Source organism: Emydura macquarii, unplaced genomic scaffold (assembly GCF_026122565.2).
Source record: "Emydura macquarii macquarii isolate MOO-44397 ecotype Brisbane River unplaced genomic scaffold, CSIRO-AGI_Emac_v2 contig_1451, whole genome shotgun sequence".
Classification (NCBI taxonomy): Eukaryota; Metazoa; Chordata; order Testudines; family Chelidae; genus Emydura; species Emydura macquarii.
Window position 1 is genome coordinate 10,930,904 of NW_027131588.1, and position 288,358 is coordinate 11,219,261.

General features: G+C 40.6%; 4 protein-coding genes and 1 long non-coding RNA gene across 8 annotated transcripts in view; 1 reads left to right on the forward strand and 4 right to left on the reverse strand.

Moving 5' to 3' along the window:
- Positions 1 to 23,595: 23,595 nt before the first annotated feature.
- Positions 23,596 to 155,920, reverse strand: LOC137156545 (uncharacterized). Its single transcript, XR_010920792.1, has 5 exons — positions 155,453 to 155,920; positions 94,580 to 94,977; positions 80,097 to 80,153; positions 25,010 to 25,076; positions 23,596 to 23,712 (listed from the first exon to the last, which is right to left on the reverse strand). It is a non-coding gene; the product is annotated as an uncharacterized lncRNA (long non-coding RNA).
- Positions 155,921 to 172,686: 16,766 nt separating this feature from the next.
- Positions 172,687 to 200,950, reverse strand: CAAP1 (caspase activity and apoptosis inhibitor 1). 2 transcript variants are annotated; one of them, XM_067553163.1, is made up of 6 exons: positions 200,390 to 200,950; positions 198,481 to 198,681; positions 195,224 to 195,308; positions 193,288 to 193,366; positions 180,556 to 180,629; positions 172,687 to 174,283 (listed from the first exon to the last, which is right to left on the reverse strand). In XM_067553163.1, the coding sequence occupies exons 1-6, from the start codon at positions 200,519 to 200,521 to the stop codon at positions 173,946 to 173,948; spliced, it is 909 nt and encodes a 302-aa protein (XP_067409264.1). In that variant the 5' UTR covers positions 200,522 to 200,950; the 3' UTR covers positions 172,687 to 173,945. The 2 variants fall into 2 exon arrangements, with proteins under 2 accessions (XP_067409264.1, XP_067409266.1); XM_067553165.1 differs by having other exon boundaries at positions 198,481 to 198,560; positions 200,390 to 200,527.
- Positions 200,951 to 205,860: 4,910 nt separating this feature from the next.
- Positions 205,861 to 227,973, reverse strand: PLAA (phospholipase A2 activating protein). 2 transcript variants are annotated; one of them, XM_067553166.1, is made up of 14 exons: positions 227,503 to 227,973; positions 225,345 to 225,538; positions 220,638 to 220,738; positions 220,418 to 220,538; positions 219,899 to 220,066; positions 218,458 to 218,593; positions 217,796 to 217,965; positions 216,904 to 217,061; positions 215,356 to 215,575; positions 213,703 to 213,771; positions 212,822 to 212,893; positions 211,649 to 211,750; positions 208,498 to 208,662; positions 205,861 to 206,589 (listed from the first exon to the last, which is right to left on the reverse strand). In XM_067553166.1, exons 1-14 carry the CDS (start codon positions 227,835 to 227,837, stop codon positions 206,024 to 206,026), a joined length of 2,577 nt encoding a protein of 858 aa, XP_067409267.1. In that variant the 5' UTR covers positions 227,838 to 227,973; the 3' UTR covers positions 205,861 to 206,023. The 2 variants fall into 2 exon arrangements, with proteins under 2 accessions (XP_067409267.1, XP_067409268.1); XM_067553167.1 differs by lacking the exon at positions 212,822 to 212,893.
- A 1,677-nt stretch (positions 227,974 to 229,650) lies between these two features.
- Positions 229,651 to 288,358, forward strand: part of IFT74 (intraflagellar transport 74) — a 74,668-nt gene continuing 15,960 nt past the window's right edge. The window contains exons 1-17 of one of the 2 annotated variants that reach the window (XM_067553169.1): positions 229,651 to 229,771; positions 232,207 to 232,350; positions 233,648 to 233,783; positions 237,370 to 237,418; positions 238,111 to 238,209; positions 238,400 to 238,460; positions 240,959 to 241,018; positions 242,446 to 242,507; positions 249,819 to 249,957; positions 251,266 to 251,328; positions 254,847 to 254,990; positions 255,794 to 255,834; positions 265,341 to 265,420; positions 270,553 to 270,606; positions 275,446 to 275,543; positions 278,331 to 278,457; positions 279,956 to 280,084. In XM_067553169.1, the coding sequence (XP_067409270.1) occupies positions 232,231 to 232,350; positions 233,648 to 233,783; positions 237,370 to 237,418; positions 238,111 to 238,209; positions 238,400 to 238,460; positions 240,959 to 241,018; positions 242,446 to 242,507; positions 249,819 to 249,957; positions 251,266 to 251,328; positions 254,847 to 254,990; positions 255,794 to 255,834; positions 265,341 to 265,420; positions 270,553 to 270,606; positions 275,446 to 275,543; positions 278,331 to 278,457; positions 279,956 to 280,017 (1,395 nt within the window). In that variant the 5' untranslated portion in view covers positions 229,651 to 229,771; positions 232,207 to 232,230 and the 3' untranslated portion in view covers positions 280,018 to 280,084. Of the gene's footprint in view, positions 229,772 to 232,206; positions 232,351 to 233,647; positions 233,784 to 237,369; positions 237,419 to 238,110; positions 238,210 to 238,399; positions 238,461 to 240,958; positions 241,019 to 242,445; positions 242,508 to 249,818; positions 249,958 to 251,265; positions 251,329 to 254,846; positions 254,991 to 255,793; positions 255,835 to 265,340; positions 265,421 to 270,552; positions 270,607 to 275,445; positions 275,544 to 278,330; positions 278,458 to 279,955; positions 280,085 to 288,358 lie in introns of those variants that run through there. The other variant, XM_067553168.1, reaches the window with a different exon arrangement.
- On the reverse strand, positions 242,723 to 248,115 carry LRRC19 (leucine rich repeat containing 19). Its single transcript, XM_067553170.1, has 4 exons — positions 248,027 to 248,115; positions 246,302 to 246,812; positions 245,820 to 246,035; positions 242,723 to 244,417 (listed from the first exon to the last, which is right to left on the reverse strand). Exons 1-4 carry the CDS (start codon positions 248,108 to 248,110, stop codon positions 244,089 to 244,091), a joined length of 1,140 nt encoding a protein of 379 aa, XP_067409271.1. The 5' UTR covers positions 248,111 to 248,115; the 3' UTR covers positions 242,723 to 244,088.

The window sequence follows — 288,358 nt, forward strand, 5'->3', positions numbered from 1 at the left end:
TCCCTACACATCCATACTGCTCCATATTTCTTAAAGCAAATATTTCAGCAAGTAAGGTAAGTCTTTCTTTCTGTGGGTTGTTTGAAAACTCTTTCCAGTTTCTACATATTGATCTCTCATGAGAACCAGATCCATCAAGTTTTGATCACCTTTTCTCAAACTCTTTCTTTGGTTCTTATTTTCCCCCTCCCCCTTTATAATTCCCAGTTCTGGGGGTGGGACAACTCCTTCTGAGATTACCTGATAAACATTAATCCAGAAAGACTGTACTTCAGCACTATGCAAAAGGCACAGGCATCCAAGAGTTGCTGGTAAAACAACTCTTTGAACAGCCTAGTTAACAACCATAGTAGTTGCTTGATTGACAGCACTGAAGACTGATATCTTCCCACACACACAATCCAGCAGCAATTGGACCTAAGGGAGGAGAAGGGAAGGTCACCTTCCTTCCGACAGCAGTAGCTGCTGGCAGGAAGACTCTTCCCTCCCTGAACTGGTAGGGGAATGGGACCAGGAACAGGAGCTCAAGAGGTGTGGGCGGGTGGGGATGGAAATGTATAAATTGAGAGGTCACAGCAGGAGTGAGTGTGTCTATGTACAGGTGTTTGTCGCACATTCCGCAAGAATCTGTGGCACTGTCTCTGGTTTTAAGACCCATGCACTAAACAATCCCCTGGGTTTCTTCCATTCCCATTCCCTCATCACCCCCGAATATCTTAAATTTTTCCTGCCGTCTGTATTCCATATTAACTAACTTACCCTCGTCCGCACTCCCATTGTACGAGTCATACATACACTGTTGTATCATAGTCCCTAACCTTAGTTTGCGTCAGCAACATGATTTACTCTAGCCACCAGGGATCTCACAGCCTCAGACTCTGATTTTATTGTGGAAACCGTCTCCTGCCAGGCATGCAGCCTCCAATTAATTGCCTGCATTCCTATGAGTGATTAGATCCATTTTTCCCTTTTATCTTCTGTAGCTGTTTTTAAGGTTCATCTATATGGATAAGCAAATGGAAGTGACATGAATCCATGGTGAGCAGTTTGGCAGGGAGAGGTGGAAAGACAGCCCGTTCAGAGCTTTGAATTGATTATACTTGCACAACAACACTCAACAGATGTGACTGAAAACTAGAAGCCTGATCCTAAAAAGATGCTGAGCATCTTTAACTCCCATTGACTTGGAAGGCAATTAAAAGTGCTCAGCATTATCAAGAATCAAACCATAGAATTATACATGAACAGAATACACCATGCAAAGCATGGGACCATTTTATCTTTATGAGTTTAGTGAGGAAATAAAAAAAACTGAATCATTGTCCCTCCTCTTTTTTGCCGTTATCACTGTCAGGGACAATAAAAGGTTATGATCTCGTGCAAAAATTACTGTTAAACTTGAAGAAAAAAAACAAAAATTAAAACTGACTGACATTCTCATCTGGGTTAGCCTCAAGTCCTCAAGGTTGTCCAGCTTTTCCATATAAAAAACTGAGCACTGAGTAACTACTCAGCAGTATTAATATAAATATTATTATTTATATTGCAGTAATGCCTAAAGTCCGCAACCACTTTGGGCCCCATTGGGGTAGGCATTGTATAAATACATAATAAATGACAGTTCCTTTTTCTACGTACTCAGAGTTACACAGATCCAACCCACAGATAAGGCACTATTTTTTCTTTTCTTTATTTTATCCCTTGTTTTGTTTTTGATATTTTTCCCTACTTGGCATTTTTTATTATTCTTTGTGTACTTGTTTAATAGGACCACGTATGTAATTTCTTGTTATTTCTATTGAAGTAGCACCCATGGTTAACCAGGTGCTTTGCAGATATATTGATAGAGACATCCCCTCCTCTAAAGAGATTACAATTTTAAAAGATTTAAAAAAACCAAAAAAACAAAGAGAGAGGAAAAGGGATAACTGCCCAGGATCTCCCGCTTTCCTGCTCCCCTTTTGTTGCCTAGTGATAAGTTGTAATTATGCCATCCTTCCATACTGGCCACCAACACCATAGGTTTCCAGTGCACTGTGAGAGCCAAAACTTCCACAGTCTCATAGACTTTAAGGTCAGAAGGGACCGTGATGATCATCTAGTCTGACCTCCTGCACAAGGCAGGCCATAGAACTTCACCCACCCACTCCTGTAATAGACCCTAACCTATGACTGAGTTATTAAAGTCCTCAAATCATGGAAGAAGCGCACAATTACTACTAATCACCAGGCTGCAGTAGGGGAGCAGGGAAGCTCAATGACTGTTCCACTGTGGAAAAATATGGAAATTGCTAATGGGCCACAGAGATAGAGAGGGAATATGACTTTACAGTCCAGTCATTAGGGCACCCACCTGAGAGTTGGGCAAGCCCAGGTCCAGTCCACTTGCTCCATTCTTTCACTATTTATCTATAGTGGAACAGTTTCAACAGGAGAGACAAGGAAACCCCTATGTCAGGATATCCCATATCCCAGTGGTTAGAGCACCCTCCTGAGAGGCAGAAGACCCCTGTTCAAATCCTCTCTCCCTTCCAGGCAGAGAAAAGGGGAATTGAACCTGGGTTTCCCACATTGCAGGCAAGTGCCCGGCTACTGGGCTAAAAATTATAAGGTAGGCACCACCATTTCCTCCAACCATTTTGTGCAGCATGAGGCAGGCATCTAACTCATTCCCACAAGCAGCAGCTTGGGTGCCTAAGCAGCACAACTCCAGGTAGTGAGTTCCTGTTTGTGGATCACTAGCAGAGATAGGTGCCTGCCTGAGACCTGACTTAGGTGTCTGTCTCCATGAGAGGGGCAGGGCTTAAAATGTCTGTCTCATCAACATCACCCTTTGGCTATCTTAGGAGATTCCATGCCTAGTGTGCTGGCTTTTGTGGATCACATTCCAAGACGCCTCTCTCTCCTCATTCATTGTACAGGGAGCCTAGGCACCTAACTCAGCTTTGTAGATAACAGTGTTGTTCTTCTGATTTTCCAGGCACCTAGAACTTAGATGCTATGATGCTCAGGAGTGCACAATGTCTAAGTCCCTTCACGAATCCCACTCTTAGTCTCCATGTGCTTCAGTCTCCCATTTGGGAAATGGAGCTGCTACTTCCATTGTCCATCTTGCTATTTAGACCATGAGCTCTTCAAGGAAAGGACTGTCTCTTACAATATGTATATACAGTGTGTAGAACAAAGGAGACATGAGCTCAGTTGGGGCCTCAAGGCACTCTGTGATAAAATACACAAACAATAACATTTTAGTTTTATCACAAATTTTTCTCCTGGCCTGAGAACCTGAGAACTATAAAAAATAAATAGTGTTTAGTACACAGGGTGCTCCCTTCAAAGCTCTGACCTGTCATCACACATCATTTCTGCTCCTCTGCCATCTCATTCTCTCCACCACACACACATAGATAGACATCTATACAAGTTAATTTCTGACATAGAGTCAAGAGCATAGCTGAAATTCTGGGACAGCTCCAAGAGGTTCTGTATTGTTCATGTTCCTATCCCAGAGGAATATGAGGGATTGTGAGAAAGATGGAAATCATCTGGAATTTTTATAGAAGCAGAGTTTTTTTCTTGACAGAAAAGGTAGTATATGTACTTTCAATATTTGAGAAGTATTTGATTTTGACAGCTGTCAGGGAGATAGCATTGTTTTGTTGAGGAGGTGCTTGTTTTTGCATTTGAGTTTGGAATGAGATTTTATTTGACTGGACCTTGCGCATCTGTATATATATATAAAGATTTCAGTATATTTACAGAAAGATATTCAGAACTGTATATGTGAAAGTGTGTTAAAAAAAAAGAGCCAGGTGCTACGTGGCTAGCTTTATGAATGCAATTACCAGTGCTGTGTTCACAACTTAGATACCTGCACACACAAATGGTTAGTGAGTTGCATAACCAGCCGCTTATGTAAACAATAATACATGTTCCCAATCACAAAAATGACATCAGCAAGTTATGTGTACATTTCTGGCAGTCTATTCATTTCACTTCATCTGTTGATTCATCTTATTCTTCATTTAACTGTCTGTTGAAATGCTTATGTGAATTTAAAACAGATTATTTACAAAAATGAAATATTGCAGAACAGGGTCTTCATCTGGATTTTTTTTTTGTCCTGTACAGCAGATAAGAAATTTAGCCAGCAATCAGAATGTTCTATATTCCCCAAATTCCCAGGAAAGCAATTCTCTCTCTCTCTACCTTCTCTCCCTCCAGGGCTATGCTACCTAGCATTAAAATCATTTCACTGCCTTTTCCTATTATAGCCTATCAAATTTTGAAACCTTGCCCTCCTAATCAGCAAGGCTCATCACAGCTCTGCACCTGCCAACATCTCCTATGCCCAAAGATTCCTTCCTCACTGCCCATTTTACCACCACCCCCTTTGCTTCTTTCCTCCACTCCCATTTCTGCACCGTCTCATGCCATCCCTAACCCCATTTTTCTTCCAAAGCTGCACCCCCTTATCCTCATCCAGATCCCTTTTCAAAACATACTACTCCACAAAGCCTGCTAATGCTGGTGTGCCAGCCTCAAATGTACATTGCATTACCTAGTGGAGTGGAAGGGAAAGAGAGCAGAGAGAGAATAGGGAGAATTTATGTTCCTCAAAAATTTCAGCATCTCGCATATTTCTCTTTGCTGTACTGTGTCTGTCCAAAGTAAATAAACTTCTTAGGGCAGGGATTGTATCATCCTCTGCATTTCATACAATGCCATGCCCAATGATAGCACTTAATGAGCAACACATGTATTAATAAAATATGATTATTAATAAAATACCTGCAGCCTCTTTATTGGTTACAAAACTATGTTGCATGAATCCCTCAAGTAGGACATCAGAAAAGCATCCAGGGCTGGCACAGTAAGATCTCTACACTTGTTCCAGTTTCACTAACATGATGCTGTGTGAGCTCCAATTAAAATAGCTTTTCTCATGCTGTCCTTTGGCATCTGAACTCTAGTATGATGCAGAAGGGAAGTGATAACGTTACAGGGCAAACAAAAATTCTTTATTGGTTAGATGCTCATCTAGTGCAAGTCAGTGCAGTTCCATTGACTTCAGTGAGGCAGTGCAGACTCAGTGCACCTGAGGTCAGGCTCTACGTATTTTTCTTTCATAATATGGCTTTCACCACTTTAATAAAATATCAGAGAGTAACAGATGTCCCGGAAATAGAAATAGAATTAGTTCTGTGTAATGAGGGTCATTCCAAAGATACAAATTGAGGTCAGTAAGTAGCATGGTGATGAGCATGGACAAGAATCTGAATAGAATAGGATAGTTCTGCATTATCTGTGTATTTATTTCTAAAATGAAAGAGATGGTGTCCTAAAATTTTGCAAGATTTGGGGCAAAGCTGTCCAAAAGCAACCTCTCTGAAGACTCTGGGTATGGCCAATCTCTTTTATATCAGATATTTTATCTGCCCTTTTCTAAAAGGGAGTAAAGAAGGGGGCCGATTGTCTTTTACACTGCATCAGATTATTTTGGGAGAGTTATGGCAGCTCTGTATGCTGTAAGCTTCATGCCAAACTGATCTCAGGTGTAATGACTTTTAACTTGGTCTCTAGAGTTTGCTACTTGAGCCTTCTCAATTAGTGGCTGCTACATGATAGGAAACAGCTCAGGAAAGTTAATGCGATCAATTCTAAAAAGGGTTTGTTCACACAGTGTTAAAAAATGGGGAAAATTTAATGGGAATGAAAGAGAGATTGAGTGGATGGACCTCTGAAAATAATCAGCAAGGAAGGGGTTAAGTCCTGTCCAAAGCAGCTATAGCCTGGCAACAGCTGTCTTTGTCATCCACTGTGTGGGCCGACTCAACCAGCAGAAGCCATATTCATCTCTGGTGTTAATCCATTGACTTCAGTAGGGTCACCTGACGGATGGATTTGGCCCAGGAATTCCTCAGCTGAACACTAAGAAGCCTATTTGGTAGTAGGTTCCTAATTCCTTAGACGGGGGGAAGGTAACGCAGCAGTGTGGAGTGAATGGTGGAGAGAGCCTGGGAGGCTGAACGGTGAAGATGGCACCTGCTGCCCAGTCCTTGACAGAGCTTCTGGAAGCTCAGGGATTTATAGTAAAGACTTTGAGCTGCTGGGTGATCCTTTGTCTTCTGTTTAGCTTTGGCTGAGGGCTACTGCACCAGGATGACTGAGTAAAAACCCTGGGCTTCACTTTCCTTTCCTTTCCTAGTGTGAAAGGAACTACATAGCTCCAAAAAGAATGAGGGTGAGACTTTGAGGGGAGTGAGGATCAAACAAACCACAACTCCATCTTCTCTAAGCTCAAAGACATTGCAAAGCATGGATCTTTCTTCCGGATCATGAATGGTGTGAAAGCTTAGAGACTTCCGTTTAGGCTAAAAAAAAATACCACAGGGGGTGTTTCGGTGCATGCCTGTGCTAAATTGGACCAATCTGCTCCAAATGCAAATGGATGGAAATGCATGTGGTACCATGCTTACGCCCTGTGGCAACCTGAGCATTTCACGGAGGATGAGAGGTAGTAGCTATGTGTCTGAGCACACACTGATCTTCTCATTCTTTCACTTGGACAGCACAGTGTAGCTTGTAGTTCCTTCATTTCCTCTCCCCCTTCTTTTATGCTGCTTCACCAGTTAAGGATCCAGCAACTACAAAACACAAATACATACTAGTGTCCTCCTGAAAAATAACACTTGTGTCTCTGGAATGTCTCAGTACAGTCTTTACCTGGGGTTTTCTTCCTTGAAAAGAAAGCTTGTCATTGCCTTCAAGGCAATAGCACGGACTTGCTTCAGTTGAAAGTCATGAAATTAGATCACCTTTATGCAGTCTTTTACATTATTTTAGGCAGTGCACAAAAATTGCCCATTTAAAACTTTTTAAATTTTTAAAAAACCACAGGGGGGCTTCCTTGGGAACACTATCTGCCTCTTGGTTTTTTTCTGTTAATTACTTTTGAAGCAAGATCTTAAGATCCCATTTTTTTTCCCTCAGCATTTCATTTTATGCCATTAGAGTCTCATTAAACAAATCTAGGCAATTGCAGATGTTCAGCCTGCTGCTAATATAGATGGAATTAAAAGAAAACCCAGAGAGCTGCAGAAGTCTTTATGGTTGCGAGTTACAAAAGGTCCAGGTTATCAGATATGGCAATTAGCTTGGGTTTGTGTGGGGGAGGTGGGAGGAGGCAATTAAAACTTTGGCTTTCCATAAGCAACAACAGCAAAAAATGGGATCTCACCTACCTCCTTCTCTCCTCCCCCATCCCCTCCGGAAAACCCCAAGACATTTAATCACCAGTAAGATTGAAAGTTGGCTCACTGCCTTAATGGCAATGTAACCCACTCAGTGTGATGACCTGTCCCCCTCTAGTGGTTTCCAAAAATCTATTAGCCAAGGCCGAAGCAGGCTCACCAACCTCTATCTGAAGCCAAACCACTACTATAGGGGAAGAGAGAGCTTGGACTTTTAGTTCAGGAAGTAGATGCTCAGGCTTCTAGATCCACTTCCAATCCTCACTCTCTAATGACATCCACCCCCCACATCCCTCCCAGGGGCATAGAATTACAGTAAGACTGTAAAAAGATGGATATCAGCCCACAAAGGGTCAGATCCTCGGCTGGTGCAAAGCAGTGTAGTTCTGGTGAAGTCAATGGAGCTATGCCTGTTTACACCAGGTGTGGATCTGGTCCAATATATTTAATAATCACTTATTATGTGCAATTGCTGTCTTATATCTAAATTAACTGTGTATTTAGGAGCCTGAATTTAGAGCATTGGTACATCTCCTCTCTCATATATAGTGGGGCAGCAGTTCTCAAGCTGTGCTATACTGCCATGGCACATGCATGGACTGTTCTAGCAAGCTGAGACAGATTATAAAAGGGAGAGCATGACATCATCACTTGGCTCCACTCCCATTCAACTGAACACCTTAAGGATTGTCTGGAAGACAAAAGGACTTTGAAAGGAGGGAGGGGAGTCCCAGGCAGGGAACGCTGCCCAGCTTACATTTAAGAAACTGCTTGTACCAGCTAACAAGAACGAGACATTGCTAAATTCAAAATCTTGTTAGTGTGTAGAATTTAGACAGAAATCTTATGTTTATTTCATTGGGTAACTTTTAACCTCTTTACACTTGCCACTTATAATCACTTAAAATCTATTTTTCTGCAGTTAATAAACTTCTTTAATATTTTATATTATCCTATGTGTTTTTGAGTGAAATGTTTAGCCACTTCTCACTTGCTCAGTAAGAAAAGCTGGTGCACGTTCCTTCCGCTTTGAGGGAAGGGCGGACTGAATAGTAATCTTCACTGGTCTGGCTTTTTGACCAGGGTTAGATGGTATGGTTTTGGGGAGCCAACTGGGACTTCACTATTGTTGGTTCCTGAAGGGCTGGGGAAAGCGTACATTGAATTAAGTTGGGTGTCTGGCGTCACTTGCTGTTGGGTTGGGTAATAACAGGGTCTGGAGAGGCTGCCTATGTGTCACCAGCCAGAGTCTGGTGGAGGTCATCAAGCTAAAATACTTGATAATGATTCCACAGCTCCCAGGTGGTACCCAAGGGGTTCTGCACAGCATCACAGCTACCCACACACAATTAATATTATGGAGTAGCATCTAGGGGCCTCAACAGAGATCAGAGTTATATTAACTGTACAAACTGTGCAAACACATAGTAAGAGACAGCCCCTGTCCTGCACAGCTTACTGTATAAATAAACAAGACATACCAAGCGTGAGAGAATGGAATTTTTTCTTATTGCCATTTTATGTATGGAGAAACTAACTGACTTGCCTATGGTCACACAGGAAGCCTTTGACAGAACAGGGAAATGAGCCCAGATCTCCTGGGTCCCAATCCATAAAATCATAGTTTCTCTCACACACAAGCAACTATACCCTCATTAGAAGCTTCTATTTTCTCACAATCAGACTGTTCCCACCAACATTTTATTTCCTGAATATTCCTGATTTAAGACAGTTTTAGATTTTCTACCCTTCCTTGAGGTGGAGGTCCTAGACAGCTCAGCTTTTCTTTCATACTGTCTCTATGCGTTTGTACAGTTAATAAAAATTATCCTAACTGAAGGGCGCACATAATTCAGTTAATTGCTTCCCATTACAATACATTGTCATTTAGAACTGGTCTGCTTCTTTTCATTGTAACCGCATGGAAATAAATAAGCAATTTTCATACATATTACAAACCATAAACATGCCAGAGCTTAATTCCTATTCTTATGATTAATAAGCTGGAGCATCAGGTTGAAAGACACCCTGCCATATAAACATCATTTCATTAGTCCGTTCCCTTAGATGTGAAATATGATTGGAATATGGTGCAGTTAAACACCTGGGGGGAAATGGCACCAGACATTGAAGTGTGGGGAAAAGGGGCTTGAGTCATCTCCTTAGATCAAACATAAAACACCAGGCAAGGGGAATCAAGACGATGCTTAGGTCCACGCATTTCAGGTGATATTGGATGAACTACAAGCACACCACATTATTTTCCAAGCAAATTAGTTTCTGTGCCTTGTTTATTAATGGACAGAAAAGCCAGCCCGAAAAATGAAATTGATTTTATTCACTTGGATTTTATACTCCATTGAACAACCACCACCCAGCAAATTCTTCATTAAGAGAGATAATTACTTTAATGAAGATTAAATATAATTTAAAATTCACATTCATCTTTATCTACCTAATGCAGGTCTGAATTAAACCTGAAATGAGGGCCCTTCAGAAAGATCTCACCTATCCAATCAGAGCCCAGTTCTGGAGGTTTTCAGTTTCCCACCTTCTTCCTCCTCTTAAATCTCATCCATCAGTGTCTCTCATATCAGCCTCAAACTAAGAACTTCTGCCGTTCTGTTAATACAGCTTTTATGATGCCCATCGAAGCATTCAGGACAGTCAGTAATTAAAATGAGAGAAGTAGTAATGTTGCACTGTTTGTTTATGTAGCTGTGCTCATAAGAGAATATTTTAGATTAGAGGTAAGGCAGATCTGGTGGTGGGAAATACACTCCCTTTCCCAGGTTTTCCACCTAGCAGTTTAATTGTGGCAAGTGCTGGATGAATTCCCAGACAAAAATAGGTTAAAAGGGAATTAAGTCAGAGTACATATCAGTAATAAAAGATAAAAACATCACAGGGATGTTTTAAACATCTACAGATAAGCATTATAAACGCAGGAGTTAAGATTTAACTTAAAAAATCCAAACTTTTCAAGGTATGAAAATGCATAGTTCAGGCACACAACCTATAGTGCAATAATCATATAATTAGAATGGATATATATTAGTGTTTGTGGTCCCATATTAGATTAAATGGATATTTAAAGACTTTTTCACATTTTTCCTCATGGTGACACTACAGTAGAGAGTTAAGGTTGTTCGACAAAATTGTTAAATTTTTTCTTCATAATTGAAAGTTTCTTATTCGGCAGAAGCTGGCACATAACATTCTTCTTTAGAGAATTCCACAAAGAATTGCCCTCTTTCAAAATGGCCACGATTCCCCATTAATTGCCAAGGACTGAGGCTACAGACTTCCATTAACAAAGATGGTCACTGCCTTCAGCTGTGCCCAAAGGGAGTGAAGCCAAGCTGTGCATAGGGAAGATAATGGCCTTTCACACTGTCGAGAACCAGAAAGGACCACTGAGAGTAGCAGGTGAATGAAAGTGGCCATCATTGCAAAAGGCAACCTGTGGCCTCAGTCCCACTGAGAATAATAGGAGATAGCAGTCATTGTGAAAGAAGGCAATTCTTTGTGAGTTTCTATAAAGGGGTATATTATTCTTCAATCTCCTCTTAAGTAGAAATATTAATTTATGAAGTATAATGGAAAAGACCATTAATCCTCAAAAATCAATTTTTAAAACTACCATTTGCATCAGGTCTGTTTATGAATCACCTGTCTGCCAATTTTTATCTTGGTAAAAAATGCTTGAGCTGAGATCATTCAGGACGAAAAGGTCTGACACAAGGTGCTATGTTTCTTTAAGGACTTGTTCTAAAATTAAATAATAAATTAGATAATATATTTGCTTGTAAATTTTTAGGAAATTAATTCAACACTCAATAAGTATGGTAATTTTGGGGGAAATACGCTATATTCTTTATACATGACATAGTCGAATCCCTGCTTTGAGTGCAAAAATCAATTCAAACTTAACCAGGGAGCTAGGACTGGCAGCTCGATAATTCTGTACATAGTAGCACCTAGAATCCGAAGCCAAAATCAGGGCCCTATTCTGCTAGATTCTGTACAACACAAAGACAGAGATAGTCTCTGCCTCAAAAAGGTTAAAATCTGAACTGAAAGGATGGAGAAAAAAAGTTTAATTAGCCCCATTTAGTGGATGTCAGAAAGGAAGCACAGAGAGTAAATGATTTGCTCAAAGTAACACAAGATCTGTGGCAGAGCTAGGAACTGAACCCAGATTTTTTTAGTCACGGTCCAGTGCTACAGCCATACTACTGCTCAGTCACCACTATTTGTACTTGTACAAATACCTCCTCAGAATGTGAATTTTAAATTAGACCAGTTCTAATTTACCTAGGCACTTAGACCATTCACACCACTGTGATATCTGAGCACCTAATTTCAATGCTTAAGTTAAGCACTATATTTTACATGGGATTGGGACACTGCTTGGCACACTATGAGGACAAGTTTCTCAAAGGCCTTCGCCTGAGTCCCAGTACACAGCCAATTAAACAAGCCAGAAAGGATCTGAATGCATGGTTCACAACTAGGACTTTGCAACCATACACATTTTGGGCCAGACTCTAGTACCCTTCTTAAGCTGATTTGTACCAGAGTTTGCTCCATTGAAATCAATGAGACTTACTCAGATGGAGTAGTACCTTGCTCCTTGAGCAGAGTGGCAGGATCTGGACTCCAATATGAATGTGATGAGAAAAAAAAAAAGTTGAATTCAAACTCTGCCCCCCCAGCAAATAAATGTATAAGTAGCCCAACTTTTCTAGGAGTGTTGCCTCATTGCAGGCACTGTGCGACACACAAAACAAAACTCCATAATTCCCTAACCCTGCTGATCTGCTACCTCTCCCGGAGGCTGCAAAACATCAGTGGTTACTTCCAGTCCTCCTCCTGATTTGAAGAGTTATGTGTATCCAATCAGGAAACACAATCAATACCTTGTGACTGATATAGCTAATCACAATGAAGTAACAGAGCTTGAATTTCCAGTGATGGATATTAAATAGTCACAGAACTGTGCAGTCAATGTAAAGAGCAACAATAACTGCAAAAAACTGCTAAATACATTCAAATAAGATGAAATTTGCTCCTAAGTGGACAGTCTATGCACCACATTAGTCACGTGTATGCCTTATGCTGCCTCTCTGCACAGGAGTGAATTTAGCTCACAATGAATTAAAGATTCAAAGAAAATCGCAGGCTCCTTGCGGACATTCTGCAAACAGAAACAGAGGTTAAATTTGTGGAGCAATATGATTGCTGCAAATTATATTCCTTCAGTTCCACCTGTGACCAATCGAGGTCCAAAGACCTTATACCAAGTTGAGCTGGTCAGGAAAATTCCAACAAAACCGTTTTACGCTGGAATTTACCAGTGTGTCAAAATCTAAATGTTTCATGGAGACAGTTTGATTTTGACAAAGATCTTCCCAAAACCAGTCTGGGTTATGTTGGAGACCTGCCAGGTTTCCTGCCAGTTTGCCCTTCTGGTGGGCTGCTGGGGTGTCCAAGCTTCCAGGATTTGCAGGTCCAGCACAGCCAGCCTGGCCAACTGTCCCTGAGTGAGGGATTCCAGGGCTTCCAGTGTCTGCAGCTACAGGGCAGCCATCCAGGCTTTTCCCTTTCCATCGAGAATTTTGAAACTCAGGGATTTTGTTCCTAATCAGAAAACCAAATATCAAAATATTAAAATCTTACTATTCACTACACAACTCCAGTTACAAGTAGCAGTTGTCTGTTTTTTTGTTATTATGCCCAAGGATGGCAGTGCACATTGTCCTCTCAGTGTTGCTCCACCCTGTTGTAAGTGGAATTCCTATTGGAAGGAGAAGATAGTTTAGCCTCCACACCTATTCAGTCTTTAGTGCCACTACCACTGCTTACAAGGACCCCAGTTTGGGCAATTTTGGGAGTGACTTTTCTGTGGTAGATACTTGTCCAATAGGAACTGGACTGAAACCACTACATCATTTCATATAGACCACCATTCAGTCATCTCATGGGAATGGCTTTCAAACAGGCCAACTTTGGTGAGATTGAATGAACAACAAGAAAAAGACCCTATATGTCCCTTACCAGTTTCCTAGAACAGAATTGTTATTTACCCAAGGTTTCTTCACAATTTAATAAATCCTCTGTACCCTTTCTCTTTACATACTTCACAAGAGACACAAACCTCATTTAAGACCCTAATTTACTTTCTTCTCACTCAAATATGGTGCCATCTCAACTTTATTATCAGAAATTACTTACTTCACAAAGGCTATTTCATAAAGATGACATTACAGGAAAATTGTTCTATAGAAATCAATACCACTTTTAAAAGCTATTTGCACTATCATTCTATGGATGACCTTCATTTTGGGCCATTGGTAGGGTGGCAGGTTTAGAAGAGGTTTTTGGGACTCAGGAAACCTGGCTTGTATTCCTGACTATGTCACTGATGGGCTGCATGACCTTAGGCAAGTCCCATAATGTTTCCCATCTGTAAAATGGAGATAATACTTACACACCCTGGTAAAGTGCCTGGAAATACTGAGATTAGAGATGCTATAGAACTACAACAGGATCATCACTATAACTATTTAGGCTGCAGTAGACTGAGAATCAACAGACCTTTTTCTCTGAGCCTTTACCTTCTTTTATTCATTTGCTGCCATTGGGGGTCAGACTTTACATCTAACATTAACAGCCATAATCTGGTTTTAAAGTTCTGAGGACAGAATAACTTATTTCCCTCTTACAAAATTCTGAAAATGTATCTTCCTGCACTTCCTGGAAGATATACAGGCACCATGAATAACCTATTTCCACACTCTTTGCGCTGTAAGAATGTTAATGCTTTTCACTGCAGAACAGATCCTTTTAATAGGCGGAACAAGTTGGATATAAACCCTCTAATTGCCTTCAATATACCGATTATCTTCCTGTGGCACCTATTGTAGAATACAAGGATGGTAACAGAAGCATTAACAGAAGACATTATTGGATATTTAAAAACAAAGAACCATAAGTTGTCACTGAATTTATTTTCATGTTCCTGTATGAAACTAATTTGCATATTCCAGAACTAGTAACAGAAATGTGCATGGGCCCATCATCCTATGCAAACATCTTCATTAGATTTTTTGATGCAGCTGCTCCAAAATGTATAAAACAGCTATCAAAGAAAGTGACTCATTATTTGTTATTTCAGAAAAACTTCAAAAAGCATCCCTAAACCTACACTGATCTCTTCTGACAACTTCCTAGTCTCTGCAAGTTGTTAATAAAAAGTGCATTAAAACACTTTGTCAATCCTGCCTCTCACAGCTGCTTCTTAAAGGGATGCACTATTCATGATCACTAACAAGAAACTACAACTTTCAGAAGAAAATCTATTGACAGATATTCGATTTGTAAATCTCAGTCTGTTATCTGCAGGGTCTACTGTCTGTGGACTATCTGTAGTAAAGGAAGGAAAAAGTATGTAAACAAACCTAGCCAATATCACGTCTCTTTATGGTACAAACTAGAAAGATGAACACGTAGAATGTCATGTCATAAATCCTCATGTGTGTGTTGGTGACTAGCATGTTTCTTTCACGTTCACTTTCTGCAGACATGTCTTATGTTTTCAAAGGGAGGGGGGAGAACGGGAGGAAATGGAAAACAGTGTACTAGACTACCTAGGAACCAAACTATGATGGGGTGAATTACAATGCAAACATCTCATTGTATTTTGAGGGGCCAGAAGGGGTCAGTGTATAGGCATTCATAAATTGTAGTTTTCTAGGGGTGGGAAAGGCACATTTTTTAATGGTGACAAATTTTTTAATTTCTCTTTATCGCGCCTTATTAACATGCAGCTAGTAGAACTGGTCAGATTTTTTTAAAATTTTCATGAAAATGTTGAGGCAACATTTCCAGGTAAATTACATACCACTTTGACCATCTCCAAGGAATCTCTACATGCACCTTCAGTGTTAATGAGTCTAATCCTCTTGATCATAGCATGCAAAATGATATAGCAGCCTTGAACCTTTATATGGGTATATTGTAAAATGTATTGGCTGGTGTGAATATATATTTCAAATTATTCCACATAAAAATCATAGATACATTCATGAAGGCTATCAGACAGTCAGCTACAAAGCAAGTGCAACTATTATATATTTTCATCTCCAGATCTGCTGTCTGGGATATCTTGGTCTCCTTGTGACCAAACACACTAGTCATACATGCAGCAAAAAACTTTACACACTGGACCAAAAAAACAGCAACCTTTTCTTTGGAATCTAGTTATGCTGTTCCCTGTCTCACGACTAAAAATTAGCTACCTTCCTTCTTGACTGTGTGATGACCTTTTTAAATATCAGAAACAGCCTTTAACTGGGATAAATTCATAACATAGTTATGCACCTAAGAAAAAGCTAGCTGTGGGTCAGAAACCAAGAAAGTCAATCAGTACAAAAAAAGGGCAAGTATAGCGTGTGAGATCACAGGATATCCGGAAAGAATAATACAGAATCCTAACAGAAACAGAGTGGGTTTCTTACCCTCTTAAGAATATGCGTTTTATCTGCATCTATAACATTTGACCATTGGTTATGGAGCTTATACAGGTAGGGAAGACTGAAGCACAGAGAAATACATTGTAGCTATAGAACATTCGCAATGTTTGTCCCTGTTGCTCTCATAAGGATGTAAATGTGCATGCACATGCACACACAGCTGTTCACCAACCACCAATTTACCACCTTGTCAAGCTGCACACCTGCAATGACTATCCTCAGACTACTGTATGGATGCATTTAACCCTCTACAACACCTACAGCTCTGCGATAATATATTGTGCCACTTTGTTCTCATATTCGTAAACCAACTATTCTGATAATAAATCAGTGAGACTGACATTTGCTGTTGCTAAAGATCTGTAACAAGCTCTCTGAACCACTTTTGGGCCAAAGCCATGAAAATAAAAAATGTGTGTAACAAGCATCAAAGTGCTGTTACTGACTATATAACAAAACAATATTTCAAGAGCCATCCTTTGAGTAGGAAATAATGAAAACTGGGACCTGACCAGTCTTTTTAATAAATAGACATTCATCGAGATTTCTTGTAAACTGTTACTCTTCAGCAAGTTTCATAAGCCTTGCTTACTATCTGATTAAAACAACAGACTTCACTGCCTTTCATGCAAAAAAGGAACCCGCTGACAACAGAAAAGTTGCTCTCTAAGGATCATCTTCTGCAGACATTTAGTGTATGTGAAATCCTTTCCTACTATGTCTGAAGCAAAAATATGACCCCCTCTACCTAATGCCTGAAGGGGACGGAAGAAACAGAATGCTCCGTCTAATAGCCAAAAATGTGTTAGCAGGAAGGAAAAAGAGTATAATCCTGCTTTCCTTCCAAAGCCATGGGAAACACTCATGCAAATTCTGCAGCTCCAAGGTTTGGAGGAGGTGTAACAGAGTGGAAATCTACTCTCTATGGTATTATTCTTCTGCAAATCCTTGGGGAAATTCCCTGCTCCACACCTGCAAAGTAGCAGGTCAGGTGTGAACGGGGTGGCATTGGCTCCAAGGGGAACTATGCTGCCCAAGGGGTTGGAGATTCCAGGGAGCAGGCAGAGGAACTACCCTCCATCTGAATATCTCAGCATTCTACAAATGCCCTTTTGGTCTATAAAATTTGCCTGTAAATCTCAAGGCACCTGTGGGTTTAGTAGGCTATGAGGGGCATTCTACACAGGTAGAAACTTAGACTCTGATTCTCAGTTCCTCTGTTCCTGCGCATTAAACCACTTTAGCATTCCCTATATTCTGAGACAATCAGCAACCTGTTAGGCCCTGGTGCAGCTGTTCTAATTTATGATCTGTCTCTGTATCCCCCTATGGCCCTTGTGAAGAAAAGAAATAGCCAAAGTGCTCTGAGCTTTGGCCATGATTCCTCCACACTCCCATAGCCCAGCCCACCTGACATACCCCCAACTCTGGTGGGAGGTGGCCCAGCTCTCATGGAGAAGAGCTGGTGTGCAGCTCTTATGCCAGCTCCATGACATCTAGGCAAAGAGCCCTGCAAAAGGGTATTCTCATGGAAGCATTTCAATTCTCTTTACGGCCCTTTCACATTGCCAGACCACTATAAAGAGATATTAATGTAACATACAATGGGACCCTCAAAGTTTTCCACATACATCTAGCTCTCCTATGGGCTTTCTGTAAGAAGGCATGATGTGGCTGTACAATTTGTTATATGAATAGTAGTGATTCCATTATAAAGTTACCAAGCCTTTTATTTATCTATCTCTTCAAGTTTCTCAAATGCTATTGTGGGTGCCCATCCTGTGCTCAGGGCACCTGTCCCAATCACAAAATGAGCAAAGGATTGCCCATAAACATAAACAATTCAGCCTACACCCTACTCAACAGTCCTGGAGAAAGTTTTCACACACACACACACACACACACACACACACACACACACACTATATATATATATAGGTTTTTGGTGACAAATCAAAAGCCAAAAACTGTGATTCAGAAAGGGCACTGTGCTGGCCTCATGCCTCAATTACCTTTTCTCGGTTGGGTTCCCTGGCTGGGATACATCTCCCATAATGCACTCTATTTAGATGTCTCAGTATAAGATGAGCTGTAGCTGAAAGTGTAGCTGCATGCTGGGATTTTCAAAGAAGCCTAAAGAGTTTGGTGCCCAGTGGAATTTAGACATCGAACACTTGCACATCTTTTTGAAAATTCCAACTCTAAAGTTTACCCAAACTTATCAGGAAATTATTCCTCTCATTCTGGTTGGATAGAAGGGGAAAGGAAAGAGACATTGAACCAGTATAAATATACTCACTATTCATCAGATATTAACAGACAAAGAATTGATAACAGGAACACATGCTGATTATGTCTCCGTAACTATATATACTTTCCATTGTTATAGTCTGTGGTAAACTCTCTTTCCTTACTTTGACATATCGGGACACAATCCAGACTAATGGATAGCTGTCTCACCTCTGCCCTGTTACCTGGCCTTGCTGCTGTGGCCTCCAACCTGGACTGCTCACAGACTCCAGCATGGAAGTCACTGCCAGCTGTGTCTCTTGAGTGTGACTCTTACCAGCCTTAAAAATTACCACAGGGTGACCCCAACACACTCCCAGTCCCAGATTTCCCCCCAGAAACATGTGTCCTGTACACTGCCCAGTGTTCTCCTAGACAGCACGACTATACTGTGTCCGTTATTCCTTTAAGGGAATTATATGCACACAACTTGTTACCCCAAATGGAGTTACCCAAACACTTCAACTTGAACACACTGGATAGAGAAAACAACAAAACAAGTTAATTAACTACCAAGACAGACTGTAAGTGAATAGAAGTAATGAGGCATAAAAGTCAGAAATGTTTATAAGAAAAACACTTACTGGTGCCTAATTTAACAAACTATATTATATTGAAGCCAGGTTTTCTCACCACATGCTTTTAGCAATCTTACTGACCAAACTCTTTAGGTCAGGACCCCTCCCGCAGAGTCCAACAGCTGCTTCCTTTGTCTTGTCAGGTGCAGTGAATGCTATGGACAGGGAGAGAGAGAGGGGTGCTTTGGGGCATTTGACCCACCTTTTTATAGTTTTAGTCCCCCTCTTGCAAAACATTCATATCAGCACTGAGTCCGGCCTTTATAGCTCAATAATACAAACTCAACAATACAGGGAATATTCTCTTCAAGGCTCAAAGGACAATTTCATAAGGGTGTGAAGGCACCCCGTATAAATCTCTTAAGATAATGAATGTCCTTTAACTGGACACAAGATAAAGGAGGCCCTGCAGAATTCTTTCTGCTAGGATGTGCCAGTATAGAAGTTCCCTGTGTAGGATGAGATGTAGAAATGGCCACAACATAACTTTCAAAGGCTTTGCAAGGAAAAACATTAAAGTACCATACAAAAAAGGACTAAAATATGAAACTAAAATGTCTGCAAACCAGACTGCAAGTCTAAATCTAGATTCAGTCCTGAGCATGCCTGACAACCTTTGGGTCAGATTGGCTCTGCCAGAAGAGCTGACGGAGTTAGCGCTGAGATAGGAAATCTCCACCAGGGTTCCCATTATGTAGTTCCCCCACTTTTCTTTTATCTGGGGCAGGGTTTGATCCCTATGCAGAAAGGCCACAGAACCTATCCCCAAAATCTGGTGGATCACCAGGGATCTGAAGGAGGCCAAGGCTATCTATCCCTCTGCACTGCCTTTGGCCAATAGTGGGACATCCATCAAGTCCACAGCAACACAGCTGCATTGAAACCATGCTTTCAGGCTGTCCCCCAGATCATAGTGGCCTTGAGGACCCCAATTGTGCAAGGTTAGTTAATCCCCCATTATGCCTCTGACGTTTAAGGCAGCGATGAAGCTCCTCCACTCTTGTTTATTTCTGGCAAGTCTTTCAATGGTTCCCCAGCTGTGACCCAGGTTTTTCGGCTCAGCTTCCACAGCTTTTTGCCATATTGTTTTCAGACAGCCTCTTTTTTGCTTGCCTTCGGGAGTTCATCTTTTTGCTACTCTGGTGATGGAATCAATTTTCATCCGAAACACATGGCCAATCCATTTTCAATGGTGCTCATATCTTCTTGGCTACACTGTATGAATAGATATTGATTTGAGATTGTTCTAGGCCAAAAGATATGGAGTATTTTTCTGAGGCAGGTTGTATGAAATAAAGACTGTGTGGACGTGTCATACTTTGCCATTCCCCAGAATTCTGCACTATAAAGTAGTGTTGAAAGTACAGAATTCTGATAAATCTTGAGTTTAGTTTTGATGTTATATTTTGAAGATTTCCAGACTGTATTTAGCTCCTACTGGTGTTCCTGGCTTTACTGATTCTGTTCCAAAATATTCTGACTTGTTCCACAACACTGGTTGATGGTACTGCCCAGGCATGAGAATATAATCCTCCATCTGTACTGGTGATGGTGAAGCAATATTAAAAGTCATGATATTATTGTGATTAATTTTCAGTCTAATTTGCTGGCTGAATATGTTGAGTTGGGTTGTTTTCTCTTGAATATGATGACAGGTATGTGATAAGAGAGCAAGATCATCTACAAAGTCCAGGTCTTTGAGGAATGAGAAAGGTGTCCATCTAATACTTTTTGGCATGTCTTCCATTGTGCGCCGCATTACCCAATCAATGGCAATGTTAAAGAGGATTGCAGACATAACACACCTGCCCTACTCAAAACTGAGCTCACTGTGATCAACACTACCCATGAAGTTGGAATAGAAGCTTTTAATGATGTTAACTATATGAAGAGGGATTCCATGAGCCCGCAGAATATGTCATAGGCTGATCCTGTGAATACTGTAAAAAGCCTTCTCAAAGTCTATGAAATTTAATTTGTTAATTTTTACAAAAAGCATAAACTTTAAAATAAACTAAATACACTTACAGTGGTTGTTTATGTGTAACAACAGTTCTGTCATACAAAGAACTTTAGAGAATCAAAGGGTGAAGTAACATCTGTTATTGGACCAACTTATGTTGGTGAGAGAGATGAGCTTTTGAGCTACACAGAGCTCCAGAGACCTGAAGAAGAGTTCTGTGTAGCTCAGTAGCTTGTCTCGTTCACCAACAGAAGTTGATCCAATAACAGATATTACCTCACCCACCTTCTCTCTAATATCCTGAGACCAACATGGCTACAACAATACTGCATACATAAAAAGAACTTTGTAAGTTATTTGTAAGTTAACATATACACTGTTGCACACATAACATATTTATAAATATATTAATAAATCTTTAAAACCAGGGGTTAGGAAGTGGTTTGGTGAGCTTCTCATTAAAATCAGGCTGGCAATACTTTTTAAGTGGCAAGCATAGGAAACATGGGGTAAAATTATAGCCCTGTAGAAGTCAATGGGAATTTTGACATGGACTTCAATGGAGTCAGGATTTCATCCATAGCTTTGATTCCTGACTGCCACTTATTTTCTATGCAAAAAATCATACAGATCAATTGACCTCAGTTTCTGCATTTGTAAAATTGGGTTAATAGCTTCATTCATTTTGGGGCCACATTCTGATACCCTTATTTACAGTGAGTAGAATGTTTCTCCACAAATAGTCCTATGGAAGTAAATGCTATTCATTATAAAGGTATCAGAATCTGGCCCTTTAAGTACTATGAGATCCTTGAAATTCTGTACTAAAATTCAAGTTGTATTTCATTCTCCAGGACTGTCAATTTGGCATCCTCTGCAAGCATTAAAACAAAATTTCACATCCTTCTGCAAACTCAATGCAGGATCTGAAAATCAACCTCGCTGTTTTCCTACTCACATATCATTGCCTCTGTTAAAGTTTCTACGGACTCACAGCTGATCGACACCAGCAAATTATGTCAGAATAACTACTTCACTCAGAAGTGTGAAAATCCAAACCTTTGAGTAGCATAGTTAAACTGACCGAAGCCCCATGTAGACAGAGCTAGGTCAATGGAAGAATTCTTCTGTCGATGTAGGTACCGCCTCTTGGGGAGATGGATTACCTATACCAACAGAAGAATCTCTCTCATTGGCATATGTAGTGTCTACATTGAAGTGCTGCAGCAGCACTGCTGCATCATTTTAAGTGTAATCAAGCACTCAGTTATGCCCTCATTGACACTTGTGAAACTCCATTGTTTCTAGATTAAGCCTTCAGTAGCAGTTGTGAAACCACTTTGCCTTCAATGAAGTTGCAAAGCTGTGACTGACTGGAATTTAGTAAACAATTCTGTTGGTGAAACACAATGCGGATCGCCCAGATCACCCTCTCTTATCTGCATTGGCTGTACAGCACTAATAAGAGTAAAAATTATTTAAGCCACTGAAGTAAATTGCTACAACTGAATACAAGCAAATCTGTGGAGTAAAAGGATGCCGTTTTTACAGTCTCTTTTCAGGGTGCAACCACACTTTGATGTACTTCACAAAACAAAAATGTATTTGTGCAATAACGTTCCAAACAGACATACTTCTGACTCTGACAGATATGTGCATTCCTCATAAGCATGTATTTCATTGTGACTGAATGCCTTGTATTACTCTACCCCACTGGAGCTTTGCCTTTATTAGGGATGGGTCATTGATTGGAGCAGAGGTGCTGGTTAGTTGGTCAAAGCAATAACTGGAGAAAGAATAAAGAAGCCTAGAAGAATTCATTTCAAATAAATAAAAAGAGGGCTGAGAATATCTGATTTTCAAAATATGCAGTGCTTTGTACAATTTAGGTTATATTCCCAACTCAGTGCAAATGGCAAGATCCATTCACTAAGACAGGAAATTCCTACTAGGAATTGGTCAGAATCTGTCATAGAAAATGCATAAGGTCAAAATCTCTGTGATTCTAGTTGTACTAAACAACTCACTTTTGCCTTCAGTTTCAAAATATCTGGTTTTCTTACTAAACTTATCCAAAATATTAAAATGACTTCAGGGCAACCCCCTTCAACTGGGGAGTGGAGGGGAGAAAATTACAAGAAGTTGACCATTACAGAAATTACTTGCAAGGCATTTTTGTTTGATAGCTGCAGTTTCACTCATATTATCATCATTTTTGGTTGACAAGTTTCCCAGATTTTAATCTTGGATTGCAAATGTTACCTTATCAGAAAAGCCTTATATTGTTACTGCATGTACAGTGGTGGAATGCAAAATCATATACGAGTGCACTTGTATTGAAAAATGAACCTTTGCTAGAAAAGGCATTTAAATTTTCAGTCTGCTTGGCCATAAATCATCTTCAGTGTGTTCAGGGCTCTTATACAACATATCAAAACCTCCCTTGCTTCTTTTATTATAGTGGCACCATTTGCATTGCTGTGGGTAAGGTTGTGTTAGCACTTCCAGGATAAACCCCTATTTTAGGAGGTTCATATCTAGCTATTAAAATCAAATCTGGGCTGTTTACTGTTTTAGAACATTGTTTTCAGTACTTTCTTTTTGTAGGGAGTGCATCCAGGTGTTCAAAAGAGGCATTACGTCTAGTCTGGCTGCCCAGTAGTATTCAGTTTATTCACAGATCAGATATATTAAAGCAGAAGTGGGACTGGCTTCTCCAGCAGTGTGACTCACACCAGTTTTGGATGGAGAACCTCTGAGACTGAGGGGGTATGTGTTCACTCTCCTGCCACAAGGGTCCAAACTGGTGCAAACTGTGGTGTTGGATGGCTGATGTTGTTTTAAATATGGACCACACAAATGACCAACTGAGAGTAAGGAGCCTGGCTGAGGACACCAAAAAACCAAATGCCAGTCCCGGAAATACTGATAAAATTTTAATCTACCAGTGCTAATTTTCTGCTGTTAAAGCTAGTATTGTACTGATTATACAGTACTGATCAACTCATTGGGCTGCATAGGTGAGAAGCAAGTAAGCAGAGGTTTGTCATCAAGAAAAACAGCAGCAAACAAGATTGCAAGTCCTTGAAAACCTAGGAAATAAAATACCCAAATTTAATTTTCTATCAATCTACGTCATTAATCTTTTAAATGGATTTTATGTATTAATTTGCTAACTAGGTATGAAGAGGGAACTTTATTACACATAACTCTGTTCTTGACATCCAAAGCAGATTTACAGGAGCTAAAATTTCAATATAAAATAAAATGTAAATAATTCATCATACATTTCACCGCACAAGAAATATATATTATAGTAGGCTGTGAAGATATACAGTACTTTTTATTGTGATAGCTCCTGCAACATCTTTTCTTAACAAAAAGTTTTCATGCTATAGTCATTTCAGGATACTACTTCTGAGTTTGCTATGAAGTCTGATCCTGCACCATTGGAATCAGTGGGAGGTTTGGAATTGTCTCTATTGAGCACAGAAATAACTCTTTACAGATGATAAGAAAGGATATTCCAGTGGTTAGAGCACTAACACAGCACTTAGGAGATATGAATTCAAGTTCCTACTCTACTACAGACTTCCTGTATCACCTTGGGCAAGTGACTTTCTCTTTTTGTGCCTCAGTTCCCCTTCTGTAAAATGGGGATAACATTACTCTACTTCACAGTGGGATTGTGAGGCACTCAGAAGCTACAAAAAGGAGTCAGAGTGAATAGTGTTTTACCAAAAATTTCTCTACAATTTAAGGTGCTGATTCAGCAAGATATTTAAGCATGCGCAATAAAAACATTACAACAATAACTTTAAGCATGTCCGTATTCTCACTGAAGTCAATGGAATTAAAATGCATGCTTAAATCAAGTCCCATGTTTAAATACCTTGCTGATTCCAGGCCTAAAAAGATGGCCCTTGAGCTTGATACTATTAAAAACTATTCAACTGAAAGTTGAAAGAGTAACAGAAGTTATTGCAGATTTTGGAAATTCTATTCTACTGAGATAACTTTGGAGGAACGCGTAAATAACTCTGAATTAGGGCTTTTCTCCATCATCATCATCATGATGGTGAAGAGTGAGCCAGTAAGTAACATATTTGGGCTGGCAAATTTTCACAACAGTTTTGCAAGCTGAGTTGTTCATATCTTAACAAACATTGACAGAAAAAGAGGAGGGGCACTACAAGGTTGTGACTAGCATGGGATCAAACGTTTCACCTATAAACAAAACAGAACACCATTGATTAATAACTTTGACTGAAGCCAATGGAAAGATACAACCGTGTGGTTTGAAGTACTCGGCGTTTCAGAGGAGTATGTAATCAATATCCACAAGTACATCAGTTTGATATTCATCCATTTAGGGTCCCAGAGTCCTACCTGGGCTAATGGCTCTTTGATTGTTGAGGGCTGCTCTCCCCCACTGCATTTAAGGTGAAGGACATTTCTGAAATGCATGCAAACAAAAACAAACTTTAGGAAGTGGCATTCTGGTTTTCCAAAGCATGACATCTCAGATAGATACAGAGCAGGTATAGCAGCAATATAGCCACTATTCCTTAGGCACAACCACTGCAGTAAATGAAGTGGGACATGTCCCACCAACTTTTTACTATAATGGTGATGTCCCCCTCAGTGCAGTTCCAAGACTTGCATTCTAACTACTCCTTCTCTGACCCCAATTTTTTCCTCACCAACTCTGTGATTAATCAGAGATCTTCTCCTCTTGGATGTACTTAAACCTTCATGGTAACTCATGACTTCTTAATTATCATTGATTCGGTCTTGAAGCCATACTTTTCAATAAGCATGCAATATATTTCACAAAAGGATGGAGTTATCCAGCAATTATTTGCATATGTTTTTCCTAATAGGTTCCACCTGAGTTAGACGAGATTCATTCCTGTATGGTATACTTGCATATGCAGTATCTCATCTCCCAAGATAAAGAACAGTGCACTATGTTATGATCACCCAACCAGGTACCAGAAGACCTGATCAACACCCCCCGCCCCCCCCCCCCACACACACACCTATATAAATAAAAATAAGGGATTAATAGAGGATCCTTGGATCCTAGTTGCACCAAATAATGAAAAGCATGAAATAAAAAGGAGCCTATCGTTGTATTTATGGTGAATGCCCACTTGTCCATGTTATCGTTTTACTTTGTTTTGTGTAACACTTGTCTAACCTATCTTTCATGATGCAGCTCATTGCATTTTTAAAACATGCTTTCTCTAGGAGCTAATTGAGCTTTATCTATGTAAGCGAGCTGGTATCTGTCACTGACAGCCTGCAGAAGGCCATTTCTTCAATTGCTTGAAAGGACTAAAGAGTCAGACATGACAAACTACAGTCTAAAATACCTGGCAGCAAGCCTATTAGTGCTGCAATGCCAAGATGCACAAATAAATTACTTACGTAACACACACACACTTTATTTCTGTCATGAAACTCGCAGTCCTAAAATAAAAGTAAAAGCTCTATTTTCCTCCCTATCAGAGCTTGTCAGAGATTTTCAAAGTTAAATGAATTATTTATTTTATCTGAAACATAATTGCTAGCTTTCTTATTCAGTTTTGTAAAGCTACCTTCCTTTTTCTTCCTTATGTAATTTCCTCAGGACAAGACCTTAAAAACCCAGACTCTTATGAGCCGCACTTCACTCAGCAATTGTTACGCTCTGTACGTGGAGATTGCAAAGGGGAAAAATATCAACTTCGGTTTGTTCCATTTCCTTCTACAAAACATATCTGTTTGCTTTTATTTCTCCCCCTGGACGCATCAGTCCTAAGTGGCATGGATAAGAGTGGATTATTGTATAAAAATCCTGCAAAATGGCTCAGGAATTGATAGATATAAAGCCTTTCACTTCTAGGGTGCAAACTTAAATCCAGCCCAGATTAAGAGTGACCAAAATTGCTACTACTGGAAGGCCTCCATCAAATCAGTTGGTATTTTTTCTTCAGTTCCTATTAGACAAGTGATCGTATGACAAAAGCTACATCCAGGAGGATGAGGTAGATGAGGCTTTCTTCAGACAATTAATGAAAGTTTCCAGATAACAGGACCTGGTTCTCATGGGGGAAAAACAAGGTTCCTTACCAGTAACTGATATTCTTCAAGATGTGTTGCTCATGTCCATTCCACTATAGGTGAGTGCACACCTCCGTACACGGTTCCTGGAACTTTTTTCCCTTAGCAGATCCTGTAGGGCCGGCTCTGGTGCCCCCTGGAGTCCTGCGCACATGCCGCGGTATATGAGGCGCTACCGGCCCTAAGCCCCCTCAGTCCCTTCTTTCTGCCAACTCTGGCAACGGGGACGGGAGGTGGGTTGTGGAATAGACTGGCACTTTATCCTTATAGAATATTGTTGTGCCTTAACCTGTTCAGGAAGGGGCCTTAGAATAAGGTTGTGGAACAGGATAAACTGCACTTCATCCTGTTAATGTAAAACATGGCTGCGGTGTTGTCCGTCAGCACCTGCACTGCTTTGCCTGTCAGAAATCGGAGGAACACCTTGAATGCTAAGCAAATGGCCCTCAGCTCCTTCACGTTGATATACAGGCGCCTCTCCTCCCCTGACCAGAGCCCCTGAGTGCCTAGGTTGGCACTGATGTGGGCTCCCCATCCTACATTCGAAGCATCGGAAATTAGGGTGACCAACGGGACCAGTTCCCTGAACGGAACACTCTTCAACACTGCCCTAGGAGTCTGCCACCAGTTTAGGGAGGCTAAGACGGGCGATGGAACAGTGACCACCTGGTTCAATGGGTGTCTGCTTGGCACATACACCGAGGACAACCATGCCTGAAGTGGTCTGAGCCTCAGGCAAGCTAGTCTCACTATGTACATGCAGGCCGCCATGTGGCCTAACAGCTGAAGGCAGTGTCTGGCTGCTGTCGTGGGGCATCGGTACAGCTGGGAGATGATAGAGACCATCGCCTCGAAACATGGCTGAGGCAGAAAGGTTCTGGCCTGGGAATTCTATGCATTGCACTGGAGTTAGTGTGGACTTCTGTTCATTTATGAGTAGTCCCAGCCAGCTACACGTGGAGCAAGTGAGGGTCATGCTTTCCTGCACTTGGGACCTGGACCTGACCCTGATCAGCCTATCATCCAGGTAAGGGAAAAATTTGCACACCCTTTTGTCTCAGGTGGGCAGCCACTACCGCCATGCACTTGGTGAACACCCTTGGAGCTGAAGATAGGCCAAAGGGTAAGGCTGTAAACTGGTAGTGGGAGCCAGCCACCATGAAGTGGAGAAAACGCCTGTGGCTGGGGAGGATGGACACATGAAAGTATGCGTCCTTGAGATCGAGGGTGGCAGTCTTCTGGATCCAGGGAAGGGATTATAGAAGCTAGGGAAACCATGCGAAACCTGAGTCGTTTGACATATTTGTTTAGTCGACGCAGGTCTAATATGGCTCTCAGACCCCCCCTTCACCTTGGGGACGAGGTAGTACCTCGAGTAGAGTCCCTTTCCCCTTCTGCTTGGGGGGACCATTTCCACTGCTTCTATGTTGAGTAGGGTGTCCACCTCCTGCAAGAGGAGTTGCTCGTGAGAGGGGCCTTAACCTGCCCCTTCCTGGACAGGTTCTCGGCCACCCTTGACATAGAGATGACCAAGGAAGGGGTTTGCCACAGGGCCTTTACAATCTTAAGGACCCTTTTGTGGACTGGGAGGGCCACTCTCGTTGGGGCAGACACCGCCAGCACATTAAAGAGGCTATCTTCAGCCTCTTCTAACTCCTTCACCTCCAGCCACAGGTTGGAGGCCACCCTCTTGAGCAGCTCCTGGTGCACCCTGAAATCCTCCAGTGGCGCCGAGTGGTCTGCCTCATCCGGTGAAGAGGAAGAGGACTGCCAAGGCACATCCTGCGGGTACGCCCCCTCATGGCAAAGGGTCGCACTCATTGAGGGTCCCTCCATAGGGTCGGACTCCTCGTCCAAGGAGTGGTGTCTACGGGCCTTCTCCTGTGCCGGTGGCACAGACTGCACCCCCAATGAAATAAGGGATTGGGGCCCCAACCCCATCCGGATAACCCATGGGCCCCAATAAGGCCATTGTTGCAGCCATTGACCTTGGGGCCAAACCGGGGCTGACTGCACCACAGGCTGTGACACTTTGTGGGGGCATCAGTTCTTCCAACGACTGTCCCCCCTGGGAGACTCCGAGTCACTGGACCGGTGGTGCCGTGTCCGTCTTCAGTCCCGGGCGCCCTTCCATTCCAGGGACCGCCTTCTTGATGCCTCCGACCTGGAGGACAATGAGGACTGCCTCCGTCGCCACGAGCAGTGCCGACAAACGGAGGTGCGCTCCGAAGAGCTAGAGGTACTGGGGCATCATCTTGGTACCGATGATTTCCGGTGCCACTTGCCTTGGGGCTCTGCAGACATCTTCGGTGACCAGGGTCTGCACCACTCTGAACTCCTCGGTGCCGAGCCAGACTCCGGTGACCGGGTTCCACATCATGGATTGCACGGTGCCAGGTCCTCCGACGGCGACCGGGTTCTGCGCCGCCTCAGTGCGGGCGAACTCTTCAGTGCCAGCGATCTGAAACAGGTGCTGTCTGAGCACCGCCTGTCAGACCTTGCGCTGCCTCCAGTGCGAGGGATCAATGTCAGCGCTCGGAGGAAGACTCCACGTCCCGTGCCAGTGCAGGATGACTTGACGACGCCGACCTGGAGTGACTGCTGGGGGAGCGGCTCTGCTCTACCCCAGGAGGCCGTCCGGTGGGAGATCTTCCTCCCTGTACTGGGGATCTCCACTGCCCTTCAAGGGGACCCAAAGCAGGTTTCCCCGTGACACCAGCCCCTTCTCCCTTGGCAGTGGGGGGGCGGAGGTAGCAGAGGTGGCGGAGGCAAGGCCAACAAGACTCTTGCTCCCGGAAAATCCTCCAGTGTTGACAGCGTCGGCAGGGACACTCTCCCACTTCCAGGAGTCGGGGGAGGCTCCTTGACTGGAGATGCAGGCACCAGAGAAGACTCAACAGGCCGGGACCAGTGCATCTCCGTACTTGACCCTGCCCGTACCAACAATGCAAGGGAGTGTCCACGGTCCGCACGCTGCTTCTTCCTCTTCGGTGCCGGCGAAGTTGCATGGTGCTGAGTTGAGGCCGGTGCCGGCGGTGCGCTCTGCACTGAGGTCACGCTCGGTGCCGAGGTGGAGCAGGCCGACTCAAACTCCGGGCAGAGCGCTGCCTCCATCATGAGGGCTTTGAACCGAATTTCTCGGTCCTTTTGAGTCCTCAGTTTAAAAGCCCTGCAGATCTTACACTTTTCTTTTCTGTGTGCTTCCCCCAAGCACTCAAGACAGCAGTCGTGGGAGGCACATGGCTTAAATCCCAGCAACTGGGGAATAGCCCAGCCGCTCGAAGTCCCCATAGGGACTTGCCTTAACTACTCTTAACAACTACTTAACTAACTAAAACTAACTTAGAATAACAAACAAGTTGAATCAAGGGGAATAGTACTTGCTGAGAGCAAGGTTAGTTCTAGCAACCGTCAGGGCGGAAAGAAAGAACTGAGGAGGCATAGGGCCAGGAGCGCCTCATATACCGTGGCATGTGCGCAGGGCTCCAGGGGGCACTGGAGCTGGCCCTACGGGATATGCTAAGGGGAAAAAAGTTCCGGGAACTGTGAATGGAGGCGTGCACTAACCTACAGTGGAATGGACATGAGCAAGCACTCGAAGAAGAACTGGGGGACTTCAATCACCCTGATATCTGCTGGGAGAGCAATACAGCAGTACACAGACAATCCAGGAAGCTTTTGTAAGAGTGGGCAAGCAGTGAGCATGAGATGGTAGAGTTCAGGATCTGGACAAAAGGAAGAAAGGATAACAGCAGAATACAGATCTTGGACTTCAAAAAAGCAACCTGGGAGGCTAATGGAAGAAGGAAAAGAGTCCAAGAGAGCTGGCTGTATTTTAAAGAAACCTTATTGAGGACGCAGGAACAAACCATTCCGATATGCAGAAAGAATAGCAAATATGGCAGACGACCAGTTTGGCTTAACAAAGAAATCTTTGGTGAGCTTAAACACAAAAAGGAAGCTTACAAGAAGTGGAAGCTTGGACAGTTGACTAGGGAGGAGTATAAAAATACTGCTTGAGCATGCAGGAGTGAAATCAGGAAGACCAAAGCACAATTGAAGTTGCAGCTAGCAAGTGACGTGAAGGGTAATAAGAAGGGTTTCTACAGGTATATTAACAACAAGAAGGTGGTCAGAGATAGTGTGGGCCCCTTAATGAATGGGGGAGGCAACCTAGTGACAGATGATGTGGGAAAAACTGAAGTACTCAATGCTTTTTTTCCCTTTGTCTTCACAGACAAGGTCAGCTCACAGACTACTGCATTAGGCAGCACAGAATGGGGAGGAGGTGAGCAGCCCTCAGTGGTGAAAGAACAGGTTCAGGACTACTTAGAAAAGCTGAACATGCACAAGTCCATGGAGCCGGATGCAATGCATCCAAGAGTGCTGAGGGTCAGGGAGTTGGCTAATGTGATTGCAGAGCCATTGGCCATTGTCTTTGAAAACTTGTAGTGATTGGGGAGGTCCTGGATGATTGGAAAAAGGTAAATAGAGTACCCATCTTGAAAAAGGGGAAGGAGGAGGATTCAGGGAATTACAGACCAGTCAGTCTCACCTCAGTCCCCAGAAAAATCATGGAGCAGGTCCTCAAGGAATCCATTTTGAGGCACTTGGAAGAGAGGAAGGTGAATTCCCCAAGGAATTCCCCTGACCAACCTGATCGCCCTTTATGATGAAATGACTGGCTCTGTAGATGCAGGGAAAGCAGTGAATATGATATACCTTGACTTCAGCAAAGCTTTCAATATCGTTTTCCACAGTATTCTTGCCAGCAAGTTAAGGAAGTATGGCTTGGATGAATGGACTATAAATGTGGAAAGAAAGCTGGCTAGATCATCAGACTCAATGGGTAGTGATCAACGGCTCGATATCTAGTTGGCAGCTGGTAATAAGCAGAGTGCCCCAGGGGTCGGTCCTGAGGCCAGTTTTGTTCAACATCTTCATTTAATGATCTGGAGGATGGAGTGGATAGCACTCTTAACAAGTCTGCAGATGACATTAAGCTGGCGGGGGAGTGGTAGATACACTGGAGGGTAGGGATAGAATATAGAATGACCTAGACAAATTGGAGGATTGGGCCAAAAAAAATCTGATAAGGTTCAACAAGGACAAGTGCAGAGTGCACTTAGGACAAAAAAATTCCATGCACTGCTACAGACTGAGGACCGACTGGCTAGGCAGCAATTCTGCAGAAAACACGTAAGCACATTCTTAAGTTCCATTGGGACTTTAAGCATGTGTTTAAGATCTTTGCTGAATTGGGGTCATAGAGTTCTCTACATCTTCAAAGCATTATACAAATGCTAACTAGTCCCACAGCACATTTGGGAGGTTAGAGACATTACGATTTCTTTAAGGCTTAAAGACTTTCATCTTCAGAGCTGTCAATCCATCAACTTTCATGAGTAGATGAGCATTCCAAGCAGGGTGGATAAAAATCAATGATTTTTTTTTTTTAATAAATCGGATTTTTTTTTATTTAAATCAGATTTTTGAGATTTTTTTAAAAAATCATCAATAAAATTCTAAATTTCTCTCATTTAAAAAATAACAGTTACAATTAAATCTCATCACAACATGCTAAACCTACACTTACAGTCTCATAAAAATGAACTAATGGCTCTAATCTGTCCAACCTAACTACCATCTCTTGCTTCTTGAAAGTTCTGGGCTTTCAGTTTCTATTTCTCAGCAGATTAAAGTCACATGTGCAAAGAAAGACACAGGCTGGATAAGATTATTGTTGTTCTTTGTGCTCATGTGGTTGGTGGTGGAGCTGGGCCAAACAAGGCAGAGGAGTTAGTTAAGACACTGTCTTAAAGACAGACAGATAAAGGATGGAGGCAGAGTAGAAAGGAACAGTGGAGTGGACTGGAAAGAAAAAAGGAAGTCATTATTCAGCACACACACAGCTTCCTATATTCCCCCACACTATTGCCACAGAAAAACTGCCAAGAATTCTGGGCATAAGAGAGACCCTATCTTGGAATATTTTGAAGAAATTCCTTCCCTGGGTTAAAAACAAAAACGTGTCAAGTGTAAGCAGTGCAAGGAAATGCAGGGCCTAGTTGCAAGAATGAAACATCATAACGAAAACTGCTTATTGGGAGAAAATGATGTGGATGAAGATGGGGATATGTCTGAAGAACAATGTGGATCAACTGGTTAGTAACTTAAATAATTCACTTTGCAATGCATCTTTCTTCAAGACTCTCTCTATGCCTTTTAGTATAAGTGTGATTTAACAAGTAAATTCCCAAGCTGTTTGCTATGTTGGATGTTGCTAGAAAAAAAGTTTAGTTTAGCTAATCCTTATACCTTGTTTAATTAGTTAACTAGATTTAGAATCTATCATCCACGTATACGGTACAGAAAACCGCAGTAAGAGAAATCTACAGTTGCCAGTTGCCACTGGGTGTCATTTTCTTATTTTATATTACATAATACATCCCCTTATTTTGGAACATCATGGCCACAGACCATATGGTGATGCCACAAGTCCACTCCCTATTTTACTTCAGCATAACTCAGCTTTCCCAAGGGAACCCCATCCTATACCAGTTCTCAAAAAACAGAAGTGCCAGTGAGTTCTATGGGGCTTACTCCAAAATTAAGTGTACTCTAGATGCAGTCAGTCTTAGTTTTTTTGGTAATTTGGAATCAGATCGGCATCCTTGCTGAACAAAATGTAAATGATTAACTGAATAATAGAGTGAGAAGAACTGAGAAGAATGACTATTCAAAATCATTTTTGAATTTTGTTTCAGGATCCCATTTAAGCATAAGAGACTTTGACTGTGACTGTCTATCTGCAACAACTTCTGAGTCATCCGTTGGTATTTTTAGCAGTAGTGCTGCAACTAAACGATTTCAGACAACAAAGTATTAGTAGCAAGCAAAAAATTTCAATCATCCAGTAAAAGGACCACCATGGATGGGTTTGTAGTAAGGACCAGCAAATACCAACAAGACACCATAGATGAAAAGATTGCTCAGTTCATTTATGCCACAAATTCTCCTTTTCACATTGCTAACAATAAACACTTCATTGACATGGTTGAGTCCTTATGACCAGGCTCCACTCCACCTGGTAGAGCAGACATTGGTGGAAGGTTGCTAGATACAGTGTATGAGAAGGAACTTGAACAGTGTGCAAGAAATACTGAGGGGAAAACTGCCAGTTTAAGCCTTGGTGGATGGAGCAATGTACACAATGATCCAGTAATATGTGCCTGTGAGACAACAGAAGATGGGGTTGCATATCTTTCAGAAATAATAGATACATCGGGAAATGCCCACACAACAGAATATTTAAAAGAAGTGACAGTGAAAGCTGTAATGAACTGTGAACAAAATTTCAACTGTCACATGTGCAGTTTTGTCACAGACAATGCTGCAAAAACTTGGCAAAGATGAGAAGATACTTAGAAGAAGAAACGGAAGGATGCTGCTTAAGAACATATGGCTGCAATGCCCATTTAATGCATCTTTTAGCCAAAGACTTAAGTACGTCTTCTCCAGGAATAAAAACATTGTTGAAGTCACAAAATACTTCAGTAACAACTATTTTGCTTCAGATTCATTGAAGAGAGCAGGAGGACCCAAACTAATTCTCCCTCAAGATGTTCAATGGAATTCTGTGGTTGATAGTTTTGAACCATTTATTAAGAACTGGTCTATTCTCATAAACCTTTGTGAAGAAAAGCGTGATAAAATAGATGGAAGCATCTCATCCAAAGCATGTAACATTGGATTAAAGAGGAAGGTAGAGGATATGCTCAGTATACTAAAGCCTGTATCCATAGCCTTAAACAAACTTCAGAGAAATTGTTGCTGCATTGCTGATGCTGTCGAAATTTGGAAGGCACTTCAAGAGACATTGAAGAAATACCTCACCAGAAAGTTAAACTGCAGGCAATAAAGAAGCAAATGGATCAAGCACTAGCTCCACCTCATTTTCTTGCAAACATTCTCGACCCCAGATATAAAGGTAGATGCCTAACTTCTGAAGAAGATGCTGCTGCCATGGCATGGGCATCTCAAAATCACTCCTCAGTTATGTCAGTCATCATAAATTTTAGGGCTGGAGCAGAACCATTTAAACAGTATATGTTTACTGATGATGTTTTGAACAAAGTCACTCCCCTGAATTGGTGGAAATCATTAGCCAGGCACCTTGAAACAGAGCTCCTTCAGTTGCTAAGCCAACTTCTCGCAGCAGTAGCTTCCTCTACAGGCACAAAGAGAATATTTTCATTGCTTGGTATTATTCACTAAGAAATCAACTGGGAGTTGAAAAAGCAGGAAAACGCGTATTTCTGTTTGTCTATGAATAAAAACAACAGTGGGAGTGGGGAAGATGAGAGCTAGTTGTAGAAGTTTTAAGGACAGCGTACATTTAGTGTTGTGATGACTTGTCTGTTAGAGTTAATAAAATTTGAAAATTAAAAAAAAGAGTTTAAGGACAGCCGTCAGCCAGCAACTCAGGAGACTGCTGCAACTGCAAATGTGGAACATTTATGTAACATTTCAGATTTAGTTTAATAAAATAGAAGTGCTATTGTGTTTGTCTGTGTGATTTAGTTTTTACCATTCCTAATGTACCACTGCTGCATCTGCATTTATTATGTACAATATTATTTACTATTTCCTAAATTAATAAAAATCAAGTTATCTAAAAAATTACACAAAGTATACCCTCCTATATGCTGTAAAATGCTGTATTGAGTTGTAAATTAACGTGTTTTAGTGATCAGATTTGCACCATTGTTTAAGAAATATGTGAAGAAGTATCAGTAGGAAACTTGATTTAAATCATTATTTAAATCAATGATTTAAATTGCCTTGATTTAAATCAATCCACTCTGATTCCAAGACAATTAAAGTAAGAAAAAAACCAAACAGCTACACAGTCCTTCTACATACTCCTGGAAAGTGAGTCGATGGGAGGATTTTAGTCTGATGCAGAAATGTATTTATCTCATTTCTTGTGACAGTCACAGAAATGGGATTGTTAAAATGACAAAAAAATAATGTTGTGTTTTGCCTCTTTATAAACATGCCCCTGTACTGAAAGAAAAAGAAAGAGAGAAAGAGTGAAAAACTTAAATAATAAGTCTGTTGATGGAGCTTCAGACAATAGAATTGTAGCTTACACTCAGCTGTGCTGCTTTCAACGGGCTAACAGAACTCAAAAGGCAGTCAAATAATGTTATCACTGAAGTCAAAAGAGATGCTTCTAAAGATAAGGAACAGATCAATTGTTTAAATAGGAAGTACCACTTTTAAGTGATCACTTTTCAGAGCGGAAGTACAGTTTCAGACCCTGCTCCTGCAACATCCATGTACTGGGTGATATACCGTTACACTACTGATTATCCCGGCAAAACTGTCATTGATTTCAATGAGGCAGGGTCACGTAAAATCTCAACAGGATAACTGCACAGCCTGACTTTAAATAGCAAATAGGGTAACAACAAGCTTAGTTTATAATAGATGCAAAACCTGTATTAATGAAATGATAAGGTTGTTCAGGTAAAGAGTAAGAGTAAGGAAATAACAGAGCATATTAAACCCCATTCTTCAAGATCTTAGGCATGAAAGTACTTTACTTTTACATTGAATTCCAGATTTCACCAATGGTAGATATCAGTGTTCTCTCCCACATGCCCCTTAAAGATGGCAAAACAAAAGCTCAAAATGGCTGAATATTTTGCCAGAGGGGAAGGAGAGTTATAACTTGATAAAAGTTAAAAAATATCTGAGCTACTACTATTCAAAATATAGTGATTTCATTTCACAGGTGGTTAAGGACTGAGGGGTCAGAACAATTTAGAGGATAAGATACCAGACAAGGAGACGAGGGTTCTGTTCCCCACCATGTTAAGTGATCTTGGGCAAGTCACTTCATCTTTCTGTGCCTCCATTTTCCCTCTCACCATTCTATACCCAGAATAGTCTACTCTGAATTTTCCAGGCTTCTCAATGTCAAGATGCTTAACTAATAATGTTATTTTAATATTGTGGGTTGGATGAGGTCAGAGTGAAGTGGGAAATTTGCTCTAAATATTGATGTAAAATTGATGCTCTAAATATTGACTGGAGCAGCTGGTACGTATAAACTATAAAACACAATGGGTCAAATTTACTCCTAGAATAAATCCATTGAAGTCAATTACGACTGATGTAAACCAGAGAGAGGAGAATCCAGGCCTATGTGTGTGTGTGTTTTTTTTTTCAGCTTTCTTAACAAACAGAAGCAAACTGAAACAGGTCAAAAGTGACAGCAAATGGTTTTGGCCATATAGGTCCAGTTTAAGCAAGTTGTCAAACTCACCCTTCACTAATGAAAATATGAGAGCATGTAAGGCATTATTACCTCACAAGTAATTAATTCACTGTAGCACCTGCAGGGAAATCAGTGTGAATAAAGAAAGAGCAGCTGCTTCACTGACAGCTCAAATCACACAGCAGAGAGAGGTGAAGCTATTCTCCAGCAGTTCCATCACACTCACAGGGAGAATAGGAAGCCTTGAATTTGTGTTCATAAAACAGGAACCTCGTCTGTCTCTGTGATTAGCAAGTTCAACTATCATACCGTCATTTGCTACATGAACCTTCCAGGATCAGAGGAGAGGAAGCAGGGAAATAAGAATTTGATCCTCCAATGTTATTGACCATCTAAAAGATCAGAGTACATGCCCTTTATTATGTGTGCTATATCCTGAGCGAAGCTTTGCAGATTACTTTGTAGCACCTTTATAAGGAAACAGGTCAGCCCCCTCACCAAGTGTGCAGACTCACACAGAATTGAGATTCTACAAGTGCAAACAATTCTCCTGCCTGCCTCCCCCCCCCACACACACACAGTAAAATTTCCTCTTATATAAATGCAAATCAATACCTATTACCCAGTTCTGAGAAAAATCACAGCCCAATATCTGATGCTCTCCAGAAGTTCTTCTCTGATGACTGCTGCAGTGTTACTGCATCTCCTGTTACTGCACCATAATAGATCATCAAATAATAGTTTTTATGGGTCTTGCTCCGTGGTCATCTACATCTCTCACTCCTGTTATGTAAATCTCTCTCCTTTCCAGGATTCTGGCTGAGTTCTCAGTGGCATTCTAAAGATCTACTTTAAATTACAAAGTAGTCTCAGCCCTGAAGCTCAGATCCAGATCCAAAATTTCCCAAAGTTTGAGGGGGATTCAGAGCTGGGGTTCTGGTTTGGGCCCATTCCTCCTTCAATAGAAACAATGGTGGGACATGATGTTTTTCAGTATGGGTAAGCTCTTCTCTTACACGTAGAACCCTTGCCCATTTTCAGAATCCAGCCCACCCAAATCTTTAATGAGGTTTTGAAATGTTTGGGTAGCTGAGCTTAAAAGAATTCCAGCTCAGGTTTGCAAATGCAAGAAATGTAGGTAGTATGAATATACAGCCATGTAGTTATATTGAATTCATCAGGGTGGTATCTCAGTACATTGCAAAGCACCCAGATGTCATCTAATGGTAACACCGGGGGGACTGGAAATCAGAAGATTTGGGTTATATTCCAAGACCTCCTACTGACTCATTCTGTGACCTCTGGCAAGGAAATTAACTTTTCAGTGCCTTGGCTTCCCCATATGTAAAGGGGGATAATAGTTCCCTGACTTTATGGGGATGGAAGGCTTACTTTCTTAATACTGATTAAGTTAATTGTGATCTGTAAATGCTAAGTGTTAACTTTATATTTCACAATAAAAGTAATTATTTAGTTCTCTAATAGGCGTCATCTCAGAATATTTTGTTTTAGCTCTGAGCAAGTCAGCAGAAGATAGTTTAAGCCACCTCTTGAGGTCAGATGAACTCTATAGGGGAGTCTACCAAACACATCTAGATTTCATTGTGCAGCAGAATGCACACTACTCAGTTTTTGCTAATCCTGCACCATGGGGTAAATTCATCCATGCTACATATTCTTGCTGTCCTCAGGCATGTAAGCAGATAAAGCAGAGTGGCAGCAGAGAAAAAGAAAGGATCTGCTTCATTAAGTTTATGCAGGCCGTTATAGCTCAAGGAGGACAATAAACAATGAACTCTGCAGCATTAAGGACAGAGGAGGGGCTATACCATTAGTTTAGCTGCTCTCATATGCTGCCTTTCACAATGGCTGCTACAAAATGCATCAGAGAAAGGGCAAGAAACCCCACTGAGGAGAATTCTGGACTAACCTGTCCCTAAGGGAAGTTGCATCCCAAGTCCTGTCAGCAAATGGTTGAGTTGTATCCAGAATCATGAGAGTGTATTATTTTTTATCCTACCTAATGTAAATGGAGGTGTTCTTATTATCCCTATAAATGTCTAATCGTCACGCAAATCCTACAAGTCTCTCAGACCTAGTAACATCTGGTAGCAGTGGATTCCGCAGGTTAATGATGTGTAAAAAAAAAAAGTATTTTCTCAGTTTTTAAATTGTTGTCTTCAGTTTTAATGACTGTCCCTTTTTTCTGGTATTATGGGCTTGGATAAATCAGATAAAATAATTAATGTTATAGAGGTGGTAAACTGGGTTCTATACCTGTTTCTTAGGTACTTATATGGCCTCCATTACTATAGTGTCTCCACAATCTTTAATGTATTTAATGTGAGATAGATCAGTGTTGTTATCCCAATTTTAAAGATGGAGAAACTGAGGCACAGAGCAGCTAAGCAACCCAAATTTGCAGATAGTTTCAGGATGGCTGAAACTGCATTTTTCAGGGAATTTACTATTTAACCAAAAAAAATTCACTCAGCTTCAGCCAATAAAACATTACACAGAGACAGAAAATTAAAACAAAGAGTACAATGTGCATTGCTCTGCGACGATGCTAATGTTTTAGCTAATGACTTCCCAAAATGTCTACTCCTATGGAAGTAGTCTCAGAATCCTCCCCAACCAATCAAAATGCCTCTTTAATGCAAGCCATGCTATATACTATATGGACTGGTATGTTGAGAATGACTGACTAAAGAAAATGTCAGTAAAGATGGCTCCGAGGAGCATTAAAAAGGGTTGGATACAACCCAACAGAGCACCTGAGGAGATTTTTGCTTCTAAAGCAAGCAAGACAAGACTGGTATAAATTCATCAACCCCACAGACAGGCATTCACAAAGACTGCACCTACTTAGAAGAACTACTATGTGTCATGAAATGACTCTGCCAGGGCACTACACATGTGAACAGTGGGCGTGACTACCAGCTCGTAGAGACATACCCATGCTAGCACCCAACAAACAGTAGTGTAGCTGGTGTGGCACAGGCAGTGGCAGCCTGGGCGAGTTGCCCTGAGTACCTTCGGGTGAGTTTGTACTCAGCACACCTAGCCCATGCTGCTGCTCCAGCTACATTACTATTTTTAGTGTACAGCTCGAAGAAAGCTAGCACAAGTACCTCTATGCAAGCTGGGAATCACACACCCAGCTCCAAGTGTGGACATACCTGGTAACCCACAAGACAGAGTTATTGTGAGAGACAGACACACCAAGAATCTATAAACTCTGCTTGGAAATATTTTTTTCGCACAAGGTGGTAGCATTCTTTGGCCTTTCTTAGTAATGCACATATGCTTGAATCCCTATTTTTTTTTCATATTTAGTGCAAACATACACTGACATGTAAGATCCATAGGATGACTTCAATATACACAGTTCTCTTGGTGCAGAACACAATTCATTTCAAAATTAAAAGAAAATCATGTGACAGAGAGAGAGCGAGAGAAAATATACCAGTGGGAGCAAACAGGGAAATTGTTGAACATTTATAATGTCCATAAATGTAAATTGGTATTCTAGCTATGTACTTTATAGTTTTCCAATTTACTTTTTAATTGAATTTTTAACATACGTTTAGAAGATATAACTCTATGCCTTATTCCACACCCAAACCACTTCAGTTCCATTCAATTGATCTGTACGTGTATTTATTATTCTTGTACCAAATGTGTATCACTGGCCATTTGGTCCACATTAAATTTAATTTAATATACATCAAGCCATTTATACAACAAAGCTGCATTAGTCTATATTTAAGCAGATGCAATCAACAATGTTAATTGGTAAAGGGCCAACAATTGCAGACTTGACACATTGCAACATCTGAAATACTGCACTTATCTCCTATTCTCATCATGGGAGAACAGTGATATAGGAGACACCACTGCGAGGTAACTCCTGGCGAATGCTGCTTTGTAATGGCAACCACAATATTCATTTGTGTGATATTTCCCCAGGTTTTTGCCATCAGCCATTCATCTGATGTTTGTAGTGGGGAAAGTACCATCTAAGTCATTTACCAAACCGAATACAGAGAAGAGAAAAGATCCAAGTGTTGGTCCATGTTAGTTTTTCAACATTGTACATGTGCTTTATTCTTCTTCCAATTTTGCTTTAAAAATTGTAGTTATTGGGACAGATCCACAGTCCTGCAACTGACCCAATATCACAAAGGAACTGCATAGCCTCTTTAAAGGGATACCTGGGGATTCCCCTTACATAAGGGAAATTCGTAGGTGGCACACACACAGCCAGTGAAATGGCTGTCCATCAGCCTCCTCTCTTACCACACAGGGAAGGCATGGTCAGAAAGCCCCTGCAATTTGGTGATCATCCTCTGACAAGACAGACCCTTGGGGTTATAAGCAGCTAGGTGACACTTAAAGCAAGCCTGAGGCTGCTCCAAGTTATGCCGAGAGGACCAATCAAACTTCAGTTGGCCCAGAATTGGTCAACAGCAAAGCACCAAAAAAATCCAAAACACTTTTGTGTCCCCACATCTATCTTGCACCAAATACATTTGGCCAGACCAGACAATCTGACCACTTACACTTCTTTCTTAGTTGTAGAAGTGTATGGAATATTCACAGACTTTGTTTTCTGGAGCCTTGTTTAAACTTTTTTTAAAAAGCCATATAATGCGTGTCATTCAAATAGAAACATTATGGTCTCCTTTAAAACTGTAGGATAAACTTCCATCTGGTTCTAAAACTTATTGGTTTTGACTTGCTTTAAATTTCTAAATACATCTGTTTCTCTAATGCTGAAGTCATTCATGATGACAGATAAACCTCAGTCAAGTGCATATTATTTTGTGTTCTCTCTAGAAAATGTATAATATTGATAAGCTTCCATGATAGAGAAGATTTCAAAGTGGGATGCAAGCCTGGAATGAACAAACACCATGAACCATCAGAAAGGCTGACAGTGGGATTTTCAAAACCACGTTAGGGATTTGGATGCTCAACTCTCATTAGGCATTACAGTGACAGATTTTTAAAACCATGTAGTGGTTAAAGAAAATCAAATAGGAGTTAGGTACCTAGGCACTTTTTAATACCTCACTATGCACCTATCTGCATCTTTTAATTGGCTTTGAAAAACCCATTCTAAATACTTTTGAAAGCAAGACTTTGGTCAGAGACGTGACTATATGAAAACATTACCTTCTGATTTGAAATTCACTGGGATTGTAGGATCACTGATCAATAAGATCTCTGTAGGTAAAGATGGATAAAAACTACCCAATCACCAAGCCCATCAGGATACTATCTCCTGATAAGGAATAAACTGATTCTATGGTGAACTTACTATTAGCTAAAAGGCTACAACATCCACCATTGCATAAAATAAAATCACCTTTGGACTTGTAAACTTAGCCAATGTAAAATGAGAGAGAATAAATATGAAAATTACAACTGGGGAGTCATTTTGGCTTTTTACTATAATCACACTACTCTCACTCACAGTCAATGCCATAATAAGAACATAAGAATTGCAATACCAGATCAGACCAGTGGACCATCTAGTCTAGTATCTTGTCTCTGTCAGTGGTATTTGTTACTAAAATCTCCTGGTAGGTACGAGAGCATCTCTAAAATTGAAATACAGTTTCCATAAGGATTCTAATAATTTGATACTTCTAGGCCATTCTTTTAAATAGTTCAAAACTTCCATTTGTCGGCTTTAAACTTATTTCCCCTTCCCCACTCCTTCACTTTCATAACCTGATGCAAAAAGCATCAAACTTTTAATCAATTAGATGATATCACATTGTCCCAGCATGTAATACATTTAACAGATTTCTCAATATCTTGTTATGATGAAACATGTGTCAGCAAAACTCTACCAAATGTAGGAATATTATCAAAACTGCGTTTCCACATATCAAGATATTTAATCTATGTGCCAATAACAGGAATTTATTGTTTTCTGAAATGTTGTCATTTGTCATTATCCGTTGTCATTACCTCTTTACAGTCGTTTCTGAAGTAAGCAAGCTTTTTAGGTCAACAAACCATTTTCTTTCTGTAGCAAAACCCAACTCCTATTTTAGGCTGGCATTAAATGTAAAGGAATTTATTTTTGCAGCAATGCGTGTGTTGTAAAAAGGGATCTGTTTTTAATATAGATCTTAAACTTACATGACCGCTGAAGGGTCTTTCAAAATGAAAACATGAAACTCACAAGCAAGGCCAACCAACTGAATCCAAAGAGAGAAGCAGAAGAAGAATGTCCACCCAAAATCTTTGGGGTCTGAAAATCACGGTTTGCAGAAAAGTGAAACAAAAACGGATATAACTGAAATATTCAGAAGTATTATTTTTAGCATACCAATTACCAAAGAAATTTCTCCATTCTTAATATCTGGGGGACAGATTTTTAGACGTATTTAGGTATTTTTAAGATGCAGGTAGATGCCTAGAGAGATTTTCAAAAGTACCTCGGTGTCTAATCCCAAATCATGTTGATGGTCCTGTTAGTCTTGCTTCTTTCCAGTTAGGTGCCAAACGGTTTTGAAAAATCCTACTAGGCCCCTAACTGCATCTTTAAGGCACCTAAATACCTTTAACAATCAGGATCTTGGTGCTTCCATACTATGATGGTGGGAGCAACATACAAACCGATACAGACCAGTCTAAACTTTCATTGGAGTCAGTAAAAAGTTTTCCTGAGTAAGATCCTAGTAAGGACTTAAGGGTTTGGATCATAATTATTTTCTTTCTAAGCATGCTGCATAAAAAAGAAGAGTGGTTTGGTCTAATTGATATCCTCAGTTAGGCTCTGCTTTTCAGTAATTGCTAAGTCTGTCAAAGATTGAGGCTGTTAGGTGCTCAGGGTTCCCAGCTTCCATTGGCACTAATGCAGGTGCCATGAAGAAGAGCTGGAGACCACAGAGTGTAGAATGAGTGGGCAGGAGAGCAGAGACCTACGATGTCAGAGGAGCAGAGTGGAGCAAGTCTATGAGAGATTCTGACAGCTAAAAAAGCAATTTTGAATTGGGCTTTTCCAGTGACTAGAAAGCCAGTGAAGGTGACTGAAGACGAGGATTTCAGCAGATGTAGGGTCAAGGTTTGGATTAATTCGTGCATTGCCCTGGAGCTGGTGAATAGGCAGACATGTGAGATAGGAAGTGGAAAAGAAATTTGAAGTTCCTGTGGGGTTGAAAACAGTAAATGTAAAAGAGAGAGTCAGAAACCTGGAACAAAGAAGAAAAGCAGGAGCTCGTCTATTGCAGAAGAGTTTAGTAGTAGTAGGAAATAGGAGGACAGATCCTATATAAATCAGGTACTGCATAAAGGAACCATTACTTCAGTTCAGTATATAGTTCCTAGCAGCAGACAGAGTCAAGATACAAGAAGACACAACACAAGGCAAATAGCAGGGTCAGAGGATGAACCAAGGGAGATTTAGAGATGCCTCATCCACTAAGACTGCAGCCCACAATGAGGCATACAAGATGTAAAGGATAGATGGAGAAGGGGAGTCAGGCCAGAGTTTTGTGGCACTCCATAGGATATGAGGTGAGGGAGAAAATGGAATTAATTTTATTAGTGATGAAAAAGGGGTTAGAGAGGTAGGATGTAAAATGTTTCCAGCTAGGAGAGGAGAATGCTAGAGATGCTGGCTTCTTGCTCTAGGCTTTCAAACAGCAGAGAGTGATTGATCACATCAAAACTAGCTCTGAGATCAAGTAAGATGGATTTAAAGTTTCAACCAGGCAAGAAGAGTGCTGGAGATACTGGCTTCTTGCTGGAGGCCCATCAGAAGAATAGAGTGACTGATAAGGTCAAAAGCAGTACTGAGTTCATGTAAGAACAGCAAGGGGGTCTATGACCACTAGTGCCTCTCAATCTTCTTTATATTATTTATCTTGGTATTTGCAATAAGGTGGAACAAATGCCAAATAACAGTCTGAAGCAACTCTATTTCCCTGAACTGAGCTTCCTGTAGCTGTAAGGGCTGCTTCCAGACAGGACATTCCTGGGGTTTGCTGCAACACACTTACTACTGAAATTTACTTTCTGTGGTCAGTCACATAGGTGCTGTTGTAGGGCACAGCTGGTTATTTTCTATCCTGCTTTTTTTTTCAGAGCTAGTGAGAAGACAGTAGCTGTAAGCTTAAAACAGACTGTGCCTCATTTTTCCTGATACACACTACACGAGGCCCTTCAATCTCATCTTAATGCATTTTCATTTTTAATGCATTAATTACATTCTCCTCACAAAGAGCAGGTCAAATCTAAATAAACAGAGGAATAATGCTCCCATGTTATATCATGATGGTCCCCTTATTCACCACCTGGTTTAATTTTCACTTCCACATAATACCTCTTCCCCACACTTTAATTTCTCCTTCAGCTGGACATGAGGAACATTTGAAACACAGAACTTACCATTCTGAGAACAGCTCTTCATTTACCAAAGGACTATGGGCCAGATCTCCAGCTGGTGTAAACTGGCATAGCTTTGTTGACACCAATTTAAGACAGCTAAGGATCTGGCCTGCTTGAACACTGGCTTTTAAATGTATGATAAAAACCACAAAACGAGGGATTGTGGTTAATAAAATGAGAGCAACATGGGTGAAATTATGTGGGAGGCATTTCATTAAAGGTGCGCAAAGTTTCGTCTCTCCATTTTTACAATACGTCATTTCTCACAAACTTACAGTAATAAGTGGTAAGATAGCAGAAAGATTATGTGAAACAGAGGTAAATTTGGATCTTTAATGACTAAGTGATCCATCTTATAACTAGGTACAATTTAGAATTAAGATCATAACCTGTCCCAGTTGGACAAAGAAAGACTCAAACAACGATGAATAACAATGAGTCAAACAATGATCTAATTCTTATAAAAGTAACACAAGGTATTATTACTATTGCTTATTATGGGAGTAATTTGTTCTACAGCACCCAGGTTGTCTTGCTCTGTTATCAGAGCTGTAATCCATGCAGGGTTTTTCCAGCCCTGAGATAGATAGAGGTTTTTTCCAGCAAGAGTTAGATGGAGGCCAAAGAGAGAGAAAAATACAGTGGAAATAAGGGTTAGTTTCTTTGTCATATTACACCATCAATTTTAAGCAGATTTAATCATTGATTGCAATGGAAAGTTTGGCTTAAATGGATAACACATTGTGACCCTTTTTATATATATTTATTGCTCATGATCTATAACAGAGCATGAGAATGCAACAAATTCAGAAATAATTAAGCACTGGACCATAATATTGTGGGGCTATGGTACCACTGGAATAGTGGTGACTCATGACAACAGCGAAGTTCAGTAATACACACGAGCTCTTGTGTCCAACATGAAACTAAGCCATATCCCCGAAGGGATGGATTTTCATTTTTTTTAAATCCCCTGCTTACTCCTCAAATTTTCCAACTTTGTTTAAACCAAGTGCATGTTACTGACAGGGATTAATTGTCAGAGACTAACAGGAAAGTGTCAATGTCATCATTAATGGGCTACTTCAACTTACCAGATGTTTTCTTTAGAGTTGTTCTGCACTAAAACAAAAAACAAATGAATCTGACCCTTGCATATAGGCCACAACCATCTGGATCAAGCTGAGGCACTGCAAAGTCATCTTCATGAAAGTAACTGGATGATTTTCAGAGCTTTTTGAGACTTGGGAGACATAATATAGGCAAGATTAAGCATGGTTATTAGAGCGGTGTAGAGAAAGATAATTCCATTTCACAGAGAATTTCAATATTTCCAGTTTAGAACAAAACCCCAAAATTTCAAAATCTTCAGTGAAATGAAAGAAGCCCCAGTATCAGGGCACTCTGCCTGGTGGGCTGACCCTGGGAGCCCAAGTTTCAACTTGTCCTGTTATTAATCATTCTGAACTGTTGAACAAGTGCCATGTTCTGCCTCAGTGCTGGGCAACCTGATTCTCCCTTGTCTTTCTTACACAGTTGTTGTGAGGGTCAGTTCATGTTTATAAATTGCTCTGAGATCCTACAAACATGCTATGACAGTGCAATGTATAAATATTACTAAGGGGGAATCCTGTTCTCATAACCACAGGCTCAGACGGTCAAGAGCACATGGGAAGCCCTGTAATGCAGGGCCCCTGTTCAGGAACATGTGTCAGAAGTGAGCTCTGTGAGGCTCCTTGCTCTCCAATGCACAGCATGTGTTTTGAGCCTGTGCAGGAGAAGGGATGACTGCACATGAAGGGCCAAATCCTCAGCTAGGGTAAATCAGTAAAGCATGGAAAGCGATGGAGCTATATTGATTTACACCAGCTGAGGATCTGAACTTGAGTTTATAGTAGCAGCCATGACTATCACTCTACAGCTATGGAAAAGGAGAATTCCTCCCTCCTCTGGAAATTCTCAGTACACTGCATGGACCTTGCACCAGAATTTGGGACTAAAACTAACACAATATGGTCAAAAGCACTTCGCATCAGATTCTGATATCCCTGTGTTGGGCAACACTTTGCTACATAAATGACCCCGTTGACTTCTGTGGGACTCTAGAACCATCTTACATATGCCTAACTTTTCTTTAAATAAATACAGTAAATGCGTACCTTTATGCATGCACACACATGCAAAATTCTACAATAGCTAGTGCTAAAGGTGCTGCTAAGAGTGATCAACAGGCCATTAAAGCGTCTAAGGTTCAGCTTGGACATGTACCAAAAAAGTTAGACACTCTTCTGAATCTTGGCTTAATGATCTAGATCAACAGTTCCCAACCTGTGGTCCAAGGCCCCTAGTCACTGACCTCCACGAGGCTACTACAGGGGGTCCGCGGAAAAGAAAAAAAACAACATCCTCACCAAGGAAATGTACAATTTCAAATAAAAATAATTTCATATAAGGTGTGTACATTACAAATTATTACTGAGTGCATATTATTTCTTTGTTATTACGTTAGATTTCCATAAAAATGGAGTGTAAAAAACTAGTAGCATGTGGTGGTACGTGAAATGTTTGGAGGTTGAAAAGGCGTCCACATTCTTGAAAAGGTTGGGAACCACTGATCTAGATCTCTTGGTTTTGTAAAGCTGTACCTGAAATTTCATGTGAAAAGCCCTTTTCCAGCAGCATTGATGCTTCTGCTCCTAGGAATGACCAAGATTTAGAGAATCAAAAAATGTCACCCACTCCCCATTGTGAATCAAGTGTTTTGGAACCCTAAAACGTTTCAGTTCAGGGTTTAAGGTAGGTTGAGTTGGGTGTTTAATCCCTGCTGTTTCCTCCTCCTTTATTTCTGGCAATGTACATCATACATCCAGGTGTTTTCCCTTTTAACATATTTATACCAGAATAGTTAGATAACTGGAAAATGTCACCATATAGCCAGTCTCACCACTGTGACTTTGATAATCTCTGCATTAGATACTTGAATGTTGCAAAGATTAAAATGTTCTGCCACCACTCAATTTTACCCACATCCATAGTCAAACAGTCAAAAGGGAGATGACTCACTTAACCTTTACAAAATCTGTTCTAACAGTGAAGAAAAAGACAAGGGAAATCTTATTCCGTTTGGTTAACAACTACACTGCCTACTGTGTTCTCAGGAGCCAGCAAACACAAGCTGCACTCAACTGGGTTTTTTAAAAAGAATCCCCTATAATGAATTTCAAAATGATTGGGATCTCTGGTAGCTGCCATTCAACAGAGGAGAGAAGGGGAGCTTTAACACTCATAAATATTTTTATCTAACTTACATAGACTTCTGTAAACTTCATCATGTTCATAAACTGCTGCTATTGATGAAGCTACAGTGATTTACACCAGCTAAGCATTTGATCCACGGGAAAAGATCCCCCACTGGGTTCCTCCAGTTTTATACCACTGAGACTCCATTGAAGTCAATGTGTCAACTTGGAGTAACTGTGGATGTTCAGGTCCATGGGGCCAAATTTAGCGCAAACATTGATGTAAATAGTGTTTCACCTGTTTACACCAGGGCTGAATTTAACCCACGTAGTTTTGTATGGACCAACCCTAAGCCGCTTACACAAACCAATCTCCAAGTGACTCAGCCCCTAGATGTTCAGTGCTGAGCATTGCTTTCCTCGCTGAGTCAAAGACTCTGAAATATATGCAGGCAATTTAAAGCTTGTACAACATGCATATTGAAAACACAGGAAAACAAAAGACCTCTGTCTTCAGAACCTAAAGCAAGTCAGGCAGAAGCTTTGCAAGGTTTCCTGCACCACTGCCCCACACATGCCTTAGCCCTACCTGTGAGACGGTCTCTAGCAGAGAGAAGATAGTTTTAACTTTGGTCTCTTTGCTGAGACTACTACAAAGGGTGCTAGTCAGTGTCAATTGTGATGGCCACTTTAGAAGTCAACTGAGAGCATCAATTCACATCTCACAAGTAGCCATCAGAATGAAACGGCTTTCAGTCACTAGTGCCCAGAAATATGCATGGTTGATATATTTGCAGAAAATTATACACTTAGAAATGTTCATAAATGAACTACTGAAATTTATGCATAGCATCAGTGCAATTATTAATATAATTTTAATGCATCCTAAAATGTGGACAGATATGTGCTCTCTTGCTTCTCTCAAACACTCACAAAAAATTGTCTTACTTCAGCTTCAGCTCCTGTTCTCCTTCCCTTCCTCTTTAGGATTTGTTTCAAGCATATGGCACTAAAATAAACCTGTCTACAGATGTCTGCTTCGAGAGGAATAATTGTCCCATAGAGCAAAGTCTGACATAGTCCCACTATGCAGAAAATCATAATGTACTCATCACCAGGCCCCCAGTTCTCCTCCCTGGGGTCTATTCTATGAGGAAAGTAAGTTTCTTGTTATTCTTTGTAGAATGCTAGCAGGATGTTGGCTGCATCTTTTCATGTGATAACTAAGGAAGATAAGGATTTGGAAGGGTCCTTCCACCATAATCCTCTGCGTTGTCATTCCTGTGGTACAGAGGGGAAGTGAGAGAGCAATTAAGTGACATGCCCACGGGCACACAGGAAGTTTGTGGTACAGCCAAGAATTGAACACAGTTCTTCTGAGTCCCAGCCCAATGCCTCAACAAGAAAATCATCCTTCCCCTCGTCTTCAACCAAAAATAGTTGAAAATTCAGGCCTTGAATAGTAATAAAGAGGAAATGATTTTAGGGTTCCATTGGAAGGAGTCTTCTAAATCCTTAATTTCGTTAGTTACTTGCACCAAAATATTACCTTGATATTATTTTAAAAAAAGGCATTTAATCCACCACTCTGTCAATCTCATCTATTTTGACTGTAAGCTCTTTGGAGCGTGGACAGTTTCTCACTATAAATTTGTACAGAACCCAGCGCAATAAGGAGCCAGTCTCAACTCTCTAGTGACTTTCACAATACAAAAAATAATAATTGATTTCAAATGTACATTTTGGCAATTTATACCTACATATACATACATTCTCTTAAGACCAAATGCTGGTCCCAAAGTCAATGGCAAAACTCCCGTCAACATCAATGGCCTGATTGTTCTGGAATCCTAATCTATCTTTCGTATTCATGTATTTCCAAAGAGCATTTCAGTTCACCTTCAAGATCACTTTCTGGTGTTTCCTTATGACTCTGACAAATGTCTCCTTCATTGTTGAAAATAATTCAAGTTAAAGGAGCCGACGGACAGAGCCTTTGCAAATGCATGTATCTATGTAAAGTTGGGTTTAATCACTTATCAATTCATACAGGGTACTCTGCACACTGCTTTTCAAAGCAGTTTCAGTACTGAAAAGGAAAGAAAAATACCAAAGTTATTGTCCTAATGGCAAAGTCATTTGTAGTGATCAGCTAGCATTCATATGGTTTTGATGAAAAATGGCTTATAAACTATGATTTCTACAAGAAGATGGAGTACCAGTAGTTACATTTTGACATACAGAAAAAAATTGGAATGTTATTGTGGTTTCATCTTCCACACTGTTTTCTCAACACACCATGCTATTCTGTGAGAGTCTAGAAATGCAACTTCTATATCCGCTTTGATAGCAAAGTGTTTCTGTCAAACCACCTGTTTGCATTACTTTATAAAGACTCTGGTTGTTGTTATTAGTTGACAAGCTCTCTCTCAAATGTCATGAATGAACAATAAGGATTTAGAAATGGGGAAGGAGTGAAAGGTAAACGAGGCTGTTTTGTACATTGGAGCAGATTGGCACAGCTCTGTTGGCTTTGATGGAATAATGCTGATTTACCTCAGCTGTGGATCTGCTCTGTGGAGCTGAAGCACTTTTGAGGCCCTCAGGAATTTGGGGGTTAATCCTGTGGGATGTTCACTATCCTGAAATCAGCTGGAGATGAGGGCACTCAGCACCTCACAGTATCAAGCGCAAAATACCTTTGTCATGAGCCTTTAAAAGGAGAAATGCTATGAAGGATGGGGGTGCATTAGGAAAAAAGAGAGCAATTCACTTTGAACCGAATGTACTTGGGGGAACCAAATAATCTTCAGTTCCTGTAGGATATTTTAAGATTTTTTTTCATTTAAAAAAAAAATCACATATTATTTCAATGTACCTCTTAAAAAGATCTGGTTGCTTGCTACGCTCCATTTGTTATCATAGGGTATTGCAAAATAGGGAAGTGTGATCACATTAAGCTCTGAGCAACGAGACAGGTGAGGTGAGACCATAAGCAGTGGGGGAAGGGGAGAGGGATGCCATGGCTATGAGTTGTGACAGCATTCAGCATGAACACTGGCGCACCGTGTGGTTTTTGCTCGCAGTGACAGCGGTTTTCAAAGTCAGCTCAAACAGATGGAATGTTTTGTGTGAAAGGAAAGGTCAATCTGCATCCAAAAGGGCAAATTGTGATGAAACTACTTTCACTAAGCAAAGACTACAAGAAAGCACTCCCGGCCAAGAAAAACTGGAAACCTTGCTATGCCATTTAATAATATTTTTAAGAACCTGTTCAGAAAGGGCCAGATCTGCTACCCTCACTCAGGCAGACCAGTGATATCCACTCCTAAAAGGTGTGTTGTTTGCAGAGGGGAAGAATAAGCATGCTAATTGATGCGCTGTCTGCTTCTTTCAAATTGGTCTTTCCTTCAAGGCTACTTTCAGATGATTCTGTTCAAAGCCTATAAGAAGCTTGCTTTAGCCATAATGATAACTGATATTATTAATGTATCCAGGTTTCACCCCCTTTGGGCTTTGAACAGGTGTGTGTTTCTGTGCTATCACCATGATGTCACCTGTGACTTGACTTCAAACTTCCATAAGAAAGGGTTTCCAATTGCATTATTAAAATGAAGTGTCAGGTTGCAAGCCTTCTTTCACTGACAAAAAATAAAATAAATCAAACTGATCTTGCCAGCATAGTGGCTTTGCCTCAGAACATACCAAAGCTTCTGCTGTCTGCCTCCAGAAGAAACAGATAATTCATAAATATGCCGGTGTTGACAGCAATTTAGCTGAAACCATCTGGCGTGGGTGTCACAGCCCAGCCTTGGAGAGACTGCAGCGTAAATCTTAAAGCAGCGATGTACCTTCGGGAGCCATTACTGTTCTGTCATGAAAGAAATAAAAGAAAACAATGGTTGGATGAAACCATCTCAAATGTTGTTTTCTGCTATCCCCAATCTGGGGTGTGGATTTGTTTGTTTATTTATTGGCTTCTTTTAATGTCTTTGGCTTGATGGTCATTTTTAACAGCATTGGAATGCAAAGATGGAAGTTGCAACCCTATTTCATAATCAGTGATATGCAGAGAGAACTGCGAGTTCTCTTAACCTGGAACAGGAAGTGTGCATGTGTGTGTATTGAGTGTATTGTCATCTGTGAACTGCCTCATGGATCAAACCCACTCTGGTCAGCTGAAAGGCAGGGAGCACAAGGCAGTAGAATTTTTATTTAAGCCATTGCAAACCACATGAATAGTGATTTATAATAAAGTTTACTGATATGTCATGTAGCTTTTATATAGTGACAATACTCAGAAAGATTGTTATGCCAAAAGAACCTGACCCATAGCCTCACCCTACTACAAGAATTCCAGGGCTGATCCTTGGTCTAACAACATCATTTATATAGAAATAGCTACAAATTCACTTTTAGTACCTTGAAGGTTTTTTCCTTCCCCACCCTGCAGGATGTCATTCTCTATCAGAGGGATTTGTCTGGAAATCTGTTGCTTTCTAAGTCTGTAAGCTGGGCCCCAATGAGTATGTTTACACTGCAATTAAAGACCCGTGGCTAGCCCATGCCATCTGACTTGGGCTAAAGGGCTATTTAACTGCAATGTAGATGTTTGGGCTTGGGCTGGAACCCGAGTTCTGGGACCGTCCCATCTTGCAGGGTCCTAGAACCTGGGGCTCCAGCCCAAAATCAAACATCTACACTGCAATTAAACAGCCTCTTAGCCCGAGTCAGTTGGCACAGGCCAGCCAAGGCTGTGTGAAGAAATTGCGAAAAGGTCTTTGTTTTTTTACAACGATCAGATTTTCACTATGGCAAAGACCTGATGTTAGAGATGCCAAGCTTCCATGGGTGTCAGCTGGAGTTGTGGGTGCTCAGCAGCTCTGAAAAATTAGACATACCTTGTAGTATGATTACTTGAAAAAACTGACAGACAATGGACCTCAATGTATTAGTTGGGACTTTCATCATTTTGCTGCAAAACGTAAATTCAAACATATGACTGGAAGCCCTCGTTATCTGTATGGCCATAGCCACGTGGAAAAAATAATTTCACTTGCAAAGACACTAATAGCTCTCATGGACTACAGCAGCCACTGGTGAGGGAAAGGTGAATGAACAACCCAAAAGAGAATACTTAAAACGTAGATTTCCGTTATTCCTCTGCTAGTTGCTATTCTGCCAAATATGCAGAGTACATAAAAAGATCAACTCCTACAGCACAACAGTGCTAGCTGGCAATCTGAAAAAACAAAAAACCAAAAAGCGGACAAATACTGCAAAAAACTTCTCACAGATCTACAGATGAATTTTTAAATTTGCTTTGTTTTCCATAACTTTCCTAGCAAATGAGTTTACAGACAGCCATGTTCACTGAACTAATGAACTGCATGCATTGAAGAAAGAAAGTAAGTTTTCCATTCCATATGACAAGCAGTTGCATCAGAAACTACATTCTAAAACACTTAGCTCTCATATAGCGCTCTTTATCAATAGAGTGCTTTACAATAGGAGATCAGTATCATTATCTCCATTTTACAGATAGGGAAATGATACTAATCTAGGTCAGGAAATGAAACCATACCATGAGATCTGTACATGGTGGGAACAAGCAAAATAATCCCAATTTCAAATACTGAATACACAAAGAATTGTTTGCAAACAAGCCACACAGCAACATGTATTCATAGAAAGTTTATAGTGAATAATTTTGAATATGAAAAATTCAACAACAAAAAAACCCACACTTACCAAAAAAGGCAAATGTGCACATAACCGTGCTTCAGTTTGTGCGTGCAACACCTCTGAAAATCACGTCACTTATTCACGTGCCTATATGCAAACACAGGTGCTTAATTTTAGGCATCCAATTTTGAAATTTTTGATCCAAAATTCTGCCATCCTCCCTTTTTCCTACATGAACTAGGTTATGTGTGAGGCATACTATTAAAGAAAGGAGGACAAAGGTTGTGTGGGGGATCCAGTGAACAATTTTTTTAAAAGCGCTTGTTTAAACAACATTTATTGAGGCTGCAGGCAACATCAATGGCTATAAGGAGCTGTAGTGCAATGGACCAACTCTGCCCCAGGCAGACCACCTGCTTCAAGAAAACAAAAGGAATACCTCATTAGTTCACCAGGTAATCCTGGATGGACCAAACAAGTAAAGGAAGAGCCAGAAGCATGCAGCATATATTCATGTACCAACTATACAGATAAGCTACGACCCAGTATAATATACTGGCCCAAGGGTACACGCCCTCTGGTAGCCTGCCCACAGAACATAAAATTAATTGGCATCGCACTCACCTCACTACAACCCTCCTCAATGGGGTTTCTACTGCCATTGTTGCAGGGACAGAGTACCCCAGTCTCTGTGTGCTGAAAGTACTAGGCCAGACGTTGTTTTTGGCCTCTGCTCAAGGGAGCAAGTTGTGTGGAGGTTTGGTGGGGGAAGGATCCTTGACCCCTCACCTTTCTCTGATGCAGCCTCACAGGATTAGGCCCAGTCTAGCCCAATGCATGCAAGCTTGACATACCACACACACTCCCAGTCACTGACAATGGAAAACACTAGGAGCAGCAAACTCAGGCTTCAAGGAGCTAAAGAGGCCATTTCGCAAGGAGCTGTGTTGAGTCCAAAAAGTGGCCATGTGATTTGAAAGCCATTAAAGTTCAAAGATAACAGGTCATAGATTTTAAAGGCCAAAAGGGACCATTAAAATCATCTAGCATGAAGAATTGATCAGTTGCTGACAAATCTCCAGAAAGAAATAATGGAAACATCACGGCAGGCCTTCAGTGGGGAGAGTAGGCAACCAGCTGGGCCTCCCAAGGTTAACAGATTCCAACAAGCAACTACAAGCATTCCAGCTAACTAATCTGGAGTCAGCTACATTCTACCAATCAGAACAAAAACTAAAATCTCACTGGATGGAGCCCATGCTGACAAAGAAGTGAGGCAGACGACGATTTTGAAGTCAAACACAGGGATGCGCATGGTATCAATATCTGGTCATCTACAAGCAATTCACAGTAAAATGAATCTTAAAGTACAGCTTGAAATTGTTCTAATATTAGTAGCATTTACAGTCTTATCTCTGTATAACTTTCACTGTTTTAAAGTTGAAAGAAATCAATCTGCATGAAAGATGAGAGTGCTCTGATAATTGTGTTATCATGATATTGCACCCAATAAAGATAAATACACCAGTAGAAACTCGTCAGTTTTATAAATAAAATTAGATTTCTCAGAATGCTCTGAAATTTTCTTGAATTTTGTTTTTATTTTAAAAAGTGTCTGAGGATGAATTGCTCCCATATCGAATAATACATTTTCAAGTGTCTGAAAAGAACAATTCACTTTATCAAAAATATTAGTATAACATTAAAGAAATCTGGCTTTATACCAAGATCAGAACACCTGCATAAATACTGCAGAAGCAACTGTGCTTCTTAAGTAATGTGTTCTCAGGGCAGCTTTAGGTAAAAATGGAGCAACTAATGGGAAGAAAGATGGTCTTGTGGTTATGGACTGGGACTCAGGAGATCTGGGATAATTTTCCAGCTATGCCACAGACTTCCCAAGAAACCTTGGGCAAATAAATTATTTCGTTTCTCTGTGCATCAGTTCTGTATCTGTGAAATAGAGATAATAAGACTTCTGTTCTCACTCTCACTCCATTTGGCTGTTTTGTCTCTCTCGACTGCAAGCTCTTCAGGGTTGAGAATGTTTCTTACTGTGTGTGTGAACAGTGCTTAGCATCCTGGGACCGCAGTTCTGGATGAGTCCCTCTAGATTCTACAGGAACATTAGTGTTACTATCTTAGCAAATACAATTTAGTGGCAGGTTCTTGTGCAGATGCAGAGGAGAGTGGGGAAGCACTGCATGGAGTGGTAACAATGCAATCTCTGCGCTCATTGAGTTCATAATGCCCCAAAATGGGTGAGGGGGAGGAGCCAACACCATGACACTAAAGAAATCTAGAGGGCAGCACAGCTGATGCAGATTTGCAAACTGGGGGACATTTGGAGAAGGACTGAGACTCCCTCATCTCTCACTGGTTTGGTGTGACACCATCCTATCCCCTTTCTTAACATGCCTTGCAGGGAGTCCCCCCCACCTCACTTCAGCCAGGTGTCTTCTTTCTATAGTAAGAAGAATGTCATTGCCAGTACTCCCAGCCCTAGCAACTGAATGATTGGGTCACCAGCACCAGAGCACCATGTGTGACTGCCCAGTTTCCATCTCTGTAGCACCCAACATGATTTAGGCTGCAAAATGCAAGTGGGCTTGAGTTGTGCGAGCAAAGTACGTCTTTGCATGCAAAGTGGGCATTAGGGCACAAGAAGGGCATGCCTGTCGGTTCATCTACCTGTTTCTCTGTCTCTGACAGGTTTTATGTGGCTGGATCTAGCCCTACATAGGTTGGTAGTTTTGAAAATGTGACCCATGGAGCTATTTCTTAGAAGTGTGTATGGGAGCAAGTGAGCCAAATGAAAATGGGGAGATTTGTAAAACCCCCAACAATGCACTCTTTAGGTTAAAGCCTAGTATGAACTAAAATCCAGATTTAGCCAAACCAAAAGCAGGGTTTGAATGAAAACAATTATTCTACTTCATTGTTATAGTCACCATTTGAGGACACAACAAGGAAGTTCTGGGAGAGCACAGGATTCCCATGTTTTACCTTGATCTCTGCTTATTAGGCTACCTATTTAACCATGGCTTGTTACCTAAATACTGTAGGTAAATGAACATTTCATAATCAGAGGGTGAGCTCTCAGAGTGACTAAAGTACACCATATAAATAAATAAAGTGACAATCTGTTGTCTTCTTATGGATAAATAAGATTTGTTTGTAACCCACCCTGACTTTAATTCAGGTAGACATACAAACAGCATCTTTGGGCAGTTTACATTAGTTTTCCTCTCCCTCTCCCTCCCACTCACTCTCTCCCACCACATCACAGAATTTACCCAGTTTCTGGGAAAGATAATAACCCTCAGATGTTATCATTTACATTCCAAAAGTCACAGCAAGGGGCAGGGGGAAAAACAGTGTCTTATTAGCAGAAATATAAAAATGAAAAGAGAAGTTCAAGAAGGAGAAGGTCACTCCCAATGAGTTTAATGCTGAATATAATCCACAAGAAAAGTTACTAACCAAGTTTAAACAGTCTGGTCAAATGAAACTGCATGGGGCAATATGCTACAATAGTTTTATGCTACCTTAAATACCCTGGATCATTTCCCCCTTTTATGATATTCTGGTTTTGTGCCAGCGGTCCAGCTCTGGTAATCTGTTTTTTTATGGCCTCACTGACATAGAAAGTTCTGATTCCCTCTTAGAATTGTCATTTCAAGCTAATGAATTCCCCAGAGCTGCAGGGAAACATTCTTCTCTCCATGGCAACTCAAGCTTATCCACTCCAAATGCAGGTGGTGTCACTGCTGGTACCAAGTTTGGACTCATGTAATGCATCCGACCCAGAAGAAGGTATTATGATTTGTGTAAGATAGTAAGCTCTTCTGTGTAGGGACAGTCTACCATGCTTTGTTTGTCCAGAGCTTAACACAATGGGGCCACATTCCTGTTTGGTCCCTAGCTACTGCATGATTAATAATTATTAATAATTGTCAACACAACGAGAGTCTGCAGCTGGCGTAATAAGACATCCCATTTCAAAATTATAAGAGGGGCATTGGGAAACTCAATGGTATGAAGGTTCTCACCCCGAAACCCTGCAAGCTGCAAAGAGACTTGTGTATCTGGATTACCTGAATTGTACATAGTAATTGTTCGAGGCTTCCTAACCCATTTCTGGGTGTGTAATTTTAGCTGTATGCTGATGTAGAACGGAGCTACAGTTTGGCATGTTAAACAATAAAGTTTGCTGGGTGTGAAGCTATTGTGTGCGTGGTTAACAATTCAGGTAGCACTGACCTGCTTGCCTGTCTTACTGATACACTGGGACGTGTCTACTGGACTCAGCTCCCCCTATCTATCAGGAGGAGGAAGTCCCTGTATGGAGTCTATTTACAACGATTCCTCCGCCAGTGCAGAAGTCACTGTGCGCAGCCAAACCACGTCAGCACAATGCATCAACACAAAGGCCGAGAAAGGCCACAAAGACCATGGCAGGGAAAGCAAGTGAAGGGCTCACAGGGAAAGAGACAAAAGAAAGAAGCTGGAAATGACATAGGCCTTGTGGACACTTGAAAGTCCTGTCGACAAAAGTTTTGCCGACATACAGCCACCGCTATAATTAAATCGCTCTTGCGTGTCTTCACTGTCCTGTTCTGTCAGTGGAGGGCATTCACACCATCAGCTCTTTTGTCCACAAAGTGAGCAGTGCACTGTGGGGAGCTATCCCAATGTGCTACTGCACACTGGGTGCTTGGGGAAAGGTTTGCAACGCCTCACGGGACAGGCACAGCGTCACATCATGAAGGTTCCTGAATCCCATCGTTCCTTGGGCATCCGACTAGTTTGACAGCTGCTTTTAAACTGCCCTGTCAGCCAAGCTGACGCTGCTGAGCACAGACACAAGAAGCCCACAGAAGCGGGGAGAGGAGAGAGAGGGAGTGTGTGTGAGCGAGAGAGACGGACACAGATGGAGAGAGACAGACAGACAGACAGTGCGTGTTGGGGGACAGTCAGTGTGTCTGCACTCATCCTGCCTCTTGAAGTTTAGACAGCAGCAGCTGGAAGCAACCAATCCCAAGGCAGAAGCTGCTACACAGACAGCTCATAGCTGGCGTCCCTCGTTGCCCCACCCCGCTCAGCAGAGACGGGTGCAGTACACCCGCGGGGGTGGGGGTGGGGACATGGACTCTGGATGGCACATCAGGAGTTACACCCCTCCCCTGTAGTTTAGAGCAGGCAGGCAGGACCTGGTGAGTTAACTTGGAAACTTCCTGGGGCTTTGAAAGGGGAGCAGTGGAAACAGACGGCTGCAGGGCAGCAGAGCTCAAACCGCTTACCAGAGCAGCACTCACAATGGCATGCTGGGATAATCGGAGGCTATTTTCAGCGATATAACCTAAGGGCAGTGTCTACACACATGCTTTTTCACAAAAACTCTGCCAAAAAGGCTCTACACTTCTCGTCTAGGTGGTTTTATTTTGTCGACAAATCAGGGCAGTTTTGTTGACAAAAGGGTCATTGCAGCGTGTACACCAGGATTGTTTTGTTGACAAAAGGTGGCTTTTGTTGACAAAACTCTCTAGTGTAGTCCGGGCCATGGTGTTGAGAAGGGGTACAGTCAATAGGGGAGGGAGATGAAAACAGGGAGCAGAGACAGAGAGGACAAGTGAAAAAAAATATCAGGAAGAGAAAAAAAGGTGCAATAATGAAAGAGCAAGGACATACATTCATCTACCCACAGCACCCTTTGTCATACAAAGAGGAAACACTAGGTCCAGAAAAGCCACTGCAGATATTGGAAAGTTTGCGTCCCCTTAGAATGAACTCGCCATGCTAACGTCCATCTTGTGCTCTGTTCCTAGGGAAGGAAACGTGGCACACAGTCCCACTTTGGGTTATGCTTCTAAGGGGAAGATTTTCATTGCATAGCTCTCCCTTTGTTCTCCACTGCCAGGATAGGAGAGTGCTACCTATGGAGGCCTCTCCTGCTTTGCTTTTAAATGGCACGGAAAGTCAAAACTGAAAGCAAAAGTACCCTTCATAGCGTCCAGACAAGTAACGACAAAGCCATGGGAAAACAACAGAGCCTAGTGGCATAAGCTACAAGTAACTTGTTTACCAAAGCTCTTAACTGGTGAGGAATGTAAAAAGGGGCTCAGTACATTAGCCATGTTAACACTAAGAAGTTAACATCTGCTAACACAATGGCCCCACCAGTAGTCAGATTTTACTCCAGACCCCAAAATCTATATTTAACACTGCAGCAGAAGCAGAGTTACATTAGTTGGAGGAAGAGACCAATAAGAAATAAAGCAGCACTAAAACAGGCACAGGACCAGTAGTGTTATCAATGATAGTATCGAAGACTTTCCTGATTTATTCATTGGTCAGTGTTTCAAATGGAAACAGACTGATGGAGGAGGTGATGGCAGCAGATGAATCAGCCAGCTACATGTGGTCTCACAAGGAAGCCAACATCGGCATTGAAGAAAGAGGACCCTTTCCTGTACAGATGTTCTGAGAAATTCACTTGGTCAGTATTCTTGGTGCCATTATATTTAGGAGGATTATTTGGATCCAAATACAAACGGACTGTGCTGAACCACGTATTTGTCTTCACATTTATGGAAACTTAGTGTTGATGCATGTAGCACCACTGCCAACTACAGCTGTTATCCACAGACATGCACCGTCTTCCTGAAAGCCTGGTTTCCTATTCTTCCCACCATCACATCCTCTTAGGTAGGAGGCTGAAACTTGAAGACTGGGAATCAGGAATTCCAGTCGCAGCTCAGACTTCAAGCAAATCACTTACAACTCATTTCCAGAATAAAGACATATTGGACTATTATGATAATAAAAATAGCATAAATATGCAAGATTGAAAACTATTGCTAGAGGTAAGGAGGTGAGACATCATGAAAAAATGGTAAATGCCTAGGTGGATTTAATGGCTCATATATATATTTGTTAGTAAGTGCATAATCAATATAAATGTAGGCCTAGTTTAGTTTGGTTCATAAAATCTTTGAACACCACTTTTTTGGGAAGCAGTAAAAAACTGTTATTTCACTTTTTGGAATAATCTTGATCTGAGTATGAAATACTGAGGATGAAGTAACAATGACAGGTTATGATGACCCAGCCAAATACAAATCAGGATAAACAATGATAGCCCCTGAAGTCCCTGTCAGATATTAAGATTGATAGTTTTCATATTGCTAATAAGTATATAAGCAAGTACTATAATTTAGGGTGTAATGCAGAATCTCACAGAATAATAATAATAATATTTGATGACCAAATGTAACAAATCAGAGGAGAGGGATGTTGATAGAAGTTAGGTGTCATCTTGGGTATAAAAGGGTCTAAGGAGAGAAGTCTTTGCCTGTGTTTGTGTACAGCCTTACCTGTATATACTCAGCCAGATCATTGGTCAGTCACCCTCTGCTGATCACTAGGGTGTGACACTTTCTTCCATCAATCTTACTGTGTCTACACCAGGCATAGCGTTCACACCCCTAAGCGACATAGCTATGTCCATCTACATTTTTTGTATAAACTAGGCCATACCACAGGGCAAGCTGAAGTGTGAACTTTCAGTGCTCTAGCCTCCTAAGCACTAGCTGGTCATGTGCACCGTGCTTCTGCACACAAAAGTTTGACCTACTGCTGTCTGAAACTGTTCACACCTTCAATTTGAGTTGATTTGACCCAAAAACTAGAGATTTGGTTTTGATTTTCCCAAAAGAAAATTGAAAAAATATTGGCAAAAATCATAATTTCCTGTGGAAAATTTTGACTTTGACAAAACTGCATTTTCCATCAAAAAGGTTATTTGGATGGAAAATTGCTTACCAGGCCTAGCAGTAAGCTTATGTTGGGGCAAGAGGGGAGAGGGAATTTTTGACTCTTTATGAGTGGCTAGTTGGTTTGGAGCTGGCTGGAGGGATTTCTCCAATTTACACTTCCTAATTGCAGCCAGCTACAATGTTTCTAACAATATCCACAAATAGAGGAAGAGCTTTGTTTCCATTTAATCAGTGGATACAAAAATATCAACTTACAGATATAAAAGCGACCCAGGACCATTTCAATTCAACTGTGTTTTACAAGGAACACCTTTGCAAGAATGGCAAAAGAATCTAAGGCAAAGCCTCTTCACCGCATATAGTGCTGCACCTCACTTCTCTATATCCCCTGAAACCACAGACCAATCTCAGCAACAGAACTCTATTATCAGCAGTGTTAAAAGTCTATTATAATTTTATAGGGACACCATCCTTATTTCTGTGCATATCTGAGAGAAAGATGGATCATTAAACAGTAGCAAATGTCCTCTCTGTGCACCACAGATAGTTACATGGGTGCTATTGCAAATGTATCTCTATAAATTATTTGGGAGAGAAAGGAAGGGAAAAGTATCAGAAAAAGCTGAAGTGCCATTGGGCTTTGTTACTGATTCAGGAACAATGGTGCCAGGACACAAATCTATGATGAATTTAAGTCTTTTATCTGAGAGTTTGAGGGTCTGATTTTGAGACGCGGGACCTGTGCGCATTTTTGCACGTAATATGCACATGGAAGTATAGAAAATGAATGCACAAACCTGGCTTTTGGCATAAAAATAAGCATGTGTCCATTTGGGCATGCAAATGCCCACTGTGTATGTACAATTGCCATTCATTGCATATGCAAAGTAGGCACAAAACTGTATGTGCAAAATAGTGCATAAACCTCAGGCCTCAACTTCCTGAATATTGTGCCTCGGACGGCGTGCTGAGAGAGACAAAGAGTCGTCTTCTGGTTAAAGTGCAGGACTGGGACTCAGGAGATCTGGAGTGAGAGCCTGGCCCTGTTGAAGTCAGTGGCAAGAATGGATTCTAATTCCTGACTCCCCGAAAAGAAAGGCAGAGATGCTTGGGAGGAGAGGGAAGAAGGAGATAAACAGGGAGTTGGTGTTGTGGTTTCTTGGGGGTTAAGGGGGAAGGGAGGAGATGCCTCCTTTTCTGTGACCCAATGGCTCAAGGATGTAGCCATCATTGGGTTCCCATGCAGGCCTACTATTGTGCCACCGTGAAGGAGGCATGGCCTCTTACTAGCCTCAGTCATAGACCAGATGCTATAGAAACATGTTGGGCCTGGTGCTGTACAAACACAGAACAAAAAAAGATGGTTTCCACCCAAAGGAGTTTACATATAATTGAGAGCTGGGTGAAATTTTTTGAATGAAACTTTATTTTATTGTTTTGGTGAAACACACAGATTTGGTGACATCAAAACATTTTGCGAATTCATGTGGTTTTTGCTCAAGTGTTCTGTTTTGTTTTGTTTTTTTAAATCAATTTTTTTTAAAAAAATCAACATTTTGGATCAACATTTGTAAATGTTTCGATTTTTTTGGTCCCAAACTAAATTGGTTCAATATTTTCTCAGTTTGGGGGGAGGGAGAGGAGGGTAAATCAAATACATTTTTAAATGATCGAAATCCAAACAGAACATTTTGCTCGACCCAAAACAAAATGTATTGATGCACCAAGAATCTCAAATTCTGTTTTCAGTTCAACACTGACCTATTTTTCCCCCCTGACATTTTGGAATTGTCAGCAAACCGAAACAATTTATTCACCTTATTCACACAGGTCTACTCACAGTCTACAATCCTCACACCATGCTAAGGACCAGGACAATCTGACCCCAAATTTGTAGTTTCTCACTCTTATGGAAGGGAAAAGGCAGCTTTAAAGAACACACCGATGAAATAAGAGGATCGGGCAGGAATCCCCACCCGTGTACAGTATTGTACAATGGGTTAGATACTTCATGGGAGACGATGGCTATCCCTCTTTAAGTTTCAAATATTGTCCATTGTTGGAAGCAGAGCAAGAGACCGGGGGACAAATGATGAGATCCAGTATATCAAATGATTTGTTCTCTATCAGTTCCACCTCAGGGTTCTGGTGACATTATCAAACTACCTGGGCTGTGCGCGTGTATTTTATGACACTAAAGCTTCTCAATTGAATTATAGTTTTACATGGTACAGTTGGATGAACATCATTCTAGATGTAATAGATACATACTTATTACATAATTGTTAAGCCTCGAAGCAACTGAGGTTTAAATAACATTCAAATAACTGTCTAACTTAATTGAAATTCAATTTTTATTTGAAGAGTTTAAACTAGCTCCTCTCTCCCCTCCCCCATTTTTTTCTCTTCAGTGTTTATGATTCAACTTATTTCAGCTTTGAATACAGAATTGATCTGACTTCTCATGGTGTCTGTACTCTCCACCCTTTTGTGGAAGATGACAGTCCGTCCACCCTATCTGTTACCTTATTTCCGGTTTTTAAAACAAAAGCTGCACTGCTGTGACTTTGTCACAAGCCCCATGTAATCACATGCTGCCCCTGGTGCAGACCAGGGAACATACGGCGATTCACAGTCACAATCTGCCCATGGGTTCCCCTCTTACTCCAGGGGGAAAGCAATGAGGGAGATCTAGGTTGGATATTAGGAAACACTTTTTCAGTAGGAGGGTGGTGAATCATTAGAATGGGTTACCTAGGGAGGTGGTGGAATCTCCATCCTTAGAGGTTTTTAAGGTGCAGCTTGACAAAGCCCTGGCTGGGATGATTTATTTGCGGTTGCTTTGAGCAGGGGGTTGGACTAGATAACCTCCTGAAGTCCCTTCCAGACCTAATCTTCTATGATTCTATGACTGTCCCTATCAAATCGAGACTTCTGGTCAGCCTACCGTATACACCTTACTCCCGTGCACGGGTACATAATAGAGCTCACGATTGAGCCCTAAAAAATAAAACAGATTTAAGTTTTGGCTGCTTCCTTAGTCCAGATTATAAAGATGTCCTAAACAAGGAGACGTTAAGCTGCAGGCAGGAAGTGCTTCTTGAGTTCAGACCTATAGAACAAAATGATGTACTTAATAATGTAGAACCTCTTTCAGCACCAAATGTTTGGCCCAAACACACAACCAAGCATCTGTATTTGTATCCAGAATTGCAATGACTGCATGCCCAAATGACTGTTTAGACAATCTGACTAGCTGTTTGAGCATTTGCTCACTCAACTCACACATATAATCACAGACACTATATAACATTCCTGCTCTTGGAAGGAGTAGCAGACTCGCAAGCTACCTTTTGTTGTAGAGGGGGACAAATAGCCACACCATATCAGCATGTGTTACACAAGCACAGAGGTTATATGGTGAGGGGAGGGGAGCATGCAGAGGGACCAATTTCACAACAATATACACAAGAGTCTCTTCAAAGGACCTTATGGGAATATAAATGGACACATTTTTTGCCAGTAGCCCCTGAATCCCTTTTAAAAATTCTTTCTATTAGTGTCTCACAGAAATTCTTTACATTTTACTAGAAATGCATTCAGCTTTAATCACAGAACCCTAACCTGCATAAAAGCCACTGGTTTCGTGTGATCGTTAAAACACAAAGCACAGCCCAAATTTGTTGGAAGGTTGAACTAAGGTTTATAAACAGAGCAGGTCAGGAATTTTCTAACAACTCTTTTGTTGTTTTAGTTGTTATTATTGTTGGGAAATATCAATTTGTCAAAACCAAAAATTTTGGCATAAACCTACTAGCGTTGAGGAAACTTTCATTAAGAACGTTTCTTAGGTCCCAAATGGAATTTTGGGTCAAAACCAGATAGAGACTAAACCTCAGAATAGTCAATAGTCCAGCGGTTAGGGGACTTACATGAAACGTGACATGTCTCTGTTCTGATGAATATTATTTATACAAAGTAAAACAGCTTCAACAGCGTGATTCAGAGCAGGGACTTGAACCTGACACTCAACACCCCAACTAAGTGCCCAAGACATTGAGCTAGTGGTTATTCTGAGGTCATGCTTGCTCTCCAAATAGATAAAATAGATAGATTTTTAAAAATTCTCAGGTGCAAACCAAAAAATTTGAAACCTCAAAACTTCACATGAAACTAAATTCTTGTTTTGTAGTCAACCTTCTTCATGAATCCTTTGGGCAAGCATTGATCAAGTTTCAGTTCAATCTTGGCACATATATGGATTGATTTAAAGACTATATGAAATTCACAGTCTCACATGGCTTCAGTGAAAAGGCAAGTGATATTTAGGGATTAAGTTTGGCTTTGAATTTGGGGGTTTGATCAAAGCACAACATGGCGGGGGGGGTAAAAAATCCACATGGATCAACACCTGCCCCACAAATGTTTGCATGAATCCCAGTGAGCTGAAGCATCTCTTTATAGTTCATAGTCATCGTTAAAAAAAATATTTGCTTCATTTGCGAGAGAGAGAGATAGAGGATTAAAAGGGAAAGAAGTTTACGTAATATATGGGCCAAAGCCTGAAGTCCTTATTCAGGAAAAACTGTAATTGAAGTCAATGAGCTCTTCTTGAGTAAACAAGGAGAAACTGAATTTTTTTTGTAACCAGTTTCAAAGCAGCCTCAAGCTTTCATGTTGAATTACCTGGCATTTGTCAGTTTCTGCCCTGGCCTCACTGCTATTAAATTATATTTTCTGTTGCCATGAATGGAAATCTGTCTTGCTCTATTATCCAGCTCTCCCTGTGTCTTTGGGCTTGAAGTTAGTTTGTTTTTTGTTTTCATCCCTAGTAATTTAACAGAAGAGATGTTGGGCCTGATCCTGAAGTCCCTATTCTGGGAAAACTCCTGTTGATGCTACTGAGATTTTTCCATGCATAGTTGCAGAATAGGAGTCCTTTGGACTCCTTTCATTGTCCTTATAGATAATCTCTTCCACTGCTGGTCCTCCACTTCAGCTCCATTTATGCTTCTGCTGCTGTGTTCCACTAAAATTAAAGTGAACATCAGTATGGTCCAGATATCTGGACAACAGCGACTCAATTAGCCCCCTTTCCCAAGAAAAGAGCACTAAAAGCCAAAGATGTTTGGGCCTGATCCCACTGGAGTCAATAGGAGTTTTCCGATTGACTTGAGTGGACTTTGGATCAGGCCTTCAATGCCCAACACAAGGCTTGACGTGGCTAAAAATCAATATAACACAACTATTTAGTTGCTTAAGACAATTATATAGTCCAGGGAGAAGTGGGTGGGAGACAGACAGACAGACAGACAGCTTCACATTTTCAGATAGCACTGACAAAGATTCAAGAAGCTAAAATCCAACAGAGAGAAGGCTGAGGAGGAGGTGTTATTTAAAAGAAATTTTCTTGGCTTTTTCAAATGTTATTCTCAGCCCTTTGTAACTTTTTGTCCTCCTTACATTGCATCCATTACATGATCCTGTTTAATGTCATGGCACTGATTTATAGTTGATAATTATTTTGGTTTAATAGTTTTAAAGGTGTCTCTTGTTTTACTGTTTGCCATCAACAGAGTCTCTCTCTCTACAACATGCCTTTGGCTAAAAAGGAGTTTATTACTCCATAAAAATGTCCTCAGCTAAATAATAAATAAATTCAACCCCCCGTCCTTTTTATGATTCTGTTTTTTTATAAATTTGGGGTGAATATTTATGTTTCTGAAGGTTAAAGGACTGCTGTCATAAAAACTGAAGGCCTCTGTGTAGATACAACACAGGCAGTTGTAATACACATTTGACCACAATGACCCACCAGTGACCCAGCTCTACTAATAAGGAAAACAAAGTGCTTAGTGAGTCCCCTTTGTGCAGTCTTGTGGGGCCAGACGTGTGAAGCTTAACCAAAGTTAACAAACAACAAAAGCATTAATGGAGGAACAAAATTGCTCTTTGGTGGATCACGAGAGGCTCAGTCCTGTCGATTTCTATTTTTTTTAAAAAGGCAAAACCTCAGTAAAGTCAAGCCAAAGTCTGTGCTTGAGTAAGGACTGCAGGGTCTGGCCCAAAATAAACATAAATCAAACGAAGAAATATTCTGAAGCAGATCCACAGCTGGTGCTACGGGTGTTGTTTTGGCACAGAGTTGCTTTGCAAATACCTTGGTTCTGCTGCCACACACAGGACTTGGTACTGCCTTGGATTAGCTGCAGAGCTGATAACATGATGTTTTAAGCTATTGCAGGACTGAGCAAATATATAAGCAGTTACCACGAAGGTGCTATGAAGCATAGAATCATGTCAATTTTGTCACTGACTGTTGTTTTTTTTTTTTTTAATAGCTAAAGGGTACCATGTCCATGTCACACAGGCCAGGTGCCTTTTGCTCCTTCTGCACCCTTTTCTCCAGTCATCTCGGCCCCAACCCAGCAGAGCAGTTGGGCATATGTAACTTAAAACAACTGACACTCATTGAAGTTAGTGGGACTGCTCAGGTGCTTTGATTAATGCAGGAGTTGAAGTAATTTACTGGATTGGGGCTTTAGCACACAACATTTGAAGGGAATGAACTGGATCCTTTTTAAAGAACAATTTTCCATTCTTATTCCAATCATTTAGACAGACTATGAATACCTGAAGAGTTTTTAAAGTAGCAAGGGCGAGGCAGGCACCCAGTTCCCAGTGAATTTAGTTGGGCACTTACCTTTTCTTGTGCCTTGGAAAATCTCCCCATTTTTCCCCACTATCTATAATAATGAGGCTCCCGCATTTCCAAGCCCTATGGTGCCACGATTCTGTAGCCTCTTTACCCTAGGTTTAGGATTTTCTGGTAGCACACAAGAGCCATTTGTTAACAAAAGCAAATGCCATGAAGGAATGTTGCACCTTAAACTTGAACTTTATTAAAGGGAAAAGAATTGAATTAAACAAAAAGTTGAAATGACAGGACCAAATTGAACCCTGAGGTAACTAGTAATACACTCTACAAATGTCACTGAAAACCTGTACTCATTTAGAACAAGGCTGAATTTGGCTCTGAATTTGTCCAGACAGAGACAGACAATTATTGCAGAAAAAATTACTATTGGTATTCTTACGCTTTTTTTTTTTTTTAAATGCACTTTGTGTTCACTCCTCCCCCTTTTATGTTGTATCTCCATAAATAGTCTAACAACTGATTCTATTAAGTTACTGGCAAGAATATTTGCTGAGATGGTGAATTTTAAGTGAACATTGCAGAAGCAAAAATGCACTGGAAACCTGATTCTAATGGTGATATTAGGGTGTGTTTACATAGCAAATTAAAACCTGGGGCTGGCCCATGCCAGTGGGATTCTCCCACCCCACAGGGTCCCAGAGCTCAGGCTCCAGCCAGAGCCCAGAAGTCTACACAGCAACGAAACAATCCCACAGCCTGTGCCCCGCACGCCCGAGTCGGCTGTCATTGGCCACAGGTGTCTAGTTGAGGTGTAGACGTACCCTCAGAGAAACAATGTGGGTGAGATAATACCTCTGTGATGTCTCTCTAATATCCTGGGACAAACACAGCTACAACTACACTGCATCCAACAGTGATGCACACTCATAAGGAAACAAACATATCATGTGATCTAGTCCTATAGCAGCTTAATTGAATTTATCATCAACAGGGTACCTGTAGTAAACCCAAGTCATTGCACTGGAGAGTTGAGTTCCCTTTGCTGCAGAAATAATAACATGCACAATAACTCTTAAGCAGCCGGTATGGTATGTGTCCAATCAAAGCAGCTTAAAGTTTGGCTATCTGATACTTGCAATGGACTGATCACAAAAAAAAGCTACAGCTGAAGCATTATTTACAGAAATTATTTGGGAATTAATAAATATATGGGATAAAATCCTGACCTACTTGCAGATAATTCCAAAACAGAAAAAGGAGGTGGAATTCATAAATAAATGATTATTTATTAATTATTTGCCTAGCACTAGTTATCAATTAAGATATTTTTCCTGGGAAAACACCAGGTCTTGTGCAGATTTCATAAACTCCTCTGTGTGATACTTACAGTCTAAACAATTCCAACTCTGAGTCTCAATAAAGGACTCAGTTCCCTAAAGACAAATCAAGACACAACCCACCATTATTGTTCAGTTCCCAGCTTCTTATGACTTTCCTGAATTCTCTGTGTGGACTGTACGCCTGGTACCACACAAATCTCCCAACTTAGACAGAGAGTTAGTCCGAGAGTCCATTTTCATTTAACATTACTGTATGCATGTAATGATTAAAGAAGAAAAATACCTCCTGGATGGTTAAATGTATATCTTTCATAGGGCAAAATATAGTAAAGTCCCCCGAACGAAGAACTGGAAATATCTGAATAACCCTGTTAAATGCACGCTCTCTTCCCTGCCCTCACCCGCCATCCCTGCCACTCTTTTCCAGCCTCTTCTTTTTCCCTCTCCTCTGAAGTTTGCATCTTTTCTTTATCTTATTCTATTTTTTTTTTCAAATTTCTCTTTCCATAAAATAAGCATAAGGCAAAACAAGATTTAAGACTGACTAGATTTTTATAAATAAATTGTGTTTGTTTGTAAACTGTGCAAAACAAATTGATTTATATTTTAACCATTCATATTATATATAATTAAACGTGTGAAGTAGGTTAAGGTTAGGTAGTAAATGGCTAACACGTTAAGAGAAGTTTATGTATAGTTTTTTATATTTGGTTTTTTCTGTGTGTGAGAAAGCGTGCATGCATGTGCATATAAATACATAAAAATTTAATAGAAAAACAATTCCTTAAATTCCATGGCTATATCCTTATTGAAGAATATGACTGGATGCTTCAGTCATGGTCCAAAATGCTACCTCTTACAGTACTGATTAGAGCTGGGCAAAGGCTGCAAAAAAAATCAATAATTATGCACTCAAAAATTAATTCCATTTGGACCCTGTTTGTGACCCTTTTGTATTCATTTTCCACCAACATTAAAGTGAGTTTCACTTACATAAATGTTCCCAGAGAGTGGATTTCAAGATCTCAGGCTCTTATCAGAAGACATGGGATGAGGCACTGTGTCACTCCTTGACACAGCAAGGAGGCATGTTTCCCATAACCTTCTATCAGAGCCCTGGCACAAAGACAATTAAAGAGGTCAGACAAGACACTGACTGCACCCAGCACAATTAAGAATCTGCATGTGAACACAACTACTTTATGTGAATGGGATGAGAGAGAATTACTTTTAAACTCTGTATACAGCCTATTAACAGTAGTCAAATCATTCTAGAAAAGGTACTTTGGCTACTCCTGGGAGATCCAGAAAATATTCAAACTCTAAATTCCCTCATCATGCTTACCTGTTACCTCCCCATGAGAGGTTCAAAGCCCCAGTGGCTTCTTAAACCCCTCCTCGTTAAGGGAGGGGGAGGGAGGGAAGAGATGGGAGAAGGGGAAATAAGACCTGCATGCATTCAGCAAACACAAACAATACCATGTGATTTATGCAACCAGTCATAACTAGCCAATACAGCTCAAATTTGAATACTGAGCATCATATGGTGAACCATTTACTGGGAGTAAAAACAAGACAATAAAACAGTTAGCAATGCGTTGATTGATTTCAAACAGCAAGTAAATTCGAGGAAAGCAGGATTCAGAAAAGCATCTGAATATTTTGCTGATATTAGTTGCTCACCTATATTAATGCCACAGCTATGTTTTTGACTTCTATTGTAACAGGTTATTTCTAAGGTGTATCATAAATTACTTTAAAGCCTGAAACTATGAATCCACTTTAAATGAGGCAGGGTTTCAGGTTCTCTGGAATTTACAATCCTGGGCAGTAGGTAGGTTAAATGGGGAAATCCACAAATTTGTTCCTCACAACCATTCTCTCTTCCTCCCCAACACCTGCCCAGAACTTCCCTACATGCCATTGGTATCTTCAGAATGGCCTGGGGCCCCCCTCCCATCTCCTGCTTTCTCTCCCAAGGTTGTCAGGAGAGAATTGGTCTGCCGTTCCTCCCCCACCTCTCCTGGCATTACCCTGACGATACAAAGTGAGGGAAAACAAGCTCAAGTGGTTTCCCCTCTAAATGGAGGGACATCTTAGTCAATGGAACATTTACACTAGGATACTCTTATACTTCAGTTGTCATGTTTGATGTATTTGTGTTTGTACATCCTCCTATACAGAGGTCTGGATAGTCTAACAATGGGATTCTTTAGCTCTGTATGTCAGTCGCTCACATAGTCACCAATACTGGATTTTAATGAGATTATTAACGTGTCTGAAGTTATCCATGTGCTTCAGTGATTGCAGGTTTGGGCCATATGCATAAAAGTGTGCCAAATTTAGTGACACAAGACGATACATCAAGCACTTGCTGGAAGAGAAAAAACACACAAAGATTCCTTAGATGCGTAGTCAATAGGAAGCTCTTTGCCTACTTGTGACTTTAGACACATTTCTTCTAACTCCAGAGATCTTACTCAGGGATGTCATGTGATTCTCTGATACTCTTTGGAGGATGGTGGATCTATAAAATAGTGAATGGATTGTAGTCATCCATATATGTAAGGTTTTCATCTGTGACAGATGTAATATTGATAAGCCAACAAGCGAAATTAAATGCAAGCTTCTAATATAATGTAGAAATATTCTATGATTGAGTTAACTGTTTCAAAACACCATGTCTAGAAGAATATAACTGAATCAAAATTGGCTATAGAAAAAGGGGGGGAGCGCTGCAGCATTTTGCAACATACAGCATGCCACAAGTACAATAAAAGGCAAATCCTATCGCATTCAGCTTTGTCTAGTGAGGCATGTGTAGCACAGGTAGCATCTTGTGATGCACTTTTCACTTCACATGCAGCCCTTGATCAGGCAGGTCTTTCCTCTGTCTAGAAGCAGCAAACTCCCTAGCCAAGCCTCCTGAGCTGAATAAAAAAAGCAGTCAGATTTCAGGACACTGGTGGTATAGAATAGTTGGCCTATAGGCAAAACAGTCAACTTTATATTGAAACCTGAGCTGATATTTTTGTTAAAAACACTCTGTTTAAATAACAGTTCAGTTATGTTTGAGTCATTAACAGTTTTAAGGAGGGAACAAAATCCTCTAAATAAAAAGAAACATCCATCAGCATCTCACAAAAATTCTTCCCTGTACATCTGGGGACTAATATGAAGCCCACAGAAGTCAATGGGAGTCTTCCACCCAACTTGAGTTCCAGCTTTGTCTCCCTTGTTTACCAGGGATCACACACCCATCTGCAACTCTATCCAGAACATAGAAGCATCTAGTGGCTGAACAATATATTGCAAGTAGAGAGCAAGGTGGGCGAGGTAATATATTTTATTGGACCAACTTCTCTTGGTGAGAAAGACAAGCTTTCAAGCTTACACAAGCTCTTCTTCATCTGTCTATCTAAGAAGTTGGTCCAATAAAAGATATTACTTCAATCACCTTGTCTCACTACTATCCTGGGACCAACACAGCTACAACACTGCATATTGCAAGTCAACATACTATAGCTCTACAGTACAAGTTAAACTGAAGCACATAACTTTACACTTGATCCAGGGCCCACTTAAGTCAATGGAAACACTTCCATTGACTTCAGTGCCCATCAGATCAGACCCTAAATGACTAAATTTAGAATTTCAAATGCATTTAGAGAAGTTTTGATGGGACATGGTTACTACATTCAATTGATATTGCTAGTCCCCAGTTACTCCTGTACATTCTCCCTCTTCCTTTGGAAATTTCCAAGGATACTTTTTCCCATTTGGGACAGAGCAGTAATCACCCTGCTGGTCACCTGCTTGGACTTCAATATCCTTTCTCCCCATACTTAATTACAAAATACACTTAAATTGAATGACACCCACATTTTAATATATTGAATTTAGACTTTTTATTAGTACAGATGTAAAATCTTCAACATCATGAACCTCCTCTAACAGTCTTGAAGATTTTCTTTTTAATAACCCAACATATAATAATTGTATTAGCAGAACACACTGGGTGAGATTATTTTTCTAGTACTTGCAAAATGAATATCCTGGTTAAGCCTTCCTGGGAGGATGTACTGACATTTCAGATTATATTACAGGACAAGAGAGACAATCTCCTTGTTAAAAAGCTTTGCAATAGCTGCAAGATTTAGAGTTATGCTGTTTTATCTATTGTGTGGCCTATATTAATACCCTACACAGCTAAGTACATTCTGTGTGGGGGAAAAAATTGATAAACTGCAGTGTTTTCCTTTTTTAAATCCATGGACATAGACACCTAATGCAAAGTTTCTAACCCACCACTTTCCATCACCTGATGTCTTTCACTGTATGTGTTTTATCTTACAGGAAGGATGGTATCATGGTAAAAGCAGACTGGGACTCAAAATTTGGATCCAGTGTCTGGCAGTTTCATAGATTCCTGTGCAACGTCGGACAAATTACAATCCCTTTGTGCCTCTGCCCCCCCATGTATAACATGGGCATAACTGTACTTAATTTCTTTCCCTTTCTGTCCATTTAGATTCTATTATTATTATTATTATTAGTCTTGTTTATTACAGTAGTGCTTCAGGCCAACCAAGAATGGGGCCCCATTGTGCGAGACATTGTAAAAACAGAATAGTAGATGGTCCTTTCCTTCAAGTGCTTACAATCTAAATAGAAAGGACAGTTACAGGACAGAGAAAGGAGTAAAACACACAAGCAGAGTGAACGAAGCAATGACACCAAACGTCATGTTTATTTATAAGCTAATGGGAAGGAAAGGGGGTAAGAGGTGGACAGAGCTAGGCAGAAGAGGGTAAAAGGGTTTTCCTCAGGTCACAGATTGTTTCTTATTATGATAACAGGCAACACCTAGCATGATAGAATTACAGCCTCTAGGAGCCACAATAAATAAATAAACAAACAAACAAATAAATAAATAATCTTCTACAATAATAAATCCGGGGATTTAAAAGACATTTTACTGCTCTATTACAAACCAACTGTCTTGTGAATATTAATAGCCAAATTTTCAACAAGGCCTCAAATCCAGCATCCTCCACATTTTCATTCTCAAATTTGCTCTCACACTGTTGAGCAACCAACCTTTCTTGGATCCCCAGTCTGCAATCAGCACATGCAGACTGAATTTGCATATCCTGAGCGGTGGGGACTGACCTGAGTGGTGCGGGTAGGAATTTTTACTTGCTCAGAAGTGGCAGCCCAAATTTTAGGCGTACAAATAAAGTCCCTGCTCTTGCAACACATGCACAGGCCAGGGGGGCAACCGTATGCAACTTGTTGCAGGATCCGGGCCTCAAACGCCACTTCTATAATTCAGCCCTAAGTGTTCTAAGTCCGACTTTTTCTGTAATATGTGCATCACTGATTGTAAAACGGCAAACTTTAATGAATCTTGAGTCTTCCATGACTAATTATTGCTCATATAAAAGGGTGTTAAAACCCATATTCTCTCCCTCCCTCCCCCATTAAAATATGGCTCGAACCTTGTTTCTCCAAGGGGCCCTGTATGTTGTAGGCACCACTGAGGCAATCCTGCAAGGCCTTAAAGACAATGAGACTCCTGTGAATAAGAGTTTGCAGGATCATGCCCAATAATAAACAAATAATAATTTGAGTAGTGTACAACTACAAGAAATGAGTAATATGAGTATTTCACAAATGTTAATGAATTTATCTTCACAACACACTTGTGAGATAGGAGAATATTACTAGCTCCACTTTGCAGAGGGAGAAACTGAGGGTCACAGATGAAGTGACTTGTCCAGCTTTACACAAGTGAGACTGGCAGAGTCAGGAATTCAACCCAAGTTTCCTGAGTCCCAGTCCCTGCTTTAACAAGTCCATCTTATCTCCCTATATGCAGGGAAAGCTCTCATTGTGAAAACACTTATAGTACATTCACTCCAGTTCTTTCTTTCTCCATCAGCATTTCTAAAATACTTATTTCCTTAGGATCAAGGTGCTGATTGACAAGTCAGATGCATCCCATCATGAACCAGAGACTTCAGCAGTATTGTTTTCTACAATACTAATGTTGACTGATTCAGGAAAGCAGTAAACCGTGCTTAAAGGTAAGCAAGTGTTTGAGTACCCTTCTTGAGTAGGGATGTTTTCCTGAATCAGGTCCTTTAAAGAGTTTGCTGAGTCAGGCCCCTAATCTCCCTCGTTTTTCCCTGGCATTAGAAAAATATATTGCAATATTCTACAGTAATTGTGCACAATGTTAGAATTTACAATAGCGTTGTTGCACTGCTTTCGACATTGCTTTCAAGTACCATATTGGAGGTTATTTTAAAAGTAAGAGACCTTCTTGCAGGTCCCCCCCAAGATAGTCTTCTCAAAAAGTTTGATAGTGTTTAGACTTTCAAACCTGATTTCAGCTTTTTCCCTGAGCTGTGCAGTATACAAAACCATTTGACAGTACTGCCTGGTTTTGCTGGATATGTAGTAAAGATTCAGAAATAGTGTTAAAGCAGAGGCAGAAAAATACTAATAGAGTTCAGGGCCAAAGCGGAGCTGTCCAAAGCTGTTGTTTATACGTGGGTTTAATTTTGCCTGAACTGCTTGGTCAGCTTAACATAAATCTGAAAAAAGGCCACCGTCACACAAAAGAAATATGAACTGGAATTCACAGGCACAGAAAAAAAATCTGATCTCATCCATCTATGCGAACAAAATTACTTTGTTAATGTTCTTTTTGATTCACTGTCTCTAGTTCAAGATGATGGCAAACCGTCTAGGGAAGTTGCCTTCTTGAAAAGGCCCTGAATTGCTGGATCTGAACCTATTGTTCAAAACCAACACCTTTTGAGGAAGTACATTGCTAAGCTTGCATTTTTAACCCTCCAAAGAGGCACTTGGTTACTGTTAGAAGGAACGATTTCCCCCAAGATTAACCATTACATGAAGGGTAGGAAACTGTGTAGAAATATTGTACATTGCTTTTCAGTATTTTCTGCTCAACACTATTTTGCACGGTACTTTGACTTATGCTGTTTATTGTCTAAATTGTTCTTCAACACTATTTGTCACTGAGGCTGGAATTTGTGGTCTAGTAGCAGTTTTCTACAGCACAGTATAATAAGTGGATCATCACAGCATACAAGGTACAGTATTTTGGTATGACCTGATGTATGCAGTATTTGGGGTGTGGTTCAAAGAAGCAGCATTTCTCTTACTAATGTATCAATGTTTAAAACTAAAACAATCAAATGCAAACACAATTATTCCAAGGCAAAGTTCAGAGAATTTAAACAAAGGCAAGATTGTAAATTAACTAAGCTATGGTGAAGTCAAAGGAGTTATGCCAATTTATGCAAGCTGAGGATCCTGACTCTTCACTCGCTTACACCTGTGTAAAGCAAGAGTAGCTCCATTATAATCAACAAAGTGACACTTACATAAAGCCAGAGTGAGAAAAGAATCAGGCTCAAGGTTTTCATAGTAAAGTTAACTCCACTCCCTAATACCATATGTATATTGGAGGTTGTGTGGCTAGAGTACTGGACTGGGACTCAAGAGGCCTGGGTTCTATTTCTAGCCCTGCCACTGCCCTATTGGATGAACTTGTGCCTCAGTTTCCCCAGCTGTAATATGGGGATAATACTACTTATGATCAATTACACTTGCTTTGAGATCTATGGATGAAAGGGATGTAAGAACCAGATAATATTGCTATTATATGTACTATTTTGTAAAATTGAAAATCCTCAACATGACCTAGAATTCAGTACTTACACTTTACTCAGGCAAAATTCCTGTTTAAATCATCAGGCCAAATTTATCCCTAGAGTAGTTTTTTTGGGCTATATTTTGATCCCTTTTACACCAATTGCAACTTTATTGAAATGCATTGTTTTGGGTTTAACCTTTGATTTACTTGACACTTGTGCGTTTATAGTCTCAGGGGTTTTTTACACTAATATCCTTGTATTATTTAAAAGGGAGTTAGGCAAAAATAAAGTTAGAAATCATACCTTTAAATTAAGAGAGCAGACTAACCCTAGTGTAAGTGGAAATTACTCCATCTGAGTCCATGGAATTGCACCTGTTTACACCAGGCCTAAATTTAGCCCAATCAGTGAATATGGTCATTATATAGTCAAAATGCGTGATCCCACAACACACCTTCACACAAACTCAGCAAGACAAATTCTGCCAGTGTAACTGGCATAGCTTACATTGGTGTTGCAAGAGAGCAGTTTGTCTCGCTTTCTTTGGATATGCAATGTAATCATTGTGTATTCTAAGAAGGCACCAGTGCCCTGAGGAAACGTGCTTTTCTTTGAGACATCAGGGAGTCAGTGAATACACCAAGGAAAGCCTGCGGGAACACTGACAGACCCTCAAATATAGCAGATGTCATTTTCGTGCAATTTCATTCATTACGTTGTCTATCTTATACTGCATTCATCATCATGGTATCTGAGCACCTAATGTGATCAATGTACTACAACAAACAAATTTGAAACATTTTCCTAAAGGAACTGAAAATACATTTTATAGAACATGGCCAGTTTCTGAAAGAGCAAGAGGAAAATCTCTAATAAAGTAAACTTTTTGTCCTTGCTTGACATCCACACCTTCTGTATAAAAAGCTATTCCTTAGATTAGAGGAAACGATGTTTCAAATAATGAGCTGCATTTTTAAAAGAGGGTAAATCTATAATGGGATTTCATGCAGAAAAGGAAGCCTAGATATATCAAAGGTAAGTTTATATGGCAGAGCCATACATTGAGTGTAACCGTTATAAATTAATGGTTTCCTATCAAAAATGATAAATTTTATTGAGTGGCATCCTAGATTCTGAAGGCAGATTTGTTGAGTATTCATGTGATAACAGAAGATTAATGTTTTCTGCATAGATCTTCCCAAATTTAGTTCTTTGTGAGATATTGAACAATTTATCCCTTTTTCTTTTGAGTTTATCAAAGCCACAAGACATAATCCATTCTTTATTTGAAGAAACAGGATTTGAGTCATCATTCACAGAATATGCTTCTTTTACAAATGTCCAGATTTTTTTTTAATACGCTATATTTGCTAAACCAAGGTACATGGAATAGCCAAGTAAACAGATGAGCCAAGATAAAGTTTGTAGATAGCAAACTTGAAATAGCAGAAAAAATATTTGTTCCTTTAGGGCAATGTGATTTTTAAAAAGCGATCCAGCACAGTTTAAAATTGTCAAAAATTCAACAATCCTTTCCCAAATTAAACTGTTGAAAACAATTAGCTATAGTTACTCATTTTCTCTTCCCACTTTTTTTCATTGGGTAATGGTAAGTAATGTAGGACTGGGTCATAGAAATTAATGAATAATTTCTAATAAATCATTTGTTCAATGGATTTGGCCTCTTCTTGTATTTGTGAATGGACTATAAATGGCTTGAGTTTTTTTCACATGGATTTGTTACCTGAAATTACTTCAAGAATTATTCATAGGAATAATTCTTGGTCTGCAGATATGAACAATTTGTTGTGAGTATTCGTTATATGATCAGATAAGCGAAACTCGCAAGATCAAGATAACCACAAAGTTCAAACTTCACTTTCCATAACTAATCTCCAATATTCATCTATTAACAAAAATAATGTGGGGGTATTCATTATTTGAATAACTGTTGAATAACTGTTGAACTGTTGAATAACTGTTGAATAACTGTACCATTTCTCGGAGGATAATCTAGCCAATATAACTCTACTTAATCTGATATCCATGGAGTTCTCCCTTCTACTCACCTCAGTCAAACCTCAAAACAAAGATACTAAACAAATTCTGGCTCTCACATAGCCTCAAGTTCTTTTGTTCCTCAGCCACAAAGATCTTTTAACACAGGTAGCAAGATCACACTAACTTCCCTGTCCAATACCTGATCCTATTCAAGGTTATCTCGATCTTCAAAGGCCCTTAATGCACTCATCTTGAAATATCTCAAAACCCACCTACCTTTCTGTGACCATGACCTGCCTGGTAACTGCAGTCATCAAAGGGCAGTGGAGTTGCCTGTGCATAGAGAGAAAGAAAAACTCATCTGTGTAGGGAATGAGGTTCTAGAGGCTTGTTTCATACGGAATTCAAATGACCATGGATGCTTTCATCAGAATGAAAGCTGAGATGCATCCCCTTACATCATTTAGCCCACAAACAAATCCAAGAACACAGACTCACACTCCATGAGGCAAGGGAAAGAATATAGTCTTTTAGACTGGATAATTGTATTCAGATGCCATAGTGATGGAAGTATTAATATAAGGTGGGCCTGATTTTGTCCCTGAAAACTTTTGCTCCAATTGTCTGCTACTCTCCTATTTCTCAGAAAGACAAAATACTGTATTCCTTGGCACCAAAGATTTGGACCTGGTTACATTCTCTTCAAACGGAGATGTACTTGTGAACAATTATTATAAATTTTGAAATGAAACATTTTGCTTAACAAGGGCATCTCGAGTAAAAATGTTTTGCAAAACATGACAATTTTTTGTAGGATTGGTTCATTTTTGAGTTTGTAATGAAATACACAATAGTCATAAATTCCAGTCAGCTTTTTTGCACGCTGCCCTTCATTGCACTCCTTCCTTCTTCCCTGTCTGCTTCCCTCTGTAGCGCAGATGATTCCTTTGAAGAAAGATGTGTAAAACAGCTAGCAGACATCCATATTTCACTCCCTCGGTCTACACATTGCTCCTTTCCCAGAATAGAGTTTTGTCATATTTCAAGGACTTACAAAATGGTGTCTTAAGAGAACCCTCTGCACATTCTGTTATTCGTAGCTGGGTTTCCTAGTCAGTCCATCCATGGGGACAACCCGCTGATGTACAGTAGCTAATAGCAAAGCTACAGCGATGAAGATTTAAATGTTTTGTAAACTCAGCAAGAATGTAATTTAATAAGAAACCTCTGTGACTTTGGATAGCGGAGAAGCAATGATGGGCAACAATGACGTTTGTAGTAATGCATAAATAGATACAGTGCTTAGGGGTGTAAACTGATTACTTGATGCAAACACTTCTATCTCTGTGCAAAGTTAATTAGGTGCATCCTGTGTGGGCAGAGGAAGATTTGACTTCTTCTGAATCAGCAAGGGGCTAATAACAGAGTCATGGACCACTGGTCTGACTCTAAATGGCAAAATCCTAGGTATATATAGTTCTACCACCACACTATCTGAGCACCTCAATCATTAATGGATTTTATCCTCATAACACCTTGTCAGAGGAGGCGCTGCTATCCCTGTTTTACAGCTGGGTATTGAGGCACAGGGTAGATGAAGTGACTTGTCCAAAGTCCCACACAAAGTCTGTGACTGAACTGGGAGCAGAACCGAGATCGTCTGATTCCTAGTCCAGTCCCTTACCCATTAGACAATTCATTCTAATAGAACCTTCTATTTGGTCCAGATGATGCTGCACATGGGCATTCACTTGTCCTATGAAATATTAACCGTATCCTATCTTTGCAAATGAAAAGAAAATCATACGTTCTATTTTGCACATCACACTATTCAAATTATGAAGCTGGGGAATATTTATTGTTCCCTCTGTGACCCAACCTACACCTTCGACCCCACCCCTACCCCTTCTTTTTCTTTAAAAAAAAAAAAAAAAAAAAGCCCCACAAATGAAAGTGAAACCTCAGTGTACCAGATACCAGAACTCCAGTCATGACAAGAGTTGCTGCAGCCAAAGTTGAAACCAGGATGCTGCCAGTGTATGAAGCATTTGTAATGTGAAGATGTATCTTAAATTATAGCCCCAGAAGATGTTCCAGCAGCGATGGGGCTGTTTACGAGCACAGAGGAAGTGTAAGGAAGGATAAGGAGTTAAGTGATCGATGCATTTGTTTTTTTCCCTATTACAGGAACCTAACACGTTTTTAGAAACAAATAAACAAAACACAGAGTAATTAGTTGTTCAGTGTACAATTAGACTGTTGTGATTGTCCATGAGCCCTGTGGTTGTGCAGAACAGTAACACAAAGCACAGAGACACTTGGCTCTGAATTTCTCCACCCAGGAGCTCAACAGCGCATTTCTCACCAAGCGGGCAAACCAGCTGAGATAAAACAAGATGCTTTTTCTCAGTGTGGTATCATAAAGTGAAGTAAATACAGATACAGGACTGCTGCCTGATTATTTTTCCCCCACCGGTGAACTCCTGGCAGAGCCAAAAAATATACAAACATTGGGGTAGGTGAGAAAGGGTGAGTGTATTTTTTATTAATGTAATCTAAGTAAACTTTGAAGTGTGCCCAGATTTCATGAGGTAGCAATCACTAAATCTAAGTGAAAGTCTTGCATCACACCAAAACATCCTCATGCAAGCTCCTAACCGGGAAATGAGGTAGACAAAAATAACCTGCAGAACCCTATCTCAAACTCACCACTCTGCCCCTACAATGCACTTGAGGTTGACGACACTAGTTCTGATCCATACACCCATTAAACCAATATAAAGATTCCCATAGACTTCAATGGGCTTTTCAAGAAGGTTGTTGTTCTTTGTCTCTATTCCTTTCCCATCTAAACTAGATGAGGGAAGAGACTCCTTGTTTCATAGAACTCCCCTACTGAGGATGTCCCAGAACAATTCCTCTGTGGCTACTGTTAAGCTTTTAGTTCAAGTTCCCCTTCATCACATTCGTCTTTTATCACATCTCTTCTTTTTGTCCCCCCGACAGTAGTTCTACTTCTTTTCTAATGCCTCTAGGCACTAAGCTCATTTTTTAAAAACAGTTTTATCACAGTCTGTATAGCAGCCCACATACTGTTGAGAGGAGGAATTTACAAATGCATAAATAAAAATAAATCTATTACATTTAAATGAAAGGAAAAATAAATCTACAGACAGATGCTCAGAACTTTCTGAAAGCCAGCTCTCTTCAAGGTGTCCCAGCTTGGCAACCAAAACTTTATGAGCCACTTTTGAAAATTTCGGTCAACTATTTCTCCACTATATGTACTTATCTAGTCTAAAGACTTATAAAGGCAATTACTGTTCTAAAATTTTACTTGCTTCATGCAATAAGGATCAAGACAGGAACACTCCTCATATGCTTAAAATATACTCATTGGCAATAAAGGATTTACTCTGGATTTCCCCTGGGTAACAGAGCTGAATCTGGCCCATACGCCTTGAATTTCTCTCCTATTTATTCCTCTTGTCTTTGTTTAGCATTCCTCACCTTTTTGTGCACCAGTATAATTACATCCCCTCTAAGTCCTTCCACAGTATAATTTGTCTTATTACAGTCAATCAGCCAGCACTAAATCAGAATCAGGACAGCTCCCTGATTTGCAAATAACATGGGAACCTTTTCCCTTTCAACTATTGCTATTTGGGGTCAAAGATGAAGTTTAGTTGTCTTGTTTATTTGTTCAGAATAAACCATTAAAGCCAACCTCAACCATCATCTGAAGTCTGAGGCAGATTGGAAAAAGAGTAATAATGGGTAGGTATGTACTTTACTCTGCCTTTTGGACTTAAACCATTCAATGTCAATCCTATTAGCAATGGGTGAAAAGCAAAATGATCTGGGGTTCAGTCTGGCAAAGCTCCTCTTGAGATAGCACTTTTAGAGCTGTTAAAAAAATATTGTATTTTCCCTAGGAAAAAAAGTTAGTGAAAACTAAAATTATATGTGGAATTTTTCAGGTTTTCATTTCTTGGTTCTTGGTTGTTTGAAAAACCAAAATCTGTCAGTTTTCCAATGAGTATGTGAAAAATTTCAATTAAAACAGACACTTTTGGAGAGAAATTTTTGAGGAGACAAGTTCTCATCTATGGTTGTCAAGAGGCATTGTTCTGGTCCGATAGATTGTTTTAATCTCTTTCTTTACTTCTTGTTTCCCTCTTTTGCTTTTTCCCGCACCTGTTCTTTGTTTGAAAGTTCTTTCACTTTTTCTTCTCTCCCCATTGTTTCTCTGTCTGCTCATTCTCCCCTTTTGTCTGAACCCTCTCTCCACTTGTCCTTTTCTGTTGATGCACATATTTGGTTTGCTAAAGCAATTTGGCTAGGGTAATGCATCTTTCATTAGAGGCGTAAGTACTGCATCTGAACTTAACAATGCACTTCCTCTCCCCAGCTAGCAGAAGGTGCTGGATCCAGCACAGCCACTTCAGAAAGGCACCTCAGTGGAACATTTGATAACTGAAAAGTGTTTTCAGGTAGCATTAACTGCCTGAATGTTTGCATGTTCTAGTGTCTGTTTCTAGTCTCTAATGTTCTCTGAATCTAAATCTCTCCATTTCAGCTACACCATTTACCCCAACCCTAGCAACCCCTTCTGATTTTCCCCCCATCTTCTTTCCTTTCCTTTCCTACAATATGATTTCCATAAAGCTCAGCAGCTAACTTTCTCCCATCTTAGTCCTTGTTCTTCATCCGAGTGAGCTCTGCATTTCACCAGGTTGTTCCCATGCACCCTGATTTTTCCAAAATGCCATTTATGGCCCAAAATGTGTCAACTTCTGAACAATGCCAGGGTGCCCAGTAAAAGGGCAAGATAGTGTCTCTGGGAGATGGAGATATCTATCTGCAGGAATCAAGTAAGGTAGGAGGCCAAAGTATTGCTCTCTACATTAAGTAGAACAGTAATCCACTTTAGCTTTGGCACATTCATATCTTTGCAATGCACCCAGATTCAGCTGCAACACCCCTCTCTATTCCCCATAGCCCTATACCTTTTTCACCCACCCACCTTTCCTTCAGTTCTATTCCTTCCCTACCTCTGATCTCCCCCTGGAGTCAATACTTCTGTCATCCAGATTAACACACCCTTCAAACTGGCATTGCACAGAATGCTTTGCATATATGAAATGCTGCTATTGGGCATAGTTCTCTTTCAAGCTCTCCAACAGCATTCCAAATGTACAAGCTATACTCTGGGCTTCTTTGTCCAAGTGAGTTTGTAGTGTGAAAATTTTAATCATCTGATCACAAATTTTAATGTACCACATTTGTTAGCATGCACGCAAAACTTTACACACACTTCTAGTGGACAGGGTCCGACTATCACTTCCTTGGATTCTAAATTTATTCTCCATAAAGATATCTGATATTTCAGCCACACAAGCATGATGATCAGAAAAACAAGGATGCAACACCAAGACATTCACACACCCATACGAGACTGTCATCAGGTACATTGGTGATGGATGCCAGTATAGAGAACTGAATAATTAGATAGCTTTAACTGCTGCAAGCATTTGCTTATGATCAATGAGCAAGCACAAAAAAGGCCCTATTGTGTAACTCTTACTTTCACTGGTGAGCAGTTACTTATGCATATAGTACCCATGGCCTCCACAGGATTACTCCCATGAGTAAGTACTTTACAATGTGATTACAGAGTGCCTAATCAGGTTTAATACATATTGTGGGGACTATCCCCAGAAGCACCTTAGACTCTCAGAATAACTATTACAGCATTAAAAAAGAACAAAACAACAACTTTGGCATGCCTTAGCACCTTGCAAATAGAAAACTAATTTGTCTTATGAATTTTTCCCCACTATACTTGATCCTCAGGATAATTTGTGAGTCACTATATCAGCTTCATTTATATTATCCTTTATCATATAGATGTGAGATATATTTCTTGCTGTCAAATTTAATCAAAGCAACTAAAAGAAAGTAAAGCAACCTTATTTACTTCCAGAAAGATCACAGAAAGACTTTTTTTTAAGTTGGATATTTTTATGCTGTACATCAAGACACTTAATTTAAGTACAATACATCTTCATTTCAAATATCTAACTGATCTTGCCGGGATGTTTGTTTAAAATTTAATTCAAATCAAAAGCAGACTATAAATGGGTGCTATATTATTAACAATTTAAATAAAAATGTAATGCTTTCTGCTTTGGAACAACAATGGAAAAACCCAACATCATAGCCATGCTTGGCAAATGGACCATACATACATTATAAACTTCATGACTCCTAATCAAAAAAGGAGAAGGGAGTAATGCTAGTGGGTCTGTTAAATACAATGATTATCGATACAAGTTCTCATTGACTCTTCAGAGGGAAGGGGGAAAAAGAATGTTTAATTTTAATGTCCCCAACAGGTGACTTTGCCTGTAACATTTATAAAATATTGAAAGAAAAGGAAGAAAGTGGTATGGATGTGAATTCTGCAGCTGGTTCTGGTTGTCCTTGAAAGCAGATGCCATAAATCTTGGATGAAGCCAAATAAGGCTGATGATTTTGATCTTCAATTCATTCTTTTCTATCCTTCAAAAGGTAAATGATCCTGATGGAATTAGAACTAAGCAGAATGGCTTTCTTCTGTGATCTGCATATCCAATGATCCACACATCTATCATCAGCAAAGTTAAGCCACTTTTTTCTTCTATGTTGGTATGTGTGCGCATTCATGCTTGAACAAAGATTTTGCGTTAGAAAGACAGTTGAAAATCAAGCTCAAATAAAAAAATATATATTAATAAGAGTTCCTCTTTAGATTTAACCCTCCTTTCTGTATCAGCTGTGCTGGAAACTGACTCAGTGAGGGGACATAAAAGGGCATTAACAGCTATTCCTACATGGATACTTAGCCATAATCGTCTTCATAAAAATGACACAAAGATTTCAAGTTCCAGCTTAAACATGTACCTGAGATGGGAGCAGGAGGGGAAATGATAGCCTCCTAGCACTGTGAAATTTCCCATACAAAAGAGTCTATGGTTTAGCCTGTCCTGTAGAGAAATGCACCATGTACCGTTTCTCAATCCCAGTGTAATCAGCCCTAAGTTATACATAAGATATCATATCCTGTCATTGGGGAATGGCAGTAAGTATAGTCTTGTGAATGTGCAACTTTGCTCAGATACACAAGTCAAACCCAGTTAAAACCACCACAAAGAGAATAATCTATCTTCATAAAGGCAGTTGCAAAGAAGAATTCATCATGTTTACTGCCTTAAAAAAAAATAGGAGTCAGCCTTATAATAAAATGATCTTGGTCTGATTCTTTTGTGTTTTGAGGCTGTTGTTTGCCTTGTGCACAGCATTATACATTTCCAGCCATGGTCTACTCATTAACATAGCACAGTAAATAAAGTCAGTGGTTGCGGGACATGTTATCAGATAAGTGACCTCCCAAGAGCTTCTCAGATGTGAGAAGTGCAAAGCTGAATGATTCTGGCACCTAAAATGTGAACACCACAGTAGTCTTATCTGACAAGATGTCCTCCAAAGCATACATAAATTAATGTATTATAAACAGCGGCGGAGGCCTGCCAGGAGAGGGAATGGGAGTGGGGGGGGCAAGGGCAAGAAGAGAGATACAGGAATGGATGGCACACTCGTTTGTTTTATTTTAAAGGAATTATCGCACTTATTCCATGATAAAACTTTCAAATGAATTGTCTCAAAGGGCTTTGGGGGCTTTTTCCCTGGGCTAGAAAAAAAAAATAGCAAAAGTTACAAGCCAAGAAGATGAGCAGAGAATTTTAAAGTCTGAACCAGCCCTGCCTTGCACTGCAGCAGTCTTGCAGTGTTTTTATATAGTCCAATTATTAGATTCTTTGTGGGTGGTTCCCGCCCCCCCATTAGCTCTTTGTCCTTTACTATGTCCAATGTCATCATCAGCTGTTGATACTGGAGAATCTGGTATTTATACGGCTTTAGTTTTGTTGGGTGTCTGTTTTCTGGGGCAAGGCATCCTCTGGGTCCCTTTTTGAGTCCCAAGGCTTTCCCTGCTGTGTCCCCATTTCAGTAAGTTCTTCCTCCAGCTACAGAACACTTGCTGCAGATCTCTCATCAGAATTTTCCCTTGCATCCCCCCAGCATCTAGATAACTCAGCAATAGGCATTTTATGTGGAGACCTAGAGAGAGTCACTGAATGCGTGAGGTTCAGAGGTTCAGTTTTGTCAGAGATGCCAGATGGCCAACTGAGGCAGAAGCAGATGCAGGCTGGAGCAGGGACTGGCTACAGTGGAAACAGGCATGGTCTAGAGCACAAGCAGCCTTTTGAAACTACTGGCAAAGGGAATGCTCCCAGCCCGAATGTGATGTTGAGCAGACTGGAGAGACTGCTTCCCTTAGGAGCTTATAAATACCTCCCTCTGGATCTCTGGGTGGGTCCTTGCCTGCAGATTAGCTGAACCCTGGTTGAACAGTGTCGGGCCTGTCACAAGACCTACAGGGAATTGTCTCTGATGTCTCATCTGGCTTAGGCAGGCTCAGAGGTTTTACAGGTCGAGTGTGAACAAGCCCACAAAAGCTCAGTCACGTATAGCGAAGCGTCTCCAAGCTAAACAGAACCTTCTCTGGGGAGCTTCCTTCCTCACGGGCCTCTCTGCAGATGCCTGGCTGTGTTGTGGAAAGGCTTCTCCATCCTCTGGGATGTCAGAATTCTGCACCTTCTCCTCACCGTCACTCTACCCCTTCCCACACAGCAGTGACTAAGGGGATCGGGCCCTGTGGCACCACTTTTATTCATGTGCCACCTTTCAGATCGGTGTGCCAGAATGCACAGTGCGCCCAGAGAATCTCAGTCTACACAAGATTTAGGGATTTCCAGGAGAACTATGCTCTGGGAACGTCAACAACAGGGAAGTTCCAGAGTACAACAGTGGGGCAAATACCACCATCACTAGGAGATAGGTAGAGACAAAGCCTAAGAAGCAGTTTTGGTTCAGTTGTAAGGTCTGCGGGTTAGATGGAGATCTAGGTCTGTCCCTATTTTCACCAAAACAGTTTGCCTGGCTCTCCTCACTGTAGAACAAAGGAAGGTGTCCTTCCCCCACCCTGGGACTACTACTTCTGGAGCACTCCTGACAGTGCTGTAGTGAGACAAAGAGGTTTGCCATCTGTATTTCAGGAAGAGAGAATCATGAACATAACTGGGCAAAAAGGAGTAATGTATTTAGGAATAAAAGTTCTGAAATGCTTTTCCTTTTTGACCATGCTTGGGCCACTTTTTCACTGGGTTCTTATTTGCACAGATGTTGGAGAATTGCTGTTCCTCTCGCAAATACCCATTTGCAGACATGAACAAGGATAATCACCATCCATGCCAGAAGTGCTGGTTCCTTGACTGTAAAGTTTGAGTCATCCAATCATGAAGCAGAACACCATATGACATAGGTGACTAATCACATACAAGCAACAAACACTGTGTCTTGGAAGTGACTAATACATGAATAATGTGTGTGTTGCAGTATATTCACATGAACCACTGAACAATTACAAACAAGTAGGTAAAACACAAAAACTTTAGGTAAGTAATTCACCAACAGAAAAAGGAGCTAAATTGACTGAAAAAATGGTTTGCTGCAAATGGTTCACCCAGCTTTGGTCCTGAGTTCTAACTTTGCCTAGATTCATGTGCAACCAGAGTATATAAAAGAGATGAACACAGAAGTCCTGTGATGAAGTAGGGTCATTACACTACCAACAAGAAGATTTTGCTTCTATTGACATTTTTCTATTTAAGGGATGCAAAATTCTAAGTTTTTTCATTTTGAAAAACTAAATCCCCTGCCAAAATCGCTCCCATCTCTCAACACTGATAGGGGCACTATAATCTAGTGCAAGATGAATCTTGCCTTGGACACATTACATTTTAAAGTTGTTCTTTAGGAGTTTAGGATAAGGGCTAACTTAACCCATGTCTGACACGGGTAATGATATCAAATGGCATGGTTTCATTTGGAAAGCAAAATGTATAGCGTTAAAATGAGACCTGAGTGTTTATGAGCACACAATTTATATTGACCCATTTATTTGAGGAACACAACATGTTGGTTTTTTTTATTTCAGTATATTTGTGAACACTAGGGCTGATCAAAAAGATTGAGGGAAACTGTTTTCCATTGGAAAATACTGGCTTTTTTATATCTAAATATTTAATGGGAATGAGACAATTTTGACAACTTTCAATAGAAATATTTAACATGATTTAAAATGGAATATTTCATTTCTACATACTCATTTCATTTAAATCCAACTTTCTCATTTTGACTAATATATGTATGCATGCATATTATTTTTAATATTTTATATTACATTGTAATATTTCAACATTAAAATTAAGCATTTTAATATTTCTGAATATTTTGGGGGAATTTCTGTTCCATGAAAAATTTTGAAATTTGGATTTTCCATCCCAGATTTCAAAATGTTAAAATTTCCCTCAGAATGGACGTTTCATTTTTTGACCACCTCCAGTGAAAAGTTTGAGCTTTGTAAACATGTTCATTATTTAGATATATTCACTAAATACATCTAGAAATCATTCTTGACCTATAGATTGCTCATCAGATATACTCAAACGTATCATATCTGAAATTCAAAATACGAGCTCTTAGTGGTAGTTGGATACTGTGGTTATGTAGTATTTTTCTGCTTCCTGACTGGATGAATCTAACTTTTAAATCGGGTTTCCAGTGCAAATTCTCTTTTTTTAGATGTTCAAAATTCATTTTCCATAAGCATTCCCGAATGTTTTCTTCACTGTTTGTTACCATTCCTGCCATTACATTCTTAACTTAATATTCATAGAAATTGAATATAATATGGCTGCAAACATAGATCATGGTTTTAAAAAAAATTCAAGAAAATATTCATGAACTTTAAAAAAAAGTCTTCCCCACATTATCGTTCATAATTCTAGTATTTTTAAATGTCAAACGTCTTTTATTCAACTCTGAGAAACATGCATCAGAATAGACTGTTAGGAAATGGGGAAAAAGGTATTTTATTGTTGGGAGAGGGGTGGGTTTTTTAAAATTTCAACTTTCCCCACAGTAACTGCTGGTCAGATATTGCCTCCAATGTTCTTTATAAATGACCACTTCGGCAGAGAGAAAATTTAGGAAATAATTTCTTCCAAATCACCTGACACCTTCTCCTGTCCTCAGTTATAGGCCTGAACATCTTCAGGTAGATCTCAACCTGTATATATTGTCCTAGCCAAGTTGAAGTCAATCGAGTGATGACAATTTAAAACTAACTGAAGCTCTGGCCCTATGATTTTAATAAATTAATCAATAATGAGCCAATGCACTCTTGAATTTGAACCTCAAAGAACACCAGCCCTCAGTTACCACAGTGAGTTAGTTTATATAGCTGTAAAAATAAAATCTTCCGGGACATACCGTAATGCTGATGTAGTGTCCAATTCTCCAAGCACAGAGTATAAATACTTGCAGCAAAATATCTACCAAACTAAAGTCAGAATTCACAAGACCATCCTCCCTCTTCACAGATTCTTGTAACACAGCTAGTGTTAATGCTCTAAATTACAAAGTTCAACCTTTCCATCTTGCACGCACTCCCAGAAAAACAGTAGCCTAAGAACATGCCACATCTCTGCATGTTCATATGACTGACAACACAAGAATTCCAGTTTCAAAGCCAAAGTATACTATACCTCCTGAGACCTTAAAACTCCATCTGTCCTACCAGCGATATCCTGCCCTGCAGGATGCATTCCACTGAATAACAATGAGTTCCTGTAAAAAATAGATTCCTTTCCTGCAAGACAGGTGGAATTTTAAGGCTCCAATACTGCAAGTTGTCCTTAAATTCTTCTCTATTAGTCTCACAATTCTAAAAGCTAATACAATGGCATTTTAAAAGCAGTTTAATTGCAGACCTCTTTTGTTCTTTTTCTTGGGTTCCTACGTACCTCTACAGAAAGAGATAATGTGCTTAACTCCCACACTACCAAATTTAGCAATTTATAGATCTCTCTATATTTTGGCTGCAAGATCTATCTATTTTATATCTATTCCTTGGGTTTGTTTACCATTAAACATGTGTTAAAGTTTTCATAAGCTTCAGTGACAAGTGATGGATTTGATTCTAAGTGCTTAATTTCAGCCCAGCATAAGTCGTCTTTCTCCTCCAACCTCCTTCTTTCAAGTCTTGCTGAGAAGAAAAGGGAAGTGCTTTAATCCCTCACTGATCTTTAAATAAAATGTTCAGATATCTGGGGGAAACAATAAGTCATAAAGCAGGCACAGTAATTCAAACAGTAATCTACAGGCATATATATCATCTTGCAATGGTACATTAATCATTACACTTAAAGACAGCACAAGAGTGATGAAGTTTTTTCAATTGTGTCTATTGCAACTCAGCTACATTCAAGGGTTTTTAATCTGTGCCTTTACATCAAAAGGTAATAACCGTATTTTAATCTAGAAATCTCTTTTAAACCCACCTCCATCAGAACTTGAGAAGAGCCACAAGTACAGAAAAGATGACTTTAGAAATAAGCACACTCACATGCAAATTTAGACACAGAATGTGAAAGAAACATCACTTCTAGAAGAGGAATTCATTCAATCCAAAAGAAGATAAAACCTTCTTTTAAAAAAAGGAAAGAATCTATGTTTTCGAGTTAGTTGCAGCCCTGAAATTTATTACACATAGCTGGTGTCACTAGACTTCAAGTGGTTCGATACACTTCAGTCAGAAAAGGTCAGAGGAAGAGGGAAATAGCAGAGAGGAGAAAGCTCTAGTATTAGTTAGGAGGAGAGATGTTGGAACAGAACAGAACAGGACAGGAGCTGGCTTGATAAAACATCTTTCATATTCAAAGTATGCCAAAATGATTTCAAAAGCAACTAGATACTATTACCACAAACAAATGTAAAAACAAACACAACAACACTTGCGCATCTCACACGCAGCTTTGGGCGGCAGAATCAGTATTAATGAGAAAGGGAAAGCTATCACTTTAAGAGTAAGGGGTTTTCTGCTTTAGCCAGAATGGATTATCCCCACAATCTTTTCAAAAAGTCAAAACAGCAGTTACCGTACCAGAGACAGGAAGAGGGGGGAGCTTGATTTAACATTTCATCTGATGGACATCGGACATCTTTCCCCACTACTGCAGTGCAGTGTTGGGCTCATACCCAGAACTAGGTGTGGGTGTGGAGCATGAGTCATGACTTTCTGCTTAGAAGGAGACAATAAAGACACTGCATTTGAAACACTGGAATCGAGGGGGTGGTTTTTAAAATGCATTTTGCAATGCCTCTCAGCCACATGGCACAGTGAGCAGAGCAATGATGTCTCTGAACAAATATCAGGTCCATCTTAAATGCCCTGACTTGTGAAGTTTAAATTTGGGTGCTCTGGACAGGACAGAAAGGAACTTGGCTTTTAACATTGTCCAAGATCTGTACAGCCATTGACTGATCAATCCTCAGAACATCCGAAGGAGATAATACTTTACCTATCTCCCACTTTACAGATGGGGAATGAGACATAGAAGAAACTTCTACACAAAGCACAGAAGTGGGCCGGAGTGACAAATTATTTTTGTCCAGCGAGGCCTGAGAAAGTCAGTGTCCCATTGTGAAGATTCCCTTAAAGGTAGATAATGTTTTTGTTTTTAAATCACAAACTACTTTAAAGTATTTGATGTGGCCATTAGTAATAAAGAGACAGACACATTTCAGAGTAGTGGTGAAAGGAAGGGGGGGTGTCACTCAAAGAAAATCTCAAGCATTTGACGTCACACTCTAGACAAGTATCCCATCCACTAGCAAATCACCCATTATGACCACAGGTGTCAACAGATGATGCCTCTCCTCAGTTTTTTCTCCCCATGGGTTGTTAGTATTGGACCAGATTGTTTTTAAAAATAGAATTCTAAAATTATTTTAAATCCCTATTTGGGCACCTAAATAAATGGGCCTGAGTTTCAAAGTGAGATTGAATAGGGAAGTTTAGCACACAACCAGTAGCTTCCATTATTTTGTACTATATATAATGACAAATATTAACCTTTTGTAGATGGCAGGCACATCTGCATTCTTCTACACATTCTTTTCAGTGGCAGGCCAAAAAATGCCCGCATCCTAAAGACTAACATGATCCAATGTGACTAACGTTTTCTGTACCGATGCAAACCCAGCAGTCCCAGACTAAACCGTGGTACTTTAAAATCCACAGTACTAATTGCCAATGATAAAAGGGCTGACCTGTTTGAATTAGATATGTGCCACTGACACAAACTTACATCAGTTGGGTTTCTGGCCCACTGTTGATAAAACATGATGGAATTTAGCTAGCATCTTTCCCTCTCCAAATCAGTGGTTAGAAGTAGGTACTATTCTTTCCACTTTACCACAACTCTGACTAGAAACTGCATCTTGCACCCTCACGAGCTGGGTTATTTCCCCCAATCAGAAGAGCTGGAATGCAAAGTTGCATATAATATACTGCTGTGGGGATGGCTTTTAATCAATGGCATTTATAGTACATAGTAGATGTTCATAGAGGGCAATAACAACAATCTACTTTAGGACCCACTCTTTTTGCAGGAAGGATTAAGCTATTTTGACTGGTCAAGACAATGAATCTGCAGTAAAATGCAGATAGGTAATTATCCACATCAATGTTCCACTTTAGACAGTTTTTTTCCATACATATATTATATTCCATGCACCTATCTTGCCAATACCTTGCAATTTTCAATTTGGATTACTGGAGTATCCTCACCAAAGCAGGGGAAGGAATCTCTTCAGGACAGAGTTGCCTCCATGTAATCCATTTGTCCTTTTGTTGTTCAGTCAGCCTCATGCTCCTGCAAACTAGTATTCTTTGCTTTCCGTATTAAAGATGCATCTCCCATCAGAAAAGATTTTTCTCTGAAAGAAAGTGGTCTGTTTGCTTCAATCATTGAGTCAGCCATTTCTTCTTCAGAACAGCATAGGGCATATTTTCAGCTGGTATAAAAGTCATCACAGCTCCACTGACTTTTACTGAGCTATGCTGATTTACACCATCTGAGGATGTATCCCAAATTCAGTCTGATGCAAGTTGGTACAGCTCCAATGGAAGTCTCAGGACCACATTCACCTGTGACAAAAGACAGTGTAAGTTCCATGTCAGGTGTAAATTGGTCAGAAAATGAGAGTGTAATTTGCAATATAGTGTAATTTGTGATGATTTGGCATTCCATGGGTGTGCACATTGAGTATAGCAATTTACACAACATGGGCAGATTGCAGGGCTGTTGTTGGAAAAGCAACTAACAAGAGAGTATAAGTTAAAGTGACACATGCTACTTCGACACATAAACCATCATCAACACTCTGGGATCAAAATCAGCTATAGCATGAGCCAGTGCCAAGGAAAGTTGCATCCATTTTACACCAGACTGAATTCCGTCCCCACAGAACAAGTAATTTTATGGAAGTTACTTTTGTTTTGCTCACTCTTTGAATGTCAAGTCAGTGCTAGTTACAGTAGTACATCCAGTTCACTGATCTTCTTACACCGAATCTGTAACTCATGCCAGCATTACTTCATAACTGAATGTGGCCCTCTGTGAGCATTTATTCTTGGAAATATTGAAAAGATAAAGTGACCTGAGCTGTCCAATCTCACACCAAGCCTCAGGTCCTCACCTATTTCTTCTATAAAAGCTTTTAAAATGTCACAGCTGAAATATACAATGTTTGATCTCGTTTTCCCTTTTCATTTTTTTTTTTTCGGTTGCTCAACAGAATGATCAACACTTTTACTAAAAATAAAAATCTATGACTGTAGTTTAAACGATGTTCTAGGGAGGATCAGACACATACTGTAATTCTAATTTTACAGTTTACCAGGGTACACTAGGCAATTATATGCAGTGTCCATTATATAGGCAAGAGCCATTGATCTTTAAACATATACTTTCTAGCATACAATAAACCATGGGGATGGAGTGGATTTTGCTTGCCCAAACTGAGCAGAACTAATTAGTTGCAATTGCAGATTAACAAGTTAAAACCAGCACAGTTGACTGGAGCATAAGTTCTGACCACTCTCACTGAATATAAATAATGGTACTTATGGGGGAGGGAACTCCTCTCTGAAATAAAGAGATTTCAGTTCATTTTCATTTCAATACCCCTGACACTATGACATATTGTAACAAGAGAGGCCATTCTGCAAGACAAGCAATATTATATGGAACTGAAATTTTGATAAATTCCCTATGTATCTATAAAGAGGGAGAAAGATTAAAAAAGCAAGAGAAGCTAGGCATAATAGAGAAGGAGAAAGAAGGAGAAAAGAATAGACAGGGAAAGCAAGTGGGCCCCTCAAACCTGTCTCCTTAAATTTAACCTAAATCCATCCCCTTTGTCATAGCATCCTTCAGTTCCCATATATGTCTCAAACTCACATAAGATGTTTATTTATTATGTGTGCAACCATTACCAAGAGCGTTCATCTGGATGCCCTTGATGAACTTCTTTTAAAAATACACTACATGAATAAACAAACCCATCAATTTCCCACAGAGTGAATTAAACATAACAACATAGACACAATACAAATTAATCTGTTCTCCTGCACACAATCCAGAGTCTGACACCCTCACCAGCCCTACCCACCACCCATCTCCTCAGAGACTTGCAGTGTACCCTGAAGCCTGACATAGGCCTGGTCTACACTTGCTGCAAAATTTGACAGCAGTCAACAGAAGATACACAAACTACATAGACTTCCTAAATTCTAATTAGCACGGCGTCCCCCCTATGCTGCACAGACGGGAAATGCCCTCCTATCGACGCAGCATTAATCTTTTTGCGAGGGTGGATTAACGCGGTTGACTACCAGATCCATTGAGCAGGTCTCCACTTCTGTTCAGTCGATCCCGAAGAGTCAATCCGGCTATGAGTGAAGACATACCCATAGTCAATAAATGGCCTAGGAAGGAAGCAAGTTCCAAAAGTCTATGACCCTGACAGAGGACATTCTATACCAATTGCCCCCTCTTTCTTATACCAATGGGACTTCAGCTCAGGTGATTCCTCTATGAATGCGGTAGTGCGTCACAGGAAGAGAGGCAGTCTCTTAGATAGGTAGGTCCCAGGTGTATTATGTTCATGAAAGAGACTCCAATTAATCCAGCCACCAAATTCCGCACCAGCTGTGATTTCTGAAGAGATTTAAGACGCAACTCCATGTAGAGCCTATTGCTATAGTCTAATCTCTATATGGCAACAGAATGGATGGCAATTGTAAGGTCTGCATCTGTTTGGGTGCTTTCATTTGCCAGCTGATGCCTCCAGTGAGGGGAACAATTACATTTGAATTTTGTGCTTACTATAACTTCCTTCATTCTTTATTACATCCCCTGGTGTACTGAACCTCCTCTTGCCCAAGAGGGATTAGTTTAATTTTGTTCCAACCTTTTCCAGTTCCTCAATTTCCAGGCACTTTTGAGACTACCTCAAAGTCTTCTCTTTTTCAGTAGGAATAAAATCATCCTTTTTAACCTCTCCTCTGAGCAAAGAATCTTAAAAATCTGGAATCATCCTCATGGGATTACTTCACATTCTCTTCAAGCTAAAATTATCTGTTCTAGGAAAAAATAACCAGAATTCTATATGGTTCTATTTTCTTAAATTAGGTCTAGCTGCTCAGGAGATATACAAATGGAAGACTAAAAACCTGAAATATCTTGTTATCTGGAGTCATTTGCAAACATTCACAGCAAAACTCACCAGGTTCAGGATTTTGTTACACACACTAAATTCAGCCCTGATTCCTCAAAAGACTCACTAAGGTTCAAAAACTTTCTGGGCAAACCTAGGCTTAATTTTGATTCAATAGAAAGCTGTAAATTGTTCAAACTGTGTGAAGTTCATGGTATAACTTATTTACAACAAAATGAGGTGAAATACAGTGGGTTTGACTGAATATTACTTTGAGTTCTAGAATTCCATGTATCACTCAGGCGGCGTGAGTCAAAGAGAAAATTCACAGAAACCCCTGTGAAGCAAAATGCTGTGTCTGGCATGGTTCCAGTGGAATTCTCCAAGAGACACACAGCCATTTTTCACTAAACAGAAGTTTTCCCTGGAAGATTTTCCATTTTTTGTTGAAGCTTTTCACCAAAACAAAACAAAAACACCCATGAAAACCAAAAATGTTTTGGTTTCAGAGATAATTCTCCCCCATGGCTGAAAACACTTTCTGGTTTTGTACTTTTGTTTCTTCAATGAAAACCCCACAAATCCTGCAAAAAAGAAATGATGGAAACAAAAAGTTCTCATTTTCTTTAACATTTTTCCCACACAAAAGAAAAGTTTTTTTCACCAGCTCTAGTCAGCATAAATATCTCCCTCTCTCTCTCTTTCTACATTTGAGATATGCAAGGCTTTAGTCTCCCCACTCTGTCTCTTGTGTATACATTTACACCTCTACAAAGTAAGGGGGAAATACCACCAGATCAAGATGGTAATGTTTCATAGCCACTGTGCATAGATGTGAGTTACTACACAATGTGCAAGGCAGTGGAGAATCAATCTCTATGTCTAGTACACCACTCCATGCCTTGTGAAAGCATCCCCAATATTTCCAAGTGTCCTCCAGCTGGTGATCAACCATTTATTAAATCTGCCTCTGACAACTGATTCCAGTTGGATTTCTGGGGTGGTTGCTGTATTTCTACTTCTGAAATATCTCCTGCACAAAATAAACGTTGCTTTCTCTGCCCTTCTTTACTTTTTCCCCTGCTGCTAATGAATACATTACACGGGGATTTCAGCACTTCCTCCTTAACTCTCTCTCTCTGCCTTTGTAACTAATCTAACATACAGGCAATTACCACTTCTCTGTCCTGTTATGTTATCCCACTTAACCAGACAGCAAATTTAAAAAAAAGACAGGTGCAAATAAAGGCATAATAATTTTCATGTACACCTTTTATATTGAGGTGCAGGACCCAAAATCATTCTAAATTAGAACAATAGGACAGATCCTTATCAGTTGTCATAGTTCCATTTACTTTAAGGGAGGAAGGACAACTGTCACCAGTTGAGGACCTGCCTCACAAACGTATAAACCATGAAGAGTTCCACAAAAAAATAATAATTCAGTACAAGAGCCACAGATCTTCAACTGATAGAAATAAGAGTGGCTTCCCTTAAGTCACTGGAACTACCCTAAATTTTTCCAACACACAGTACACCCTCACCCACAAAACTCCCTTCTGTTATTACTTACACAATAAGTGTACACATTCTCCCCGAAAGGGGAATATGCATAACTGCTTGACAGGGCCATGCAGATTAAGGTGGAGCCATTCAATCTGCTGTTTGATTTCTGCCAATGAAATATAAACAGAATATGCTTCAGAAAGTTTCATCCTTTCTATGTTTTCACATGAGGAAAATCAAGTCAGATCAAAAATAATTCTGATTTCCTGGCATAGCAGTTCCATTTACTGAGCCAATGTTTTTTTTTTTATTTCACAAATTACACTTGTGGAAAAACTCATGTTACAAGAAAGCTGTAGTGATCAATCAACCCCAGCAATAACACCCTTAATCCTGCTCTTATACTTTTATAATTTTCTACCTTCTGTGAATTATTAGCTGACAAGTCTTTAAGTATTATACATTGTGAGGTTTAAATAAAGAAATTATTTACACAGGAATATAAAAAGTATATTGCCAATTACATAGTCCCCTGAACACTTAATCATGCAGCCAAGTGGAAACTCTTCACAAAAATCTGTCCTCTACCATTTTACCATAATGAAGGGTTCCACGGGAAATAAGCATTTAATCTCTACAACCTCATTTCAAGTACCTAATCTCACTTTGCAGTGCTCTCTGCTACTTCCTGTCATCCAAACAAAATACAGGTAAATGATAGTGAAGCTTTGCCTATATCCTTTAAATATTTACTCACTGGTCTGCTCTCAGCAGTACATACTGTAGTGCTAAACTCAATTTCATCCTCCAGTGGCTAGCAGACAGTTTGGACAGGTTTACTGAGGACTGCAGGATCTTTCCACACATTCCCTTTGAACAGAAGCCATTCTCTTATCTTAAGTGCATTAAGCCAGAGAACTTTTCCACCTAGTCCGACATATCAGCAAATCACACCAGGCTGATATACTGACATAGTACAATTTGCTAACAGAGGGAGACGGCAACTGGGAGGAGGAAGAAGGATGTTGTGATAGTCCAGTAAAATTTGCTCCTGCATTGGACTTTTCTAAAATACAGATTGAACAGCTGGTGGGAAAGTGGGGTGGGGGGAAAGGAGGAAATTGCAAAATTTTCCCCATTTTTTTAAACCAAAATTTCATTTTGACAGAAAATGTTCCAACTAGTCATGTTGCAATCAATCATTCTAATCCCTGTAATACATCTCCACTTTTCCCTGTGGGAATGACTGAGATTTGCTGCAAGATAGTCACTCCAAACTCAAATAATGGACCAAATTAATCTCCAACGTAAGTGAGCACACCTAAGGGTGAACTTAGTGACTTGCACCAAAAGAATGGAGCCTGTATATACCAGCAATGAATCTGGCACAGTATCTTACATTTATAGTCTTTCATACAAAGAAAACCAAAGCACTTCACAATCTGTAGCCTCGAGTTCTGTTAGGAGCTCCATATAGGCACAGGAGACCACCTGCATGGAGCAACTTGTGGGATCGGGGCCTCTTTATAACACATTACAGGAATCACTAGCAGATCTCCCCCCCACCACCACCAAGTTCAGAACCAGCAGAATATGGATGACTTTTCAGGCATTATCTTGGCCAGCACTCACACCCTTTATAAACTGGTGATTCCCTCTATTTAATTTATTAAAGAATTTTAAAATGTGTTTTTAAACTACCAACAGGAAAAGTGAACAATAGAGAAAGAAACTAGGGAAATTCCAAAAACAAATAACTTCATTTCCAAACATAGTTAAGGTTGCTAAATGGCAACAGTGTCTTCACTTATTGCACCATTTATAAAATCCACACACTTAAAAGACAGGAAGTAACATCATAACGATTCTAACTTTGATCCAAAACAGTTTTCCATCAGCAAGTTCAAAATATAAACACAAAACCCTTCTGAAAAAGTGATTTGTGCAAATGATATATGTGCACATTAGTTATATGGTTCAGTCTCAAATACAAGTCCACACACATGCATAATTTAACCATAAAATCAACAGTTATAGAGAGAAATCCTAGCCCTACAGAAGTCAAAGGCAAACCTGTCAGACTTTAATAGGGCCAAGAAGTCACCCATACTCTTTTCCTATAAAACTACATATACACTATTATTCTCAATAATCAGAAACTTAGTTAATTAATTAATATTTCTCAATTAATTGTATCCCTGAAAAATAGATGCCAACAATCAAGATAAAAAATAATATATTACCCAAAACAATCCATGGGTCACAATTAAGACTGTTGTGATTAAATATTCATTTATTTGTACTGTGTTCTTATGTTTATTATATGAGCACTGGATGATTTTGGAGGTTCTTAGTTAGCCATTTTCTTGCTTTTAAGTCCTTAGGTTAGTACACTTGGATGATGTGCATATATAAGTACATGTTTATCACTTAACAACTTTTACTGGTTTTTTTAAACCAAGTTTTTTGGTTCTGGAATATTTTAGTGGAAAGCTGCCTAGCTACAGATAGTCACCTGGTTTATATCTGTATATAAATTACTCACCACTGGAGCCTGATTGAAAAGTTTCTGCAGGAAAATGCCATCTCATCCAAAAAAACAAAAAACAAAAAAAACAACACTTTTCCTGGGATTCTGTCAATTGAGAAAATTTTGTTACAAAAATCAAATCGAAGTGTTCTGATGTCAAAAGGGAACATTTTTGTTTCTAAAGATATTATATGTTATACATTTGAAATGTTTTGCTATTAATGAGACAGAACATTTTTATTGACCTGAAATGAATTTTGTTTTCCACAAATTTCATTTTGCAGGAAATTTCTAAGTGTTTTGGTTTTGTTCTGATTTAGAATGAAAACAAGTTATCACAGGATTTCCCATGTAAGAAATTTCTGTTCCCACACAGTGTTCCCACACTCACCGCTTAACATTAGGCAGACTGGCAAGAAACAAAAATAATCACGCAAAGCAGGATTTTCTAAACAAATTCATTCCCAAGCAATTTTATGAGGGAAAAGAAATCCTGAGTTGACAATGGCTGTTCATAGGACCCCAAGCACCCATCACAGTCAGCTCCAAACCACAACGCTTGTGATAATCATTACTTTAGTGATACTTGAGTAATAAGGTACTATTTGGGATGAATAAGGATGCCAGAGTCCAACACCAAGGATATTAGAATCTGGGTAGGGGGTCTGCTTTTGCTTTATGTGTACCATAAACCTGATCAACCATATATAGTTATTGCATGCAAAAAATCCTTCCTTTAAAAGAACATTAATGTCGCAGAGTCAAACAGCCAAAAGTTAGCAAGTGCCAGAATTAAGGCTGCCTGTGCAACCTTAATTCAGCCCCCATAAGCGTATGCATTCTGATAGTCTTTAAGTATAGGGTCACATACTTTTCATCCCCACAGGACTCCCCGCCTCAGTGTACAGGATGGACATATTCAATAGTTGGTTTCTAACTTCATTGTGCAAGGTATACTCCCATGCCTCATTTGCTGCACGTTATTATTCATTGTTAATTATTTATTACTTTACCACGATAAAGGTAATAAATAAAATAGTGCCTGGGAGCCTCATTCATGGACCTGGATCCCATTGTGCTAGGTGCTGTACAAACACAGAGCTAGAAGCTGGTCCCTGTCCCAGACAGTTTACATTTTAAGTATATGACCAGATATAAGAGGTGGTTACATATCAAGAGACAGAAAGCACAAGGAAACTCTCTTCAAGCTCTGCTCTGAATATATAACTATTAATTGCCTCATGGGCTTTTCATGGTACTCATCAATATAGTTTCCAAGTGTTTCACAAACAGTAACTGATCTATTTTCACATCTCCCTTGTGAAGTGAGGGGCTATTATTATTCCCATTTTACAGATAGGGAACTGATCCACAAAGATTAAAATCAAGCATCCACTAATTTTGACTTCCCTATTGGAGATGCTTAGGGCCTGATTTTTCACAATTCTTTGCATTATATAGCACTTTGTTCAAAGCCTTGCTCTCATTGAATTCAGTTGTGAGTGCTCAGCGCTTCTGCAAATCAGATCACATGTGTTTCAAGTTGAATACTCAGAAAACAAAGAACACACAATTAGTGACCACCTGTGAAATGTTTAGTTAAGTGGCTTGCCCAGTATCACGTAGGAACTCAGTGGCAAAGGCAAAGATAGAATCCGATTCTCCTTCAGCTATCATATCCATCAGACCATCTTCTCTAGTTCTGCAATTCCTTGACTCATTCACTATGCACCTTCAACTTTTGAGTGCTTGACTTTTTACAATTTTAACATTAACATTCTTTCAACATATACACCAAAAACTAATTGCCTATGTTTTTAAAAAAGCAAACTAAAAATACAAAAATCTCTTTGATTCTTTGTCCCACACTCCTTATCCAAACAGTCCCAGTTCCTTTTCCCCCACTCATCCAATCTGTCTTCTCTTCCCTCATTGCCTACTGCCTTCCAGTCCCATCATCCTACTTGTTTTTCTCCTCAGACCTAATCCTCCAACCCAGTTTCCTTGCCCCAATTTACTCCTTTTGGTACTACTCACCCACTCCTTTCTCTTCTGCATTCAAATCCAAATGCTTGCTCCTTGACACTGTCTGGGAGCCAGCAGGGAGGGCCACTTAAAGCACAGGAAAAAGACTGTCCCTGATCTCAGTTCTATGCCTGGCACCACAGAGGCCCAGAGCAATAATTTCAGGGAGAGTTCTTGCTCAATAGCATGCTCGGTGCAGATAAAACTCTTGTTAGTGTTTGGCAGCTAAATTCTCCAAAGTCTCCGCTGAGCAAGTGCAAACTGAGACTTTTCAATGGTTATGCATTGGTCAAATTTGCACTTTTTTCCACTGAAACAACAAATGCACATCTTTGACTCCAGGGTGACCTACTGCCACAATTTTCAAGTTCCTATTCCCAACCATGGAGGTGCTAGAGCTACTCAAAAGGTTGAAAGAATATTTTTAATTTTGCAAAACAACGCATTTTTCCCCTCACCTCGTTCTCAGATGAGGCAGATCCCATTTTTGCTGAACCTTTTAAAAAAAAACAAAAAAAAACCCCAAAACACACAGGTGAGGCACACATTAAGCATGGAAAATTTCAGAGCAAACAGTTGAAATTTGGCAAAGTTATCAGCAACTAAAAACAGGGTCTTATAATGGGAAGTGCCAGGCGACCTTAACTTTAGGTATCACTACCTACATCACCTATAAGCTTTAGAACACTTTTTTTCCCTAAAGCTAACAGAGGCAGACTAGTTACCCCTCTCCTGGTTATCAACAGCCTAAAGCCACTTTTAAAATGGATTGGCATAAATGTAAAAATATTGTAACAGGTTTAGCGGTATTGTTAATGTTAAATTATTTCAGTGAGTGCTCTCAAGAATCCTGTCTTCCACTTCAGCACTGAGATATACACACAAAAGAAAATAAAAAAAGCAAACCACAAGATAAATTTCCAATTACATTTGCCAATCTTAATCCAAACAAAGTTCTGTCTTTAATTTCCTTTTTTTTTGTAAATGAGTTGTTTTCATAACTCTCCGATTGGGACTTCTTTCTGCTCTAGAATATGCGGCATTTCCTCAAGCATAATCTGAAGTTCTATATGACAGGAAGTGGGAAATATCTTAGCATAAAAATTAAGACCTGATGCCTGCAACTGATAGTGTGCAAGTTGAGAGCTGCCTTTGAGGTACAGCAGTCTGCCAACACGCTGTCAGCTGCAGAATCGGGATCTTAGCCAATATAAAAACAGTTGAATAAAAGTATAGACTATTATGGTTGTTCTCTCATAAGCCTTTTTTTTTTTTTTAAGACACACTGGAAAACTTTAAAAACAATCATTTAGTTTAGAAATAATTCAATTCATTTAAACCAAAACTTACTGCATTTCTCTTCCTTAGCTTTTTAATTGTGAGGGATATTTGCACAAAACCAAAATTATTTTAAGATGTGGGTGTGGGGTGAGATGCTTATCTTCCGTTTGAAATCATACCTTTCTGTTTCTGACACTACAATTAATTTCCATGGAAACAATTGTGATATCATACAGGTTAATGATTTCAGGTAGGAAATCTACAGCAGAGGCAGAAGAACTGTTAAGGAACAAAGATTCTGTTTCATGCAAGTTACCCTCCTGTTTCATGTACTGTGTGCTGGGCTCCATAATTCTATAAGTAAATTAACTCATTAATAAGAGAACTATTTACAGAGATGTTGCAAGTGAAGCAAACGTTCAATCCAAGCACACATACATTGAATTCAGTGTCATGCATAGTAAGAATAAATAGTCATTGGGCCAACAGGACCAGCACAAGAATGACTCTGTAGCTCATAATCAGGGAATTCGTCTAGGATGTGAGACACAGGTTCAAATCCGTCCCCTGATGACTACTTAAATTAGTTATACAAAGTAGATCAGCTTCATTTTGAGAGTTTAAAACCTGGCTCAAAACAGCCTATAATCCAGTGGGTAGGGCACTTTCCTAGTATGTCAGAAATTCAAATCTTCTCACAGGTCTTTGACATCCCAGGTGAGCATCCTAACCGCTGGCCTAAACATTATAAAAGAGGGCAGCAGCAGTGGTTCCCATTTTGTGACTCCAGCCAGAAAAAAAAATCAAAATGATTCTGTAATGTCAAAATGAGACCGTTTGTTTCAACATTTCCAAACCATTTTGATTTTTTAGCTCGGTTAAAACTATTCAGTGAACTTGATATCAATTCATGAATAGTTTGGGGTCAGCCAAACCTGCATTTTTTGTGACTATGGTATTCAGTGAAAATATTTCACCTTAATGACAAGCCATGGAAGTTGTATATTCTTTAATCTTAGTCTTTGTACAGTAACACCAGTTGAACTTTTTTCAATAAAAAAATATGTAGTTCAGTTGAAATCATTTTTCCCAGGAAAATTATTTACAACACTTTCCAGTTTTTCAGCTGGAAAATTCTAAACAAAACCATTCAATTTTGAATCATTATTTTGAAATACTGAAAGTTTCATAGTTTCTAAACTAAATTTTCATTTGGGCATTTCCAAAGAGAAATTTTCTGGAACATTTTGTTCAGCAAAAGTTTTTGATATTCTGACTTTTCATCCTGTTTCAGGATGAAAACAACTGTTGAAATATCAGAATTTCCTGTGGGATGGAAATTCCATTTCCCAAACAGCAATAATGCACAGAGTATAATTTGCATGCCCTAGAAAACAGAGCCATTACTTAGTTTGGCACTTAGCTGGGATGTGATGGTGGGAGCCTATCAATGTGAGTTTGGAACGGTAAGCTTTTCTTATTTCTCATACTAGCCAAAATCCTTCTGCCAACATTCAACCAAAGGATTTTTTCTTGGCTATCAGAAAAAAAAAAAAAAAAAAGGAAAAAAAAAAACATTTTCGCTATTACAGATTTGTAATCTGTAGTGGCCTAATTCAGTCCTGATATTGCTCTTATGGAAATGAATGCTTCATAATTGCTTAGCCTAGAATAGAGATGGAGTTGGAAAAGGACAGCAGGCTCCAGTGACACATGAATGAGTGAATATATTAAGAACTCCCTAAGTGTTGCCAACTCTCAATTTTGTCACGACTATTAACTCCCCTCCCAAATGTGCAAAAGCCAGCCAGCCCCCGGGGTCCAGTGAAACTCTCAAGCTGACATGAGCAGCATTTGCAGCAGGGACTGTTGGACACTAATGACATCATGACAAGACTATGCCAATGGGAGGATAGGAGGGAGTTGGAGCTAGCAGACACCTCACCTCAGCCTTGCTCCACCTATCCTCCATGCTGTCCTTCCTCTTTCCCTTCCCATTCTCTTATCCCCATTACCTACATCCCCTTTTCCCTTCCTTTGTCTTCCCACTTAGCTAGTCACTTCCTAACAGAACCCCACTCAAAGCATGAAAGAGTCATGGAACTAACATGACATTTACAAACTATCAACCTGCTCACTCTGACTGAATTTTAGACCCCATTTCTCCACCCTTTGTCTGCCTTAGATTGCAAGCTCTGTGGGGCAGAGACTGTCTATGACTCTAGATACAGTGCCTAGCACAATTGGGCCCCATTCTCAGTTGGCCCTTGGGCACTACCACAATACAAATAAATACAACTACTAATACTAAAACTTATTTACATGCATGAACACAAACAAAGTGGTGTTCTGTATTGAGTGGGGATAATGGTTGAGTATGGTGCCTGACTTGTCCTGGGGAATGAGTTCTCTGTATATTCAGAGCATGAATATCAGACAGACAATGGCACCATAAGGTTCCCTACATTGCTCCATCAATGAGCGGGAGAGGCCACTGCTTGGAGTAAGAAGGTAGCTCTGTTTCTATGAGCACTCAAGTCTGTTTTTTTCTGCTAAAGTTGATATCAAAAAGGTGCCCCTTATGGTGGTTGCTCTTCTGAGGTGGGAACTTGTCCACTAGGATGTGGAGTGAAACCACCAAATTATTTCAAGTAAGATACCAAAACAGCCAGCAGAGAATCACCTTTGGTAACTGCTACCAACCTCTGACAGATTCAAATTAGCATCTTAAGGAGAGAAATATTGGCCCCATTGAAGTCAAATGGGTCCAGGATTGCTCCCAAGAAGTGCAAGGCTGGATATCGGAATACCTATCCACTAAGCTCTTCAGCCTCCTACTTTTCGATACTTCTGCAATATAAACTTTATTATTTGTTTGTTTCTGTTATTGCTTAGGTATAAAATTGCCATTCTTAGAGTGTAACCAAAGGGAGAGCGGGGGGACCTGCTGTTTCAATGCCCATGCCAAGCAGAAGTACATGTTCCATTTAGTGGAGAACGACATTATACCATGTTGCAATTTTAAGCAAGCATCAAGTCTAGTCAATGCAATAATGGCAAGACGCAGAGCACAGAGAAGGGGAAAATAAGGAAGAAGAGACAAATAGAATGAAGATGGGAATAACTTCACAGTTAAACAGTTTACTTTTCAAAGGCAATGCAAGGGCAAAATGCTTTGTGCAAAGAGAAAATTAGTTTCCAAAGTGTATGCTTTCTACAAAGAGCCAAGTTAATTATTCAAAGCAGAGGCCCATGAATTCCCACAATTTAGTCATTCTATGCTGACACATTCGGGCCCAGTGAGCTGCTTCTTATCACTAAGACTTTGATAATTGGCTTAGACATATCAAATAAACTTTCTGGAGAATTCACTAGTAAGCAGGTATGACATCCTAATAGGGGTTTTATTAGGCATTTCTCTGCGCAGTAATGTATTAGCAATCACTGTGACATTTTCTGCTCTGAGGGGTTTTGGCCTTGCTCATTTTTTACACTTGCTGGGAAATAAATTTATTCACGGCAGAGATCTAATCCAATACACTACTCTGTTTACCCTAGTTTCTAAAGTAGCAGGCCTCTCAGAATTAATGAAAAGTGACATATACATCATAGAAGAAAATGCAGTGTCTTCAACCAGGCATAACTGAATAGCAACGATACCTTCTGATTCTACAAACAGTGAGAATTCAGTCCTAACCACCCTGCTCCCACATCAAGAGTGACAGCAGTACAATAGAATGAAAGTGATTCTACCTCTTTCCCAAGCTTTAAAAAAAAAAAGTGCTACTGAAATACCAGCCAATAGCATTCTTACATTACGCTCCCCAACCTCAGAAGCAGTGTACAGTTAGTTCAATACACCCAAGAAAATGTTCAACACCATCTAACATGATGTTCCATCTTGGCTACAATCTCCCACAGCATAAGCTTCCTCTTCATTAGAAATGGGCTCAGACTGCAAGAACTGAATCTAGTTTTAAACTCCCGACAGTTTAGAGTTATTCCAGCCCAGGAAGAAATATTAACATAGATAGATATAGGTCTAACAGGAACTGTCACCTGCTCTGCATGGAGAGTGGACTCAATTACAGAATCTCTCTTTTCCATCTTTAGCTGTTATGATCCTGTTATTTTTATAGGTAAATTTCTAATTTGGATAGGGTTCTCATGCATCAGACAGAAGAAAAATACATCTTTTCATTTATTATGCAATAGATCTGCATCAGAAAGTAAACCTGTGGCTGACTAAGCCGAATAATAATGGGCTATGGAGTCTTTGGCTGGTTGGTCACTGGTTGGAATCCAGTCCCAGTATTTTTGCCATCTGATGGTTGTTCATTGTGGTCTGTGTGAAATGACTTCAGTTCTGTTCCTAGGCCCACATCCAGCTACGCTGATGCTTACCATGTGCTTATGGGATGTAAATGAGCATGTGCGTATGGGATGTAAATGTTCCTCGGTGTGGGCAGGGGAGGGATGGCCCACCCTCACCATCAATCTCTGAGGGAGGCCACACCTCCCGGCCGCTATGTCCTGTGGGAAGGCTCAAGCTAGAGGGGGGAAATCAGCAGTTCACAGCCTCTTCGGTCTAGCAGGGCAATCCCACAATCCTGGGCTCCAACCCTCAGGCGAGGCGATCATGTAGTCTGTGGCCCAGACCCTCAGTCAGGGCCAGGCTAGCAAGGCAGATAGTTTCCAGCCCTGAATAGGGCAAGCAAACAGTTCAAAGCCCGGGCCCTCAGGCTGGGCAGGCAGCCAAATGGGAGCAGTCTCTAGCCCTATGTGGGGCAAGCAAACTGTTCAAAGCCCAGGCCCTCTGGCAGAGTGGGGCAGGCGGGGTAAATGGGCTGTAGCCCTAGGTAGGGCAAGCAAATAGTCTAAAGCCCAGGCCCTTAGATCAGGAGGGGCCGCTAAGGCAAATAGTCTCTGGCACTATGTGGGGCGATCAACCCAAGGTTGGGGTAGGAAGTGGGGAGGTGGACACAGTTCCACCCAACTCCACTGCATCCCAGCCCAGGGCCCTGGCAGTGATGGGGTGTCGAGTCAGTGGGGCTCCAGCCAAAACACCCTGAGTCAGCTATAGGCCATAACACAGCCAGACTGGTGTCTGGCTTCCATGGGCTCCTTCCTCCCACCCTTTCCCTGGAGTATACTGTCCTCCAAATCACCCTCCGTCCCCTCGGGATACTCTGCCAGTGTGTATTGGACCGACTTCTGTTGGTAAAAAGAGACAAGCTTCCAAGCTCCACAGAGCTATTCTTCAGCATTGACTAGTAAGGATCATTTGCGGAATATACTGTATGTGAAACTCTCGCCAGGGAAGACTATTCACATTAGGTCTCCATTTCTGCATTGGCTTGTGAAGGGGAAGAAAGAAAATACACCTTTCCCTCAGATAGGCTTTGCATCACATAGACCCAGCTGAAAACATTTTTTGCAACCACTTCAGTTCTGTGGCAGGCATGTAACAAAGATCACACACTCATTACCTTTATTAACAAAGTCCAAGTAAAACACCACATATCTGTGTGAAAGAACCATTAATCTCAGAGTGCACTGAAATTTCCTTAGATTTATCAAAACAGGTGCCTTGCTCTTCCAAAGTTTTACCTATCACAAATCATTTCACACATTTATTGGTCAAGCCTAGCCGATATGCTGAGAAATCACTGTGTCTTGCTCTGAGCCTACCTACGAAATCCATTTTGCAAGCTAGCGTGGAACATTTAAATGTTTACATTTTACTTGAAAATGGGCCTGAACCAAAATGCTAGTTTCAAATACACCTGAATGATGAAGAAGTTAGAATCTCCATGTGAATCTAGAGCCAAGGTTTGTAGATCAGAACCATCTGTAAATGTAATGCAATAAACATAGAAGCCTGAGAGAGAGAGTGTATATTTACCCAGTACCTTGGAATACAGTTAAGGTAAGTGCAACCATACCTGTCAAAAAGCTGGTTGTTACCATATTGGGATATCTAAGATAGGACATGATCCAAAACCCATTAAAGTCAATTAAATGACTCCCACTGATTTCAATAGGCTATGGATCAGACCCATACTGCAATATTTCCCTACATGCAGGGTAGGAAGCAATTAGTGTCTCATAGGCTGTAGCATGGGAACTGCTGGCATAAGCTAATTTTAAATGGTGACCATTACAGCAGCAGCTGAACTGTATGCATTTGTTGATAACAGGGGTCATTCTACTTTTTGGATTCAAACACACATAACTCAGTTAGGGCCAGATTGTGCCTTACTTGTTCACGCTGAATAACACTTTATTCCAAAAGTATTTACATAGGGCTACGCAAATACAAATGGCTCCATCTGAACCTTTAAGTGTCAGAGTCATCTCACTGCTTGGAGCAAACAAGTTGAACATTATGGGAAGCAGAAGACTCCCAGTGAAAATAAACAGTCCTATATTGTGTGTGTGCAGGAGGTGAGAGCAGAAGCTACAATCTTGAACCCACACTTGGAAAGTAACTAATAGTCTGTGTTGCACATTAATTTGTTTTAACGTCCATGCTACTGATTACAAGACGTGCGAGTTTTTTTTAGCTTCAGCACAAAACAACGACAATTATCAAACTTCAGTGGCTACACTTCCAACTGTTTGGCACACAGAGGTAAAAGATAATCTCTGTCTAAATAATGCTGCTGAAGATAGAAATCAACCTTCAAATGTGGGCGCTGAATGAAAGCATCCAGGTTTGTTCAAAAAGTTTAATTTCCAGTGATTAGGATTGAGTAATATTTATTGGATGAACTTGTGCCCTGTTTTGAAATTGGCAGGAGTGGTGCTTTTTGGCACAGTGTGATGCTAATATCCCGTAATTAAGAAGATCTTAAGGAGCATCTATTCGAAGCGAGTACTTAGTTTGACAAATCTCACAACTAAATGCACTGGGCTTGATTATTTGTTTCCATTCAAAGACTTGTTAGAGGTAAAAAGTTGGAGTGTTTTCCCCTCTAATGCATGGCAGCTCCTCAAATTCTAATGTCTCTATCACCCATGCAGCACCAAAAAAGCCCTCCAACCTTTCCCCCATATCAGGCATTTAGGAAGGTAGGGAGGTGATGGCTTGAGGCTACTGTGATCAGTTGTGTTCCCACTGAAGCAAATGGAACTTTCAGCTCAATGGCAGCTGGTTCAGGCCCATAAAAAGCGGGGGTCCAAAATTGTTACGATATTGGTTGCTTGCTTATTGTGCAGGCAGCTTGGTAAATATGTTTGCAATCTTCAGTGTTGTATAAATAGGATTGATGGTAGAAGCACCTGTGATTCCAGGCAGATGCTCTAAAAACAAATATCCCAAACCTTGTCAAATGCACCGGAACAAACTTTTTCAGCTAGCCTGATCTGAAGCAAATCTGCACCTCTTCTCATCTCCTCCCAAAATTGGTGTTTTGCTAGCAAGATACAGATGGAACAAGAAAAATGTAAATGACATTAAAAGGTAAACCTCACAGTTATACTAAGGCCCGTTATCTGTTGTTTGTCCAAAGAGCAATCTACAGTGTTCCTGGACTCTAGAGATGGAAAACACTATTTATTCCCATACGTTACCTAGCCCATCTCCCTGCCGATCATGGATGTTCCCTAGTGTACATTAGTACTAGTGTGTTGTTCAGTCTAATTTTTAAAATGTGCCAAGTGACCAGGCTCTCATTGTTGAAGTTAACAGATCTTAATGTAAGCAATTTTTTTCCTGATACTCAATCTACGTCAAGAGTTGAGGGAGAAGTTGACAATGTTTAGTAGGTTTTTTTGGGGAGGGAGGAGAGGTTACCTTTTTATGTACATTTTTGGCACCTGTTGTGTTGCATTGGCAGCCCTACAGACCAAAGTGCTCTGTTTATTCACAGAACAGCTGTGGCATGGGCAGCGGCTGTGTCAGCATCCCCACACTTCCTCTCCAACAGGCCTCAGGTCACTCCCGGAAGAACCATTCAGCTCTTGGCCTCTTTGCTGATACTTCTGACAACAAAGACTGTTTTATAAATGTGGTGTTCAAAGATACTTGACTATCTCCATTTTTAAATAGTATGGTGTCAACTGAGAGCATGATTTTTGGGATGTGGACATGGGTCCACTAGGGATAGGACTGAAACTACCAAACTCATTTCATAGAAACTAGGTGGATGAGGTAATATCTTTTATTGGACCAACTTCATTGGTAAGAGACACAAGCTTTCAAGCTACACAAACTCTCCCTAAGATCTGGGAAAGGTACGTAGCTGTGACACTCTAAGTACCTTTCCCAGACCTGAGGAAGAGTTCAGTGTAGCTCGAAAGCTTGCCTCTCTCACCAACAGGCATTGGTCCAGTAAAAGATATTACCTCACCCACCTTGTGTCTCCAATATCCCAGGACCAATACGGCTATATACAACACAATATAAACTCATTTTATGTAAGTCACTATACAGCCGTCATTTAGGGTACTTATGTGGCCGCCATTAAAAAAAGTATCTGAGCACTTCATAATCTTCAATGTCTTTTGAAGATCACTCCCCTCTGAGGTAGAGAAGTATTATTCTCATTTTACAGATGGGGGAATTGAGGCACAGAGACAACAAGTGACTTGTCCCAGGTCACACCAGAAGTCTGTAGCAGAGCAGGAACTGAAACTACTTCTCCCAAGTTCCTGACAAGCACCACAAGCACTGGACCATCCTTCATCCACCATCAGAGGTAAGGACTTTTAGACACTACTGACATGGACTAGATTCAAATCAAGAAGTGAAAGGTTATTCATCCCATTACCAGTCTCCTGAGCCATGCAAAGTCTTTAAGAAGTATCTGTGGATATTACCATACAACAAAAGCCTTCTCATCTGTACCTACAGAATTACATATATTTTACTATGTACTGTAATATGGTAACAAGATGTTTATTTGAACCAATATATTTTCTGTTAGAGGTTACACAAGAACACTCTGTAGTCATAGTATTTCCTTCTGTCACTATAGCTTTTGGCTCTGTCTGTGGAAAACAGAGGATCTCTAAAAACACCTAAATATTTGGGAGATCCTAAACAGGAAGCATAAGTCTCAAATTCTAAGAGTTAAAAAAAAAAATACAGAAAAGCAGAAAAATTCCTGTTTGAGCATTTACTATTCAGAGTAAATTACCCTGATTTATTCATAGCACAGCCAGATTGTAATATCACAGAAACACTTGACTCTAATCAAAGGCCAACAGGATTAGCAGTTGTTCCTGATAATTTTGTTTTACACTATAATAGTCATGACAAGCCTGGGATGTTTTTATTCTAAGCATAATATGTGATGTTATTACATTCTGCTTCATACTGCAAATAGAAGAAAAATGTATTATGGATCCTGAAAATTATAGATCAAAAAAAGTTCTTTACATGACAGTCCAATGAAAAATATGGGGCCCAATCCTGGATAACTCAATCATGTAAAAGTCTGATTAAATAATTTGCTCTTAGCTAGCACTTTTTCAGCAGTATTTCTCAAAGCACTTTATGAAGGAGCACAAAGTCAATATCATTAACCCCATTTTACAGATGGGAAAACTGAGGCAGGGAGCGGAAGTACTTGCCCAAGGTCACCCAGCAGGCCACTGGCAGAGCCAAGAACAAAACCTAGGTCTCCTGAGACCCACTCCAGTGCACCATCCACTAGACCATGCGAAAGCTGATTGGGGGTTTTGCCTGAGTAAGGACTGCAGGACTGAACCCTAAGATTTTGCTTTTTAAATAGCTGAGACCATCTCTTGACTGAGTAGGTATGTACTGTGATAGACCAGACAGCAATCTTTTTCAGAGATGCATTAACTCTCTCTGTTGTGCAACTTCCCTCAGTCTGTTTGCCAACAGAAATAAAGGTCAGAGAAAGAGTTTGATAATTCCAGCCTAAAGCTACTTATGTGAATGATTATTTCTTATAATTATTACTGGGATCCATTTGTGCTTATTCACTCACTCTGATCTGGTACAGCTATGAAAGCTCTGACCAGCCCCAATCGTGGAATCCTGACTCAAGCCCAGGTGTCTTGCCACCATGCCTAAAAATTCCATTTCACCCATTGTATGCAGAAAGGCTTTCCCGAAAGCTGTACTGCCCCAGCTTGGCAGCCTGAAGGGGAGATGGGTGCCAGGCCCAGAACAGAGGGGAAATGACATACAACCCCCTCAGTTTCTCAGCTAGGCCAGCCTGCCCCTTGGGAAATTCATGGAGCCCCGCCTTGTGGATTAGGGTTTGCAGGGAGCCTCCACAGCTAGTGAGGCCACTAACTGGCCTGTACCCATTGTCTGTCTAATGATGCTCTGAAAGAAGCAAGTTGCCCTCATGCCTCTGGCCTGCGACTAAACACAAGGAGGACATGGTTGCTCTGAGCACGTCACAGAGGTTCTGGATGACATCCTGGCTGAGTCTGCGCCAATCGATGGCCCCTACTCATTGAGCTCCAGAAAGCTAATGAAAATCTGCTGGACCCTATCAGGAAATATTGGCCAAGCCAATATTGGAATGACTGATCCCTGGCCTTTGCCATCCTACTCCTAAGCCCTCCCTCCTCCTCCATAAGCAGCATCACCATTTGACTCTCACCAAAGCAACCCACCCACCTAACCTGCCAAACTTCATCTAGCTTGCTGCAATAAACTCCTGTATAATCTCCTTCTCCCTAACCTCAACCCTTTCATGTCCAGGTTGCTCTCACTTGCCCTTCTGTTCCTGTCTCAGTTGATGCCTCTTTTGTTGCTGATCATCATGCTTGAGTTAGGTCACTTAAATCCTTTTCAATGGCCTTCTCATACTACCTAAATTTTAGGTCTGACCAGTCCTAGGCACCAATAGGCCCTTGACCCTTCTACCATGGCCTTTGAAAATTGCTTTAAGCATCTAGACAAAGGCAAAGTGCTAAAATAGCACATTAGGCAACTGAATTTCTGGTCTTAGTCAGTAGAGTCAGACAGGTGCTGCTACGTGCTCAACACTTGAAAGTCAGGACACTTATTTAGATGCCTGATCTCGATTCAGGAACTCATCTTTTAGTACCCTTTTATTTTTTCAAATCTTGGACCTCTAAACTGGAGCTAAGACTTCCCAAACTCACAGGATGTTGTGAGGATTAATGAGTGCTTGTACGAGGCTCTGAAAAGATAAAGCACTAAACTGTTGCTCTTCTGAGCTGTGGTTTAGCTGTGTGGCTGACTGGGTTCAGCACAGCCCAAAAGGTTCGCAGTTAGGCTAAAGTGGTCAGTCCCTCTGCAGGTTTAACAGGCAGCAGATTATTAAAATCCCCAAAATCCTTACTCCCTGGCTTGAGGACACCATTCAGGCAGTAGGGGTCCCCCAAACAATTTCCCTGACTGACTGACTAAAAGACAGTGCACTCACACGCTCCAGGATTGATCCTCAGGTTCAGAGATGACTCTGGACTCCTCCTTCACTGTAGAGGGGCTGGTCTCTGCTGGCAGGGATCCTCTTCAGGTAGGTGTCAGCTGCTTCTGGTCCCAGGATTTCCCCTCAACACCAAGGGGTGCAGTGCTCAAGGTGCAGATTACAGAACTACACCACAAATCCAAACTTCAGTCTCCCATCCCAGCACCCTGGTACACTCACTGCAGGCCACAACCCTAGCCTAGCAGCCAGAGCAGAGCTCGCCATGTGGTGATTCTCCCTCCTAGGGAGTTGGGCGCTAACTCGGCCTGCTGGGGGAAGTTTTTCCAACAATGCTCTACAAACGGGGAGACACCTTGGAGTGGGAAGGGCTCAAGCTAAGGGATCTTGCTTTCTGGTCCCCAGAGGCCAGTTCTCAGGGGGAACCCTCCATGCAGGCCTGGACTCACCAGCTCCCCACACAGCCAATCCTGCCCCTTTCTCCCCTGGCTCCAGACTGCTCCTAAAATGGCCTCTCCCATCTCCTGAGCTCCCTGGGAGGGGCATCTCCATCCCTATTGATTGCCAGGCAGACTCTGAGTCTGCCTTGACTCCCCTTTCCTGAGCTACCAGCACACAGAGCCCCAGGAATCTAGGTAACCTCCTTGGGGGTTACATATGAAACCTACACAGGATCAGATTTCATTCCCCAAGGGACTTCCAAGTGCTAACCCCCAGCAGTTCATGTAATCGTCTAAGAGGGTCAGATCCTCTTACCTCTATAGTCTTCTAAAGGGGCAGCCAGCTGGCCTGCTCACCCATCAGCCACCTTTAGGAAGGGCAGCAAGAAAAAAAAATATTGTCCACTAATTCAAAAATGCATCTACTCCTTATCCTGTATCAGGAGAACAAGAAACGGCTCCCGCTGTGGTCAGCTGCTGAACTCTGCCTGCGGCTTGAGACACCCTGGACTGCCCCCATAGGAGTAGCTCAGGTTTTCCCTGACTTCGGTCAGAGGGGAGTCTGGCCAATATTTCAAAGCTTTCTTCCTCTCAGAGAGGAGGCAGTCAAGTTCTCTCCATGTGGAGGTAATTCCTCTCCTCAACTTAGTTGCCAAAACAATGAGTTCACCGTTAAGAATAAGCTGTTAGCTTTGAACCTCTAGTTTTTCTTTGAAGTCAGAGAAGAAACAAAAGAAATAGTAATGTTTCCCTGACAATCAGGGTTCATACTTAAAAGGATTTCTGTGAGGAATTAAAACAGATTTATATGCCTGTGTCTGTGTTAGAAGAAAATGAAGGCAAGATATAAAAGACTATAATTCACCCTGCTTCAGACAACTGCAAATCTCCGGAATAGGACCCCCCCTTCCCAAAAAAACCCCACAACAACAAAGCTTGTTAGATAACAAAGAGAAGCTTCCACAAAGGTAACTGATGGTGATGGATAGTTAGGGGGCAAAACACCACCCCATTGCATTGCTTCTAAGGAAGACTGAAAAGGGTTATGATGAAGCCACCTTTGGTACCAACTGACGTCCCAGTCATCTTTGACCCCTTTCAGTCTGATTTTAGACCTGGATATGGAGACTGCATGAATCTCATGGATTGATTATATTCTTTTGGTGATGGACCATATAGCCAGGTGCCCAGTCTTATTTATTTTCAGTGTCATTTACTATGTGCTAGATTATTTCTTTTGGATCTGTCAGCAGACTGTGAAACCACTTTCCATGAAGTTTTGTTGACTTGGCTGAAGATTGTAGATGGAGTAGGTAGCATGACTCTTGAATGTTTTTATTAGTTCCTTGAAGATGGAGTTAGATCTTGGGGAAATAAATCTCGTTAAATGTGGTGCAGTACTTTTTAGATGCTGTGCATATTGGTAAAGTGTGCTCTGCCTATATCTTTCAAGAATCATTCCTGTATGTAGCTGCTGCCTATAAAAAGTTACATTTTACTAGTTTGGATGAGTGTATATGGAACCAAAAAACATTCCAACAGCTACATGAAGGTTTTCTTGCAGGAATCTCTGCGTGGAGATATATCTGCAATAGAGTTTGAGAAACTTTTACTTCCCATTAACATTCTTTCGAATAAAAATTACTAGTTCAAATGTTCACTGAAGATTAATAATAATGGTCATGAATATCCAATGAATTTGTGGTTTTTATTTGAACTAAAGTCCATGAAGCACTTTTTGCAGCATTTGTAGTTTGGATTAAGGACAGAAAATTATCTTTATGGTTCAACTTTTCCAACATTATTTAAGAAACTAAACTGGAGATTTGAAAGAAACCGATGTGTGTATAGAGAGATGGATGTTTGATACAGAAAACACTCCAACAATGCACCAACAGCATTTTCAAAATCTTTCCATTGCTGATGCAGTGAAAGCCATGATGGCAAATACATGGTTACAAGTTAGGGGGCAGAATCTTGAACACTTTATCGATCAAAAGGTTTGTAATACTGTACCAAGCTCTGAGGAAAATAGACCAGTGTGATGGATGAAAGATTTGAAGACGTTGCAGGGAGGAGGGTGGAATCTCTTAGAAAACCTGAACTTCCTTCCAAAAAAATGGCTCTGTTTAGTTAATGACAACCAAAATTACAATGTGAAGCAAATACCTTGTAGCTCACTGTGTTACAGACATTTGTCAGCATTAAGGTCAGGGATAGAGGTTAAAGCTTCCCTATATTTTGTGTTGCATTTTTGCTGCCAAATGCAAATATTTAACTGTAAGTAAATCATTACTCTCCTGCTGTTCTGGTCGGATTAATTCTTACAATATTAGCCAGCAATCCATTTTATCCCTCCACATCACAAGTCCAGCTGAAGGAGATAAGTGGATGATAAAATATCTTTGAGAACAGTTATAAATGATTCACTTTAAAAGAATAATAAAGCAGCTATGCAGAGCCGAGTAAACCTTCCATACATTGCACATAACTAATCTAGTTAAAAAACTTCGGCAAATTACAGTCAATAATCTTCACTGTCACCCTGCTGTTCCCCAAACTTTTGAGCAGAAATTTAATGCTGAAATGCAAATATTTAATTAGTTTTTAATGGTGAGGTTTATTTTTACTAAATCTGGTCATCTGTCTCAATTATTTTCTCCATTTTTTACAGTTAACCAGTAATTGTCATTCTCAGGAGCTTTCCTTCCCTCCTCCCTCCCCTTCCTCTTTTGCATTTCACTTTTATAGGATGTAGCGTTGGTGGAAATGCAAAGGGCTTAAGTTAGGAAAGGATAACTATTCAACTCCCCAGTGAACAGTGAGTGAAATTCAAGGTTTTGGTCTTCATCTTGGGTCACCCAAGACACCATCTCACCCTGTGCAATTGTGACTTCATACAATGGCTATGCTGCACAGAAACAGTCAATCTCAAGCATCCGATGAAACGACTGATCATGGGGTTTTGTGGTTTTGTCTTCAGAGCATAGCATGACTCAAATGGCTACATTCTCTCCTTTCTCAGGAAGAGGAGATGTCTCAGCAATTGGTCCACAAGTCTTGATCTTGCCCTCAGAATGACCAAGAACATCCGCGCCTTCAGGGCAAAATGCAAAACCACCTTCTTCAAACTAGCCTCATTTAATATAACCAAACAATAAAATATAGAAGTCCAATCCCTGCTGGTTGGACGAGAGAGAGAAAAAATACAGCTTTACATGTACATGTTATAATTTTGGGTTGCACTGACAGCACAGTAATGGGCTCTGTATAATTAGATCCTATTTTCATAGATCAGAGGCTGCTATCATTAGGCCAGTGTTATCACTTCAGACCCCACTGCTGCCATTGGTTGTGCATGGGTGCAGCAGCCCATTTACACACCATGAATTGCTGAATCAGTGCCTATGATGGTCAGTTATTTGAGCATAGGCTGTTTTTTATTTGTGTGTTGTACAGTGCTGAACATAGAATCAAAATGTAATCATCATAATGTATGTTGTATGAAAAATAGTAACATTTGCCTTCATTGGACTTTTAAAGGACTGTGATAGATGTGAAAAGTTCACAAAATATTATTGAATGAGATGTTTTTTCCCCTGCCCAATTACTAGCTGAAAACATGAGGTAAAATAGTTTCTCTTTCCCATTAAATTCTGTCTAATCTCTAAAAATATTACACCATTACCAGGAATTGTTTTCTAACATACAGTAGTTCATCATCAGGCAGATACTGTCATGGCTTGATGGCTGAATCATTATACTTCTGAGATTTAATTTTTAATGATGCAAAAATTAGTCATGGTACATGGTACTTTTTCTCCTAAACCCAGAGATCTGATAGCTCTGAAGTTTTTTGTAAGCTTTATCACCACCTTTCCTTATGCATTTATAAGGTGATGTCACAGCTAGCCTGATGAGTTTCTGCTAGTGCTCTGCACTGCTAGGACGACTGAACTATCGCTCCTCAGGCCAGCTGGAGCGTGGGCTCTGAATCACCCATGGGCCTCTGGGCCGTCAGTAACTTCCCCACGGAGCCCCTTTTATCCTTTGTTGTGACATCGTCCTTCCAGTTGCCAACAAAGGACTTCAAGGCCTTTATACCACACTCACAATCTTCCAACTAATCAGGTAGTCAGATGCTATCATAATGAGCACAGATAAATACATTCAAAACAGGCATTACAGGTGTGTTGGGAGGGGAAATTTGGGAGATCCGTAGGTCTTCATAAAAGAGGCAGAGGACCCTCCTGGAGGTTTGGGTCTGCTACAATGCTCCTATATTTTGTCCAGATAGTACATTCATATGTACTCTCTTCCCTAGAAAACATAAAAGGGTCTGATCTTTCAGCCATTTCTCACTCTTACTCATGTAAGCAGTACTAGTGAAGTCAAGAAAACAAAAAGTTCCAGGATCATGTCCCAACACAGGATTTTTATTATTATTAATGAAGTTAAAAATATCAAAAGCATGCCCAGCACAGCAGGTCAATACATAAGGGATCCAAGTCTCCAGTCAGTTACATCAATTTTATGCCACTGACTTCTGCTGAGTCACCCCACCATAAAATGGGTATAAGAGACTGGAGATGACTGCTCCAGTCTACATATTAACAAGCACAGCAAGTCTTCTAGCCTCAAGGCAGCGAGTGAGAAGCATGTTTGTGTACAAAGTAGGTAGCAGTCTCCTCTTTTGACTGGCTACTCCCAAGGGGAACGATCCTCAGTGGGGCTGGTTCTGTTAGAAGAACTGTTGAACACCTGAAAACAGTCACAAGCGCTAATGACAGCAGACGACATCTTGTCCTGTCACGAGCAGCGACTGTTGCTATGGATGCAAGAACTGGACTCACACAGGAGAGCAAAAAGGAGTTTAGAGGGGAAAAAAAGTGTTAGGTTTATTACTACAATTTATCTTCCATTTTTGGGGAGGGTTAATAAAGTGCCAGGGTCTGATCTCTCTGTACAGAACTAAAATGGATTTTAAAAGATAAACAAAGGAAACTCTTAATAGGGTGACACTTCTTAATTAGTAACGGTGCAGATTAGAACTGAGACACTCACTGCTGCTGCCCAGGTTGTACTTGTGCTGCGGATACATAAGGGACGTCATTCCCATGGCTGCCGCTCCAGCAATGTTAATGAGCCCTCAATTTGCTTTGTACAGTGTTTTTTTTTTTAAAAAAAGGAAAGGCTCCAGCTCAGCACTAGAAAGGCATTTAAGGCCAAATGGGGAGTGGGGGAGGAAGGGATGGTGCACTACCATATTTCCATTTTTTTAGTTTGCCTCTTATAGCTATATGGAAGGCAAGGTGGTCTAGTGGCCTGGTTTCTGAGCTGGGAGGTAGGAGACCAGAGTTCTGCTCCTGACTTTGTTGCTGATATACTATGGTCAAATCACTTCCTTTCTCTGTGCCTTAGTTTCCCAGCTACATAATGGAAGTAATGATACTTACCTTCCTCTGTAAAAAATTTTAAAGTCTATTGAGGAACAGTGCCACATTAGATTTTCATACACGCCGGGGAGTCTTGCTTACTTCCTTAGCTGAATGATGGAGTCCAATGCAGTAAAGTCCAGTGGTTATTAACTAGGAAGGCCATTCACTAAGGCAAAGTGAGCTGGTGCTGAAGTTGGACTTTGTATTTTAAATTAAAAAAAAAGTGTTGGGCCCTCAAGGGCAGGTGCAGGAGCTCAGTGCCTCTCAGGAATTAGTTCATCTATGGCCAAATTTTTCCAAAAGTAACTAGTGATTCTGGGCGTCCAACCTGAGACACGCAGTTCAGTTTAATTTTTTTCTCTCCTTTACAGATCAATTGTATCATGGAAGAAACTTTCCAAATCTTGGACAACAAAGAAGTCTGAAAGAAATGCATTGTCTTTGTGTTCTTTATAGCACTACTTGGATTGCAGAATAGAAATTAGTTCCTCTTCCCTTTCCATCACTTTTCTTTTAAAGCAACAATAATAATAAACAAAGAATATTTTGTGAGGGATGCTGATATATAACATTTAATATCCCACAGACACATTATCTCAAAGCAGTTTATGGAGCAATACATTATGTTCTTGAAGTGCACTGACATGCAAGGAATCACAGTGGCCCCATTGTGAAAACAGACAGGCTACCATGAATTTCTGTACCGCTAGAATTTAAACTGCAGTGATTAACTGAGTGAAGGAATATTAGTCAGGGCACTGAGCCCACACTCTTTCCTTTGTTGAGCTGTCTCATGGGGCCTTTCAAATCTTTTACACATGAACATATCAATAGGAAAGGAGCAGAGAGATTTAATATCCTTCTCTTCCCTTCCTTCTCTCAGGTATTGTATGGTTTTTATAGAAGCGAATATCCCTGTAAAGCAATGGAGAAAATAAGGGCTTGAACTTAAGTGGTGCTGAGGAGCCCCAGCTCCGATTGACTTCAATGGAGAAGGATACTCAGTGTAGAATTGGGTTCTTAGTTTGGTTCTGCAATTAGAAGATGCAATGTAACAGCAAGACACAAGCTTGTTTTAAAGCTGCTAATAGGGGTCATGGATCATATAGAGTGTGACCTATTATAAAGAACTGACCCTGAATGCAAACCCACACTGTGGTGCTCTTCATCATTCAAATCTAGAACTGGATTTGAATTTTGCATCTGCCCCTTTTTGTTAATATACAAAATATTTTATTGTGAAGTTAGGGCTCTCTCTCTCTCTCTCTCTCACACACACCCATGGCAAGGAAAAAAGTTAAGCCACTTAATACATTCCTTCTGCTCCTCCTGCCATACACTTTACCATTACTACAGCTATTGTACTCTACAGAGCACCTATTGGAACTTTAACTCTACCCTGCTTTCACCCTTCAGACTATTTTCCCCCTCTCAAAACTAGAAGTTGTTGAAATTAGTTGTAATGGTTGATTTTGCAACAAGTGAGTAATTTGGTAAGAGACTGAATGTAGAAGAGTGGTTAAAGAAGTGCGGGGATGGAAGTCTGGTACCCCTTGGGGAAGGTGGGGCAGATTTAAGGAATTAAGTTATTAACTAACTCTGTGAAATTTCACGCTTCAGCCAACTGTTTTTACAGAGAAACAGAAAATCATGCCACATTTTAAGCCCATGTTAGGACAGAACTAAGGTGTTACTAGTAGACAGCACCATAATAATGAACCAGTTCCAAATTTCAGATCCAGACAACCCTAAAACTGTATAGTGTTCAGAACTTCTGTTCCAGGCCCACTTTTTGGGCCCTGGGCCCATCTCTATTGATGAATAGTCATCGTGGGAAGTGGAGGAAGGGTGAATTTGGTTTTTTATGCTAATGGTTTTTGGTGATAAGCAGCCTGCTTCTCTGATTATTTCCAAAGGCAATGAACAGGTTCAAAGTCTTACATTACTGAACTTTAATTAAGAGTCTAGTTTGCATACATTTTAAATGTTAATCACTGTTCAGCGAGCTGGTGAACTTTGATGGGTCACAACCTACCCACTACAGGAATAGTTTGTGGCTGTCACTATACGTTGGCATTGCTGCTGAGAGGCAAATAGAATGGAACCTATGCGGATGGCATACATCCTCTTCAAGCAAAATTACTACAGAGGTAAAGCTAGCAAAACAGCAGATTAAAAATTAAAAACACCTTTCTGAACGACGCCTGAATTTCTGTGCAAACTATTTGGGTTGGCAGATATGCAGCTGATGGTTATGATTTTGGACATTGCTTTCAAAATATAGGTTAATATAGAGGAGAGACACCTTGTATAGATAACGTATCTACTAGAATAGGACTACATTATATCATCCTTACTCACGCTGAGTAGTCCCTTATTTCACTGGTAGTCCCACTGAAGTTAAAGGATGAAAGGGTAAAATACACTCAACAGAAGGCTATCAGAATCTGGCCCATAGTCCATTTGTTAGCGATTCCTGTAGGCCAACTTTCTCATTTTGAAAATCTAAGACAATGCTTCAAAGCAAGTGTTTCCGTTTTACCGCAGCCAGTTTGATGAGGAAGGACAAACATTTGAAAAGTGCAGTTCCACAAGGTGCTTGAAGACTGAAATTATTTCTTTAAAGTGTTTAATCATGCTTCTGAAAGCCACTTCCTCTGGTGACCTAATCACCTAAATCATAGTAAAAGGTTAAAGACAAAGTTCAATTGTGCCAAATTATGTGTGATGATTTCTCTGAAATAGATTACTTTCTATTAAAGAGTGAACTCATTCAACTAAATAACCATGTTCTTCATATGGCCTCTGGACTGCAGCTTTTGATACTCTGAGACACACTTCATCTATTGATGGGGTTTTTTACTCCTTAAACCCCAATTTCCTAGCAATGGGCTGCTTGCATGGCTGTCGCATCTGTTCCTCCCACTCCATACAATCATCACCAACAATCGTTCCTGCAAAAATTCCTCCTGCTCTGTAGCTGTCAACCACATGATAGGCAATATACTATATCCTATCACCTTAATAAAATAAAATAATAATAATAACAACAACGCCTAGCATTAGAGCCTTCCAACTGAGAACCTCCCCCAGTGCCTCCCAAAAGACATCTCTCATAGTGCCCATGTAATAAGGAACAATTATTTCTGCTATTTTATAGAAAAGGAAACAGACAGAGGGAGGAGACATGATTGCTCAAGATCAGAGAACAGATCTGGGATTTGGACCCATGTCTCCTTGCAGTGCTGTGTTACTCCTGTGCACCATCCTCTAGGCCACACAGTGTCTCTCAAAACGGAAGTAGATGCTGTAAACCATTCCCCCTCTTGACCAATTTGTTTGGGTTGGATAAAATGCCAAGGCGCTAATCATCCCAATGAAGGTATAGAAGATAAACACAAAGCTACATTGGCAAGAGTGGCACACAATTGGTCCCAAACCAACTAATCTTCCTGAATGATCATGAATTATGTTGCCTGCAGCCTCATCACAGAGGAGATTGGTGCTGTTTATTTAAGCAACAGGAAGTAAAGCCCAGTGGACGCAAGGAGCCACAGTGAGCGAAGGAGTCAATGATTAATTGTTCATTTAGCTTTGCCTTTACATTTCTATAAGCCACAGATTATTGTATCAACAGCACGTCACAGCAGTCGTGAAAGGTGGAAGCTGAAGATTTGGCAGTCACACAGCATCAGACTGGCACTTAAGAAGATGTGGAAGGTGGCTTGGAATGATTGGAGAAACGTTAGCTCAATGTTTCCTCTATAAAATGATTTGCAATGGATTATTTCACATTGTTGACATTTAAATTGTAATCATTAAGCTATCGGGTTGATATTCAATTGAGAAAACTTGACACAGTTCACCTCTCTCCTAGAAGGTATCATATTTCAGGCTCTCTTCAGATTCAGGTGGACAAACACTGAAAAAAAAAATCAATCCATTTAGGCCAATAGTGATACGCCTCAGAGATTAATGTAGCTGAACAAACAAAGCAGTCATTGCTCACCGCTGCTTGAACGTTTTTCTGTTGGTGACAATCAATGGGTTCAATTCTTTTATTGCTGCAGGTAACTCAGCTCAAATCAATTTATTCAACATAGGAAAATCAATACAGAAAAAGGCAAGGGTTAATATCTCACTGTTGCAGAGAACAGTTTACAGCATCTTCAAATTTGCTCCAAAGTATGAACCAAGCATAACTTGTATTTATATCTCAGCTATTTACATGCATTATCCAAGGATTACATACCAGTTGTTACCAGTTTCTTATCTTTGTTTTGAGCGTATCTTTCAGATCACAAAGATATAGCACCAACCATCCTTATCACTCTGTACTGCCACGTGCTGCAACTGGACAGGCCTTAACAAGACATGCATCTCATCCCTGACAGTTCCTATATGTACCCAAGAACAGAGTCCACACACAGTTTACCTACTAATACAATATCATTTAGCATAAATACAAAGGATACTGGGAATGTGGTCCATGGTTCTACAACTTTTTAGCTTAAGTATAAAGCCTTTTAGAAATACACTATTGGCTATAACAATCATCGTTCGTTCCATAATTTCCACATCACGCATTGCTACATAGACTGTCGGCCAAGCGTTCTGAAAAAGTAGATACTGTACAAGCTGCAATAGATGGAAAGTTCACCCCCCAACAAAACCTACAAGACCTCATTTAACTTAAGGACTCAGTAGTCCTTCCTGATGAGGTGGAGACAGCACCTCTTGGGGTAAACTAATATTTTACACTTGGTAATGCTTCTCCCCTGACTGTGGGGAATTTACAGTCAAACATTTTTAGTTACAGAGCAAACATTTCAACATTACCTTATAACATGGGATGCAGATATTGTAAGTAGGATTAAGACATGCAGCATCCTACAAGTGTTCCAGGAACACTAAAATACAGAGTTGTAACTTTAATATCTATTTGATAATGATACAAATACACAGGCGAGCCAGACTGGTTTCCAGCTATGCATCTGTAAGTGTTCAGTGAGGCCTAGGGACCTTGGCATAAGCTGGCACCTGGTTTGCCAGCATCACAGCACCATTTGGGGCACAGCTTCCACTTTGGCTCCGTTTCACCTTTTTGCCATTTTCAAAGAGCTGCATGGGACAGCCACATTTCCCTCACATGAAGTCAACAACAGTAAAGATGCTTAACCCTGTGCAAGTCTTTGACGATGTAGGCGCACACCTGTTAGGGCGCGCAAGACTTTGTGACGCGAAATCAGTATAGTTTGACAAGAGCAAGGCCCTAAAAGCATTGCTAAGCTTTTGCAGCAAGTAAAGCAAGAGTTAGGCCTCTCAGGAGCAGAACCCAGATGCTGCCCTCTGCACGTCCTCGGGCCGAAGGAGGACGTGCCTTGAGCTCTGGAACGTCCTGAGACGACCACATACACCTGTTGATGCTTGATAAGTTAAATGGTTCCTATTTTGGTATTAATAAAGTAAAAGTAAGGCTATGGTTAAGTTCTTTTTGAAGTAAACAACTAACGTCACTTTATTCCAGAAAGCCCCTAACTAACTACCAATAGACTAATAGCAACTAAGTGTTAAGGCCCAATCCCTACTGGGATTGAGATATACGTCATGTATTACTGGGTAAGGCTTACTGCAAGGTGAGGAGGGAAAAAGGGTATATCAGACCCCCGGAAGCCTCCCCAAGCTGAGACTCTCCGTGGATCCGTGGAAGCGCTAGCGGATGCCTCGGCCAGGACGGTTCCCCGGTCGCCACTCGCTTATCAGAATGAAGTATGGGTCTCCTTGTTCTTGCACTGGTAAGCGTCCCTTACACGTTTAGATAAGCCCAGCTCTCCTAGATCCAGGGGCCCCCAGGAGTATATTGCTGTAGGTATCCTCTTGGCAGGTCTCTTCCTTGCTTTATGGTTCACCTCTTTGTTCACTAATTGTTGCTGCTGTTGCTCAGCTCATGATAACAATAACAATGCATAAGCATGGGCACTCCCCTCTAGTGTAATATGTCCATGCATACCTGTAAGTTGCTACTGTACATCCTTGTGGTTGATTGTATTTTCATGATACTTTTTGCCTGAGACTTGTGCTGGAGCTTCTGTTTCTGTATGGTGAAGGACTCCCGCTCCTGTCTTTCTTACGCTATCTCATGTAATAAATAAGCACTTTCTGAAGTCATTTTGTCAGTGTACTCCATCCCGCCACCGAGATAAAAATACCAAGCATTACAACACCACATTGGATTTAGTTTTGTTAACACACACACACACACGGATTGGTCCACACTGGCCAGATAAACCACATTAGCCTGAACCATTTGAAAGCAGTGTTTAGCACGGCAGCTGACACTGCCAAAGCCTTACTGTGCCTGGAGCCTTCGAGGGTATGCTTTTGCAGATGGTCAATTACCTGCTGACAGGACCTTCCTGTTGCATATATTTTTAAACACCTCAGGTGGTCTGTGTGGCTTTCCAAAATGGTTTTTTACATAACATGTATTCTGGCAGCCTGCAATTTCTAGGTGGCCCTATCTTTGCTTCACAAGATATTATTGTAAGTGTCAACAGATGTTCTCGAGTGTAAGGAAGCATGTAGCACCAATATGTCAGTTCTGTCAGAGGAAGGGCTTCCTGAAGATACGGCCCCTGTAGTATTATAAAGCCCATCAATCTAAACCATGTTGCTTTGGCACATATGCCTTATGGCATGGACTTGACCTCCTTGTGTGTGGGCAACTTGCCATTCAAACAAATTGCCGTAAGTGTAGAGACCATGAGGCCAAGAGCCAAGAGACCATGTACCGTATGTGCATCAAATGTGGTGGTTAAGAGCAGAATTCTGTCTATGAATGTCCAAGCAGTTTGTCCTGGTCTTCAGTGCCTTTTAATAATTAATGCATAATGAATGCATTGACAGCCCACAAATCCAGTCCTAGGAGGGATAAATTTTAGAAACAAGAAATGGTTTCCATGTCAGGAATGGTTTTGTCCAATTTCAATCCTGGAGAGTGAGTGGTACAGGTGCACATGGTATGGAGACGGAATTTCCCTGTTGCTTTCAGTAGCACTGCACAAACCAGTCAAAGCAAACCATCACAGCAGCTGGAGTGTAGCTAACTGGGTTATCAGAATGCGGACTCATGCTCTGTGGCTTTCCATGCGCACAAAGGGTGAGCAACAATGGTCAGAAGCTCTCACTCGTTGCTTGCTATGAAAGTTAAATGTAGTTACATCATCAAGTGAGGTGTAGGAGATGACACTGGGAGAATTTCAAACCCACACAACACTCAGTGCTTGGCGGCATATTCCTGACAGAATTAGAGATGAACTCCAACCAAAACCCAAGATGCAAAATCTGAATTGAACTTCCTCTCTCTACCAGGACCAGCTAAAACATTAGAGCCAAACAAGCCTGAGGTGAAATTCTGAACCTATCAAAGTCAATGGCAGTTTTGTAATTTACTTCAACAGGGCTAGGATTTCACTTTGGGATTTGAAATCAGAATCTGAACTTTCCAAAATTTGTGGGTATTCAGAACAAGTTATTGGGCCTATTTATATTGTAAGTTCTTCAGGGCAGGGACTGCCTCTCACTATGCATTTGTACCATGGCTAGCACAATGGGGTGCTGGTCTCAGTTGGGGCTGGTAGGAATAGATCTACACTGGAGCTGCGAGTGACTCTTCCACCCTACATAGATGGATTTACACGAAGAAGGCTTAAGCTCGTGCACTAAAAATAGTAGTGTGGATGTTATGGCCAAACCACAAATGTCCACACTGCTACTTTTAGCCCACTAAGCCAAACGGCACTGATGAGAACCTATCTTTCTGGACTAGGAGGCTCACTCCCAGATGCAGTGTAGACATACCCTAGGTGATATAATGATCTCGAAGGCTGTAAGTGGGGGAGGTTGTTTGTTTTAGGGTTTGTTTGTTTTTTACAATGGCAGAAAGCATAGAATGAGGCATTTAGCAAGAAATAGATTGCATTTTATTCTGATGGATCTTCTTGGAATTAAAATGTTTTAAGTTTCAAATGCCAGAAACATCCTCCAAATTTGTCTAAAGCATCTGTTTCACAAAACTGTGAATGTCTCTGAGTTCTTCCATTTCTAATTCAAGATGTGATTAGCTGATATTTACAATACACACTTATTGTGCACTTGCTTTCAAGCAATTATGACTTTAAGAAAAGAGCACAAATGAATGAAACTTGAGAAAGAGGCTCCAAAGTGGAAATTAATGGTAGGTTAGCAGACAGCAATAGCCTGCGCTGTATTATACTACTCTGTCTTTTTGCATAGTTATAGCATAGATTTGGAGGGGTGGGGGAAGCGGGGGATAGATGCTGCCCAAGCAGGAGCTGAATGAAGAAGAAAGTTAGTCTTTTAGGTCCTGATCCTGCAACCACTACTCGTGATGTGACTACTTGTGTGAATGATAATTGCTCACCTCTGGATATCTGATATCAGACTGCCAAGGTCCAAACGTAAGTTGTAATGTGTGATAAAAATTCCAAACAAAAATAATCACTCACGTAGGATGAACATACGCAGCAGTGGGATGGAGTCCTGTGTGTAAATAACTCTTTCTATAACATCAGATCCAGGAGTTCTTGCTTATGACAAATGTTTTCAGCTATACTTTCATCGAGGAGACACCAAATTCACCTAGAACATAGATAACCTTGTCACTAAAATGAAGGCTATCCTCTCAAGAAGAGGGACATTGAGATGGAGGTCCTGAGCTCAATTCTGTGAGATATTTTAGTTCCCTGGTTGGGAGGGACCCCGCATCACAAAAAACATGACACGTTCCTGAGCAAACGCTGGAACAGTATATCCCAGAACAGGAATAAGATTTGGCAGATAAACAAAGACAAGAGCTTTACAGAAGTAGCTTACACAACTCCTACCTGTACTCACTTTCATGAACATGTCTGCTGGCAATCCAAAATCATTCCAAGCCTCGACAGAAAACATGCTGGGCTCTTTGAAAACCTGGACATAAGTGTCCCGATGGGAGCAGCTGCAAGCTGAACTCTTTTAAACATAGACTTTAAAGCCAGAAGGGACCATATCGATCATTTAGTCTGACCTCCTGCATATTGCAGGCCATGGAATCTCACCCTCCCACTCATGTAAAAGACCCCTAAACTCTGGCTGTGTTACTGAAGTCCTCAAATCATGATTTAAAGACTTCAGGTTACAGAGAGTCCACTATTTACACTAGTTTGAACCTGCCAATGACCTGTAACATTTGTCCCTCAGTCTACAGTACTAGTGTGTCTGAGCACCACCCAGATATTAATGAATTTATCCTCATAACATTCTTGTGAGGGAGGAAAGCAATGGACCCTCCCCTATTTCTTTTTTTAAGTCAAACTGACCCATAGATTAAATCATGATCCTGCAAGGTGCTGAGCACCCTCAACTCTAATTGGTTTTAATGGGGTTGAGAGTGCTCAGCACATTGCAAGACTGGGCCCTAAATCCTGCTATGCAGAAGTCAATGGGAGTTCACGTCATTGACTTCAGTGGGATCTGAATCAGGCCTTAAGAGATTTGCTGAAGGGTGGAAAGACAGATACACATGCGCGCGCGCGCACACACAAAATCCGTGGTAGAGTCAGGAACTGAACCCAGTTCTCCTGAGTCCCAGTCTGCAGTGTTAACCAATATGAAAAAAAAAAATCAAGTCAAAATCTTCATTGTCTTACAGCCCAGTGAAAAGAATCCAAAATAACTGAATTTAAGTCAATGACTGAAGCCATTTTAATTGCAAGGAGATAAATCAGATCAGAATTTAACCCAGAGAGCTTAGCTCAGTAAGAATCCAAGCTAGGTGTTTGCACTCTGGAAATAAAGGTTTGCTAATATGCAAGTGTGTGTGACATTAAGTAACAATCATTTTAAAAATCAAATTTATTCTGTTTCCGCAGACAAATACCCGCTATTCAATACCAGTTTTATTACAAAAGGAAAGCTGTGCTTGTTTCATTCTAAAATGCTACATTCTATTGTGTTTTATTATATAAATATATATGGATAGTAAGACATAACCCTATAGATATGCCCCAGACACAAAAGAAAAGTGCCATGCCAATTATTATTCCCAGTGTTATTAGGTTAGAAGATAGCTTCTAGATGCACGACTTAATGATCACATTAAGGCAGAGCTCATTAATTATATGAGAGATCTGATTATATTCGTTTCTGGTGTTAGTTTAATAACTTGTGGCATTTCTGTAGCAAAAAAAATAAATTCCAGCCTTTTTCAGTGAAGAAAAATATATTATGGGTCAGATCCTTAACAGGTGAAAATCAGTGTGTTTCCAGTGACGTCCAATAATGCTGGGGATCTGGCCCAACATGACAAGGAGGCTAGTTATATCACTATTACACAAAGGAAGATTGTTAGTTAAATTTAAAGAATAGAACTGACATTGCTAAAGAAAAATAAATTCTCAACTTGTAAATATTGGAATCCCCCCCCCCTTTAAAAAAAAAAAAACAAAAAAAAACACCAAGGAATTTAGCTCCTCTGAACTTCACTGCCAAAATAAGCACCATTTCCAGACACCTTTTAAATTATATATCAGTGGGCATTTTGTTCTGCATAGCTTCCAACTTCAAGTATTTCCAACAGCTTTTATGATACAGTTTTATTCTTAGGTAGTGATCCTGAACCAAATTCAAACCCCCGCCTGAATTTTAGAGACTGTTGAATTCAAATTTAGATCTTCTCTGCAGCTCAACTTCCTCTCTAGTTTTTAAGGCAGACTTTCTGACAGTCTCCAGTTCTAGGAGATGGCAGATTCAGAATTAAATCTGCATCGCCCAGAGCTCATCACCTGCTTACTCTACATTACCACAGCAGGCTGCTCCCTAGCTGCTTCCCCCACTAATAGGCAAGCTAGGTCGGGCAGATATTAGGCAGATATAATTGATATTGCAATGAGATTCATAAATTAAAAAGAATATTACCTTTCACTGACTTTGCTGGGAGATGAAAAAGAAGGGGCTGCTTTTTCCTCTTTCAGTCCCATGATAAGCCTACCCAGATGTAGGTTTTCATTTCTAGTATTTCACTCATGGTGTCATGATCATATCACCCTATTAAGTCCTGTTTAAATGTATTTGTTTTGCCATTCCAAGAGGACCCTATAACATTTTCAGTGCCCTACAAAATCCAGTGGCGTGGCTATTTTGCATACCAATATTATCCATGTCAGTGGAGTTTTTAATATATATATTCATTAAACATTTCTATTTTTGCATCTAGCAAGCGGGAATTGTCAGTATTTAACAGTTTAATGCATCTTGTAGTCACTCATGTAAAGAAATTAACGTAAATGAAAATAAATTGGGTATTATACCCAGTAGGAAATGCACCCCAGATTATCTCTCATCTAATTCACTACTCCAGTTAAAGCACAGCATTCTAATGCAATGCAATTTGCTCTATGGTGCAAAATACATTTTCCATTAATGGTCAATTTGAGAGATGTTTTGTAGAGGGAATATCAGCATTTCCCACCGCTCACTGGTGACCTCTGCATGGATTTCAGCTAGGACATTCAGAGCAAAGATGGTTTCAAAAGAAAGTGTTTTAGCAAACTTAATACAACTTCAGGACAGTCAATTGCCCCCCCCCACTCCGTAACACATCTTACAATTATCACTGACCCTCCCCACAGTGATATGCAGCTTTGCTCTTTCCTTATCATTGATATTTGTATTACAGGAACACCAACAGCCTCAAACCGAGCAGTGCTCCACTGTGCCAAGCACCATGTGGACATAAAATACAAAGGCAGTTCCTGCCCCCAAAAGCATACAACCTTATGCATTCTGATTGCCTTCTATGATGAGATGACTGGCTCGGTGGAGGTGGGGAAAGTGACATGATATACCTTGATTTTAGCAAAGTTTTTGATATGGTCTCCTACAGTATTCTTGCCAGCAAGTTACAGAAGTATGGACTGGATGAATGGACCATAAGGTGGACAGAAAACTGGCTAGATCATCAGACTCAATGGGTGGTGATCAATGGCTTGATGTCTAGTTGGCAGTCAGTATCAAGCGAAGTTCCCCAAGGGTCTGTCATGGGGCCGGTTTTGTTCAACATCTTCTTTAATGATCTGGATGATGGGTGGATTGCACCCTCAGCAAGTTCACAGATGATACTAAGCTGGGGGGAGTGGTAGCTATGCTGGAGGCTAGCAATAGGATACAGTGTAACCTAGAGAAATTGGAGGATTGGGTCAAAAGAAATCTGATGAGGTTCAACAAGGACAAATGCAGAGTCCTGCTCTTAGGAAGGAAGAATTCCATACACCGCTGCCAACTGGACCAATTAGCTAAGCAGCAGTTCTAAAGAAAAGGACCTGGAGGTTCCCGTGGACAAGAAGCTGGATATGAGTCAACAGTGTGCTCTTATTGCCAAGAAGGCTGACGGCATATTGGGCTGCATAACTAGGAGCATTGCCAGCAGATTGAGGGAAGTGATTATTCCCCTCTATTTGGCACTGGTGAGGCCACAACTGGAGTATTGTGTCCAGTTTTGGGCCCCTCACTATATAAAGGATGTGGAGAAATTGGAAAGAGTCCAGCCAAGGGCAACAAAAATTATTACATGGAGTACATGACTTATGAGGAGAGGCTGAGGGAACTAGGCTTGTTTAGTCTTCAGAAGAAAAGAGTGAGGGGGGATTTGATAGCAGCCTTCAACTACCTGAAAGGGGATTCCAAAAAGAGGAAGGAGCAAGGCTGTTTTCAATGGTGGCAGATGACAGAACAAGGAGCAATGGTCTCAAGCTGCAGTGGGGGAGGTCTAGGTTGGATATTAGGAAACACTTTTTCACTAGGAGGATGGTGAAGCTCTGGAATGGGTTACCTAGGGAGGTGGTGGAATTTCCATTACTAGAGGTTTTTAAGGCCCAGCTTAAAACCCTGGCTGGGATGATTTATTTTGGGTTTGGTCCTGCTTTGAGCAGGTGGTTGGACAAGATGACTGCCTGAGATCCTTTCCAACCCTAGTCATCTATGATTCTAGGGTTCCTTTCACTGTCCTCCTTTAGGACTTGGGAATTAGAACCCACCACCCTTTGACCTCCTGCATCTCACCAGGCAGCAGACCTAGGACACGTCAACGTCTTCCTAAGGTCAGACAGACAGACGATTTCTTTAAATGCCAGCAGTTCACACTGAAGCCAGGATATCAGGTTATTTTGATAGCAGGGAAAGGACTAAGAGTCCTTACTGATGGAAGCTTTTAGCCCTGTGGTGCTTCTATTCACTCACTTGAGTTACTCATAGACTAGCACACACCCTTCAATGTCAGCAACTGAGCCAAAACACTAGCATGGAGTAAACAGGGACTGTGATGTTGGAGGAGCCATGTTTTGGGTGCTGTGCCATGCACAGAATCACTCTGCCTGCATGTTCACCCAACACATCAGCTGTGAGACTGGGGCTGAACAGCTGTTCTGCCATTTCAGAACTCAGAGGATGTATCCGACAGAGGCACATCAAGGCTTAATGCTAGCGTTGATTGTTGGTATTACTGTGCTTATGTGTTGCATTTCCTCACACACACACACACACACACACACACACACACACACACACACACACACACACACACACACACACACACACACACACACACACACGTTCTGGTAGTTAGGCTCAGCTTAACTCAGCCTAAACATGCACTTGTAACAACCGTTGCACTAGCAATGAATATTTTTTCTGTCCCTCCACATTTGATCCATTGCAGGAGCAGGATGAGCAAAAGGGCCAGGATGCTAACTCTTAGTGCACCAGTAGTTCAGATACAACATTTTCTGAAACCTATAGAATTTACTCTTCTGTGAGAGAGGATCAAACCCAAACTACGCAAAGCCCATTGAATTCATTGGAGTGTTTCCATTGACATCAATAAGTTTTGGATCAGGTACCACCACCCCCAACACACACACACACACACACACACACACACACACACACACACACACACACACACACACACACACACACACACACACACACACACACACACACACACACACACACACACCCCCTTCTGATACTTCAATTTGTTAAAAGCCTTCATATAACATGAAGGGGGGAAAACAAACTGTAATGCAGGTACAGAGCTATCACCTTGAAATTGGACTGGAATTGAAATGGACCCAACTCCTGACTTTTTTTTCCTTCAGACACCTCTCCCCCCTTTTTAAATTACATAAAGCCAAAGGAGTTCTTCTCTCTGAAGGAGAATTGCACATGTCCTTTCAATTCATCCCTGCTACCATGGCCCTGAGCAGAACCTATAAATCTACCTATAATTTATTAAGGGCTTTCACAGTTCCCCACTCAACCAGCTCACATGGCATGTACTTTTAAAAAATGATTCTGTCACCTGGAATGAAAAGATACAAATAATGGCCAAAACAGGATCAGAGCGACTGCATTTAACAGCTAAAATCCCACGGAAAGCTTTACAGCAGGCAGCATGAATACCATCATGTTTCACCATGGTTTATATAAAGGACTGGCTCAAGGGACTGCTGATCATCAACTTCATTTGATCCAAAGAGCTTCTAAAAAACAAAAGGACCAGCACCTCAGCAAGTGTGAAAGGCTTAACTCCATTCAAATCAATACATCTGTGCCAATTTACACCAGCTAAAGTGGTGGTCCATTTATATAAAAGCAAGGAAAAAGCAAGTTATCCCATACAACCATCTAATGCTAAAGCATCTTTATTATTAATCATCTTAATCCCTCCCCTATCTCCCCGTCCCCTCCACAGAAGTGCTTCACTCCACAAGAGGTTCCATTGATTTCAATGGGATGACTTATGGAGTAAGATACTATTCCGTGTGGGTGAGGGCAAAAGAATCTGGCCTATGGTTTATATTCAGTCTTGGTAAGGAGTGGGTCAAACTGAATAGAGAGCTCAAGATTTAGCCCTTGGAGCAAGAAATAACAGAATTACATCAAGTTGGAAAAGTGCATGACACAGCTATGGAAAAATTAATCCAGCATGTAGGTATTCTTCTAGGGCCAGGTACTGCCCCCCTTATTATTAGTACCTTACTGTGTGAACAACCCCATTTAAAGCAATAGGGCTACTCATGAAGTGTGGTATTACTCACACAGAGTAAGGATTGCAGAATCTAGCTCTTAAAGAACTGAATGGAAGGGACTGATCTAGAGCAAACATCAAATTAAAGACCAGTTAGCAGGTGATTTGGGACAAAAAAAGTGGGCTGGAGACACAGGTATCAGAGCAGGGAGATGATTGACACCTCCCTGGACCACATTGTGAACTTCTACTTACAATGGTGACCAATTGGTCACCTGAATAGTTCCAACTTCAGTGGGACCACTTGTGAGCTCGTCTCCTCTACCATGCGTCACAGGTGGGTGCAAGAACTAATGGACATAAACTGGCTATCAGGAAGGACTTGAAATTAGATGCAGGTTGCTAACCGTCAGAGGAGTGAAGTTCTGGAATAGCCTTCCAAGGGGAGCAGTGGGGGTAAAAAAACCTCACTGGCTTCAAAACTGAGCTTGATACATTTATGGAGGGGATGGTATGATGGGACAGCCTAGTTTGGCAATTGACTGATCTTTGACTACTGGTGGTAGATATGCCAATGGCTTGTGATGGCACGTTTGATGAGGTGGGTTCTGAGTTATTACAGAGAATACTTTCTTGGGTGTCTGGCTGGTGAGTCTTGCCCACATGCTCAGGGTTTAACTGATTGCTATATTTGGGGTCAGGAGGGAATTTTCCTCCAGGGCAGATTGGCAAAGACTCTGGGGGGTTTTCACCTTTTTTACCTTCCTCTGTAGCATGGGGCATGGCTCACTTGCTGGTGGATTCTCTGTACCTTAAAGTCTTTAAACCATGAGGACTTTAATAACTCAGTCATAGGTTAGGGGTCTATTACAGGAGTGGATGGGTGAAGTTCTGTGGCCTGCGTTGCGCAGGAGGTCAGTCTAGATAATCATATTGGTCCCTTCTGACCTTAGAGTCTATGAGGTTGATATCTAGATTGATGCAGCAGTGAGATGGCTGAACATCAAGGGTAGTAAGGTGTTACAGTCTATCCTTCAGTCTCATTGTGCACTCCTCCACCATCATTTAGTGTCTGTATTGCACAGTTCTCCAAAGATTGGGCTAAGCCAAATTTCTCTGTTGTGGCAGCCATTCTGGCTATTCCGGTGAGATGCCTGTTAAGCCTAGTCCAGGATATGTATCCCAGGTTGCAAACAGGTGTGTGTAAATTAGGGCTTCTGATGTTCATCAACACGCATCTCTCTGTCCCAGAGTTGTTCCCACTCAGCAAGGACATAGCTGTTGGCCCTGATATGCCATTGTTCACCCCAGACTGACACTGGAAATGAATGCATGAACAGCTGCCACACAAGGATGTCACGAAGTCAATCATAGGAAGTCAGCAGGAACTGCACGTATAGGTGAATTCTTCTGTAGATGGGCGGTTCTTCTGGTTGGAGTGTGCATTGCTTATTTGCACCTATTCGAACCATTGTCAGCCTTGCATGCAGCAGATTGTTTTCCTGTGTCATCCTCACTGCAGTTTTAAGGGTGATGGCATCATGAAGTTTTGGGGGAGCTGTATACACCGACTTCTGCCCCAATCAGCTGCAGCGAATACCAGTGCCTGGACTGAGGTTTGTATCATATTTGCCTCTGTTCCCCAGAAGGTTACTGCTAGCTTCTGGATCAAGGCAGTGTGGAAGGTGATCTTTTTTCTTTAAGTGTTCTAAATGGGACCAGTATGTTACACTATGGTCCAGTAGCTCTGCTGTTGCCACTCACATGAGTACTAACTCATCAGTATGTTGTACAACCTAGCCCTATACAACTTTGAAGAGAGAGCACATGAATAGTGCATTTGGATCTTACCACCTCAGTGCTTTAAAATATAAGCAAGTTAGAGGAATTCAAAGGGCAGCAGCACTATTGATTAAGGGGGATTGAATGGAGTGGAAAGATTTTAATACATTATGCCTAGACCTCTACAAATATTTGAAAAGTATAAGTACCAAGGATGGAGAAGACATTTGGAGGGCAGCACAGAGGGAATAGTTAAATAACTTCTACCTATTACTGCTTCTAACAATTTTTGCTAAATCTTGCTGACAAGATTATTTACGGTATTATGGTAGTGCCTAGAACCCCCGTCATGGACCAGAACTGCATTGTGCTAGGTACTGTACAAACAGAACAAAAAGACAATCCATGCCCCAGAGAGACCTGTTAGACCAGCATTTTTAAATGTGAAGCATGGTAAACCTATACATTATATAAAAAGACAGTTAGGCCTTTACAACAAATGGTGAAGTTGGGCGGGGAGGGCTCCAATTTATCTGAAAGGGAGCTCAACTTTCATAAGCTTGGGAAGTGCTATGTTAGACAATGGAACAGTCTCCCAAAGTGCACCATTTGTAGCACTTAAAACTGCACTTAGCACAGCACTAGAAAACGTGTAGCACAGAAAACTCCTACATTGGCAGATGGTTGCACTAGATGGCCTAACAAGCCTAATTTCCAACCAGGCCTAAACATGGCCTTCATTTTTGAGGGTATAATTTTGCACCTAAAAATTGAACAATTTTGGTTTTGCACTCATAATTTGCAGATGTTAATATCAGTATGCAGACCTAGCTACCCTTTGGGCAAATGGATAGATAACTAATACCGTAATATTTAGACATGCTAATGTTTGCTTCTGCTTTGAACTGCAGATGCATAAGTGCACCTGCAAAAACCAAAGGCCGCCTCTGGCAACTGGATCCAAAAGGTCTTTCCATTTTTAAACCTCTATGATTCTAAGTTCCAATAGAAATGTTTCTATTCACAATCCCCAGAGGAGAACCGCAAACAAAGCTCGCTCCTGCACTGTAACAGAACACAGCACTTTTAATGGCAAGGTCACAATAACTAAGAATTTTCAACACTGTGCAAAGCAGTGTGTGCAAGAAAAAGTTTCCTTGATCCTCTAGTTCTTTGGATCATTCATTAAGACTCCAGTGCCACGGAGTTTAGTGGCCATCTCCACATGATTCTTCAAGTAATTAAATTGATTTTCCTCATCTTGATTTAAAGACGCAAGGCCAAATTCTGCTCTCAATTACACCAGCATAAAATGGAAGTAACTCCACTGTGTCAATGGGATTACTCCCAATTCACACTGGTAACAGTAGAATTTGACTCCCAGAGTGTGCACGATAGCAGAGGACATGAAAGTAGAGTCCACCGGGTTTTTCCCACAAAGCGATATCATTAATAAAATCTGAGCAAACTACCAAAAGAGGAGAGGGTCACCTTTTCATTTTCTCCTTTCTTTACAAGATTACGGTTTTCACACAAGCATTTCATCACCGGAAGCCAGGTAAAGAAGAGAACATGTTAAAGTTTGCTGGAAGCATTTTAGGCCAATAGTTCGAGGTCAGGCTATAAAGGACAGATTAACTATGGTACTGCAGCACCACAGTTACAGTTAGAGACAATTTCATCCTCCGACACAGTTTTCAGGTTTTAATCACTTTTCACACAGACACCAGTTGGAAGTTTCTCAGGCTAGTTCTTAGCTCAAATGTGAACAATTCTAAAAATTTGGAAAAATGCCATGAGACAATATTGGACTTCATAAGCTCCAAGGCCAGAAGGAACCATGTTATCATCTAGTGTGACCTTCTTTTGTATGACACAAACCATAGAATTGCTGCAAGATTTAAAAAAAAAAAAAAAATTAACATCCAGTGGTGATCTAAGAATTACCAGGAATGAAGAATGTACCACAACCCTTGGTAAATTGTTCCTTCAATAACAACAGCTTCAACTTCCAGCCATAAAGCTTCAGTGCTTGAAAGTCAGTGTTGGGCAAAACACATAAATACCTTTCAAAATTTTGTCTGAGGTCCCACCTGAAAGCCTGAAAGAGAGCAGAGAATTGAACTTCGCTCTCCCAAGTCCCATGCTTGTACCCTAACAATTGGACCATCTTTCTATTAGTTGTCCTAGCCTGCCCCCCCCAAAAAAGGTGTTCTCATGCTTGAAGAACATTTTCAGAGGCTTTCATTAACCCCTTTTAAAAATTATCTGGGTGCAAAGATCAAACTTGCCATAGACTCCATGAGGGCAATGTTGCATGTTGGAAGGGATTTGGCTGAAAATAACCAAGGACCAGCTGTTGCTTGCAAGGATGGCACTGTGTACCAACTGGTCAAACAGGGGCTCCATAACATGCTGCAGTTACCTTCAGAAGATAATCTTTGCAACAAGGACTAACCTTTTAAACTTTTAAAAATAAAAACATTCATTGGTCTACAAAGGAAGTGTAGGCAGGGCATGGCATGGCATCAAATCCATGCAGCATCCCGTGGCCTTTCTCCCGTTTAAGCTGGCTTCAGTCAGGGCTGCGTTTTGTGAGGAAGAAATAAATCAGCCCTTCAAAGGTGCAAGACAATACAGTTGTTCATCCCAACCAGCAAATGCACACAGCGAGGCTAAGTACTTAGCCAGCATTAACGCAGTCAATGGGAGTACTCATATGTAAAGTAAGGCAAGTAGGTCTTGGCGTATTGCCATGAAGTACCTGGCCAGGAAGTGTATGTGGTTATGGCTCAAGATGAAGATATCTTCATTGGAATTAGAATCATTCCAAGTGAGGGAACCAAACTCAGAGGGCTTGATTCAAAACAGACTGCAGTGAACTCTGGACGAGGCCCTGGGTTGAACTTGATCGCTTGTTTTTTGTTTTGTTTTTTAAATGACAGAACTCACCATGCAAGCCAGCTCCACAATGAGAGTAGGCTGCTAATGCCAACTAATGAACACATTTTTCCTTATGGAACAACAAACCACTAATGACAAACCAGACCATTTTATGTTATTCAACACAGAACAAGAGTTAGGCTCCTCTTTAGCCCCAGCCTTCCTCTTCAAACTCCATCAGAAACAAAAAACAAACCCTTTGCATTTAATTAATAATAGACTTTATTTGGAAACCCGTTCAGGACTGTGATTTATCTGACTGCTTGCTTGATCTCCATTTATCTTGAAATTTTAAGGAAGAAAAATGCACATCTCTCTTGGTTTTTTCCCCCCTTCAATTAAGAGATTACATATCAGGTCCCAAAGCATTTTTAATATTAAGATACTTAATTTTTTTTAGCTGTGCAGAATCTCTTTTAATAAAAATGATTAAAATTCAGTCATGTTGTTCTTGTTATATGCAAGTAATAGATTAGTCTGTTGAGTATATTTGATTCATTGTTCATATTTTCCATTTTTTCTTTTTCATGAAAAGCTCCCCCCCACCCGCACCTTTCCCAGCTACGTTTCAAAAACTGCATCTGAGAGTTTAAATGGCTGGAGTTTTAAAAGGAAGAGCTGTCAACAACTATTTAAAAAAGTGCTTGCAAAACTCGAGCCAGATTTTTCTAGATAGTCTGTACCCAGAAACCAGGGCAAGAGTGCTCATCTGCCAGCAACTCCCATTATGACATTTATGGGCAAAGTTTTGAATGTGCTCAGCCACCACCATCCTGAGCCCTTTTGGAAAGCTGATCATTTATTTTGGTGCCTAAATGACAGCTGAGTTTTTCTGTAAATCTGGCTCTTAGCAGTGGCTGAAGTTGCCAGCTTGACACAATCGAAGCCCCCGTCTTGCCTCCACTGAATTCACTGGCAAAAGTCTGGGCTTCATTTTCCTCTAAGTGCAAATTAGCAGCAACTCCACTGAAATCAGACAGGCCCTTGGCTACACTGAGAACAGGAGTGGGCCTCTGCAAACGAAGGGTTTGAACCTGTGAGGCTTGGAGCAAGTGTTAAAGTCAATGGAAGTAAAGAAGGTTCTAGACCTTTCAGCAAGAGTTCAATCCCATATAGGCCTGCCCTCCGTACTGAGCCCTTTCTTTGTGAACAAGCAAGGACAGTGCAAGCTTCCCCAGACAGCGTAAGGAAACATTGAACTGGTTGGGCTACTCTAAGAGAGAAGGGGCAATTCAGTCTCCAGGATCCTCGATCCTTAGCTTCTCTGCAGAGATTGACAACATAAGTGGTAGTTAACACCAGCTGTGATGGTGGTTTTTGGACAGGTGTCCACACATAGCATAATAGAAAACTCTTGCCCTGAACACTAATTACTGTTCTCTTTTTTTTTTGGACTGAGTTTTTGTGGCTACTTAATCTGCTCTGCCCTGTGTCACATTCTGCTCCACTATTTGGATGCAAATTTAAAATGATAAACTAAGGCAATACATTGTTGGGAGTTAAGTGCCCATGTGGGTTACATCAAACCAATCTATACACGTGCAGATCAACATCACTGTCATGAACTCTTGATCCAGAACAGCGGTCTTAGGCTTGGTTTACACTTACCGCTGCGATTCGGCGGCAATCGACGGGAGTTACGCAAAGTATGCAAAGAACTTGCATAACTCCCATCGACTGCTGTGCTTCTCTTCTGCACGCTATCTTCACTGCACTGCGCTGACAGGAACCGCGTTCCTGTTGACGCAGTGCAATACCACTTGTGGGGGTGGATTAATAATGTCGACTTCTGGATCGACTGAGCGGGTCTCCACTGATCCAGATAAGTCGATCTGATGGCGGCGACTTTGCCACCGTCAGTGTAAACATAGCCTTAATGGAAAAACCCAATGGACCAAATTTTCAAAATCAGCCTCTGATTTTGGATGCCCATTTTTGGGCACCCAGTTTAAAATGTTATGGCAGCCTAAAATGTGGTCTCTTAGAGTGCTCCAAAACTCTAAGGATAGCCCACAAGCAAAATATCTGCATCCATCTAGGCTAACTGCTCCATTTGCATATTAGAGATGTTAAAATTGCTTTAAAAGAATGGCCCTCAAAATACAACAGCTCAATGAAACATGCTGTATCTAACATCTCAGTTTTCTGAGATTCATTATATATTTTTGTTAATCCGGCATGGAAACGTCAATCTTTGAAACCACTAACATACAGGGGTTAGAAAATACACACAGTAGGTACAGCAAGTGTTTCATTCTTAAGGCCAGTCATGACCCAGCCCCTTCAAGTCTGAGTGATAGTGTCTCAACAGAGCTAAGAATGAACACGGTGAATAATTAATTTTGCCTCTTTTGTTCCTGAATTATCTTTATGCTTTTTTTTTCAAATCCTTTGTTATTCAAAGTTTCTGCAAAAATGTTTTCGCAAGTAAGTTTCAACCTTTACATCCTTCACAAGCAGCTAATCGTGGGCATTTTATATTGAAAATTCAGGCTCTGATTGTCAGTTTTCATTAGACTCATAGCTCATGGGGCATGTTTCTCTTCCCTAACTGAAGAAGCATAACTCTCTGAATCAGGTTTTGGCACAAATATTCACAATGATGATTTCAAGATTCGTCCTCCACAAATATTATCCAGAATTCCTTGAAACGCCTCCATGTCGGTGAACATTTTTGGTTCTCTGAAGTATTTTGCAGAAGGTGAATGCCATAGAGACAAGTACAGTCAAAGCAAAGGTGTTCAAAATTAGAATGAATGTTTTTGTAAATGTTTGTAGTATTTTCCCAGCTCTCCATTCCAACATGAGTCTAGAACATAGGCAAAAGAAGGTGCAGAGGAGCAAGTGAAATACACTAGTATCTCCAAATGTCACAAACATAGGAGAAGGGGAAGCCAGATGTATGGTAGTGCTTAATTTACGCTAGGACTTACCAGGGCTGAGCCTCGGCACCTCTAGGCTTGGCAGTTCATCGCCCCGGCACCTCTGGGCTTCCTGCAACAGTTTTGAGTGTAAAAAAATTTCTTGGCAGCTAATTGCTTGCACACCTCTTTCATTACAAATTAAGCACTGCCTAAGTCACAAAATTGGGACCTGGATTTCAAACTCTTCCTAGGCAACCAAGTTTAGGAGTGTTTGGATCCACGGCTTTGGTTCCATGTATTTTATAGAGAGAAGCCCGATGTGAGTTTTGGAACTGGATTCTCAGACATCTGAAGTGTTAGGGAGAGAATTAAGATCTAGGGCTTTGACTTGGACCCGTATGTTCTTTCTCCATACACATCTCATTCTCCCCGGATCGCCCCCAATAAGGTTTATAAACCTGACTTCTGATTTAGAACATTCTTTGCTGCATGCTTGGCTGTGCCTATCAGCTTATTAAGATATTAATAGGGTCTTAGTATCTGTCATTACTAATTTTGAACAAGAACAAGGACATGCTGAGCCATAATATTGATGTATTTGTAAAATATGTTAATTGTAGCTCTCATTATTCATCCTAGTTAGCTACTTTCCAAAAGATATTTTCCATACAAAAGTCATAAGAGATATTTTAAGGCTTTTTCAACAAACTCTGAACTCCTTTGAAATGCCAGGGCTTTTCCCATTAACTGAAAAATAGTTTTCATGTGGATTTTTTTTCCGAGTTATTCAGCAATCAGAGAGAGAGATTAATGTATATTCCATAGAGCTCTCTAGGCTGTATCTCAGGCAGGCATTCCTAACAAAAACTAGTCATTGAGTTCAGCAGAGGTACAAAACTACCCATTATCTTAGCTACCCCACTACACTGGCACCCATCACCATGGTATCAGATTTCTTGAAACTGATTTAGTCACACCTCTGTTACAAAATATCTACAGTAACTCAGAACTCAATAGCATAGGAAGATGCTTCCCCCACCCTCAGCAAGCATGTTTAACTCCATCAATGGCAATGGAAGGCATGCTTTTGCAGCAATGGGAATCTATACTCATTTTGCAATCTGCCAGTGTCATACAGCATATGGCTGTATAGGAGGAAGCATAATATCTACTGTTATTTTATGCATTGCTTTCCTAGTTCTGTCTTTGAAGACACAGCAGAATACTGAAAGGCCCGGCTTCACTTTAGCAATTTTTTTTTTTTTTTTTTTTTTTTTTTTTTGAGTGTGTGGAAAGATTGCTCTTGTGACATTCAGATGTCAAGTTTCCCATTCTGATATTTCATTCTTAGGCTGAAATATCTTTCAGGCTGCCTGAGATCTTATCTACCCAAATTAAAAAAAGTTCCCCTCCAAATGATGAAGAGATATGGCAGCCTTTCAAGCAATACATCAGGAAATGTCTCCCTTATGGTGAATTGAGAAGCAAGGAGGGGGAAGGCTGGGGGGAAGGGGCTCTGATCATTTCCACCACTTGCTCCCTCTTTCAGATGAGTGACAATCATCATATGGCCATTACTCCTTTGTCTTCTCCCCTCGAATTCGCTCTTCTTCACCTTCCTCTCTCACTCGGGGAGCAACAATTTATCCAAGGGATATAGATAAATCTAATTTACTAGCTTCAGTCTGAAACACTTCAATTTCACACACATTTGTGTGCATAACATTCCAGATTTGAAGCTAAAAGTGAAAAACAAAACAGTGGAAATGATATGGGTGCAGAATCTCCAGAGAGGACAGTTTTCTTATTGAGAATCATTCCCAATACGGAACAAGCATCACTAACACAGTGTTTATGTTTAATGTAAGCATGGGGGCTGGGATTGTCAAAGAAGCCTAAGGGAATTAGGCACTCAAATCCCATTAATTTCACTTTTCCCCCTTAGTCTCCTAAGGAAGTCCCAGATTTATGTTTTGATTTTCTGTTCCTATTAAATTTAGTGGCAGATGTGGATGCTCAGCATGTCTGAAAAATGAGACTACTAATAGCTGAATTTTTTTTTTTTTTTTTTTTTTTTGGCTAAAGGACATAGTTGGAAAATCCAAATAGATTAAGTGTTACTAATAATCTAGAGTTAGGCATCTTGGAAATGCTATGTGGTGTTGCTAATATTACTAATACTGATAAAATAATCAAAACAGATTGCATTTGAAATTAAAAAAAATTAAAATTAACAGGTGACCTTCTTACTCTTAGACCATCCAGAAATTTATTTTATTTGTAATTTATCATAGCTGCTTTAAATCCCTTTCATCTGGGTCCCAGACTGGTGATCTTGCAGTTCCCTGTACTTATTGGTTTCAGTCAGTGCAGGAACAGTTTATGTGATTATTTCTGCTGTGTCTCTTTCTGGTAAGAAAACCAGGAAGTGCATAGGCACATGGGGTTTTTTAGCACAGGTTTTTCATGCTGGGAGGGAGCAGGATCTTCAGTCCTTTTTAAAAATCCCCCTTTTGCTGATCTCCTAGTGCAAAAGGGAGAGACAGCTGCTTCAGACTGGCATTTTAGGACTCATCCCAGCATGGGGAAAGAGTTAGCTGTGGTAAATCCTAGCACAGCAAACATGCCCCCAGCTGCCCTGCATCCTTGGGTTTACGAGGCATGTAGGAGGAGGAGAGGATGTGGAGGCATCCCAGAGATGGGAAAGATCGGGTCTGGAATCCTGTATGGCCAGAGAGTCAGACTTCACTGAAGAGCTGCATGGCTCCTGGGATTGGTAATGTTATAGCAAGCCTTTTAACTCTAGATCAGTGTTTCTCAACCTGGGGTTTTAGAGGGGTCGCAAGTGCAGAGCTGGTATTGGGAGTGGCAAGAAAGGCAATTGCCTGGAGCCACAGGGGCGCCATGAAACTAAATTACATGCCTCAGTCCCGTGGGGGTGGGACTCAGGCTTCAGGGGTACAGTAGTTTGGAAAGGTTAAGAACCACTGCGTCTAGATCATCTATTCAAACATCTTCTGGTCAGCGGCCATCAGGCTGTCAGCTGTCCAGTGGTGGTTTCAGTCCCATTACAGTAAAATAGATGTCCACATTTAAAAAACAAAAAAAAAAACCCCTCACACATACACACTACAGTTTGTTGGCATCTTTCTTAACCATTTCAGCAGTTGATGGGAAAGCACTCTCCAGTCGACTCAATTAGTCCATGTCCCTGAAAGGCAGCATCAACAGGACAGCATCTCCCATTGACGCAGTGCTGTGTAAAATGCTGCAGTACATCAATGTAAGTATGTCAACGGGAGATACACAAGCTATTGTACACCAGCGCTGTGTCTTCTTTTGTAAGTTCACTACCCAGCAACACATTTCCAAGACCACAGGAGTTGTAAACATTTGAACCACCATAAGTACAGGCTGAAAGTATGAACCAAGGGCTGCAAACTCATTTCATATGGTATAACCTACCAGGGTGTAATCCCACTTTCTAAGCTTGCTCTGCCTTTAAAGCTTCCTTCTGTAATTTTACCTTTGTTTTTATTTTAATCAATGGTACAAAATATAAAAATATTTCCATTTAGTCACAACAGGAGATGTAGGTGTTAAACGGAACATTTGCAAATTAAAATAACTTTCCCTGGGTCCATAGAAGAAGGATCCTTTCCAGCCACCGCACAATACTTATCACTAGCCCGGCTGTTTTTATTTTGCTAACATCCTAGCATCTCAACCGCACTGTGCAATTTGGAGACTGTTCCACCAGAGTGAACCCACATGCCGGCAACTCAGTCTGTAGGACACTGCACCTGCCATGTAAGTGTCCCGCAAATGCAAACAACAGCGAGTCTGAGGCTGACTTCCTTCCCATCCCTCCCCGGAGTTTGAGGGCACCCGCAGAAGAACTGTGGCACTCTCTGGCATTGTCTTCACTAACAAAACAATGTGTTCCTACCTTGAATTAGATAACACAGAGTACCAAATGAGGTAAAATCCTCGTGAAGACAAGGCAGTCTGTAGCATTACCAGGTTGGGTTAAACCCAAGGCTCCCCTGTTTATCTCGATCTGCTAACACATGCAAGAGTTACAGGCTGCTTGATAGTCACTAGGATGTTACCACACGGTCACTAACTCGAGGAAAGAACACACCTTTCTCCCCACAGCGTGGGCGTACCGTTCTGAGTCACAATTCCTTCCTGAAGTGATGTAGTTATGTGCTGTCTTCCCACCCCTCATTCAGTGCTGTCTAAAAAGGCTCCATCTACTCTGAAGAGTTTACATTTATAAAGCATTCCAAGATCCTCAGATGTAAGCTCTCCATACATGCAAAGTATCCAAAATATTTAATGATCAGACACGTAGAATTTGAACTGAAATGACTCATAGGGGCCTACTCTCCCCTTTGATTAGATAAAATAAGCCTGCCTTCATTCTCAGACAACAGCCAATGCTAGGTCAGTTTTTAATGCGTTCTTTCCTTTTCTTTGCTCCTTTCTGGCTGATTGCCCCACCCTGCAGAACAGGTGACTCTCTCTCCACTTTGGCTTGTATGTTATTCTGGGGTGAGGAGGGGGAAGAGTCCAACTAGTAAAATTCAACTTTCTGTAACAAGCTCTTTTTTTTTTTTTTTTTTTTTGGGGGGGGGGGGGCACGGGACTGCAACAGATGTGAATCCACAGTTAGAATTACAGATGTGATCAAATTGAGTTAAAAAAAAAACAAAAACCACCCACCATGGCTCAAATGCATTCTCTCCCCTCCTTGGATACTGCATGGTTGCGTGTCTTTAGCTATACACAGCACTTGCCTGATGCTCCAGTACACACACAGGTCGAACGTACACAGAGGTACTATGATTATATAAAGAACTCTTGCATAACAGATTCAGTTCAAGAGTGAGCATGTAGATCTTGATGTACTCAGGAGACACAGTGTTTCAATTTGCAGCATGCAAAGTCCAATTGCTAAAGCACAATAATTAGGAGTGAATGAACTCCCCCCATCCTGAGATGTTAGGCGAGGGAGATGCTTTCCGGGAGCAGTGTCACTTGGGAAGCCAAACCAAAAGGAAAGGAGATTAGAGCAGCTACACACCACTGATGCTTGCATTACCCAATTTACACATGAGGGAGCTTGCGGCAATATTCCAGTGTACATAATCAGCAGTCACTGCTTCTTCAGTTCCTGGTAGAACTAGCATTGCGTTCAAACAAGAGGTGGAAAGACATTTTTCTAAATGAATTCTACAATAGGTGGAGTAAAAATCTCAGGCTTGTTGTTGTTGCTGAAAACATAGAAATAACTAAGATAGAGGCAATGCTCCAAATTGGCCTAGAGTGCATGCTGTTACGTATTGCTGTTTGACTAGTATTATGGTAGTGCTTAGGAGACCCCAGTTAGGATCAGGGCCTCTGCTTAGTAGAACAGAGTAAAAAAGCGTCCCTGCTGCAGTGATCTCAGTGTGCCTGAGATAAATTTGTAAGTTTCAAACATTGTGTGGATGACCAGGCAAAGAGCTAGATGCTAAACTCCTGGTAGTGATTGTGAAGACAGAGCATGCAAAGTGTTCTACAGCTGTGTACACATCAAGAGAGATTGCTAACAGCTTGGCTCTGTTCACTGCAACAGTTGAGGGGAGCTGAGTTCATTTCTCCATTACGGTTTCTTATTGCTTTCTGCTGTGGAAGGCAAAAGTAGAAAGCTGGTGTTTTTCCACTAGAGAGAGACAGTGCTAGAAGAGTTAAACTAAGAAACCCTGAATGTTTAATCTGCCAGAAACATATGAGAAGAGCAATCAAATCTGGGATAAGTAGCTCCGAATGAGGTATGCCTGATTGCTTTAGGCCATGCTGTTTGTCAGTCTTTTAAAATTCAAGTCATTACCAGATGCTGATCTGCTATAATATTGTGATATTTTATCTGATTACACTTATCTGATTGTGTCATATCTGCTATTTGCCTTCTCATTTTTCCATGTATATTAAATGCAGGTGGTTTTATTATTCCGAGAGCTAGAAAGTGTTGACTGCTCTGAATATAAATGGGGATATTATATCATTAACTGGCTCTGAAAGCAGAGCCATTCAGTGTGTAAATCACATGCAAGGTACCTAGTGGAGACACAATAAACCATAATGTCTTGAGAGAGAAAGCAATGAGGAAAGGATAAGGAGATAAAAATTTAAGGCATTGTTAAAGAAAGATAATCTTCATAATCCTATTTAGTTCTTTCAAACGACCAGTTGTTGATAATATAACCTTTATATTCAAAACTTTTTTTTTTTTTTTAAATTCATTAAACATCTCTTGGAGGTACCACCCTATGGAATGTTAAGATGAGATTGCATAAATACTAGGATCTCCAGCCCACCATATGCAAGCATCTGAGTTAGCAGAAGATTTCAAAAGGATGCTATCCAAAGACACCCTTTTACGCAACAGCTCTAGCTACCCTCCTCCCTCTCTGCAAATAAGGCTGTGTTTTAGATATGAAGATTCAGGGTTTCCTGGGAAAATACACCTTGCCGCTGGGGTGAAGCTGAAAGGCAGAGCGTGTTGTTAAGCAGTGGGGGATTCACCAGAAGGGGAAGCCATGTCCTGGGCCAGGGCATGCCATTGGTTGGTGTGCAGAACTCCTTGCCAGTTTCAATGGGAAGTTTTGATTCCAACCAATGAGAAAGATCTGTCCCTCTGGGAGGATGCACTAAAGTCTTATTCCTCTGGTTTCTTAACCCCTCTTGGTGTCATTCCCCCTACCCCGATCTGGCAGATTCAGACAAATGCCAATCCAATTTGCAATGATGCACACCTTGACCATTTTCACCCTGTGTATTCCAGCCACTGCCAGTTTACAGCAGGTCATAGTGGCCCCAGGAGTGACGGCAAACAGAGAGATTGCAGCAGCCACCATGATGGAGTTCCAAGAGAGTTAAAGCCCCGAAAGCAGAGGACAAGACCAGGTCAACCAGGAGATGCAATGCACCCTACGCAGCCTCTACTGGCAGGGCTTCTGTGGAGTACCAGTTATGAACTAAAGCTGCTTTCCCTAGATTAGCCCCCAAGGGAGGACCACGGTGGAACCACCCTCTGACCTCCTTCATGGAGGATTCTTTCTTGGAGCACTAGGGGCCAGACTAGCAGTAGGTTAGGCAAAGTGTACTTCCTAGCACCAGCTGGGGTGAATCCATCCCCGGACTTAGAAGAGTTCCAACTATCAGAACCTGGGCGACTTGTATTACTGCCTGCTGTTGAAGAGCACATTTGACCTCTCCACCTGGATATCTGCTCCTTTGACTAATTGAGCGAGCAGCTCTCCCTTTTAGTTCAACAGTAATTGTAGTCAAAGGTCACAAGTTCTTAGCTAAGTGCTTCAGTGACTGTGTGCCGTGAGCATATGACTGTGGTGCCTGCACATAGCTTCTCGGTGTAATAGTCCATGGCTGCCTGATTATGTGAAAAACAAAGTACAGGGGGAGGGAAAGGCTGTGTGTGCAGAAGGCAGCTGGGGGAAATCCTAAGAGACTCTATAATTAAAGCACAGCAGACTACAGCTTCTCTGGGGGAGAAAAAAAAAAAGAGCCAATTCATAAACCACAGGGGGACTCCGCAGAGACCATGAGGTTATAGAAAAAGTACTGGAAATAGGGGAAGCAGCCAAACCTATTCAAAATTAGTTTAAAGCTTGCAGGGAAAAGCAGAAGGGCAGCAAAATAAGCCAGGAGTTGTTAATGCTCAGTCTGTGTGTATGGTGCTGAAGGTCCCTCATTCACATCACAGGGCGCTCGACTGGAGACAGTGAAAATTATGGGATCAATTTAAAAAAAAACAAACAAACAAAAAACAAACTTAGATCATACATTTTGGGAGGCAGGGACCATTTTTTTGTTCTGTTCTGTACTGCACCTACCACAATGCAGAAGCTGTTACCCTTTGTAAAATTAAATAGCCATTGTAGCAGAGACTGCAACTCTCGTGTCCTCTCTCCTGCGTGTGTGTCCTAACCACCAGGACACTGAGTCATTCTCTGTCTCCACACCCGCTGGCCCATGCTTTAAGTATTTGTACAAAGTGGAACAGCTTCAACAGCAGAGAGTGAGAAAGACCCACCCTGGAGAACCCTGTAGTCTAGTGGTTAGGGCACTTACCTGCAGTGTGGGAGACCACATTCAAATCCCTGCACTGAATCAGGCAGAGGGGGGCTTTGAATTTGAGTCTCACAAATCTGGGTTGTGTTATTTAATCATGGGGTTATTAGGGGCCTGCACCATGGTACCTTCGCCAGTTTGTGAATGGCACCTAAGTCCTCTTGTGAATCTAGCCTGAAAAGTGTTTTTGGCTGAAGCTATTCCATGAATGTGCGTCAGATTCAGGACAATAGTTTCACCCAACCCAAAACTCCATTATTTTTTTTTGGTGAATAAACCATTTCTCAAAAAAAATTCTGCCCAGCTCTAGAGAATAGGCTCCAAGGAGAAGAGAAATGGATGCCAGATACTCCATTGACTTAAGTGGGCTTTGTATTAGACCTGTAGTTCTTCTGTCAATATATTGGCTTCTCTAAACATTATGATGTGCACTGAACAATTTATTTCCCCATTGAGTAAGTACACAATAGATTTTCCCCTCCTTGAGTCAATGAAGTTCTACCACAGAGCACAGACATCGAGGGAGCTCCCAAAACCACGTTTTTTAACCTGGTTGGAATTCATAGAAGTCAGAAAATAAAACATTCCCCTATACTCATAACCATAACTTTTTTGGTCAATAATTCAGGAGAATTTAACTTTATAGGGGGCTGGGCATGGAAAACATTTTCCTCCTTGATCAGCAGGGGCCACTCCTGACCAGGACAGCCACCCCAGCCCTTCCAGATGGAGTGCAATGCTGTTCTTCCCAGCAGGAACCTGCACAGCCTCTCTGCTGGGAGATCACCCTCACCGGGGGAGCATCCCTCACTCCCCCTAGCCCTTTCACTGTTCCCCTGGGTCCCGCCCTCCAGCATGGAGTTTTCAGTGGGTAAGCTCCTCCTTTGCTTCTCCATCTTCAGCCCACCCCAGTTTTTGCCTCTGGCTTGGCAGCCGAGGACGTTGCCTGCTGACATCTCTCTTCCCTTCAAGTGTCTCTAGCCTTGGCCCTCTGGCTTGGGGAGGACAGCCAGCCAACCCCTATTGCTGCTCTCCTGCCTTCAGCCTTCCCCCAAGAAATACCTTCTGCTTCCTTCTGGACCTTCCACAGTCCCCCTGGTCTCTGGCAGCTCTCACATGCCCTTTTCCTAGCTGACTCAGTCTGAGCTTTAAGGCGATCCTCCCTCACCAGGTCTCTCTCGTGAGCCCAGGTGCTCTCTTTTAAGCCCAGTTGGGAGGCAGCTAATGAAGCACCGGGTAACAGGAAGCAGGGTCAGTGCAAGAGCCAGTGTCACTCTGGGAAAGTGGGGCTGCTTCCAGGGAGGAGTAAAACCTTTCTAGCAAGCCAGCATCTCCGCTGCATTTCTACAGCAAAACCTGACTGATGGGGGGGAGGGTGTGTGTGTGTGTGTGTGGAGAGGCTAACAACTCAACTGTCCTGCTCAGTAGCACTAATGAATAATTGAGAAGGCTGCTACATTTCTCTAAAGGGCCAGATGGCCTGGTCAAATCAGCACCTGTACACTAGGGTGATTTACCCATTAGCAATGGGTAGCTAAACAGGCCGTTTCAATAAAAAATTATTTTTTTAGGCAACACTTGGCCAGCTCTTCAGCTGGTGTAAACAGACATAACTCTTGTTCAGTGGATCTGGCCCATTGTATTTAGGGTATATAAGCCTTCTTGCCATGACGACAGTATCACGTATGATATACTAGTCACTTCTGAATATTCAATTATAGCCAGGGACAACCCCACCTAATACTTGCAGGCCATTAACTTACTGCATAACTTACTGCACATACAACACAAAGAACTGATAGACTCCAAGTGCAGCACAAAACCCTGTGGTCTGAAGGGAACAAACTTCTGTCCCTACACTAAGATCTAAATACCTGAGGGGGAGGGGGGGAATCCCTCTCTCATAAACTGACTTGCAAACACATTCGAGACATACCAGTGCTCACCTCCATGAAGACATGATGAGTATGAGTAGAATGAGCCTAGGTGTCACACAAACTCTAGCTTTTTGGTTTATGGGCCCGATGCCTTAATTGCTACCATCCTTCCAATAGACTACGCTCCAACACTCTTGGAAAACCCCATCACTTAGCTCTCACCCAGAGCCAAATCCTGAGGTTGCTACCGAGGCAGAACTCCCTTTGGCTCCACCGGGAGCTCTGCCTCAGTAAAGGAGTGCAGTAGGAGACCCAATTGTGAGCACAAATATTTGCATTCTGCAAGAGGAACTTCAGAGTACATATTCTCCTCACCTTTTCTTAAGATGCTACTACTTAGAGCTGAGTAGGAAATAGGGCTGGATAGGCATCGGAGGATCTATCCAAGTGGCATACTATAAAGAACTTCATGGGGAACATGCAGAGCATCAGAAGGGCACTAAGAGCTTATCATTCACATTGTAAACACACCTTTCTTTGCTAACACATCTTTAAATCGTTACAAAAGGAGGGCATTTTTAAATATCATAGCAGAGTCCACTCACCACAAGGTTCTTCCTCCTGGTCAGGCATACAGAGCAGCGCATTTGCTGGCAACAGTCACACTGATGCTTCCTCTTCCCACAATTCAGCCCTCAGGCCAGATTACCACTTTAAATCCACCCCTTCCAGGGCCACAAATGTCCAAAGTAAGAGTCCCCAAAATATCTTTAAAACACAAATAAAAATCCTTCCCCCACCCCGGACTCTTCCTCAGCCTGTAGCCCCCCTGCTGGGCTCACAACCCTCAGCTCCTTCCTCAGGGCCAGTAGGGGAACCTGGTCCCCCCTCCTTCTGCTCTGGAATCTGGCCCAGAGCCCTATACCGAACAGCTAGGCCTGCTCCTAAGCTGTAGTTTTCTCTGGGCAGTTTCTCCATCTTTCCCCTGCTTTAGTCAGGGTCTCTCCCAGGCCTTCTTTCCTGGAGAGTTTTCCTCTCTGCTCTCAGCTTTTTCTATGGTTTGTCACTTCCTCTCTTTTCCCCAGTAGGGCTTTACCACCACTCAATCAAGAAGCAGCCGCAGCCGCCGCCGCCACTCCCTCACTCTACTGCAGCCACCTTCTGCTCTTGAAGGGGAATGGCCTGATTCCCTCACAAGTGGGGCTCATTCAGTAATCAGGTTGGCTTAGCCAGGTTCTCCAGTGCAGGGGGCAAGTTACCTTGCTACAATGCTCTTTACTGTCAGCTTTTCTCTCAGCTTGGACAACAAAAGTCCGTTTTCTTTTGTTCACAGTCAGCTTCACTTCTAGGTGCTAGGAGCTGCCCACCCTATGGAGGCTTCAACCACTGCAGGGGAAGATCTATTAGTTTTAAAGGCAAAGGTTTTCACTGGAATTTAATCCCTCCCTCCAAAACATTTCTGTTGGCTTTAGATTTTCTAAAAGTGTGTTCTTCTCGAACTGAAATTTCAGACTGAGCTTAACTTGGCAGGGTGGCATTAGAGAATATTATACAGTCAAAAGCAAAGCACTGCTAAATATACAATCATCATCATCGTCAGGGGGACTGATCAGCTATAACCATCACCTAACCCAGGAGCCCATTTGCTCACAGAACTAATTTTCGAGAAAGCTTTTGATTTAAAACAAAAAAAAAAAAATGAAAAATGGTTTTTGAATAAAAAAGGTTGCCCCACTATAATTGTTACCAGTACAGCATTTGTCTTGTATTTGTAACCACACAAGCCTTTCTGTTGTCCGAGCTCCTGCCTTCGCCATAGGATGCCATAGGCTATGTCTTGCGGCAATTAAAAACCCGTGGGGTTCAAGCTCAGGCCTCCTTAGGGGCTGCAGTGTGGATGTTTGAGCTCAGCCTGGAGCCCGGGCCCTAGCCCCCTGCCAGGTGGGAGGATCCCAGAGCTCAGGCCGCAGCCCCGAGCCCAAACATCAACATCGCAATTAAACAGCCCAAGCCCCGCGAGCCCAAGTCAGCTGGCACAGGCCAGCCCCGGGTATCTAACTGCAGTGTAGACACACCCATGCAGCCTGATTCACCATTATGTTACATTAGTTTCATGCTATTAGCGCCTTTGAAACTAATGGTGGCAGTCTGGCATGGACCAAGTGTTAACAGAGAGGAATAGCAGGCCCCGGGCACTAGAACGGGCTGTATCCCATCTGCAAGGGAAGGAGGAAGAAAGGGAGAGCGTAAGGGGAACTCCTGTGCAGTTGTGGGAGGGTTTGTTTTGCTTCCCCAAAAGCACTAGAATAGTCCCGAGAACTGGCTGTGCTGTCCGAGCCCAGAGAGAGCAGCTAACTGCAAAGAGAAAGACCATGAGGGCAGCTCAGGGGAGCAAGTAACGCCATTAAGAGGAGTCTCCGCAGAGAAATCAGGCTGCAAGCCAAAAACAGAGCCGCTGCTGCAAGGAGTCCCTCCCAGGCATGTCGAAACGGAGAGAGCCGCCTCCACAGGAACAGCGAGAGAGGAAGAACCAAGCTGTCTTAAAAGGTAAAAAAGCAACAGAGGAAGGACCTACGCGACACTTGGCTATGTCTACGCTAGGGACTTCTGCCAGCATAGCCATGCTGGTCAGGAACATGATCCCCGACTGACATAGCTGTGCCAGCAGAAGACCCTAGCAAAGACACACGAGAGTTAACCGCTCATTGTCTAATTTATAGTAACTGCACTGCATAAGCATCATTCAAGTACTCCACTAGTCATCCAAATCGGGTTTCATTATCTTTAGTAGAAGAATTGGCTTTTTCTGGGACTATCCTCTCCCCATCAGAATTCAAGACGGATTGACTGGATTCCCACTGCAAATTTACATGTGACCACTGCAGTAAAGTGATCAGGATAAAGTTAACTGGTTATGCAGGGTATGCTCTACTCCTCCCTTAATTCCTGTTTAATCAGTGGGAGTCCTTCTCTTCCACTTCCACCCCCCCAGGGTGCAGTTATGTAAATCAATAAGGCCCAATCAATAAGGATCCTTTGTGGATCTGGGCCTAAGTTCCCAGCCTGCAATCCTCTGAATAGACTTATTTTTGCTGCATTGAGTTGTCCGGTTACAAAAGCCAGGGTAATTGTCAGGTAGATGACCATCTTGTATTTAAGTATATAGAGGAGACAGACTGGACTGAAAAGGAGATACAATCTTATAACCTTATTAATATGACCTTCTACTTGTAACAAAGCTGGTGTTTGACTGGGTTTTTCCAAAACATCGGTGAACCTCAGCTACATACTCCAGCACTCAGATACTACAGTGACGGGGACCAGATAAGTATCTAGACAGGCAAAACCGCCTGAGACTTGGCACCAATGGCAAGTCATATTCCCTTCATCTTTATAAGCAGCAATGTTTTGTTGTGTATCGAATGGTTCCCCAACTGTGATCTGTGGACCAACGGGAAACAAAGAGCACAGGTTAGTTAATATTATATTCCCATGTAAGACATTGCCACAGTTGAATTAGAAATGTTAAAATGGTGAATGGTTGGGGAGAAGTTTTGACAATGGCAACCAGGAGGGTAAGGGATCCACCAAGTCAGTCTTTAATACAATGTAGTCCCTGGTATAAAAAAGCTGGAGACAGACTTTTAGCCCTTTTAAAATCTCCATCATGATAGTGATGTGGGCACTAAATACATAAACAAGTTGTACTATGTTCAGAAGGGACTTTAAGTTTAGATACCTTGAGTTCAGTTGCATAATTCAAAGCGATGTCAGTGAGAAGTGATATCACGTCATCTCCGTATTGAAGGAAGCCTTGTGCAAAAGAGTGTCTTGTGTCATGCTTTGCAGGCTTGCACTCCTTTTGGTCTCTTGTGATGATGAGTTCCACAACAGCAGGCCTGCAGCTGTCCCAGTTTATCCTTGATGGTAGGGTGGTCTCTCAACTAGCCAGGCTCTGACCTATCTAAAATGCTTAAAAATTAGACTCAAAATCTTGAACTGCATCCAGAATCAAGTTTGCAACCAGTAGAATAGCAATGTGAGGATGAGTGTATCTGTTTAAAATAAATTCAGTGATGTGAAGAGTTTCAGTTCAGCTGGAAGATACATTAGCACAGAAAAGTTCATCTCAGCTCTCTTCCTCCCAAGGAGGATGTAATTACTGATTTTTTACACACACACACGCATGCACAGTTAATTAAAACAGTCCAACATTTGCCAAGTTCAGTAGTAATAATGCCTCACCTAGGATCTCACACAGTACCAAAAATCAACATCTGACAATGTTCATTGCACTCAAAATGTTGCTCCACTATGGCACTGACCCAGCAAGATTTTTCTACAGAGCCAGAAGTTGATATAGATCCACTACTATGAAGCATTTGCAGGATCAGGCCCTATCTATATTGTTCTTAAATGTGTGCTCAGCAGGAACTACAAAGATGAGGGGCATTTTCCATTATTCAACTTCTTTTGCAAAATTCACAGCATCGTGCATTTCAGCAGCATTCCCCTCCTGCAAACTAAGCTGAATCCCTGCAAGATGCTTTCTTGGCAACTCTATCTGTAGGGATTTCTCATAAGTCAATGAGCAGCCTGAGTTTTGTTTAACTGCTCTATTTTTATTTATTTATATTAATGTAATGCATTTAAGGGGCTGCCCCGGCTGGAATGGAAAGAGGGTAGTTACCCTATCAAATATTTCTCCTGTAGGCTGACAAAAAGAAGCTGTCTCTTAACCTGATGGCAATGAAAGACAGAGAATGAATCATTGCTTGAGGAAACCAATTTATTTAGTCACTCTGTGCCACTGTTATTTATTACTTGTCAGCACATGCTGTTAGTTCAATTAAATATAAAAACCTGAAGTTCTCTCCAAGCCCTTCCCCAACCCCATTTTTAAAAACACACAACCAACAAGAAAAATGACATGAATCTGCCCCTCTAAAGCAGAACCCTCTGAGTTTGTGGTGCTTCTTTTGTTTTAATTAAGCATTGTTTATTAAACCTTTTGCAGCGAAGGTAAGAGGATTATTAATCTTTTTCACTAGCTGAAGATAAAAGTTTGCAGGAAAGAGGACATTTATAAAACTACAGTTTAGAGTTCCCCACTAAGATTCACAGACCAAAAACAAAAAATTAAAACGAGGAAACGAGACAAAGTGTTGATTACAACACTATCAATACAAACAGAAAGCTGCAAAGACCAAACTGTTCTAGTAAAACATCTCCTTTCTCTTTCATGTATAATGGCCTGGGCACTGGAAGACCCTCACATTTATATGAGTGCACATCTTCTATATAAAATGAGGACAAGAGGTAAGCTTATCTCTCCTCTCTCTCTATATCACACATATGCAAATGAGTGTGTCTCATTACTTCCTTTATTCTTGCATATGCCACGTTTGTTTAAACGTGACAACAGCAGACCTTGGAATTTGTGTGCCTGATGAAAGGATTCGCTGCTTGCCTTACTTACACAATGAACCCTGAAAAGCCTTCGTGTTAAATGTAAACCTCACAGGCCCTTAGAAAAGTTGGTATTTGGAGAATTTGTCCACTTATAGATGGAGTTAAATTGAAGTGATTCTCCTCTCTCCCCCCCCCCCCCTTTTCCCCCCCACCAACCCAGACATAAAAGAGCTTGCTATTCTAAATTACATTTCTCATCAAGTTTACACCTCTAATGTGTCACACTGCCCACTGATTCTTGGCACTGATTACAGCTTTCAATGGTAAGCATATATTATGCACCAAACAGGTTTATGAGGCCTGCAGTTCCTCATCCACCATAGATCTCACTTCACCAAATTCATTCCCTTTGGCCTATCGATATTTAATGAACAGTAGTGACAACATTATCTTCCTCTGCCACAAATAGGAAGGGAGGTGGAGCTGGTGGTCAAGTAGCTCACCCTCTCCTCTGTTGTTATGGGTTGGATTGCCATCAGGATTTAAAATAATGCTAATCTATGGCTATCCCAAGGAGGAAGTGCATTTTGAAACTGGTGCACTGAAAAAGTATTCTGCTAATTCATTTAATATTGAGGATTCCATTATTTAATTAAATCTATAATGAACTGGCAAGTTTGTTTTCTCAAACACACTGTTATTTTAATAGTCTGGTGTACACACTAGCTAATCAACACCAAAGACAGGAATCACCAATTTAGGGCACCAGCCCTGTAGTCTGATCCTTGCACGTGAACAGACCCTTCATTGCTGCGCAGCCACACTGCATTCAGTGTGTTTCTACATGGATCATATGGCAGAACAAGCCACAGGTTTACAAACTGGAAAGCAAGAGAAGAAAAACCATGGCCACTGCATCACACGTGCTTTATTCATTTATTTTGACAACTTCATTATTAATAATATGACAGCATGTCCGTAAAAGTACAGTAACATCGTCTTAAAATGACAAAGTCTTAGAAATGAGATCTCCCTGTAATTTTTATTCAGTCTCTCCTAAGTAGTAGTGGGAGGCTGCTTTTTGGAAAGAATTATCAAATTTGCAGATAAGTCAAGGAAGGAACTAGTGAAGTTCTGCTGTACTTTGAAAGGAAGCAAAAAACCCACACAAATTTAAGTGCCTACATATCTAATGCTGAACACTGTAACTTGACTTGTATAGCTTTAAACCATTCTGCAGTATTTCAGTTTAGTACAAAGATTGATTCCTTTAACAAATCAGTTCCTTTAGAAGGAACAATGGCTATGCTGTTTTACAAGGTAGTATCCTGAAAGTTGACCCTTGAATAGAGCTGGTTGGGTCCATGGAGCATTTAAAAAGGCTTTATAGAAATTGAAGCTGGAAAAGGTTTATTTAGTCCATGCCTCAACTGTGGCAGGATGCGTCCTTCAATTCATTTTTCCATTGCTATGTCCAGGCCAGGTTCAGTGTATTTCTGCACAGATATTGCCTTAAGCTCAAGGCATGGAAAACATATGAACAGATCTTTTCTCAGTTGACCGAGCCTGTACTTTACTGAAGCTGACTGCTGCATCTCTAACGAAAAGGGAGATTTAGGAGCTCCCATTTTAGTAACAACACAGCTACAGTGACAATCAGGACAGAGAGGACCATCTTGGGGCTAAGGAACTGCATGGGGCCTCAAGAGACTTAGGCCTGGTGTACATTGCCGCCAGCAGTCGACGCAAGATACGCAAGCTAGGCAAAGTACTTACTCCTTTCAGGGAGGGGGTTTAATCAGTCGAGTGGAGAGCATTTCTGGGATCGATCCCCAAGTCGCCAGCAGCATAGACATACCCTCCGTTTCTATTCCCAGATCTGCCACGCGTTTCATGTGTGATCTAGGGCAAGTCACTTAATCTCACTGTGCCTCAGTTCTCTCTCTCTTGAGGGGGATAATGCTATTTTCGGTCTCTCACCTTTTGTCTATCTAGATTACAAGTTTTTTAGGGCAGAGATATTCATAGGGCTTCTTTACACAGTTTTTGTACTGCTTTGTTTGAGAGTAGTATAGTTGAATCAATACAGCCCTCTAGTGTGGATGCAATTATACTGCTAGAAAGGTGCTCATACCAATGATCTTATTCCTGTAAATTTAAGGGAATAAGCTATGCTGGTGTAAGGCACTTTTATAGTAATATAAAACTACCTCCACCCTGCGGGTTGTGCCAATTTAACTATTTTGGATTAAAAAATACCTGTAACCTAAATAGTTAAATTTGGTACAAAAGCTATAGGCCAGGCCTTACGATATCTGCACAAAGGGCCTTGATCTCAACTGGGGCCTGCCGGTAATCTAACCCTAATACAAATAAATAAGAAACTCCAGACTCCAGTAATTAAAGCATTAAACCCACAAAGGGGCAAATTTTGCTCACAGCTAAACCAGTTTAAATTCAGTCTAACTATATAAAAGTGGGTGATTTACATCACTTTAACAGAACAGAATTTAGCCTTATTCACTAATCCTTTTTCTGACATCTCAAATTCACTCACACATCATCAGTAAAAGAAGGCTGAATGGAGTCACAAAATGGAGGAGGGAACTGCAATTTTATAGAAATAGAAGCTTTTACAATCTAAAATATTTACCAAGAGCAACTTTGCAGGGCCACCAGATGCAAAAAAATAAGTAAATAAATAAATAAATAAATAAACCCCACAAAAATTCACCTTTAAATTTTGACAATAGCCAAGGCAGATCCCATGAAAAAGGATAGAATCTTACCATGCATTTAAAAAAGGGATGGTCTACCATATGAACATGCATTTTTAACAGAGATGATTACTTATCCTCTACAGTTTAATAACCATGCAATATTTACAGTTATGCTCTTTGGTTCTTTCCCCCTCTGACTACAGTCAGTTTGATTAACTGATATGTAACAAAAACCTTTTTACAGGCTTCAGATTTTTCTTCACCTTTTATGTATCCTGTTTACATATTTTAATATTAATGGAAAGAAAGGACTATAAAACATGAGACTTGACAAAAAAATTGCAGTATTTTAACATTTAAATTTGGCTATAAATAAAGTAAACATAATAAACATTTTTTTCTCCACATATTGCAGATTGACTTAGCAATAAACATGAAGGTTTATATTACCGTGACTAAACTGCAGGACTTCATAATCAGTTTTTAATTTGGTATCTGTGCTCCTAAACTCATGTTCCTTTTCTTCACATTTCTGCATCAATGACTTAACCAATTCATCTCTCCTCCCTATCAAATAATCTGTTGCATAACTCTCCCCTGTAATTATTTTACATCCATAAAATGGGCATAATGCTTATCTACTTTAGTGATCTTGTAAAGCTAAAGCAATGCTTCTAAAAACTGAGTAGTAGTGCTTATAAAATAATACATTTGCTATCAGTGGCATTTTGCTATCAGATTACACAGAATCTATTTTTAAAAGAAATTGCTTTGTTTTTTAAAACCTTAAGGTATTCACACCCCAGGGGTAAGAATGATATAAAAAATGGTTACTAACCTCCTGTTATTCTTTGAGATGTCTTGTTCATGTCCCTTACAAGTAGGTGTGCGTACACTGCATGCAGTTCACCAGGTTTCCCCTAGTGGTAACCATAGGGTTGGCTCTAGTGCCCCCTGGAGTCGCTCCCTCATGACGCCGTATAAAGGGCCCTGCTGACTCTGCACCTCTTCAGCTCCTTCTTGACAGCTGGCTCCGACAGAGGGGTAGGCAGGTGGGTCTTGGAATGGACATAAGCAACACATCTCGAAGAAGAGTTACAGGAGGTTAGTAACTGTTTTTTCTTCTACAAGTGCTTGTTCACGTCTATTCCAAGTAGGTGATTCCCAAGCAAGATGACAGGAGGAGGAGGAGCTCGAAGTTTCGCAGACTGAAGCACTGCTCTGCTGGAGCTGGCATCATCTCCAGCGTGCTGATTAATACTGTAGTGAGCAGCGAAGGTGTGAATACATAACCACGTTGCTGCTCTACAGATGTCCTGGATCAGTACTTGGATCAGGAATGCTACGGAGGACACTTGTGCCCTCATGGAATGGACCATTATTGCCGGGGCAGGTACATTCGTCAAATCATAAGAAACCCTGATACACGAAGAGATCCACAAAGAAATCCTTTGAGAACAAACAGGTAGTACTTCCATTCTATCTGCCACCGCTACGAAGAACTAAGTTGTTTTCCTGAATGGTTTGATTCTTTCAATATTAAAGGCCAAGGCACTGGACATCCAGGAAATGCAGTTTGCGCTTCTGACTGTTAGCATGTGGTTTCAGGTAGAAAACCGTGAGGAATGTGTCCTGGTTCTCATGGAAATGGGAAACCACCTTTGGAAGAAAAGCCGGGTGAGGATGAAGTTGAACCTTATCCTTCAAGGAAGTTGTAGAGGGAGGTTCCAATGTGAACACCTTGAACTCAGATACTCTCCTGGCCCAAGTGATGGCAACCAAGAAGGCCACCTTCCCGGACAAATAGAGGAGTGAACAAGTTGCCAGGGGCTCAAAAGAAGTTCCAGTCAGTCATGACAGCATGAGGTTTAGGTCCCGTTGGGGAACTGGCTGGCGTGTTAGTGGGTACAATCTGTCCAGGCCTTCAGAAAGGGTCCAACTACCGGGTTAACAAAGACCGGGCAGCCTGCCACCCAGGAATGGAATACTGAAATGGCTGCCAAGTGGACCTTAGTTGATGACACCAATAGTCCAAGATAGTTCAAATTGATGACAGTGTGGGTGGGATGTCCTTCTGGGTGGCCCAAACTGAAAACTTCTTCCACATAGCTAGGTAAGTGGCCCTCGTGGAGAGTTTTCTGCTGCCAAGGATGACCTCTCCAGCAGATTCTGAGCATGCTAGCTCCAGGGAGTTCAGTTATGGAGCTTCCATGCTGTAAGGTGAAGGGATTCCAGATTGGGATGTCGAAATGTACCATGCTCCTGGGTGATCAGGTGTGGAAGTAGAGGCAGAATGAACGGGGTTTCCACTGAGAGATCAAGAAGCGAGGTGTACCAGTGCTGGTGAGGCCAGGCTTGGACTATCAGAATCAGAGTGGACTTTTCCTGCCTGATCTTCAGCAGAACCTTGTGGATGAATGGAGTAGGAGAGAATACGTAGAATAGCTGATCCATCCATGGGGTAAGAAACATGTCCACGATGAATCCTGGGCTGACATTCTGGAAGGAACAGAACTGCAGGCACTTCCTGTTGAGCTTTTGGCAAAATAAGTCCACGCAGGAAGTTTCCACCAATGGAAGATGCTGCTCAATACATCCGGGCAGACTGACCTCTTGTGACTGAGAAAGAACCTGCTGAGGCTGTCAGTCAAAGCATTCTGAACTCCAGGAAGGTAGGATGCTTCCAGGTGTATCAGTCGGGCAATGCAGAAGTCCCATAACCTGAGGGCTTCCTGGCATAGAGGAGAGGAGCGTGCTCCACCCTGTCTATTTATATAAAATATCACTGTTGTATTGTCTGTCAGGACTGGTACTCTCTTGCCTTCCAGGTGACCTTGAAAGGCCTGACAGGCCAGGTGTACCACTCTCAGCTCTCTTACACTGATGTGAAGCAGGAGTTCTGCATGGGACCAAAGTCTTTGGGTCCTGAGCTCCCATAGATGAGCTCCTTAGCCCATCAACAAAGCGTCCGTCACCAGGCACAGTGAGGGGTGAGATGCAGAAAAAGGTACTCCCGCACATGGTCACCACCAGTGTAGGGCTTACCAAAGGGGGAAGCAAGACTACTCTGTCTTTGTTGTCCTGAGCTGGATGGTAAACTGAGGCCAGCCATGCTTGCAGCTGAACTACGTAAGTGCATGCTGCCATGTTCCCCAGTAGTTTTAGGCAATTTCGAGCCATGGCATTGGGGTAGCCTCTATGATGCTGCAGAGGGCCAGAAAGCAAGTTTCCAGGAAGGATGCCTGGGCCTGACCTGAGTCTAACACCACCCCTGCTGAACTCTATCCTCTGGATAGCAGCGACAGTCAACTTCTGTTCATTGAGCATAAGGCTCAACTTGTTGAAGGTAGACCTTAGCAGGCTCATGTATGCCTCCACCTGCACCCTGGTGTGTCCCTTGACCAGCCAATCATCGAAGTAAGGATACACTTGTATCCTCTTCTTTCTCAGGAAAATGGCGACTACTGCTATACATTTGGTGAATACATGAGGGGCTGCGGATAATCCGAAGGGTAGGATTTTGAACTGATAGTGGGTCTGATTGACTAGAAAGCAAAGGAACCTCCTGTGGTTCAGGAAGATGGTCATGTGGAAGTACGTGTCTCTCAAGTCAAAGATGGCATACCAATCTTCCAGATCCAGAAAGTGGATAATGAAGGCCATGGAGACCATGTGGAATCCCAGCTTCTTCATGAATTTGTTGAGGTTTTGCAGGTCGAGAATGGACTTGAGTACGCCCTTGGCCTTCGGGACTAGGAAGTAACAGGAGTAGAATCCCTTACCCCTTAGCTCTCAAGGAACTTCTTCCACCACTCCTGATCTTAGGAGAGCTTGAACCCCTTGCAGTAGAAGTTGCTCATTAGAGAGGTCCCTGAGGAGAGACACAGAGGGCCTCCTGGGAGTCAGGAAGGTGGGGAAGAAGAAAATTGGGGGGAGTATCCCAGTCTCACTATGCATAAGGTCTGACATGATCTGGGACTACACATGGGAGAAATGGGAAAGACGGTCCGAAAATAAAAGTGGGGGTGGTTCCTAGACACTGATTGGTGCGCCATCCTCAGGTGCACCCTCGAAAGTTTTGCTTGGGATCAGAGGATTGCCTCACTTGTTCAGAACCCTGGCTGGAGGAGGATTGTGGAGGCCTCCTTCTGTTATTCCTGCCCCTTCTCCAGTTGGGGTCCTGCCTAGGTTGGCCTTGGTAGAACCTAGGCATGGACTGAGGCTTGGAGTGTCTCCTTTGGGGCACCAGGGTGCAGGTGGTCTTTAGCGTTCCGTGGGAGCCTTTTATGCTATGGAGCTTAGAATCAGTCTGTTGTGAAAACAGAGCTGGGCCTTCAAAGGGAAGGTCTTGAACCATCGGGTGGACCTTGTGAGGGAGGCCTGAGGCCTGTAGCCAAGAGCTTCTCTTCAGGGCTACACCAGATGACATAGTCCAAGCTGGCACATCTGTCACGTCTAGCGCTGCCTGAAGCAAGGGCCTAGCCACAGCCTTACCCTCCTTTACCAGGGCTGTGAATTCAGTTTGGAGTCCAATGGTACTGCCTCTGCAAATTTTTCCATGGATTCCCAGGAGTTGAAAGTGTACCTGCTTAGGGTGGCCTCCTGGTTTGCAATTCAAAGTTGGAGCCCCTCAGTAGAGTACATCTTCCTATCAAAGAGGTCCAACTTCTTAGCAACCTTAGCCTTTGGCATGAGGTCCTGTTAACCTTGCCTCTCACTGGCAGCCAGCACCACGAGCGACCTTGGAGGAGGGTGGAGAGTCGAGGTACTCATGGTCTTTGCAAGGCACAAAGTACTTTCTCTCTACCTTCTTTGCAGTGGAAGGCAGAGAGGCAAATGCTCGCCCTAAAGACCTTGTAGTGTCCCAAATGGTCTTTATCAACAGTAGGGCAACTCTAGAGGGACCCTCCATGGCAAGAATGTCAATCATGGGATCGTTCCCTCTATGACCTCCTCCACTTGGACATCCATATTCTGAGCCACCTTGCGAAGCAGCTCCTAGTGAGCCTTGCTGTCGTCCGCTGTAGGCGCAGCCACTGCTCCCACCACCGCTCTGATGGGTGCCGTTGTCTCCTGCTCTTCAGCACCTGAGGGGTCATGCTGTACCGGTCCCTCGTCCTTGGTGCCAGGGTCAAAGGCAAAGTCAGGCCCAATGCTGGGATCGGAGACTTCTCCGTTGCTGCATATCTAACTCCCAACCACATGTGATGGTCGGGGTCTGAAGTCAGAGACGAGCAAGAGCAAGAGCAACCTCCCAGACTGGGACCCTATGCCTGGTGAAATGTCCAGAAGGTCCAAAGCCACTGGTATCTACCACTGGGGAAGCCACGGCACTGGGAGAGGATGTGCCACTTCAACCCTCTGGCATCTGCTAGAGTGGTGCCAGCTTCTAGAGGTATACAACTCCGCCTCAGAGTCAGAGGAGAACCGCTCACTCTCTGGAGACCACAGAGATATGGTATCGGATGATGCTCGGGAACAGCACCGTGGGGAACGCAAGCTTGCCATCATGGCCGGTTTGCCCTTCAATGGCACCATGGCTCTTCTTGGAGCCAGTTCTTGTTCCCAGTTGCATCTGGGAGGGAGTGGTGGAGCTGTGCCTTCGATAAGCTCCCTCGCTGCCTCGGAGGTCTCTGGCGTGTCAGGTAGCTGCAGCTCCTCCTCATGCCTCTCCTTGGGCAGGGAGTTCAATGGCTCCAGAGTCGATGAACCCCTCCGCGGGGCCAGAGTTAACCGTGCTATGCCCAAAGGCTTGGGACTGGAGTGGCGCGACACGGGGTGCACTTTGCTCAAGACTTTTCGCCCGGATGACATGGGCATCGGTGAGTGTCCCCTGCCCAATTTTCTTTTGTTTTTTACAGGGCACTGGGGAGTGGGAGCAGTGCCGCACTTAATTGCATGCCGAGTCCTTCGGTGCCAGGGAGGTATACAGGTGCCAGGAATCTCTAGGAGTGGAGTTCTTTCTCCACTCCAGTTCCCTTACTGATACCGGTGCACTCCGCACTGATGCCGAGATGCACAGTCTTTGCTCTGCTGGGCTCTGCTCCATAAGTAAATACTTAAGTCTCTGGCTTCTTTCCTTTTGGGTCCTGAGATGGAAGCCTTTGCAGATCTTACAACAATCCCATTGGTGTCTCTCTCCCAAGCACTTGAGCCAGGATGAGTGCAGATTGTCCCTGGGCAAAGGCTTTTTGCAGGACTGGCAAGGCTTGAAGCCAGGCATGCCCTGTCCCCGGGGCGGGGAAACACTAAGTGGGTGCTAACTATACTTACCCTAAGAACTACATGACTAACACTAAATATCAACTATTTACAGATATTCCAAGGAAACACTCGGGAAGAGCTTGCAAAGCAAGAGAAGAGATGTTCCAGCGATTGTCTCAGATGGTAAGAAGGAACTGAAAAGGCGGAGGGTCGACAGGGCCCCTTGTACGGCACCATGGGGCCACAACTCCAGGGGGCACTAGAGCCAACCCTATGGGTACCACTAGTGAAAAACCTTCCAGTGAAATGTGCATTCGGTGCACACACACCTACTTGGAATTGACATGAGCAAGCACTCAAAGAAGAAAAATTAGTTCAGATGAGAGCCTTTGTAGTTTGATCTGTGGCTAGCAATAATGGGTATACAAGATCTTTATAGCCCTGAATGATTTCAGACCCAGTTCGCTGAGTGATGTGCTGCCCAATCACAGCAGTAAAGAACTGCAGGCTTCTCTTGCTGCTGCTGTTTATGGGAGTTGCACTCTTTTGAACTGCAGACAGGTAACCCACAGTCAAGAAGCCTCCCCCTATACAACCAGCTTCCTGGTTCGCCAGTTTCCTGTGATTTGGAGCACAGTGCTTAGTATGGTCTTTAACAACCACCACATTAGAATGGGTGCATTTTAATCAAGTCATCTGTGTGGGTGACCTGTTTGTTTGTTTCTTAAATGTGCTTCTTTTATATATTCTCTGAAGTAAACTGATGTCAGTCAGAGGGGCTTAACACATTAAAATAATTATAATTATTAATCACAAACAGTGAAAGAGAAAATATCTTAGCACAGATGTTTGAAAACAAGTTATCCAGGACTATGGTTTCCCAGCATTTTAGGCAAAACATTCCCCTGCAAGAACAAATACTATAATAAAAAGAAAGCTACAAATCTGAAATGTTCAGTGGAAATGCCTATAATTTCTCTCTTAGAAGTGACATTTTGAAGTCTAATTATTGTTCCCTCTATCAAATCACCATAAAAAACACATTAAAGCCTCTCACCAGGAATAATTGGTACTTTTTGACTCTCTGGGGAGTTGCACCTTTTTATTTATACAATACAAATACAATCTTGTCAACAGAGAGAGAAGAGTAACTCTTAGGGCGGCAAAGATTCATTTAAATAAGCCATTTCTTTGATCTTCAGGAAGTTACGGCAGGTTATTTCCCTTTACACTGACCAATGTCCAAGCTTCCATCCTACTAAGTTATGAATTTTTTTTTTAATCCTGAATCAACTAAGGTTTCCAACTTGCTAATCAAAAATCAATATGAAGTTATTTTAAAAAGTATTCCATAAATAATTCAGGACTGTATTTGCCACACAAATTGCCACTCCCTCCAATGTGAAGTACTAAAATTATTTTGAGAGAGAAAAAAAACCAAAGGGAGACATTTAAAAGTGAAATAAAATATAGTCTAGTAAGCATTTAAAATACACTGAATAGTTTAATTGCACAGTGAATAAAGAGGGTCTGAATCAATCCAGAAGCCTGTGTAATGCAGCTGATATATCCCCAAACCATAGCAGCAACAATTCAGTATCTGAAAAATGAATTAGTGCTTGAGTAATCAATCATATGTGGTCTCTTTTATAATGCACAGAAACAATCAGACAATTATTTCTTTGTAAACATCTTTATTTAATTTTCCTGGAACCCTTCCACTTCTTTTTCATTTCAAGATCAATTATTTACCTTCTTTATCACATGAATAGTAAGCCTTCTTTCTTTCCATTATACCACATTAAAAAAAGCTCAGAATATGGGATTTCTTGCTATAGACCTTGAAATAACCACCTTTGAAATTAAAATATCAATACACCACAAACTGAAGCCTTAAAGGTGACCTGAAAAGCCAATATGAAAATGCAGTGAACTCAGAAATTAGTGCTTTAATGCCTTCCCTACCCAGACAGTGGGAGGCCTGAGCGAAGCAGTAAGTTTTAAATTTACCATTAAAAAGGAGTCATCTATGGAACTACTCCCTGCAGTACTTCCTGGTTTTCTAATAACCCAGAATACATCACTGACACTATGGTTTGCATGTGGGAAAACTTTATAAAGTTGAACCTTATGGGCTGAATGCCCTCACCAGCAAGATCATACATGGCTACATTAAACATGCGTTTGAGTTTAAGTTAATTTACATTTTGGCTTTGCAGAGCTCCTCTAAGGAATGCCCTACCCAGCAAAGGTTGCTATGTGAAATAAGCTTTTACAGCTCAATAAAACTGGCAGATATATACTGGGAGCCCTGGATATTGCAGCATGGAAGGAGCCACCTTTCTTGGAGTGAGGAGGTGGTAGAGCAGCGCCAGAAGGTCAGGGAGGCTGTGAATCCATAAAGATTAGTCAGCGCACAAGCTGATGGGGTGCAGCTATCAATCTGATCAACAGAAGGGTCACGTGGTCAACAGAGACCACAAGAGACTAACCAGCTAATATGTTACCATTCATTTTTCTCCAGGTTTTAAGAACAAGATGTTTTATGGTTTATATTTTCTGGGCTTTTATAAGCATTGTTAATACCATGGAGAACAGCTGGAAGAGTTAGCAAATGCAACAGAAGCAAACACTAAAGATCAAGTTCTCCTGTCAGTTATACTGGTGTACTCTTACAAGGTATACGCAGATGCACTAGTATAACTTGAGGAGAATGTCCCTACATGTAAGATGCTCAACTGCCATGCAAAGCTGGTGTAAATGAGATATTCTATGCCTTAAGTATTGTAATTATACATTTCCAGCAATAGGAAAACAGATGTTATAGCAAAATAATCTCACTATCCTGTGACTTTACAGTCTAGGAATTTCCCAGGCAGATCTAGGCCTCACCTGCTGTCCTTCTCCCTTTACTTTTTCCTCATCCCCAAAGAAATCCCAAATTCCCCAGACAATAAAATAAAATTACAGCACAAGAGGCTCACTTTCTAGGTAGAATTCTGTGTAATACCTAATTGGTTAGGTCCATTCTCCCTCACACATACATTCTGATGAATGTCCTCCAACCTATAGTAGATAAAAGATGAGGTCATGAATATGGTGACAAACTAGATGCAATTCACTCAGGCCTTTGCTGCTCTTTGAAGAGTGCTCACCATAAGAATCCTCTCAGCTGCATTTAATAGTGTCCTTAGCTTACAAGCAAATCTATGCTGCAGTAGGTTGGTACTATTTCAACATCAACAACAACAAAAATCAATCCTGCTTCATCTTTACGACGACACAAAAAGAATCTGCTACCAAAGTCAATGCTCACACATTTTCCAACTTAGGGAAGCTCTTTCAAGTCTTGTAAGAGCATTTTAGGTGTTGTGCATCATGAACAAGGTCTACAGATGTAAATAATGGAAAACCTTTCAAGTACAGCATATGGGAGTTATTAGTCTTCTTACTATTTAATAAAAGTCTCATTTGCTTAAGAAGCAAACAGAAAATTCAATATAGCAACATGGAATGAACTATTTATTTTATTTAACAAAATGTAACAAGAATTACCTGGGACGTGACAAAATCAAAAAAATTTTAAAAATATACAATGACTATATACTTTCAAGTATAAAAATAGCACCACTTCTAAACAATCAAAATTTATTGCAATTACCAAATCACATAGGAAAACAAGCTGTATCAAAGAAATTAGTTATAAAGAAACATCCTTAAAATGAAGAGCGAGGAGTTTATGAATTCTGAATCCTTACAAAAAAAGCATAAAAATAAATTAGACCACCATTCTAGAAAGCTATTTACAGGGGATCTGAAAAGATTAAATCATACAAATATCAAAAAACTTCAGCTCAAAAATCAGAAATCTTCTGATTAGCTGCATTATCCAGTCTCACAAGATGATGTGCTGAATCTAACTTAAAAAAATCTCACACAGAGAAACAAAGCATTCATTTTCCTGTTTCAGCCGAGATGTACATGATAAAATAACTGTGAGAGTAGAGTTCCCCCCCCAAAAAAATGACCGGCAGTATAAAAAACACTGACTAGCATAGTTGTCATTGGAATTACTTTCTCTAACAATAATTGACTTAAATTGCTTACTTAAAAAAAAACCCCTCTCTTTAGCAATTTTAACTCTCTAAAAATTAAACATGCTTTTAATCTCCCAGAGTGAACTGTCATTCAATTTTAACGAGTTCATTTATATTCCTAAAAGCTGGGCCCCAATGAGAAATAAGCATCTTAAATCATTTCACTGAGTGTTGCAAGCAGATATGAGCACTGTCACGCCACAGAAGACCTCTTCAAAATAGTATCTTTTTAAGAAGCACATGCAAATCAAGTTACTTAAATTGCTAACAAGTTCAGGAGGCAAAAAACAAATAAATTAGCAGTTTAATTGCTAATTACAGGAATTATGAAAAAACCTACATTGTTCGTTTAACCTTTATTAAAGGCACCAGGATCCTGGCATAGAATCTATGACTTCTTCCTCATTCATGTCAAGAGATAACCCAGCACAAAGAGACACTGATCTAGTGCAGTGTCAAACCAATCCATTTGTGTAAGTCACAGAAGCAGCATGCCAAAGGCAATGAAAACCAACTATCAACAATTTAAGCCACAGGTCAGGATACGCAAAAGGGTTTGAATGAGGAATGTCATGCCCAATCCAAATACATTTTAGCACTGAAGAGAACTGACATCACACCCTTCAAAACAAATATAAAAATTTTTAAATTAAGCAACCTTAGGGCTATTTTTTTACATCGCCAGCTTTCATCAGGGCCTTAATTGCCCTGGCCCTCATCTCAAGCTCCAGGAGCTCCAGCTGCTGTGCTGATGGCTGAACATCTTCTGATGGAGGAACAGCCAAAGTTGCTGGTTTAGACTCCTTTGGGCTGGATTCTGCCAATCCCAGTATCTCATTCACGCTTTTCTCAATGTCCTTCTGAAGGTCATCTATCTGACCAGCTCCACTTCTGACAGCATTTTCTGGCACATCTGGATTCTCCTCTTCATTGCATGGGCCTTCTATGTCACTATCATATGCATCTGCATTTATGCTGAGGACATCACTATCTTCTCCCTTGCCTGTAACACAAATGTAATAAATAACCATGTAGTGCAGGGAGTCTAACAAATTTCCCTTTCATCTTAGAAACGGCCTCTGCATAGAAATGTTTCTCTTCACAGATTCAGAATATAGCAAAAACCATCTATAAATTAAAGACAACTATTTCCTCTTCCTTTCCCTCCCCCAACTTTTAAGACTGATCTAATTTAGACAAGTTTTAATGCATTTTTTATTCCAATTTAGAAAAACATGCAATATACCAAAGCAGCAGTGCCTGAAAAATTTATTCCATCATATGGAGTTACATGATCTATTTTCCTAATTAAAAATGTCATAAGGTTTTATACCACAATGAAGCTTCTGCATTACAAAATGAAAGTTGATGTGGGGAATTTCTGGGATTGATTATGGTTTATTATTTTAGAAGTAAATTTAATTCTCAAAATGCAGTTTAAAAATACTTTGATTACTTTATAAATTACAACGAAGGAAAAAGGCCACAGCCAATGAGGATGCAAAAAAAAGTCATACATTACAATTATCCAAGTCTTTTAGCGAAGTATTTCCAATGAATTTGGGTCAGCTCAGTAAAATAAGAGAAATGATGGTGGTGGCTTTTATTTTTTGTTAAAAGCAGAGACTTATTAGGAAGAGTGTAATTAGAAAAAGCAGTATAATAAGTAAAACTAGCAAAATCTTCATCACTGATACTCACAACTTCACTGTAAAGAGAAAAACTATTCCTCCTAACACCTTGCCTCCGCAATTACTTGGTGCGTGGGCGTCAGTTTTATCTTTGGATACACTCTGATATACTGTTTATTGCTTAAAATGAATATGTTATTTATTGCAACAAAATAGGAAAATTACTGTTTCCAAGGGTTTCAAAGTGGTTCCTGGCAGTGCCATTATGCATTAGTTAAGGCTGGGTCACCTGTTAATTCATAAATAGTCTTTTTTTTTTTTTTAAAAATTATAGTTAAAAAAATTTATTTTAAAAATACAAATAGTTTTTCACTGTGCACTGAAGACTTAAAGCAAAAGGTACATTCATACACAGTAAGCTCCTCTATTGCATAATGACAAAACAAAACGATAACGGTGACATGCTCTAAAACTAAGATATAAATACCTAGATAGCCTTACAATGTTTTGTAATTTTCCTTTTTTAAACTTCCTCTTTTTATTAATTAGTCTCTTTTGCCAACTGTTTTAAAAATGTTTCAGTGGACAGCTTTTAAGAATTGCTTGTTTTCTCCATCCGTTCTTTTAGCCCCTGAATCTCAAATCTCCAAGGCTAAGAAGCATTATTGATCTGCCAGTATTGCTCATCAACAACAAAGCCACTGACATACTGGAAACCAATGCAGTACTTCCTCTGTGAATTGCTGTTCTTGGACACCAGGCAATTTGAGTTTTACTAAGACTCAGGTTATAAAAATACATTGATAATGTAGTCTAATACAGCAGGGAACCGGGGCTTGATGCCTTTAACTAACTGTCTTTGTATCTCTGGGATTTTCCTCAAGATGCTCACATTTAATATTTTATTGTTGTAAAACTTACAGAAAGGATTTGCTAATCATTCTTCTAAATACTAATGACAACTCCCTTGAAAGCATGTATTTTAGTCCCAACATGGACCAATCTCATTTCCTCTTCAAATAACAGCACAGTAAGCATATTTGAAAAGAAATTTTAAAAGTCTCTCTTCAGAGATGCTTATTCATATTTTGGTGCTTTGGTTGTATAGCATATCACAAGAATGCAGCTACATGGGTGAGAGGCTTTTCTGGAAAACAGAGGGAGAACTGAAAAATTCTCTATAATGGGCCATATTCCCCTTGATCTTTGCACCGTATTCCTTTCATTCTATGGAAATTCAGTGCAAAGATTAACACCACTGAAATTAAACAGTTCTGGTTCCAAAATAAATTTAAGCAACAAATTTTGTTAGAGATCAATTTTTTCTTTTAAGTGAAAAAGAAAGCTTTAGAAAACTTTACCCCTTCTATGAAGCTCTTAGAAGAAATGCCTTTTGGTATGTGTGCATGTTTGCTTATGAGCAGGGAAGGAAAATCTTTAAAAAAACATATTTTTCTTGGCTTTTATGACATAACTATTATCCTGAGGGGGTGAAAAATCAATATTGAACACTAAGAAAGATATAATAAATGCACTTTTCCTTGCTTAAAAAAAGAAGGAATGGTGTTTCATCCAACTACCTACTCAACAAAGTTTCCTTAAGTCATTTTATAAACACTAGAGGCATTTTTAAGACAGCCGGCTGGGTTTTATTTATCTTAAATAAAAACTTAAGCCTGAGTCTAGCTATAAAGAATTCAAAACAAACATACACATCCTCAATTCCTGAGCTTAGTCTCAGATTGAAGAAAACACAAGTCCCTATTCAGGACTTAAGTGCTGTCCAAAAGAGGGATGCTTTCCTGAATAGAGGCCTTAGATACTCAATATGTGTGATACCCAATTTGTAACATCAGCTACATTATCAAGAGATCATCATACATTTAGTCAGGTATGGGAAAATTGGTCAAATCCTATAAACTCTTGTTACTGGAGATTAGCATTATTGATCACATTTATGTATAGGATTTCTGGTCTGTGAGGCTTGTTAGATGAATTACAACTTTTTGGAGTAAAAATTGGTTAGATTGGTTAAAACAATTTAATTCTATGAAAGAAGTGTCCCCTTCTAATCCTCAGCAACACATGTAAGAGTTTGCAGTAACCACCGATATATAAGTCCCATCAGTCTCCTACTAAAATTTTCAACACTGCGGAAGTGATGTGTTTGGGGTAGTTTGCCCTGTTTCTAAATGCCTTCACAACAATTTCAAAATCTGCATTTCCACCTCAGATGCAAGTTTCACTTTTCCTCTCCCTGCCTACAAAAGCGGGTAAGAACTCTGAACACAATCTTACTATCTTTAACTTCCCAGAAAGACCACAAGAAATGGGAATCATTAAGATTAAGGAATGGAAATTCTTCTGTCTTACAACAAGGCTCCAGTCCATATTTACTTAGCACCCTGTTCAACAGGACAGCATTTCCATGGGGCAAAAAAACAAGCTGTATTTGAGGAGTCTCGTTCAAAATTCAGAAGTTGAGCTCTCAACATGCTCATCCTTACTGCCAAAGAGAAACTAAGTTCACTTTGGAACTGATCAGAGGGTGGGAAAAGAACCCAAAACTATTGACAAACTCAGTCTTTCATCCCTGTCCCACTGTCTGTACAAAACAGGGAGCTGCCCAAGCTTCAAAGGTACAGGCAGTCCTAGGTTCTATCCAGAATTAGGGATCTCCATGGCAGCACAATGCACAGTAATCACACAACCTCACTGGCTTACAAATGTTCTTTAATTAGCCAATGAGCTTCATTTCTCTCTTTTGCAGTTGTAATTTTACACAGTAATAAAAGTCTCAGATGGCATTTTTCTCATTAGCTTTTTTATTTTGATAACTTGTACTTATTCCTTGAGCTACAGTTGTGAAAATCATTTCAGTGCATTTAATTCCTTTCTTAACCATATTTTACTCACTTCTGCTTAGCCCCCTTAGTTTTCTACCTTTTTTTTTCCTGTCGCATCACAGGCTCCAGCATGGAAGAAGAATGATTATGTTATATTTTACAATTTATGCCCATATTCTCAAAAGCTCTTTAAAGCTAACATCTTGAGTAGTGCTGCTGTCATTGCCCAAAGCCATCATGATACCGTGGTTGATAAAGTCATAAAAAAGGACAATGAAGCAATCATCTGCAGCAGTCATCAATTCCCTGTGATAGTACAGGAAGAGTGAAAGAGGTCTGCAGGAAATCTGTCAATTCTGAGGTCACTCCATAGTGTAACAAGCAATATTTAAAGTATTCTTCACAAAGTCATGGCATCCTGCCCCTCACAATTTTGCAGCTTTTATTATGACATTCTTACCTTCCACCTCCATGTAATTCCTTTCACTAGCTACTTCAAAAAAATAAGCCATTTGCAAAGATGTTGAGACAGGACTCAGAATTGTGAAATAAAAGTTGCAGGAAACAAATAAATATTGACTCCTCACAAGAGGAATAGAGTTTATGAGAATCTGCAGCATTTACGGATTGAAAAAGTTATTTTCTGACATTACTATGTATAGCAAGTCCAAATGAAAATGAACAGGCTGAGATAGCAGCAGCTATAATTCTAGTGCCACCCATATAAAATAGTACTGGCAGTTGTTACACAGTGTTCATGAAATAGCTGGGCTAAAACAGCAGCTTCCAACATACAGTAGGGAATCAAAAGCAGATCACTATAGATCTTAGAGTTTTATACAGTGCCTATCACTGTAGTACCTGAGTGCTTAATCCACTGAATTTCGGTCTTACTTGAAAAAACCAAGGACACTAGAATCACCAGAAAAGCTGATTTTGTACCTTTCCTTCCTGGAGTCCACAATAAAGGAGGGCTCATCTTTCCCCACCTGATCACTAAAAGCTGCCATATCGGTGTGATTACATCAAATGCTGGCCTGTTTGTATTCCTACTCTCCAAATTTGGGACATCAAGAGTATTGGTCAGTTTGCAGTTGGTGTACAGAAGCAGCTTTCTTTTAGATGAGGGCTCAAATAATCACTGCCTTTAAAGAGAGATGTACAATACAGACCTTTCCTGCATATAGTTTGAACCTGCAAAGTGAGTAGCACTTTCAGCAACAATGATTTTCAGTGAAATGAACCAAATTCAATGGAGAGAGAGTAGCATTATCCTGGAGGACCTCAACTCTTTGAGCAATCAGGCAAAGGGAAAAAATTATAGATCATGACTGAATGGAACTATTAAATTATGCACAGTTCTTTGGCAGCAAGTTATAATGGGATTACGTCGAGTGATGGAATGCCAACAAAGAGTACTATAGTCACATCAGCATCAAGAAAAAGGAGTTTGAAAGAATCCAAAGAAGAGTGATCAAAGTGTTTAGAATGACTTACATCCAAAGAAAGAGAGATGATCAAAGTTCCTCTTCAGCTGGATGGCCAGAAGTGAGAAGCAGGGGAGAGGGAGGACCTGCAGTCTTGCTTCCCCTCTTCTATATTACCTTCTCCCGCAGCTGAGTTATTAAGCTCTGCTCCCGCAGAGCTGTAATTCTGCTCCCCTAGCTACAGAGGAGTTCCAGTCCTTCAGAACTCAGAGGGGCAGGAAAAGGATGGGAACCAAGACTGCAAATTCTCTGAGCCAGCCACACAGCCTTCGAGAAATAAGGTGGCTGCTTATTTTTGCCGCCCCTTTTTTCTTCCCTTGGACATGGGCTCAGAGAAGAGGCTTTAACAATATCTGCTAGAGAGCAAGGAGGAAAATGCCTATAAGAAGGCAGGGCTCCATACTCAGGTTCTGCATGTATCCCAGGCTGAGGCAGGATTGGGGTTTGTTTTTTAAAGGGTTTGCTTTTGCTTATAGCGACTTGTTTTAATTTATGGATCTGAAGATTTGCTTCTGCTGAAAACTGCTTACTGATGATTGTCAGTTCACCCTACTAGTTAACAATGGACTTATAGTCTGCTTCAGTACAGCTACCATTATGTTATTAGGACTTGAAGTTCTGGAGGAATTAGGAAGAGTAATCAATGGGTAGTTGCTTATACAATAGATTTTCCTAATCTCTTGCTGCTGTAAATGATCATCATATTGAACGTATTTCACTGGGGAAAGTGAAAAGATGGCATCAACTTAATGAAAAAATACATTTCTCCAAAACCTTTTAATTTCATTTTTCCTATGGAGCCTGAGGAAGAAACAAGAAGGATCTCAAGAAGACCCTGGTCTATTTGTCCAGCACTAATTAGGTCCAAATATATATAAAAACCACCAAACTCTCTTCTGCCACTTCAGATCACTATGGGTACAGTGCAAAAATGAAGGAGTGGATGGGTGGAGACCAACAACTTTCAAATTCAATATTTCAGCATGAAGGAAAGAAATGCCCCAATGTCATTCAAAAGAACACTCTGTGCTCCTAGCGGAGTATCTATGGGAACTTGGATTGCTCAGCTCTTCTGAAAATAACACTCATGTTTTGGGTTTTGCTTTTTATTTTGTTCTTTAAAAAAGTGATTCATCATTGCTACATTTCTATACTATCTAGATAGCACAGATGTCCTGGAGCATTAGATTCCACTGAGGATGCGTCTACTGTGATTATTACTACCAATTCAAGTATCCAGGCTGACAGCCACTGGCTATTGAAACTGGTCACTGCCAAGAACGTAAGGCTTCAGATTTCTCTAATACATACCTTGTTTTGACTCTAGACCTTCCAGTTTGCTATCTTCCCTCTGAGACGAAGTAGAGTCTACGCTGTTGTCTTGTCTGGAAACAAAACAAGAATACATTTTAATTTGCACACTTTATATAACAAAGTGAAGAGAGCTGTTTCAAAGAAACATTTCCTTTACATTAACACATAGTATTTGATGATAGCCTGAATAAGACAGGTTCTGTATGAAAGGGGCCAACAAAAGTTTACACAGACTTTTAAGACTATTTTAAGCACGTTAGAACACCTTCTTATTTTTCTGATTTCCTCAGTGATATACAAGATCCAAGTTAATTATCCTCACTGCATTGGTCCTACAAATGAATAATCATAATTAGAAGCATCTTCCCAATATGAGGTGCTTATTTGCAAAATGCAGAATAAATTTTCACACAGGCAGAGATTTAGAAAGTCTACAGTTTCAGCTGCATTCAAGGGATATATGTTGCTTATTTTTGGAATTAAGTAGCTATATTCACCCTCACCAGAAACTAATGTTACGAATGAAAAATTGGTTTTGTAAAAGCAAATTCAGCCAGACTATTGACCTGTGTTCAATATCTATTATTCCCTACTTTAAAATAGTCACCTTTTTTAATTCTAAGATTCCTACACCTTCCCTCTAAGGTTTCAAGCCTGAAATGATTTCATGTTGCATAGCAGCAAACATAAAAAATAGCCTAAGAGTCCATGGAAATACATGTTTGTGGCCTGCTATCTACCTACTATTTTCAAATGACATTATTTATACAAAGCAGGAAAGGAAAAAATGAGAGATTGTAAGATGCACCTAAAAAGGGCAGACACTGCTTACAGCGAGATCCTGAAATCCTAAGAGACTCCAATTGTTGAGTTTAATAAGCATTTTGGGAGTAAAATTATTTTATATTCATCTACCCAATTTCATACCTCAACTGCTTTCTTGTCTAGTTTGTGTAGTGTGTATTACATTAACATGTAATCAAAGCAACCAACCTGCTCATAGGTATTAATTCAGACTATAAAAAGAAAGGACAGCATTACCAAAGATTTTACTGTATTCTAATTTCACAGGTTCCATACTGATGACTTAGTTACTTTTAAACTAAGGCCTTAAACAAGTTTTTTCTTAACAAGGTGGCTGCAGATCTGTTTTTCTATTAAATAACCACAGATGTGTTTCTGTTTAGGATTTGAGACGAACAAATCAATGGAGAGGGAATCTCTTTACTTTGTACACTGTTTCTAACCAGATCAAATTTGCTTCCACAGGCTGCACAGATGCAAAAGAAGGTAAACCTATTTTGATGGCTACTTCCCCTGCTAATAGCAGACGTAGCAATCAATTCTGACTGGCCCTCCATTTCTCTCACAAGATTGCACACAAATACATGCATACGGTTATCACAGTTATGCAAACAAATGCTTAGGAAACTGACTGGGTATTTGCACACATAGATGCAATAATCAGGCAAAAAAACAAAGTTTGGCTTGATAGCACACACCCACTTTGACATCTTTTCTCTTGGAAACTATTTGATTGTGTATGAGCCGACCCTGCTGCTTCCCAAGAAGCAACATTGCTATCTGCAATGGAGACAGCCAGTCAGTTACTTTCCTTGGCAAAAGGGAAGAGTGCAAATTTTTGGTTGCATTTTTTTTTTTATTTCTGAGGCTGGGATAGGGAGGAAGCAAAGTGTGAGAACCTGCTTAACATGGATCACATTAAAGCAAATTAATTTTCTCTTAGAATTCCTGGTTTTAGATTTAAAATCTAAGAGTTAATCCAGCTTGAAACATCTGTGATCTTCCAGAGATGAGCAAAAATCAAGATGGATTAACTGCAATCAAAATTTTGCACTCTTCCCTTTTGCCAAGGAAAGTAACTGACTGGCTGTCTCCATTGCAAATGGCAATGTTGCTTCTTGGGAAGCAGCAGGGTCGGCTCTTACACAATCAAATAGTTTCCAAGAGAAAAGATGCCAAACAGTGTCACCTCTGCAATAATAAAGCTACTGCTGCCGAGTCTTAAAACCAAATTTCATTCAAGAATCAGAATCATCCATTTGGCAGCAACATCACAGCAACCCATTACTTCTAACTATGCAGTTTGCTTTAAGTACAAGTAATGGAAATAGCTACATTCCTTAATTTTTGATAGGTAAAAAGACTTTTCTGTCAACTGGAAATCATGAAGCAAAATCTGTTGCAGAATGTGTCCCTGATATTTAGACCATATCAACTGTTTTAGTAAAATATACATCCCTGCTATAAAGACCACCTGCTATCAAAAAAAATGTGGGATCCCTAAGGAGATCTTTTACAGCACATTTTATTTTACCATAGTAGTTGGGTCTGACTAGATTGCTGATGTTAACAAGCAGGTGTCATGCACCATCTTGTGGCCAAGCAATGGCAGGACAGTTTATATTTGGTTTATTTTCTTAAGGTTAATAAAAAGAATTTTAATGCATAAGGACAGTGGGCCAAATTTGCTCAGTCACTCAATTTACACCAGTGTAAAAGAGTAGACACCCACCAGACAAAATTTGATATAAAAGTGGGGAGCACCTCAGCATATCAGCCAGGTGCGGAGAACAGGAAACAAGCTGGATTTAACACTGACAATGCCTTCGAGGCTGCAGGCCTCATATCCTCATCTTTCATATTAACCTTGGTTAACAATTGGCTGCTAAAGTTTGGAGATCCCTCTGCCTCCTGGCTGTTAGGAAGGAAAGAGCACATCTCCCTGATTCTGACTGCTATGAGGGAGTCAATGCTACTCTTCAAAGCCAGCCATAGCTCTCTCCTGCCTTCCTCTTTTCATCTGATTCCCTCCTCTTACCTTTCCTACTTCCATTTTCCTCTTGGGTCGCCTTGCCATTCTCCCTTTGTTTTGTTGGTGTTCTAGTCCATCCTATAATTTTTTTTTTTTTTAAATAAAGGCTGGAAGGGCCCTCTCTACTGAAAGCACACCACCTTCCCTATTCTACTGCCTGCTTTTGACAGCAACTGCAAAACAAAATTCACCTAAGGCAATGATTTTCAACCTGTGGTCCGTGGACCCCTGGTGGTCCACAGACTATGTCTAAGATTTCCAAAGGGGTCCACACCTCCATTAAAAATATTTTAAAGGGTCCACAATGAAAAAAAGTTGAAAACCACTGGCCTAATTCTTTTAGGCTGCTCATCTCCTTCTTGGGCAAGGATAAGGAATTGAAATTTACATGAGTTAGTCAGGGTCACTTTACAGTCTTCTTTCTAAAGTAGTAAAGGACTTCCCACATTGATCCTTCCCTGGCAAAGCTTGAACAGTTATTCCAGATTTCCTCCTCTATTCTATGTGAGCAGAGGCATACCATGGGTCTCCAGCACCTGGGGGGGCCACGCCTCCATTTATCACCCCCCCCCACGCAGGGCAGAATGGGTCCCCGGCTCCCACCAGACAGCACCGCTCCCCAGCTGCCCTGGGGAGAGGGAGTCTGTTCCATGCAGGTGAGGGGGGGAATGGACACGCTGCTTACCTCCTCATGCTTGGGGGACTTTCTGTGGCTCATTGTGGCGGGCGGCAGGCTCTGCCCCCCGCCCACACTTACTCACTGCCCGCCTCTCCAGCTCAAGCCCCACAGCCTGGCGCCGGCTTGGGAGAGGCGGCCTCACCCCCTGGGCCTGGGGGGGCGGTGCTGGGCTGGCCCTTCACAACTCACAGGAAGCTCGGAGGGGCGGCTGCCATCCAGCCGCCCCTCAGAGCCTCCTGCACCCCCTCACCCCCTGTGCGTCGTGAAGGGCCACTGCATGTGAGAAAAGCAAGTTTTAAAGGAGAAAAATTAATATACATAAACATAATATTTGGTGCTCCTCTTGGAAGAAGTATCAGGGAAGGAAGCTTTTTCTCCCCCAAGATGATGATGATAGGTGAAATAAATAATAAGCACTAGTTAGAAAATTTGACTCCAGACTGATTTGACTTACTAGGCTAAGGTTTTTCCACCATGGGTCACGACCCAAAATTCAGCCACTAAAATTTGTCAAAGTATGTGTGGGGAGAGGGTTTCAGGTCCTGCCCCTTGGGGTGTGGGTATGAGGCCCAGGGTGGGTGCGTGGGAGGGTTTGCAGAGATCACCCTGCACTCACCTCCATAGCAGCAGCTCCAGCTCTGGCTGGGCTCGGCTGCTTGTATTGCAACCTGATGCATGGGCTCCAAGTGCCATGCAGGCCTGGTCCAGCCACCCCCATCACGGTGCAGTGGGCCACAATGCCACTTGCACAAATTTGATCCAGACCCCCTCCACCCTTGGGAGTTTAGATAGGTCAGGCCAAACCTGAGCAGCGCTGCAATGCCGGCGGTCACAACACCAGAGAGGGGAGCCCAGCCAGCTCTGCAGGACAGGAGCCACCACTATGATACATAGGGTGTACTTATTTAGTATTTATCACATTAATCGTGAGTAAAATATTTAATAAGCTAGATTTTTTTTTTGCACTAAAGCTATTTACTGGGTCACGAAAGACCATCAAGATATTTGAGCCCAAAAAGGATGAGAATTACTGTAGTAGTTTCTCCTTGGTACACACTGAGAACAGTCAGAGCCTGATTTTGAGAAGAAGATGCATTTTGCAGGCATGATTTTATACTTGCAATTAACTGTGCCTGTAATTCAATGCCCTTCAATCACTAGTCTCTGATTAACAGATGGAAACAGGCTGTTAGATATCTATGCATTTTTGGTGCAGTTGTGCATGTGGTTTGTGAATATAAAAATCAAAGGATAGGGTGAAGCCGTTAAAAAGAAATAGGGCCTAAGTTTTGAGGAATTATATTTTCTTGTCTGCAAAACTTAACTGCAGTGAACAAGTCTTCTGTATTATCACACTGGCCTGTAAACTACTAATAAAAATCAACACATTAATAATCAGTCCTGGAAACCCCAGGTATAGTTCCTATCAGCATTACACACTATGCTAAGATTATTTGTAGGATTGGCTCCTAAATTTAGATAATCAAAACAAATACACAGAGTCCAAATGATATTACAAAGTCAAACTAAACCAATGGTTCTTTAGCATCACAAATTATGTACAGTATTAAAGACTTGCAACCAAAATGTATTACAAATTTGGTTAAGCAAGAGCTACTTATATAAGACAGAATGCTCATTTTTTAAAATAGCAACATGAAGTTTTCTGAACCAGATGAAGGAGCAAATCTTCATAAATTTACCAAAATCCCTGTAGTTGACATTTTCTTTTAATGGAAAGTCCAAGATACTTTTTATTACATTTTGCATTAGAAAGGGCATAACATTAAACAAAATGACAGGATGTGCCTCAGTAAATTTGGACAAATGCAAAACGAGCTATGAATGTCAGGCTAACATAGAAGAAACCTTGTTTTCTTGATGTTCTATATAGTACAAAGTAAAAAGCAACAAAGGATATTACTCTGCTTTCAGCCTTTCTATGTTGCCTATGCCTATATTCACGATCAAATAATCTGCTTCAAATCTTGTGTTTCTGAAAATTCTTGAACTGCTTATCAAACTATAATACTTCCCAGTTCACAACTTGTCTTGGAATTATAAGTTAATTTAATGTACTATACCGGAGACAAACTTAAAAAAAAAAAAGTTGGTGTCAAATTCTGTGAAGAGAGACAAATTATATTTTTAAACTATGACCACAAAGATAGTGGATCATATACTATATTATCCTCCTCAGATAACGGGAGATTTGCATCAACATCCAGGGTGAACAACTTCGGTAGCAACTAAATTTTTCGTTAGTAAAGTTACTGTTGTACTCTGCATCACAGAGTGGGGGGAAAAAAGCAAGCAGATACTTTCCCTGATTTGTGAGCACAAATGTAGAAACTATGCAAGCTAGGTGAACAATTGCACAACAATATTATTTGAATATGTGGCTCTAAAATGCCATCATTTTACTCAACAAGCAATGCTATTTCAGGCAGTCTGTGAATTGTAGACAACAACACTGCACCAGTTTTTATACTTGATTTCCATTTGGCAAGTTTTCTTTCTTTGCAACCATAAGTACTATAATTTTTTTAAGTGACTACTTTAGATTTCTACAGAATCTGATTGTCATGAAAACTGGTCTGGGGCACATTAGGGCCTGGTCTGGATGTTTGACAGTAGTGTATTGAGTCTCAAAGAAAATTATAAAAGTATAGCCTATTGGAGATAGTGACTACTATGCACAATTTGTTAAAGAATTGTCTGGTTGCCTAGCACAAGACACTTCCACCACCCACACTGGGAAAACAGAATGGAAATGAGCAATTAAAAGGGTCCATCAAAAGATCTGTCAGAGATTGCTGTAACTTCCTAATGAAAACCCCACACAACAATGTCCTACCAGTAACTAGAAACAGGAGTCCATTTAAAAAAAAAAAAAAAAAAGCACCAGTTTTCCTCTTTGTTTTCCTTCCTTTGATCAGATGGCTCAGCCCTCCTCAACATCTGATACGGTTTTATCTGGAGGCAGTACTTTTCTGATTGACAAGAGTTGCTGTATTTGGGGAGTATTTTTCTCGGTCCATTTCCTTCTATTTTGTATCTTCTTTTCCCTTCCTCTGTTGTATACAACTTCTTCCTCACCTGCACATTCTTCCCTGTTTCTATTTGTCCTTCTCCACCTGCATGTTTCTCCCTCTTCCCCTAGCACTTAAAATATTAGATGTTAGTAATGACTTGGGTCCAATGCAATAAATGTTTCTAGCATCTAAAGCCAGGCATGATACAGATGTGAATTAAATGCATGAGACTGTGTACAACTGGACTCAGACCAAGACAGAGAACAGGAATGGCATTAATGGTGCCTATGGTAGAGATCCTCCAGTCAACTCAAGGAGGGCAGATATGCATCTTTTCTTCTGGAGATCTGTGTAGCATTTGACACAGCTGATCATGAAATGTAGTTGTCCCACATAACAGAGGTGGCAGAAATTCCAGGGAAATGTACACACACCCAAAAGGTACTGATGGAAAACTGCATCTACACCACCAGAAACCCTCGCTTGCCAAGTCTCACAAGGATTTTTTTTCTCTCCAGTTTTATTCAACATTTACATATAACCACTAGAAGCACTGGCAAAACATCATGGGCTCAAATGCCAACAATGTGCAGATGACACAGATCTATCCATCCTTCACAGTGTATGAAAACTGTTGACTAAATATGTATATAGATGCATGCTCTCCAGCATATATTAATATATGTATTATCCGTATCCCCCCCCCCCACACACAGAGATAAGTATGCATTAAGCACCAATAACATTAAGCACTAATATTGAAACAATGATATAGCCTAAACTAACCGATACCATACCCCTGGTAAATATTCTAAGTATCCCATAACTCCTTGCATTTGCTGAAACCAGCATTTGACATATGCAGACTGTATCTTGATTTTGACAAGTTTCCTTTCACTCTATGTCTTAGCAGAAACTAGACAAGTACCTTCACAGACCAGTACCTGGAATGCTAGTATCCAAAACCAAGATAAGGAAGGAAAAGAACAAGTTATGGGATAGGGACAAAGTGATGGGTTGGATTTTAGGAACACAAAGAAAGGTGTAACTTTAGGATTACATCTTTTCGTAATGTGACATTGCTATTTGTGAATGTAATATTGCTGCACAAGATGGCTTCCCAGAGATTGGTATCATATAGAACCCTTTTCCTATACTATATTATTATTGGCTTAAAGCAATAAATCCGACTGACAATAGTTCATTATAAAATATATTCAAGAGGCCAAATAACCAAAGTATGGACTGGCCCCTGACTATACAAGCTATACACACCACCATCACCAGCATTAAGTTAGGTCAGTATTGACAGAGGATGCTCAAGGATGAACAGCTGGTTGAACCTAAACCAAAGCAAGATGGAGGTTATGCTAGCTGACAGAAAAAAAAATTTCAAGATGATGTTACAGTGCAGTCTCCTCTGGTTGAAGACACAGACACATAATTGGTCAAGTCAGTCCTGCGTTTACAAATGCTCTTGCACTCTCCTCCCCAACTCTACGCTATCACACTCCAACACCTTCAAATATATATTCTACTACTGACGGCTGGCTAGAAAACTACATACTATCCTGGTAGACTATCAGTTGACTTCAGTTACCTGCCCATTGTCCTACAGCAATGGAATCTATCCGGGCAAGAAGCTATCAGTTTTCAGAAAACTCCAACTTGTACAAAATACAGCAGTGCACCTCATCAAGGGTAGGGCGGAAATATAATGGGGGAAGCTATCTGTAAAATGCTGGATTCCCCCCTACAGTTACAGGGTATGTTAGGAAACTATTCAAAGGCAACAGGGTAACTTGTCTCAGAAAAAACGAGAATTCCATAGCACTTTAATGACTAACAAATTTAATTTCAGCAGGCATAAGCTTTCGTGAGCTTCAGCTTATGTCCTCAGATGCAGTTGGTAGACATAAGCTCACGAAAGCTTATGCCTGCTGAAATTAAATGTGTTAGTCTTTAAAGTGCTACGGAATTCTCGTTGTTTTTGCTGTATACAGACTAACATGGCTACCCCTCTGGAACTTGTCTCAGAAAAGGGATTTTAAATCATATAGACGTGTAAAGCCTGAGGTTGAGCCTTTATGTTTGTTTTCTGCATAACTTGTATGTTTGCCTTTCCTTACTATTTCATCTTTGAATCTGTGGTTTTTCTATTAAATAAGCCTTTTGTTTGTTTTTACCCCAAGCAGATCTCTGTTGTACAAACTGTGTGGAGTGTGGGTGCCAAAGTAAGATGGTATCTGAGGGGCTGGTTTCCCACCTTTGGGGGTGACAAACCAGGGGTGAACAGTTCAAGTGTCTGGTAGTTAAACCTTGGGGAGGACGGATTTGGGGAGACTCAGGACTGGATGGCCAGTTGATGTCACCCTGCAAGGAGTAACTAGGCTGGTGGAAGCCAGGGTGAGACCTTGTGCTTGGAGGCAGGCTCAGAGATCTGAGCCATAGCAGCACAGTGTTAAGACATCTGAAAGTTACAGAACAAGTGGTGACAGAATCCTTTACTGGTCTGGGTGATCCCCAAAACATCAAATTTAAAGTCTGGATCCTTGTTTTCCGCACGCTTTGTGATCTGGCCCTGGGATACCCAATAAAAGGTCACCAGAAGATCTGGGATAGTCAACGACTCTTCTTCTGGCATAATGAGGTTGTCTGTTGCAAGGGTAAAGTTTGTGTGTGCAGCAAACAGCTTTCTTGCAGGCTGGTTCAAGACTGTGGAATAATCTCTCCTGATCTGAGAACAATCTAAAACCTCACCACCGAATGCCAGGCAGGCTTTAGACCTATTTTCACTAATATAAAGACATAACACAGCACAACTATTTTCAAAAAAGAAATTAAAATAAAAATCCACAAGAAATATAAATCCACATGAAAGGACAAATGTGACAAATCTTAGATACACTGCTTACTGCACTACAAGAAGGAGCTCTGATGTCATGATGATAAGTGCAGTATAAGAACCTGAATAGAATACCAGTGAACAGATACCAGATGCTAATAGTCACATTAGACATGAGCAACACTAACAGTACCAATGTCCCAAATGGTATAGTTCATCCTATCCCAAGGGGAGAAACACCAGATGAGGATAGTATGTCTGGGTGCAGTCCTGTATTTGGAAGAGAAACATGTTAAAACAAGAATCAACCTTCAAACTGTTAATCTACATAATAAAATCACAGGAAAACTGGATCCAGGAGAGTAACATGACCAAAGCCTGTAAACAGCTACAGATTAAAAGCAAACATGTTACACTGAATATTTCCACACAGTAATGAAAAAACACACATATTGTTCTCATAGCAAAGATAGCTTGACTGCATTACACATATGGAATATATATGATTACTAGTTAGATGTATCCAGTACATTGGCCGCCCATCTACCAACATATCAAGGAATGGCTTGAGACACCTCTTCTGGGCACACTCAGAGAAGGCAACTCAGGAAGAACACTGTTTGGAAGGCCTCCAAGCTTCCACAAGACGTTGTGGGAACACCACCTGGGGCCTCTGCAGTCCCCAGATGCCCAGGAAAAGAGTATTCCTGCAATTCACCAGAACCTACCACAAGACTAAACCTGCTGAAGGAAAATAGGAAAGCAAAGAGGGGGACTGACAAGCAGCTGAAGAATTCACTTCTCAACCTCTGAATGCAGTGAAGAAGAAACAAGCCAGTTTTGTAGACAAATACTAGTTGACTGGCTCCCTCATTAACTATATCCTCATTTAGCTAAAAGTCTTGGAAGGTCACAATTCCTTTGGTTTAATGGTGTTGTATTGTAGAACAACACCATAGAAGCAAATAATGTTGTAAATAGTAAAGATCTGAAAATGGCATGTTAAGAAACTGCACATGGCTCTCAAGTCATGGAACAGATCTATTAGGGTAGCAATCTGCAAAACATTGGCCTTGATCCTGTAATCCTTCTGTATGCACAATTCATATTGACTGTAAGATTTCTACATGGTTTCCAACCTGAAAAAGGTAGGTGACAAGATAACAATCATATCTTACATCTGATAAGGGCTTTCTACATATTAACAGAGTTAATTTTGATTCAAATTTTGAATGGACTTGGGAGAAGTCCAGATCTAAATTTTGCAACTTGAGCCTATCCCACTATATACTTGTGAGCAACCACATCCAAAGGTAGGCAGAGCTGGAGTAAGACTTTTGGAAACAGAAGTAATAGCTTTTCTATTTTTAAGGCAAAAATGTGGAATGAGCAAAATATTCCTTAAAGGGCCAACAAACTACATTTTAAGCCCATTTCGGATTTATCTAACTTGTCAGGTGGTGGATTTGAGGCACCATAAGTCTTGCTGAAAATCACATAGTGAGTTAGTGGCTAAGGAGAAATTAGAACCTACATTCTTTGGCTCCAGTTCCTCTGCTCTTAACCACCTGGGCAGAGCACACAGTTTTATTTTTATTTTATCAGAGCTAATCACTGTAAATATTCTGATATCCTTTGACAACTGAAAAAAATTATACCTTCAGTAAAACCCATCTATCTACAGAAATTGTAAAAGTTAACAAAAACGTTGACTTTGAATAGATGTGATTATTAAAAAAAAAAAAAAAAAAAAATCAGCAAGACAAGAAAATCTAATTGATCATTGGTAATTCAAAGTATGAATAAATCTTTGATTACACACTGGGACGTATTCTTCACATTTTCTTTTGACACATCTACAGGTCTATGAAAACAGAGGAAACAAATGTGATTTTTTAAAAAAAGCTTGATGTCGTGTCATTAATATAATTCAGGAATATAGAAAATGTAACAGCTTACATGAAACAAGTCATTTCAACCCAAAAGCTGTACTGAACTACCCGGCAAATCATTTGGTGAATCATTGTCTGAAAAGACTGTCTTCCAAAAACAAAGATAAATTCCCCTATTTGAACTGGTTTGGAGCATACACAACTTTAAAAATTTGCCACGGATTATAAATAATATAAATGTATTTTAACATCAGCTTTTCTATTATTTCCTGAGGAGTGCCATATTCAAGCTGTCTACTCACTGATATGGTGCAGATCTGACTGACTGTTTTCTAAAAGCTCTTACTGACTGAAATCTTCAATTTATATTCACTTATAGATGGCTTGAAAAAATTACTTAACCCATACTGGCCCAAAGATTAAGCCTATTTAGGTGAAAGATATTGTGACCACACTACACCCTGTTCAGAGACTTCGTCTTTTGCAGGAACCTGTGGCTTGTATGTAGTTCTGATAAATTTCAAACTCCCTCAGAATTCCCTTTGGCTACTAGAAGGGAGAAAAGGATCTGATTATTTTATTTGCACATAAATAGCATTTTTATTCAATTTATTTTGGCTGGAAGTCATGACTACCTGCTTTGAACATTAGTTTTAAAACACCTAGAAGTTATAGAACTACAGTCCTGAATCCTGGCACAACTGATTCAGCCCTTCTGTTTCTGAGGTAGACTAGGTTCCATATGTTTCACTATTATTTAGAGTCTTTTGAATCAAATCTTAAAAACAGGTTGTTGTTTTTTTCCCTTTACGCACACATTAAAATCCCATAGCACTTTCTACAAGCTCAGAAGGATCCCTCAGTATCTTTGGCCAACAGGGTCCGCTCCTCACCCTGATGAGCATGTCACTAGCTGTTACTTTCAAATCCCATCAAGTAGCTACATTTCCAGTGGCGGATGAAGGGATTTCTTAGTTAACTGTCAATTATGTAGAATTTTTGCACACAAAGATGATCACCGTCCAATAAGGTGCATATTGTTTTAGTGTCACACCAAGGCTAAACTTTCTTTTTATTAAATGAACAATGCGGTGGCTTGGTTTTGTAGGACTGATGTGTGGAAAGAAAATTATTTAATGGAAAGTGAAAGGGCTAACAATTTCAAGGGTCTGTCTAACAGATCCTTACAACATAACTATCTTCAACACAGATAGAGTTTAGTAAGGGTTTGCAGATTTGGACCCTAACAATACTAGTCACATTGGCTTCAACTGGATTAGTCATCTGAGTAAGAGTCTAAGGGGAGATCGGGCTCTTTGGTGCTACTGTGAACTGTTCACATCGGTAATCAGAGGAAAGCAAAACCTTTTGCCAAGTTTTTTTTTTAAAGTCACTTACAACAAAGGGTTTGTTTGGGTTTTTTTTTTTTTTCTTTTACTCACTGACTGGTGGATTCAACTCCAGTCTTCTCTCCACCACCATCTGCATCTTCATCAGTATCAGAGTCAGCACCATTCTCACCTTGATATATAAAATTTCAGTGTAAGAGTTTATAGCCAAGTGGTGCCTTCCTACCTGCTTGGCAATATTTACAAAAATTAATTTTACTCAAAGTCAACAGTGTAGTTTTTCCAACTGAAGATGTTCTAAAATTAAATTTACCCAAAAGGAAAAGCAATTTCTGAAACAGCAGCTGCCCACTACTCAAACTAGTTCTTTGATTATCATTGACTTACATGAAAATCCAGTTGGTATGGGGCAATTTCAGCTTTGTTACTGTACTAAGATTAAAGGGCAGTGAAAGGCAGAGAATCAGTTCAAGGCTCTTTGCATGACATAAACCCCACAGTGGGCTACACAAGAGGGGCTATAGGTGAAACTTCCAACTCAGAGGATCTCTGCATCTCTTGCAACCAAAAGGGAACTCAACACTGGCACAGAAAGATTAGCAGTTAACAAGCCAATGTTGAAGGAATTTGGCAGACAGACCAGGAAAGGTACCATTGGGTCTGAGCCAGGTATTATCTGTGACTATACGGCTGTAGTAGCTGAGAGCCTTCAAGTAGGGAGTGCAAAAGAGGCTGCAGACATTATTCCAGCCCATGGATTTGAAGACAACCACAGAGCAGCTACACTTGCAATCCTGGATCCTGTCATACAGCACAATGATATAAAACTGAATTACTAAGCACTAAACTCTGGCTTGCCCTAAGTGCTTGTACAAGAAAATATGAACCCTATTACTCCCCAGCACAGGCTACATAGATCATGTCACAGCAGGGGACAGAACAGTCTACCTGGGACTGCTACACATCTTCATGCACTGGGTGGGGAGTAGGTGGAATTATGACCCCACCCCAACACATCAGCAAGCACAATTGAGCTGATACTGCAGGGGAGGTAATCTGCTACTCATATATAACAATAGCAAGTTATTTGCATCTGTGGAAGTAGGATCTAAGGAAAGAAGTATGGCTATCAAAAGTCAATTCCCTTCCTGGCCTGCTCCTGGGGCAACACAGCTACATACTGCCTTTTGCCATGTGCTGAGAGAAGATTCTCATTCTACCACTAAGACGTTATACAGCCACCATGAATTTCACTTTAGTAGAACAACAATCTAGAGCTGGTCAGAAAAAATTATGTTTTCCTGCAGAAAATGTACATGAAAATGAAAAGAAATTTGCTTTTCTCAAAAAACTTCCATGGAAAATTTAGACTTTTTGTCAAAAGTCTGATAACTGAAAACTTTAGGCTGAACATTGAAAATTTCCATTAGGAAAAATCAAAATTAAATATTTTGTGTTGGATTCATTTAACTTTAAACTGTGTCCACAGAAGAAAAATTCCAGGGGCTCAGGAGGTGGCAGTTTAATGTCAAATCAGCTCAAAACAGAACATAATTTGAGAGTGTCAAAACTCTATATATTTTTGACTTTTTTGACCAAAAGCAAAATTTTCCATGGAAAAAGTTTTTCATGAAAAGGTGTGTTTTTTCAAAAACCCTATTTTCCATATAAAAATAGTTTACACAAAGTTTTAAGCAACCCTACTTATAGCACAACAGATGACCTTGGATAACCACATTTTTCTAACAACAGATATTGAGTTAAGAGTTCTCTATTGTCTTCTTACATATATATTTGGTTAAAGTATATAGAAAGATCTATTTAACCAGATAATTTTAACTCTTTATGGTACTGTAAATTTATTCCCTTTCAAGCTATTTATTTTAAGAGATTTCTGAGGATGCAATGGTTTGATATACAGAATAGATCTATCTTTCAAGGTAGATTCCTTTAATGGAGCACTGCCGTACAATTCAAGACCAAAATCTGTAGAATTTACCATAATAGAAAATAAAGAGCTAGTGCTTACCTTCAAGAATCTTCAGCAGTTTTTTCTCAGAAAGAAGTTCTAACTGATCCAGACAAAGTCTTTTGATTTCCTCCATGGAACAACTCTAGGAAGATTAATGCAATAAATTAACAAAACAAAATACAAACACCACCCCCACACACACTTTCATAATCCACATATCAAAGGAAAGGCATATATGCAAGCCACAACCAAAACTCCTACCAGAAATTAAACTATCTGTTTTCTTTAACAGTAGTTGCAGCTAGCAAGGGGTGTGAAGAGTAACAAGAACGCCAGGGAAAGTGTAGGCTCCTTACTGAAAGGGGGAGGTAACCTAGTGACAGATGATATGGAAAAAGCTGAAGTACTCAATGCTTTTTTTGCCTCTGACTTCACAGATAAGGTCAACTCCCAGATACTGCATTGGGCAGCAAAGTATGGGGAGGTGAGCAGCCCTCAGTGGTGAAAGAACAGGTTCAGGACAATTTAGAAAAGCTGGACATGCACAAGTCCATGGGGCTGGATGCAATGTATCTGAGGGTGGTGAGTGTAGGAATAGGCTGATATGATTGCTCGTGGCGATCAGGGGAGGTCCCGGACAATTGGAAAAAGGGAAATATAGTGCCTATCTTCAAAAAAGGGAAGAAGGAGGATCCGGGAAACTACTGACCAGTCACAGCCTCACCTCAGTCCCCAGAAAAGGCATGAAGCAGGTCCTCAAGGAATCCATTTTGAGGCACTTGGAAGAGAGGAAGGTGATCAGGATCAATCAGCATGGATTCACCAAGGGCAAGTCATGCCTGAACAACATGATTGCCTTCTATGATGAGAAGACTGGCTCTGTGGATGTGGGGAAAGCAGTAGACATAATATACCTTGACTTTAGCAAAGTTTTTGATACAGTCTCCCACAGTATTCTTGCCAGCAAGTTAAAGAAGAATGGGTTGGATGAATGGACTATAAAGTGGATAGAAAGCTGACTAGATCATCGGGCTCAATGGGTAGTGATCAACGACTCGATGTCTAGTTGGCAGCTGTTAACAAGTGGAGTGCCCTAGGAGTCAGTCCCGGGGCCAATTTTGTTCAACATATTCATTAATGATCTGGAGGGTGGGGTGGATTGCACCCTCCGCAAGCTCATGGATGACACTAAGCTGGGGGGAGTGATAGATACGCTGAAGGATACAGAATGACGTAGACAAATTGGAGGATTGGGCCAAAAAAAATCCAATGAGATTCAACAGGGACATGTGCAGAGCCCTGCAATAAGGATGAAAGAATCCCATGCACTGCTACCGACTGGGAACCAACTGGCTAAGCAGCAGTTCTGCAGAAAAGGAACTGGAGGTTAGAGTGGACAAGAAGCTGGATATGAGTCAACAGTGTGCCTTTGTTGCCAAGAAGGCTAACAGAATATTGGGCTGCATTAGTAGAAGCATTGCCAGCAGATCAAGGGAAGTGATTATTTCCCTCTGTTCGGTACTGGTGAGGCCACATTTGGAGTATTGTGTCCAGTTTGGGGCCCCCCACTGCAGAAAGGATATAGACAGAGTTAAGCAGAGGGCAATAAAAATGATTAGGGAGCTGAAGCACGAGGGAATTGGCTTGTTTAGCCTGCAGAAGAGAAGAATGAGGGGGGATTTGATAGTGGACTTCAAGTACCTGAAGGTGGCTTCCATGGAAGATGGACTAGGCTGTTTCTCAGTGGTGGCAGATGACAGAACAAGGAGCAATGGTCTCAAGTTGCAGTGGGGAAGATCTAGATTGGATATTAGGAAAAGCTTTTTCACTAGGAGGGTGGTGAAGCACTGGAATGGGTTACCTAGGGAGGTGGCGGAATCTCCATCCCTAGATGTTTTTAAGGCCTGGCTTGATAAAGCCATGACTGGGACGATTTATTTGGGGTTGGTCCTGCATTGAGCAGGGGGTTGGGCTAGATGGCCTCCTGAGGTCCCTTCCATCCTTAATCTTCTAAGATTCTAGTCTATGAATTGCCAGCCACAGCACAAGTTTACACACAGTTTTGTTACAGTACTTCAATCCTTGTGGCAACAACTGCCCTGCAAGGATGAGATGAAGTTTTGGGGGATTTTTTTTTTTGGTCTGTCTGCCTCCTTGGTTTAAACTGAATTACATTAATCTTGCTCAATGTCTCAGACTGGCAAGCTGTTCCCTTTATCTCTTTAGAAATTAAAAATAGAAGTTTGGAAGCTGCAAAGAGAACAAGTCTCAGTGTGAAAAAATAAAGAAGGATGGGACAGCAGGCCAACCAGTAAGAATTAGCATAAAAAAGTCCATTTGGGTCATGTTAGAAGATGCACACTTCCAGAATATTTTTTGTAAGGAAACATACTTTCAATCACTAATCTGACCCCCATGGCAACGGACATTTCCATCTTAGGCTTCTCTTCAGGAGAGGCTGCTAATCTTATCAAATTGTATGTTTTTGTTTAAACACGAACAACATTCCTCCAGAGTGAACATTCCAAATTAATTTTCATTTGTGACCTAGGGGACTGGAACCCAGAACTGAAGCAGATGATATAAACCAGCCATTCATTCTACAGCATGTTCTAATAAAAAATTAGTCAGGTCTTACTTTAGCAGTTGTGGTATGACAAAATTATGCTCTATTATTCTTGGTTTCCCTTCCATATCCTAGAAGAGTTTAATATATTACACAAAGATGAAAACATTTCAATAGTTTTAGAAATATAAAAATCAAGTCTCATTATCAGTCAGCTTGATTTTAAGAAGTCACGACACAAAGCAGCTCTTCTACCCAACTATGAAATGCTGTCATCTCTATATATCACACTGATGAGTACGGTATCAATACTTAGATAACTAAAAGTACAGCAACATCTTAAAAATACATAGCAATAATATGCAATAGTTTAGGACAAAGTGAATACCACATACAAGTGGAATTATCTGAGGAATTTAGCTGAACAGAATAAAATAAGTGCATTTGACTAATTTATTGGGATTAACATGCCTACCCATCTTAAAAATATTGCCACAGGATCTTTAAATGACAAGTTTCACCATGGTTTCACATCTCATCTTTATGAAGACTCTGCATAAGGATGAAAAAAGTAAAAACAGAGGACTGTACCCTAGTGGTAAATTATTAATTTAAAATTTCATGTAACTGTTGCTCAGGAGGTATGTAGGCTGCTGTAACATGCATGCTGGAAATCCCCTGGACTGACCTGAAGCAAACAGAGCTTTTCAGCACTGCATGTACTCAAGAATTAAGTATATTTCAGTACCTTCAAAACATCAGGTAGCATTTTCTGCAGTTTCTTCTCCCCGATGACACAGAAGCACTGATGAAGCATTTCTTTTTTGTCTGCAATGTAGAAACTAACTGGTTTTAGTGACACACTGAGGTCTAGTCCACCTTCCTCTATGTCGCTAGGTTCTTCAACTAACTTCTCTTTTTCTGCAGATGGCACAGTGCATTTTATTTCCTAAAATTAAAAGATATTAAAATGCTTGTAAAAAATAATGTAAATGGTCTCTTTAAAAGGTCAAGAAAGGAGGAAAGATTTTACAACTGTGTCTGCCTCAGCAATACAGTTCTTACTATAAAATGTTTAGAAGAATATTACAAATGAACATCTTGTATTACTGGAATGTTATGAACCTTTGAGAGCTTTACATTGTAAGATTGTGAAAGTTACATGAATGCTCTCCAAATGTGATGGTCAAACTTTAACATCTCTCTCAAAGACAGTCAGCTATTTTGCTCATCCTAGTAGTCGGAAAGACCATAAAGCAAAGAGCTACTTCTCCACATAACCTGAAAAATATATATGCGCCGGGGCCGGGGGAGGGGAGGAAGAGAGAGAGAGAAGGAAGAAGCACCCAAAACTTTGCCCACTTGGCTATAGCTGTGGAAAATAATGAGAGAAATGTTTGGCAGCACAAAAACCATGTTCCTCAAGTATGTCTGACGTAGTTAATCTCAATTAGCCTTTGTAAGTTTACTGCTAATGACAAATGTCTTGCACAAAAGATAGTTTGTGCACAATATTTCGGGGGGCAACTTTTTTAAGAAAGGGTGAGGTAAATGTTCTTATCCAAGCATTAAGGACAGTTGCATAACATGTACTGAGCAGAGGTATAGGGGTACAGGAAAGGCTCAGAGATTCCCCCAGAAATTTATTTTCATGTAGCCCTCTTTACCACCAAACATTAATAAAAATTAGCTAGTAACTGCTTTCCTACAATGCAATTCTGTAGATACCAATATACAAATTTTGGTCACCTCTGAAAGTTGTCCCCCATGTAACTTCCCCTGGAAAAAGTTATTCAGCTCACCAATACTCAGACTAGTAAGTACCACACAGTTTCTACACTTTATTCCTCCTCCAGATTGGTTTGCTTTTTTTTTTTTTTTTTAAACTCTGTGTTTGTCTCTGTTCTTTTCTATTTTCATGCTGTGTGTAAAATGCTTGTGAGCTTGATGCAGAAGTGGGTTACTTTCCCTGACTTGAAGTAGTCAGTTTTTTTTTTTTAATTCAGCACTTCACTGTGGCTTCAATAGGAAACTGACTTTAGCCACTCCAAAGGAAAGGGAGCAAGTAGCTGCTTCAAATCCAGTACTCTAAGAGGAGCTAGCAAGGTACCACCATTGGGAAGCGGAAAGGAAGTGGGTGCAATACCACCCGCACTATGGATTGATCTGGGGACTGCAAGAGAAGGCGGGGGCAGGTCTTGGAGGAATAATTCCAATCCCAGTTCTTGCTTCTTCCCTCGATGCCAGTGGGTCGGGCTTTAGCAGAGCCCTGTCAGGGAGAAGCTGTCCCGGGGTGTGGGGAGGGAGGGGCCATCCCTGGCGATGTCCAATCGGATGGGCGCTCTGCTCCACCCAGCTGACCTGACCCACAGCAGCCAGTTAGGGTCCGGGCTGTCCCACGGCCCGTCCGTGTCACGCGGGGGGGGGGGGTCAGACCACATGATCCCAGCGGGTCTCAGACGGAGCACGCGCCTGCCTAGCCGCTAGCCAGTGCCAGCACCTCGCCCTCACCGCCACGCAGCCCCCCCCGGCCGGCTCCGCCAGCTCAAAGCCACCCCCCCCCCCCAGCGCCCTCAGGACCACGGCGGGCCTCGCCTCCCACCCAGAGCGCCGCCGCTCCCGCTCGCCCAGCCGCACGTTCCGGGGGGGGCCGTTACCTCCAGCAGGCTGTGGCTGGGCTCGGTGCTTCGCCGCTTCCCCTCGCCGCCCGCCGCGGCCGAGGCCCCCTCGGGGCAGCTGGAGCGAGAGCGGCGCCGCTTCTTCTCCTTGGAGGATTTACGGCCCGGCATCGGCCTGCTGGCGGCGGTTGCAGCCGCGCTCCGCCCTTCCCCCACCAACGGTCACATTCCGGCCCCGACGAGTCGGCGACAGAACATTTTTCACGCCGGTGGGTGCCTCGCCTCCCTGCTCCCTCCCGCGGCCGTCGCGGGATGATTCCGTCACCACCACGACGGACGCGGAGCGCCGCTGCCTCAACCAAGTAACCGCGGGCTCTTGGAGTCTCCTTGGTGACGTGAGGGGCTGGGGACGGGTCGTGAAGGACTTCCGCGAAATCCCTTCCGGCGCTTAGTGATGATGCGGGGGGAGGGGAAATAGTTACAGAGACGCTGCTACAAGTGCTTCTGGTGCTGAGAAAGGCAGCGGGGAGGCGGACCGACCGCTGTGCAACCCTACCCCCCTCCCTCCGTCTCCTGGCCCAGTGTTCCCCCTTCCATGCCCCTCCCCCCGTCTTTTCCCCCCAGGACTGTTCAGGGCTAGGTCCTCACTCCTCTTTCAAGGGGCCGGGCCGCCTGCACTTTTGCCTCCCTGCCACAGATTCAGGCTCTGTGTAAACGAGCGCAGAGTGTGAGCGGACTGGAGGCGCGCTTGCTGCAGGCGTCTGGGAGAAGAGGGGGCTCGTAGCATGGTTAGGCAGAAAAGCCCATTAAAATAAAGGACAAGAAACCAGCCAGCAGCCACCTGTACAGGGGCGAAGTTTCCCAGTGAGGGGAGAGTTAGCATTCGTCATAGCAGTAGGGTGCATGCTCACATATCCTGGCTATCCAACTTCTAGACCTGCTTGTCCTCCTGAAGCATTTTCCTTCTTACCTTAATTAGGAATATAGGTCCAGCTGCCAAATCTTTCCACCTTCTTTTACTGAACACGCAGTTGACTCTGTAGTTTGCCATATAGCAGATCAAGTCAAATTCTGCAACACCAGTGTTTGGTGCCACCACTGCTACCCCCTTATTGTGTTCCAGAGATCCGAGCTGCTGTAAGGTCAGGGGAAGCAGCACTGCAAAGAGCAGAGATGGATGGGTGGGATAATGTTGCTTACTCAGCTAATTATATGGAAACTGGAGCAAAGCTCAGGTTTCAGAATCATCTAAGGTGCCCTATAAGGTGTGATTTTCCTGACCAACCGGGATGGGCAGTGTTAAGAGAGGGAGGGAAACTCCACAGATGAACAACAATCACAGATGGGATAACTGAATGTACTATTTGCATATTTAAAACTTGCCTCTCTATTTCTGTGGAGCATCCTTGCCCCACCCAAAAAAAAAATCCCAGGTGGAATAAGCACATTATCTGGATGTTTCTGGTAAGAAAATAGTTAATATTGACATGTACATAGTTATGATTAGTGTAGGATAAATATGAAATAAAAGTTAGCTTAAGTTTGGTTAAGGAAATATGTGTTGTAAAGAAAGGCCCTGACTAGTACGAAGAAGGGAGTCTGAAAATAATGAGTTATAGAGCTAGAAGGAATGAAGTAGACAGGCTGTCTGCTTCAAAGAATAACTAATGAGATAAGGGGAAGTTTCTAAAAAGCAGCCCTCTGATCAACGGGGTCACTGCAGATGGTTTTAAATAAGAAAAGGAACAGGTCTTAAAAGGAGCCAACATAAACCTTCCCACCCCAAATACTACTGTTATATTAAAACTAAAGCCTATGTGAACCCAGGTGTAATGGAAAAACTATTGATCAGTAAGAAAAAGGGAAGGAAAGGCCTGGGAAGAAAGGAAGTTGTAAATCTAATCTAATTTAAAAGTGGAACTAAGGGTGAGCTGTCTCAAATTAGTTTTTAGCTATATTTCTGTAATTGGCAATGATGTTTGTTTGTTTAAGAGTATTTAAAAAAGTTAGTCTGGGGGTTCTTTGATCATGCTGGACCACACCAGAATGAGAGATTTTCCCTAGCTCTGACCTATTTGTAAGTGTTCTGATCACATGCTTACAAATACTTTGTTACCTTATTGGGTGTAGTGACAGCTTATTTTTAGACATGTTAGGCATGTTTACAGCAATTTTATAAAATACCATTTGGCCTTGGTCTTTATAAAGGAATTTATGGTTAAAATAGTGTCTGGTAGTCTCCCATATTAATAATGTCTAATATTAATTCCAACCATTAGGCTTTATAGTTAACTCAATCAAAATGAATGCTGCAGTTCACACTCTGTGCTATTTCAGTGTCTGTCTCTAACGAACATTGATTGCATTGGTTCACCTTTGCAAGCTTATCTTTGCAACCAGAAGGTTAGAAACACTTTCCCATCCCCAAATGAAAGCATAAATTCAATAGAAAGCAAAGTATCAAATGCACAGATGCTAAATTCTACATAAGAATGGCCATACTTGGTCAGACCAATGGTCCATCTAGCCTGGTATCCTGTCTTCCAACAGTGGCCAATAACAGATGTTTCAAAGGGAATGAACAGAACAAGGCAATTATCATCCTGTCATCCAATCCCAGCATCTGGCAGTCAGAGGATTAAGGACACCCATAGCATGGGGTTGCATCCCTGACCATCTCAGCTAATAGCCATTGATGGACCTATCCATGAATTTACCTAATTCTTTTTTGAATCTAGTTAGTTTTGGCCTTCACATTTCCTGGCAACAAGTTCCACAGGTTGACTGTGCATTGTGTGAAGTACTTCCTTTTGTTTTAAAGCTGCTTCCTATTAATTTCATTAGGTGACCCCTGATTTTTGTTATGTGGAGGGGTAAATAACATTTCCCTATTTACTTTCTCCACACCATTCATGATTTTATAGACCTCTAGTCATCTTTTCCAAGATGAATAATCCCAATCTTTAATCTCTCCATTTATGGAAACTGTTCCATACTACTCTTAATCATTTTTGTTGCCCTGGAAATTTAGAACTGTGATTTCTAGCAGTCCTGCATATCATCTTGTTGCTGAGTGTTTTCTTTTAATGTTTAATAAATAGCCAACTCCTTTTAGAATTAATGGGAAACTTCTACCATTAACTTCAGTTAGATTTTGGGTTAATATGGTCATTGGTATTTTTTTTTATTTGAGAGAGAGAACTCATAGTATGCAGTAATATGTAGGATGAAGTTGTTTTGATTGAGTCAAGTGCCTGTGAGTTGATGAGATGACACTAATGAGATAATAGACATAACTACATTTAATGAAGCTCAATTCAGTTGGTGCCAGTATGCAGTAGAGTTCTCAAAACATTTACAACAGAGATTCTTATGGATTGCCTTATCAAATTATGGTTTATAGAAGAAATAGTACCTGTACAATTATTCTATTTATGGCAAGGAGTAACACTGCAGGGTTCGCTTCCAGGTTTGTCTCAAAGTTTAAATTTCCCTCTCTTTCAACTCAAACAGCATGACCAAATAGTTTATGGACTATCTGTTTGAGATTGGCATGGATGAGAATGAACTGTCATAATACTTAGTTCTGCATAAGCCCTTTTCTTCTTACGATCTCAGATTGTTTTACAAAGGAGGGTACCATTACTCTATTTTACAGAGAAAGTAAAGCATAGAGGTTAAGGCCCAGATCCTCAAAGGTAGTTAGGCACTTAGCTCCACTGAAATCAATGGAAGCTAGGCACTTAGGTACCTGAGGATCTGGGTATAATTGTCTTTCCTAAAGTCTCACATCAGGTCAGCTAGCAACTCACTGCTGCTTGCATCAAGCCACCTGGAAGCACAACTGCTGGAGAGGAAGATGGTATTCTGGTTAGGGCACTAGCCTAGGGTTTAGGACCCAGATTCACTTTCCTGCTCTACCACAGACTTCCTGAGGTCTTGTATCTTCTCTATACCTCAGTTTCCTATCTCTAAAATAGGGATAACTATACTGCCCTATTACCCAGCGGTACTGTGAGGATAACTACATTAAAGACTGTGTGCTAATTGGAAAACGCTGTGATGGGGACTATATAAAATACCAAAAATAGACACACGGCTGTTTTTATAATCCTTGATCCTTCTGTCGGTCTACCAATACTGTGCTAGGTGTTGTGCAAACACAGGAAGAGAGTCTGTCCTGAAGAGTTTAAAGTTTAAGGCTAGGATTTTCAAAGAGGGCCAGAAGGAGCTGGGCAATCAAATCTTATGGCAATTCAGTGGTATCTGGGCACTTCGCTTCTGACACTCCTTTGAAAATCCCAGTTTAAGAAGGCTATTCTTGCCCCCAGTGTGCCTGGAGGACAATTTCTCAAGACGATTTCCTTTATGCAGTGAAATAGTAAAGGGCTAATCTGTTGTCCATAGCAGTGTTCTGGTGCTGATAACCTCTTCCCCTCTGTGACAGACTCAGACTTATTGACCTATGTCAGATGAAACATTAAGAGAAGGGACTAGGGCAAAGATTTTCACTAGTAACTTTTGAGCCAGGCTCCTAAACTCATTTAGGAATCTCAAAATTCAGCAGAGTGCTGAGGAACCAACATCTTAGGTTCAGTACCAGGACAAGGAGTGGCCATGCAGCCTGCTTTGCAGACCTTAGGAATAGTGCTTCCCTGTCCTTGGAACAGAGCACTACGCAGGCAGGAAGAGAAGCAGGTGCCCCGTTTCCCAGCCATTTTTATTTTTAATTGCATTATTCCAGCTTAATGTCTGGGTATATCATTTTGCTATTTTATATTGCACTCCTATGACTATAGTGCCTTTCATCTGAAGGATCCCAGAGAGCTTTACAAACTTAGGCCCTGATCCTGGAAAGACATACTACTGAACTTTATGCACAAATAGTCAATGCAGCTATTCCTGAGCACAGAATTAAGCATGTATAATCTTTTGTAGGATCAGGACTTTAAACAGTTACACAAACATACAAGAGACCACCTTCACTTTATCACCAACTCACTCACAGTGAGCTTAAATGGCACTTAAATGGCTTCTTCCTTCCCTCCACCAAGGTTGATGTGCTGTACAGCAACACAACACCTGACAGTTTAAGAAAGGAAGTGAAGAAAGCTACAAGGGAAATTTAAATTGGTAGAATGTAATTATTAGAGTTAATCTCAGGATTCTGGCCAAGTTCTAACATCAACTCTTAAGAATACTATGGAATCTTTAACAGTCACATTGGATTTTAGTCTTCTGTCTGCTGGCAAACAGTACTGGAAATGGTACTTCAGGTTGATACTGGGAAGTGTTGTGCCTGTTGGTGTTACTGATTCTAGAGAGTCGGGGACATGTAATGAATCAACAACTTCCTACGTTTCCTTGGGTTTTTTCCTTCCTATGTATTCTGTCCAAGTACTGACCTGGTTTGACCCTGTTTAGCTTGACAGATTTAACGAATTCACTGCTCAAGAGATTATGAGTTCATACCAGGGTCTCATGTATCCCACACAGTAAAACAATTTACAATCAGTGCAAAAGTTTTTATTTAGGATGTTCCACTCATGACAAGTTAGATCTTCATCTAGTTTGTAATTCATCATTGTATTTTCTGTGTTATATTCAGTCATGTAAGATATGAAAAAAAATTATTTCTCTGCATACTCCTAGGTGCCCAAATGCTAAAAAAGGTTACAACAAATTAAGGACAAACCTACAGCATTCACTTACTTTAGCCGGTTCTGATATAGAGGCATATTTTTTAATTTGAGAATCAACTCCTAAAGACTTGGCTAATTGCACAGCATTTGTATCATCACTGATTAGCGTCCCAAGACCCACAAGCAGTCTAAAAATGGCTTCAAGGTCTTGAACAACTTCCATGACTGTGCTGATTACTGACAAACATTGAGCTTTGCCCTCAATGTTATTAACTTTATGTAACCAAACAGCATAGTTCAATGTCAATGTGGCCAGTGCGATGTGAATGTTCTTATTGCCACCCAATTTCAGTTCTATTGCATGTGACATTATTGTGTCCCTCTGTGACATCATGAGCCTCTGGCCTGCCTGGCTGACAAAACAATTGCAAAGAGTTCTAAGTGCCAGTAACTGGTTTGCTTGCTTTCCGTAAGGGCGCAGAAATTTTAGGAGATGGCTGCTGAATTGTATGCTATCCTTTTCACTGCAGAAATTCTCATTCACGCTGGGATGCCTGATAGACAGTCGAAGAATGTCTAATGCTGGAAAGACAATATCTAAGAAACAAGAAAAATATTTTAATGCATTACACTGATATTGCATTGTTTGTAAAAACTCTAGAGAACTTTCCTTAGATATGTAGATCTGTATTCCTGATTTTGAAATAAGTACTAGAAAGGGGACATACAGAGAACAATTAAGATTCAGGTAGTCCACAACTGCCTAATCCATAAACACTCAAATATTCAGAAATTCACATCAAAACCCAAATTATGCACAAAACGCCAATTGTACAAAAGTTTCAGATCTCTACCACAGAAACTTTGCTGCCATGGGTATTGACTTAAGATATAGTCACAGTGCTTCCAGGACACCCGTAAACTATCATGTCCAAATAATTCAGTCTGAGAACACTGAAAAGGCAAATACTTTACATGCAACACAGCTGTTGCAACGGTGTCATCAACTTTTTTCAAGATTGCCTATGATATGCTTGCTATTTAGATGTGGGCTATCTCCCGTTTCAGATGTCATAACATCTTTGTGACCACTACAGCAACTGCTTACATAGAAAAGGAAAATATGTAGTGTATTTTCAGCCACCCACAATTTGTCCAATTTGAAAAAGTGTTAAGAGATGCCATCAACTTGAAACAGTCTATATTTCTAAACTGAGCTTGAAGTATGAAGAGTGTCAGATACTACACCTACCTCCTAGCTCACATACAAATATTTGTGGCTATAAAACCACTTTTAAAAAAACAAACAGACACACAAACAATGGAAAATGACAATACCGAAACAGGTTATACACAAATGGCAGGCAAATACACATCTTTAAAAAGCAATTCCCCCTCTCCCCCTTTGGCTGTTAGGGTAATCTTGAATGTTACTTGTAATGATTACAACAACTGGTGAAAGATTTCAGACAGAAGTGTGATTTTTAAGTTGGCAGGGTCCCTTTAATTGTGCTGTCAGCTACTGATTTCCATTTTAATTTCCCCAAACCCAGCTATTCTGTTCCTTTCGCTCCCCTGTACATGCCTTCCTGCCCCCACACTCCTCTAAACACGATGTCTAACTGCCTGAACTTCTTAGCAACTTAATCCCCTGAACATGTTGCCCAGTTCCATCTTCCGCTTGTCACTTCTCCCTTTCTGGTGGCTGACGGCTCCAGTCCCACTGATGGATCCTGTTCTTTTCCATTTTTTAACAGCAGGGCTTTTTATGATAAGTTAGACCTGGTCTTTCTCACATACAGCTGTTTTTACAGGCATCCAGGCTCTTTGGAATGAAGTGACTGTACACTTATAAAAGCACTAGAAACATGTAGGTGTCTGCACTCATCTCTCATGTCTCTGTAGACCATAGTTTGGTTAATTGCTATGTTTCACAATTGTTAATTTTTTTTTTTACATTAGGTAAATCATTCATATTAAATCTCTTAAATATGAATTAATTGTTTAAAAAAGGAGTTAGCATTAGCTTGACATAAGGTTAATTTTTCAGAGTTTAGCATATACAGTGCACCCAGTGAGTGAAAGTACACATTGATTTAGACAGGCTATAAATCCCAACCTGCCTAAAGAGCCACATCTCCCAGTTGTAGGCAGAATACAACTGCAATACTTCAAAACTCAAATATTGGTTCACCTAATCACTTCCAGTTGGGCTACTGCTTCAGCTTAGTCTAATGAGCTTCTGAGAAGCTGTATTCAGTGCAGTTTTGGAGGATTAGAGTAGCTTTTGAACATCATGGTTTAAACAATGGCAGAACAACATGCTTTTAGGTGAAGCAATCATGAAGAATTTAAGGCACCATAATGGAAAGTGAATTACTTCCCTTCCTCAAATAACTATGGATATTTTGATACATTGTGAAGGTACTACTCAAAGGAAGGGACAGATGAAGAGGAGCTTCCTAATTATCCTCTGCCCATCCATATAATGTGTTTATTTCATACCTTCTGGCCAGTTAATTGCTTTCCACAAAGTTTGAAGTTGCTGTGCTGTTGGTGTTTCTGCAGAGGTATTACATGTTACAAAGAGTATCTTTTCTAGGAGTATCAAATCATCTTCAGTTAGCTTTTGTTCTTCAGGTGCACTTCCATTAAGTTCCTTTAGTTTACCTGTGCAACCAAAAAATAAAAAGGCTAATATGTTACAGTACATTTTCACCATCTGAAATACTTGCAAAGCACTTTCCAGAGGATCTCAAAGCATTTTACAGACATCAAACCACCATTTTCCACAACTTTTGTTGCATTTCTCATCAAGAGACTTAATATGATATGCTCAAGAATGTTCAAGAAAGAGAGTTACAGAAATAAGCAACATCTATTTTTGAAAATGTACAGCAAAGTATTTTAAAATGGGAGGGGAGAAAAATTTTGAACTCACATCTTATTGATACTGAAACAGGTCAGCTGAAAGTGGTAAATGATCATGCTATCACACATTAGTTTTGAGCAGGGGTTCTCAACCGGTGGTACGCGTACCACTAGTGGTACGCAGAAGCCGGCTCGGTGGTACGCGAGGCAAACCGCGCCGCCGATTCTGCCGCCGAATCCCCCCCTCCCCACCACGAGAAACCCCGCAGCCGCCGATTCCCCCCCCGCAGCCGCTGATTCCCCCCCCGCAGCCGCCGACAAACGCTGACGCCGATCTCCCCCCGCCGACAAACGCCGCTGCTGATTTCCCCCCCCCCCAGGGCTGAGAAACCCACCCGCCGCCGTTCCCCCCGCCGCCGAGAAAACCTCCCACCGTTGCTCCCCCGGCCTGCTGAGAAAAGCCGCCGCTGCCGCTCTTCCCTCCCCCCGCCGAATCATGCCCCCTTGCTGCCGCCGAAAATGTGCAAATGGATGTAGGGTTTCGGCGGAGGGCATTGATTGAAAGTGCTTACTGCGCTCATTTTCCGAGAAGTACTCTGGCCAGGTACAGTCAGGTGAAGCGGTACTCGACCTGACCAGAGTGGTACTCGGGAAAAAAAGGTTGAGAACCGCTGGTTTTGAGTATTTTTCCCCCTTACTTTTTGATTATCAAGGCAGCCTAAAGTGTGGGAAGGCTGCGTAATTTAAAGTTAAACTGAGTCAAGATGTGCTCTGAAATTATTGAAATCACCTGAATATGCATATTTTCTTGTTAACTGCCATGGACACATGTATTCACCTTGTGATTCAAAAAGCCTTTGAAATTAAAATTAGTTTCAACTGTAATTTAATGGCAAAATGTTCATAATATACTCAAAAATTTTACAGCTTGCCACAAAGTTGATCCAGGACAAGGTCATTGTTGAACATACGCCATTCAGAGATCACAAATTCCAGTTATATAGAAAGGTACAAGCAGGTTGTACAACTTCAACTACTGCTATCCTTTCTTGTCGAATTTGTAGAGAACAGTCAATGGGAAGTCCTGGAAGGATTGGCTGAGGATCTATCGTGAAAAAACCCTACATTAAATTTGTAGTTGAGGATTCTAGGCCCCAAGTTCCATAAACTTATTGTTTGAACAATTCACTCACTGAGGGCTAGTAGGAAAAAACTTTCCTTGGTGACATCAATGTTTGCAGAATCTAAGTTTTCATTTAAAAAAATGTCTAGCCCTCGTGGTTGCAAATTTCAGTTCTCATAGCTACTACTGTAAATCCTATGGGCAGCAGTTTGACTAATTTTTACCAGTTTATTTCATTCTGTTACTAAGAGTAACAGCAGAGTCAGGACTTGAGCTATTTACTAGAGAGAACTCCCCACAAATGAAGGCAAGGGATTAGCAGAGACCACCAGTATCCTCAAGCAACCAGGAGCTTATAGAGTGGAAGGATATTCTCGCTCTACCTCCAGCAGTCTGGGGTTGGAATGGTGGTAGGGGTTCACATTGATCAGATAATTTCCAGTACAGACTACAAAAGATGAAACCCTAATAGGTGGGTCAAAGGACAGCACCCTGGTAGGAATCCCAGCACCCTTCCTTTTCCAAGCAGGTGACGGTAAGATTATGGACATGTTGGCCCTGGACAGTAGGACCTTTCATTTTAATTCAGTCCTCTGGCTACTGGGTATTTGGTACATTCTCAAGCCCCTTATATAAAAGAGTGAGAAGATGGGGAGAAGGCGATAGTGAAATGATGCATAAATGTGGGCAGGAAGGAGAGATTTTAAGTTCAGAAGCTCTTTAGGGTATGGACTATGTCATCCCTTAAAAGTGTATAGCATCTATCTCATTTTGAGTTACTATAATATCAATTATAGTTTTATAGAACACAGTAGGCACTTCACAGAAAATACAAAGACAAAAAAAGAAGTAGGATAAGAAAGGTGGGGGACAAAGGAGACACTTCAAATATAGAGGAGGAAACAAAACAATATAACAAATAAGAGGGTTGAGGGAGAATAAGAAAAGTAAAGTGACAGTGAAAAAACAAGCATTATGATCAATTGCAGGAAAGAGAGTCAAGACACGAAAGGAAAAGTAACAAATGCAAGGTACATTTAAATAAATTCAATAGAAATTATTCACCATAAATTACAATTAAATACTGTACATAACTGTTTTATTTCATGTGCTATGCAGGATGTCAGTATGAGATGAGTATGTTTCTTTTGACCTGGGTCTAGGAAAGTGCACAGGACATGATTGGGTAACAGAGCACAGATGACATGAATACACAGTGTATTAGATCAATTTTTCAAGCCCTGGCTATACATGCCAAATCAAAAGGAAAGATCCTATGTCCTCTTGAAGCTAGCCGGGGCTGGGAGAACTGTGGAGTTGTATCTTAACAGGGGAGCAAGACTTCTATCACTCAGATTCACCAGTTCAATGAGCAAAATCCCAAACAAAAGCAAGAATAGGCATGCAAGACTTGTATTACAGGGAGAACAATGTAGATATGTAGAATATGAAATTTAGTCTGGACTCCCAGGCCCCCAGCGTCTGAATTTTCAAATATCCTTTCATATTGTAGGTCTGGCTTGGAACTGAGATTGAAAGATATCAATTGTGCAAGACTAGAAGGTTGGAGAGGTGGTAAAAATAATGCAGCTTCTTGACAGGTTTGAGAAAGAATGGAGAATTACAGTTTAAACAAAGTTAGATTTAAGAATAAAAACTCACCCAGTATTTGTGTGGGGTTGGCCTGGTCAAAAGTGACAGCTTCCTTCTTTGGAAAATAAATATTTTCAGCTTTAACATCTGTTGCTTGATAAGCACCTCTTCCTATACAAGGTAAAGATATTAGAAATTCTTCAGAGAATAGTGTCTGATAACAAGGAGTAACTTCCTTTCAGAAAGTTAAACTCACTGGCTATATATTTCTATATTTGTTGCTCCTGCAATTTGTCACTAGTTATGCCATTAGTATTTACAATAGTTACAAAACCAAAAGGCCATAATTATAAAAAAGTCATTCATAACTTATTTTTTTCCAAATGCTTTCCTACACAATAGCAAGTGCAAAATTAGGATTTCATTGTAATCCAAAACAAGTATCATTAAGTTCATAATCTTTTCATAGATTCTAAGGTCAGAAGGTACAATTTTGAACATCTAGTCTAATTTCCTGTATGACACAGGCCATGACCTCCCATAAAATAATAATCTTAGAGTTGGAGAATTTTTCTGGAGAGCAGATGTCACATTTGAGATACAAGTGTGGCCAGTCCAAATTTTAATCCACAAAACCCCTTTACCTCCACTGTGTCATTTTCACAATAAAGAGGCAAAATGATTTAGATGGTCTGCATGTATTAAAAGCTATACCTAAACACATACATTATTTGGAATTCAAGTTTGAGAGATTTCTTTGGAAAACCAATTTCCCCTAGTTTAACAACGAATTATCAAATTTGACCTATTAGCTGTGATCAATTTGCTAGAATTGTATTTGAAAAGAATAAATTCAATTAGTGAAATTCACTTAGCTATTTAAAAATGAATATACCCATTTCTCTAGCGGGTATAACTGACTATGAGCTGAAATCTATTTAACATACTAATTGAGTCACCTCATATTTCTTTGTGGGGCAGATTAACACAATATAGTTTGATATTTCACTGTAAAATTCCCACTGGAGCACAGAATAGAGGATATACAAAAAAAAAAAGAAAAATGTCTTCCACTTTTCCAATCATTTCAGAGAGTGGACAGGCAGCTTCCTTTTACTACAGCTTTGAAAACAACTGAATTTAATATAAAAAGCTCATCTCAAATAGAATCTTATAGTGTTAAAAGAGAAACTGAAGTGAAAAAGTAGTAATGCTTATCTATTTGCAAGATGAAGCCCTTACCAGTAAATGGATCAACTCCACTTAAAGGAGCTACCACATTTGATGCAGAACCAGGAACATAGCGACCAGCACCTAAAAGATGGCAATTGAGCGATTACATTAATTTATATCCTCTCAGGGCAAGTAAAACGATAACTAGGTTTTTCTGCTGTTGATGAAATTATATCAGAGTCACAATATCTGCACAACTCTCAAAGTAAAAATGTTATTTTTAACTAGACAAAAGTTAAACTCAGCATTTCACACAATTTGAAGATTGTGCTACACATGGTATATTAGCTATGTCCCGTTTCTTTTAGCACAAAACCAGAAATTAAAAAATACAAGCAAAACTGATCTTCCTTAAATGCCAAGTGATTGTCTTCTCCCCTCAACAATAGTTGTGGTCATGATCCTGCTAATTTGAAAGTGTTCTATTCTATTACATAAGACAGTTTTTACTCAGATAAAACCAGCGTAATAAGAAGAGACTAAAGTGTAAAATTCTACTGGAAAAACCCAATCTCTTGTTGGCCAAGTGACTTAACAAAAGTTTGGCAAGCATGAGCTTTAAGCACCTTGTTTCCTCTGCAGCTGGAGTGGTGGTACACTGTAGAGGACAAACTGAACTGTGTGAGGTGGAGGAAGGCGCCTCCTGCTGTCTGGTCTACAAAGCAGATTTGGATGTGCCTCATCACTTCTCACAATGGATTATCACAGCAGAGGAGTCAGTCTGAGGGGTCACTCTGCGTAAAGGTGATCAAGATTGTGGCCCCCAAAATGAAGGGATGGGTAGAAACTTAGTGGTCTTTGTTGGCCATTGGTTGGTCCAGAACATGATAAAAATCCACCTTTGGATGCCTGCCAGAGGGCATCACAACAAAAATCAAATTATGCAATACCTGTAAATGGATCTGGTGCATGTAGAGCACTGGTCCCAGATGAAGAGCCTGGAACATAGCGACCACTTCCTGTGAAGTAGTAAGAAAAGGAAAGCCAGTTTATTATCTTATGTTGATGATCATTTCTACTAAAACCCATTAGTCTCTGCAGTGGTCACTACTCTTCAGATAGCGAAGTTGCTCAAAATGAAGCTGAATACAGTTTGTGCCTTACTAACCCTTAACTGTGAGGTGATAAAGATGTTCTGCCGGGTTGTTTGGGTTTTTTTGATGAAATAAAAAAATAACTTTCTAGTCATTGAATAGAGCTGCTGAGTACTTGTTTTTTCACTTAAAAAGGTATGCAGGTCTACCCATTTGTTGTGACCCTCAGATTCCTAGCAAGTTGCCAAATCAACCATCGATATTGCAAAATTAAGGCACTCTTGGGCTAAAATCATTCAATTTAGATTTAGACTTACATTACAAATCTGATCTCTCCAAAAGGAAGACACTATTAAAAGTCCTGCATATAAAATTATGTCTGTTCACTAAGATTGACTACCTCAAGAAGTCAGCTCTACGCATTTAAAAAAAAAAAAGACAAAGGTTAAAAATTTATTTTATTTTTTTAAATACAATTTACAAGTTTCCTTGCTACTACCACCTTACTAAATCAGTAAAGGAGTTCACTTTCCATCATGTATGCAGTTTACTTTTTGTTCTTCAATTGGGTTGGATTAGGGTGACCAGATAGCAAGTGTGAAAATTCAGGACAGGGGGATAACGGGCCCATATAAGAAATAGCCCTGAATGTCAGGACTGTCCCTATAAAAATCAGGACATCTGGTCATCCTAGGTTGGACAATGCAAATACTAATCTATCCTTTTTAAGTTCTTGAACCTTTGTTCATTACCATTTGAGCACTTTCTCTTTCTGAAAGTCTGGAAATTGGCTGAGTTAATATATTTTATTAGGCTAACTTCTGTTAGTAAGAGAGAGAAGCTTTAGAGCTTAGACCTGAAGAAAAGCTTTGTGTAAGTAAACAGAAACACTAATATCTGCCAAATGGAGTTCCTTTCCATTCTTTCCCAAGGAAAGAATTGCATGTGTATGTTCTCATTAGTTATTTCAATTGTTCATAATCAGTTGCATTTAAAGTACTAAACAAAAAAAAATTGTACGAAAGATGCTGAGATTTTCTTTTAAATTAGAGGTTAAAAAAGTGTCATACTTTGTGCCTATTACAGATTATAAAAAGAAGACTGAAGAATAAGTTTGACTAATTTTTGTTTTGAAGATTCAGTTTAACAAAAAACCCAAACCCAAAAAGCAATTAAACTAATAACAAACAAAATATAGTGGAAGTCAATTCAACTATGAAGCTAGAACAGGCAAAGCCTTGCTGCAAATCAGTGTCTTGCTATGGAAGTTTTGGATATTGAATTTAGAAGCTCATTGGGCTCATATTTGCATGGTAATGTACAGAATGCTTTTCCAGCGTTCTGCTAAACTCATGTCCCATATCTGTGAACATATCAAGTGTAAAAAAATACATTGTATGCTGCAGACAGAAAAGAACATGCACCTTACAGTTTGCACCTTAAAATCTCAAATGTTAACCTTTCTGAATTAAAAGTGTGCACCAGTGATAGTTAATTTTTTTCCTTTACCTGTAAAGGGATCTGAGAATTCAGTGTCTGTATTCCCAAGCGTTTGCCCTTTGGTGTTGTCTATAATAAACTTGGCCACCTGATCCAGAAACATGGCATTTAGATCATTCTTCTGCAGGAAATTGTATGCAGCCAGCCAGGGATCATCACTGATGTTATACGGCAATTTGTAGGAAGACCCATTTTCATTCACATCAATAGTGAAAACATAATCATATTCCTTTAAGTGGAAATAAAAATGGAAGTAAATCAAAAAGATGTCATCACATATTTATCTAAAGATGCATCAACTGTGGACTGTAAGAACAGTATGGGCAGATGACACCAGAGTGAGATTTCTGGTTTTGAGAACTTGAATACCCTTGTTATCAGATTTCATTAAACTGTAAAATATAGTACTCTCCTATGCTGGCTGCTTGTCTAAATATTTTATTTTTGAAAATTCTGGACACAGTTAAAAAAAGAAATGTGGGCTAAATTAGCAAATACTATTCTTTTATCATGTCTGGGAGCTATGGTTTCTCTTAGAGTGCAGAGAATGTTCCTTTTGAAAAGGGTAAAGGAATGAGAAAACTGAAATCACACCTGTGTGTGGGGCTTTTAGAGACTAAACTAACACTAAAAATAATTAAGCAGGCACATCACATCAATTCTCATGAACAAGTTTGACCATCTACAAAGGCGGTAGAGGATAGAATAGATCAGAGGCACTATACAATGCAGTCTTGAACATATGCATATATGTAGCATGACAAACTAGTGACCTTTTCAGACATACAACTACAGCTCCCACTGAAGTCAACAGAAACTGCAGATACTGAAAAGCAGACCACAGGATAATCAAAATCTTATGAGGCATTAGCAGTAAGCAATAAATGCATAGGAACTCAATCCCTAATAGTAATTTAACAGACTATTCATCTGGAGTTGATACAGTTTTCCATATCAGCTAGTTGGCTCCAGCAAATGCATTCCAGAAATATTAAGGTATACACTGTAGGCAAGTGCAGTATCTAACATTTCTGCTTCTAATCAGTTAGTCCCCCATTACGCCTCAGGGGTTTAGGGCAGTGACGAAATGGCTCCAGTTCTGTCTGTTTCTGGCAAGTCTTTCAATGATTCCCCAGCAATGCCTGAGGTTTTCCAGTTCAGCTTTTATCAGCTCTTCGTCATGTTGTTTTCAGGCAGCCTTGTTTTTGCCATCTACTCTCACTGACATCAAGGTTGTGTAATCTATAGCGTCTCATCTCTGCTGTGACCTGAGCTAGTTTTCCTGTTTCATAAACTGTCCATAGATTCCAAAAACCAAGTTTGCTTTTTATCTTGGTGTTGAGCATTTCAGTTTCATGCCAGTGGCTTCCTTTACGCTTTCATCTCCACTTCTAATTAAGAGATGTTTATTTGACCTAGGATCTATAATAAAGCAATGACAAGTCCCTAACTTATTTAAAAGTCTATTCCAAACAATGACTGGAATAATGTATTTTTCTATAGAGTTAGCTATTGTACTAGAACATGAATACAATGATCTAAGAAAACTTTACATACCTTTCCTTCAAATAAAACCCTTCCAGATGTTTGCTGTGTGGCTCCAGATGAGCCAACCACTTCACCAATCTTGATCCACCTTCCTTCACTAACAGTCCACTGATAGGCTTCAACTTTTCCATTATCTTTAATCAGTCGTGTCTGTCCCTCTCTTGTTCCTTGAAATAAAAAAAAAAAAAAAAAAAAAAAAAAAAAAAAATTATAGGCATAGCTAGAGAGAAATAAGGTAGTGAAGCAGCTTCCAATGAGAAATAAGAATGTTTCCAAGTAAATAAACCTTCAAATTCGGTTTAGATTTTTACCTACCCTCTGGAAAAAAAAATATATCTATCTTTCTGCTTAATAGCTATCCAGCTTATCACTGCTTCCTTTCATTTCACTTTCTTCCATTCTTTTCTCATGGGGTTCCTCATTTTGAATTGAATTAAAGTAAATTTAAGACTAAATTTTGATGCAATTAAGACAACATCAGTTCTATTTCAACATTCTTGGTTTGAAAGTGTTGGGTTTTTTGTAAATATTTTTTCTTTTTAGGAAAAGAATGCCATATAAAGTAATCCTTTACTGGGTCACGCTGCTGAACAAAAACTGCTGCACTATTGCATAATAAAGCCATTAAAGGCTCATCATAAATGTAACCTATTCTATTTCTATGAAGTGATAGAGAATACCAACTAAATCCTCAGAAGCTAAATCTTTTATTAGAGGCAGAGAGAGCCTCCATAATACCAGTGAACACAGAAAAAAAAAACTAATTGTATTGTTAAAGAACACAGTTTAGATGATCAACAAAGCCTTCTCCAACCCCAGGAGAGATGAAGCTGCTTATACTACAAAAGCAAAGTTTTTTGTTGTTTGTTTTTTTAAATGAAATAAGCACTGAAGAATTTACCAGGTTCTTTCAAATGTTCTCTTCCAGGAAGATCATCAGCATTAATGTCTCCCAAATCACTAGTTTTGGGGTCAATAGTTGCTTGGGAAAGCTCATTTTCAAAAGCTTGAATCTCCTCAGCACTTGCTGTGCGCTCCAAAGACTCCGTAAATACTCTGATAATCCCATCACTGAATGCAGAAAAATGTAACATTTAAATATGTAATCATCATCTAAATGTTAAAGTTATGTTCCTATATGGAATAAAGTGAATTCTAATAGGCTAAAAAACAGTATCCACTACACAAAAGATTCAATTCAGTCCATTACAAAGAAATAAGGAAACAAAGACTAGAGGTGCCATTTTGAGGTTAAAGTCAAGGCAGAATAATCCTATCAAATGACTTTGGTACAGAATAACTGCTAGTCTATTCATAGTACTGAACTTTAAAAACTCTCCACACTTTCAAGGTACTATTTCTTCTGCAGTTCTCAGAATAGTAAAAATCTTCTATTGACATTAAGAAAATATGAAACTCCCTCCAAAATAAGACATTTTATCTGTTTTCTTAACATCCTAGAGCAAGGCACTTCTCCCACATTCAATGATGCATATAAATCCATTTGAGAGTGTTTTGCAAATTTAGCTCACTATATAATATATCAGAGTTAAGTTCAGATACCTTGCACCAACCACGATGTCACCATTGTCTAACACACAGCAGCTCCAAAGAGACTGAGCTGGAAGTCTGATTGTCTGAGCACATTCTCCTTGTTTCCAGATCCTAAGTGATCTGTCCTCTCCAGTGGTTATAAAATCTGAAGAGAGAGAATGTATAGAAGTTTAAAATAAAAACAAACAAAGATGAAGGTACAAAGTAGCTTCCTCAGGTAAATGTGTTGTATTTAATTAAAAAGATTCTTTTGCAATTAAATACTTCTTGCATCTTCCTTTAAAAGGTCAACAGGGAAAGAAGGGTAAAATAGTCATTACTCATCCTTCTTTCTCAGAAAGTACTCAAGTGTGTAAACTAGAGGGCTCATCCACCTGCTGGGGAAGGTGAAATTACGCTCCAAACAGCACAGTTCCAGTTCCCTTCTCAGGACTTTATTAACAAAGCTGAAGAGAGGGGAAAAAAAAAAAAACCCACCCCAAAACCAGTCTCACCACTACCAGGGCCTTGTCTTCCTCCTGGTCTCTAAGACTTCACAGTCTTCAGACCCCCCTAGTGGAGGCTTTCAGCCAGCTGGCTCACGTCCCCTTGTAGGTATCTCCCTTGAAAGCCTTACAAGTGCAAGACAGTCTCCACACAGGTCCTTCCCTAACCCTGGGTCTCTCCTATCTGCCCCTCTGCCTAAGAGGATGGAAATCTCATATGCTATTTACTGTTGAGCCCACAACTAGGAGAAACATGATCTGCCACTACAGCTACCAGTTTTAAAGGATTGTAACAAGTGCACTGAGACGTGCATGCTCTCCCAAGGCCCAGTGCTTTGTTAAAGTGCTTTTGGAGCTTTTCTTCTCCCCAGGTGTGCAAACATTCTGTACATCACAGAGGTCTTGTAATTAACACAGACCTGAGAATCAACTTCCTCTATAACCTTGGGCAAATCAAAGTCCTGAGCCTTTGTTTTCACATCTAACTCACAGATATATAGTGAAGATTATATAATTAAACATTTGCAGAGTGCTTTGAGGTCCTTCTGCAGAAGTTGCTATCGGAACATTAAGTATTGTGTCTAAAGACTATTGCTATGTATATGTATCATTTTTACATTATGCTATGGTACTGATATGCAGATGGCAACCTGGGCTGAAATCCTGGCCCTGTTGAAGTCCATGGATTTCTGCCATTCACTTCAATGAGCCAGGAGTTCACCTGATTCCCAGGACCTTTTGGCTCATATCTATTTTCTGAGCAATTCTGAACCCAGATGTTCAAGAAAATTTTTCCTACAGTGAAATGTTCATTGTTCAAACAACAGATAAACACAGAAAACAGAATGCTGATGAAAAAACTCAGATTATGTAATGGTACCAGAACTACCATTCATTTTGAAAAGCTATTTAGATATTTTACTATGGAAAGAGTCTGTAGTGTAGACTGCACAAGACAGTCTTACCTTTACAATGAGGGAAGACAGATATGCTGTATATATAATTTGTATGTCCATAATAAATTTGAAGACACTCGCCCGTGATCTGCCACCTTCGAATACTAGCATCATTAGCACAGGAAAGAAATTCTGTGTCATTTAGAATCGCTAAACCTCTCACACAATCTTCGTGTCCTTTATAAAGGAAAGGAAAAGGTTTTATGAACAACACAATATTGTTTGCAGCAGCAGCAGCTTAACACATAAATATCTTCTTTTGCAATCTCATTTCTTTATCCTAGAAACTGATGTTCATTAAAGATTGAGCTTTTAAAAAATTACTTTGCTTAGCACTTTCTGAAAATCAGGCCTCTTTAAGGTGTCTCAAGTTGAATACCCAAAATTGCTAGCCACTTTTGAAAATCTTGATCTAAATATTAAGTTACTTAAATCCATGACATTTTCACAAACCAGAAGTTGATTTATAAGCAGTGTATAACCAGGTGTCAGATTAGAAAATACTGTCCATTTTACCCCAATACTTACCAGTGAATGTTCTCTCACATCTGCCTGCTTTCCATAGTTTAATAGTTTTGTCAGCTGAACCAGTCAACATTAATCCCTGTTCAGGCAGTATCTTTACTGCCCATACTGCAGCTGTGTGACCCTGTGAACAAGAACACCTTTAGAGTAGCTAGAGAACAAGTGAATTTACAAAGCTATTCAATTATTCATTATATGATATACTCATGAAGAACTACTATACCTGCAATGTCATCATGCATTTGTCATTCAACCAGACTTTAGCTGTGGTATCCCATGAGCCACTAAGCAATGTGCCAAATTTCCCAGATGAAAGGCTGCAAACTGGAACAAACATTCAAATCAGCATTGACACATTCCTGCCTCCACCCCTTTCTCATTCAAGTAACATATGGAAGAAGATTTTTCTGATGTTACCACATATATTCATAGAGTGTACTTTTTTTAAAGTTGTTTCTAGGAAATCATCTGGTCCTTTCCTCTTCAACATTGGAAAGGGAGTTTAGTGCTAACTACAGCTAAATTCTTCAGAGGACATCTCTATGACACACAGGACCATTGGAACCAGCTGGCAAATAGTTCACTGCTCTGTAATAGCAACTCCTAGCAGGCCTTACTAACTGACTACACCTCACACACAGCTTTCATGGTATTTATCCATAAATTAGGTCATGTAAGAGCTGAAATGAAAGTGAGCAACATGCTGATCATTAATGTAATTGTGAAATGTATGTACAATGAAAATATGTTCCTAAAATCTGAATCTGGACAGGGTTTCTGCCAGACAAAGAATGTATATTCATGTGTCTCGGTTCACATACAAGTTAAGCATAGTAAGCCAACACAATGGAAATCCACTTTATATATGAAGTCAACAAGGAAGCAATGCACCAGACACTGAACCACAGCGGACTGTCCTGTCTCTGAGGGCAGACAATGAACTTTGGGGAATATAAGGAGAAAACAAAAAGACATCCCTTTATTCTGCACCTAGGAAGTAAACAAACAATGCGTTTACATTCATGAAAACAGGATCCCAACCAGACTTGGAGATGCTGCAAAAGGCCATTTGAGGTGAGATAAGATGGCTGTAGATAGGAGGGTAGTCTGTTAAGTTTCATCTCTAGAAAGCATGTATTAATTTGGTTTTATATGTAATCTTTCTGTTTCCAATCACCATACTCACTCTCTCTTAAATCTTGAGATTTTATAATAAACTTATGATTGTTTTCAATATAAATAGATCTCAGTACTACAGTATTGTACAAGAAGCTGATCCTGAGTTGAATCATTCAAGCTGATGTGTCTACTGTACCCTTGGGGACAGCATACCTGGTATTATCGTGAATGGCTAAGGGGCTGAACACCACAGGGGAACACTTCAAAGGTCTCAGGGACTGGGGTATACCTATTATTACAGTCCCCATTCCTCTCTCTCCTGATGTGAGAAGACATGTGATTCATGTGGCAAACAACCAGCTAAATCCAAAACCTAGAATTATACCTCTCAGACTCAGCCAGAAGAAAAAGACAAACCATTTTGTCCAAGACTGTTCTTATGCCCCAGGGAACAAGAATCCTAAACAGAACAGTGCACACAGCTCACTTGTCAGGTAGGACAAAGAAATGCCATGCTAGTTGTCCACCACTCAAAATTATTAAACACAAGAGGATTGTTTGGTAATAGAAGTTTGCAGGTTAAACTTCTATTACCAAACAATTGTAAACCTTTTTACAATTTACCACAGAAAAGCCAATAAATAGTAGTACCTCAGTATTACATAGTGGGTAGTGTAACCTACTTAGGATATCTCACTTTTTGCTCCAACCCTGGAGAGGGCACGACACAGGTTCCTTCTTTCTCCTGCTTAACAGGAAGACTCCACCCATTATTCCCCTTGATCCCTACACATATGCACATTTCTCTGGACATTAGTTCAATTAAACTACTTTACTTCCCATAGCTGGTCTAGTTTAGGGCAGGTATAGGTGAAAATAAGTCCTGCAATAAATTTTGGGCACTGCAATAGGAGGCTGAAGAGCTGTACATATTTCCTTGTCTTATAAAAGTAAGACGGGATCCTAAAAATCCAATACCTACAAGTTTTAGTTTCCATACTTTATAATTAGGGTATTAGATTGTCTAAAAGTCTGCCAAAAGCCTACTTAAAATAAAGAAAGACTGGCTTAGTAAAATGTTCTGTAGCTTATCAACTGGTACATTTTTAATACATCTCAAAAGAAGAGCTGAGCTACTGTCATTCTGAATTAACAGTTCACAATTTGCAGCTGAATTGACTGAAAGATAGAGATAGGGCCTATACTGTGAGCAGCAGAGTTTTTAATCTTGACTATATCTTATCTTACTAACAAAAGAGGCTTTAAAAGTTTACTCAAACACTTGTGGTCTTTACCTTTTGCACTTCACTCAGGTCAGCCAGTGAAATTAGATTAGTGCATTTAATGTTCTTGTTCTCATGCATTACACAAATCTATTGTGTTTGGGTAAACTACGGGGGAACATTTAAATCCAAACAGTTTACTAACTTTTTTTTTTTTTTTTTAGTACGAATAGAAATGAAAACAGTATTAGAGTGAAGTACATTCGAAGTCAAATATACTGTGTATATGTTCACAAGTGTTGCGCAAAAAGATATGGCAGTGATAGAAACATTATGCTGGGAAGAAGAGAGATGCAGGTGGAGGGAGAACTGTCACTCCAAGCACATCAGTAAAGTCTGTTTTAAAAACAAATTTAGGGGAAGATATGTGCACATTTAAAAAAAAAAAAAAAAAAAAAAAGCAATAATTCCTGTGGACTTCAACAAAAATTGCACTCCTATATGGAGTGCTCTATATAGCTCTAAATGTGTGATTTTTTGGTTTAGTTTGACTATAGAAGATAGACACTTAGAAACTATTACCTTAGAAAAAGAATTCTGCAATGCGCCTTTTCCACAAAGTAACTGATCCTGGAATAGGCTATTAAATGCTTGATAACTTCTAAACAGTATTTAGTTTGGAGCCATGGAATAATTTTTATTTAACAAAATTAACTATTTCTGTCAACAGTTGGCAGGAATTCTCCCATCTAGGTAAATTTCTGGAATATATTTTAGTAATGGACTAGGCACACTTTCCTTTTTATTTTGTAAGTTTGTTTTGTAACAAAACAATTTCTGTATTTAAACAACTAAAAAGTTAAGAGAGCTTGTTTATAAAATTGAAATATGACAAAACTCTTCAAACAATTTAGTAAGTGCATTTTAAATGGATCTTTCAGCATAAAAATCATATTTTAAGCAAATAAGTTTCCTTACATATTTTAGTAAAAATAAAGTTTATTTTTCATAATTTCTGCTGTTTACTTTATGCGTCTCTCTGTTTTGAGAATGAAGTTCAATTATGTAAGTTTAATTCAGATGTTTAATGCCACAATGTTGCAGGGCATTATTTCTTAATTTTTTTCCCCCACCGATTTTGAGTTCACTTAAAACATTAATGAAAATATTTTTATTAGTCTTAGATTTTGTAAAGAGATTTTACAAAATCTAAATTTTGGGCCAAATTTGAGTTTACAGTGACCCTTTAAGCATTTGCTATGATTAAACTATTTCAAATCCAAGATTGAGCAGAATAAGATGTTGGTGGAGCTAAGCAATACATTTCAAATACAGATGGCTTTTAAAGGGTTTTGTGGCATTAAAGAGGCAGATTATTCCTCAATTGTATGATTGTTTCATAATGTACAACATCAGTAATGGATATTATGATATGGGATATGTTTGTTATTTTATAATTTTATTTTTGGAGTCTGTGCTTTGTTGTTTGATATTCCTAGGATTGTTTTGGTTTTTTTTGTTTTGTTGTTTTTTTTGGTTTTTTTTTTTTAAACTTACACTTTGATAAATGCAGAGCTGGGGCATTATGCTAGAAAATAAACTGGAAATCCAAGATTAATGCTCAAACTCAACATGTATTATTAGAATGATTTATATTAGACATATGGATAGAACTTCAGTAAATAGCTGTATTATAAAAAAGGACTGTTTCTATTCAGTAACTTAGAGATACATTGAACCACTGGAAGTAGACATGTTTTGTAATTTTAATATAATGAGGCATGCATACCCAAAGACTGGATGGTCTGCATCCTTATCTTCACTACTAAGGTGAAGACCATAATCCTACATGCACTTCTCCATTATTATTAGAATTATCTTCTTCCATTGGCTAAAAGTGGTATAGTTCTACATCCAGTAAATCATGCCAAGACAGCATATTGTGATCCCAACAGCTAGCAAAAAGAGCAGCTCTGATTAAGATGTAACAGGGCATGCTGGGACACAGTCTCTGTAGGCCACATCCATATTAAAGGATTGTTCCATTTAGAGAGCACCATTTAGCCTGCTGGCAAGTTGTTATATGGTCCTCCATTGGGCATCACTGCACTAAAAGGTATATTGTTCATCAATAGATGTGTCATTGTGACCGTGTTGCTGTCATCACAGAAGGGAGAATGAACAGTAGGCTGCTTAGGAAGTGAGCACTTTAGAGCAGGGATCTTTTTTTTAAATTGTTGTAAAGTCCCAAATGGGGCCCTAATTCAGGATTGAGACTCCTAGGTGATACCATAACACAAATATTATTAAGCCATATAAATTATACATTATGATAGCTATGCTTTTCTTTGCTGAAAAGATGAGCGTTACTGTGACTAGTTTACAGAGAACCTGGATTACACATTTGAGACTACAAAACCTGCTGATAGCTATATCTGGAAGTAATTCACCATGGAAAAATACTAAAGAATACTAAGTCTTAAAAAAGCCATATTTTATGAGCCATATTTTATTTTAACCAAGTTAAAGACAATTTGCATTAACTCCAGCGTTCTCAAGGGGAATTACAAAACAAGACCAATACTTACCAGTGTTTTTGTGACCCTTAAGGACATAGAGTGGAGCTGTGTTGTTCAGTGTGAAGATACAAATATTATGGTCATTGCCACCTGTTGCAATTAGCCCATGAGGATAGATGTCACTTGAAGGTATGATGCATACACAAGATACAAAATTGGAGTGTCCACTCATGCAGCTCATTTCAGTAAACCCTCTGTTAGGACTAAACAGATATATAGGCCAATGAATTTACATTTAGAGAATCATAACAGAAAACATACCCACATTAATTTAAGGTACAGAATGGACTTTATATTCTAACTCTTGAATTGATTGATTTTTTTTTAAACAATAAGGCTGCATCTTGAGAAAGACATTGAGTAAAGTAGAAAGAAAACACAGAGCCTTGAAAAATGTATAGTTTTCCAATTTTGCAGTATGGTAAGCAATATTTAAACCTTGCCATTTATTTACTAATAACCTAAAGGAGTCAAGAAGTAAAGCTACTACTTCTACAACATTGTACCTAGAATAGAAGGATTTTTCTTGATAAAGATTTTTGAATGTCAAATACTGAATCCCATGTACATTTTTCTGCACAAGCAGAAGATAAAATACTGAATTAAATTAATAACTACAGAAATTGAGTTTAGTAGATTCAGAAACAAAGTTAGTTTGATAATCCTATTTCTTAAAATCTTACTGATTGCCACTGAGCACTGACAGATGTTTACAAGTTCCCTCCACGATCAGCAGATTTTTTCTTCCATTCTATTTCTTCGCTTCTCTTACTAATATTTGCTCAAGGCTCATGCTGCAAATGGGAATTTTATTACTTTCCAATAATCTGTGTTTCCCTCCTCACACTCACAGTTGACTTTTTAATATTCATTTTGTAATATCTCCTTAATTTTATTTTAACTCAATTTCCCTTATTATAGTCAGGGTCTCCACTGAAATTGTTTCCATAACCCATCTGGTTAGGTTTAACAATAATATAGGGTTCCTTAGGCCTTGTCTACAAGTGCACTTATGCCAGCAAAACTTTTGTCGCTCAGGGGTGTGAAAACCTCCCCACTCCCCAAGTGACATAAATTTTGCTGGCATAAGCGTTTGTGTGGACAGCTATGTTGGCAGGAGACGCTTTCCTGTCAACATAACATGGCTACACAAGTGCTCTTACAGTGCAACAGCTGTACCCATACAGCTCTGCTGCTGTAAATTTTAAGTATAGACTAGCCCTTAGTTTCAGTTGAATGACTCACAGTAGGGCCCTGGCAAGTCTACTTAGAGACAATATTGTACAGTTGTTTGTAACACCCATGATTTTTATAACTGAAAGGAGTTAACAAAAAAGTTTCTCTTTCTTTTTTCTGTTTGTTTTGTGCATTGGACTGTACTTTGTGCATAGGTAATATCAGTATATACAATACTTGTATACTCTGTTTCTACCTTACTAACGAGACCATTATGAACATTAAATGGTTTTAAAGACCCGTGAAAAGAACTTTTAAAAATTCAGAACATTCTGGTCTGTCAAAAACTTGACTGATTTTATTTTAAAAGACCAAGTTTACAGTATCACTTCAGTCTCTTATTGCTTCAGTAATCCCATCTAATAAGATTCACTCATTTATAGGAGTGATAGAAAAATGTAGCATCAGTAAAGCACTCTGAGCCATTGTGAAAAAATGAGCTATAAGATCGAGTCACCATTCCCTGAATTCCCCAGAAAGTAGACACCAGCACTACACTTTATGATCACACTCAGAGCAGCTAGCTCAGCAAGCTGTTGTAACAACAGACTCTCCACAAAAAGCCCCGATAAATAGCAAACCTCAGTACCTTTGGCTGTGAAACACATGCCCCCGACTTCTTCCCCCAGGGAAGAATTTGGCTCACAGACCCAACAAGGAAATATCAGAGCTAGCCCTGGGGTTCGCGGAGGCTACGATGGCCGTATGGCAGAGGAAGGCTGGGTTACAGTGGAGCCTCATATTCCTTCTCCTCCTCCCCAGGCCTGTTATCGGGGCAGCCCAGAGGGGCGAGCTCAGTGTGGCCAGGATTGGGCGGCCCGGGCCACTAGGAGCCCAAGCGGCTGCTTCCTTCCTCTGCTTCTAGGGGAAAGCAGAGAGGGGAGCGGAGCAGAGAGGAGCCCGGTCCGCACCCGCTCTCCTCAGCACTCACCCGTCAGGGGCCCAGAGCCGGACGGTTCGGTCCCGCGACACAGACACGAAGCCCCCCGGAGGAAAGAGGCCGCGACTCAGGCCCCGCACGTCCAGCTCGTGTCCCATCAGGGAGCAACGGAGCCGGTAAGTGCCGCCCGCGCTCGCCATGGCCTGCGGCGGCTGGAAATCTCGCCTCAGCCCGGGAAAGCCGTCGCGCAGCCGGTACCGTAAGAAGAGACCCTGACACAGCAGCAGCAACACCACCCCTCGCCGGAAACCGTCATCAACAAGTGCCGGACCTCCGCCCCTAAGATTTGAGACCAGTGCAAGAGCGGAAACTGCATATCCCAGCATGCAGAGCGCCACATAGAGAGGAAAGAACAGGTCCGAAGTGGCGCGTTGTGTGCTGGGAGTTGTAGTCTCCGTTGACCACGGAAGTTAAAGGTGGCGCGTTGCATGCTAGGAATTTTGGGATTACTAGTAGACAAAGTGAAGTAGGTAATTTGTAACACACGGACTAGAGCCTGTTTGGAAAGGGGTGGCGGTGCACCGACAGTGCGGAGAGTTTTGTAAATTGCAACTTCAGGTGTCCTTTCCCAGTGCCCAGTTGTGCAGAATTCCTGTGGACTTTTTTTCCTCTCCCTTTGTTGGGGTAAACTGTTAATATACATTTTCAACAGATCCTCAAAATCAAGGAAGAAAGCAGCTGGTGCATTCTCACTAAAGTAGTCATCTATACCATCAGTTGTAGGGAATCCTGTTAAAATATTTCTGGCTCCATAAAAGTGCCGATTGTGGAGCTCACGTAGTAAAAATAGTAATACAATATTAAAATACAAATGCTATTTTGAAAGAAACTCTAAAACCATACATTGCAAATCACGAGTTCTTAATTACAATTGTAATCTGACTAGCCATTGTCTAATGTCATGATTTTCAGTTTGGGTAAACTCATTGAGAAGAGCACAACACCTAGTTACTTCAGATTTTCTTAATCCTTGTTAATCTGGGTACTGATCTCGAGTTGGTATAGAGACTGCCCTTGTTGCATTGGTAAATTATCTACCAATGGTGGATTAGACAATGATCTGATGTTCATGTTTATATTATTAGATTTTTTTAGCTGTCCAGCAGAAGAGGCTGCATCGGAGTGGCTTGAGAGGTCCCAAATGGTTGTATTGGGTAGTTTCTTATCAATTCCAAGAGCACTTCATGTGAAGTACTGCAGGAATCCATTTATTGCTTCTCTTGTTCAACATGTATAAGGTGGTTAGTGAGACTTGCATTGCAGTGTTTTCAGTATACTGATGTTACTGAGCTTTATTGTCTCTATCTCAGCTGCTCCAGCAGGCACTGAGAGACTGACTCAGTGCCTGGGAGAAATGGAAGCATGGATGAGAGCCAGCTACCTGGATAAACAGTGGTGATGTTAGTAGACTGGGAGAAGCAACAGGAAGAGATACAAACACATAGGTGCTTAACTTTACGTATGTGAATAGCCCTATTGAAGCCAATAGGACCATTCATGTAAAATCAAATATGCATAAGCAGGATCTGGGCTCATATGGTTTAGTAACTCCACCTAACAACAGGAATCATTGTCTATGCTTTATATTGGGATTTCAAAATGTTGCCATCCCAGCAATTTGAGAAAAGCTGGGTGGTGATAGGCCCCAATATGTAATGCTCCTTCTCCACTGAAGTTGTTGAAGCGCTGAATAATGGGAGCCGTAGTCTCTACAGGCGTGCCCACGCTGGCTTCTCCTGCCTATAGATGACAGAAATCCGACTGCAGAGAGAACGGTGTTGGTGACCATTTTTCCATTCCCACCGTGGAAGGACTCGCCTCCCCTTCAGGGTGTTTCAAGGTGGGGCCCACAGGACCTACTTTTTCCGAGAACTCTCTGTTGATTTGACTTCAAATACCGGGGACTCCCTTGACCTGGCCCAGTCCTGAGACCCTAGCACAGCCAAGGGAAGTGGCGTGGGGCAGGTCTGGGGGGCGACGCTGCAATCCCCGCAAGTACGGATGCGGGTGGAGCCGCCTGACTCCAACCAGGCCTCCTCGACCCTTCTTGCCATTCCTTGCCGCCAGTCGCCGGAGTCAGGGGCGGGGGGCGGGGCTCTCCTCTGTCTTTCGCCTGAGTCCTGCTGATTGGAGGCGCTGGGATCTCAGAATCTCGCGAGAGCAGAAGCATCGCGGCCGATGATTGACGGCTGGGACACACGGGGCGTGGTTGGCCGGTTGCTATGATACTGCCAGCGCGCGGGGACCGCAGCAGGAGCAGGTACGCCCGCCGGTTAATCGGTTGCTCCAACCGCCCCGACCCCCCCCCGAGAGCGGCCGGCTCGCGTGAGGCCGCGGGGACGGGATTCCAGTCGCTGCCCCGCGCCGGGGAGCCGGCTCCCTTTAGGGTGGGACCCCGCGCTCCTGCGTGGCGCTTAGCCGCTGCGGGAGACTCGGGGGCCGGAGCCGACGCCTCCAGTGACTTTACCCTGCAGCGCCGCCCCGAGCGCTCCCCAGCTCCATCCCTAGGGCCTCCCGGCGCGGCCCCTAGTGCCCCCACTCCCCCGCTCCATCCCTAGTGTCCCCAACACTGCCTGTAATAGCCCCTTCCCCAGCCCCACTCGAGTACCCCTCAGCGCCACCCCGTGTCCCCCACAGTCCCCACTGCCATCCCAGTGCTCCCTAACAGTCCCCATAGACCAGCCACCCTTCATACCCCCCAGTGCCACCCCTTGCATCCCCCCACAGCCCCGTGTCACTCCTGGTAATCTAACAGTCCTTACAGCTCCTCGTGCCTCCCCAGCAATAGCCCCAGTGCCACCCCAGTACTCCTAGTGCCACCCGGCATTTCTCCAGTGCTACCCCATATTCCCCCTCACAGCCCTAGTACTCCTGTCTTCCCCATTGCCATCTCAGAACCCCCTAACAGTTCTCATAGTCCATCCACCCTCATATCCCAATAGCCCCCAGTTTCACCCCAGCACCACCCTGTATTCCCCCCACAGTCCCCAGTGCCACCTGTAAACCCCCCCACAACCCTAGCACCCCATTCTCCCAGTGCTACCCTAGTACCCCATCCTCCCTGTGTCATCCCGGCTACCCACCCATCCTTCTAGTAATCCCATTGTACTCCGCACAGCCTACAGTGCAGCCCCTTATCCTTCTTGCTGCTCTCAATATTCCCACATCCCATGTGCTGCCCCTTATACTCACCACACACCCAAATAGCCCCATATTTCTAGTATTCCCACAGTGCTCCCTATATACCCAGTTCTCCCCACCAGCATCACCCATTATTTATATTCCCTATATACCCCAGTACGACCTTATGTCTGCTACTCCAGGGGTTCTCAACCTTTTTCTTTCTGAGCCCCCCCCAAAAAAAACATGCTATAAAAATTCCAGGGCCCAGGAGAGGGAGGTGGCGGCTCTGGGCTTCAGCTGCCGGATGGACGGGGATTGGGATTTCTGTCTCAAGGAGCAGGGGGTTCAGGGTTTCTGCTCCTTGGGGCTAGGGGCTCAGGGTTTTAGCTTTGTGGGGATGGGGGGCTCAGTGCTTCTGCCCCACAAGGTGCCCAGGCTTGGGGCTCTGGTCTCCCAGTGTTAGTTCTGCGGGGCCAGGGAGCTTTAGCCTGACGGAGTGCCAGGGCTTGTGGCTTTGAGTTTCAGCCCTGCAGCTCTGGGCTTTAGCCCCGCAGCTCCAGGCTTCAGCCCCCTGGGGGTGCCAGGGCTCAGGGCTTCAGCCCTGTGGCTCCCAACTTCAGTCCTGCAGGGATGCTGGGGCTCCAGGTTTCATCTGTGGGGCCCTTGAAACCGGCTGGTGGGATGTAGACCCTGGTTGAGAACCACTGTGCTACACTATGCCTCTCTGTCCAGATGGACTGCCTATTCCTGCATGTAGGGGACGTGATTCTTTTTCTAGTGTCTTTAACATACCTCTAAACTGGCCTTCAGAGAATGTGCTTTGCACTCCATGGATGATTAGAGTCTTGTCTATATTGCTTCCAGACACAACTCTGCCAAGGAGCAATATTTCCATGTGTGGTCTTGAACATTGGTTCCCTATAAATCATCAGTTGGCATTTTTGAGTTATGAGGGAGAAATCATGTTTAAATGCCTTGATTAATGGGGAAGTGGTGGTCTCAAGGGGTTGGTAAAAGATAACAAGGATGATTATCAGAGGTGTTGAGTCCCTACAGCTCCAGTTGACTTCATTTGGCATCGTGTGTGCCTAGCACCTTGGAAACATCAGTCACCAGTTCAAATCCAATTTTTGTCAGTTGTAACCTGTAAACCTGATGTTTGTGTGGCAAAGGACAGGTGTTCAAATCACAAATGCCACCATAAGTGGCACTAATTGTCATCTTTTTGATAGTCTGACCGTATAACCATAAATTGAACAAGCTTGGAGGCTGAACTGCCCTCTTACCTTGGAAATGAACCTTCCAGGTCCTGGTCAAGGGACACTAGTGGGCCGACATGAAAACTGTTGCTTCGTTCTCCTTTATGATACTTTTATGAGAATAAAGAACTACAGTCTCTGGTGTTATCAATCAGGAGCTATTGAAAGGCACTAAATTCTCACTAAAATATTAAAGATTGTTTTCAACAAAAAGATCATTGGTCTGTTGCTCTTTAGTAATGTAAAAGATCCATACTAATAAAGGTTCAGTTCTAATTAAAGGACATGAGCTGATAATTATGTTTCTTTCCAGAGAGAAGTTGAAAATAAATAGAAAATGGCAACCAATCACAAGCCACCTACTGCCCGTCCTGCTTCAAGAGGAGGAGTGGGATTGACAGCCAGGCCTTCTTCATCCTTGTTACGGACTCCATTGGCAGCCAGAGTGGGAACAGGGGTGTGTTAAAGTGATTTAATATGTTTGTTTTGAATGTTTAGATTTATCCTGATTTTTCTGTCATGAAGAATCTGGTGTCAGCAGGAATTGTAATTGCAGGTAGCAGTTTTGTCTATGTTAAAAGGAGGTGGATTGGAAGCTGTTATTTCCATATATGGGATGAAATATTTCTATTAGAGTCATTAATAGAAGTAGCAAAGAGATCTGGTTTGTTAGAGAGGAGTCAAGCAACCCTTGGTCATTTTGGCTTCCTCTATGATTTTGTTTATGTCATGGGAGTAATTTACATAGGATCTTCAGATTGCCTCTGGTCCTCTTATACTTGTATGGGCAGGCAAAGGACAAGTAAAGGTCGAACCCACGGTACTTAAAAGATTACTTGATCTACAGCCTTAATGCCTCCCACATCTGGTACCCCCAAAGGAGCAAAATCCATTTTGCAGAAGTCCTGAGGCATCTGCTGGCTGATACACTTTGGGACTGAAACAAACGGGCTTGGACTTTTGCTTTCACTGTACAACCCATGGTCAAGAAAGATTTGGCTCCTCCCTAACAGTGTCTCCTCTCCAACCAGACTAGAGATATTTGTTTGGAGGAGCAACAAATTGTTCTTCCTTATGCACTTTTCACTAGCCAGTAAACTGATTTTAGTCTACACTTCTATTAAAGTAGGAGATTTTAATAAAGAGGAGGCAATTTCAGTAAAGAGAAGCATTATATGTGAGGCTTGAGCATGAGACTTGTGTGTTTTATGTACAATAAGTACATAAGTAGAAACCTGAGCTCTATGGGGTTTTTGGACAGGAATATCAATCCTGCTATATCTAACAACAAAATAATAATCTCATTGAATGGATTTTTTAAATCTAATTGGGGGGGTGGGGTTCAAGGACTGTGTTGTTAGAACTATCTGCTAAAAGATAACCACACAGCATGACAAACAGAACAGTGGGAATTCAGATTACACTACCATTTGGGTAGAGGTCAAACCTGAGGGAGAAAAAGAACATCAAGAATGTAAATAAAATAGCCTTGAGTCTCCAAAACAAATATAAAGAGATGTCAGTACTATATGGTAGAGGTTTTGATTTGATAGTACAGTCTTTAGATTTACTTCCAAATTTTTTTGTATAAATTATCACCTGAAAGAAAAATCCTGCTAAAGATCTAATGTACAAAGTAAAATATGTATGTTAGTTTTTATGGTTAGAACAATCCAGACTCTAAGTTTTTAGATGTTCTTCTTAACAGCTACATGAATATAACAACTGGTTTATTTTTTGTTGTCTTTGTCTAGATGCCCCCTGGTACATCACGGCCTGGTACTCGTGGTAGTCTCGTAGGTACTGGAGGGGTATTGTCATCTCAGATTAAAGTTGCAGACCGTCCAGTGACACAACAAGGGTTGAGTGGAATGAAAACTGGAGTGAAAGGTATTTGAATATAGGAAGAACTGTCATATTAATACAGAAGGTTTTGGTTTTTTAACACTGTCAATGAATGAATACAATGTTTGGGGAACTGGATGGCAGAGAATATTTTATGTCTGTAATGCCTCAGTTCAGGACAGAAACTTGAAATTTGTCACTGAGATAGTCATTAGGTCAAACATGTGCCTTTTAGAGATCCTTGGCCTCTAAAATTTGTTTTGATTTGGCAGAATAGATAGGGGGTTAAAATATGGTTTGCACATATCTGAATAACAGTCTTATTCTATCATGCAAGCATAAGTGAATTAGTTGAATGGAATTTTCTATCTGGGTGGGTGTCTATGGAAACTAAGCTTTGTTTCATTCCATAGAAAGTTTGATGTTCATGTGGAATTTGGAGCTTTGTCTTATCTATATGATCTACTAATGTGTGTATTGAATGAGGCAATGGGGTAAATGAATCAGCCTCCTGAGTACACATCTTGTGCAAGACACTGGGTCTTAGAACTATCTAGAAAACAGTTCCATGTTATTGAATGTCTTTGTTTTATCATTTTTTCTTAGCATAGTTTTTGTGTGAAATGTCTGTGGTTTTTGTAAAGAAAATTAAGGTTGCAAAATGAAGCACTCAAAAGTCTGCTTCTTGTGCATGTGTTTATAAGATGCTCTAATTATACAGACGTATTTTGTGTATTGAATGAGGAAGGATTACATAGTGAATGAATGGGTCAAGTGATTCTGTGTCTCTTTTTAGGACAAATTCTTTTTTCAATTACCACAGTGAAAATTCAGAGTGAATCATTGAGCCTAATGGATGCACTCTACATTTACATTGGAATAACTGAAAATAAATTTTGGCCCTCAGGGTACAGGATGAGTAGCATATAATGATTAAAGCCTTGGTCTGAAGACTTAGAAAATATATACATATTGTATTTTGAGTTTGATTATACTTCCTTATTTACAACCAGAGAAAGATTTAGTTGATAAAGATCCTAACTCCTTTAATGCCAAAGAAAAAACTCTGATCACAAAGTCAAAAGTTTCTTATTAGTATATATGTAGATTTTGCAAGTTCAGACAAAATATGTATCTTGAAAACAATTCTTAAGATATTTTATAACTAGGTTATTCTTATGACTCTTTATGAATCATAACAATAAGAATTCTTCACATTTGTGAAGAGTCAGAATGAGGGACACAGGATAACAATTTCAATGGGAATCCTAAAGCATTTCAAAACATACAGAAATGAGTCTAATGTCTAACCCAAACGTTTGTGTAAGACTAAAGCAAATTCATTAAATAATTCGGGGCCTTCAATGTTTTCTGTTAGTTTTAACATTCTAAAATGCCAGGATTTCATATTCTCTATAGTTTCTATTTTATGATCAAATATAATGTTATGTGTAAGAAGGAACTCCAGTAAGAGACTATACTTTCACACTGATCTTGCAAAATGTTAATTATATTCTCCTGTTATTTTGTAGACTGTTCTACATTATCCACCCTCTTTTCTGATACCCCAATTTTAGAATGCAGTAAATCACTGCTTGACTCAAATAAGTCACATTGTGTCTTGAGGACATGAATCACAAAAAAGGTGGAAGCTAGTGAGGTATCTGAAATCTTTTTCAAGGAAGACTAATAAGGAGATTCCCCCCTCTCTCATCTGAACAAATTGCAATGTAATGACTTACAGCTAATAGAGATTAGGGAGGGGAGAGGCAGACTAATGAGTCTCTCCCTGTACTATCTTTGCTTTTAGAAATCTCAGAAGTAACAGACTTCTCTATGCCTGAACCCTACTTACAGTGTTCACATCTTTTGGGAGACATTTGGGAAAAAAATTAGTATTAAAAGCAGAAGGCATAGATTGAGTCTCCTTCTAGCACTGCAGAACAATATTGAAATACATTACTATTCAGCAAATGTTTATAAAGTTGTAATCATATTGATATCACCCACAGTTGGACTATGGATTGCTGTCAAAAGTACAGCTTCAGGGTGAGTGTGACTTGAAGTCCACCTTGCCCTTCAGATGTCCTCCTTCAAGGGAGTGGGTTACAGCTAGAACTATTGCTTTTAATTCCAGGCTGTTCAGTTTAGGTCCCCAAAGGGCAAATTCCTCACATGACTGTTCTCCAAGGCTCAGATTTAGCTATGCCCACTAAGCATTGAGAACAGCTGAGGGACTGATTCCATGCCAGCCCAGACCCCAGCATCATTTTGAGGTCCTTTATACTATATCATGTGGCTATGGGTCCAAGGAGGTTGATACATCAGCCAATGATTTCTGGGGCATAGCAGTGCTCTGGCCATGTTACCAACATATCCCCTATGTTGGAGGTGGCCTAAAGCTGGTAAAAGCCCCACTGGTTGGATCATCTGGCTTTACAGTCCATTTGCTGTTGAAATGGTGCTGAAAGGCCATATTGTAGAAGAAAACTTACCCTAGAATCACCACTGAGCAGGTGAAAAAGAAAGGGTGGGTACATAACAGGTAGACTTACAGTAAACTGACAGCCAGAGAGATCCCACTGATTCATATGTAAGCTGTTGTTTATCTTGTGTGGAGAATCCTTTTCTTTATGTGCTGTGATGTTTAGCCTGTAGAACTGGGAGACAGCACGTGATGCATCTCAAGGTGATTTCAGCTTCATAAAAAGGGTGAAAAAAGATGTAGCTCAGGGCAGGAAGAACCAATGTTTTTAAAGGACTCATCCAGCCTGCTGGCATGACTGGGACAGGCCAAACTGCAGGAAAAGTCAGTCAGAGCTTGGGGGCTGGAGCAGCACAGAGGAACCAAATCTAAAGCTGGAGGAGGCTGGAACAGCATTGGAGCTGATCTTGAAATTCTGGGCTTAGCTTAGGTGGCAAGTGTAAGAAAAGGAAGTGGGATTGAAACTGTATCCCTGAATTAAGTGTTCCTATGATGCTTTTTAACTTGTATGTCTTTATTTTTAATATGTGCTTGGTTTTTGTAGAGAACATGCACATTAGGGCAAGTTCCAACAGGTTTTATGAATCCTCCATCTCTTTTAAGATGATATCACTCTCATGCAAGGTTCATCTCAGAAACTTTCAGTTGCTTAAGTAATCTAATTCCCCACCAAAGCCTGAAATGCATCTCTGCTTTTAGCTGCATTGATTGAATAAAGGCTGTATGAGGACATGAAGGCCATATCTATACTGACGGCGGCAAATTTGCCACCACCAGATCAATCTTTCTGGATCGATTGAACGGTCAGTGTAGATCTGCTCAATTGATCAGGAAGTTGATGCTGGTCAACCACCCCCTCAAGTAGCGTAGCGCTGCGTTGACGGGAACGCTGTTCCCGTCAGCACAGCGCAGGGTAAACATCGTGCAGAAGGGAAGCAGAGCAGTCAACGTAAGTTACACAAGCTACTCTGAGTAGTTTGCATAACTCCCGTCGACTGCCGCCGAATCTCAAGGTAAGTGTAGACCAGGGCAAAGAAAGTGATGGTTCTCTCTTTGGAGTATAACTTCAACAGGTCCTTTGTGAACTTAATTTGTGTCTCATTAAAATATATTTTCTTCTAATAAAATGTTGTTCTGTTTTGTTAGGTCCTCAGAGACAGATTATGGATAAATCCTATTATCTTGGACTGCTTAGGTATGTTAATAACAACACTTTCAAGCTATAGCATGGTTAATGTCTTCTCCCTCCTTCTATCCATATCAAGGAATAAAATACAACAGCATAAATCTAGCAATAACCATATTTAATAATGTGGATTAGGTTGGCTGTTCACTTATGATGAAATTCTCCCCATTATAAGGGTTTCCGGGAAGAGGAGAGCCTCAGATTCTCTATCCTGGAGTACATTTCACCCTTAATTCCAGAATAAATTTGCTAAATTAATATAATTTTTTCATTTTTGCCCTAAGTATCTTATAAAACACTTTGTTGTGTTCAGTCAAATTTCTATGTTGGATAGGCATTCCTAAATCATATCCTCTTACATATAGAGAGCACCCATGTTGTGAGAGTGTTACAGGATTGTTCTGTTGGAACAATTGAACAATTCTACAGTTACACCGTAGGGGAGAAAAACTCTTAATTTAAATAAAATAAACTTCTTATGATATCCTAGTGCAGTGCTTTATAACTGTTTAAGAGTTTATCCAAGATAACCACTTTGTTTTATTTCTTTAGCTGATCCTAGAGTTGTTTGAGACAACCTGTAATACAAGAGAGATACCTTGAATGCATATATATTTATAATATTGTATTAGCTTTATCCTACAGTATTTTACTTGTATGTTCAAAATGTACAACTAACTTTTTATATTTATTTTCTACAGAAGCAAAATAAATGAACTCACAACAGAAATAAATAAGCTTCAGAAAGAAATAGAAATGTATAACCAGGAGAATTCTGTCTATCTGTCATATGAAAAGAGGTGAGTCACATTTTTGTTAATGCAATGTTAGCATAGCCAAAGCCATGTCAGGACCTTGTCTTTTATTATATCAAAGTAGAATATCAATGCGTGCAATCTACAGAACACTAAAAATAGATACTTGTTCTGATTTTGTTTTGTTGTTTGAAACACTTAATCTCATTCACGTAAATTTTTGTTCTTTAAATAGGGCTGAGACTTTAGCTGGTGAAATCAAAGAATTTCAAGGTCAACTAGCTGACTACAATATGGTATGATAATGTTAGCTATTTCACATTTGATTTTTCCCCCCATTGCTTTTGCATGTTGAGCATGGTTTTAACTTAATGTTTTTTTCAATGGCATTTCTACATTAGAAAGTTGTACTGTTTAGAACTGCTTTAATTCACTTATTAAAAAGGAAATAAATGCTTGCCTAGTTGTCTCACAAGGATATGTACACCCACATATGCATTTTATGGTTTTTATGGTCAGATGCAAACTCCTCCTACAATATCACGATTTGATGGTTTTTATTGTATGTCATCAGAAAAAATAATTTCTCATAGCTTTTCAGTGAAGTCTCTGATTACTTGAACAATGACTTCTATGATAATTTGGGAGCTGTTAATATAACATCAGAAAAACAGCCATATTGGATCAGACCAATGGTCCATCTAGCCCAGTACCTTGTCTTCTGACAGTTGCTAGTGTCAGATGCTTCAGAAGGAATGAGCAGAACAGGGCAATATCGAGTGATCCATGCCCTGCTGTCCTGTCCCCGCTTCTGGCATTTGGATATTTACGGACACCCAGAGCATGGGGTTCTGTCCCTGACTGTCTTGGCTAATAGCCATTGATGGACCTATCCCATGAACTTTCATTATATTATGGTCATTATTACCAAGCAGTTCAGCTATATTCACCTGATGCACCGGATCCTGTGCTCCACTTAAGACTAAATTACCAGTTTTCTCTCCCCTTGTGGGATCCAGGGCCAGCTGCTGCAAGAAGCAGTCATTTGTGATGTCTAGAAATTTTATCTCTGCATCCTTTCCTGAGGTGACATGTACCCATTTCAATATGGAGATAGTTGAAGTCCTCCATTGTTACTGCATTTTCTGCGTTTGTGTAGCATCTCTAATCTCTCTGAGCATTTCACAGTCACTGTCACCATCCTGGCCATGTGGTTGGTAGTATGTTCCTTTTGCTATACCCCTAATATTCAAGCATGAAATTTCTATCCATAGAGATTCCATGCTACAGTTTGATTCATTTAAGGTTTTTACTATTTTTGAGTCTTTAGCTTTCTTTCATCTATAGTGCCATTCCCTCACTACCTACTCTCTCATTCCTATACATTTTGTACTCTGGTCTTACCATGTCACATTCATTGTCTTCATTCACCAAGTTCATACAATGCCTATTATATCAATAACCTCATTTAATGCCAGGCACTCTTGTTCACTCATCTTAGTATTTAGACTTCTTGCATTTGTATATAAGCACTTGTACATTTTGTAAATATTCAGTTGCTTATTTTTATGTGTTATATTTTAATGGGATTCTCTTACATTTTTCTGTTCCTGATTAGTTCCTACCTGTACTTTACGAACTTCTTTCCTATCCTCTTTACTTGGATGTAGAGTTCCCCCTTTAATAAATTCATCCCTAAGGGAGGTCTCCAACCAAACCATGTGCTCCTCTGCACCTATCAGCTTTCCCCCAGCCCTTATCTTACAAAGTAAAACAAAAAACAACCAAACAAAAAAACCCCTCTAAACCTGTCTAATTTTACATGCTAGCAGTCTGGTTCCTTACATCTGATACCTCTACACTGATACCGCCACTACTAACTGTTACAATGTTATCTCTTTCAATATGTTCATATATCTAGACATTTTTAGCAATATTCTACAGCTTTATTGTACATGTGCATCACAATATTGTGACTTTAACAGGATTATATCAAATTGCCTAGGCTTGAAATGTTAGTTACTTTAAAATCGTTCCAATGTGATATAGAATGCCTTCTATATTCTAAGGCTGCAGTCCTGATCTGTGAGTGCAAAGAGGATATGTTTTGAGGTATTTTTTATTGTTTAATGCTCCAGTTCACCCTTTTAAAAAGTCCCAAAGAATTATATATATATGCATTCTATATAATACATTATATAGAATAATATAAACAGTGTTTTCTATTGGCTGTGCAGTAGTTAACTAACTAATAAGCACTATTCTGAAGTGTGTTCATAGCCATAGTCAAGCTATTAAGAGAGTCAATGAAACAGGTACTTTTTGTTTCAAATTTCAAGTGGAGTTGAAAATTAGCATTTCTTTCTCTATGCCACAGGAAAGGACAAAATCAGGAGAGAGAAAAAATATTTTGAGGATTGTAAGGAGGAGAGGGAAACCAAGGAGAGTATTTTAAAAAAAGAAAATATACTGGATATTATAAGTAGTTAAGTTTACTTTAGATATGAGAAATTAGTATTGCTTCTGTAATATTAATGTTATCTACTATTAATTTTCTATACAGTTATACAGCACATGTAATAATTATTAAATATGAAGCTTACATGTAAAATATTAAAATTTCTAATTTCATTTTTTCTAATTTCAGATTTTTGTTTGCAATACCATATCAGTCATCTCTTTTGTAACACCTTCAAAGCGTGATTCAAGGGTTTTCTATCTTTTTGTCTAATATTTCTTTAATGTGATTAAAAAGAACAGAACATTAACTGTTTCAGCTTCTGTCTTGTTTCAGCTAGTGGATAAACTTAACACCAATACAGATATGGAAGAAGTGATGAGCGATTATAATATGGTAAGAGATTGAATGTTTGCCATGTTAATATAACATTTACAGTAATACACACACACACGTTACAACTTCAGTCCTTCAACTGTTTATGCACGTGAATGATTTTGTTGAACTAAACATTCCTATTAACTCTAATGGAATTGTTCAGGTGAGTAAAGCTAGGCAAGTATGTAAGTTTACAGGGTTGAGGCCCACATGGTTTCAATTGTATATGTTGTTAAGCATATGTTCAAGTGTTTGGAGGACTGAGGCCTTAGTTATAGAATTATGACTGCAGAAACCTCTCTGTCTCAAAGTTTAGCAAACATTTTTATAATTGTTTTCCAGAAACAGGATTAATAGTTATTAAAAGATCAGATAGATTAAAAGTTTCTGTTTTTAAAAAACTCATCAAAATATTTCTCACATGTTTTCAATGAATCTAGTTCTTTTCCTTGCTTCCCAAGAAAGTGTGTGTTTTAAAATTTAGTTCTTGTGTATAACCTGAAAACACTGCAGAGGGTGTTAAATGTAGTATCCTGGAATCCCAGATTCATTTTTTAAAATATGGTGGTTGACATCCTAAATCAACGTCTGTAGAGATACAGTTATTGAAAGCTTGACTAAACCTTTTCATCCAGCTGTTTTTACTCTAATGCTGGGGTATCTGTGTTGGTCAGTGACACAATTGCTCTTAGAATCATCCTCAAAGCTCATAATATTTCTGTTTTTAAGATAAGAGAAGTATGTCTCCCAACCTAAGGTACCAGTATTCACATATATCATAAATTATTTGGTGGAAGGCACAGAAAACTAACCGCCTCAGAGGCTGGCCACATGCACCAGTCTTCCTTGTAAAATTCCCCAGGCTGTTGAGTTTTTCTTCATTCTCCTCCATGCTCTGCCCTTCAAATGACTCCAGTGCAATAATGTATTCATGGGCCTATGGTGTATCTGGAAGCAACAAATATCAGCTATACTTTCCCTTGAAATTCTTTCATGGTTTCATAGTCTGCTGCAGGCAGCAAGCTCACTGTGCTCACTGTGTTCATAGCCAGAAGGAACTTTTCTTTGAAAAGAGGCTTCCTGTAGCCTGAAAAGCCAGTGAAGATATTTTTACCTGAAGTAATCTAATCTGATTATTAATAAAAACACTGATGTGCAGTTTCTGTGATTAGATCTCCCATTTGAAAGCAGGCTTCCAATGGGAATTACAGCTACAAAATCCAGCACTGTAGTGTCAGATAGGCCTTAGAGACAGGAGGCCACTGCTGTTCCTTCCCATCTCAGTTCTAGTCTTCCAAACCTCTCATTCATTCAAATGCATGTATAACCTTGGATGGATGGATAGTGTTTATATTTTCAATGTTATAATATAATTTAATATTAGATATTTAGTGACAAGTATCTTTTCATTCATTACTCATTGATTACTAATTTTTTTTTAACAGCTAAAAACTCAAAATGACCGGGAAGCACAGAGTATTGATATAATTTTTACAGAGAGACAAGGGTAAGTACATCAAATATTTTAAAAAATGAATTTTAGTATAAAGGAGCACATTAAAATGGTTAACCCTGAAGAAATGATCTGATTGGGGGATTTTTAACTCAGATAAAAATATTGCTTAAGAGTTGGACGTATGCTCTACAAGGGTCACTGAATAAAGTTTGTAAGAAAAAAAACTACAGTCACTCAGTCAACTTTTTAAAGTAGAGAATAGTCTTAAAGTACATTTAAAAAGATTGTTTCAATATGCTTTAATAAAGTTGGTTTCTAATTAGCTGACACACATAATGGGTTTGTTCTCTAAGTCAATCAGAAATTATCAGGCTAATAATCATACAAGGATTACTGTTACTACTGCATCTAAGTTCATTAGGTAAATATTGTAATTAAATAAATACACCACAAGTTTTTGTAGTACTGTATATTTGTTTTTACAGTTGGTACCAGTTCTGTCCTCATATATGCCTAAACCACTAACCACTAACATTTCAGTGGGTCTATTTCAGGATTGATTAGGGCCATTAATATTTGAAATCTTGTTTTTAATACAGTGTAAAGATTTTGTGACTTTAAAAGTTTAATAAAAAACGATGAAAAATGTAGAGCATTTTGTTCTATGCTGTATTTTATAATCACTTTTGGAAATAAAAGAAAAATGTATTTAGCATTCATATTAAAACAATTATCTATTTTGTCATTTACCATAAATTATTCCTTAAATAGAATGATGTTTTCCTATATCTCAACAACCTTATATTTTTAGAATATTCCAAAATTTTGAAGAGATTCATCTACCTGCAGTTTAAAAACTGAAATTTCTCAATGTTTTCTTTAAGTTGTTAAAAATATGTACTGCATTGGCAGTTTTCAAATGTTCATAACATGTTAATGAAAAAGACATCAGGCAACAATGGGATAAGATAAAAAGATGTTTGGCATATAATATTGATAATTTGTCCTTGGATGCACTGAAATGCTGGTCGTGAGACAACATTTTGTTTTGCTTATTAAATACCTTTTGTTTATAAGTAAAGAAAACTCAGTTTGGCTTAGATATAAAATCCTAGGTGCTCTGATCAATGTTTTTAGTTTGCCTAGTGGATAGAGCATTGAATTGGGACTCAGGATACCTGGGTTCTCAATTCTCACTTCTGCCAGTGGCCTGCTGGGTGACTTGGGTAAGTCACTTCCCCACTCAGTGCCTCAGTTCCTGGCTGTAAAACAGGGATAATGATGCTACCTCTATAAAGTGTTTTGAGATCTACTGATGAAAAATCCTATCTAAGAACTAGGTGTAATTTTCCCCCCTCATAATCAAACAGTGAGATTTTTAGTGTCAGTTATATGGAGGATATGCTTACATACTTTGAAGTATTTGTTACTGTAGTAATTCATGCACATCACCAGATTTCTTACTTCTACAGTTAATACAACATGTGCTACACATTTGTCCAAAAAAGAGATTGAGAGCTGTAAATTCAATCTGTGATATATACAAGAAATATTTATATACAAGATTTTGAGTGGATTGATCCTATATAATCAACTATTGAGAAATCAAGTTATCATCCGTTATATAAGAATTTAGCCCTCTTCAGTTAATTCAGGATCGTATATGTATTTGTCTTCAATAAATCCATCCTCATCAACTACAAATGTGTGAGTTTGTTCAAATACTACGATGGAATCTTGCTCAGTGGTATTTGATATTGGTGGAAAAGTGCTCATATCAGTTGTGAACTCCTCTTCAAACATATCTGGTTCATACTCTTCCAAACGATGGTGATTGTAGCTGATCAAGTAGTGGTACCACAGTGGGAATTTTACAGCAATCAAAATCAGTAGTGAAGTGGTTAGCACAAACACCAGAACACCCAGCAGAAAGGCCCAAGATTTGCCAACAGGTGGAGAATCTTTAAGAATACAAAAAAAAAGTAAAATCACTTTAAATTAAATATTTTAAATATCTTAAACCAAAACAAGCAACTTCTTGCATAATACCCAAAAGAACTATTATTTTAATTGCTTCATGGCCTGATGAGGGACTCATGAAAAGCAAGTGATAAAGAGAGTTCTTGACTCTCTCTGTACAGCATTAATGGAATACTAATATTTGGGCAATCAAAATCTCTGCACTGAGGACAAATTTTTTATGTGAGGGTGCCTAAGTCCATATTTTCACCCTCTAAATACTCAGAATGTGCTGTGTGGCCAAGTTTAAATAAGTAACTTCAGGATTGAAGGTTGACATGTTCTGGGCATGTTCCATTAAATCATTTTTTGGATTTTAAGGATTTGGATTTCTAGGATCATCCCTGGAATAGGACAGATGAATGTGTAATTGACTTTCATTTTCAAGCTTGAAGCTGACATGATAGTCACTTTTTAATTTTTTTTAATTTTTCACATCCCTCCAGATATATTTCCTTTATGATGAGAATCCCAACAGACTATAGCTGCCAAGAATCTGTATTTGCAAATCTACCCTGTGTTTTCACAGTGCTGGCTAGTGTCCCGGGAAGTATGTCAGCTGTTGCAGCCTAAAGGATTTTGTGGCTGTGCTGACCTCCTAGGTATAAAGCTATCCAGAGATTGCTGTCACTTCCTCCTATTTCAGTCACTCATCAGTCCTATTGGTCTCTTTGTCCAAAGCAGAGAAGGCTCAGGAGCAGGAAGTGGAGCAGCTACTCTGAGTGGGGAAAAGGCAGGGGAGCAGAATCATTTGGATGGAGGATGAAGGACAATACATTGTGGGTAAAAAGGGAGAGGAGTATCTCAAAGGGTGGACGTGGTTCAAAATGAGACACCAATGGTGGAGAGAGTGGTGTAAATCCTCCTTGGTTTCCCATAGGGATAGGGTGGGAACAGTCACGTTGCCCTCCCCCTGATCACTTCAGAGGGCAGGGGTAAGGGTATGGGTAGGTAAATCAGTAGACCTTGTTTACATACCAAGAAGACAAGAATAGGAAGGAGCCTATTTCAGGGATAGAGGACGGTGGGTGGCTTAACTGGAAGACTTGATTGTAGTTTATTTAAAACACAAACGCTTGGATGATTATTTGAACTTCAAATCTTCTCACATCACTAATTTATAGATATTATTTTACACTATCCCATAATGGAGTTCTAATTCAGGTCAGTTTTAAGCTCCTGATTATGATAAGCATAACATTAATTCCACTTAATGTGAACATAATATTCCTGTTCCTGGAAGCACAACGATCCCCAGATCCCTAACTTATTTGGAGAAATGTCTCATAGTACTAGTATTGGACAGTGCTATTATGAAATATTAGAATGAAACCAATACATCACCTGCATGGGATGCATTATTCCTAATACTGTTATTTGAAGAGGTTAGAGAGGATGTTAAAATGACAGTGATTTTAGGACTAATGGCAGATGTGGAAGGTGTAGTGATTGCTAAAGAGCCTCTTCTTGAGTAACAATTAGTTGTCTGGATAGGTGCTGTCTTGATAGAAGATTTGTTCCAGACATCTGGATATGCACACAGAGTGTTGTTTTCGTTTTCTGAAAGTATGAATAATAAAAAGATCATGAGAGATTATATTTTAGGGTCTGTGCTGCAGTATAAGCGAGATATTGTGGTATATAAGTAAAGTTTATTATTAATTAACACAGTTAAACCATATTTTATACCTGAGGGCAAACTGGATGAGGCTCAACCCAGGTAAGACCAAGATAAGGCTGGTTGATTGGGGGAGAAACAAACAAAAGTAATCCCTCTGGAGTGTAAATATTGTAATGGCCTGAATGCTGCTGTTGTCAAAACTTACCCATTGTCACATTTGAGGTATTCAACCATTTCCGTAAACTGAGCAGGCCACAGGAACAATGCCATGGATTTCCATTTAAAGTAACTGTAATCAATTTAAACGATGCTTTTACATCAAAGTACTTCAACAAATTGTCCGCTAGACTCAAAACCATCAGGGTTTTTACAGTTGTAAATGTGTCAGAATCCAGCTGGGATATTTTGTTATGATTTAGATACAACTTGGATAGTTGATTTAGGCCTGTAAATGCAGCCTGTTCAATTGTACTTATACAATTATGACTAATGTCTAGAATTGTGAGTTTTACCAGGTTGCAGAAACTATTATTATGTAACACAGTGATGGCATTTTCATTCAGATAAAGTTCAGTCAAGTTAATAAATCGCTGAAGAATCTTTTTGTCGGTATCATTTAAGGTAATGCTATTATTATTAAGATATAGTATAGTAACATTTTCACTTAGAAAGGTAGGGATAGAAGAGTAATTCTTTGCAGATTCTTCACAAGTGACCTGTTGAAGGGAAAGAGAAAAATAATATAAGCATTCAAAATTACAAAATATTTTCTAGTAGTGAGATTTGGTGGTGAAGGAGAAAGAGCCATAAGCTCTGCAGTACAAGAAACCTTGGTAACCAGGTATACCAACTCTTTAAGGTTCAAAAGGAAAGCCTTCCTGCGGCAGTACTATTCTATTCCTGATTTTCTTAAAAATATACTTGTGGGACATGGGACACTGAGGTAGAGGAAGTCACCTTAATGAAACAATTATGGAGTGTGGAATTCCAAGAGGAGAGGGAAGTAAAACTCCCCTGTGTGGGGAGGAGATCAAGCTAGGATAATGGCCACGGGCAATTAGGAATGTAATACGGAGTTTTGGCAAGGCCTGCTGGGAAGGTGGTTGAGTATAAAAAGAACTGCCTTGCTACATAATAGGAAGATCCTTAAAGAATGGTACAGTGAAAGGAAAGGGGCAATTTTTGTTCCATATGTAAAGATGTTTATTTTAATAAGACTTTCAGGCAGACCCTTTGGAGAAGGATTGAGTTCCCTAATACTAAATCTTTATTGCAATCAAGGCACTTAAACTAATTTGATTTTTCTGGGTTGAAACTAAACCACCTGAAGGCATCTCAGCTCTGAAAACCTACTGTAGTGATTTTATTCTGCATAACAGCGAGCACACTGATATGCTTTATTTTTACAAGAGGATGGATTTTTCTTTTTGTGTGCAGTTTGTTCTCCCACAAGTTAATGTAAAAGATAAAGAGTAAAGTTAGTTCTAGACAAGTAGGCAGTAGGTAGGGTGCTAAGCAGCTTACAGTTTTTTGGGCTTGCTTGCTCCAAAACTAATTGAAGTCAAGGAAAAACCTATTGACTTCAGTGGATTTTGGATCAAGATCTGAAAACATAAACATATCAAACACGTTTGCGATGCAATAAATTACAAAGTGCAGTCTTGTCATAATGATTTGTATTGATTTTTTGTGCAATTCAAAGAAAGCCATGTCATTTATTCCATTTCTACATGCTTCTACCATCAGGTTGTTGGATATCTATATATAGGCTTTGTATATATACCTCATAAAGTATTGAGATGGTTGAAGATGAGACTATTATTAAAATACATAACATCTTTGATCTACAAGGAATCTCCTGTAATTTTTGTGGATCTTCTTAGAAAAGGAGCAAAACTTAAACATTAGTTTATATGATTATAAAACTTACTAGTTGAGAAGTAATATTGCATTCAGCAGTGACTGGATTTGAAAATAGTACTCCAATCCATATAATTAGCCAAGTGATTTTCATGTTCAAAATCTAGAAGAGAAAATATTTTGTTTGTTAGGGCCAAAATTTAAGTTACTATCTTAGTAGTTTAAAGGCGTGCTTCTGGTGAAGATGATTTTAGTAATGTAAACAAAAATGTTGAGTTATAGTTGAAACAAATGATTCATCATAACTTACTGTGTTTTTTTCTTACGTAAATATTGCCAAGTGCCTAAATAAGACACCAACAGGAGAGAAAGATGTGTTTTAGCCAAAACAGCTGCAGCTTTTATTGAACTGAGCCAAACCTAAAACCAACCAGGCAGCTTTTGTGAAGTCAATCAATATATGTGGCGACCAGCACAGTCAATAGAACTCATAAGCTACCTGTTACTCATATCCCCCTATGCACCTATCCATCCATGGTTCGGAACTAGGTAATCATGGTTCAACCTGCTATGTTGGGTCTGAGCCCATAGGTGCTTTCTTTGAAAATGTTTCATAAATGGCTTTTTAGGATTTTTCATTTCATAGTGATGTGTTCCACTACACTTCCTACATTAGTTAAAAATCAATGACAAATGCAGTTTTCAAGAGTAAATTGGGGAGAAATGTAGTTCGTAAAATCAGAAAATCTTTCCTTTTCAAAAGACAGCCTGTTTTCTAATCTTCTAAGAAAGCATAACTCAGTGGCTTGTGAAGGGTTCATATTGATTGAGGAACCCAAAGAGTCTTTAATGTATGATCTATTTCCAATCTGACAACCAAATTATATAAACACTTAAGATATTAAGTTGATTCCTTTAAATATTCTATAAAGTATCTTACCTTTCTATTTTTTCTGAGACAGCATATGTGTGTTTCCTGTGCATTAAAAAGAAGTGTTGTATTGCAACAGCACTTTACTTTGTTTTTAACCTTTGTACTCAGTGAACAGGCAGGTAGCTAAAAATAAATAAATAAAAGACTAGCACTTCCTTAGCAAAAGATTTACTAGATTGAGCAATTTCTTATGGTCATCTTAGGTTTATTTGAATCTACAACCAATAAGGAAGTCCGGTAATAATATGTTTAGGTAATAATATGTCAATTCCTGATCACATAGGAGAAATCAAGTTAAAATACTGCAGGAGCTTACACAAAGGATGAGTTGTAGTCAGTTAAAGAAACTTAGAAGGGAAGAAGTTGATTTTGTAAGTGGGATTTAGTCAGTTAAGTAAAATCTGCAAATCTTTACAGATGTGCACAATTTAAAATGAAAATTAATGGTTTGCAAGCCTCATCTTTATAGTTTGCTAATTTATATGTAAAGGTTGTATAATTGAAGCAACTATCTCCAGTAGTATCTTAAATCTATCATATAATCCCTCTTTATTTAGGGGGAACATTACATAGTACATCAGCATTCAGAAAGTTACTTTATGATGGGTCTGATCGTACAGTTGTTTTGTGTGCAAAACTCCCATTGATTTCAGTGAGTTAAATGTGTAAGGACAGACGAATCAAGCCCAGGATTATTCGAAGTGTCTCTCATATATTTCAAGCAAAAAATCTACAATAATATTGCATTTATTTTATCTGCTGGAATATATTTATTTTATTCTGGGGAAAGAAGTTAGATGTATATTTTTGTGTGAAATCAGATTGTTTCAGGGGGTACAAAACATGGAATTAACACCTCTTTATTTTATAAATAAAAGGTATAACTAGTACTTAATACTAATTACAAAACTTTCCTCTGTTATTACAGCAAAGAAAAGTTTATTCAAGCAGTGGAAGAAGATATTGAACGTGAAAAACAATTAGCTGATGACATAATAAAAAATATGTCTCAGGAAAATCAAGCTAAATACATGGAGATGAAGGCTACAAATGAAAAATTGTTGCAGGTGAGTTTTGTCATATTGTTTGTCTAAGATGTGTGTAAAATTAGCCCCAAGATTTTCACTGTATAGTTTGGAATACTGAAGAATTTAAAGAGGATTCTTAAATACTGATTAATTTAAAAGGAAACTTTCAGATAGCCTAATCCCCAACATTTCAACTTTGTGCTAGTGCATGAAAACCAGAAAGTGAAATTGACAAGAAACAAAATAAAACTTAGCACTCCCACCTGTAGATCTCAGTGTGGTTTACAAAGGATAAATCATCTTCATTCTTCTCCATCATTCTCATTGTACAGATACAGGAAATAAGAGTGTAGAGGTTAAGACCCTGCTCCTACAAACACTTAGATGCTTAACTTTAAGCACATGAGTAAAATTGAGTACAGTAGAACCTGAGAGTTACGAACACTTCGGGAAAACTCTGACATGCTCATAACTCTGAACAAAGCATTGTGGTTGTTTCTTTCAAAAGCTTACAACTGAAAATTGACTTAATACAGCTTTGAAATTTTACTATGCAGAAGAAAAATGCTGCTTTTAACCATCTTAATTTAAATGAAACAAGCACAGAAACAGTTTTCTTACCTTGTCAAATCTTTTTTTAAACTTTCTCTTTTTTTTATGATAGTTTATGTTTAACAGAGTACTGTACTGTTCAGTCTCTGCTTTTTTTTTTTTTTGGTCTCAGTGCCTGATTGTGTACTTCTGGTTCTAAATGTGGTTTGTGGTTGACCAGTTTGTAACTCTAGTGTTCGTAACTCTGAGGTTCTCGTGTACATGTGTAAACTTTGCAGGATCCAGGCCTAAATGACCTGCCTATGGTCACATTGTAAGTAGTGACAGAGCAGAAACCAAGATTTCTGACTCTTTATCCACTACAATAACTGCCTGCCATAAAATGACTTGTTTATTTTTGTTGTCCAAACTGAATGGCAAAAAGTATATGCACTGTAAAAATTAAACTTACATTTAAAATTTTTTTTCAGTTTCAGTAATCTAAAGTTTAACAAAAGAGATGAGGATATTTTAAACTGATACCTTCCCTTCAAATTAAAAATTGGAGGTAGGGGACAATGATTATAATTACAAGTAATGGTGAAATGAAGCTTATTCATGTAGACACCATACTGCAAAATCAGTGAAGCTCTGCATGGGACTGTTGGAGGAAGGGATCTTAACCTATTCAATCATATACCTAACAGGAACAACTAAATGTTCTACAGCATTTGCAAGTATAACGTGTAGCATAGGGAAGTAAATCCTCCTCCACTGGTACTTGTTACCTAAACGATTCATTTTTGTTTCCTCTAGGAATTAGATGCACAACAACAGGAGTTGGATGCACTGAATATAAAGGAAGATGCTCTAGGAGCTGTATGTATGAAGATAAATAACTGATCTATTTATATTTGTAAATGCAAAAAAAATTCTTACATCAAGAAAATAACCACAGCATATTTTTTCTATAACTTTAATGGCTTGAACCTGCACCCATTGAAGATAATGGCAAAACTGCCATCTATTTTAGTGGTGTGGGATCAGGCCATTAATGTGTATAATTTTATTTTTATCAGATAGGTCCAAAAACTCACTAATTGTGATTTATAACTTTTTTTTGCTAGGCGTCAAGTAATCAGAGAACTGTATTTCACAGCTGGTATATCATATATGTGAAATATAGCTCAGTGATTACATCTTAGATGTAAACTATTACTTTTGAAAGCATTAAGAAAGTCATTCTTTTTATGCTAATAAAGTAATTGCTTGTGTGTGGATCTAAACATATGTCCGGGAGGATAGAATTCCATCAGCAGGCAGGATGCAGTGCTGTAATACTATCCTTCTGTGGCCACTTTTCTAGCTGTGGAATAGCAGATGCAATCCTTCCAAACCCCAACACAGGGGCTCTTTGTTATCCTACATCTGTGTATTAGCCCAAATCAGTGGTCCCCTCCAGAGGTATTGGTGCTCCTCTGAAGATCATCTTGCATGGTTATTTCTCCCACTCCCATCCCTGTAGAGGCAACAGTAGCATGGAGGGCCTTGCTCGTACTCTCTAGCCTGAGCTAAATTTTGCCGCTAGTGAATATATACTGTGCTGTCACTTAAGTGTGTAGTAGGCTTGTGGCTTTCCCCCATGTTTTCCACTGCATTGGATTTGCTACTCAGAAAGAAAGCAGAACATATTGTAGTTTTAGATACTCCAGAATTCATGATAGTGAACTCGTATAGCGATGATGAGGTTTCCTTTGTAAATTCAATTTTTTAGTTACCAATAACATCGTCAGGTGTATTCTTTTGGGACATTGGAAAACAGAATTACTTTTAATTGTTCTCTGAAGATATTCATCACCTCATCAGTCACAAGCTCTTCTTCCCAGAGAATTGAGAAGTTTGCAATTTCTCCTTATGACTCACTCTTCGTTAATATGTGTGTGAGTGACTTCACCTCCCACTTTGGAAAAATTGGCATTTGGAGTGCAAAGAGGTGTCTAAATTTCATAGCAAGGGTTCTCTCTCTCTCTCTCTCTCACACACACACATGAGTATTGATGTAATGTATGTATTATGATAAAGCCAGGCCAGATGGCTACAAAAGGGTACTACTATTTGGGTTCTGGGATGCCCGCACATGGCTAAAGCCCCTCCCCCAGCCTAAGGGGAGGAGCTACTGAGCCCGGGAATCAACTGATTACAGGGGACAACGAATGAAAAAACAGGAACAGGCGTGAAGGTCAAAGGGCTAAAGGAGGGAACCTGAAAGGGACACCGAGCAGAGAACCCCAGACAGTGCCCACTGCTTCTCAAAAGTGGCTAAGGAGTCAGTGGACGCGGCCCAGAGGAACTGTGCCTGGATATGTGATCGGACGGAGGAACAGAAATACGCCCCACAGTCACAGAGCACCTCTTCAGCCAACATCCTCTCCCTGGTGGTATAGACAGCCACCTTGTCCAGGTCTAGGAGGAGGCTGACGAGGAGGTCCCGCGACTTTATGGGGCCACGGACGGGGTGCGCATATAGGAACAAGTGTGGGGAAAAGTGCAGCCAGAACCTCATCAGGAGGTTCTGGAGGAGCCGGAACAGGGGCTGCAGCCTGGCGCACTCCAGATGAACATGCACCAGGGTCTCCCTCGTGCCGCAAAAGGGGCAGGTGTCGGGGCGAGGGGTGAACCGTGCTAGGTACATGCCCGTGCTCACTGCTCCATGGAGGAGCTGCCAACTGATGTCCCTGGTGGGCCATGGAACCAAGGTGGATTACAGACTAACCCGCCGAGGTTCCTTGCCCTCGACAGGTGGTCAGAGGTCCTGCCATTGGGTGTCAGGGCGGAACACGAGGGCGAGGAAATGTAGAGTGTGGAGCACGAGCATGTACAGATGTGCCTGTGGCACAGTTCAGAAGTGCACTGGCTGCAGATCCTGCAGCTGGCTCAGGGTGTGTGGAGAGGATGGCCGGGAGGGCTACAAAAGGGTGCTTTTTCCCCCCCTCCCCCTCAAATTATATAATCTAGTTTTTATTAGTAAAAGAAACAGGACAGCAAAGTAGTTTTAATTGAGAAAAAAGTTTTATCTTCTGTGTGTTGTACCAGTTTTCCTTTTGCCAGATAGTAAATGTTTGGGTTTAAGGTCAAACACATGCCTATCTGCCTCTCCTTTCTTGCCCAGGCGATTCATTTTCTTTTGAGAATTCTTCATGATAGTCTTAACTTTCTTCACCATCTTGGCATCTCACAGACCAGAAGTGTCACATGGTGGGCGAGAGGAACTGCAACTGCGTGCTACAGATTTAGGGGGTTCAGATTCTTCACGTTTACGCTTCCGAGTAAGGGCAGGTATATCAGCCCTAGAATGCTAAAGGCCCTTTTCCGTGCAGGCAGGCGGGAGGTTACTGTAGGTCAATTAGAAGAACCTGAGCCCAATCAAAGGCTACTTCAGGCCTACTAAAACCCTGCCTCTGCTAGAGAGAAGGGTGTGGGGGACAAAAACTGACAGAAGGCTTGTAGCAGTAGAAGGAGAGACTTCCCCAACACAGGAGATAGTGCTTCTCCTCACAAGGGGGGGCAGCAAAAGAAAAAACCCAGGCATCAGCTTGGGGGAAGGGCTGACACCACCCTAACCCCCCAGGGCAGCACCACCACGGCTGCAGCCACACTGAGGGAGCCAAGGAAAGGTACTCCTTGCGGTCTGGGCATTGTAGACTTACCGATTCACCTCTCCCATGGGATGGAAGGGCATTCCACAAGCTCATACTAAGGCCCACCACGAACACTCTAACAAAAAGACGCTGACAGGAAAAGCCAAGAACTCGTCCAGGATGGGGCAGATTTACCCCAGGCCCATCCTGCCAGAGGAGACGGCCGTTACCCAGCAAGACTGAGGTGGGGTGCTTTGCCACAGTATCTTTAGAAAACAACAGTTACAATGAATTAATTTCCTCTTTTCTTACTTACACAGATCAGTGGCATAGATATTTTCACAGCCCCTTCAAATATTAGATATTTTGATGCGTGCATATGGTTTGATATAGTGAAAATGTCTTGACCACACAAGTCCTTTTTGCCCCTTTCCTTAGTAGAGATTATCTTCTAGCAAAGAAGGAGCAGAAATGTACTCGGTAAATTTAGAGTTCCATTAGGGTAGACCCTCATAGCAAGACATAGCCTAATAAAGCATTCAGATAGCACAGAGATGTTCAGAAACTGTGGTTAAGGGCAAGATCCTGGATAGCTAGATTATATGGGTGGTCCATTGTACCCATTTCACTGTACTTTTACCAAATAAACTTGTTTGATTAAATATGTGAGTTTTGCTAAATAAAAACACAAGCATTGCAGCAATTTCTTGCCTACTGGAAATGCATCTAACCAGCATTTGTTTGTCTTTTTCTGTTCAGGAAATAGCACACTCCCAGGTAAAACAAGAGGCAGTGCAGCTGTATGAAAAACTACATGGACTTGAGGAGCATCGGGATCAAATGACTGCTGAAGACCAGAGTATGGGATCTCCACAGGAAGAAAGAGAGAGATTACTGAAACAGGCAGGAAAACAAAATGATTATTACATCTTTTGTTTACAAGGCTTTTTTAATTTAGTGTTTTTAAGGAATGACAATGTAAAAATACTGAGCTGGATTCTCTTTGTTGATTCTGACCCTTTTTGCTCTTTGAGCAGCACAAAGGAGCTGGAACCTGGCTGCAGCTACCGGATTAAGAAGTAACTGGAGAGGGTGGAGCTCTCAGCTAATGTAAAACTGGCAGAGACAGCTCCTGTGTTAATCACCTTCACCCCAATTTAGGGGGCATGTCAGTATAGAAGAGGAGCATTGGGGCTGGGGAAATTGGATTAATTTTATTTAATATCTTTCTAACTCAAGCCTAAAATTTTTGGAAAAGTGAACAGTCTTATTAATTAAGGACCCAGTCCTGCAACTTTTTCTGATGTAATTCTTACTAACATAGGTGGTCTGATTAATTTAAATGAGGCTGTTTGCATGCATGGGAAGTATTCAGATGAGCAAACATTGCAGGATTGGATTATAAAATAGAGCATTAAAATTTAAAATATGTATTGGGGAAAGAAGAGAAGCACTGTGAGGTAGTTGAAATTATGACACCACTAAATGATAATATTGCTGCTTTTATTCAGCAAAGCAACCATTATGGAAAAATGATTTGAAAGCAGCTCTTTTTGCAGGCTGAACCTTCGTTCATAGTATAACTAAGTAATACTTTGGTTAATAACAATAATAATTTGGTTTTGTGCATTTTTTAAATTGTCTTTCTCTCTTTTTTGTCTTTGAATTTATTCCCTGTATTAAACATTTGTTATTCATTTTTATAGGTTAAAGAAGATAACCAGGAAATAGCAAGTATGGAAAGACAGTGAGTACTTTTGTCATATTGCTCTTATAGGCCCCGTTCCCACCAATGGGTCCACACGTAAGAGAAGTGTTTGAGTATAAGATTAGGAGCCAAGCATTACTCTTTGTTCACACCAAGACTGCCTCTATGAAATTGAGCAAGTCATTTATCCTGTTTGTCTGTTATCCTGTTGTGAGAATTAGTTAATATTTATAAAGAGAATAGATAAGTAGCTTGTAGCTGTTATTAATAATAATCTATAGTAAAATTAAATTACTATAGCCATTAAATTAGTAATTAAATTAAATTACTAAAGCATTCTTTATATACATTATACTCACTAAAGCTACTATATTTGAGGGTCTCTTGGTGTTTACTTTAGAAACGCAGCTGTTTTTAAAAAAATTTCTCTGAGTTTAAATGTAACTAACAGTCTCAATTTGGAGACCTTTAAAATTTGTTTTAAATTATTTTTAAAAAGTTTTTCCAAACTTTAAAATACTTAACTGACTTGCTGTGTTGAAATGTGTTGCATAAATCAAAATGCCCATGAGACACAAATAAATAAAAAATATATGCTTGCTTCCATAATTTAAAACTGACATCGTAACTTGTTTTAATACAAATATTTATTGATACAAGTAAGCCCTGTTACTACATTCCAAGTTAAATATTGCCTAGTCCATATTTATGTAGAAGGTAAACTGCTTAAAGATAAGGTTGAAACTCTCATCTGTGCATAGATATTGCGATGCACATTATAGCATTAGGGTGGTCATGCCGTGATGAAAGACGTCTGTAATATCTAGACACAGATAAGAGGGCAATCAAGAGACAAGAAAATAAGTTAGGAACAAAGTTTTTAGCCTGGACGTTTATTTTACTTACTCGTAGCTTTTAAGTCAGACTGTTATGCTACTTTAGCCCAGCAGTTTATGATTTAATATAACAACAAGCCACAATAACTTCTGCATGTGTAAACTACTGGAGTACATGTTGGGTATAATGTGAGGCTCAAGGTTGAAGAATTTTTTAAAACGTCTATGTTTTATATTATTTGAGCAATGATATCTGATTATATAATTAAGCAGTGTATCATAAAGAATACATACAAGGAGTCAAAGTTAAAGTTGAGCATGCTTATTTAAATTCTCTTAGTGTGTTTTTTGGTATGGGATTAAGTTAACATTTCCCAAATGTTGAAAGCTGAGCTCCCACTTCGGGAAAATGAAACCCAGTTGTGCCTTCTCCTTCAGCCTTGCCATTTGTTGTTAAAGGCCTCCAGAAGGAATGGTCACTCAGAGTAGATTCAGTAGATCTTCTTAATATACTACTTATCCTTTCTTACATGTTTTGATGGGTTGTGAAATTAACAATGTTGACATATAAGTATCATCACTGGCATCTGATTTAGCACCCACTGCAAAGAATGGGTTCACCCTACAGAGCAATTGTTTTGGTCTCTTTGCAAGCTCAGGTAGACAACACTGCATCATTTACACATGGATCATATTTTGAAAGTATTTTGGGATTTTTTCACCCAACCGTAATAGCTAAAGCTTAATTTTTTAAAAAGTGAAAGCTAAGATTATTAAGAACAACTGAGACACCTATTCCCCTTGGCTAATTCTTTGTGTTCAGTACTCAGTTGGGGATGCAATCTAAACTTTGGGAAATGCTGGATGAAGTAATAACCCAAAATGGGGCATGCCGTTGCTGTGTAATGAGTTAAAGCAGTACAATAATTTTATTTGCATGGTGCTGATTCTTAATATATGCACATTTATTTAGGATGAACTATAGAAAGTTCTTTTAGTGATTGCACATGTGCATTCCATTCTTGGTGTGCCCATGCTGCACACACACTCACCGGAAATTTTTTTCTTCATTGGTACCTGTTGGGGTGGTGCAAGAGCCATTAGCTGCCGTACATTGCTGGCATTGGTATAAAGGGCCCAGCCAACCCTGAGCCCCCTCAGTTCCTTCTTACTGCCCGTGACAGCCGCCGGAACTGCTCTTCTTCCATGTATAAGTTCTCTCAGTGGACTGTGTTTTCTTGTATTGTAAATAATTAGTGTTATTAAGGACATTGGTATTTAGGCAGTTAGATTTTTTTTTTTTTTACCATCTCAGGGTTTTGGTCGGCTCCCAGTGCCGAGGGATGCCTCAGTCACCGGGCTTCAAGCCCTGCGTTTCCAAGGCTATGCCTGTAAGTGACCCTCACTCAAGTTGCTTGAAGTGCCTTGGGGAAGCTCATATTGGAGAACGTTCCATATTTGCAGGGACTTTAAGCCTCACACAAAGAATGATCGTGAAGCCAGGCTAGAGTTTCTACTCATCGAGATGGCCTTGAGACCTCTATCTGAGCCAGGTCAATCTGACTCAGCATTCAGTGCCTTAGCATTAAGAAGGAGTCCATCTCCTACCCTACCTGAGTCCCGACACTGCTCACGATCCCCAGTGCCTAAAGGAGGTATAAGAAGCAGACTGCCAAAAGGGGGAGATCCCCAGCACTGAAATCTGCTAAGCTTTGGGATAAGAGTAGAGTGCAGTCTAAGCCCAAGCACTCCTCTGTTTCAGTACTACAGAAGAGGGCACCCTTGGGAGGTTCCATCAAGCCTGGAGCCAGAAGAAATTCCTTCCACATCTGCAGTACAACACCATACCAACACTATCTCGGTACTAACCATACTAGAGGCGTTTGTGGCTGCAAGGGACCTCCTGACCCTGTTAGTGCCAGTATCTCTGGCAGTACAAGCGTCAATGCTATTGTTGCCAGTGGACATGGGAAAACTGTCAGGGTTACTACAACACTAGGTACCATGCCAACCTCCTGAACCCCTGTTGGCTTTCCCTTCAGTTCCATCAAAGGGGAAACCCATGATGCTTGCTTCTCTGTGGTCCTCTGTACCTCAGCACCAGTGATCAGCACAGTCTGGAACTGCACCTCTGAGCTCAACAGGAACAGTGTCATCATCATCCAAATTAGAGGTCAGGTCCTACATTTCCCATCCTCAAAGCCAATTTCATTACTCCTCCTCCACATGTTTCCAACCTTCCATGGATGCTGTCACAGGAGTACCATCAAGTGGTTGGCCACAAGGTCATTGGAGCCCATGCCTGTCCAGTGGCCTTTTTGGAATCTGTGGGGTTTTTCTCCAGTTTCCAGACTGTATTCTGGGCATTCCTATTTGGAGACCTTCAAAAGGTGTGTGGCACCTACCCTCCAGGTAGCACCCATTCCTGACTCAAGTAGCAAGCTCGGTACTGGATGCCAGTAGCCAGCTCAGCAGGACCCTACAGATCAAGAAAGGGAGGAGGAGCATCCACAGCCAGTACTGGCTTCCTCTTCTTCCTCCCCTGATGAGGCAGTCTTCGGGGGGCATGTTGCCTCCCCTAGATGACTGTAAAGTGCACCAGAAATTGTGAAAGCAGGTTGCCTTAAGGTTGGGCATACAGGTGGAGGAAGTAAAAGAATCCTCTCACACGTGGGCGATATTTTAGCTACTGCAGGTCCTTACAGAGTGGCCCTGCCTCTCCATGAGGCCATTATGGATCCAGTTAAGGTATTGTGGCAGTCGCCCACATCCCCCCAATTTCCACGAGGGCCGAGCACAAATATTATGTACCCACCCAGGATTATAAGTTTCTTTATTCACATTACCCATCCTCCTGCAGCCAGGGTCCCTGGCTGACAATGAGAGGGAAAGACAGGGACATCAGGGTGCAACCCCAAAATCAAAAGACTCAAAAGAAGTTAGATCTGTTCGGTAGGAAAGTTTATTCTACTAGTAACCACGTATAGGAGCTCATGATTGCAGTCTTCTGGGCTCCCGCAAGAGGTCCAACAGACCTTTGATCTTTGAAAGACCCTTGCTCTTTTCGGAACAGACTGACACTAAGCCCCCTGGGTTAAAGGACTAGAGAGCAACATTACCTCAGCCCCTTCCATGGAGCACTTCATGCCTCAGCAGCCCCTCCAGTATTCTGTTCCAGCTGTCCAACAGGACCTCCAGAGAAAGAAGAGTAGAGCTTATAGACATAGACTACCTCCTCCTTCTACCTCTGCTTCAATGCCTGCCTCACCTAGATATCCAGGGGGTTCTAAGCAGGCATTTTGATGGGATACCATACCAGTTTCCAGGATGCCAGACCCCATTTTTTATTTGTTTGCAAACCACCTTTCCCATTTCCCATTGGTCCCATATCACCATAGCCTGTTGGGTGTTGAGCACTGTAGAAGTGGGATAACCCTTCCAATTTATTTCCATCCCTCTACATCTCTTTTCAGGGACCCCTCTCCCAAAGAACATCTGGTCCAGGAAGTTCAATCTCTCCTTCAGGTGGGAGCCATAGAAGAGGTTCTACATAATTTAAGAGGGAATGGTTTCTACTTCCATTATTTCCTAATCCTGAAGGGAGGTCTCAGACCTATTTTAGACTTGCATCATCTCAACAACTATCTCAAAAAAATTGAATTTTGCATGGTCACCCTGACATCCATTATTGCTTCTCTGGATCCCAGAGACTGATATGCTGTCCTCGATTTAAGAGACGCCTACTTTCATGTGTCGGTATACCAAGGACACAGAAAATTCCTCAGATTCATAGTGAAGCACTCATATTAGCTGTTCATAGTGTTTCCATTCGGCCTATCTGCAGCTCCTCGGGTGTTCACAAAATGTTTGACTGTGGTAGCGGCTTTCCTTAGGAGGCTCTGAGTGCAGGTCTACCCTTACCTGGACAATTGGCTAATCAAGGGCCAATCCAAAGCTCAGATTATATCCAGTGTTCATCTTATTTAGTCAGCCTTCATGGCCTTAGGATTACTGATCAATGCAGACAAGTCTATTCTTTGTCCAGTGCAGAGGATAGAGTTTATAGGGGCTGTGCTGGACTATACCTAGACCAGAGCATTCCTTCCAGAGTCAAGAGTCCAATATATTTGATCTCTCGTGACAGTATTCAAAACTCATCCAATCACAACAGTCTGAAACTGTATGAGGCTCCTAGGTCACATGGCCTCATGCATATACGTAATACAACATGTGAGACTGCACCTCAGCTTCTGGCAGATGTGGCTGGCCTCAGGGTACTCACCAAACTGTCTGCATCTGGACATTGTCCTCATGGTACTTTCACTGGCTCTAATTTTGCTGAATTGATGGTTGAATGCTCTCAACATTTGTGCAGGCGTTCCCTTCCTGTGCCCTCAACCATCGATGACTCTCATCTCAGGTGCATCAGCTCTAGGGTGGGGAACTCACCTAGGGCCCACCTGAACCCAGGGTCTTTGGTCTTCGACAGAGCTATTTCTTCATATCAATGTCAGAACTCAGGGCAATTTGTCTTGCCTGTCAGGCTTTCCTACTTCATATTAGGGGTAGAAACCTGTTTGTCCTTACGGATAGCATCACAGCAATGTTTTGCCTGCACACACAGGGAGGAGCTCAGTCATTTCTTCTGTGTCAGGAAGCAGTTCATCTATAGGTATTTCATTTAGCCCATCCAATCAACTTCAAGGCCTCTTGCCTTTCAGGGGTGCAGAACAAGCTAACAGATCTCCTGAACTGGTCTTTCTTCCGTCATCATGAGTGGTCGCTTCGCTCGACGTAGCCAGAAGCATTTTCCAGTAGTGGGGGATTCCCCAAATAGACCTATTTGCAAACAAGTACATGTCAGAAACAGAACAAAACAGAAAATGTCACCAATTCTGCACCCTACAAGACCCAAGTCCAGGTTCCAATCAGAGATGCTTTCCCGCTACTCTGGATGGGAAAGCTTTTGTTATGCTTTTTCCCCAATCCCTCTCTTACTAGAAGAATTTAGGGAAGCCCAATTTGTTATTACCGAGAGAACTTTAGAGTACAGCATTAACCCTAAAAACTACTGGTATGGTAGTTTGCTCTATTGGAATTTCCAGAGAGACAATCTTCCCTTGAAAGAACACGGATACAGTCCTCCGATCAAGATAGAACACATAAGCTGTGATACTTCAAAAACAGATACCAAATTTATTTAGAAGTGAATGGTTACATTAAGTAGAAAGAGAGAGAAATCCAGCATGGCTTATAACCATATAACAATATATTCAATATATATAAATAAACATTTATCAGAATGCAACTATTAGAAGATATATGGTACAGAAAATAATACTTAGACTACTAGACCATATATGGTAAAAGAATGTTCTGAGTAATGCTTTTACTATAACTTAACACTATAACACTTAATACTATTAATTTAACAATAATATACTTAACATTCTATCATAAACATCTATACATAAATATCTATTATTAAACATCTATCATCCAGCAAGCGGGGATCAGACGTTTGCTGGATGGGTAGAGAGGGAGAATCTCACTCAGACCACAAGCATCCAACTTTATTGACATGCAAACTCAGGTAACCTTTATTTACACAACCTTTGAAACATCCTCTGTTCGTCAGGGAAGGTCTTCTGCTCTGTCCAAGGATTGCTAAGAGAGTTACCTCAGGCTCAGACACAGAGCGGGGACTCAGTGAGCCCGGCTGTCTGTAAGCCCAGAGGCATTTGTGCAGGATTGTTTTAAGCTCAGACGCAGAGTGGGGACTCAGCCCTGTTGCCTGTAAGCCCAGTGGCACCTGTGTAGCTTCCTAATGGAAGGATTACCTTGATTTGGACACAGAGCGGGGACTCAGTTAGCCCGGTTGTCCAAAGCCCTAAAGCACACCTTTGCTTCAATAACGCTCACCGCTGTTCAGATGTTTTCAGGATGTCACGGTTCTTTTCAGCTCTTTTCTTCCAAGTGATCTTCTTCTTCCAGCTCTTCTTCTTTAGATGGTCAGCTCTCCCTGTGTTCAGCTCTTCTCCTCCTCAGGTGATCTCAGCTCTCTACAAACTACCTGCTGACAGTTGGCTATATATATAGCTACCAGTTTCAGGTAGGGGAGGGGTGATGTTAGGAGTGAGAACGTCAAAATGGATAGGGGAGTGGCTAGGAGGAGGAGGGAGTTAGGAGTGAACAGAGAGGGGAGCTATTTTCTAATTGCCAATGCCAGATTCACTTGCTAATTTTTATCTTAAAGATCCTTTTCCTAAAACTTATCAATATTTTAAATACCACAGAATGTCCAAACACTGATACCACTCTTCAGTTGTTTTTTTAATTACTGTTATTTTTGTTGTAATTTTAAACCCCTTCTGAGGCTTTTCTGCAACCCTTTTCACATGATTATTCAGTCTAGTAGATTCTAATAATTTGAGACAAAAATCTCTGGCAACACCTCACCTACACAGAGTGCTACTAAAGAGCAAGTGGGACCACACCTGGGTTATATTAATAGCCCCAGCAATGGCCCCACCAACACTGGTTCTCCTCTCTACTGGACTTCTCAGGGGTGACTCCAATCTCGCTCCCATTGCACCACGATTTGGTCTCTCAGGATCATGGTCAGCTCCTCCTCCCAAAACTGCGATCCCTTCATTTAATGGCCTGGAAGCTCCATTGTTAAATCCCAAAGAGCAGGCTTGCTTGGAGCAAGTTCGCCAAGTCTTTCTAGGTAGCAGAAAGCCCTCTACAAGGGCCACTTATTTGTCAAAATGGAAGTTTTCTCTATCTGGGCATATCAAACCAGAGTCTCACCAATGCATTCATCCATCCAACAAATATTTGACAATCTGCTGCACCTGAAACAGCAAGGCTTAGCTATTTTCTCTGTCAAGGTTCACCTGGAGGCAATATCAGCTTTCTACCCTCATGTGGGTAACTATTCTGTTTTTTCTAATGACATGACAATTACATTCCTTAAAGGCCTGGAAAACTTATACTCTCAGCTAAGGAAGCCAGTTTCCCCTTGGGACGCGAACTTAGTTTTGGCTAAACTTATAGGACCATCATTTGAGCCTCTAGAATTGTGCTCCTTACTACACCTTTCCTGGAAGGTGGTCTTCTGATTTGCTATCACTTCTGCCAGAAGGGCCTCTAAACTACACACCCTGTATACAGTGTTCTTTAAAGATAAGGTGTACTTACGCCCTCATTTCAGGTTTCTCTCTAAGGTAGTTTCAGATTTTCATATCAGTCAATTTATTTGCATACATTTTACCCCAAACCACATGATGGAACTAACATTGGCTATACACATTGCACATTAGACAGGCACTAGCGTTCTACATAGATAGGATCAAACCATTCTGACGATCCACCCAACTGTTCGTGGCCATAGCAGACAGAATGAAAGGCCTTCCAGTCTCTGCACAAAAAATTTCATCTTGGATAACTTCTTCTATCCACACGTGTTATGATTGGCAGAAGTCTCTCCTCCAGACAAGTTGAATGTCAATTCCACAAAATTGCAAACATCCTCAATAGCATTCCTACTGCAGTTACCCATCCTGGACATTTGCTTAGTGCCAGCCTGGTCACTGGTGCAAACTTTCTTCTCCCCTTACACCATCACTCAGTGTTCAAGAGATGATGCCAAATTTGGTCACTCAGTATTGCAGTCTGTGTGTATATGAACTCCAATTCCTCTACCTATTTAACTGCTTAAGAGTCACCAAGAGCAGAATGCACATGTGCAATCACTCGAAGAAGAAAAAGTGGTTACTAAACTTTCATAAATGTTCTTCGAGATGTGTTGCACCTGTCCTTTCCATGACCCCGCTCCTACCGCTCTGCATTGGAGTTTCTGGAAAGAAGGAATTGAGGTGGCTTGGGGTCAGCTGGGCCCAGCAGCAGAGGGCACTTGTGCCACCCTGACAGGTACCACTGAGGGAAAAATATTCTGGCCACTGTGCATGGGGCGCGCACACTCCAAAAGCGGAATGGACATATCTCAAAGAACAACAGTTATGAAAGTAACCGTTTTTTTTTTTTTAATCTTCTAGAAACTATGGTGTACAATTTTTTTTAAACAGTGTTCACAGTCAAAGGCATTTTGTGGATTTCTTTTTAAACTGGGTGACCAGTATTTGATTGGCTAATAAGTTGCTTAAATAGAATTCTTGGTAGCTAAGAAAAATTATAATTGACAAAGAATTATAGTTGGAGATTTGCAGAAGAATTTTTTATTATAATTGAATTTCGTAATCCATTTGATTATACTCTACAGAATTTTACATTTCTTAATTTATAATGCTCTACAGAGAATTTTATTTAAATAAAAATCACCATATCCTGCTGCATTATGCCGTTTATGTTGTATTTCTGTAAAGCTGTGTAACAACCAACAGAGGGACCCATATAGTAACACAAAACAAGATAAGTTTCACTGTAGTGATTATGTTTGTCTCACAAAGTGAAAAGGTTTTTAGTCCAAAACGAGGCAGAACGTGTTTACTTCGCTGAGAGACCATGGTGATGGGTTCCATACAAATGCTTGTTATAATGACAGTAACCTTACTGTTATATTATTATTTTTATTAGTAATACATTCTGTTTACTGTTTTTATTCCAATCCTTCACTTCATAATGCCTCTTAAAAGCTAAACATTTAATAGCACATTTTTAGCTCCAAATTTTATTATTTATTATTAGGCTGACAGAAATAAAAGAAAAAATCAACCATTTTAATGACGTCATTCGACGACTTGACATGGATCTGGAGGAGCACCAAGGTAATATCACCAAACTCAGAATGGAATATAAAGGACCAAATATACAAAAGCTGTTTTTAAGTTTGCACGCGGTTTGCAAATTTGGGGTGTCCTAAAACTCTGATTTGCATCTGCAAACATCTTTTGTGTACTCTGATCTGGAAGGGACTAACTCCAGTTTATATATGTCCAAAATTGTGAGTGTATTAACCTGGTTTGAGGCCAAAGTGTGGTTCTGGTCAGTAAAATAACTGTATAAAAATAGCATTTACCTGGTGCACCTATTTGTTTCTTCTATGTTGTCTCAATCATATCTGCATGGCTTCTCGAGAAAAAACAAGTCTTTGTTACTGGCACCACTGAAGAATTAATACATCATCAGAAAAACAAAATACTGTATTTTTTTGTTGTCTTTGATCTCTGAAATATATTCATTTAATTTGGATCTTGGAATGTTTATTGCTTGTATGTAATGTGAAAGATGAAAATGGAGCTGAATTCTTCCTTTGAAGTGTCAGATGTTTTAGCCCCTGCCAAGTAACAGAATAACAACTTGATTGACCAGTGCTTTGATCAAGCATGTCAGATCATATATTTTCTGTCCTTGACAGTCTGCACAGTAGAGCATTCCTTTTTTCCATAACAACTGGAGGCAAAGCACATCTTTGACTAACAGTGTGGTAAGGTGGTCCATCTCTGAATCAGCTGACTGGAGCTTCCTGGTAGCGGGCTTAAAGAGCTATAAAGCTCACCCAGTTTTAAAAGTGTCTGTCTAGCCTGACTTAGACAGAGTCCTACTCCAGCTTTGGGAGACTTGGCATAGGACTGAAATTGGCTTGAGAGCCTGGCTTCAGCAGAGGCCTGTTCCAATTATGAAAGTTTCAGTTTAGACTGGGAGTCTAATCTAAGCGGCAGCTTGCTGTAGGTTAGTCCAGCTGGAGAAGCTTAGTTTAGACAGATGCCTGACAATGTTCACCCTGGAAACTCAGCTCAGGCAAAGATTTGATTTAATTCTGGTGGCTCTAACTTTGACTGAGAGCTGCATTGTTATTATGATTCTGCAGGAATCTCTGTAATGGAAGTTATTTTGCTTCCTATGAAATCTTTAAATTTAAGTGTGTGTGTGTGTGTGTGTGTGTGTGTGTGTGTGTGTGTGTGTGTGTGTGTGTGTGTGTGTGTGTGTGTGTGTGTGTGTGTGTGTGTGTGTGTGTGTGTGTGTAATATTTTTAATTCTCCTGAGTACTTTTCCCTTGAGAGGAGGCTTGGAACATAATCTGACCTCTAGTTTCTTCAAAATGACAATAATTATTCTGATGTTGAGCTTGCTTAAACAATTGCATAATCCTCGTTATTTCTCTTCTCCACCTCGTGTATAACATTTCATTTTTTATTACTGAAATGTAGCATTTTAATTGTTTCCCAAAGAAATAGCTTGTTACTGAAACCTTTATTTATTATTCATTTCCCTTTTCCAGATAACAATAAGAGCTTTACTATTTTGCTTTCATTTTTCTTTTCATTTGATTTTCAACACTGTTATCTTTGTATCCTTGGATAAGTGTAGAAGGTAAGAAGTGAGTCACATCTTAGTTTATAGTTTAGCAACATCTGCATAGCAATCAGTCCTCTTCTTGCTGATCCTCCATTGCACTGGCTATGCTGCCATCATTTGTTTTGTGAAGGCCTCTGTTTAAAAGAAGTGTATGAAGTACATTTAGTAGTACAGTTGACACCCTAATATCTGGAGTGGTCAGTAGAAGTTAATTATTACATGCTGAATGAGACTACTTTGTAAATGTATCTGATACCCAATAATATTTCCTACAATCTATATTTAATCAGGAACATATTGGGCACTGACCTTGTTCATGCACTGTGGGGGGCAGAGCCTCTCCTGGTGTAAATTGTCATAGCTTCATAGTGATATGACAATTTACACCAGCTGAGAATCTGACCCATGAAATTTGTTTAACATATTTTTTCCCTCATCAGCTTTTTGTCTTTTTAAAACATCACTGCATGACTACTATTTTTTTGACTGGGAAAGTAGTGATTATATAACTTGTCCTCAAAATCTGTGCTCATTTGAACCTTTTTCTCACCCACACTTTACAAGGCAGATGAGAGGCTTATAGCACTTGAAGTTAAGCACATATGCATGTGCTTCACTGAATAAGCATGAACTCGCACATGTGCTTAAGTTCTTTGGTGAATCAGGGCCAAATTTTCAGTTCATTTTAACATGAACAGCAGCTGGATAGCTCAAAAGGAAATTTCCAAAACATCAACTGAAGTAGTCATTCTCTTTCATTGTGCTCTGGACTGTTTCTGGCTTCTCTTGCCCATTTCTATGTAAATGTTGAGAGCTAAGGTACTTCCTGTAAAAGTCTCTTATTAGAGGTTTTTAGTGGGACCTACAATGTATTTGAAAAGGGAAGCAGTGCTGTCTAGAAGTGGGTAAAGTTTATAGGAGTATTGCTCAGTAGTGAATTAGAGCACTTCTCAAACTGGTTCAAACACAATAAGAAGAAATTAGTGTAAATAATATTCTTAAAGGTTAAGATGTCATTTTTTTCAATGTACTTCTGTTATTGGAGCTCAATATACAAACTGTCACTACAACTGGGACTACATTAACTTATATTTTGGCCCCAATTTAAATTTTGTATAAATAAGCTTTTTATAAAACCTCAGTTAAATAGAAACATTTCAAAAAAATTAAAACTAAAATGTCAAGTGAAAACAGTTGTTTTATACAGCTCAAAATTCCTTTGCAGCATTTGAAATCCAAATATTTCACCCCTAAACACATGAAAAGTATAACTGACTATTATAAACAAAAGTAAAACTGACTTAATTGATTTTTATTGTCCAAGCAGAGAAACAAGTAATTAGGATTTTAAAAATTTTGTCTTTTAATAATCTAAAGTAATATAGGTAAAAAAATATGTCCGCTTACATTAAGTGGCTTGTAAATTGACCTTTAAGTGACCAGTCACAACAGTCTTTAACTCCTAATATATCAGATGTATAGAATGTAGCCTGCAAAGTGTGTTATTGGTAAAATAATGCAAACTTTTGAGCAAAGCTATTTTATATGTAGATATTTTAAAACTAGTGCTATAATGCTTTAAACTCTTTTAGATTGTTTACAGTGAGCCTTAACATCTTAGCCATGTAGAGCGATGCACAGTCTTCTTGCAAGTGGAATGGACTTCATGCTGCTAATTTACTCTGTATCATGAAAGGGAGAGTCAGCAAGAAACAAGGCCACAGCTGCAAGGAAACTCAAGCAAAATCACAGTCCCTCAGGAGCCACTGGATATGCTTATTGTTTGAATGCACTAGATAAAAAGGAAAGCAGAGAGGATGTAGATGTAAAAGACCTGGGGAAAAATGTGCTTGCTCAGTTAAATCTATATCCATCTTATCCTTCCCTTCTGTGCTTTTTAAATTCTCAGATTTATGCTGAAATTAGTGATGACTGAGATTCTGACCAGGCACTTATGAGTTAAGGCTGCCACAGCATGATGAACTTACCCCATCTTCTTGAAATTTTGCAGCATATATAGTAAGAGTCTGCCCCTGTTGTGAGACTCCTTAATTGGAGACTACTTGTAACCCAGTGTTTATATACAAAGGTGACTTGAGTTAAAGACATCATGGTATATGTACTGATACTGTCACTGATAAAAACATTTTAATCTATCGAAGCATTATTTAAACACATTTTCTTTACGTTTTGTTCCCCTATATTCAAGTGAATTGTGAACTAAATTACAGCTTTCCAAATGCCCTGAATGAAGCGCAGCACATCGTTGCACTACTTTAAGAGCAGACAGCGACTAGACTCAGAGTGATTCAGAGTCACAATTTGATTTCCCATTTCCCCTTTCTCCAGAAAGAAGAGTAATCTGCACCTGCCCTATACTCTGCTGTTGTTATTATTTCTTTGAATTATTGCCAGCACAGCTATTGTGCCTGGCACATGGAGTGTGGAGCCAAATCTCCCCACTAATTGCTTGTCCACTCAGACTACTTGAACAAGAGAAGTCAGCCCCATAAAGGCTGCGTTTCCTCCTGTGTGGCTACTTGCGATATGGGTGGTGAATGCAAGGAGTGCTTTCTTGCTCACCTGCACAGGTTAACAGTGAAAGTTACAACCTGGTCCCAATGGTTTAAATAAGAGGTGCACACACTGAATTTGACCCTCTGGATAAACATTTATATAACCTAGACCACAATAAAAATATTTTAAAAAAATAAAAGTTTAATTAGTATACACAAATTTGTCAGGGAGGGAACATTTCCTGACTTATGCATTCAAATTTTCAAGTTAATCTTGTTTTAACATAGCTTTCCCCAGCACCACTAAATTGCTATACTTTAGAAAGCTAAATGTATATATTATGCCTTCTACTGAGTATTCGTTTTCTCTCATGTAACTAATGCAGTTGAAACCCAAGTTAAGGATGAAGCAGAATCATGTGTTAGTGAATCCTAATGCGTGAAGATATAGATGGTGTGTTTCTCTTTTGTATTACCTTATTTTATTTAAGATTGTTACCTTATTAATATCCAGAAAGCACATCACAATGTGATCTTGACTGCTGAAAGCCAGAGAAACTGGCATCAATTTTGAAATCTTAAAAAGAATTCCAGAATGACTTAGTTTACCAGTCAACAAAATGGCCCAAATGCATAAATGTGATTTTCCAACACTGTAAGTGAAATAGACTAATATTCTAAATGTACTGACATTTAATTTAAAAAAAATTCTGCCAACTAATACAGTTTTTAAAAATAATATTTGGGGCACTGTCAAATTTTGAGGCATATGACCTATATCCCACTATGTATATTTTAAAACAACCTCTTTGATGAAGATTATACTGATGACATATTGTTATGCTGATTCCCTTTTTTTAAAAATGTGTATAATTTGCTTTTGATTGACGATTATAGTGAGATGTGAATAACGTACAGCCTGATCTTTTTGTGCTTAGGTGCGTAGAATTAGCATTTTATATAATAGAAATTTTGTCTACCTAAGGACTACAGGATTGAGTTAATAAAAAAAGACCTATAAAACACAATGTAGAGTTCAGAGCAGTTGACATTTTGAAGTTAAATTAATGTTATATCTCTTGTAGGAGAGAAAAATCTGAAATACAAGGAGTTGAAGAAGAGAGAGGAAAGCATGGACAGTAAGTTGTTTAATATAGATTAGACTCCTGAATTGCCAAAGCACAAGGTTTTTTTGATTTGTCAAAGCATAATTTATTTGAAGCCAAAAACTGTTGACCTGCTGACCACTAGTCTTCTACCCTGTGATCTGATTCAGAGATGCATCAGCACAAGGTAACTGCTGCTGCAGCACCTTTAAGAGAAAATACCTTGTATATAAGACATTTACAGATGATTGGAACACTTTTCCTGGCTCTTCATCTGGTGCTATATAGTTCAGGAATATGTTTTTAGGAGATAAAAGTCAGAATAAAAAAATAAGTTTTAAAAATGTGCTAAAATGAAAGTTAAATAAAAATATGTCATGGAGTGCCCACCGTTCTGAATAAAAGCAAAACTTTGAAGTGACTCTGAGAATCAGAAACAACAACTTAGGACATTTGTACTTATTTATTTAAGTTTAGTACTACTAGAGCTTTCTGACTTACCTATGAAGTCTCATGACATAGAAGCCTCAGCAGACGCTAAGTGAGGATGCAAAACATTTAGGGCAAAAATATATTTTAAAAAGTATCCTATTGTTAGCATGTTTATAAAACATTATAAATATATATGGCTCTTTACAAATCCTAAACCTGGAATTTCCAATAGCTTACCAACAGATTTAGACAGTGCTATATAAGAAACCAGTTTGGATGAAAGAAGGCACTGTTGGTTAGATCAGCATACATAAACTTTGCTAAAAGAAAAATTGTTTGAGGAAGGTTTAGAATGAGAAGAGGGAGGATAATAATGTACAGGAAGAGTAGTATATAGCACATTAGATTTTTTATCCTTTAGGAGAAAGCACTGTCTGTTAAATTGAAAAAGTGGCCTTCTTGTGAATTCTCTACTAAATCCACAACTTAAGTCAAAATATTGTAAAATATTTATATCATACATACATGGACATCCACTGATGCCTCAGATTTTGTTCCTTTATAGAATGAGTACTGAAAAGGTCTACTCTATATGTCTTTGTTGTAATGATCTCTAGGAACCCATTTAAAATGTTGCTTTCTAAAGGTAAGTTTTATTTCATAATTCCTATTATTCCATCCCTTCTGCTGTTGAGTCAATTCAATATTTTATAAGTTTCAATTCTTTTCCTAAAATTCTGGAGAGAAAATATTTGTGGGGATTTTTATCTAATCTTCTTAATGACATTTACCCATCTTTTTTGGAAACAAACTTTGTGGCTCCAAATCTAACAAGTAATACTGCAGTCTTATTTCTCGATATGTGACATGCCTGGACGCATGTTTTTAAGCTTTCCTGAGTCTGAGTAGAGTCCAGGCACTGTTTCTGGGTTTCTAGGCCTACTTGTAGGTTCCACGTTCCCTTTCTAACACCCCCTTCTGAGAGCCAAGGCCTCACGGTCAAGCTGCCTAGGCTCTGAAACTAATGTAAACGCCCCAAGATTCCTCAGTTGCTTAAGCACACTTTTCCCAGAGCTCCAAACTTGTGGACTCTGGGCTATGTTTTACCTCTTCAGGGACAACTGACAGTTGAAGCAAATGGACGCAGTCATTGCAAATGGATCTAACATAATTATTCTTTACTCTAGACAGCACAAAAACCAATCAAACACTTATACACCATTCCTTGCCTCGGTTTGCTCACCACTCTTGAATGTTCTTTGGGATTATTTCAGAGTTCTCTAGGCTGTCCAGGATTCCCCTCCAGCGGCTCATGACTTTTCCTTTGAAACATGAACTTTCTTTCTAACTGACCCCAGTAGTCACTATGCTTTAGCTCCAAGTCCTGGCTGGGTTCTCAGTGGAAAAGGTCCACTCTACTACAAAAACATGCCCCAAGCTTCCTTTGTCTGTTTGACTGACTGAGTCTCTGTATTTTTAAAGGGCTGTACCTATGACTCATCTTTGTTCCCTCTTCTGGGGAAATTCCATTCCTCCAGTGCCTAGCCCACCATAGAGAAGTTGGAGAAAACTAGTTTTATGTAGGTTGCACTTTACTCCTTTGTGCTGGCTGGGCAAGATTTGTTCAGAAGCTGATAGTCTTTTAATGACGGATCTGTTCATAGATAGACATGCCTCAGCACAAGGAGTATGCATCTAGAACATATTGCAGATAATCACAAGGGCTTAAACATACGAGAGTCAAGCAGAATTCATGCATTGTACATAGACAAATCCCCCCAAATTGTCACAGGGTGTGCGGTACTTGACAATAGATAAAATGTTAACAAAATCCTGGTTCACTGTTAAAACTTGAAATGTGGTTCAGGGTTTTTGTCAAGTTATCACTGGCAACTCCCATTGTAACTACCACCAACAACAAAATCTTTTAAATCTTTTTTTAAAGACACAGAAAAAGAAAAAAATTGTCAAAGTATTTAAAATGTAAAGTATTAAGAAATAATTCCCCTTAGTCCTTTTTCCATACTTTTACTGTATGAAGATATTTTTATAGGGGAAACCCTGTTTAACAATCTTTTACATATTAAAGATGACACTAACTGTCCTTTTTGCAGAAAAAGAGAAAAGGTTAGCTTGGAACCATTGTTGTTAAAGTCTGATCCTATTTTCTTTAAGACAAAATAAAAGAGACTCACACAAAAGGGAGGGAAAAGAAGAGCAAAGATAAAAATTCTTTTTCTGGTGCTCACTTGGACTTGCAACCTGGCTGTTGGAGAAATACAGGCCCTGCACACAGTCTTATCAGCTACTGACGACCCAGCAAACTTTTATCAACAGTAGGCTGTTTAAGGTGTTGTTTTTAGCTGCCTTTTTGGTCACATGCTCACTGTGGTGTTGCAGAAGGTGGTGTTGTCTTGGCCAGCTCATCTAGACTCTTATTAGGGAGAAAGCAAAGGAGAGAGACAGGGAAGAGGAGAAACGATGCATGAGGAAGGGAGAGAAAACAGGAACCCAAGTCTCACATCCCAGGTGGTGATCAGGATTTAGCTAAAGCCCATGGAAGTGGTGATGTCATCTTGTTCTCTTTTTCTGTGGCTCAGTGTGGTCAGGCCTTTTGGAATCAGGACAATGAAGGCCCATTGTTGCAATGGTAGATTTCAGGGTTCCAGAAGATGATGAGTGTAGCACCCATCATGGTGAAGCTTGCTCCTTTCAGTCTATCCACCCCCCTGCTCCCACTGAGTGACCCTCAGATAAACAATGTCCGAGAAGGGGTGGCAGCCTCTTGCCGTTATCATTTACCAATCAAGACACATTTCAGTGATTTCAACTATTAAATATTTCCTCCCTTTTGTAAAATCTCTCAGCTCATTGTCATATCAACCCACGACTTTACCAGGAATCTTGAAGACCCATTATCACAGTTCTTTTAACATAGATTGGCACAAACTGAATATTTTATTTATCTCCAGCTTTTGCTGACTTCTATAAACAATTTTATGTAACATGCTGAGCTGGACTTTTGTTACCTTAGACAATTTACAGTTCAGGCTTCTGCACAATGCATCCTGGAACAGAGCCTCTTGGGAAATGGGAAGTGGATGGACCTGGGCTGAGGAAGGAGATTGTCAATCACTCCCGTTGGCAAGCTGTAGGGATTTTAACTCTTTTTTATTTTAACCCTTCTCTGCAAATCCCCTTGATGGGAGGGATGATGGGGTTCTGAGAGCTTCCACAGGTCAGGAAAGCATAGAACCTTTATTGGCATTATTTAGGGATTACTGCATATCACAGTGTGGCTTTATCATTTGTTAATGATGTGATCATCCTAAATTTTATTGCATCATGTATTTTATCATTATATTATTTTTGGTATGGGTTAGCATAGTCTTGTGGAAGAAGTGATTTTACCAGAAGTATTTGAATGAAGGAAAGGGTGGATTCCTGGTTCAGTGCGATGGGGAGGGCATTGTAGGTGTAGAGGGCATTATGGACACAAGTACGGAGATTAAAGTGGGAGAAGAAAGGTGAAACAGGTTTCACGAGCGGACGTAAGTGAAAACAAGAATTAAAAGTTGAGATGTAAGTGGAGACAGAGTTGTGATGAGAACAAGAAATTGAATTTGATGGGAAAGGCAAAAAAGAGGCAAAACATGGGCTAAACAGCAGGCCAGGAAGAATTTTGCTGCTGCATTCTGAAATGGCTGAAAGGAACTAAATGGCAATTGGGGAAGCTAGAGTACTGAAAACATTTTCTATTTGTTTCTCCTTCAGGCTTTTCTAGTGAGCTTTCACTGCAATGTTTAAGTGCCAGACTTGTAACATGCTGAATATAAAGATAATGAGTTTGCTTTGCAGAAATAGTTTCAAATGGATTGGTAAATATTATAATGGAGACTCTCTGAGGTTCTTTGTGTTGTCTCAGTTTCCACCCTTCCGTGTCATTCTTGTGTTTTTCCTCTTTAATTTTACAGACTGTTAGCCAGCAGCATACATCTTGAGTGAACAATTCTATAAGTACCAAAAATGCCAAAAACATACATTGATACGGCATCATTCTGAAAAACTGGAAAAAATATTTTCCATTTAATTCAGCAAAGAAATATCTTAAATAAGATGTAATTGATTTTATTTTAAAAATGTGATTATTTCTCACTTGATCCCATCTTTAAAGTTTTAGCTAAATAGTAAACGGTAAAACACAGATTAAAAAAATGAAAGTTTCTCAGATTCCAGAATTTGTTAAACATGAAATTTACTTTATAAAGTATTTTATTTAAATTGAAGTATATTTAAATCCTAGGTGTTTTAAGATGCAATTTGTAAAACTACAGTGAGGTGTTTTTATATTTGCTGTTGAATTCTGAGTAAGTAGTTATAACTAAGAACCCACAACGTAAATGTAAACAGCAGCCTCCTTATCTTTTTTTCATTCCATAGACTTTCTTGAGACTTTTGAAGAGATGAAGACCCAGGAACTGGAACGGAAGGCACAGATAGAGGCCAACATTGTCACACTGTTAGAGCACTCAAGTAGGGTAAGTACCTTTCTCTGTCTCTGATAAATTAGGCAGTTATAGCCTCATAAAATACATTGAGGAGATTAAATAAAATAGTAGTGTTTAAATACTATTTAGTCCAATTATTGGTGTAATTATCTTCCAAACAATAAATGAATTATTGTATTATTGTAACAGAATAGAATTTGTAGTATTATAGTATTATAACAGTATATTACATAGAATAGTATATTATAGTATTGTAACAGAATTTATAGTATTCTCTAACAAACAAATGAGAGTTCTGTAGCACTTTAAAGACTAATAAATTTAATTTCTGCAGGCATAAGCTTTTGTGAGCTCCAGCCCACTTCCTCAGATGCAAGTGACAGAGATATACAGGAGGCAACATATATAGGAAGCAACATATACATATCCAAGGGAAGTGACAACAATGGGGGGCGGTGGATGAAAGCAGGGTACTTGAGGCCTAATTACAACCATTGAGTAGGAGGTGATAATGGGTGAACAGAGGCAATTACTTCTTGTAATGAGATGACCATACTAGTCCTGATTCAAACCCAGTTTGATTGTGTCAAGTTTGCAGATGATTTCTAGCTCAGCAATTTCTCTTTGAAGTCTGTTTTTGAAGTTTTTTTGTAATAAAATAGCAACTTTCAAGTCAGTGACAGAATGACCTGGGAGATTGAAGTATTCTCCGAATGGTTTATGGATGTTGTTATTTTTTATGTCTGATTTGTGTCCATTTATCCTTTTGCATAGTGACAGTCCAGTTTGGCCAATGTACATGGCAGAGGGGCATTGCTGGCACATGTTGGCATATATAACCTTACTAGATGTGCAGGTGAATGAGTCTCTTATGGTGTGAATGATGTGGTTAGGACCAGTGATGCTGTCACTAGAGTCGATGTGTTTGCAGAGCTGGCAACGGGATTTGTTGCAGGGATAGGTTCCTGGAATGGCCTTCTTGTAGGGTGTATGGTTGCTGGTGAGTATTTGCTTCAGGTTGGGGGGGTTGTCTGTAAGCAAGGATAGGTCTACCTCCCACAGCCTGGACACAAAAGGATAAATGAATACAAATCAGACATAAAAAATAATAACATCCATAAACCACTCGGAGAACACTTCAGTCTCCCAGGTCATTCTGTCACTGACTTGAAAGTTGCTATTTTATTCCTATATATGTTGCCTTCTGTATATCTCTATCACTTGCATCTGAGGAAGTGGGCTGGAGCCCACAAAAGGTTATGCCTACGGAAATTAAATTTGTTAGTCTTTAAAGTGCTACAGAACTCTCGTTGTTTTTGCTGTATACAGACTAACACGGCTACCCCTCTGGAACCATAGTATTCTCTGTCACTGTTTTGAGGGAAATTTCACAATTACAAAAATCAAATGTATTTGTGACCAGAACAAAAGAAAAGTCTTTAGCATTACTATAATTCATCAGTATGAAACATATGAGAATACTAAAACTGAGAAATTTCATTGTTTGGTAGTTTATCTAGACCATGTCTGAAAATTGTAAATGGGGGTGGGGGGGATTCTGTCACCTCCCATAGGTTATTTTTCATATTCCAATTTGTAATTTTTAGGAAATTTCTTCATAATTTATCAAACTTCATAATTTATTAAAGGTATTTCTAGAGTGCCCCTCTGTATAGTTTCTAAATGAGATATGCTCCTGGTGTCCAGCTAGAATTTTCCCATTATAAATATCAGACCATTTTTTTTTTTTTGCCAATTCCACCCTCTCCTCCCCCCCAAAAAAACTTTTCCTTTTCTTTGATTCCCTTGAACTATTTGTAGAGGATTGTCATAGATCTGTTTTAACCAAGTATTTTGAATAAACAATGTTTTAACTGCTCCTCGATACTGTTCTTCATCATGATCCCCATAACTTCAAATTATTTTACAACAAAGATAGCTTAAGAGTTGATATTCTGCAGGTCTCATGACACAGGGGAATTAAATTTTCCTTATAGTTAAGATCCTACTTGAATCGCAGGATAATCTTAAAATAATTGTGGCTGAATTGCAGACAAGACATGGAAAATCGCAGAAAAGTAATAATGGACCTTTATTAATAGCAGTAATTTGGAAAAGCCGAAGTAGAGCTATTTGTTTAAGAAAAATTTGCTGGAACAATATAAACACTCAAGTCTTATGTTACACCTACTAATTTTTTTTGCTAATCAGACATTTTTCTGCATTACATTCATTTTTTTTTTTTTTAAAGTGACCAGTACAATACAAAATTCAGAAGACTAACAGCCTTAACACAGCTGCTATGGAAATTGAGTCCAGTCACTTTAGCCTTTTACATTTTATAGGCATTGAATGTTAGTGCAGTACTAATTACATACTCAAAATGTATGCAAAATTGTGGACTGTGCAAAGTAAGCTAATTAAATCAAAATTGCAGGGGAAGCCTAATATTGCAGGATCTGCAGTTTCCACAATATCGCAAATGAAGTAGGCTCTTACTTATAGTACAATGACTCTACCACAAGAGAAGTAGCTAAGGCAATGTTATTTAAGCATCCCTAACTCATCCTCAGTGGTATATCAATGCATCAGTTATAACTGGGACACAGCTCAGGTTGGCAGACTTGAAATGGCAAATCATTATATTTAAATGGTCTCAAACTATTTAAAAATATTTTGTCGAAGAGTCTCTGTTTTAAAGAGTTAAGTCATAAATTATGTATTAGCGGAGCTTCTTTCTTGTTTTCCAGTGAACACTCATAGCTGCAAAGATATAACATGTTCTAATGTACTGTTCTTATTTTTGTTAATGTACAGAATGTGAATCGTATGAAACAAATTTCCTCTGTTACCAATCAAGAGCTGAAGATCATGCAGGAAGACCTCACTTTCAAATCAAATGAAATGCAAAAGTCACAGAGCACTGCTAAAAATTTGAGTACAGGTGAGGCAAATTCCTTCCTTTTTAAAAATAACATGAGAGTCATAGAACAAGTGACAAAGTACAAGGTTGGTGATCATGCATACCACGTATGCTAAAACTCTATAGCAAGGATGTGAGGCAGTGCAAATACTGAGGGATGTATCTTCTTTCGGTGCCTTTATATAGCTCCTAATAGTGCTAACGTGAATTATTTATAATTCTTCATAAACAGACTATTTCTCTATTAGCAGTAACAGATTTTCTTTTTTACTGCATTAAGGTCATATTAAGAATGCATTTTAATATCAATTACAGCACTTCCCATTGCATTAGTAGGAGTTTGCTTTATGTATTTATTTAGATTTATTAGGAACTGTCTCAAACTCTAGGCCCTTCACAACTTTTAAAATAACATTTAATAGAAAGTAGTAGAGAGTTGTGCTGCGAAATAACTCTGTGTCAGTTTGAAAATGTACCCCATAATGTCACTTATATTTTGTTTATGTTTTTCTATGGTTATGTCTACGCAGCAAAGAAAAACCCATGGCTGGCCTGTGCCAGCTGGCTTGGGCTGCGGGGCTGTTTCATTGCTGTGTAGATTCCTGGTTTTGGGCTAGAACCTGAGCTCTGGGATCCTTCCACCCTGCAGGGTCATAGAGCCCAGGCTCCAACCCAAGCCCATAAGTCTACACAGCAAAGAAACAGCCCCGCAGCCTGAGCCCCGCAAACCTGAGTTGGCTGGTGGGCCGGCTGCAGGTGTCTAGTTGCTATGTAGACGTGTCCTAACGGCCTATGTTCCAAAGAGGATTCTTGGCAGCTGTAACATGGATGGCCCAGCCTTGCCTTGTAAATTGTCAAGATCAAATTCTCAGGACCTGATTCTGCAAACATGCACATTCTTAACTTAAAACACATAAATATTCCTGTTGACTTCATGGGACTGTTCACATGCATAAAGTTAAGACTGCATTAACATTAAGCATGTGAGTAAAAGTTGGCAGGAATCAGGCCTATATTTTCTAAAAGCAGAGTAGATTTTTTTCGTTGGATTTAGTGAGAAAGAGCTCTATTTAATGTTTTATTTCTGTTGTTTTATAGTGAAATTACTCTCATAATCTAAACCTCTGCCAGTATCATTACTGATTTAGCAAGGTTTTCCTTGTTCGTTTGATGACTGAAAGGAAGCTACGATAATCATCAGTCATTTTATTTGGTGGATACTACAGCCTGCGCTTGGTACCAATTTTTAAAACAGGCATCTGTGTTGCGACTGCAAAATATGTATATACAAAGAAGTGATTGCTGTGCACAAAATATGACGTAAATTACCTGTTTTCCAGGTGCATCTGGATATTTTGTAACATATTTATTTGTAAATATATACTTTTGCAGTCCCAGTGTAGATGTCTGTTTTAAAATATTAGCCCTTACACCATAGGGCAAGATAAAAAATATTTTTTTCTTATGAGCATTAATTTTAACTAAGCATGTTTATTGTTATTTTTATTTTACATTACAGTAACACCCAGAAGGAGCTCAATGCTGTATGGACATTGTATGAAAACAAAGTTCCTTTCCTGAAAAAGTTTACTGTCTAAAATATAAACAGTAGTTTAAACTATTCATAAAGACCTTTCCTGGAACTGGGAACCACAATAAAGGTTCCATAATAAACATAATATGGACCCTTTTAAAGTATAATGATTGCACAGTTCCCCCCAGTTGGAGTGCTTCCCAAACCCTGAATTATAGTACAGTCATCTGCAAAATTCTTCCATTGTGATTAAAATGTGGATTTCCAGATTTTCTTGCCTCCTCAAAGATATAGAAGGCCATCAGCAGAGTCCTTTTTAAAAAAAAAAAAAAAAGGAAACTGCAGAGAGTAAACAAATGTACCGATGGCATAGTTTCCCAGAAACATTTGCCTGGGTCAAAGCAGTTTGGTCTCAGACTTTGCTACTGTGTACACACTGCCTGCTAAACTCTGCAACTTAATGGCATATCAGAAGGAACTGGGCTGCATCCTCTTCCTGTCTTTTTCCCCTAGAGAAGTTTTTAGTTTCTTTTTATTATATATATTGAGATTGTTGTTGGATGAGGACAAACTTCACCTTCTCCGAACAACTTCTTCCCTTTTCTCTAGAAATATTCCTTAGCTGTCTACTCCAGAAATATTTTCTCTAGAATATTCCTTAGCTGTCTACTCCAGCATTATCAGCATGCTGATATTGCATTACAGGAATCTTTTTCTGACATTTTAAAGGTTTTTTTATTACTTTTATCCACCAAAAATGAATTTGTTAGTTCTCTATCTGTTTTATTTTTAATTAAAAGCAAAAGTCTTAGATATGGAATTCAATTTTGAGAAAATGCAATACTACTTTTACAGATATTTTCATCTGATTGTAAGCAGTTCACATTTTAAATGTCTTTTATTATCATCATTTATTTTAATGCTATGTACGTGATTAAACAAGGTACTTAAGCATGTGCCTGTCTTTAAGCATGTATTTAAAGTACTTTGCTGAATCAAGGTCTAAGAAAACAGCAGTTATAGGAACAAAAGAACATGGGAATTATAACATGGATTGGAGCAGTGGTCTATCTGTTCAGTATTTTGTCTCTGACAGTGGCCAAGGCCAGCTACTTCAGAAGAAGGTGCAAAAAACTCTGCAGTCAGCAGTTATGGAATGATTTACCCACAGGAAAAGTTTCTTCCTACCCACTATCAGTTAGAGGTTAGCGTATGACCTGAAGCCTGAATATTTATCACCTTTCCATAACATTTGTGTTTTTAAAATAACTCTGGATATTCTTATTATCCATATAAATGTCCAGTCCTTTTGTGGATCCTGCTACGGTCTTGGCCTCAGTGATATCTTATGGGAATGTGTTTCACAGGCTAACTGCACACTGTATGTAAAAGTATTTCTTCTTCGAGTGCTTGCTCATGTCCATTTCACTATAGGTGTGTGCACGCCTCCATGCACAGTTACCTGGAACTTTTTTCCCCTTAGCAGATCCCGTAAGGCCAGCTCCGGCACCCCCTGGAGCCCCACGCAAATGCCGTGGTATATGAGGCGCTGCCAGCCCTACGCCCCCCAAGTTCCTTCTTTCCACCCGTGATGGTTGCTGGAACTAGCCTTGTTCTCAGCAAGTACTATTCCCCTTGTTTGGACTTGTTTGATATTTTAAGTTAGTTTTAGTTAGTTAAGTAGTTGTTAAGTGTTGTTAAGAGTAGTTAGAGATAAGGCAAGTCCCTGCGGGGACTTCGAGTGGCCAGGCTATGCCCCGGTCACCGGGATTCAAGCCGTGTGCCTCCTGCAGGAAGGTCTTCCCGCTCAGCGACCCCCACGACCGCTGCCTTAATTGCTTGGGGGAAGCCCACAGAAAAGAGAAGTGCAAGATCTGCAGGGCTTTCAAACCAAGGACTCAAAAAGACAGAGAAATCCGGTTGAAAGCCCTGTTGATGGAGGCAGCGCTCCGCCTGGCATCCGAGCCGACCCGCTCCACCTCGGTACCGAGCGTGACCTCGGTACAGACCGTGCCGTCAGCACTGCCCTCGACTTGGCACTGCGCAACATCGCCGACACCGAAGAGGAAAGAGCAGCATGCGGAGCGCGGACACTCCCCTGCGCTGTCGGTACGGGCAGGGTCAAGTATGGAGATGCACCGAACCTGGCCCATCGAGACTTCTCCGGTGCCTGCATCTCTGGTCAGGGAGCCTCCCCCGACTCAGAGTGCCCCCGCCGACACTGTCGACACCGGAGGCTTTTCAGGCGACAAGAGCCTTGTTGGCCTTGCCTACGCCACCTCTGCGTCGTCCCCCCCCCCCCGAGGAAGAAGGGGCAGGTGTCACGGGGGAAACCCACGTTGGGTTCCCCTGAATGGCGGTGGAAATCCCTGGCACGGGGAGGAAGATCTCCCGCCGGACGGTCTCCGAGGGTAGAGCAGAGCCGCTCCCCCAGTAGTTGCTTCAGGTTGTCGGCGTCGAGCCGACCTGCTCTGGCACAGGATGTGGAGTCTCCCTCTCGGCACCGACATCGATCCCCAGCATCGGAGGCAGTGCATGCCAGAAGATGGCACCGGTCAGGGTCTGCAGGTGGCGCTTGGACAGCTCCTGTTCCAGATCCCCGGCACCGAGGAGTTTGCCCGCACCGAGACGGCACAGAACCCGGTCACTGGAGGAAGACCCGGCACTGCGCAGTCTGCGGTGTGGAACCAGGTCACCGGAGTCCGGCTCAGCACCGAGGAGTTCGGAGTGGTGCCCCTTGGTCACCGAAGGTGTCTGCAGGGCCACAAAGCAAGCGGCAGCAGAAATCATCGGTACCAAGACGACGCTCCGGTACCTCTAGCTCTTTGGAGCACACCCCTGTTCGTCGGCACCACTTGCGGCGACAGAGACAGTCCTCATCGTCCTCATCGTAGGCATATGGACGGCGGTCCTCGGCATGGAAGGGTTCCCGGGACCAAGGACATACATGGCACCACCGGTCCAGGGCCTCTGGAGGATGACTCGGGGTCTCCCTGGGGGAACAGTCCTCGGGTGAGCCGACAGCCTGTGGCCTTATTGGGCCCCATGGGGTGTCCAGGTGGGGCCGGGACCCCAATCCATTATGTCATCGGGGGTGCAGTCCATCTCTCTAGCATAGGGGAAGGCTCATAGACACCACTCCTCAGACGAGGACTCGGACCCCAAGGAGGGACCCTCAACGGGTACAACCCTTCGCCAGGATGGGGCACACCCTCAGGACGCACCTTGGCAGTCCTCTTCCTCCTCCTGAAGAGGCAGTCTCCCACGACCACTCGGGAGGATTTCAGGGCGCACTAGGAGCTGCTCAGGAGGGTGGCCTCCAAGTTGGGGCTGGAGGTGAAGGAGTAAAAAGAGGCTGAAGATAGCCTCTTTAATGTGCGGGTGGCAGCTGCCCCAGCGAGAGTGGCCCTTCCAGTCCACGAAAGGGTCCTTAAGATTGTAAAGGCCCTGTGGCAAACCCCTTCCTTGGTCGTCCCTAAGTCAAAGGTGGCTGAGAAAAAATATTACGTCCTGGCCGAGGGGTTTGAGTATTTGTTCACTCATCCCACCCCGGGAACCCTGGTGGTAGATGTGGCTAACTAGCGAGACAGGCAAGGTCAGCCAGGGTTCACTCCCAAGAACAAGGACAATAAGAAGCTAGACTTGTTTGGGAGAACAGTTTATTCCACGGCAAGCCTGCAGTTCAGGATTGCCAACATCAGGCCCTCCTGGGCAGAGATAATTTCCACCTCTGGGACTCCCTCAGGCGGTTCGCTGAGGCCCTGCCCAGGACCAGGCTGCAGACTTTAGCACTATCATGGAGGAAGGAACTGTGGTAGCTAGGGCAGCACTCCAGACATCCTGTGACGCTGCTGACTCGGCGGGCAGGGCCATAGACTCCGTCATCTGTATGAAAAGGTGCTCGTGGCTGCAATTCTCGGGCCTGTCCCAGGAGGTGCAGCAGTCTATTCAGGACCTCCCCTTTGATGGGTCGGCCCTATTCTCCGACCAGACCAGTGCGAAGGACTCTGAAGGACTCCAGGGCCACGCTTCGCTACCTGGGCCTTTACACGCCCCAGTTTTCCAGGCGTCAGTCATGGTGCCAGGCGCAGCAGTAGCCAAGGCCTCCACCCAGGCCTTTTCAACCCTATAGGAATAGGGATAGGAATAGGGGATTTAGAAGAAAAAGTCAGCCCCCTAGCTCGTCCTCAGCTCCCCAGCAGGGGCCCCCCAGGAGGTCGGGCAACCAGAGGAGGCAATTTTGATGGTGCGCCTGAGGGTGGTGCTCTGACTGCTCTCCTGGATTCGCCCCGCCCCTTCCTAAACAGGTTAAGGCCCTTCTATTCTGAATGGGCAAAAATCACTTCGGACCATTGGGTCCTTGGGATAGTCTCAGGGGGCTATGCCCTGCAGTTTACATCTACCCCCCCCAACAACCCTCACCCTCTGTCCCTCTTCAGGGACCCCTCTCACGAGCAACCCCTCTTGCAGGAGGTGGACACCCTCCTCAACCTGGAAGCGGTGGAAATGGTCCCTCAAGGCAGAAGGGGAAAGGGGTTCTATTTGAGGTACTTCCTCATCCCCAAGGCGAAGGGGGGTCTGAGACCCATATTAGACCTGCGTCGTCTAAACAAATACGTCAAATGATTCAGGTTTCGCATGGTCTCCCTAGCCTCCATGATCCCTTCCTTGCATTCAGGAGACTGGTATGCCACCCTCTATCTCAAAGACGCATACTTTCATGTGTCTATCCTCCTCAGCCACAGGTGTTTTCTCTGTTTCACGGTGGCTAGCTCCCACTAGCAGTTTACAGCCCTACCCTTTGGCCTATCTTCAGCTTGCAGGGTGTTCACCACGTGCATGGCAGTAGTGGCTGCCCACCTGAGACGAAAGGGTGTGCAAATTTTCCCTTACCTGAACGATTGGCTGATCAGGGACAGGTCCAGGTCCCAAGTGCAGGAAAGCCTGACCCTAACTTGCTTCACGTGCAGCAAACTAGAACTACTCATAAACTAACAGAAGTCCACAATAACCCCAGTGCAATGCATAGAATTCATTGGGGCCACCCTTGGACGCTTCCCAGGCCAGAGCCTTCCTGCCTCAGCCACTTTTCGAGGCGATGGTCTCTATCATCTCCCAGCTGCACCGATGCCTCACGGCAGTAGCCAGGCACTGCCTACAGCTGTTAGGTCACATAGCAGCCTGCACGTCCGTAGTGAGACTAGCTCGCCTGAGGCTCAGACCGCTTCAGGCATGGTTGTCCTCGGTATATGTGCCAAGCAGACGCCCATTGAACCGGGTGATCACAGTTCCATCGCCCGTCTTAGCCTCTCTAAACTGGTGGTGGACTCCTAGGGCAGTGATGAAGGGTGTTCCATTCAGGGAACTGGTCCCGCTGGTCACCCTAATTTCTGACTCGTCGGGCGTAGGATGGGGAGCCCACATCAGTGCCAATCTAGGCACTCAGGGGCTCTGGTCGGGGGAGGAGAGGCACCTGCACATCAACGTGAAGGAGCTGAGGGCCATTCGCCTAGCGTGCAAGGTGTTCCTCTGATTCCTGACAGGCAGAGTGGTGCAGATGCTGACAGACAACATCGCAGCCATGTTTTACATAAACAGGCAGGGTGCAGCACACTCCTCGGCCCTCTGCGAGGAAGCTATCCATCTGTGGGACTTTTCCATGAGGCATGATTCCACTTGACTGCCTCTCACCTCCTGGGAGTGAGGAACAACAAGGCAGATTGCCTCAGCCAGTCATTTCTACCCCGCCACGACTGGTCGTTGCACCCAGAGGTGGTGGCTATGATCTTCCAGAAGTGGGGCATTCCCCAACTGGACCTATTCGCGTCAGCCTGGAACATGATGTGTCCAAGGTTCTGCTCATTCCGGGGTCACGAGACTGGGTTGATTTCCGACATGTTCCTCATGGACTGGACAGGGATCCTCATGTATGCGTTTCCGCCCATTCTGCTCCTACCTAAGGTCCTGCTGAAAATAAAGAGGGACAGTGCAGACATTATACTCATCGCTCCAGCCTGGTCAAGACAGCACTGGTTCAGCATGCTGCTGGACTTTTTGATCGCCCCACCTCTGGAGCTCCCGAGGTGCCACGACCTTCTATTCCAGGACCATGGTCGCCTGTTGCACCACGACCTGGACTCCCTGCATCTCGTGGCCTGGAGGCTCTGTGGCTGACGGAGGGAGAGAGAGCCTGCTCGGTGCAGGTCCAGCAAGTCCTACTTGGCAGCAGGAAGCCTTCCACCCAGGTCATGTATTGGGCTAAGAGGAGGGGGTTTACCTGTTCGGTGGAGTCCTGGAGAATTCCGCCCAGCCTCTCGCCTATACAGGCGATCCTGGAGTACCTGCTCTAGTTAAAGCTCCAGGGTCTGGCGTTGGCCTCATTGAAGGTTCACCTGGCGGCCACTTCAGCCTTCCATCAGCCACTAGAGGGGAGATCGCTGTTCTCCCATCCCATGTCGGTCAGGTTCCTCAAGGGGTTGGAGTGGTTTTATCCGCAGGTCCGTGATCTGGTGCCTCCCTGGGATCTCAATCTGGTCCTCTCGAGACTCACAGGACTTCCCTTTGAACCCATGGCTTCACGCCCTCTGCTCATCCTTTCATGGAAGGTAGCCTTCCTGGTGGCCATTACCTCAGCCAGGAGGGTCTCTGAGATTAGGGCCTTGACCTTGAAGCCCTCTTATACAGTATTCTATAAGGACAAGGTTCAGCTGAGGCCATATCTGGCCTTCCTACCCATGGTGGTTTCCCAATTTCATTGTAATCAAGATATTTTTCTCCCTGTGTTTTTTCCCAAACCTCACGGTTCGGAGGAGGAGAGGAGATGGCATTCACTGTACGTGAGACGAGCCCTGGCCTTCTACATTGAGCGCACAAAGCCATTCCAGAAATCAACGCAACTCTTCGTTGCAGTGGCCGACCGGATGAAAGGCTCACCTGTCTCTACCCAGTGCATCTCCTCATGGATTACATCATGCATCAGGTTCTGCTACGAGCAGGCGAAGATGCCGCTTCCGGGAACCATCACAGCACACTCAACCAGAGCTCAAGCCTCGTCTACAGCCTTCCTGAAGAGAATGCCCCTGCAGGACATCTGCAAAGCTGCTACCTGGTCATCGGTGCATAGCTTCACATCCCACTACGCCATCGTCCAGCAGGCGAGAGAGGATGCGGGATTCGGCAGAGTGGTGCTGACGGCAGCTCACCGGTAACTCCGACCCACCTCCAAAGGTATTGCTTGTTAATCACCTATAGTAGAATGGACATGAGCAAGCACTCGAAGAAGAAAACAGGGTTACTTACCAGTAACTGATGTTCTTCGAGATGTGTTGCTTATGTCCATTCCACAACACACCCCCTGTCCCCGCTGCCGGAGTTAGCAGAAAGAAGGGACTGAGGGGGCATAAGGCCGGCAGCGCCTCATATACCGCTGCATGTGCACGGGTCTCCAGGAGGTGCTGGAGCTGGCCCTACGGGATCTGCTAAGGGGAAAAAAGTTACGGGTAACCGTGCACGGAGGTGTGCACACACCTATAGTGGAAGGAACACAAGCAACACATCTCGAAGAACATCAGTTACTGGTAAGTAACCTGTTTTTCTCATATCAGTTTTGAAGTTGCCGTATTTCACCTTCCTTGACTATACCTTTGTTCTTGTATGAGGAGATGGTGAACAGAAGTTCCCAATCTACCTTCTCTATACCATTCATTATTTTGTATACCTTTGACATGTCCCCTCTTATTCATCTCCTCTTTAAAGTAAACAGTCCCTTATATCTCTCTTCGTATGAGACTTTTTTCATGACTTTAATCCTTCTGATCATCAATCTTTGAACCCCCTCTAATTCTGTTACATCCCTTTTGATGTGAGGTGACCATAACTGAACACAGTATTCATTGCATTATGATCTTTTCAGCTATGACTTATACCAATTTTTATTACTTTAAGGCTTTAGAAATATTCCTCATTTAAAAAGCCAGTGTCCTGGGCAGATTTACCCTAAATTTAGTATTATAAAAACAAGACTCTTTCAAAAATGAAAGCAGAAATATTTATATGATTTTAAAAATACTAAATGGAAACAATTTAAAAATAAACATTCACCTGCATTGTTTGCAACTAACATTTTGTATTAATGTGCTGGCACAATAAAACCTGAAATTGACAAAGAAGTAAATATTAACAAAAGCAAAATGGAATTCCCACACTGTAGTATCTCCGGTCACCACAGAGTTTCCTCATACTTAAACTCTCTAGTCTTCCGTATCTGAAATAATTGTAAAATATCTTTTGACAAATGGCAAGGTGTGTTGGGCCAAATCCTGCTTACCTTATTCTCATGAATAGTCCCATTGGTGTCAACATGAGTAAAGCAAGCAGAAGTTGGCTGGT

Coding starts and splice junctions, on each gene's coding strand:
- CAAP1 (XM_067553163.1), bottom strand. CDS start 200,521: ATGCCGGGCCGTAAATCCTCCAAGGAGAAGAAGCGGCGCCGCTCTCGC. Junction 195,309..198,480: donor TGCTACCTGATGTTTTGAAG/GTACTGAAATAT, acceptor TAATCTTCCTAG/AGTTGTTCCATGGAGGAAAT. Junction 174,284..180,555: donor AGGTCTAGAGTCAAAACAAG/GTATGTATTAGA, acceptor TTTGTGTTACAG/GCAAGGGAGAAGATAGTGAT.
- PLAA (XM_067553166.1), bottom strand. CDS start 227,837: ATGCTGGGATATGCAGTTTCCGCTCTTGCACTGGTCTCAAATCTTAGG. Junction 215,576..216,903: donor GGGTTTTATTTGAAGGAAAG/GTATGTAAAGTT, acceptor TTCCACTTAAAG/GAATATGATTATGTTTTCAC. Junction 213,772..215,355: donor ATTCTCAGATCCCTTTACAG/GTAAAGGAAAAA, acceptor ACTACTTCACAG/GAAGTGGTCGCTATGTTCCA.
- LRRC19 (XM_067553170.1), bottom strand. CDS start 248,110: ATGAAAATCACTTGGCTAATTATATGGATTGGAGTACTATTTTCAAAT. Junction 246,036..246,301: donor TACCTCAAATGTGACAATGG/GTAAGTTTTGAC, acceptor TCATACTTTCAG/AAAACGAAAACAACACTCTG. Junction 244,418..245,819: donor GAATAATGCATCCCATGCAG/GTGATGTATTGG, acceptor GTATTCTTAAAG/ATTCTCCACCTGTTGGCAAA.